Source organism: Biomphalaria glabrata, chromosome 6, assembly GCF_947242115.1.
Source record: "Biomphalaria glabrata chromosome 6, xgBioGlab47.1, whole genome shotgun sequence".
NCBI lineage: Eukaryota > Metazoa > Mollusca > Gastropoda > Planorbidae > Biomphalaria > Biomphalaria glabrata.
Window position 1 is genome coordinate 6712552 of NC_074716.1, and position 288358 is coordinate 7000909.

General features: G+C 36.2%; 5 protein-coding genes across 13 annotated transcripts in view; 3 read left to right on the forward strand and 2 right to left on the reverse strand.

Annotated features, from left to right (window-relative positions):
* Positions 1–5579: 5579 nt before the first annotated feature.
* On the reverse strand, positions 5580–63883 carry LOC106080032 (uncharacterized). 3 transcript variants are annotated; one of them, XM_056033881.1, is made up of 22 exons: positions 63701–63882; positions 59954–60038; positions 57865–58070; positions 53953–54048; positions 53245–53461; positions 51698–51921; positions 48821–48898; positions 46209–46354; positions 45494–45546; positions 40209–40317; positions 34486–34659; positions 32882–33020; positions 28855–28974; positions 26739–26790; positions 23852–23986; positions 15615–15797; positions 13811–13948; positions 10905–11051; positions 9674–9820; positions 8587–8733; positions 7141–7287; positions 5584–6128 (listed from the first exon to the last, which is right to left on the reverse strand). In XM_056033881.1, the coding sequence occupies exons 2-22, from the start codon at positions 60009–60011 to the stop codon at positions 5935–5937; spliced, it is 2910 nt and encodes a 969-aa protein (XP_055889856.1). In that variant the 5' UTR covers positions 60012–60038; positions 63701–63882; the 3' UTR covers positions 5584–5934. The 3 variants fall into 3 exon arrangements, with proteins under 3 accessions (XP_055889858.1, XP_055889856.1, XP_055889857.1); XM_056033882.1 differs by having other exon boundaries at positions 59954–60064; XM_056033883.1 differs by lacking the exon at positions 7141–7287 and having other exon boundaries at positions 5580–6128; positions 63701–63883.
* A 3773-nt stretch (positions 63884–67656) lies between these two features.
* LOC106053597 (uncharacterized) lies at positions 67657–136996 on the reverse strand. 2 transcript variants are annotated; one of them, XM_056033672.1, is made up of 22 exons: positions 136849–136996; positions 133483–133593; positions 130745–130950; positions 126832–126927; positions 125953–126169; positions 119182–119405; positions 118138–118215; positions 108261–108406; positions 106229–106281; positions 105469–105577; positions 96009–96182; positions 90528–90666; positions 88593–88712; positions 87120–87171; positions 86345–86479; positions 81564–81746; positions 75645–75782; positions 72676–72822; positions 71056–71202; positions 70709–70855; positions 69229–69375; positions 67657–68217 (listed from the first exon to the last, which is right to left on the reverse strand). In XM_056033672.1, exons 2-22 carry the CDS (start codon positions 133538–133540, stop codon positions 68024–68026), a joined length of 2910 nt encoding a protein of 969 aa, XP_055889647.1. In that variant the 5' UTR covers positions 133541–133593; positions 136849–136996; the 3' UTR covers positions 67657–68023. The 2 variants fall into 2 exon arrangements, with proteins under 2 accessions (XP_055889647.1, XP_055889648.1); XM_056033673.1 differs by having other exon boundaries at positions 133483–133567; positions 136849–136991.
* An 11877-nt stretch (positions 136997–148873) lies between these two features.
* LOC106074910 (CUB and sushi domain-containing protein 3-like) lies at positions 148874–192588 on the forward strand. Of its 5 annotated transcripts, none has more exons than XM_056031846.1 (18): positions 148874–149011; positions 153488–153617; positions 156121–156247; positions 156388–156605; positions 156712–156837; positions 163986–164111; positions 169762–169888; positions 169988–170202; positions 170296–170421; positions 177479–177605; positions 179112–179326; positions 179514–179639; positions 180961–181239; positions 183422–183578; positions 184613–184725; positions 185726–185801; positions 189676–189788; positions 191265–192588. In XM_056031846.1, the coding sequence occupies exons 2-18, from the start codon at positions 153551–153553 to the stop codon at positions 191315–191317; spliced, it is 2391 nt and encodes a 796-aa protein (XP_055887821.1). In that variant the 5' UTR covers positions 148874–149011; positions 153488–153550; the 3' UTR covers positions 191318–192588. The 5 variants fall into 5 exon arrangements, with proteins under 5 accessions (XP_055887821.1, XP_055887819.1, XP_055887820.1 ...); XM_056031844.1 differs by lacking the exon at positions 148874–149011 and adding an exon at positions 151967–152124; XM_056031845.1 differs by lacking the exon at positions 148874–149011 and adding an exon at positions 151967–152124 and having other exon boundaries at positions 191270–192588.
* Positions 192589–214323: 21735 nt separating this feature from the next.
* Positions 214324–269131, forward strand: LOC106066270 (cubilin-like). Of its 2 annotated transcripts, XM_056031850.1 has the most exons (12): positions 214324–214494; positions 231920–232088; positions 238432–238570; positions 239222–239427; positions 241562–241688; positions 244067–244272; positions 245138–245263; positions 249738–249863; positions 251963–252088; positions 262039–262201; positions 263255–263376; positions 268373–269131. In XM_056031850.1, exons 1-12 carry the CDS (start codon positions 214444–214446, stop codon positions 268513–268515), a joined length of 1704 nt encoding a protein of 567 aa, XP_055887825.1. In that variant the 5' UTR covers positions 214324–214443; the 3' UTR covers positions 268516–269131. The 2 variants fall into 2 exon arrangements, with proteins under 2 accessions (XP_055887825.1, XP_055887826.1); XM_056031851.1 differs by lacking the exons at positions 262039–262201; positions 263255–263376; positions 268373–269131 and adding an exon at positions 256275–256842 and having other exon boundaries at positions 214328–214494.
* A 15608-nt stretch (positions 269132–284739) lies between these two features.
* LOC106058585 (uncharacterized) overlaps positions 284740–288358 on the forward strand; it is a 32332-nt gene continuing 28713 nt past the window's right edge. The window contains exons 1-3 of the mRNA XM_056034061.1: positions 284740–284940; positions 285841–286012; positions 287432–287552. Of these exons, the coding sequence (XP_055890036.1) occupies positions 284890–284940; positions 285841–286012; positions 287432–287552 (344 nt within the window). The 5' untranslated portion in view covers positions 284740–284889. The remainder of the gene's footprint in view (positions 284941–285840; positions 286013–287431; positions 287553–288358) is intronic.

Consider the following 288358-nt stretch of genomic DNA (forward strand, 5'->3'; position numbering starts at 1 on the left):
GCTTCTAAAATCAAGTAATGAAATTATTGGCTTTGGAAAAAGAAAAGTCTGTATAAACAAATGAAAAGGTCACATTACGCACTGCTCTCATAAATAAAATAGGCTACTGCTGAACTAAAGCTCCAGACCTTCCTTAAGCTTGCAAGATAGTTCAGTAGAATGAGCTCCGCGTTCCCATAATGCTGCTTTCATAAATATGTACTGCTTCCAAAAGATAAAAAACAGACAATGCGCTAATCACATTAGCGTCCTTAAAAAAAAAACATCGAATGTACACAAGTTATTTCACAAAATTACAACTGCAATAAGAGAGACACTTTTCATGGGATGTCCATTGACGTAAAGCTGTTCCTGATAGTCCTTTGTTTCAAACATGAAAGTGAGATAAGGCTGCGTAAGAACTTTTCCTTTTGAGAATGTCACAAGTACACCTTATGATTATCAAATTAAGGATGGAAGAGAATCTTTCAGTTCAAAAAGAAGACTAACACAAAACTTTAATCTGTGGGCATCAGACACAAAACAAACTTTCATTTATACTTCAATGTTTCTCTATACATGTCACGTGTTTGTCTTTGAACGAATCCAATGCAGGTTCCGTTGAAATAAAGCCCGCCCTCTTGTCACTGATTTTTTTCCCCTTTGTCACGTAGCTACACTCACGACGGACAGTGCTAGTAATCAAAACACAAATTGGTCATCACTTGTTGCAGTCAAGCTCTCTCTCTCTCTCTCTTTCTCTCACTCTACCTATCTGCCCAGGCATTACTTACCATGTGACCCGTGCCACAACTTGATTGCATATGATATGCATAAAACTGAACACATCGAGATTGCAGTGGCTGAGTGGTTAATTAAGCGCTTGGCTTCTGAAACTGGGGTCCTGGGTTCGAATTTTGGTGAAGACTGGGATTTTGAATTTTGCGATTCTTAGGGCGCCCCTGATTCACGCAACTCTGATAGGTACCTTACAATAGTTGGGGAAAAGTAAAGGCGGTTGGTCGTTGTAATGGCCACATGATACCCTCGTTAACCGTTGGACAAAGAGACAGATATACTTAACATCATCTGCCCTATACTATGGGTAGCAAGGTCTAAAAGGTGAAATTTATATATATATATATATATATTTATATATCTTACAGACGTTACTTCAAAAAAGAAGATAGATGATTACGCACGATTCATGCATTTAGTCATGCACATTAACCAATAACCTAAATTCTGCCGAGGCACTGGTTTTCCTGGCTAGCTCAGGCAACCCATTCCATGGAACGAGGAAAGTGGCTTTATCCTTGTGCCTTTCTGAGTATTTTATTAAATTTTGCTTTTGTATTTAAGATTATGGTTCAATGTTCTATGTATACTTGCTACTTTACTTGTGAGTAGTTTTGAGTCTTCTCTCCTGAAGGCTTTCTAAATTTACTGATTTTACTAAAGGTGTTACTTTAGTCAAATGTGAATATTCGTTAGTTATGAATCTCACTGCTCTTTTTTGTGTCTCAATATTTTCCTGAGCTGAGGGGTCCCAAACAAAATATGCATATTCTATTATTGGCCTAACCAAGGTTAAATAACATGCTAGTTTTATGTTCTTATTTGATTTATAGAAATTTCTTTAAATAAACCCTAATGCTTTGTTAGATTTTTTTTATAGTTTGATCAATATTGGGATTCCATGAGACCTAGGTATTTTGCATTTTTAGTTTGTGTTACAGTTTACCATGGATAAGAATAAGATAAGTGGTATTTATTTGTTTGTTGTTTTTTTTTTGTTACTCTAAATAAATGACATTTGTCTGTGTAGAAAGACATGCATCAATTTGATTCCCATTTCTGTAATTCATCTAATTCTCTTTGAAAAATTTCTGTATCTTGTGTTGTTTTATTGTTCTATATATTATTCAATCGTCTGCAAATAATCTGACTTTTGTTCCTGAACTAATGCAATTTGGTAAATCATTTATGTAAATTAAAAATATTAGTGGACCTAAAACTGTTCCTTGAGGTACACCTGAGTTTACTGTTATTGGTTAGGTCTACTCAGCTCTAATGAATACCTGACATTAGTTGCTGAAAAGTAAAGGCGGTTGGTCGTTGTGCTGGCCACATGACACCCTCTTTAACCGTGGGCCACAGAATTAGATGACCTTTACATCATCTGCCCTATAGACCACAGGGTCTGAAAGGGGGAACTTTACTACTTTTACTAAATGCATGGCACGTAGGAAGTAATTATCTTCTTTTTTTTAAATGAAGCAACGTCTGTATTATATAAGATAAGATAACAAAGGATAATAGGATTACATAGGATAACATTACAATAGATAAGATAACAAATAGGATAACAAAGGATTATATAAGATAAGATAACAAAGGATTCATTCTTAACTGATGATAAAAACTAACACAAAATACAAAAATATAGCCATAGACGCTTTCCTATCTGTAATCTTCCCACGCATTAAAATAGTTTATAATGCTACATTCAAGGATAGGCAACTCTTAATAGCATCATCGTAACACGAGTTAACACTCTTTGACTGTAAGCTTAATAGGTAATGATTTCATAAGGGGACAAGAACAATTTGTTTGCAGATTCTCAACTAAACCTATTATTTATTTATATTACACAAGACACGACTCCAACAGTGTTGATGACTTGTTGACATGTCTGATGTGACACTGTTTATACTGAGTGTAGAGACATCATTGACATGCAGAGCTTTGACCTGTAACGTTGACCTAATGAGTCCTTGGATTGTTTCAAAGTACATCAGCTGCTAAAGTTTCAATTTAACAGTGCAGTACGAAGAACACGACTTGTTTGTTTGTATTTTAAATGTGTTTGATATGTTTTCACGTTTTATCAGAATTTTATTATTACAGCCCGCCCAATCCTCCAACATCGGGCAGTGTTCGGAGAACGGACTATAGTCTGGCGTGATTACCTCACGTCAAGGCAGATATCATTTGTGTCATTCTAGTTTAAAAAAACAAAAACATCTAGAAATAACAACTTTACACACGCACGCACGCACGCACACACGCTCGCACGCACACACGCACACACATATATGCCATGAGTGTAGCCAAGGGGAATCGGAATTTAATGACTGATTTTTTGCTTTGATTTTGGTTATCTTAGGTGAGATTTTAATACTAAACTATCCCTTGCCACAGCACAGCCAAGGGGGTTAAAAACCCCTATCAGGGGGTTTTGAATTAAAAAACCTTCCAGTGGGTTTTGAATTTAAAAACATTCCAGTGGGTTTTGAGTTTAAAACCCCCTATCAGTTTTTGCAGTTAAATCTCCCTCGTCTATAAAACAAAACAAAAAAAAATGCAAACGTCAATCCCCAATTTCAGAGAGCATAGTTAAGGAAGATTTTGATTCGGCCCCCGAAGAGGTCCACCCAGGCAGGCTTCAATATTTTCAGAAAGAACATCCGAATAAAATTATATCAAAGACTAATGAGAGATAAGAATGGAGAAAGAAGGTTAACAGATCTTGTGTAGTGCCACAAAGGTCCCGCAGATCAAAGGATAGGTGAAAGTGAATGTAAAGTTAGATGTGAACCTGGCCTAACTAGTTCCCCTTTTAGACCTTGTGGTCTATAGGGCAGATGATATAAAGTTCATCTGTTTTTGTGGCCTACGGTTAACGAGGGTATCATGTAGCCAGCACAACGACCAACCGACTTTACTTATCCAACTAATGTCAGGTACCCATTAGAGCTGAGTGGACTCAGAGGCGCCCAAAGATTCCAAAGTTAAAAATCCCAGTCTTCACCAGGATTCGAACCAGTAACCCCTGGTTCGGAAGCCAAGCGCTTTACCGCTCAGCCACCAGGCCTCCTCTGGTCTCACTGATGTCTTATAATTGATATATTTTTTGAAAAGGCTCAATCTCTTATTCGAATCCTCTAAAAAAAAAAAAAAAAAAAAAAAAAAATACAATAATGGTGCAATAAATAAAAATTAAGGAAAATGAAGCTTATAAGATTACTATTCGTTTTAAATTAGGTCTAACTTATAATGCTTACTAATTAGCTTTTTCTCTTTAAAAAAGTACTTGCATAACTGATTTTAAAAATTAGATTCTTCGCTATCAGAAAAAAAAAGTAGCCGTTGCATCAGAACTTTGAATGGTCTAAAATATTGTGATGTCCGATTTTCAATATCTTTTCTAGTTTACGAGATCTAAACGGGACGGACGGACAAAATTAATAGCAAATTACACACTATAAAAAAATCTATGGTCAAAGTTTAACAAGAAAACAAGGTTACAAAAGAGAGTTTGTGTGGAAACACAAACTCAAAATCGGCCCCCAAAAAGGTCCATCCAGGAAGGCTTCAATATTTTCATAAAGAACATGCAAAGGAAATTATATCAAAGACAAATGAGAGATAAGAATGGAGAAAGAATGTTAACAGATCTTGTGTAGTGCCCCAACGATCCCGCAGATCAAAGGATAGGTGAAAGTGAATGTAAAGTTAGATGTGAACCTGGCCTAACTATTTCCCCTGTTAGACCTTGTGGTCTATAGGACAGATGATATAAAGTTCATCTGTTTTTGTGGCCTACCATTAGCGAGGGTGTCATGTAGCAAGCACAATGACCAACCGCCTATACTTTTCCCCAACTAATGTCAGGTACCCATTAGAGCTGAGTGGACTCAGAGGCGTCCAAAGATTCCAAAGTCTTCACCAGGATTTGAACCTGGTCCCCCAGTTCGGAAGCCAAGCGCTTTACCGCTCAGCCACCGCGCCTTCCTTGGCCTAACTGATGTCTTATAATTGATCCAATTGTTTTGAAAAGGCTCAATCTCTTATTCGAATCCTAAAAAAAATAATTTCCGCAATAAAAAAAATGTTCATAAAAATGAAGTTTATAAGATTACTATTTATTTTAAATTAGGTCTAACTTATAATGCATACTTATTAGCTTTTTCTCTTTAAAAAACTGCTTGCATAACTGATTTAAAAAATTAGATTTTTCGCTTTCAGAAAAAAAAAAAGTAGCCGTTGCATCAGAACATTGAATGGTCTAAAATACTGTGATGTCGGATTTTCAATATCTTTTCTAGTTTACGAGATCTAAACGGGACGGACGGACAGACGGACAGACGGTCAGACGGACAGACGGACAGACGGAGAGACATTTTGCACAAAACTAATAGCGTCTTTTCCCCTTTCGGGGGCCGCTAAAAATAGTTTTGTTAAAATCATAGTTTAATTATTATTTTTTAGTTATAAACTATACAACTTTGATTATCAAAAAGATTATAGCAGTTATCAACTATTTTGTCAGTCTGCATTTGAAGAGGGTAAACTAGAAGTTATGGGAGTCAATATGTGCAATTGAAAGTAGCAGTATTCTAAAATGTTGTTAAACATTTTTGCCAAAAGCTTCTATGCAATATTATGAAAGAGGTTGTTCCGAATTTTTTTTCAGAATCAACACTTATGGGACAATTTTTGAGCTACATATCGTCTGCTAAATCTCAGTGCTACACATATATAAAAAAAACTTCAATGTTTGAAAAAAAACATGGTGGTTTATATTTTTTAAATGTGCACTACTAAAATGATATTCACACCAATCATACGAGGTTCGAACTTTATTTTACTTAACACAGGATCTTATGGAATAATTGATACAATGCAGCATACACATTAGATAGTAAGGTCATGGACTTTGATCGTCGGACAAATGAAAAACAGTTTGCAGAACCACATTGAAATCTCCATAAGGCTTAACATTTTAGGGGCAACATGTAACAATAGGCAGATGTGCATTTAGAGATTGCTATATTATGATAAATATTAATGTGTAAAGATAAACATAAAAAAAAGGTATGTACAATAAATTGTGAAACGTACTGTTTTCAAAATATGAGAAACATCGACATCAGTTAACTTCTAGGTCTATCAATCTGACATTGGTTTTGACAACAAGAAAATGCAATGAATGTAAAAACAAAGATAAATCCAAGTATCGTATAGATGAAAAATGGCTCCAGAATTGTAGGTGCAGTAATTACAGCACATCAGTGGCTGTGTCTGGCAGACACTTGGGCTAGTACACAGCTCTGGCTTTAAGTCTGGCTCTCCCAGTACACATTCTGTCATAAGAAACAAAGAGAATACATTACAATGTCTCGACTATTCTACTCTGTACAATTCCACTACGTATTTCTTTTCAATTTTAGATTTGACGAGCTAGTGTATATATACCATGCCCAACGAGCATAAATTTAGAATCCCTTTCTTATATTAGTGGTGAGGTTCATTGTGGCAACGTCGAAGACAGCAAAAAGACAGTTTTCAAACAACGCCAAAATGATAGTTTATCAATAATTTAATCTTAGTTAACACTAGAAGCACTATATTGCTGTTATTCCTCCATTTTTGTTCTCCCTCCTTTCAGCACGCATTCGCACCATTCCACATTTACATTACGATGCTCACGTAACAGCGATGTCGAATGATATACATTTTTATCATACCAATGGTACACATTCATTATCACACGAATAATACACATTCTTTATAACTAATATGATAAAAATTTTTATCACACATATTATAAACATTCTTTATCACACGTATGATACACATTTTTTGATTTACAATGAAAGGGTAAAATTATTGTTGGTGCTATCTACTTATTGTTACTGTCAGGATATATTTAAAAATCTCTTATATAGTCGAGACCAATCATTACAGAAAGCCTGATCACAGCGACGTCGCAGCCTCTGGACAGTTTACACCGATAGCTCGTTGTAACGTCACAATATGTAAACTCCGTACACTTTGACAGCGAACACAGTTGTCTTCTCTTTTAGAGAGCATTATAACATTAACACATGAAGTCGAGCCTCGAAAGTAGAGCATGCGCAGTAAAAACTTGCGGAAGTTGTAAGGATCAACTGCTCGCTCATGGATGCTCTGGTAGAGTTACCATTTACCTGACGACTCTAAAAGACTATGACATACACAGATGTGCGACATTCCGTATTTTCAATAAGAAGATTAAAAGTTTACCTTGTTATTGGGATTCAAATAAAACTTTAATAAAAAATATTACAAAGGTTTAAACGTCACACTCAATGCAAATGCAGGCTAATTAACTACCTTTGGGTGAAGTTATCACGGTAGTCATTGTGACTGTATTATTTTCCACTTGCGAGCAATAGTCACAGCACAGTGATCGGTTTGTCAGGCATATACTTATGTTAGTACACAGTGCTGGTAATAAGTCTATGTCACCTGGGCCACAATCTGCAGAGAATAACAATATATACATTACTTGACATTGTATCGTCTATATGTCGCAGTTAGTTTTCTAGTAAAAATGTTCACAATCTAATAGCGCCGATTTCTTCAATTGGAGATGACGTCATTTGTTTCTTTTTTTTTATAATTAATGCTGTATTTTTTTTAATTGTCGCTTCGTCATGCTTTGATATGACGTAATTTTTTTTTCTTCTTGTACGTTTGGTGGACTCACGCCATCTTGAGCTACAGAGTCATGCTGTATCTTTTGAGTTCCTGTATTATCCATGTGCTATACGTTACCTAAAGCCTTAGCAATTGCATTGGTTATTTTCTTAGAGGACTATTTGAACCCTATTTAGGGTGAGTTTTATTCCACATCGTATTGTATAAGTTATTTTAATAGAGATTCGTTCATATTTTTTTAGTGTAGATTAGAAGTTAGAATCTTCTTATTTCTTTTCTATTTTTTTTTGTGTCTATTCAAACACCTAGCAGTACAAAACTTCCAAAAGAGAAGACTGGATAACCTTGAACAAAAAAAAAGGCTGTATATGTACACACATTTGCAAACAATGGCATCAATGTAAGTTCATAAAGTAATTACACAGGTCAATCTGTTATTTACTATTTTGTTTACTCTGAAATATACATAGTTTTATCTGCCAGAAAGTAGCTTATTTGATATTGAAATTGCACACCCCTGTATGCAAAATAGTACACACCTTTGTCACACGTATAATACACATCTTTGTCCGACGTATGATACACATTGTTTGATTTACAATCATTTTAAAATAATTTTGCAATCTATTTGTCTCGAAATATGTTTAAAATCTCGTGTATAGTCGAGACCAATCATTACAGGAAGCCTGAACACTGACTGCGACGTCACAACCAGTGGGAAGTTTAGATCGATAGCTCATTACAATGTCACAATGTGTACAATCTATACTCCCTGATAATGGCTACTATTGCCTCTATGTTTAGCAACTAATAATCATCAACCGCCGCAGGACATAATTTTGCGAGAGGAAATAGTATTATTTGAGGTCGCGCCTATGAATTTGAGCATGCGCAGTAAAAATTTGCGGAGGCAGAAACGATTGGCGGCACACTCAGAGATGCTCAGGTAGAGTTAATATTCAAATGTCGACACTAAAAGGCTATGCGTACATACATGGGGGACTTTTTGTCTTTTCAGTAACAACTTATAAGTTTGCTCCGTTACTAAGTTCCAAATTAAAACTATATTATCAAGGATTTAATCGTCACACTCAAAGCAAGTGCAGGCTAATTAACTACCTTTGGGTGAAGTTATCTCGGTGGTCATTGTGACTGTATAATTCTCAACTCGTGAGCAATAGTCACAGCACAGTGATTGGTTTTTCAGGCAGATACTAATGTTAGTACACAGTGCTGGGAATACGTCTAAGTCTCCTGGGGCACAATCTGCAAAGAATAACAATATATACATTGTATTTGTACATTGTATCGTCAATATATCGCAGTTAGTTAGTTTTCTAGTACAAATTTTTAAAATCTAATAGCGCCGATTTTATCAATTGGAGATGACGTCATTTGTTTTTTAGCGGCCCCCGTAAGGGGAAAAGACGCCATTAGTTTTGTGTGAAGTGTCTGTCCGTCCGTCCCGTTTAAATCTCGTAAACTAGAAAAGATAGTGAAAATACGACATTACAATATTTTAGACCATTCAAAGTTGTGATGCAACGGATACTTTATTTTTCTAAAAGCAAAAGAAAAAATCTAATTTTTTTAAATCACTTATGCAAGCAGATTTTTAAAGAGAAAAAGCCATTTAGTATGCATTGTAAGTTAGACCTAATATAAAACAAAAAGTAATCCTATGAATTGCATATTCTTTATTTTATTCATTATGGTCCACTGCTATTTAATCACTTTTGAGGATTTGAATAAGAGATTGACCCTTTTCAAAACAATTACATTGATTATATGACTTCAGTTAGGCCAGGAGAGGCGCGGTAGCTGAGCGGTTTAACGCTTGGCTTCCGAACCGGGGATCCCGGGTTCGAATCCTGGTGAAGACTGTGATTTTCAAATTCGGAATCCTTGGGCGCCTCTGAGTCCACCCAGCTCTGATGGGTAACTGACATTAGTTGGGGAAACGTAAAGGCGGTTGGTCGTTGTGCTGGCTAAATGACACCCTTGTTAACCGTTGGCCACAAAAACACATGAACTTTACATCATCTGCCCTATAGACCACAAGGTCTTAAAGGGGAACTAGTTAGGCCAGGTTCACATCTAACTTTGCATCCACTTGCACCTATCCTTTGATCTGCTGTACCTTGTTTATTTTAAAATTTATGCTGTATTTTTTGTCACACAATGCAACTGTAGGCTAATGAACTACCTTTGGTTAAAGTTATCTCGGTGGTCATTGTGACTGTATAATTCTCAACTCGCGAGCAATAGTCACAACACCTTGATCGGTTTGTCAGGCAGATACTAATGTTAGTACACAGTGCTGGTAATAAGTCTAAGTCTCCTGGCGCACAATCTGCAAAGTAAAAAAATATATACATTACTTAACATTGTATCGCCTATATTTAAATGTGATGGCACTAAATATTATTTATCTTGTAAAAGAAATCTTTCATTTACAAGTTGATTCGCTGCTCGCCAAAGTTTATCTTACTACTTTAGTTGTTGATAGGACCATGCCGAGTTATTTGAGAACTTTTCGTTTGTTACAAAATTAAATGGTCCTGCGACCAGCCATATTAGTCAAGAAAGTATTAAATATTAAAAACTCTTATTTACAAAGACAATTTTGGATTAAACATGAAGTTTTCAGAAATTAATATCCAGTTTGTCGAGCAATGAAGAAGTCAGTCGAGAAATGGAAACAATCTTCTAACAAATTCCAAATATAGTTCATTAGGCCACGACCCCATAGCATAGTTTAAAATATAAGGTGTAGAGCGTGAATAAATAACACCCGAAAATATTTTTAAAACCATCTCAACCAATCAGTCTTCAGATCACTCGGCCGTTAAAAAAACACCTTGCAGTACAAAATATCCAAATTAGAAGACTAGAAAACTCTTACAAAAAAAACTGTCAGTACATGTACACACGTTAGTAAACAATGACATCTGGTCACAGTGTGTAAGCAATTTAAGTGATTCCACAGGTTAATCTGTAATTTACTAATTTGTTTACTCTGAAAAATACGTTTTGTCAGAAAGTAACTTATTTGATATTTCTTTGTTGCGAAAAGTATACAACCCTCTATGCACAATGATACACATTCCATTGCAAACATGTTGTACTAAAAATTAATTACACATTTGATACACATTTCTTTTGACATGTATAATACATTTTTTCAAACATATATACAAAAAATTTATGTTTGATACATATTGTTTTCTGTTTGATTTAAAATCATTTAAAATTAATTTTGCAATCTATTAACTTTTCCTGTCTCAAAATATAAATATAAAATCTCGTGTATAGTGAAAGCAATCATTACAGAAAGCCTGAACACTGACTGCGACGTCCCAACCTGTCGGCAGCTTGGCTCATCACGACGTCACAGTATGTAAAATCTATATGCAAATGCAGGCTCAATTAACTACCTTTGGGTGAAGTTGACTTGGTGGTAATTGTGACTGTATATTTCTCCATTCGTGCGCAATATTTACAGCAATATCCTCTGTCTGTCTTGCAGATACTAATGCTAGTACACATAAATGGTAAGAAGTCAAAACGAGTATCAAGACAAGCTGCAGAAAATAAAATAAAAAACAATATATATATATTTCTTAACATGATATCCTTTGTATTTAAATGCACTGGCAATAGATATTATTTATTAGCTTGCATTTTATTAGAAATATTTCAATCGCAATCTTGAAATAAAAACAAATCCACATTTTTGGAAAGCAATAGTAGCATGAATAGTTGATGGTAAATAATTGAATCGGTGCTGATCAAAATTAATTTTACTAAGTATGGCTGAGAGGTCCAACCCGCTTGAATACGCCGTAGTACACTAACAAAGCAGGCTCGAGTTTGAGCAGAGTTGCGTTTGCTGAGCGCTTAAAGAAGCACGGAAGAACTTCTCCCACTGCTCTACAAAATACATTTGGACCATAGCGCACTGTGCTTGCTTTTAGCTTGAAATATGTGCTACATAACATCATTGAATTAATGAATTCATTGCTTTAGTTAGTTATATGTTCATGTTGAGTAGAGAGAAAACTTTTTTTTTCAAAAATTAAAAGAGCCACTGGTCAAGAGAATATGACATATTATAAATTCACATTAAGAAAGACAATTTTAAACTAACATAAATTATTAAGTTCAAAATATCCAGTTGGTCATGTAAGGAAGGAGTTGGTTGAGGAACTTCATAGGAAACAAGAAATACAGGTTTATAAACTTTATTTTTTCTCTAACATTGTCCAATGGGAAGTTTTGTAATTATGAGATAGCTCACAGAGGAAAGTTATGGAGGCTTCACCCAACAAAAGTTGGTACAGCTGCCAAGACTAGAGAGAGAAGTCCTGATGGTGGTCAGAAGAATCCAAGGAAGCCTGACCTTGCAGTTGATGGACATTTTCTCGACGGAAGAAATAAAAAAAAGTCTGAAATCAACAGACGATTGGCCCACTGCTGAGACTAGAGATAGAGGTCCTGATAGTGATGAAGAAAGCCGAATGGAGCCTAAGGCCGAAAATAAGAGAATTTTCACGTAAAATATTACCAACCTGCCCCACAAGCATGTCCTCCCTCATGTGAATCTGAAACCCATCCCTCAAGTCCTTCTCCGCAAAGCCCTATAAAGCGACCTGTAATGACAACAATCTTGGTAACCCCCACAAAAGAATCATATATCTCTCCATTTGTTAAGTGGCTGCCCTCAATACCGAACGACAAGAGAGCAATGCAACCACGTCGCTGCGACAAGATAAAGCTCAAGTGGCGGAAAAAATCAACGGCGTCGTTTGCGGAGTTCAACTTCCATGGCGATGCAACCACAAAGTCACTGCAGCCACATAAAGACCAAGTGGAGAATTTCTGAATGCAACATGGATGGCTTCGTCATGCTCAAGAGGCAAGGCCGTTGGCGCTCCCACCAATCAACCCCCACCTGCAGTGATGAAAATTTACAGCCGATATCATAAGGTTGATTCTGTCCGGGACGACAGATCTAAGGAGGGGTAGTGTTATAAACGTGGTGGTGACACAGATGGGGGTAGTGGTATGTGTGTAGACAGCCGAAGCAAATAGCCCCAGGCCAGCGCTAGACGAGCGTCAACCTTGACGAGTTACAATGGTCAGCCAAGACAGTTAGGGAAGGATCGGTGCTGTAAATAGAGCACATGAGCGTCACGAGAGATGTAGTCATGTGATCGACTAGAAGGCTCGAGAGATGTTCCATCCGGTTTTAGAAGTCCAGCAGGGACCCTATATAAAGAGCGGACATGTTACAGTCAAGATGGGATTCAGTACGAGGCTCAGTACAGCCCGGAACGAGACGGAGAGACTAGTGCAAGAGTTGATACGGCGGTACGGCTATGAACGGAGACATATTTGTACAGTCTTGTGTTACGTGCTGCCAATTGTACAGTATTGGCTGTTATTTATTGACATTAAACTTTTACGTTTGAAGCCCTGAGTTGTCAAGTTTTTTTAAGTTTGTGGTGTCGTGTGGTGCAGTTTACAGAGCTCCTGGATAGGGAGATTCGTTACAATAGTAACGATATAGGTTTAAACAGAAACAAATTACAAATGGATTGTAAAATCCTTTACAACCAGCAAGTAATTAATTAGGATCCTATAAGCATCTCACGTCTGAATAGACAGAAGTGACCCTGACAAGCAGCACTTAATGAATTGGGATCGATGAACATTTTAACTACTGAACTAATAACACTGACCCTCAAACTCAAATCAGTACTTAATGAATTGGGTTCCTATAAACTAATTGACAAATTTTACATTTATATTCATGTCTCTTGTTCTTTTCTTTTCAGTTATTGCACCCTGCAGTAGGAACTCGTTTCATAAAAAAAAAATTGTTGTAAAAAAACATTCATTAGCTTGCATAGTCTAGAGTCTAGAATGATCTCAAATATTCAGTATTAAAACGTTTGAATGATACTAATGCTAGACTTAGACCCCAACACTAGTAAGAAAAATGTATTTACTATATGTATTTAAGTAGCCTATCCTGTAAGTGTGTGTGTGTAAGTGTGCCGTTGATACATACAATTTTCTTTCCAGAACTTACAGATGATGTAAAGGTCATCTGTTTCAGTGGCTTAATGTTAGCCATAGCATCATGTGGCCAGCATAACGATTAACCTTTACTTTTCCCCAACTAATATTCGGTACCCATTACATCCGGGTGGACTCTGAGACGCCCTAAAGATTCCAAAATTAAAATTTCCAAAGATTTGAACCCGGGATCCTTGTTTCGAAAGCCAAACGCTTTATAACGCGTCTCCTTTAATACATGTATTTACAAATGTCCTACCATCAGGTGAAATGGTTGTTCTAATTGGAAGTGTAAAATATCTCGAACAATATTCACAGCATAGAAAAAACTGATCCTTGCACACACTAAGGTCATAGCACAGGTCTGGTCTCAAGTCTAAGGCTCCTGGTTCACAATCTGTAGAGAAAAACAGTCACATGTTGTTTTTATATCAAACTCTACTTTATGTATAAATAATATAATAAATTAAACATTCATATGTTTATCGCTTTAAAAAAAGACAAAATGACCAATTAGCGCAGAACTCCATTGACGCGGGATAGCTGCCTAGTCATGTATTTGGTAGTCTCGATGCTGATGGTCCCGGGTTTAGAGCTGAATCAGAAAACCCATTAGTAACAACCATGCTGAGATTACTCCCTCAGAGCACGGAAGAGGAAGCGGGCAGTGAGTTGTATGGTCGCCTTATCCCCGTACAAGGACAGACCTCTTGCCGCACATGGACCAGTACTCTCTCTCTCTCTCAATTCCTTGTCCCGATCGTCCCTCATGCAGAGCTCGGCATTCATAAAGAATGTGCTCTATTGTCTCGTCGTCCTCGACGCAGTGGCGGCACCGTGTGTCGTAGTTTTCCTTCCACCGTCCAAAGTACGTGCCTACTGGACAGTGTCCGACTCGGATCTGGGCTAGGACTGCCTGTTCCGCACGGCAGAACTCCCACCACGCGTCCTTTCGGTCTGGTCAACTTATCTGCCTGTGTAGCTCTCTGCCCTCGTCGGAAGCGTTCCAACCGTCGTACCAATGTGCCAACAAACGGGTGTCCGCTAGGGATCGTACACTTGTGAGGGTGCACGGTTCATCATATTGGGTGCACGTTGCCGTCGCGGCCTTTGCTAAAAAGTCAGCCCTCTGATGACTGACCAGACCACAGTGGGATGGAACCCACTGTATAAAACTATTTACATTGAGCTGTAGAAGTCGCTCCACCACCGCGAGGAGCGCTTCCACCTTCCCGACGCCTGCAAGCTGCCCTTCAAAGGCATCGAGGGCAGAGATTGGATCATTAAAAATGACCACGTCCGCTGGGAACGGGAAATAAATTGTCTATGACAGTTCAAAGTGTGTATACATTTTTTTGATGCACCCTGTATATATATAAATATATATATATATATATATATATATATATATATATATATATATATATATATATATATATATATAGAGAGAGAGAGAGAGAGAGAGAGAGAGAGAGAAAGAGAGAGAAAGAGAGAGAGAGAGAGAGAACTAGAAGTATCATAGTTAAATTGGTGCTTGTTTTTCTACCCAGAAATAATGTTTATCAAGGGAGATCAACGTTAAAAAAAATAAACTTGGCTACAAAAGTCAAGACATGTCGGAATAAAAGTGATTTTACTAAGTCTAATTCTAATATAATAAAGAAGACAATCTGATACATTTTCTATAGTCTGTTTAGCCCAGCGGATATAGAGCTACAGTGTTTGCAATCAAAGTAGATGCTATCCTACGTTGTCGAAATGTAACTTCAATATCCTAGTACCCTAATCATCACATCAACATTGTATCTAGACCTGAGGCGTAGTGAACAAAATGTACAGTGTACATCATTGGCGCCTGCCACTAAATTTTCTATAAACATCACTATCACATAGAAATATAGGCTAGGTATGGCGCCCCTCCTCCGAAGCCCGATGCATCGTGTACTCTTCCCCCCCCCCTTTAATACTCCTCTAATCTAGACTAAACAGATGTATACAGATGTGTAACGTGAGCAATAGACGCCCCTTGCATAGCGGTTTTGAATATTAACAATTTTGCCTACCTCTAGCCACTTTGGGCGATCTACGAATCAGAAGTGGTTTCGCTGATGTGGGTCTCATCGCTATGTTTCTTCTGGTGATTGGGGTAAAAGGTGTACCGTAATTACAAGTGCCACAGCATGTCTCTTTTTCTTTAGCACAGTGATATGTTTGACAATTTTCTTTTTTATCACCGTACTCACAACCTTGTTCAAGTCAATAGAGAATTATAAAGATGTGAAATTTGTCTAAAATGAGAGATTTTGGTGTGTCTGGTCAACTAAATACCAAAGTATATATTGTTACGAATCTCACTATCCAGGCTCTCTTGCAAACTGCACCATACACCACCAACTTAAAGAACTTGACAACTCAGGGCTCCAAAGTAACGTAACACTTTAATAGTTGAAGAAATAAAAGCCAATACTGTACAATTGGCAACACGTACACTGTACAAATATCTCTCCGATAACACCGTTCCGCCGTATCAACTCTTGCACTGGCCTCTCCGTCTCGTTCCGGGCTTGCACTGGGTTCAACAGTTCATGACTGACTTCACACACTAGGCTCGTTGCATTTGTTTATGTGCTAAATAAAAGTAATTGGTAAAAATATTTCTAATCGCTTAGATTTATTTTTGTTCCTTTTTTAGACCTAGCGATCTATAGGGCCAATGGTGTCTTCTTTTTTTAAGTAACGTCTGTATAAGATAAAGGAAGATAAGGATATCTCTTTCTTTAGCAGACGGTTAACGAGCAGCGTGTTATGTGGCCACCAAAATTACCTACCGCCTTAGTGTTGGCCTCCTATCTTATCTTATATAATACAGACGTTACTTCAAAAAAGAAGATGATTACGTCCTACGCGTCATGCATTTAGTCATGCATATTAACCAATGACTTAAATTCTGCCAAGTCACTGGTTTTCCTGGCTAGCTCAGGCAACCTATTCCATGCTCTAATAGCACTAGTGAAGAAGGAGTATTTGTACAAATTTGTTCTAGCATATGGGACGAGGAATGTGCCTTTATGTTTGTGTCTTTCAGAATTTTATTAAATTTTGTTTTTGTTTTTGAAGATTATGGTTCAGTGTTTTATGTATGATTGCTACTTTACTTTTAAGTCTTCTTTCCTGAAGGTTTTCTAAATTTAGTGATTTTACTAAAGGTGTTACTCTAGTCAAAGTAAGTATTTGTTATTTATGAATCTCACTGCTCTATTTTGTGTCTGTTCCAGTTTCTTAATGTTTTCTTGATGAGAGGGGTCCCAAAGGGAGTGACTATGGTTCATCTTGAACGTTTTTTCATGTGACTGTGGAGCCCTATTTCGGAGAGACACACCCGTACATAAATATGGCTTTCATTTGGTGGTACAGGAGTTTGTCATTTTTCGCATTGCACGCTTTTCTACAAAGCTGAGGCCCATATTTTCTCACTGTCCGTAGCCTTCTTGGTCACCGTCTCTCTCCAGCTAGTGCGGTCTAGGGCTATGTCTTCCCAATGGTCAGTATCGATGTTCACTGATTTAAGGTCCAGTTTTATTACATCTATGTAACGGAGGTGGGGGCGACCAGTTTTTCTTGTGTAAGACGTGAGGATGACTTTCGGGATGCGATTGTCGTCCATCCGGCGAACATGTCCAAACCAGCGCAAGCGGCGTGGTCTGAGGGCTGCAAAGATGCTGGGAATACCTGTCCGTCCAAGGATCTCAGTATCGCATACTCTTTCTTTCCATTTGATTTTCAATTTACTTCGGAGATAGCGCAAGTATAATGAGTTTAGTTTTCTCTCTAGCTTTGCGTAGGTGGTCCACGAATCACTGCCGTACACTAGCGTACACATAACAAATGCCTTGTAGACCTTTTTGTCGCTAAGACAACCTTTTATTCGTTCATTTATCTCCTCTTCTAGTGATAGGTCGTCTTGAATCGTGGATTTAAGATGGCATCCAGCTTGTTATCGTCTATCTTCTATAGCAGGTGGTCCCATCACATTTGTTTTTTGCGTGCTAATTGTTAAGTTATACTCCCTAAAGGCCTGAGAGAAGCGGGACATTAATGACTAAAGCTCCTCTTTTGAGTTTGACTTTTTCGCTGCATCGTCCGAAAATAGCATATTGCCCACACAGGAGAATCCTTAACTTTACCATATAAGATCAGGTAACCATTAGAGTTTCGTGGACTCAAGGGCGCCATAAAAAATAAATATTTCAAAATCCCGATCTTGACAGAGATTCGAACTCATGAATCCAGGTTTGGAAGCCAAGCACTTAACCATTAAATTACTGCACCTCCAAATTAATTGATACTGTCACGCGCCGCTGGGAACGACTTCTTTGTCATGGGGGCTCTGGGTAATATGTTTAATTAAAAACAATAAATTATTGAAATAATTTAGTTTTGGAGACTTTAGGTCTGGGGTTTCTAACGCCACCATAGACCAGCGTGCGTTACAGATCGGAAAAAGGACACACCGGTAGCATACAATTATCAAAATAATCCATTTTGTAACAAGATAAAATAGTTTATTGTTATTAAAATGAAAGGTGTGAGGGATTACAAAAGTTAAGATAGTATCATTGTGACAGGTTGGGGAATATGACGTGTGTTTGGCGCGTTTAATGTCTAGGGGATGATTATTTTTAAAGCTATCACACAACAACACGTCAGCATATAAATCGGAAGCAGGCACGCAACGAGACAAGCAATGAAAGATAGATACAAAAGTTAAAAATGAAGAATATTTATTTACATAAATATTTACACATAAGAATAAAAAGGGGGAGGGTTTGCATCTATCTCTAATGAATACTATGTTTAATCATCACTCTTGCACCTATTAAGAGAGTATGTCACTTTGTCTTCTGAACTTAGCTGGTTGTCCTGTTGATGTCGCAGCTGGCTGTGTCCTGGCTTGAGTTTCTGCAGCTGGAGGTGGCACTCTAGCGGGTAGAGGGACGCCGGTGATATAGTTCTTGTGGAGTCTCAATCCCAAAATCTAATATCTGTAGTGGGCACAGTAAGGCGGGTGGCCGGCTACCGTGGGCACAAGGTTGCTGCGGGCAGAGCTGATCTGCTGTGGGCAGCGTAGTTGTCAAGATAAGTCCAGTGAGTTGCAGAGGGTTTGGCGTAGCTATGACGTCTCGCACAGATCTGAGTCTATAGAGACGTCGCACCTAATAAGTTGACAGGTGGGCTGTCGAATAGGCGGGCAAGGCCGATAGCGCCAAGTAGTAGAGTTGAGTAGTTCCTCGAAGGCGTGAGATGCTACTCAATAGCAGATAGGCAGTTGACTAGGCAAACAATGCCAAATAAATGGGCAGGTAAATAGGCAAGTGCAGTGCTGAATAGCACTAAGCACAAAGGCAGTAGGTGATTCTCGATAGCAAATAGTTGAGTAGTGTCGAGTAGACACTAAACAGCAAACAGGCAGACACCTGAGGGAGGCACCAGGTATTCCTCTAGGAGTGATAATAAATGAAGTAGTCCAGACTCGATTGACAGCGATAGAGAAATAAGAGGGTCTGATTTTATTTGGATCTACTTTATATAGGCCTGGAAAATGCGGGCGGAAACAGGAAATGTCCTAGGCTTAGAATTATCTTACACGTGGGTGAATTAGACTTGAGATGGGAGTCGCACCTTGGAACGTCGAGAGGCGTTTTGAATAGAGTAATCTCCCAGATCAAAGAGAGACGTGGGAGAGAGGGGGGGAAAGGTTGGTTTACATTCCACCCAAGTTGGTGTCAACTGCGCCCGTCAGACATCCGGCCGGTACGATCAAAGAGACTGTGTGTAGCTTTACCCCGGTCAAGGGAAGATAAATGAAAGACGCGGCCTAGCTATCTCCAATGTGGTCAACTAAGTCTAGCCTGGGGAGGAAAAGGTGGTCCGGGTGAGGAAATCGGGGATAGGATGGGGAAATCATTAAAATAAAATAAATAAACAATGAATAATAATAATTAATGTTGTGATAAATTTGAGTGACTCTGACGGCGAGCTTTTGACTTGTCACAATCATACATCCTAAAGTAACATACAAAGTAAGCAAAAATAATTAAAATTGTTAACTCATTATTACGACTGCTGACTGTACAGATATACTATTGACTTAGCTCTTAAGTTCGTTGGCTCGACCGTGGTCTCAGGAGCTGATCACTATACCTTGGTGCTGTAGACTGTTTTAGACTGCTAGCATGAGTATTAGCCTGGAAGGTGCCAGCTCCAGCTAAAATACGGTAATGGGTTAGAAGTAGCCCGACCGCTGTTAGGTGTTCTCGAAGTGGAAGTGATACGTCGAAGTGGGGCGAAATCAATGATGATCAGGCAGGCTGCGTGTGCTGAGAATTGACTTCAGATGTAGAGCTTGGTACTCAGTGTTTGCTGATGTCACGCTTCCTTCCTTCAACCACGGAGTTAAAGGTGGGTTCAATAGGAACAAGAGTTCTGAAGTCATTGTATTGAGCCGGGCAAGCTAATGGGAATTCCGATATCGTAGCAAGAATGAATCGATGATTCGAATCCCGTAGCAGGCAGGAATTCCAATAATAGAAAATGTGGTGAATCTGCGACAGGCAAGAGTTCCACCTAACAGGAACCAGTCGGTGTCTATAGTCGCAATCAAGCTTCAATAATACGCCGAGTTAAATATATTTAAAAGGGCATCGTCTTCTCCTCTGGCATAAGCCGTCGATGTGAGAATCACTTAGTTAAAATAACATTTACAAATAATGCAATACAAGGGGAATGATCATAGTACTAATGAGGTGGGCGGGGGGTAACATAATAATTGATAGTGGTCAGAGATCAAGACGTCGGCCACGAACAATGAAGTAAAATTTAAATGTAGTGAGTGCCTATTCAAGGGGCGCAACTCTTTACTAAGTTAAATGGTCAAGGGGAGTTAACTTACTAATACCTCCTATCCTCATCCTCAACGCGTTAGAAAGACCATCAAGGAGATATAAGGATGAAAAAAAAAATAACTTGTAATAAATGCTGTGATAAAATTGTGTGACACTGTCAGCAAGCTGTTGGTCTGTAACGGATATCACTACGCTTATCGAAAGCTTTGCTTTTAAAAAACATATTCTCTATTTTTCTAGTTTATAATTTAGTTGTCAACAGTAGCATAATCTTTCAAAATAACTTATTCTCCGATGTTTAATACAAAGCTAATATCAACTCTGTCTGTCTGTCTGGTAAAAAGATTGTACACATTATTTCTCCAACACCTTATCTCTGATCAAGATTAAAATTTGCTCTTAAAAAGGAATTACATTAAAATCCTTTTCTTCCCCACCCCTTATTATCCCAACTGGTCCAGATATAGATCTTAGCGTATCTAGAAAATAGAAAGCATGAAATAGCGCTAAAAGAAAACATTTTGTAAACATATTTATAATTACACAAAGAAATTATTTTTAGTCTAGATCTAATACACATTTAACTAAATGACTGTTACCATGTAATAGATACGATTACAATTAATATAAAAGTTGTGTGTGTGTTTTTCTTTTAGTATATTTATTTATTTTCTTGATGCTAGAAGGGCAGGGTGCGCTGGCACCAGGTCAGGTCTAGGACTTTCTGCTAAACAGAATTTATAAGAGCAGCCAGATGATAACGCTACTGGGTGGGTTTTATCTGCGACACCTCAGTCTGTGACCAAGGAGCTAGAGTCGTCTAAGCAAACAGATAACTAAGCTAACATAACAAAAAAAAAGGAACACATTTAAAAATACGCGAAAATACTAATTCTGACACTAGCCTATAAAAAGAATATTGTTACGAATCTCACTATCCAGGCTCTCTGCAAACTACACCATACACCACCAACTTAAAGAACTTGACAACTCAGAGCTCCAAAGTAACGTAACACTTTAATAGTTGATGAATAACAGCCAATACTGTACAATTGGCAGCACGTCACACAAGACTGTACAAATATCTCTCCGATAACACCGTTCCGCCGTATCAACTCTTGCACTGGCCTCTCCGTCTCGTTCCGGGCTTGCACTGGGTTCAACAGTTCCGGACTGACTTCACACACTAGGCTCGTTGTGTCGGACTCGATCGCAGACCAAGATCAAGACGCCGTTCGTCTCAACTGTACTTGATAGTACTCCGCACTGTACCGTCGTAATGCTCCGTACAGAACCACACCGCTGAACTGTGCTGTAGTCGACCGTGTTTTGAACTCTTGTCGTGAATTTCCTTTCTGAACCTTGCTGTATTGAGCCCCTTTTCTCGACCGTCTTGACTGCGACACCTCCTCTCTTATATAAGGTCCCTACTGGCCTTCTCGAACCGGACAGAACGCCGCTCGACGTTTCTAGGTGGTCAGATGACTACAACTCTCGTGACGCTCCTGAGCTCTGTTCACGACGGCGATCCTTCCCGAACCGTCCTGTTGATACTCGACTCGGCTGACCGTCGTAGCTCGTCACGGTTGACCGCTCGTCTAGCGCTGGCCTGGGTCGATTTGCGTTGGCTGACTACACACGTACCACTACCCCCATCTGTGCCACCACCAGGTTTATAACAATATATAAAAATAGCTCTTACGTATAAAAGTAGTAAAAAGGAAAAATATATTTTAAAAAGTTTTAGCATTATACAAGTACTAAATATAAAAAGACATATAAAAATAGCTCTGGGAGCGCAAGCTCACATTGATAACAAATAATGTGTTTGTTACAATTACCATTTATTTCATCAAAAAAATAACAAAGTAGTGTTAAATTATGACAAAACATGATTTTAAACACTTTCATCTACGTCCGGTCAGACTGGCACTCTTCTCCAACTGAAGATTTCCACTTGATTTACAACTATTGTTCTCCAACTGAAGATTTCCACTTGATTTACAACTATTGTTCTCCAACTGAAGATTTCCACTTGATTTACAACTATTGTTCTCCAACTGAAGATTTCCACTTGATTTACAACTATTGTTCTCCAACTGAAGATTTCCACTTGATTTACAACTATTGTTCTCCAACTGAAGATTTCCACTTGATTTACAACTATTGTTCTCCAACTGAAGATTTCCACTTGATTTACAACTATTGTTCTCCAACTGAAAATGTCCCATGGGATCTAGTACTATTGTTCTTTTACTTAAAATGTCCAAGGGACCTAGTACTTTTGCTCTTCAACTAAAAATGTCTATGTTGTCAGGGGGAAGTATGGCGAGAATGAATGTTTGTTTGATATTTTGGTATGATTGTTATATCCCCTTGTTATGAATGCAAAGTGTTGCACGTTTTGTGAAGTGAGTGATTAAGTCTTCGTTGAATGTGCGAGAGAGTGTGTTAGTCAGCAAGGTCTTGCTCCCGGTCCAGGAAGGTTGGACGTTTACTTCCTGGACTGGTATTTATGCATTTATATATTTTTAAGTTGATGGACTTGTGTTTTGTGTATTACTATTTCATAAGAGTGATATAATCGTGTGCTTTATTAAGTATTAAAGTATTATCGATATTCATGAATATAAGGAGTTAGAGTTGATGAATATTAAGTGTTCGTATTTGAGTTAAGCAAGTATTGATGATTTATAATTGAGTAACCAAGAAAAGTATCAAGCAAGTATTATTTAATATTCAAGAAACCCCTAGTGAGCCACAGGAACCAAGTTATGAAACACAACAACAACACAAAGGAGGGGCAAGCACTATATAAATATTTGAACCCCTCACATATGTGACCTAGTACTATGTGACCTAGTGCTATTGATCTTTAACTGAAAATGTCCACGGGACCCTGTACTTATGTTCTTTAACTGAAAATGTCCACGGAACCTAGTACTAATGTTCTCACACTATGAAGATGTAGGAGTTGTGCCTTTTTATGTGTTCTCAGCTGATACTTTGACGTGTTAGAGTTCAAACTATTATTCGTAAAATTACCACATATAACCAAAATAATTTTGAGGTTGGGGTTTTGAGGGTTCAGCAGAGTGGGGAGCTAAAAGGTTGAGAACCGCTGATTCATAGCCTTGCATTACAATTGTGATTGTCAAAACGGACATCGTCGAAACAACGCCCTTAAAATTTTATTTTGTGTATCTTTCGAGGTGTGGCTAGTTAGCATTTAACATTTGTTATGGTATGGTATGGGTAATTAGGATTTGTATTGGTCATAAAAAAATGTGTATTGGTGGTCAATGCTTGTATTGCTAGATTTGGTTGGTTACGGGTAGTTATTGTAATTTTTGTTACACAGGAGTTGGCATTATAAGTATTAAAAAGTTTTTATTTACCTCTAATGGGTCTAAACATATTGTTACAGGTGCCACAGCAGACGCTATAGTGTTTACTTTGGTAACAGTTGCCCACAAAATTACTGATCAATGATTTGCAGTAATCTTCTTGTCTATCTCCAAGTATGCATGTCTCTAGAAGATAAAAAAAGTAATTTTAGGAAAAAACAAACTATTACTACATTTAGCTTAATAACTCATTCATATACATAGTAAAATATTTATAGACCTAGTCAACTCATAATTATGTGATATAGGAGTATTCACTGGCGGATCCAGGGAGGGGGGGGCGATAGGGGCGATCGCCCCCCCCCCACTCGAGCGACCCCCCCCCCCCACGAGGGGGGGGGGCGGACGAATTTTAGTATAGAATTCCCACAATTTGTATACGAATTTATTACTTATGTTAATAATATATTCTAATTATTTATATTTCAACCTATTTTTAGATTATTTCGCCTCCCCCCCTTCTAGTATTTTGGCCGATTTGGTAAGTTCGGGAGGGGGCGATGGCATCAATCCGCCCCCGCCCCATAAACTTTCGAGTGTGCGGGGGGGGGCGGTCCTATTTATTTGCTAACAGAATCAATTAAATATCTATATGATTAAAACTTGTTATTGGCATTTTAACCGATCTTTATATTATGTTGTTCACATGTTGGCCGATTGGAAGGGGAGGAGCGAATACCTCTACTGCCCTTCCCATCTAAACCCTTTGAGTTGCGGGGGGGGGCGGTCCTACTTTTGAAGAGAAATCATAGTATGCGAACAAAATTAGTTGAATATATATATAATATGAACAGGTGGAAGTGCGATACATGCAATCACCTTCCCCCCATCGGACAAACAAATACTTTTTACTTTTTGTATTATAGTAAGAAATTATAAAATTTAAAAAAATCTGCTATAAAGTAAATTCTTATATCAAGTCGCCCAATTCATATTCTTTAATGCAAAATGCAATCATTAGCAGAAATTATAAAAAGGAGCGAGGATTAATCGTTTTCATTTTACCGCCATTCCCCTTTCCAGACAGAGTTTGTGTAATTTCACATTAATTTATCATAACTATTTTAAGAAAGTCTTTGCTTTGGAAAAGTTAGAATTCAAAAGTGAACCATAATCTTCAAATACAAAAACAAAAATTTAATAAAATACTCAGAAAGACACAAAGATAAAGGCACATTCCTCGTCCCATATGCTAGGACAAATTTGTACAAGTGCTCCTTCTTCCCTAGTGCTATTAGAGCATGGAATGGGTTGCCTGAGCTAGCCAGGAAAACCAGTGACTTGGCACAATTTAAGTCATTGGTTAATATGCATGACTGAATGCATGACGCGTAGGACGTAATCATCTTCTTTTTTGAAGTAACGTCTATATTATATAAGATAATATAATATAAGATAAGATAGACATTTGAAATCAGCATTAGTACCGAGTCATGGAGAATCAGTATCTCATAGCAAGAAAGCTGTACGTATTTAGAACTGTAATAAAACGTGCTATATGCAGCTCTATTTTCATACATCAGTATTTTATTGTGATTGGTTAGTCAATTATTATAGTGTCTTCTATAGCAGAAATGTATTATTTATTTCAAGCAGCATATGCTATTCAATTTATTATTTACTTATTTTATTAATAGAAAAAAAATATTCTTACTTATCCAATCAACCAGAATCAGTTCCGTTAGGACTGGCTCAAAAAGGATTATGTCTATTAGGATCATTTTGATTAAGAATTTTTTCTGTTAGTATCATTTCTATTAGTATCATTTTTTTAGGATCATTTCTAATAGTATCATTTCTATTAGTATCATTTCTATTAGTATCATTTCTATTAGAATATTTTCAATTAGGATCTTTTCTATTTTGATCAATTCTATATCAACACTGTCATCATGGCTTCACATAACATCAAACAACGCTATGGCACCCCTGTAATAATGCAGTGGGTACCGAGTCACATAGGTGTGATAGGCAACACAATCGCAGACTCTTTGGCCCACCAGGGAGGGCAAATTCCACCCACTGATCAGGCTGTAAGCTTTCATCAAGCCCTGGCTATAATACAAAAAAACAGAAATGGAAAAGTGGTTTGAGTGCTGGGACAAGTCCCAAAAAGCCCGTGGAGTCTGGGAGCGCATGAGGCGCCCTGACCGCACTTCCCCGTGGTGGAGGCTGTCCAGGCCTGAGCAAGCTATTATAGCACAGTGAAGGACAGGCCACTGTACTGTTGGCTCATATTTCTCGCGGCAATGGCCAAATTTTGATTCACGGTGCCATCGCTGAGGGGAAGAAGAGGAAACCGTGCCTCATATTCTGTTTGACTGCCCCAGACTTGCTGATCTCCGTCTCGACAGGTCTGGGAAACCCAAAATTCTCGACCTGTATGGCGACATTCATGCACTACGCAAGACAGCAGGGTTTCTGTCCAGGGCTTTTGCAAGAGAGAATTTGAGCCTCTCAAGCCCTCACTCTAATGGAGTTTGATGATGATGATGATAAGGATTAGTTTTGTTAGGATTAGCTCAAGTAGGATCATGTCTATTATAATCATTTCTATTAGAATCATTTCTATAAGGATCTTTTCTATTCGGATCATATCTATTAGTATCAGTTCTGTTAGGATAAAGTCTACTAGGATCAGTTCTTTTAGAATAAGTTCTACTAGGATCAGGTCTAGTAGGATCAGTTTTGTATTTTAGTAAGACTGTATGTATATGTGCAAAGACAAATAGTTTCACACACCACCCCGAGAGAAACGAATCCTGGCTACGCCCATGGTGCCTACTATCTCTTATCTGTTTGGTCAACGCATCAACACAATTCAAAATTTAGTATTTAGGTCTAAGAAAAAGAATATATAAGCATTTAAACTACACACCATCAACTTGTGGAGCGTATGGGACGCTGACACATTTTCCATACAAACAGATCTGAAACATACATAAGTAATTTTAAAAGTCAAATAAAATTATAGTGTATAACATACTATATACTTAGGACGAAGTGGTTATTTTATTTCAAGCTTCAGATATAATGTACTACACTTAACTATATCTAAGATACATTGATCCATCCATGGGTCAACATAGCACTTAGAAGCTCGTGTTTGAGTATTGGATATCCGATATTGGATATTCTTTTTCGATTATCTTTAAAATGTTAGTAAAATGGTTTACATAATTCATAAGATGATCTATCGGAATTGAACATAATCTACATACTAGTCCAAACCTGCCGCAGGACGACGGATGATTGCGGCGGATAGTATTTGTGTTTGTTTGTTTTGCATGTTTTGGATGTTCCTTCACAGTTGATAATTTTCTTCCTAAAGAGAGAGGAGCCCCCACTTTGTGAGTACTGTGACTCTCGCCTCACCGTGGAACATATCCTCACTGATTGCCCTAGATACCAGGATGTCAGGGAGAAATTTTTTTAGAGCACACACCTTAAAAACACTATTCGACAATGTCGACCCTGGGAAGATACTGGGCTTTGTTCGGAATGTGAGATTGTCTACGAAGATATGATTTTTGAATTGCGAACATATAATATTTACATAAGATTTTTACCAAATTATTAAATTGTTACTACTTTTACTATTTTAACTGTGAATAAACCTTGTTTTTAATGTATAGAATTTAGCCCTTGTTATGTAAAAAAAAAGAGTGATCCTTAAAGGATTACGGGCACGACATGGCCTAAATTGTGCCGATGTGCCTAGACTCAAAACTTAAACTCAAACCTCCCGCAGAACGATGAGGGATGGGAGCGGACAGAGCCCAGCGCTCAATCCACACGACCAGGCAGCTATCAAGGATAAGTTATAGGTCAGGGACTATCGAGATGACCCAACAATCCAGCGCGCAAACAGCACGACTAAGCTGATGAAAGGAAAAGTGTAATCTATAATAAAAGATTAGATTTAAGGTATTACAGATCTAAAACTAAAAAAACAACGAATTATCTCAGTGAATGTGAGGTATATTAATCTAGATCTAAACTTTATTTCTATACATCAGTTTTATTTTTTGTGCAATATTTCTTGAAACTTTAAATACACTCAATTACTACTGTCGGTAGAGCACCAGCCTTTAAATCGAGGGTCAGACGTTCAAGTTTCTAAACGTAGGAAAACTTTATATATATATATTGCGTTTTTTGTTTAATTTAATTTGATCCTGAGACAATTTGTAACACTCTATAAAAAATAGTTGGTACTTGAAAGCATTATTATTATTATTATAGATTTTATATAGCGCAACTTTCATGCTTCTAGCTTGCTCAAACGGTATGGTCCAATCTCATTAGTGGACCAGTAGGGGTGGGTGGGGGAGAGGTGGTATCTGGGAGAAGGTTTTTCCGTGCTGCCTTTAGGCGCTTGATAAACATAACTCTCTATGAGTCGGGTATGGAAGAATCCAATTTTTATATGTTTTGATAAAAAGCAGTTCCAATTAAACGTAAGTTATGCATGACAAATACTAGAGTACGTTAGCTAAAAGAGGAACTTGAAATATAGGCAGTTTGATTGAAAGTGCAAAAAATAAATGTTGGGGTGCGTCAAAATATTATTTGAGAATTCGCAGGATGTAATTAGAAAAAGAAAAGCTAAAAAGAATAGCATAGATCCAATCAAAAATTTCGAATAAGAACTGAAAAGAAGAAGAATTAACAAATAGTGTACACAAGACTTGGAACCTATTTGTTGGGAAGAGATTCGTGTGTCAGTGGGGGGGGGGATAGTGATACACGAATTTTACAGGCTGGTCCAATTCAACATAGTACTAGAATTAGCTGGATCAAATAATGGAGCGTTTCATTTTATACTCTTACATTCATATCGGTTTAAATTTAAAAAAAAATGGATAGCTCCATTATAGTGTTATAAGTAAGAACAGAATTGGTGGGGTCCATAGCTGAATGGTAACTCCTAATCACGTGTGCCCTGATTTGAAAATAAAATCTGTACATCTATAAATATTTTTAAAGCTTACTTTTCCATCGCCACAGGATGTCCCGATATATGCTTCCACCATTTTACAGTCCTCAGAATTTAAGGGATCTAGACAATACATTGAATGACATATGTCCTCAATTTCAGTGTTTTCTGCACCCTACGAAACAAAAAAGTTAATATTCTTGTCTTTGATAATTGGTGTATCTGTCGTAGTATAGGAAGAAAAACATTTGATACAGTCTGGTATAAATGTTTGTATACATTATATTATATATAGTGAAGTGTTAATATCATGATTCAACCTATTAGTGTACATTTGTGTATTTAAATATCTATCTATCTATCTATCTATCTATCTATCTATCTATCTATCTATCTATCTATCTATCTATCTATGCAGACCTGCCACATCACCAGAAAATTCCTCAGTGGAAACAGTTAAAGGGACTACGATGAATTTTGTTTCTCTTTAGCGAAACTCGACCCTGGCAGCGCCAGAGAATGACTACTCGTTCATTTCTAACATAATAATAATAATAATCTTTATTATCCGCAAGGAAATTTGTCTTACAATTTGTGCATTACATCAAACAAAAAACATTATAACTATAAGAAACCAAAGTGTACATTCACACCAGACTCACTCATAATTTACATGTGACAAAGTTTATACCAGATTGTTCTTATTTAACGATATATATGGCATAAACGGTGACAGTATATGGCTCCTTATTTCTCGAAAGACAATTGATGCGCCCAGGTGAGTCAATGGCTTTGGTTTCTTCTTCTTTGTCTTGACTGATGCAGCTTCCTTACTTTTGCACTAGGCGAAGCTCGTACCAACACGTTCAGTCTGTTGTCATGCTGTCCGGTCTCCTCACACATTCTTCTTTCGTGGTTCTCATGTCTGGCTTACAGACATCTCTGTAGGTTAGTTTTGGGCGGCCCTTGGGTCTGACTCCTTCTGCAAGTTCAGCGTATATGATGTATTTAGGAACTCTTCCATCTGGCGTGCGAGTGACATGACTGAGCCAGCGTAGTCTTCTTTGTGTAAGAAGAGCATAAATGATTGGCCCGTTTCAGAACGTCATGATGGATTAATTAGGGCATACTTTTCAGCCTAAATGGCTTTTGCATGAATACCATTTCCTCCGGGTGCTTTGAATTGTGAAAGCATGTCAATAGGTGCGCTCAGTCCCCTTACCGAGGATGTTTTGGCTAATTCAATCAAAACTGAAAGTGATGGGATTTAGACAAAGCAGTTGGCGACATGGCATTTTTAATCTGCTTAAGTTCTGCATAGTGCTCTACTCATCACTCCATTTGCAATGAAAGATAACTGATTATTGAAACATCTTTTGACTTAAGCAGGTCATACTTGCTGGTGTGAGGTCCAACGGCTTTTTTTCCTGTCCTCGTATAGTCCAATGATGCTACCACAGTCAGCAAAAGATTTGATGTTTTCACATAGTTCCTGTCAGTATTTGTTTGCGCACTGTCTCACTACTCTTCGTGCATTGTTTCGTGTAGATCTAAGAGCTTAAAAATGCTTGAAGTGGGCTCCCTCTTGTAGTTTATCATGGCTTCTCTCTTGTTTCTATTAACAGTTTCCATTTCTGGCAGATTTGCTTTAAAAAAGTCTTCTTTTTTTCTTTGTTTGGTTCCCAAAGAAAAGTGCAGATGTTTGGTTCCCAAAGAAAAGTGCAGATGTTTGGTTCCCAAAGAAAAGTGCAAATGTTTGGTTCCCAAAGAAAAGTGCAAATGTTTGGTTCCCAAAGAAAAGTGCAGATGTTTGGTTCCCAAAGGAAAGTGCAGATGTTTGGTTCCCAAAGAAAAGTGCAGATGTTTGGGTCCCAAAGAAAAGTGCAGATGTTTTGGTCCCAAAGAAAAGTGCAGATGTTTGGTTCCCAAAGAAAAGTGCAGATGTTTGGGTCCTAAAGAAAAGTGCAGATGTTTGGGTCCCAAAGAAAAGTGCAGATGTTTGGTACACAGCATCACGTATGAACGTCCAGGTTTTTTTTTGTTTTTTTTAATTTCATTCACTGAATAGTTTTGAAAAGGTTACTCTTTTTTGTTTGTAAATTCAATGCAAAGATCAGGATTGTTTTTTCTTGCAGTATTCAGGCGAGGTTTTCTTTTTCCCTGTGATGTGTGGATCTTAGTTAGACAGCAGACTTGTCCGGCAGGACACTAAAGTGTGATCAGTATCGTAGTCCGCACTTTGAGCGCTACGAGTCAGCAGTACATTTCCTGCGTTCCTTTTTCGTGTAAATATTATAGCCACCTGGTGCCAGTGCCCAGACCTAGGGTGCCTCCAGGAGACACAATGTTGTGGTTTTGTCCTAAAGTATGTGTACGTAATGCAGAGCTTATGATATGCCATTCATCCTGCCGATTCCAAAAAGACCAAGGCAGCCTGGTCAGGTAGTGTTGTGTGATCCTACTCTTGCATTAAAGTCAACTAGAATTAATATGAGCTCCTTTTAAGGAAAGATCTCAATGGCCGCATTAAAGTCAACTAGAATTAATATGAGCTCCTTTTAAGGAAAGATCTCAATGGCGTTCTTGAGGTCTTCGTAGAACTTGTCTTTGTCCTCCTAAAGTAAGCATAGCGTGTGGGCAAAGGCACTAATTTGAGTGACTTTTCCAGATGTAGTCATCATACTTATGCTTAGTAGCCTTTCCGAACCACCAACTGGAGGTACCATCTTGGGAAGTAAACTGTTCTTGAGAGAAAAGCCCACAACATGCATTCATTTCTCATCCTGTGCCTTTTCCTTTCCAAAAGAAAGTGTAATCCACCTAGCGGAGTATGCCAACTGCGGCCATTCGGGTTTGTTGGAGAGCAGCAATGTCAAAGCGTATTCTTTTCAGCTCGTTGTTAATGACTGCCGTCTTCCTTACATCGTCAACCTGCCGTAGGTCATCTGTGAGACCAGGACACATTGTCCTGACTTTCCATGTGGCAAGTTGCATGAATTTTTTTTTTTCATTTTCATGTTTGTTCTGTTGTTGCTTGGTGCAAGTTTTCAGTCTACTGGCCTTTTATAAACTAAGCTCTAAGCACCCATTAGACCAGACAGGCTGTGAATGATCAGCACTGTCTGGGGGCTGCCCAAGTTGAGGCGGGTGTAAAATGATCAGAGACAACCCGTGGCGTCCATACATTACGCCAATCAAAATGTACTTGTAACCCGTAACTACTGTCTCGCGAGCTGATTGAGCCGCATGGCAGCTGCACAAGAATTTTCTATCCGGGAAGCTTTTCTGGGCTTTGGATAAACAGGTCATGGTTGGTCCATGAGTCATGGTCCCTCTCTTCACTTTGCTGATGAGATCCCCCCCCCCCCCAAAAAAAAAAAGCTTAGCGTTACATTTGGCACCAACTTAGTTGCAGAAGCTGCCAGAGGGAATTTCACAGTTGATATCCCCAACGCCAAAGGGGCTTCACTCCTGATTTTTCCTCGTGATGTCTCCTGAAGGAGATAGATAGATAGATAGATAGATAGATAGATAGATAGATAGATAGATATTAAGATATATATATATATATATATATATATATATATATAGAGAGAGAGAGAGAGAGAGAGAGACAGAGAGAGAGAGACAGAGAGAGAGAGAGAGATATTTATAGATATAGATAGATAGATAGATAGATAGATAGATAGATAGATAGATAGATAGATAGATAGATAGATAGATAGATGGATAGATGGATAGATAGATAGGTATTTATTTAACTGTGACTATAGACAAAAACGATGATCTTCGTTTAGAAGTTATCTGCTGCCTGCTACTTTCCTCTACGCCAGTGAGGGCGACAGTGCGCCTAAGTTTACCCTTCAGCACTTACAAGGGAGGGGGCAACTCTGTTACGACGTCCTCATTGACGCTCGCATCCCCCCCACCCAAAAAAAAAAAAAGAACGCCTTTGGCATGAGGTCGACTCCCATACGGTATACGTTTCCGACCCAGCGCAGCTGTTGAATTTTAAATAGTGGTTCTATACTGTCCACATCAGCCTTCCCGATTTTTAAAAAATCAGAAATAGTTTCACTTACCTTGCAATAGTAGGAATCTTTTCCGTAATTTAGTTGACACTGTTGATTAGGTTTAATGAACTGACCCAATAGGTTGTTAGATACATCTGGAATGACATCTGAAGCTTCGATAGCGTAAGCTAGACAGTTGTATCTACGACTTAAATTGAATAAAAGTCACTTTACATTATAAAGTACTTAGAACTTGAATTAAATTTTGGCTACAAGTTTTAGACATTTGAAGGTAATAGAAAAAAAATCAAAACTGTAAATATGTAAATATAGTTAGCCCTTTATAATTACTCTCTTTTTAAGCATTTTTTGTTTTTAATTTGGTGGCAATCAAAAATGTCACTTTAGTGTATACATTATATTTCTAACTACTTGAAATGCAGAACACAGTGAGACATACAGGAAAAAAAAAGATCGGTCATTGCAGAAAAAGTGAAACATAAATAATGAGTCGTTTGCAGCATTTTTTGCGGCCCCCGTAAGAGAAAAAGCGGCTATAGGTTTGAGCAAAATGTCCGTCTGTCAGTCTGTCACACTCACATCTCAAAAATTAAAAGAAAAGTGAACCATCTTATTTCACTGTGCGTTGTGGCTTGCTAAGTTTAGATGCGACGGCTACTTTTTGTTTTCTAAAAGAAAACCTTTTAGTTTATTAATTAAAATATGCAAGCGAGTTTTTCCTAAAATACACCAATAGGTTATTGATGGCATAAAAGAGGTCCTGGGCCCAACAGTGTCTAAGCCTGCCCCCCTTCTATCAAACTCTGGAGAAAAATATTACAGATCAAACCAAGCAGCTAGAACGATGAACAGAACACAACCTCAAAGTCTATGCCAGACAGAATATAGTAGACGATGTCGCCCTGGCTTCTCTACCAGATCTTCCATTAAATAGAGCAATCGTTTGTCTAATACATGCCTAACGGCTGTCTGTGTCGGCTCTATTGAAGTTGTTAGTGAACGGATGCTGCTAGGTGGGGAAGGGGCTAGATAGGGCTTGTGACCTTTGATTTCTGGGGTGGTAATATGCATACGGGAGAAATGACTCTGGATCAAAAGAATGTTTTTTTTTTGAACATTCCGTTGGTCTAGAGGTTAAGTTCGCTTAGTGCATTATCGCTAGGCGGTGGTGTCGAATCCAGAGTCACAGGTTCGAGCCTCGGTTGGCGCAGACACTTAATTTCGTAACATTTTAACTCACTACTTTCTCTCTTAAAAAAAATTGGTCCTGGTGCTGCTATTCATGTATGTTTAATATATGTATGTATCACATTTGTTACAGCACCTGGCTTCAACTCTATGTTTTTTGTTAGGGTAAGAATGCACTTTGTATGTTAATATTACGCACATTTTTAAATAGTAGCATTGTGACCGCAGTCGATAATTAGTTTTCTCAAAATTTGTACATTATCAAATTTTTTTTTGGTTTGTTTAGTGCCCCCACTTACTTATGTGCTTTTGACTGGTAGGGGAAACACTTGGAGACTATTTTGTATTTGTGCTTCAAATCTAATGATATTATATAGGAATGTTATGTATGAGTATCGTATTATATATCGAGAAACTAATGCCTTCTCTTTCTACAATCTTACAATAATGATCAAGTAACCAACCTCTTGTTAACAGTCTCAGCCACAAAGGTTGTAAAGTAATTGACGCTACAGGCAGAGAATAGCCATGGATTATATTTTGTTTCCGGAGTCTGTGTCATGAAGTCACCGGAACTCATAATGTATCTGTCAGAATTAGAGCAGTCATTGCCATCCCCGTCGTGCTTGGCTGAAAGGCTGTAGAAGGTATTGTCATCCCATGTTTAAATAATACTTTTTTCAAAACCCTAATGTAATTTAAACAACTTCCATTGACATCCATATGTCTTAATAATGCACAACTCATAGCACCTTTGGATATAAACAAAATCATTACCGCTAAGGTATTAGGGCATAAGGGAAGCGTGGTCGAGAGGCTAAGTACGCTTGAACTTGGCTTGAAGGGGGGGCTCGAGGTTCAACACCCGACTCGAGCAGAGTTCTGTTTACTTAGCGCCTAAAGAAAGGAAGAATAAACCTTCTCCCAGTTACCCCCTCCCCCCCTGGTCCATAAATTTGATCTTACCAAAGCACTCTGAGCATGCTTTAAAGCATGAAAATAATAATAATAATGCTTGTCTTCGAGTCCGAAAATTAGGTAGGCATACAGTATTTCCCGTGGCTGCGCAGCCCCAGCTATGACCTACATATTTTGTCACATCCAGGGCAAGCATGAAATTAGCGCTATGTTAAAGCTATAATTATTGTTATTAATTTATTGATAGGTAATGTCTTCATTGATTCATGTTTTATTAGTGTGACGAGATGTTTTAATGAATATTGTTGGATAGTTTATTAAATTCTAGGGGTAATTGAATTTATTTATCCCTCTCACATATACAAGATATTTTAACAGGCACACCGCAACTAACAGTAAGAACAGACCAGTGTATTAAAGTTAGAAATTAAAATGATTTAATGAATATAAGTTTACAAAAGATAAAATGATGAATAAAAAAATTTAACCGAGAAATGAAATAGATGCATTAATGTATAAAATAATTGCTCATCATAGATTGCTAATTGTTGAGTGAAAGAAATAGTTCCTATGACTTGTCTACAGAGAATCGCCATGGATTATATTTTGTTCTCTTAAACTGTCGCAAAGATAAGTATGATTTTTTTTTGTTTACACCGGCTGCTTTTACATCATATGCTGTAAAAGAATCGGTTTAGTCAGATTCGCAGCCTGAGCACCGCAAATAGCGAATAACTGAAAGCTTTTTATCAAACTTTTCGTATTTTGTTTTTCGGTATTTCCCCAAAAGGCAGCAATATATGTAAAAAGTATATAAAGGATTATCAAGCAAATGTCGTATTGATATAAGCTTTGTAAAAAAAAAAAGTAAGAGGTAAAGTACCCCTTTCAAATTTTAACATCTAAGGGGGAGATGATATCAAGATCAACTATGTGTATGTCGATGGGAGGACTTTATAGCGTCCGAAAGATTTTGCAACTGGAAATCCCAGTCTTCATCGAAATTGGAACTGCCACATATCTTCATACTGCAGAAAAAAAGCTTCCCTTTTCTATGTAAAATAGTATAAATAAATTACCATCAATTGATTTACTAGAGGCGGTGGCTGAGTGGTAAAGCGCTGAACCGGGGGTCGAATCCTAGTAAAGACTCGGATTTTTTATTTCGGGATTTTTAGGCGCAGCTGAGTCCACATACCTCTTTTGGGTGCTTGACATTAGTTGGGTAAAGTTAAAGGCGGTTGGTCGTTTTCTTATCTTATCTTATATAATACAGACGTTACTTCAAAAAAGAAGATGATTACGTCCTACGCGTCATGCATTTAGTCATGCATATTAACCAATGACTTAAATTCTGCCAAGTCACTGGTTTTCTTGGCTAGCTCAGGCAACCCATTCCATGCTCTAATAGCACTAGGGAAGAAGGAGTATTTGTACAAATTTGTCCTAGCATATGGGACGAGGAATGTGCCTTTATCTTTGTGTCTTTCAGAGTATTTTATTAAATTTTGTTTTTGTATTTTAAGATTATGGTTCAGTGTTTTATGTATTATTGCTACTTTACTTTTGAGCCTTCTGTCCTGAAGGCTTTCTAAATTTAGTGATTTTACTAAAGGTGTTACTCTAGTCAAATGTGAATATTCGTTTGTTATGAATCGCACTGCTCTATTTTGTGTCTGTTCTAGTTTCTTAATGTTTTCTTGAGTTGAGGGGTCCCAAACAGAGGATGCATATTCTATTATTGGCCTAACCAAGGTTAAATAACATTTTAGTTTTATGTTTTTATTTGATTTATAGAAATTTCTTTTAATAAATCCTAATGCTTTGTTTGATTTTTTTGTAGTTTCATCAATATGTGGATTCCATGACAGTTTTTCATTTATTATAACACCTAGGTATTTTGCGTTTTTAGTCTGTGTTACTGGTTTGCCATGAATAAGATAAGTGGAATTAATTTGTTTTAGTTTTTTTGTTACTCTTAACAACTGACATTTTTCTGGGTGGAAAGACATGCTCCAATTTGATTCCCATTTCTGTAATTCATCTAATTCTCTTTGTAAAATATCTGTGTCTTGTGTTATTTTTATTGTTCTATATATTATGCAATCGTCTGCAAATAATCTGACTTTTGTTCCTGAAGTAATGCAATTTGGTAAATCATTTATGTAAATTAAAAATAGTAGTGGACCCAAGACTGTTCCTTGAGGTACACCTGAGTTTACTGTTATCGGTGTTGATTTAGAGCCATTTATTATTACAGTTTGTTCTCTCCCTATCAGAAAGTCTTTAATCCACTGATGCAGTGGACCATTAATGCCGAAATATTTTAATTTTTTAAGCAAACTATGGTGGTGAACTTTGTCAAAAGCCTTAGAAAAATCTAGTAAGATAGCATCTATTTGTTCACTATTATCTAAACCTTTTGAAAAATCATCAATTAGTCCTATTAGTTGTGTTTCACATGATCTATATTTCCTAAAGCCATGTTGGTATGGTGTGAGGACATTATGTTTGTCTAAGTGGTTTATGATGTTGCTACATATTATGTGTTCTAGGATTTTACATGTGATGCTGGTAAGTGATACTGGTCTGTAGTTTCCTGGGTCAGATTTTTCTCCTTTTTTAAATAGGGGGGTGACATTAGCTTCTTTCCAGTCCTTTGGTACTCTGCCCTGGTTAAGTGAAGCCTGAAAGAGTATTTTGAACACTGGGGCTAGTTCATTACTTAGTTCTTTGAGTAATCTAGCTGGAATACCATCAGGTCCAGAAGCTTTATTTGGTTTGGTGTTGGCTAATAGTTTTGAATTCCATTTTCTTGTACTACTATATCTTCTATGTTGTCTACTTGGTTCAAATTCAATAATATGTCTTTGTCTTCTGGGGCTGAGAATGCTGATGCAAAGTATTTGTTTAGAATGTTTGCTTTAGTTTCATTATCATTATGTATTATGTTATGTTCATCTTTTAATGGCGCTACGCCTGTTGTTTCCATTTTCTTAGACTTAATGTATGACCATAGGTTTTTGTTGTTGTCTTTAGATATTACATTGTTTATGTATTCACTCTGCAGCTGTCTGCTTACTTTTTGGGTTAAGTGTTTAATTTTTATATACTTTTTGTAAACTCTTTCTGCATTAGTTTCTTTAAATTTTCTATATAGGTTTTCCTTCTGTTTACAAAGCTTCTTTAGTCTATTATTAAACCAGCATTTATTTATTTTGTTTGATGTGTATTTAGTTGGTATTTGATTTTCTATAATGCTTTTAAGATGGTTTTTAATGAAATTCCAGAGGTCATCGACTGGTTGGTTAATGTCTTTTTCTAATAAGAATGTTTGTTGAAAGTTTAATGCAGCTTGGTGTAGTTGTGTTAGGTTACATTTATTCCAGAGTAAGATTTTTCTTTTGGGTTTTGTATTGGCTACTGCTTTTATCTGACTGTGTATTTTTATGATCTCATGGTCTGATAGACCAGGGATAATATCATAATCAACTACTAATCCAGGTCTGTTGGTTAAGAAGAGATCTAATGTGTTGTTTAATCTAGTTGGCTTTTTAATGATTTGATCTAAACTTAGGTTGTGTAAAGTTTCTATGAAAAGCTCATTTATGTCCTTAAGGTTTTGGTGTTTATCTATGGTTAGTGTTTTCCAATTTATATCAGGTAGGTTGAAATCACCCATAATCCAAAAAACTGCATTTTTATTTGTCTCTTTAAGTGTCGTAATCTGATTACATAGTTCCTGCATGTATTCTAAACTAGAATTTGGTGGTCTGTAAATGCTGCCTATTATTAGGGATGTTTAGGTGGTATTAATTTTACAAAATGTTGATTCTATATTTTTTGAGTTAGGTAAGGTAATTTCTTCTGCTATAAAAGTGTTTTTTATTGCTAAAAGAACTCCCCCATGATTATCAGCCCTATCTTTTCTAAAAATTTCATAATTACTATTGAAAATTTCTGCATTATAAATTTCAGAATGTAGCCAAGTTTCTGTGCCTGCAATTATGTCTGGTTTCTCACATTCTAATAAAATTTCTAAGTCTGCTGTTTTGTTCCTAATGCTTTGAAAATTTATTACTAAGGTTTTAAGGTATTTTGGTGTTACTTCTTTAGTAGGTTTGTTTAGTGAGGCTGTTGTATTAATTTTAGTAGATTTAGGTTTAACAGGAGTGGATCTGGCTAGTGGTTGGTGAGTTTGGTTTGGGATGGTGTTTAGGATGTTGTATGGGTTAGAAGTGTCTGCATCAAAGGAATCAAACAGTCCTGATGTAAACTGAGGTAACCCACACGGTACACAGTGCCATGATGCATCTTTGTTGCCTAAGGCATAATACACAGGTGTATTCATATGGAGACATGATGCATGGTACCATTCATCGCAGGTGTCACATTGAATGGCTTTCTGTTTCATGGTGCATACTTTTTTGCAGATGTTGCATCTATCTTTAGATCTAGGCCCTGGATTTGACTCTACATCTCCTGCCATTAATATTAACAGTGATAGGTATTTATTTCTGCTGTGTCTGATTGAGAACTTCCATTTGTGATGGGTAATCTTCTTTAGTGTTATGGATGTGTATGTTAGGTTATTTTTTAAGTTGCTTTGATCTAAGGTGTGATGATTGATTATGACTGTTGTTTCTTTTTTAAGTTTAGTGTTGACTAAGGTAGATCTGGTTCTGTGTTCAGCTAGTATGTATTTAGTAATTATTAGGATAAATAGCCAGAGCAATTTCATGATGACTGTTGTTGATTTTAGTTTTTAAAGGGGTCTAGTCTAAATCTAGTTTAAGGTTTACAATGCCTAATTTATGTCTAAATCTAAATTGAAAGCTAATTTACAATGACAATTAAATCAAATGAAATGGTTTATTAAATTCAAAATATAGACCTAGACGACCTAGATCTAATTCTAGATCAATATATTTACGTGTATAATTAACTATATAGAATATTACTATTAGTTATTATTAGTAGTATTAGTAGATGATGGCCACATGACACCCTTGTTTACCGAAGGCCACAAAAACAGATGCATTTTTACATAAAATGCCCTATAGACCACAAGGTCTGAAAGGGGAACTTTTTTTTTTACTTAAATTGATTTAATTATTGGTTACTTTATTCCAATTGATATTTGTATTGTCATGGACCATGAGATAATTTTAATAAATTTTACTAACCTGTTTATTAAATAGAGTAAAGAATAGAATAATAAAATTATATAAAACAAATAAATACCATGTTTTGTTTAATAAATGATTACCTATGTCCTAGTTCATGTGCAATTGTTATTATATCAGGTCCTCTGTGATCTTCTATTACTGTACAGCTAGTCCCATCTGTTCGGCACATTGTTCCCACGAAAGCGCCACCTAAAGGAAGATGAACATAGCTGTCACATTTGCAGACTTATTCGAACTTTGGAGGTAGGGCGAGAGGTATCTAGGAGAAGGTTTCAAAATAAGTTAGCAACAAACAAAAAATATAAATTGTTTTAAAAAACGCTAAAGCTTTTAATTAAGCTTAGTTGTATCAATTAAACTGGATACGTCATGATATAACATTAGTAATATATGCAGATTGACATTATAATATCAGTCACTTGACTGGACCGTTCAGAAAATGATGGTACATCTAGACTAAAAAGCAGAAAATAAGGCGTATGCAAGGGTGTATGTATGTATGCATGTATTTATGTATATAGGTCCCTAATAGACATCTAAACCATTTAACGAATCATGATTAAACTTGGCATAAATGTTCCTTGGGTATTAACTGGAACCTTAATGTATGTATAGTAGCCCTAAACAAACTTAAGACCCTCAAGAAAAAAGTTGCCCAACTCTTTGAAAGTATTACTATTTCATGGATCTAGAGCAGGGGTGGGCAAATTACGACCCGCGGGCCACATGCGGCCCTCCGGAGTGTTTAATGCGGCCCGCCGACACCTACAGCAATGAGGTGTGCCCACAGTATATACATATTAAAATGCAAATATATTAAAAATATATCTTTATAAATTATTGAAACTGTCTCATTATAAAAAGTTTCAAATAAACGAAGATTATGCTTATTGACTATAATCAATACACTCAATTCAAGACAAAATCTCTGATCAGTATTTATTCAATGCTATAAAGAACTGTGTTCAGTGTTGGGTAGGCTTGGAACAAGATGGCAAGTGTAACAACTGATGGAGCTCTATCTATGACTGAGAAAAGACATATTTTGTGATTTTGTTGTAGGTGCTATTGCAATGGATTGTTTGCACATGAATTGTAAATGCAAGTTAAATCTTTTCAAACAAGGCTTTCCTATTTCTACAAGCAAGAAAAAGAAAACAGGTTTTGTCATTTTCCTTTTCTGAATGATGAAACTATTTCTTGTGAAAAGATTAAAAGTACAACACTTATTTAGATTCCTTAATTGTGCAATTTATAAAAGCAAATTTTAAGACGTCAGGAACCAGTTTTCAATACCAACAGCTCACTAGAAGCTGATTCAGCTCCAGAGGACATAACTCCAAGCAAAGAGAAGTTCCAGTCAGTACTTCCACGGGAGTCTTATGGGTGCCAGAAGCTGTATTTCCACACTTAAAAACTTTGATGCTGTTCTTGATCTACAATTATTGTTTGTTTTGTTTGTTTGTTTGTTTTGTACTTGATACAGTATTTTAACTGATTGCTTAGAACAGGGGTTCTCAACCTGTAGGTCGCGACCCCCTTGGGGGTCGATTGACGAATTGCCAGGGGTCGCCAAAGACCATTGAAAAATGTATTGTTATTGTCTGTTCTTCTATTGCTGTGTGTGTGTGCGGCGGGGGGGGGGTCGCGGCTAAGTGGGGCATTGTAAAAAGGGGTCACCGAGCATAAAAGGATGAGAACCGCTGGCTTAGAATAATATTTGTTACATTAGAAAATTATAATCTCATTGATATACGGTTATGGGAAAAAATATAATAATAAAAATTATAGATATTTTTATTATTTTCTAAGGTTGCAAGAAAATATAAACAGTTCACAAAGTCATCATTACCAATCAAGATGAGAACCTGATTTCCGATAGTAGGCCTAAATAAATATATTAAGACTAAGACTAAGACTAAGACTGCTTTATTGATCCTTACGGAAATTTGTTGTGATTACAAGGACTCGTTTCTCATATAAAGACAACACAACAGAAAAATACACATAAATACAACAGACAACATAAAGAGTTCATTCAGCGACTACACACAGGTATCTTGGTGCATTTCATGTTCCCTGATCAATGAGTGGCGGTGATAGAGTCTGACCGAGTGAGGTACGAACGAGTTTTTGTACCGCTCCGTTCTTGTTTTGATTGACAGCAGTCGCCCACTTCGCGACGACCTGGCGTAGTTCTGATGGAGCGGGTGGCCGTTGTCTTCCAAGATTTTTTCGATTTTTCTTAGGCACGTTTGTTCAAAAAGTTCCTTTAAATGTGGTAATGTTGTGAGTGTAATTTTTGATGCTTTTTTAATGATGTTTTCTAGACGTTGCAACAGTTTAGATGAGGCGTTGCCTTGCCAACAACTTATTCCGTATGTTAGCAGATTTTGTACAGTAGCGCCGTAAAATGTCTCAAGGATCTTCTTATTTAATTTAAAACTGTTGAGTTTGTATAGAAAAAAGAGTCGCTGGGCTGTTTTCTTTGTCAGAGTTCCAAGGTGGTCTTCCCATGAAAGCTTGTTGTTGATGATAATGCCTAGATATTTATATGCCTTTACTTGTTCTATAGATGTAGTGTTTATTTGCAGTTCACGTATAGTTTGTTTTTTCTTTCTAAAATCTATTATAAGTTCTTTAGTTTTTGTTACATTCAGTTCTAGAAAGTTGTCGGTGCACCAGTTTGTAAACTCTTCTATCGAGCTTCGATACTGAGTTTCGTCTCCTGAAATAAGACCGACTATGGCAGTATCATCAGCGAATTTAATGAGTTTAACTGAGTCATAGATGCTTCTTATGTCATTAGTGTAAAGAGTGTATAGCACAGGAGAAAGTACACAACCTTGTGGAGCACCCGTACATAGTACTCGAGTTGACGATTTGGTGTTGTTGACTTTAACATACTGGGGCCGTTGGGTTAAAAAGTTTAGAAACCATGCTTGCAAGTAAGGGCTTACATTTAAGTTACTCAGTTTGTTTATCATTAGATGTGGCTGTATGGTATTGAAAGCCGAGGAGAAATCTACGAAGAGGACTCGTGCATATGTTTTGGGTATATCGAGATGCTTATAAAGCTGGTCCAAAAGCAATAGAATGGCATCCTCAGTTCCTCTAGCTGCTTTGTATGCAAATTGGTGAGGGTCTAGGCTGTTATTGACTTTTGCTACAAGTTGTTTAAGAATATATTTTTCAAAACATTTCATAACAATAGGTGTTAGTGCTACTGGGCGGAAATCATTTAAGCAATCTATTTTTGGTTTCTTAGGCACTGGTATGATTTCTGAAGTTTTCCAGATGTTTGGAATTACGCAATTATTAGACAAAACATGATTGAGTTTCAGTGACATTAGAATCATACAATTTGTTTTTAGGCCTTTGTGTTATATCATAGCACATTATGTTTACCTCTAAGATACAGTTATTTATTATGTATAGTTATTTTTATTATGTATTCACTCATATATATCTAATTATAACAAGGAAATTGATTCTATAAGTTTTTCAAAGTAACATATGCCAAATGATGTTTGTAGCCCAATGAAAAGAATTTGAACAAATAGGAATTTATGATAATTAGATAACTGATAAGCATTTGAATATACAGTGGATGTTCAGTGTGTTTGGTTCAACTGTTCAACTGCACTTCAGTTATTAAAACATTTGTTTATGGACATAATCTTTGAATATCTCAATACCTTATTATTATTTGTTGTTAAAAAAATATACCTAGATAGTACTGGGTAGTGCCACGAGTCGAGTCTGTGACCTATTTCGACCAGTTTCTAGAAGCTCGAGGTCAAGCCAGTGCTGTCCAGCGTAATCAAGTTAATTTTCGGTATCTAATCAAAGAAAGAGTTTAAGGGAAAAAAATAGCACACGTCAGCTTCTAGAAGGTCAAAGTTACTAAAATAATTAGGGGAGAAGTTTCCATGATTCTGGAATGTACGATTAAGAAAGGTATAAATTAAGGGAAAGTCAGTTAGACGCAGTCCTCGCTTAGTCCTCGTTTAGTAATGGTTTGATAGAGTTATAAGTTTTGTGATATTAGCGAGTCCATTAATTAGAGTTTTTTTTAGTTGAAGTGATATTTGTTAAAGTTACAAGAGTTGAAGCATTATAAGTGAAGTTTTTTTGTATCTTTATAATTTGTATTGAGAAGTTATTTGTCTAAGAAAGTTGGAGAAGTATTATTAAAGAAGATTCAGAGAAAATACAGAGATGTTTCTTTCTTCATTTCATTTGAATTAAGAAGTTTGATAACATAATCCCCGGAAAGTGTGTTCGTCACAGGTAGTACCAGATAATGTTTTACATTTCATGCTTTTCTTTTACTATATTGTTATAATTTTATAGTCAATAAAACGTTAAAACATATAATATTTAGTGTTGAAATGCTTAATCTTGTTTTTTTCAATGTTAGAACTAATCTGTTATAACTTATAGATTGTAACAAAAATAATTAGTTTTCCTCACGGTGCCATTTCCTGCTAGAGTCAGTGCACATCTCACAGAATCATTACCATATACAATTTTTCAAAAATTTTTGCAATGTCTTAGTTTGACCCATACTCATTAATATTGAAGAGAAAAAATATATTTCATTCGCTTTACTTGTAACATTATTATTTTCTTAAATTTTGTTTCTTCTAATAATTATTATAGCTTTTACATAGTGCTAGTTCCATGCTTATAGCATGCTCAGAGCGCTTTGGTCCAATCTCATTTGCGGACCACTGGGGAGAGGGGGTATCTGGGAGAAGGTTTTTTCCGTGCTGCCTTTAGGCAGCTCAGTAAACACAACTCTGCCCGAGTCGGGAGTCGAACCTCAAACCCCCCTTTATAGGTAACCAAGTTAAGCCAACTTGAAGCTCGACCACCCTTCCCACAAGCTATTCTATTAGAATACACTATATCAGTGACACGCATATTAAGACCCTTGGGTCTTGAAGCGTACTTAGCTTCTCGACCACGCTTTCCACAAGCTATTCTAATACACTATATCAGTGACACGCATATTTAGACAAACTTTTTGCCAGACAGACAGACAGAATGAGTTGATAAAAAAGAATTTTGTTTGAGACTGAGCTCACAGAACATCCACGACTGGAAGCCAACGTTTTAGCAACTAAAATAGTTCGTACTTATCGTATAAAAATAAATAACTAAATAATTATTTCGTTTTTTTTTTTGTTTCTTTTATGTGCTGGCATAGACAATGAGTTAACTTGATTGAGAAATGGGAAGAGAAAAAATAACGGGTACAAGACTCCACAAAGTCAGACAATTAGACAGCGTTAATATAAGTGTAACAATAAATATAACTTATTTTGAGATTTTAAAGAGTAGTACTTAAAGTACTTACCTACAAATGTGTAAATTTTTGTACCAGCACTGTTGTATTTATAGAGGTCAAGGCTGCAACATACAAATGGATAAGCTTTTATTCTTCATTCATCTGAAAACGACTCTATTGTTCTTGTTGTTTAATAGCCATAGACCAGCAAGAAAGACAAAGTTTGGATAGTGACGAAGGAATCACATGAAGTGATAAAACATTGAATCATTTTAGTTTAAATTACATACAAACTATATATTGAGAGATATTGTAATTTCTGGATTCATTATCATTAACATTAACTGAAGTCTTCGCCCCCGAGATGTTCATTGTAAAAGTTCTATAGTAGTTTTGGTTTTGATGAGGTGTTCATTGTAAAAGTTCTATAGTAGTTTTGGTTTTGATGAGGTGTTCATTGTAAAAGTTCTAAAGTAGTTTTGGTAGTGATGAGACGTTCATTGCTGTACAATTGTTCAAGGTTTTTAGATATTTACAAATACATATAAAGTATATTCTTTTGTCAATATTTTAAATCCGCCCTCTGTCTTAACATTGGTCTCTACCAAGCGATTTCACTTTTTAAGTTGCGACGGCTGTGCGGTAAAGCGCTGGACTTCCGAACCAGTTGTTCCGGGTTCGAATCCTGGGAATATTAATTTCGTATCTTTGGGCGCCTCTGATTCCATTACTTTTGACTCCCAAATTCTCTCCCCTTTTAAATAAATGCTAGGAAAGTTCTTACCCAGTAAACAACATCACGTGATCGTAAATGCCGACGATTGGATGGCCAGCACCAGCAAAAAAAGTTTTGAGAGCATCAAGAGCATGTCTGTTGTCCAATTTACCATCTGAAGCGTACTTGTCAATAAAACTTGCAGCAGTGGGTTTCTGGGGAAGAATAAGGAAGAATTCCGCACATATAACAATATCTCTCAATATTGTAGAAGTCATTTCCTTTATTCAATATCAAGCAAAATATTTAATTATCATTGTTTGGTCTCCTTCAGTGAAGAAGCTACTGTGGATAATGTTATAGAAATGAGATGAATGCCTGGTGTGAGCTAAGTTCAGAGAGATGTCGCCCAGACAGCAGCTCCCTACTCTTCATGCAGATGATGTATCCAAATCAAAAGAACGTGCTGATATAATTTCAACTTGATCCGTGAAAGGGGAAGAAATAGATTGTACAATTATTTTAGTTGACAAAACCCTACATATTTGTGAATACTGAATGATTAATTTCCCTTACCGGCGTTAAACAAAATTATGAATTACCAGTAATAAATTAATTTTTGTTTAAATTAATTCACGTCTAGTGCAAGTTTAAACTTGATCTGAGAATGTGTTTGGGAGAAATAACTGAAACAAATGTTTTGCCAGACAGACAGACAGACAGAGGGAGTTGACCTTTGTAAAAAAAAAAAAGAAACAAAAAAAAAAACAACATAAAACATACTTTAAAAAAAAACAATGCTTATATAACGTGAAACTGTATCAATTAGTTTTTATTTGTTATCAGACTAAATCGTGATACATCTAGTCAAACGCTAATAATTCTGTGAAATTTAAAAGATTTTTACCAAATTTTTGGCTTAGCCCATTATCATGCCTTTAGCTTTCACAATGAGCTATGATCCTATCACTTGTCTGGACCAGTTAGAGAAAGGAAGGGGGAGAGAATAGTGTATTCGGGTTACTTTTTTTTTGTGTTAGCACAAAAAAAAAAAACAACATGCTCACCCAGAGCTAAAGAATAATGAAGGGGAATAATTCTACTTATACCACCATATATGTCAAGTACGATGTCTTTTTTTTTTTGTTCAAGATAACAAGCAAAATAACTAATTACCAATAGTTAATTAAATAATTATTTCACTTTTTTTGCTGATTCTAGTGTTCTCAGGTAGAATAAATAATTGAACAAAATTTCTGCTTGATATGAAATATGGTGTGAGAAAATAATGTGTACAAACTTCTTACCAGACAGACAGATTGAGTTAAAATAAGCTTTATAAAAAATAAATTTTAACAGGCATTTTCCTATCCTTTTTATGTATCAATATTAAAAAACACAATTTTTACAATTTTATTGCTAAGTTGAGTAAGTTTTTCATACTAACTACTAAATTTACAAAAAAAACCCAAAAATGTTAACTTTTTTTTTAAATAAAAAAAATCTATTTACTATGCAAATAAGTTAGACATAGTTTAAAACAACAATTAATAAGTAGATTTTCATGTTATCGCGTCAACGGCAACATTGAACAGTAAACCAAAGAATTAATTTTTTTTAAGGAAAAATTTTTTTTGAGGCTTTGAATAAGAAATAGACCCTTTACAAAAAAAATAAATTAAATCAATTATATACTCATTATAAGGCATCAGTTAGGCCAGGCTCACATCTAACTTTACATTCACTCTCAACTATTCTTTGGTCTGCTGGATCTTTTGGGCACCAAACAGGTTTTGCCAAATTTCTTTCTCCATTCTTCTCAGTCATTTGCCTTTGATAGAAATTCATTATTATATTATTTTTGAAAATATTGAAACCTGCCTTTTTACCTGCCTAGGTGGAATTTAATACCGATATTCTTCTGAAAATACCGATATTCTTCTGAAAATATTGAATCCTGCCTTTTTTTCTTACCTGGGTGGTCCACTTCGGGGACCGATCTTGAGTTTGTGTTTCCACACAAACTGTCTTTAAAATCTTGTTAAAATTAATTATTTCAGCTTGCTCATTGTTCGGGTTTCAGATAAATAACGTGTTCAAAATGTTTACCATACAGACACTTTCACAGACTAACAAACAAAGTGAATGGATATATGCTTTGTAAAAATATGATATGTATTGAAAAGATTTATTATTGTCTAGAATGTAGATTTAATAAAAATTTTATTTACATGACTAATTATTAGCAGCAAGCTGATACTAAATGGCCTATACATCTATAAAATATTGTATATTTAGAACTGCATCTGAAAAGATTTAGCTACTATATTATCAAAACTATCATAGGTGGTTGAGTGGTAAAGCACTTGGCTTCCGAAACGGGGATCCCGGGTTTGAATCCTGCTGAAGACTGTGATTTCATATTTCGTGATCTTTGGGCGCCTCATAAAAATTAATAAACAAATGTCATTTTGTTCAAATTTACCTTCTTACGCTTCTTTATACGTGTTTTTCTTAGAGAGGGGGGGCCGCTGGCGGATTTTTTAAAAGAAAAAATACGACCGCTTTGGTTTAAGACAGCTGGTTTAAACCAACTCACTAAGGTTTTTTTTTGTGTGTAAAAATATGTTGGTCTGTATACATTAAGAGATTTTATCTAGTAATTATTTTAGATTGAATACCTGTAGGACGAATACTTTACACAGACGAATATGAATCGTGTAAAATACATGGAGGATGCCTTTATAAAGCATGTCAACCTAAAAGAAAAAACAACAACAATAGAATGAGTCAGTAAACATATAGTTTCCTGTAAAGAAGGAACGATAGGTATATTAAATAATACAAAACAGCTATTAACTTAAGACTTATCTTAATTAAGAAATATTGTTTTTGAATCCAATACAGACTAAAATAAAGTTTGACTACACTTTGGGCAAGGTATATTACTGTCAAGAAAATGTCATTTGTGATTGTTCTTCTATTAGTTTTGCGTTTGCGCTAGGACGCAAGTGGACTAGTTTTTTAGCGCCCCCCGAAAGGAGAAAAGACGCTGTAAGTTGTGTGGAATGTCTGTCCGTCCGTCTGTCCTTCCGTCCAGTTTGGATCTCGTAAGCTAGAAAAGATAGGGAAAACCCGACATCATAATATTTTAGACCATTCAAAATTCTAATGCAATGGCTACTTTTTTCTTTTCTGAGAGCGAAAAATCTAATTTTTAAAATCACTTATGCAAGCAGTTTTTTTCATAAAATTACACCACTTTTACTAATTTTCACTATTAATAGTAACAAACACTAGTGTCACTTTAGTAGAAGAGATGATAATTCACCATATTTTTAACACATTTATGCAAATGGTTTTAGATTATTTGTCAAAACAATTTTTTTTTTCAAATGTATTATTTAGTTATGTAAGTTCTGTCATAAAAAATACTAAATGTTTACTTTTTTAAAGAGAAAAAGTCTATTCAGTATGCATATAAGTTGGACATAATTTAAAACAACAATTAATAAGTAATTTTTCATATTATCGCGTAAATGGCAAGCGCATTATCCATCCATAGAACATTTTACTAAAGGATTTTTTAAAATGTATTTATTTTTTATTTATTTTTTTACGGATATGTTGTTTTTTCTTTAGGATTTGAATAAGAGATTGAACTTTACAAAGCAATTAGATCAATTAGATATTCATTATAAGACATTAGGCCAGGTTCACATCTGACTTCACATTCTTTTTTACCTATCCTATGGTCAGCTGCATCATCATCATCAGACAATGATCTCAAGGTCCAGACAGACCCAATAACTGCTGAGGAGGTTACCATGGCCATTGCAGTGCTGAAGAATAACAAAGCACCAGGACTAGACATGATATCAGCAGAAATGCTAAAATATGGGGGACAGTGCATTGTTAACATAATGACTGATCTCTTAAATCTCTGTTGGCGAACTTCAAAAGTCCCACAGGACTGGCAAAAGGGAGGGATTGTAAAGCTTCCAAAAAAGGGCAACTTGGCAGACTGCAACAACTGGAGGGGCATTACTCTCCTCTCTGTTCCAGGCAAAGTTTTCAGCACTGTTTTGTTGAGACGGCTTCAACAGTCTGTAGATGAAAGGCTCAGAGAAGAACAAGCAGGTTTCCGAAGAGGCAGATCATGTACAGAGCAGACTTTCGTTTTACGAAATATCATAGAACAAAGTCTTGAGTACAAACAACGGCTAACGATCAGTTTCGTGGATTTCAAAAAAGCGTTTGATAGTGTCCACCGAGAATCACTATGGAAAATAGTTAGAGAATACGGTATCCCAGAAAAATTCGTCCAGATCCTACGACAACTTTACAGTCAGTCTAGATATTGCATTAAAACAGAAGAGGGAACAACATAGTTTTTTTACAATCGAGACAGGTGTGAGACAGGGGTGCATCTTATCTCCCTTCCTTTTCCTCCTAGCCATCGACTACATAATGAGGAGAGCAATGAATCAGACTGTCTTTGGTATTTCATGGCATGAACAACTCCGATTGATGGACTTGGACTTTGATGATGATGTTGCACTACTCGGGGCTACAAATAAATGCATTCAAGAAATGACGGAGAGCCTAGACAGAGATACACCCAAAATTGGCCTCCGCATAAACTTGGATAAGACTAAAATTATGCGAGTGGGATATAAGGCAAAATGTGTCCCCGTCAGACTTGGCGAGTCAAAGCTTGAAGAGCTGGACAAGTTCACGTACCTTGGCAGCATCATAACAAATGATGGAGATGCTTACCATGATGTAGCATGCCGAATAGGAAAGGCAGGGAGCATTTTCCAAAGGCTGCAGCCTATTTGGACTAGCCAAGCCATTGGACTCGAGACAAAAATACACCTTCTCAACACAATCGTCATTCCAACTGCTACATATGCATGTGAGACGTGGAAGTCATCTGTCAAAATTGAGAAAAGACTAAATGTGGCTCAACATAGATGGCTGAGACGGATTTTGGGAGTCAGTTACACAGACCGGATCTCAAACAAGGAAATCCTATGCCGAACTGGGAGTCGAACACTTAGTGAGGTTGTGACTGAGCGTCGCATGAGGTTTGCGGGACATGTTCTACGTCAAAATGAATTACGCACACCAAGAGTTGCGATAACATGGAAGCCAAAACGAGGAAAGCGCAAACAGGGACGTCCTCGTATTACCTGGCCACACACCTTCATCGAGGACCTCAGAACAGTGGACACCTGGTGGGAGGAGGCTTCAGACATTGCCAGTGACAGATCATTATGGAGACAGCTTGCCGCCCAATGCGCCGAACGGCGCGGGAGGACCTAAGTCTAAGTCTAAGTTGGTCTGCTGCACCAAGACCTGTCAACCTTTTTACATTCTTCTCTGTCATTTGTCTTTGATAGAATTTCATTTTGATGTTCTTTCTGAAAATATTAAAACCTGCCTTTTTACCTGCCTGAGTGGACCACTTCCACACAAACTGTCTTTGTAACCTTGCTTTTTGTATATTTTGCATGTTATTATTACTCTTGAGTTTCAGTAATTTGAGAACTCACCCCGCTAAACACCATAGCATAGTACTCTTGAATATTCCGCATCGCAGTGTGGTAGTCTTTTTTAGCTTGTTGTAGAAACCATTCGTAGCGTGTTCTGTCAATCAACGCCACCACATCTACGTAGTAGTCACGCACTGCGTTTCGGCGTCGTCTGCTCGGTGGGTCTGACCATGGTGTTGACTGATTGATGCCATTCCATCGAACTGTCTTTTCTACTTCTGGCGCTGTGACAGGCATTATATACATTACAATTCAGACATTACATCCATTACACTTTAGACATTACATCTATTACTTTTTAGACACCACATTTATTACATGTATTTGTTACATATATTTTATTTTTCAAACATTTTGTACAAGACAAAGTATTTTAGAAATATGTTGCTGATTCCTATACATTGAAAGTAATCCACATTTACAAAACTTTCGTTGTGTCCGGATTACAGAGTAGAGGAAGTATACGTAAGCTAAGATTTTTAATAAACCATATTTTTTGCGTGCTATGTTTTGCACAATCCCTGAGATTGTAATTTGTACTAATATTTACTTGGCAAAATGAGTGTCAATCCATCTGAAAATGTCTCCCTATTTCCTTTCAATTACTTCGTTTTTCTTTAGGTTCCATTTTACAACCATCTCTTTTTTTTTTCTCTTATTTGTACTTCCTTTCTGAAATTCGTAGAGTCGATGCTCAGTTGCCACTACGTCCACCCAGCTCTAATGGGTGCATTAGATTTGTTCGAGAATACTACAGATGGTCGAGCATTGTGCTGGCCACATGACACCCTCGTTAACCGTGGGCCACAAAAATACGACATTTGCGTCATCTGCCCTATAGATCATCTCAAGGTCTGAATTTGAAAGTTTACTCCTTTAAAAACAAATACCACGGAGATTACCTTATCTTGTACTAATCACCAATATATCTAATTTACAATTTATATATAAATCCTCAATTGTGATGAAAAAATGTTTGTACTTCTTAGAGTAGATGTCGCCAAATATTATATCACAAGCAATCAAGCGAATTATACACAACATGAAATGGGTAAACATTAAAAATAGATTAAGTCTTTTCTAAATAGATTCACCTTTAACCTATAAATCTATATATAGAAATGCATTGACTTTGAATCCAAAGCTTTAAGAAAGTGTACCAAACATTTCTTGCAGACCAAGTTAAAGCTTGTATAATTTGTCCTAATGATGCCTTTACCCGACAGGAATTATTATTTTTCTTTTTTCTGCGCCTGTCTTTTGGGCTTGTCATGGGGCAACCATTGTGTTTGTCCCTTCTTTTCTCCGGAACACATTTTGAGCATTTAGCGGAACACTAATTTTTTTTAGAGAGATTATTTCACGTGATGGCCTAGTAGTAAATTAGTCCAGTTGTTGGTGAATATCCAGAACACTAGGGTAACAGATTGGAAAACACTGCTTTATGCAATTAAGGACAATATTGCACTTGGGATGATCTTGTTTAAATAAATAGCGATTGTTTAATTTCAAACAAACATCAAAACATGTGAAGTCACGTGACGTACGTGGTATTTGTGTGTCAAACAGATCAAAACTTGTCCTTCTAAGCAACTCTAACTTATAAACATAGTGGTCAAAAGTTGTCCTAGAGCGAGGTGTAGTAGATTCAGTCCTTATAGGACTAGAGAATGTCTCGAGGGACATATTTCTCCAAGGCTTTTTATGCGTTTTGGTATCAGAGTCAAACAGGTATTCGGAGTTGTCCATTTGGAATACAGCTTTCTGAAACAATTAGAGTTTTAAAGCCTTTAATAATGCAAGAAATAAATATCAATAACAAACTTTTACTTATAAAATTAATATACAGACTCATTTATTTTTAGTGCTTTCTCATTCATTTCTATTGTGAACACCTTGGGGGGAAGGGATTTGGTTGCTAGTCTTCTGCCCTGTCTCTAAGATTATTAATGTCAATAATGGTGTTACCATACCAAGTGCATCTCGAGGTCTTTATTAACCCATGTTTAACATTAGGAAGAAAAGAATTAAATATATCATTTTAAATGGCTCCTAATACTTTATATAAAATAGTTCTCATCAATGTTTTTAGAAAACTGTAAAAAAAAAAAGTAATAATTGTTAAAAAGACTACGATGAATTTTTTTTCTCTGCAACAAAACTCGACGCTTGTAGCGCCAGAGAATGAATTCTCATTCGTTTCAAAGATAATAATAATAGGAATGATAGTAATTGTAATAATCTGGACAACTTACTAAGTGAAATTTAAAGTTTCTGTTCGACAACGTCTCTGGTGACCTTTTAATACAAAACACGGCCTTGTGGTTAGTATCATGGTAGTAGCCTATATCCTTGTAATGACAAGAGATTTTATTGAGTAGTAATAAATAAGTTGAGCTTATCTAAAGATAGGACGCACTAATTACATATCATACATAGAAAAGTTTTCTTTAATAGTAAAATAAATAGAAATGTATATCACTTTTCGCCGTTTAGCGCATGGAGTCTAAGTTCTTCCTAGAGATAGATCAGATTTTTCATAGGCGATTTCCACACTCATTTCGTAGCTAGTGTCCTACAGTTGTAGAACGTCTCAGAAGTTTTGACGCCTCGTTTGTTGGACGGCCCTGTATTTGCTTTCCATATTTCGACTTTTATGCAACAACTTGCTTGTTAAACAAGTTTCTTCTTGGATAAGGATATAATCTATACATCTTATTCTATTTTCCTTAACCAATTTACTAATAGGGCAGGTGCCCGTGTGGGAAAGGATTTCTCTATTGGTGACATGAACCCAGCAATTTACTCCTAGAATCCTACTTGGCCATTGTTGCACAGCGACCTTAGCCGCTCAAGTGTAGGTGGTTGTTGTAGATATAATTGCGTTGACGGGATTGATGTAGGTCTTCAATCACATTTAAAGACGATGCCTGCTTTGCCTATTCGACATGCCATATCTTAATAAGGCTTCCTAAAAAAAGTTTGTTTTTTTTTTAAACATATTTAAGCTCTGTATGGCCAATCTTGATAGCAGTATGTATCCGATAGGCATAACTTTGGTTTTATGGAACTTTATCTAATGGCCGATTCTGGGCGCATGTCTATCGAGTCACTCCGTCATGCCTTGTATATAAAGTTCCCCTTTCAGACCTTGCGATCTAGAGGGCAGATGGTGCAATGGTCTTCTGTTTCTCGGTTAACGAGGGTTTTATGTAGTAAGCACAACGACCAACCGTCTTTACTTTTCCACGACTATTGTAAGGTACCGATTAAAGCAATGTAGACTCAGAGGCTGATCTCGAAATTGAAAATCCCAGTCATCACCAGGATTTAAACCCTTGACCACCAGTATAGAAGTCAAGCGATTTATCGCTCATCCACCTCATTCCTTTCCTTGTATATATGTACATGTAATGACGTGTGTTGCTTTATTATTTTCATGTCCAGGTACGTTAGTTTGTTTAGCTTGCCCCATGAGATACCGAAGACAAAGTTATGATTTAAAACAACAGGAAGAAACTAAGACTACTTGTGCGCTTTTACAAAAGATGCTTGCGTTCCATCATAGAAATACGGTGGCAAGATCGCACTAGAAACAGCGATGTCCTTTCGGACGCCTGGTATGGACAGTATTGTTATGACTTTGCCATGCGCCCCGCCATCCAATATAGTGCAGAAAGAAGGTGCGCACTATTAGTGACCAGAGAAGTCGGATGTTGACATAAGAGACTAACGATTTCCGCCCAAGAGAGAGCCAATATGGAGACGCTATGCTCAAGGCAGATGCCCTTTGTGTTTGTCATGTCTCTATGTAAATAAACGTCTATGTCCTCGTTGAGTTGCCTCACTTAAGTTATTACAGTATAGAGGGACTTCTTATGGTCCGACAGCTATGCTTGGCAGGGTACGTATCCTATAGGGAGACGAACGTATGCCAGAGGTCGACGTAACATAGGCGCATCGCGAAAACGCTTCAAAAACCAGCTTAGACGCCATCTTGCTTTAGCTGAAATAGAAGAAAGCAACTAGTTGCATGCGGCCTCAGAAAGAGACAGCTGGGTTTCACTCACAAAGGTCGCGGGATACACATTTGAGACCAAAAGAAAATCTGCTGCCCAGGAGAGACTCAGACGGTGAAAATAAAATTTAATAAATCTTAATCGACTACCGGTGGACAATGGTTATGCATTTCTTGGATGTGGCAAAATACGTAGGTCAAAGCTGGGGCTGCGTAGCCAAGGGAAATACTGCATTCCTCATTAATCTTCGGACTTAAAGACAAGCTTTATTATTATATTATTATTTAAATGGCTATCAAGATAAGGAAAGATGACGTGATAAAACCGGGAATCACACCATGTCTAAATGTTAAAGAACTCCGTTGTTCCATCGTTTTATTTTGACAAGGCAGCTGAATTCGCTGTGCAGATATCTCAAAGTATGGGGGAAAAACGTATTGCAGGATGTAATATTTACACGCTATTTTTCAAAATAATTCCTGAAAGTTGTTTTCTTAATCCACCAAATTGATCATCAAATTTCGTGGATATTCTAGACACTGCTCTGTGATGTGATGGAGAGTAAATGCATGATCAGCAATCCTGCTTGCTTTTCTCTGAACTTTAAATTTGAGGCAATAGTAACTATCACATCAAAACAGCGTAAAAATTTGCTACGGAAGTGAGAAAAAGTTTATGCCTCTCAAAGTCTTGCAGTTTGCCACGTGGCTCTTTATTTTAATTTTTATGAGCACTATTTTTTACCAGTCTTTAGGGGCTTCTGGTCTTTGTTAGTTTTAGTTTTAGTTTTAGCGACGGATCTCAGAGTCATTGTGCAGGAAAACACGTTTAATTTGGGAAAATAAAACGCAGTGGGTTTGATGAGGATCATATTAACCCAACTACTTATTTGCGTCCCGTCAGTCTTTCATTAATACAGGTTTATAATGTTTGTATTTGGTGGATGTTCTGGTAAAGCTACAAACAATGCGATGGGGAATTTTCATGTCTTTCTGGTAAGCAACTGCATTTTGTTTCTTGGCACTTGTGTTCAAGTCTTGTCCATTTCACAGGCAACTTTTCTTTTAGACTTGCTTGCGTGTTGGTCTCGTTTGCCTCTCGTGTTCTGAATTTCCCTCATTTCTAAATTTAGCATGTTTACATCGTTGATCAGTTTGTATGCTCTGTCTGGTATCCATCGCCTCTTGTATTCTGTCTGGTATCCATCGCCTCTTGTATAAACCTTATCTCCTCCCAAAGACTCCCACGGCTTGTTTCATTATTACGTCATTAAATTTCAGTTTCTCTTCATTAGGCACAAGCAGAAAATGTTTTTACAAAAATAAATAAAAAAATTCTCACAAAGACAGACTCCTTCTAAAGGTCAACAAATAGACTGGTAAGTATGCTTATTAAAATACATTAATTTACAAGTAACATAAATTAGTTGTTAACTTTAAAGATATTTCATTCTCCATGAATCTACTTACTTTTAATATGAATGATTTAAAAAAAAAAGAACGTGCTTATCCAGTCCTCATTCCCTCCATTGCCCTGAATATATAACTCCTGGTTAAGCGAAGGTATAAGTTTAATCAAAAGTATATTAGATTCTAAATATAGTTCAATAGGTTCAGACTTACAATATGGTGCGCAAAATGCTCTTGGGTGTGTAAAAATTGACTATAATCTTTTATGAAAAGGGTCTACGTACAAAAATGTTCAAAATACGGATGATCAAGATCAAATTTATTTTAAGAAAATTATATTTTTAAAAAGTATCAATGTCAAACTAAAGGTTTTCTAGGTGTGGCATTTTAGCTAGTAATTATTTTCTCAAAGATAAACGTCAAGAGTCCAAATTTCTAGGAGAATCGTTAGAACAGTTTTTGAGAAACGTGTCAAGTTTTTTTTCTCAACAATTAAGAATTTTCAAACTGAAAAAAATAGGACTTACAGAAAAGTCTAAAATATGCTTAAAAATGATTACATGCTTTCAAAAAGGTTTATCAATATTTCCGTACTCTGTTCATAGTACGAAACAATTTTTTATAAATTTCTTACATTGAGAAGTCAGAATGTACAAGTCTAATTTCTATAATAAGTAATTTGTTTATTGCACGATGTGGCCTGACTCTAGACAAACTAAATAATTAGTTCCGTTGTTACCTTTCTGGGTCTAGTTTTCACTTTCCGACTTTGAAAAAATCCTTCCCTGTCGATGTCGAGAGTATAGAGAGAAATGTCAACGTCAAAACTCTGCGAACGCCTGAGATTGAATTTGGTTAGAAATTTCGTTTTTGTGCTAAACGTCACATTGAACTGGTCAGGCATTTGATCACCAGTGTTGTCACTCGCCTCATATTGGAACATAACTGTAGAAAAAAATGACCTCTATTTTCATAAACCGAAATAAATCAGAGTAGATACAATACAAATTTGCAAATCAATCAATCGATAAATTGAAACCTAAACAACAAATTACTATTTTTGTTCCATGTAAAATGTTTTATAAAGCTTATATCCACTCTGTCTGTCTCTCTGGTAAAAAGTTACGTTATATCTACTACACCCATTCTCGGATCAATTTTAAACTTTGTACAAATATTCATTTAAATAGGCGAGACATGAATCAATAAAAAAAAGGTAACCAATTAGTCAATGAATTATTGGTAATTAATTGTTTCGTTTGATTTAGAATAAGGGAAACAGCTTCAACATTGTATAGATATATAAACTTAAAATCCCCTTGGCTGCGCTTATGAAATTTTTTGACTGTCGTTTGCATTATTGTTGTTTTTCTTTTTGTTGTTTTATAGAATAGGGTATTTCATTCTCATAACACCATGAAAGGGGGATTGTAAACTCAAAACCTCTCTTTGCTGGCGCAAGTAATAATTTTACATTAAAATCACACCTACAGTAAACAAAATTGCTTAATTATAGCCAAAAAATCAGTCACAAATTTCCTCCTGGATAGGGGGAGGGGTTGACAGGGGTTGTTACTTGAGTCACAATTTAATAGCGATGACCATTAAAATCAAAGGCTGTTGGGGGGTTGACAGGGGTTGTTACTTGAGTCACAATTGTGTAACGATGACCACTAAAATCAAAGGCTGTTGGGGGGTTGACAGGGGTTGTTACTTGAGTCACAATTGTGTAACGATGACCACTAAAATCAAATGCTGTTTGGGGGTTGACAGGGGTTGTTACTTGAGTCACAATTGTGTAACGATGACCACTAAAATCAAAGGCTGTTGGGGGGTTGACAGGGGTTGTTACTTGAGTCACAATTGTGTAACGATGACCACTAAAATCAAAGGCTGTTGGGGGGTTGACAGGGGTTGTTACTTGAGTCACAATTGTGTAGCGATGAACACTAAAATCAAAGGCTGTTGAATCTAACGAATGACGTTGATTGGCTCTTCCGCATTTCTTTTATAATTAGCTCAATGAACATTTAGTAAAACTATCTGAGAAACAACATTACCCACCCCTTTTGGGTACATATTTGTTCATCCAGCCTCATCTCTATAAAAAATTATCTTTGTCGCCCAACCGTGTGAGCCACCACGAAAAAGTCATGGAAAGATAACTCTTTTTTTTCTGCAAGTCAGACTAATTACCACACGTAACTTTCACGGTGACAGAGAACGAGGCTCAGAAAAAAAAAGAGGTGGATGCGAGAGAACAAGTAATCTTTCTCTTTACATTGTATTCTTGACTACATTTATGTGTGTTTTTTTTTAAATACGTTAAGATCGGTTGTCATTAGAATAGCATGTTTTTTTTCTGTATCAATTTTTTTTTATTTTGTCCCTTCGTATTGCCCTTCGTTTCCCAACCATGGCCATCGACTTAACATATAGTTCGTGGAGTCAATATGTCTTCTAATGTAGTCAAAATTCCTGCATCAGGTAACTCTTTATTTCTATCACTCGCATACTTGTGGATAAATGTCATCGACGAAACTATTGCTCTCGAACTTCGTAACCTTTGTTTGTGAACATTGGGGTAACTATGGCGACGCCTTGTCCGTTGTTCTTACAGACGGAAGCAGTCATACACTCTGCTCGACAATATGCTGACTACATGAATACTTCCGTCTAATAGAGGCGTATGCTACGCCGCGGGTCGACTAGTTAAAAGAAATAGTCATGAGTGTGCATAATGGGGTTACATTTTTTTATATAAAAAGCAACATACTAGTTTCTAAGAAGTTATTAGACAAATGTTTTTATTTATAAATCGCACTGACCTTCAATACCAGTGATATGACTAATGATGGCAGAGAAAATTACAACAACATTAGACATTCTCCAGAAAGTTCTCTTTATTCAAATCTGTTAATATTGAATATATTTACTATCTGTTTAAATACAAATATTAGGATTATCAATATACTCTAAATTATGAAAAAAAAATTGTAGTGAAATATATTATGAAAGAAATATATTTAATTTTAAAGTTTTGTGAATTTTACATAGTGTTCTCTGCCACACCCTCTATTTAGGCCGTGACAGGTGGTCACTAAAAACCGTGTCCAGAACACGAACGAGACACCTCTGAGTTTAGAGAGAGGAAATAAAAGATGATATGCCAGTTACTATGGGAGCTTAGTTGAGAGCGGACGTACGTGAAATATTGTATTTTGAGATTTAACGTATTTTGAAGATTGTGTTCATACTTGGATATAATTTATAACTATTTGTATGACCAGCCGCATATGGCTGGATATTATCATTATTCTTCATTTTTTATGTTTCTTAAACTCTCTGTCCAAGCTTCACTCTAAGCACCTGAAAATGAATAATTATCTACACATAGACGAACCCACGCTTCTATTGCATTATTACACACTGCATTACGAGTATATAAGACGTTACATTGTCGAAATAATTTATTAGACACTCAAATACTTGGCGCTTAACTTTTCTTTAGATTCCCTCATTTTCAGCGGCCCCCTAAAGCGAAAAAGACGCTATTAATTTTGTGCGAAATGTCCATCCGTCCCGTTTAGATCTCGTAAACTAGAAAAGATATTGAAAATCCGACATCATGATATTTTAGACCATTCAAAGTTCTGATGCAACGGCTACTTTTTTTTTCTGAAAGCGAAAAATCTCATTTTTAAGATCAGTTATACAAGCAGTTTTTTCCAGAGAAAAAGCTAATTAGTATGCATTATAAGTTAGACCTAAATTAAAACGAATACTAATCTTGTAAACTTTATTTTGTGTACATTTATATTACAGAACGCATGTATTTTTTTTTTAAGCAATCGAAAAAAAGATTGAGCCTTTTCAAAACAATTACATCAATTATAAGACTTTAGTTAGGCCAGGAGAGGCGCGGTAGCTGAGCGGTAACGCGCTTGGCTTCCGGGTTCGAATTCTGGTGAATACAGGGATTTTCAACTTTGGAATCTTTGGGCGCCTCTGTCCACCCAGCTCTAATGGGTACCTGACATTGGTTTGGGAAATGTAAAGGCGTTTGGTAGTTGTGCTGGCTACATGACACCCTCGTTAACCGTACGCCATAAAACAGATGAACTTTACATCATCTGCCCTATAGACCACAAGGTCTGAAATAGGAACCAGTTAGGCCAGGTTCACATCTATCTTTGCATTCACTTGCACCTATCCTTTGATCTGCTGGACCATTGGGGCACTACACAAGATCTGTCAACCTTCTTTCTCCATTCTTATCTCTCATTTGTCTTTGATATAATTTCATTTGGATGTTCTTTCTGAAAATATTGAAGCCTGCCTGGGTGGACCACTTCGGGGGCCTATTTTGAGTTTGTGTTTCCACACAAACTGTCTTTGTAATCTTGTTTTTTTTTAATTTAAGCGGACACGATCAAAATGAGACTGATACAATTAATAAAACATGTCATTTAATTATTTTAACAATACCTGTAAGGCTTACGTGTCTATAGAGGTAATTACAACTAAATAAAATGCCAAAACGCAAAGGCTGAGTGGTAAAGCGCTTGGCTTCCTAACAGGGAGTTTGGGTTCGAATCCTGGTGCAGACTGGGATTTTAATTTCGGAATCTTTGAGGGCGACTCCAGTGACGTAGCTAGGATATGTGATGCCCAGGGAGGCAGATCCTTAAGATGCCCCCCTTTTTTTTCCAGTAATATTTGAAACAGCTGATAGATGTGCATTTTTTCAAACTACAAGTAATACAAATGCATTGTACGTGTATTTTCGCTTGCAAAACTATTTATTTTTTTCTATATTTTTATTAATCAATTTCGAAACTAGTTAGTTCCAAATTTTTCATCGTTGATTGCAATTAATTCTTAATAAGCTGTATTAAAAAAAACAAACTTCACTCGCGTACAGCCAAACAAACCGGGTGACATACTGTAATGGTCAAAGATGCAAAATAAAGATAACATTTAGAACAGGATCATGTAGTCGATATAGTTTCATTTTTATAAAACTCATGATCTCAAACAAGTCCTTGTTTCAGAAATTTAAAGTCTGCGACAAGTTGAAGTTGAAGCCTCGTTCGCTCTAGACGAATTTCCTTTTTTGTTAATGTGGCTATGAGCACTATGGGATTGATTTTGATTACGTATTTGTTTTGGAACTAGCTTGGTACGGAGCAAATGTTCTTTTTAGAGCTTGTTTACATATTTTTGTTTATAGCGTGGTAGATTTTGATAATCATTCAATATTATGCAATGCACTTCTGTTACAGAAGTCAACAAATAAAACCTACTCATTCACAAGGATCGCCGTAAACAGACATCTCCTTGAAGTGGTAGACCAATTCACACTCTGGGTAGAATAGTATCAAATGACGCTTCACTTGATAACCGTCTGGCCAGGACCAGAAACCTTCAGGCGACAGTTTGGCGGAATAAATAGCTCTTCCCCCCTAAAAAGATCAATGTCTATCAGGCGGTGCTTCTGTCAACCCTTAAATGGATCTGAGGCATAGACACTATACAAAAAGCAACTAAGACTACTTGAGCGCTTTCACCAAAAATGCTTGCGTTCCAACATGGACATATGGTCTACAAACAGCGATGTCCTTGCGAACGCCGGTATGGTGAGTATAGAAGGACTTCTTATGGTCCGACAGTTACGCAGGGCAAAGTCAATCGTTTTTGGTGAGCTAAAAGGTGGCCGACGTAACAGAGGCGCCCCACGAAAACGCCTACAAGACTTAGGTGCTAACTTGCTCTAGCTAACATAGAAGAACGCATCTGGTTGGATTCGGCCTCAGAACGAGACAGCTGGAGATCCCTCAAAAAGCCGAAGGGTACACATTTGAGACCAAAAGAAAATCCGCTTCGGACGACAGAAGCAGACGGCGAAAAGAAAATCTTAATCGACCACCTGCAAACACTAGGTCATTTTTCTGTTAATGGTAAGGTCAAGGTCTGGGCATTCTCTTGAGATGTCACTGACAATGCTCTGTAGATTTTTTTTCAGAGCAGAACACATTTAGAACACATTCGTCCGCAAATAGCAAGTCCATAATTACTGTTAATTTTATTTTGGATTTTGCTTTGAGCCGCCACGGGTTGAATAGGCCACTATCAAATCTGTATGCTATATTTATCTCGTTGTTTTCTCTATTTGTGAATGCATCTGTCAGCGTAGCAGAGAACATGATACTGAACAGTGTAGGTGCTAGGACACAGCCTTGCTTTACCCCGTTTGATACTTCAAAGGGCTCTGATGGCTCTCCACTTTCCTTAACACGAGCCTTTATGCCATCATACAATAGTCTCACCATGGATATGAATTTTGTAGATCTTTTAATTAATAACTAAACACTAACATTTGTAGTCGACATTTAAACTATAGTCTTTTTATTTATGACTTTCTAAGAAATATCTAGACTGGAATATTATCTTTAAATCTAATCTGTATCTAAACTAAAACCTATGCAAATGTATAATTAAAATATTTGTTATACTTTGTATATCTAATATTCTACAGAGGTATGGTCTGTAGCTAGCGTATCAATTATACTTACATCAAGATACACATTTAGATCTAGATTTCTACAAGTAATTGTATAAATAAATCAATACATTGTTTCAATGCTTCTAGCTAGATTCGAACTAAAATTAAATAGATCTCAAACCATAGACTTATATTTTATAAGTCAATGTCTCTAACCCCGACAAAGACTTCACAATACAAATAAAAATGTTCAGATTCTAGTTTTAGATCTATCCAGATCTGGTACATTGTATTTAGTTTCGTATTTTGTTTTCGTCTATAACCGGCTTAAGGAATGACTTTCAAAGCCTGTCCAATGTTATGGCATAGCTGCAATCCAGCAGAAGCGTAAATTATAAATTTATTCTCTTATTTATAAGCTAGGTATATGGGCGCCCGCAGTGGAGTGCAAAGGAAAATCTGAATATCTGAATTTATTAATGCTGAAAACACTAAAACTAGATCAAGGAAATAGTAAATAAAATGTGTCCGTTCAGTAAATTAGCGGTGTAATTGAAGCTATCCCTCTAGAAAGTAAAGTTAGGGTGTGTCTCGTGGTTTGTTTGAAACAAATGCTCTTCTACTCTTTCTTTTTTATTTCGCAGGAATCATTCTCCTTTATTTCTCTAACATTATCTAAGTCATTGGTTCAATTGCAAGAGTAGATGCATGACGCGTAGGACGAAATCATATTGTTTTTTAAGTAATGTCTGTATTGTATAAGACAAGAAGATTACAAGGTCAATATTTTGTCTATATTTTTTAAAATGGTCAGATCTGGATTTTATTCATTTATATATATTTTACTTTATATATATTTATATAGTTCGTCCATCGTGGTTCGATGATGACCACTTTGTCATCCAGGGGGCTGAGGGTTTTGCACTAGGTTTTTATGCCTCCTTATGTGGCTGGTGAGACCTATGTCAGCCCGGAATGTTCGGCAGCACACTGGGCAGGTTATTCCAACTGGAGCTAGTGTCGTTGGCCTTGATTGTCTTCTCTGGCGTTTTTTTTTTATTTTCCAGCGTTGTTCTCTTTTCCTCAGCAACCTGTGCGTCAGTTTTCACAGCGCGACACCATGATGCTCTGTCGTGTGCCTCTGTCTCCCAGGTGCCTGGGTCTATGCTGAACGCCGTCAGAGAAGCTTTGAGGGTGTACCTGAAGCGCTTTCTTTGACCACCTTGCGATGGTTTTCCTTCGCTTAGTTGGTTATACAAGAGGTTGTTACTTGAGTCACATTCTGAAGACGTACCCTGCCTATCGCAGCTGGGACTGCATCAGGATTGTGTGGATAATTTGCAGACCAGCTCTTGGTATTTTGTCTTGTCATTTGACATTCAGTGTTTTTCTTAGATATGTCATGTGGAAGACACAAGACACATATATTTTACAAAGACAATTAGATGACTTACAGAAATGGGAATCAAATTGGAACATGTCTTTCCACCAAGAAAAATGTCAGTTGTTAAGAGTAACAAAAAAGCTAAAACAAATTAATTCCACTTATCTTATTCATGGCAAACCAGTAACACAGACTAAAAACGCAAAATACCTAGGTGTTATAATAAATGAAAAAGTGTCATGGAATCCACGTTTTGATGAAACTATCAAAAAAATCAAACAAAGCATTAGGATTTATTAAAAGAAATTTCTATAAATCAAATAAGAACATAAAACTAAAATGTTATTTAACATTGGTTAGGCCAATAATAGAATATACATCCTCAGTTTGGGACCCCTCAACTCAATATAACATTAAGAAACTGGAACAGACACAAAATAGAGCAGTGAGATTCATAACAAACGAATATTCACACTTAACCTTTAGTAAAATCACTAAATTTAGAAATCCTTTAGGATAGAAGGCTCAAAGTAAAGTAGCAATTATACATAAAACACTGAACCATAATCTTCAAATACAAAAACAGAATTTAATAAAATACTCTGAAAGACACAAAGATAAAGGCACATTCCTCGTCCCATATGCTAGGACAAATTTGTACAAATACTCCTTCTTCCCTAGTGCTATTAGAGTATGTAATGGGTTGCCTGAGCTAGCCAGGAAAACCAGTGACTTTGCAGAATTTAAGTCTTTGGTTAATTTGCATGACTAAATGCATGACGCGTAGGACGTAATCATATTCTTTTTTAAAGAAACGTCTGTTTAATATAAGATAAGATAAGTGATTCAGTTTCTTTGCATGCTTTCTGTACAATGTTCACGTTTCTGAGTCCTAGAGCAATGCAGTTAGGATGACAGCTCGATATATCCCTAGCTTTGTATTTGTGGTGATACCTCGTCTGTTCCAATCGTTTTTAGACAGTCTGCCATACGATGCTCTGGCCTTGGCGATACAAAGGTCAATTTCATTATCGATCTTTCCGTTTCTGGAGAGTGTGCTGAGTAACATATATGAATTTAGCCTCTGCATTAATATTATGTCCATTTATCTTGATGCTTGGATCCGAGTAGGCTTTTCCTGGAACAGGCCAATATAAGGCTTCAGTCTTTTATTTTACTTTAGGTTTAAATTGAAGTATCTAACAGTTTTGCGTATAGCTTATTCTTTTTCTCTATATTTTTTTTATATTGGTTCAACTTCACCATCAACTATCTCTTAGTCTGTTGAACCACTGGGCACCACACAAGATCTGGTAACAGTCTTCCTTCGTTCCTGTCTTTTGCTTTGGATAGGGTTTCATTCAATTCATTCATTCATTCTTTGATGATGTCTCTCCATCGCTTTTTCTGTCTGCCACTCTGCCTCTCCTTCTTTTTTCTGGTATATTTGTTTAGTTTGGTAGGCCTAAAGGAAATAATTAAGCAAAATTTCAGCGTTATCTGGGATTGGTTGTAGAAAAAAAAAAGACTTGTACAGACGTTTTACCAGATAGACAGAATTGATATACGCTATGTGAAAAAAGAGCTAAACAAAGGTTACAAAGACAGTTTGTGTGGAAACACAAACTCAAAATCGGCCCACAATGTGGTCCACACAGGCAGGTAAAAATGCAAGTTTCGATAATTTCATAAAGAACATCATAATGAAATTCTATCAAAGGACAAATGACAGCGAAGAATGGAGAAAGAAAGTTGAAAAATCTCATTACCCGGTTACCTGTGTAGAGTTTTGGCTTGAAGTCCAACCTAGTAATTTAATTTTTTCTCCAAGAAAACAAACTCAGTTCCCTCGAAAGCCAAGATATGACCTCTACTGTCAACATGTTGACATTATATTAATGTGGTCACCTGTCTATCTATGAAAATGTAATGAGCTAAGCAAATAAAAGTGTGGGAGTTGTTCATCTCTCCCTATGTCTGGTCAGCATAACCTAATTGAGAAATTTAACATGTTAACTAGCCCAGTCAAAGCTCAGGACAAACAAAGTTTTATAATATGCCTGCTGTGAATGAAATGCCTATTTATAAAGTAAAAGTTACATTTCCGTCTTTGTAGTAAAAGATACTTGGTACGAATTCATATATCTAAAAACTTTAAAACGTTAATACATTAGTCCTACGTAACAGACACTAATGGAACCACGCCCATTTGATACATATGAATAGGTGCACTGTTTTTAAGATCTGATATCCCACCAACTATCCTGCTCTTATTTTCGTCCGGAGCAGAATATGGCCGTTATTGAAAAATGGACCGAAAATAAGCCAGAGCCGGAGCCAGTTCAGTCCTTATTAACATATAATAAGCTATAGTATAGACGGGTTAACCAATATGCAAACTCTGGAATGCGTACGCTTCAAAACACTGACACAAGAGAAAGGCTTAGGAAAAGATGTCTGCGAAATGAACACTTATGGGACGAACTTTGAGCTACATATCGTCTGCTAAATGTCAGTGCTACATGTAAAAAATAAAAACGAAAATTCAATGTGATTTTTGAACAGAAGTAACAAATAACTAAAAAGCTTAAATGTTTTAAAAAAACAAACCACGTTGCTTTATATTTTTTTAATGTGCATGACTATAGAATATTTAACATATAATTATAAACGACTCGTTTCTTTACGATGTTTGAACTGTAATTTACTTTACACATGGTCTTATAGAATAATTCAATCAATGCAGCATACACATTAGATAGTAAGGACATGGACTTTGATCGTCCGACAAATGAAAAACAGTTTGAAGAACCACATTGACATTTCCATAAGGCTTAACATTTTAGGGGCAATATGTAACAATAGGCAGATGTGCATTTAGAGATTGCTATATTATGATAAATATTAATGTGTAAAGATAAACATAAAAAAAAGGTATGTACAATAAATTGCTAAACGTACTGTTTACAAAATATGAGAAACATCGACATCAGTGAACTTCTAGGTCTATCAAGCTGACATTGGTTTTGACAACAAGAAAATGCAATGAATGTAAAAACAAAGATAAATCCAAGTATCGTATAGATGAAAAATGGCTCCAGAATTGTAGGTGCAGTAATTACAGCACATCAGTGGCTGTGTCTGGCAGACACTTGGACTAGTACACAGCTCTGGCTTTAAGTCTGGCTCTCCCAGTACACATTCTGTTCAAAGAAACAAACAGTATACATTACAAAGTCTCGACTATTCTACTCTGTACAGCTTCCACTACGTATTTCTTTACAATTTTAGATTTGACGAGCTAGTGTATATATACCATGCCCAACGAGCATAAATTTAAAGTCCGTTTCTTATATTAATGATGAGGTTCATTGTGGCAACGTCCAAGACAGCCAAAAGACAGTTTTCAAACAACACCAAAATGAAAATTTATCAATAATTTAATCTTAGTTAACACTAGAAGCACTATATTGCTGTTATTCCTCCATTTTGGTTCTCCCTCCATTCAGCACGCATTCGCACCATTCCACATTTACATTACGATGCTCACGTAACAGCGATGTCGAATGATATACATTTTATCATACAAATGATACACATTCATTATCACACGAATAATACACATTCTTTATAACAAATATGATACAAATTTTATCACACATATTATAAACATTCTTTATTACACGTATGATACACATTTTTTGATTTACAATGAAAGTGTAAAATTATTGTTGGTGCTATCTACTTATTGTTACTGTCAGGATATATTTAAAAATCTCTTGTATAGTCGAGACCAATCATTACAGAAAGCCTGATCACAGCGACGTCGCAGCCTCTGGACAGTTTACACAGATAGCTCGTTGTAACGTCACAATATGTAAACTCCGTACACTTTGACAGCGACCACAGTTGTCTTCTCTTTTAGAGAGCATTATAACATTAACACATGAAGTCGAGCCTCGAAATTAGAGCATGCGCAGTAAAAACTTGCGGAAGTTGTAAGGATCAACTGCTCGCTCATGGATGCTCTGGTAGAGTTACCATTCACCTGACGACTCTAAAAGACTATGACATACACAGATGTGCGACTTCCCGTATTTTCAATAAGAAGATTAAAAGTTTGCCTTGCTATAGGGATTCAAATAAAACTTTAATAAAAAATATAACAAAGGTTTAAACGTCACACTCAATGCAAGTGCAGGCTAATTAACTACCTTTGGGTGAAGTTATCACGGTAGTCATTGTGACTGTATAATTTTCCACTCGAGAGCAATAGTCACAGCACAGTGATCGGTTTGTCAGGCAGATACTTATGTTAGTACACAGTGCTGGTAATAAGTCTATGTCACCTGGGCCACAATCTGCAGAGAATAACAATATATACATTACTTGACATTGTATCGTCTATATGTCGCAGTTAGTTTTCTAGTAAAAATGTTCACACTCTAATAGCGCCGATTTCTTCAATTGGAGATGACGTCATTTGTTTCTTTTTTTTAAATAATTAATGCTGTATTTTTTTAATTGTCGCTTCGTTATGCTTTGATATGACGTAATTTTTTTTTCTTCTTGTACGTTTGGTGGACTCACGCCATCTTGAGCTACAGAGTCATGCTGTATCTTTTGAGTTCCTGAATTATCCATGTGCTTTACGTTACTTAAAGCTTTAGCGATTGCATTGGATATTTTCTTAGAGGACTATTTGAACGCTATTTAGGGTGAGTTTTATTCCACATCGTATTGTATAAGTTATTTTAATAGGGATTCGTTCATATTTTTTTAGTGTAGATTAGAAGTTAGAATCTATCTTATTTCTTTTCTATTTGTTTTGTGTCTATTCAAACACCTAGCAGTACAAAACTTCCAAAAGAGAAGACTGGATAACCTTGACAAAAAAAGTCCATAAAGTAATTACACAGGTCAATCTGTTATTTACTATTTTGTTTACTCTGAAATATACATAGTTTTTATCTGCCAGAAGTAGCTTATTTGATATTAAAAAGTGCACACCCCTCTATGCACAATAATACACATCTTTGTCACATGTATAATACACATCTTTGTTAGACGTATAATACATCTCTGTCACGCGTATAATACACATCTTTGTCACAGATATGACACACATCTTTGTCAGACGTATGATACACATTGTTTAATTTACAATCATTTTAAAAAAATTTTGCAATCTATTTACTCTTCCTGTCTCGAAATATGTTTAAAATCGTGTGTATAGTTGAGACCAATCATTACAGGAAGCCTGAACACTGACTGCGACGTCACAACCAGTGGGAAGTTTAGATCGATAGCTCATTACAATGTCACAATATGTGCAATCTATACTTCCTGATAATGGCTACTATTGCCTCTATGTTTAGCAACCAATAATCATCAACCGCTGCTGGACATAATTTTGCGAGAGGAAATAGCATTATTTGAGGTCGCGCCTATGAATTTGAGCATGCGCAGTAAAAATTTGCGGAGGCAGAAACGATTGGCGGCACGCCCAGAGTTGCTCAGGTAGAGTTAATATTCATATGTCGACACTAAAAGGCTATGCCGTACATACATGGGGGACTTTTTGTCTTTTCAGTAACAGCTTATAAGTTTGCTCCGTTACTAAGTTCCAAATTAAAACTATATTATCAAGGATTTAATCGTCACACTCAAAGCAAGTGCAGGTTAATTAACTACCTTTGGTTGAAGTTATCTCGGTGGTCATTGTGACAGTATAATTCTCCACTCGTGAGCAATAGTCACAGCACAGTGATTGGTTTGTCAGGCAGATACTAATATTAGTACACAGTGCTGGGAATACGTCTAAGTCTCCTGATGCACACTCTGCAGAGAATAACAATATATACATTATTTGACATGTATCGCCAATATGTCGCAGTTAGTTAGTTTTCTAGTACAAATTTCCACAATCTAATAGCGCCGATTTCTTCAATTGGAGATGACGTCATTTGTTTTTTTATTTTATAATTTATGCTGTATTTGTTTGAATTGTCACACAATGCAACTGCAGGCTAATTAACTACCTTTGGTTAAAGTTATCTCGGTGGTCATTGTGACTGTATAATTCTCAATTCGTGAGCAATAGTCACAGCACAGTGATCGGTGTGTCAGGCAGATATTTATGTTAGTACACAGTGCTGGTAATAAGTCTAAGTCTCCTGGCGCACAATCTGCAAAGTACAAAAATATATACATTACTTGACATTGTATCGCCTATATTTAAATGTGATGGCACTGAATATTATTTATCTTGTAAAAGAAATCTTTCATTTACAAGTTGATTCGCTGCTCGCCAAAGTTTATGTTACCACTTTAGTTGTTGATAGGACCATGCCGAGTTATTTGAGAACTTTTCGTTTGTTACAAAATTAAATTGTCATGCGACCAGCCATATTAGTCAAGAAAGTATTAAATATTAAAAACTCTTATTTACAAAGACAATTTTGGATTAAACATGAAGTTTTTAGAAATTAATATCCAGTTGGTCGAGCAATAAAGAAGTCAGTTGAGAAGCTTCAGAGGAATCAAGAAATGCGGGTCTATGTTTTTCATTTACGGAAGTAAGCTTCTAGCAAATGCTAATTATAATTCATTAGGCCACGACCCCATAGCATAGTTTAAAATAAGGTTGTGAGCGTGAATACGTAACACCCGAAAATATTTTTAAAACCATCTCAACCAATCAGTCTTCAGGACATTCTGTCGTTAAAAAAAACACCTTGCAGTACAAAATATCCAAATTAGAAGACTAGAAAACTCTTACAAAAAAACTGTCAGTACATGTACACACGTTAGTAAACAATGACATCTGGTCACAGTGTGTAAGCAATTTAAGTGATTCCACAGGTTAATCTGTAATTTACTAATTTGTTTACTCTGAAAAATACGTTTTGTCAGAAAGTAACTTATTTGATATTTCTTTGTTGCGAAAAGTATACAACCATCTATGCACAATGATACGCATTCTTTACTACACATTTCATACACATTTTTTTTTCAAACATGTTGTACTAAAAATTAATTACACATTTTTGTGACATGTATAATACCTTTTTTTCAAACATAATATACACAAAATTTATCACACATGATACACATCTTTGTCACACGTATGATACATATTGTTTGATTTAAAATCATTTAAAATTAATTTTGCAATCTATTAACTTTTCCTGTCTCAAAATATGTTTAAAATCTCGAGTATAGATGAAAGCAATCATTACAGAAAGCCTGAACACTGACGTCGCAACCTGTGGGCAGCTAGGCACATCACGACGTCACAGTATGTAAAATCTATATACTCCTTGATAATAGACAATTATCGTGTCTCAGTTTAGCAACCAAAAATCATCACCTGCCGCTGAACATTATCTTGCGTGAGGCATTAGCATTATTTGAGGTTGCGTCTCGGGATTTGAGCATGCGCTGTAACAACTTGCGGAGTGGCTTGCCCACAATTGCTCTAGTGGTAGAGTTAACATTCAAATTACGACTCTAAATATCTATGACGTACATAGATGTTCGAATTTTCGTCTTTTCAGTATCAACTTAAAAGTTAGCTCCGTTATTAAAATCCAAAATAAAACTATATTATCAAGGGTTTAATTGTCACACTCAATGCAAATGCAGGCTTAATTAACTACCTTTGGGTGAAGTTGACTTGGTGGTAATTGTGACTGTATATTTCTCCATTCGTGCGCAATATTTACAGCAATATCCTCTGTCTGTCTTGCAGATACTTATGCTAGTACATGTAAATGGTAATAAGTCATAACGAGTATCAAGACAAGCTGCAGAAAATAAAATAAAAAACAATATATATATATTTCTTAACATGACATCCTTTGTATTTAAATGCACTGGCAATAGATATTATTTATTAGCTTGCATTTTATTAGAAATATTTCAATTGCAATCTTGAAATAAAAACAAAATCCACATTTTTGGAAAGCAATAGTAGCATGAATAGTTGATGGTAAATAATTGAATCGGTGCTGATCAAAGTTAATTTTACTAAGTATGGCTGAGAGGTCAAACCCGCTTGAATACGCCGTAGTCAACTAACAAAGCAGGCTCGAGTTTGAGCAGAGTTGCGTTTGCTGAGCGCTTAAAGAAGCACGGAAGAACTTCTCCCACATAACCCTTCTCCCATTGTTCTACAAAATAGATTTGGACCATAACGCACTGTGCATGCATTTAGCTTGAAATATGTGCTATATAACATCATTAAATTAATGAATTCATTACTTTAGTTAGTTATACATTCATGTTGAGTAGAGAGAAAACTTTTTTTTTTAAATTAAAAGAGCCATTGGTCAAGAGAATATGACATATTATAAATTCACATTAAGAAAGACAATTTTGAACTAACAATAAAATATTTAGTCCCAAATATCCAGTTGGTCATGTAAGGAAGGAGTTTGTTGAGGAACTTCATAGGAAACAAGAAATACAGATTTATAAACTTTATTTTTTCTCTAACAATGTCCAATGGGAAGTTTTGTAATTATGAGATAGCTCACAGAGGAAAGTTATGGAGGCTTCACCCAACAGAAGTTGGTACAGCTGCCAAGATTAGAGAGAGAGAAGTCCTGATGGTGGTCAGAAGAATCCAAGGAAGCCTGACGTTGCAGTTGATGGACATTTGCTCGACGGAAGAAATAAAAAAAAGTCTGAAATCAACAGACGATTGGCCCACTGCTGAGACTAGAGATAGAGGTCCTGATAGTGGTGAAGAAAGCCGAATGGAGCCTAAGGCCGAAAATAAGAGAATTTTCACGTAAAATATTACCAACCTGCCCCACAATCATTTCCTCCCTCATGTGTATCTGAAACCCATCCCTCAAGTCCTTCTCCGCAAAGCCATATAAAGCGACCTGTTATGCCAACTATCTTGGTAACACCCACAATGAAATCCCCAAACTCTCCATTTGTTAAGTGGCTGCCCTCAATACCGAACGACAAGAGAGCAATGCAACCACGTCACTGCGACAAGATAAAGATCAAGTGGAGGAAAAGAAGAAGGCGTCGTATGCGGAGTTCAACTTCCATGGCGATGCAACCACGACGTCACTGAAGCCACATGAAGACCAAGTGGAGAAGAAGAAAGCGACAATTGCTGAATGCAACATGGATGGCTTTGATATGCTCAAGAGGCAAAGCCGTTGGCGCTCCCACCAATCAACCCCCACCTGCAGTGATGAAAATTTACAGCAATGTCATACGGTTGATTCTGCCCGGGAGAGACCGATCTAAGGAGGGGCAGTGTTATAAACCTGGTGGTGACACAGATGGGGGTAGTGGTATGTGTGTAGGCAGCCGACGCAATAGCCCCAGGCCAGCGCTAGACAAGTGTCAACCTTGACGAGTTACGACGGTCAGCCAAGACAGTTAAGGAAGGATCGGTGCAATAAATAAAGCACAGGAGCGTCACGAGAGATGTAGTCATGTGATCGACTAGAAGGCTCGAGCGATGTTCCATCCGGTTCTAGAAGGCCAGCAGGGACCCTATATAAAGAGCGGACATGTCACAGTCAAGACAGGATTCAGTACGAGGCTCAGTACAGCCCGGAACGAGACGGAGAGGCCAGTGCAAGAGTTGATGCGGCAGTACGGCTATTAACGGAGAGATATTTGTACAGCCTTGTGTTACGTGTTGCCTATTGTATAATATTGGCTGTTATTTATCGACATTAAACTATTACGTTACTTTGGAGCCCTGAGATGTCAAGTTCTTTTTAAGTTGGTGGTGTCGTGTGGTGCTGTTTGCAGAGCTCCTGGATAGGGAGATTCGTTACAATAGTAACGATATAGGTTTAAACAGAAACAAATTACAAATGGATTGTAAAAACCCTTACAAACAGCAGATAATTAATTAGGATCCTTTAAGCATGTCACATCTGAATTGACAGAAGTGACCCTTAAAAGCAGCTCTTAATGAATTGGGATCGATGAGCAACTATCAACTGAACTAACAACACTTACCCTCAAACTCAGTACTTAATGAATGTGGGATCCTATAAAATAATTGACAAATTTTAAATTTATATTCATGTCTCATGTATTTTTATATGTTGTTTTTGCACCTTGCAGTAGGAACTCCTTTCATTAAAAAATAAAATAAATTAAAGTAAAAAAACATTCATTAGTTTGCATAGTCTAGAGTCTAGACTGATCTCAAATATTCAGTATTAAAACGTTTGAATGATTCTAATGCTAGACTTAAACCTATAACACTAGCAAGAAAAAAAAATAATTTACTATATGTATTTAAGTAGCCTATCCTGTAAGTGTGTGTGTGTTTGTGTGTGTGTGTGTGTGTGTAGGTGTGCCGTTGATACATAAAAGTTTCTTTCCAGATCTTGCTATTTATGGGGCAGATGATGTAAAGGTCATCTGTTTCAGTGGCTTACTGTTAGCCATTGTATCGTGTGGCCAACATAACGACCAACCTTTACTTTACCCAACTAATATTCGGTACCCATTACAGCCTGAGACGCCCTAAAGATTCCAAAATTAAAAATCCCAAAGATTTGAACCCGGGATCCTTGTTTCGAAAGCCAAGCGCTTTACCACACGTCTTCGTCAATACATGTATTTACAAATGTCCTACCATCAGGTGAAATGGTTGTTCTAGTTGGAAGTTTAAAATATCTGGAGCAATATTCACAGCATAGAAAAAACTGATCCTTGCACACAATAGGGCCATAGCACAGGTCTGGTCTTAAGTCTAAAGCTCCTGGTTTACAATCTGTAGAGAAAAACAGTCACATGTTTTTTGTTTTTTTTTAATCAAACCCTACTTTATGTATAAACTATCCTGACATTACCAGCGGCCTGAGAGTCTAAGTTTGTGTTTACTAATCTAGTGGATTGGATTTAGATGTATGTTAAAGTTAGCTAATGATCCTTTCAAGTTTTTTTTCTTTCGCTACGAAAATAAAATTAGTTTTGCGAAAATTGGTTTACCCGAAGCCGATACATTCATATCTATTAAAAACGAAAAGAGCGAAAGCTTTGTTAAATGAATGGGATTATAAAGTGAACAATTAAACGAAATAATTTTTAGTACGCGATTCATGAATGAATATAGATCTAGGCCTATCTCAACTCGGCTTCGCAGCTTTCGTAAACGAATGTAGTCTCTTAAAAATGCTTTAGAAAACCAAATTTGAATGTTTATTTGATCAAAATATGAAATAAATGGACTATAATTAGTATGTTCATGTGTTAATGTATAAAACTATCAGTGCAAAGAGAAGTTTTATCATCTTAGAGTTGAATTAGAGTTTTAGATCTAGGGATGGGATTATAAAGTAAACAATTAAACGAATTAATTTGTAGAACGCGATTCATTACGGTATTGTCTAATGGCGGGATGTTAGTCAGGAGATCTGTAGTCACAGATATAAAGAACTAATTTATGTAAAAAAAAAGCTTTTGAAACACAAAATTGAAGGTTAATTTATTATATAATGAAATCAATGAATCTTCTTTTGTATTTTCATGTGTCAAAGTAAAAACTATCTGCGCAAAGTGTATTTCTTAAAATTAGATCTAGGTCTAAATCCTTTCGATCTTTTCTCACGTCAACATTGTAGACATGGCCTAGATCCATAAAATACTATAGCTGTAATAGAGTGGGACAACTTTTTTTTTTTTTTGGGTCTTAAGTTTGTTTTAGGGCTACAATACATACACTACTGTCTAAGTTGGTACCCAAGGAACATCCCTGCCTAGTTTTATCAAGATTGGTCAAGCGGTTTTGATGTCTATAAGTAACATACATACACCTCACATTCTACTTTATAGTATAGATAATATAATAAATTAACCATTCATATGTTTATCGCTTTAAAAAAAAAGACAAAATGACCAATTAGCGCAGAACTCCATTGACGCAGGATAGCTGCCTGGTGGTGTATTCGATAGTCTCGATGGTGATGGTCCTGGGTTTACAGCCAGACCGCAGTCATCCTCAGTATTCCTGCGGGAGGTTTGGACTAGGAAGTAAATTATCTGTAACTCTGGAGTAACACTCTAATCTTAAATTGTATCATTAGTAAATATTGTTACGTATTTCTGAATCTTCTGGCTAGATGTATTAGTTGGCACACAAATAAAAACACTGCAAAGAACTTGACGACTCAACTTTCAGTTTCATATAACTTTAATGACTATTAACCCTAACAATTCGTCAATGTAACATGTAGCGTAGAAGACTGTACAATATCTGTCAGTTTACAGTTAGCTATACTTCGTTGCAATTCATCTCTTCACTTCGTTGCAATTCATCTCTTGTCAACTTGCATCGAGCCGTATTCCACAGAACAGACCAACGACACACTTCCCAGTGTCGCTCCAGGTCTCCTAAAGCTTAACCAAGTCGCACTCAAGTCTACCGAATCAGAGCCGCACACGTCTTACATCGACTGTATCGACTGTAACGGCTCAAGTCCACTGTAGTTCGCTGTATAGACTTTAACGACAGTAGTCCACTCCAGTTAACTCTACCCTAGTTAACTTGCATCGAGTCGTACACATTTCTCTTCCACAGAGCCGCACACGTCTTACATCGTCTGTATCGACTGTAACGGCTCACTCACGACTCCATACAACTGACTTTCACATTAACTTTCTGGCTTATATAGAGTCCCTAATCGCATCTCCAAAGTTGCACAAACACTCCTAGTATCCTCTGGAATAACATGTCAGGAAACGTCACATCCTGTCTTTATTTATACATGTAGATTCCAGAAAACACTCGCTGCAGTGTCATCAAGTCGGGGTCACACGTAGTGACCTTTATCTGTCACTGTTCATTAGTAACTGTCCCCCTACTTAGATCTGTTCGTCCCCTGGAACAACACGTGTGGACACGTCACATCCTGTCTTTGTTTGTACATGTAGATTCCAGGGAACATTAGCTGCTGTGTCATCTCGCCGAGGTCATACGTTGACCTCTACCTATCACTGTTCATTTGTAACAATATGAAACGAAAATGGGTTGTACCAGGTGGAAGCGGCGATACATGCCATCGGACAAACCAATACTTTTTTTTTTGTATTTTAGTTAAGAATTTACACTATTGTAAAAAACATTGTCAATAATATAATTCATATACGCTATAAATTAAATTCTTATGTTGAGTCGCCCCACCCAGCCAAATGCAAATTCGCTAGCTGTTACGCTTAAATCAAAGCTCATAGCACACAACTGAGTTAGCACAGTTGTTTGGCTTTTCAGACGCTCTTGAAAGAATTGGATAACACTTTAGTAAAACTTTCAAATATGTATTTAGAAAGGAAATTGGCCATGGAGTATTCTACTCTAAGCGTATGTGATTGAATTTGAACTAATTGTATCGAATCTATTTGAATAGATCAATTCGGATATGATCTGATTGCGAAAAATTCAAGTTTGAAAGATATGAATCCTCTCATGTTTATTTCATTAATACTTATTATTTAACACGCTATCGCACTTTTTCACATTTGTACTACGTTTCGAGATATTATAAATTGAGACGTATGTATGTAGGTATGTTAGGCATAGGAATAAAAACCGTTTCAATAATCTAATAAAACTTGGCATAAATAATCCTTGGGCACAAACTGAAACCGTGACGTATGAATAGTAGCCCTAAAACAAACAAGAGCATAAAAAACAAGGTTACAAAAGACAGTTTGTGTGGAAACACAAACTCAAAATCGGCCCCCGAAGAGGTCCACCCAGGCAGGCTTCAATATTTTCAGAAAGAACATCCTAATGAAATTATATCAAAGACAAATGAGAGATAAGAATGGAGAAAGAAGGTTAACAGATCTTGTGTAGTGCCCCAACGGTCCCGCAGATCAAAGGATAGGTGTAAGTGAATGTAAAGTTAGATGTGAATCTGGCCTAACTAGTTCCCCTTTTAGACATTGTGGTCTATAGGGCAGATGATGTAAAGTTCATGTTTTTTTTTTGCCTACGGTTAGCGAGGGTGTCATGTAGCCAGCACAACGACCAACCGCCTATACTTTTCCCCAACTAATGTCAGCTACCCATTAGAGCCGAGAGGACTCAAAGGCGCCCAAAGTTTCCAAAGTTGGAAATCCCAGTCTTCACCAGGATTCGAACCCGGGACTCCCGGTTCGGAAGCCAAGAGCTTTACCGCTCAGCCACCACGCCTCCCCTGGCCTAACTTATGTTATATAATTAATTTAATGGTTTTGAAAAGGCTCAATCTCTTATTGGAATCCTCAAAATAAATAAATAAATAAATAAATTTCCGATTAAAAAAAAAGTTCAGAAAAATGAAGTTTATAAGATTACTATTCATTTTAAATTAGGTCTAACTTATAATGAATACTAATTAGCTTTTTCTTTTTAAAAAAATGCTTGCATAACTGATTTTAAAAATTAGATTTTTCGCTTTCAGAAAAAAAAGTAGCCGTTGCATCAGAACTTTGAATGGTCTAAAATATTGTGATGTCAGATTTTCAATATCTTTTCTAGTTTATGAGATCTAAACGGGACGGACGGACAGACGGACAGACATTTCGCACAAAACTAATAGCGTCTTTTCCCCTTTTGGGGGCCGCTAAAAAGTTGCTCAACACTAAGAAATTATTGCTATTTCATGGATCTAAACCATGTTTACCTTGTTTACATGAGATAAGAGCAAAAGAATCTAGATCTAGATTTAATGTTTAAAACTATATTTAGCATAGATAGTTTTTTACTTTGACACATGAAAATACAAACTATTGTCTACTACGCCGATATTTTGATGGGCCGGCCTTAGGCCACAGCAACCTATGCGACCGAAGTGGATTCGCGCTAATTCTAAGTGTACAAATTATTATTTGACACTATTTTAAAACTTATAACAGATTTTCTCGCGGCCTCCTGTCGAATTACCAGGAGCTCATGGAAATCTTAAATTGCAAAATATACGAATAATGGCTGGAATATCCGGAAATTATTTAAATCTTTAGAAAACTCATACAAATCTCCTGAAATATATAGACAAAAATTGTCATTTTGGGGTGTCATCCAAGTCATTCAATATGGAAAACGCCAATCCTACTCGCGATAAAAAAAATGCCATTTTGCAATACCCGTAATTGTAGAATCTAGTGAAAGAAGCTTCTCGCATCTCAAACTAATGAAGAATTACTTGAGGTCAACATATCTCGTGGATAGATTGAAACATTTGGTAACTTTTGCCATTGAGCGTGATTTATGTAGGAAATAAAAAATTTGACATACTGTACTGCTTCGCTACACGCAAGGCTCCTAAAGTAACTCTTTACGTATTAAAGAATGAATAAAATGCAAAGACGAATTTATATTTGTCCCCACCTCAGAGTTGGTGCCATAGAGTAGAAACCCTATTTCTATATTGTGTATGTTATTTCTGTATTGTGAATGTTATTCACAACTCATGTTGCACTAAGGTGAACACTTTTGACCTTAGGTGAACCAGAGAGTTAAAGGCAGTCAGTCAACATAGAGATCTTGTAGCAAGCACTTGATAGAGTCACTTAATATATAAGCAGTAGAGTTAGATGTTTAAAGTAGTTGGTTGTAGAATAGTTACTAAGTTGTTATATTGGTGATATTTCTGTTGGATTAATACTGACCATTCCTGGGTCGAATTGTATATCGTATTCACCATGTGATGTTATATTAAACTTATTGTGTCTGCTACATCCAGCGCCATTTCATTATTCTGTGGTTTAGAACATGAACCCAATGTCACCACCACGCCTACATTGATAAACCGACAATAGTAGCACAGCATCAAACATAACTACAGCCACATTCATAATATCTAAAATAACAACGGTGACATTTAATGATGTCAAAAATACAGCGGTGACAATATTCTAATACAAACTCTTAAATGTCACTTGTTATCCATATCCCTACCCGAAATCCGTTTCGCATAGGGACCCACAACGGTTGAGTCCGGTCCTGCTATATAGTGACGGGTGAATACAGAGTAGATGAATTGTTCTTGTTTTTCCACCCAGAAATTATGTTTATAAAAGGGAGGTCAACTTTATATATAAAAAAACTTGGCTACAAAAGTCAAGACCTGTAGGAATTAGAGTGATTTTACTAAGTCTAATTCTAATATAATAAAGAAGACAATCTGATACATTTTGTATAGTCTGTTTAGCACAGCGGATATAGAGCTACAGTGTTTGCAATCAAAGTAGATGCTATTCTATGTTGTCAAAATGTATCTTCATAATCATAGTACCCTAATCTTCACAATAACATTATATCTAGACCTGAGGCGTAGTAAACAAAATGTGCAGTGTACTTCATTGGCGCCCCCTCCCCCCAATTTTCTTTGAACATCAAAATCACATAGAAATATAGGCTGGGTATGGCGCTCCTCCCCCCGAAGCCCGCGCTACCCCCCCCCCTTTACTCTATTCCTCTGATCTAGACTAAACAGATGTATACAGATGTGTAACGTGAGCAATAGACGCCCCTTACACGGCAGTTCTGAATATTAACAAATTTGCCTACCTCTAACCACTTTGGGCGATCTAAGAATCAGAAGTGGTTTCGCCGATGTGGGTCTCATTGCTATGTTTCTTCTGGTGATTGGGGTAAAAGGTGTACCGTAATTACAAGTGCCACAGCAAGTTTCTTTTTCTTTAGCACAGTGATATGTTTGACAATTTTCTTTTTTGTCACCGTACTTACAACCTGGTTCAAGTCAATAGAGAATTATAAAGATGTGAAATTTGTCTAAAATGAGAGATTTTCATAAACGGAGTTTTTGGTCTAACCGGTCCACTGAATACTAAAGTATGTATGAAGCAATAAAGAGAATATAATCATTTCTGTGCACCAAGAGCTATGTAAAATGAAATTGCAAATCTTTTCTACTTGCATTGCAAAGTTATTTTTACAAAGTTTTCGGATCAATCTTAAATTTCGCACAATTCTTTCTTTTAGCAGACGAAACAAGAAAAAAAAATAGTGTTTATAAACTATTGTTAACCAATCATTTTGTTTTGTATAGAAAAAGGGAAATAAATTGTAACTGAATAATGTGGAAGTATATGTTGAATTAGTCCCCTTACTACTTTGAAAAAAAAAATATCCGCCACTTTATTTTTTGAATCGAACAAAATATAACTATTAAAACTTTTATTATATTAGCATTTCCCTAGCACAGTGGTTAGATTGTGGCAGTGTTACCTTGAGGAGGTTTGAACCCTTGAAATTGAAGTAAGCTCTTTCATTTTTTTTATAAATGCATTTGTTTATGTGCCAAAAAAAATATAATTAGTAAAAATATTTCTAATCGCACAGATTTTTTTTTTGTTCCTTTTTTAGACCTAGCGATCTATAGAGTCAATGATGTTCTCTTTTTTGAAGTAACGTCTGTATTATATAAGATAAGATAAGATAAGGATATCTGTTTCTTTAGCAGACGGTTAACGAGTAGCGAGTTATATGGCCACCAAAACTACCAAGCGTCTTATTGTTGGACTCCTGTAGTCGTAGAGCGATTATGGGTCATCTCGAACATTTTTTCATGTGACTATGGAGCCCTATTTTGGAGAGGCACTCACGTCCACAAATATCGCAGGTTAAGGTTGTTTTTAACTTTGGTAGTTTAAAGCTATGTTTTCCCAATGGTCAGTATCAATGTCCACATAATTAAGGTCCCGTCTTATTACATCCATGTAATGGAGGTGTGGGCGACCAGTTTTTATAGTGCAAGACGTGAGTTGTCTGTAGATAATGCGATTGGCGTCCACCGGCCGAGATAAAAGAAATAAAACGAGATGTGTAAATATATACAAGATTGCGTCAATGATCAATTGAGCAATGTAGCAATAATATGGTGAACATAGGTTATTGCAATATATAAATATGTCCACATGAAATGGTTATATGTTTCTTACTTACGAAAGTGAGAAATACTTAAAATGCACCTATACAATATCAACGCAATAGGTTAAATCCACATTACTAGAGTCCAGAAGTGAACATAACCTTACCACAAGGTCAAAGTCAAAACAACCAGAGTAAGGGAGCACAAGGAATGGAGTCTGTAAGTGAACGCCCCTGAACCTTCTAGATAAATGTGATGTGTATGCACGTTTGATAGAAGTTAACATAAACAACTGGGGTAATGTAACCAAAGCACAAAAGAAACAACCATAAGCAATGGAGACAGAGTGGGGAAAAATGTGACTACGATGTTTAAAATGTGTTAATATCATTTAATTTTCTACTTTCGCTATATGATTGTTTCTATTTAATTACCTATTGTTGACATTCTCACTATATATAATTTAAGTACCTTATATTTCAAAAATATTCATTATATGCTATAAGAAAAAAAAACGCCTTGTACAAAGCAATTTAAAACGTTAAAATATTATGACAATCTCAGTGTAATTATTTGTATTGCCATGTTTGCAATCATTGTACTTTAAAATGTAACTATTTAATTTGTAAGCTTACTAATAAAATATGTATCTTTTTGTTAAAAAAAGAAGAGGGGGAAAAAAAGCCCAATAAAGAGGTCAATAGCCAAAAAAAAAGAGGCAATGCCCAAAAAAGAGGCAAAGAAAAAAGGCAAAAGCCCAAGGATTCCTAGGATGTAAACAGCTCGACAACTGAAGTCAAAAGCTAAAAAGCAGAGTCAGAGGTATCCTAAAAAAAAATTTAAAAAATTATATAATGTGAAGACTGCTCGCGATCAGGGAAGTGAGTCTTATATGTCGCTTTGTCGGAAATAGGTATTGAATTGGACAGCATGCGATAGAACGCGCAATAAGTCAAGATAGATAACGTGACATCCGGTCAAGATTAGCTTATCCCACTTAATTATCGATGAGGTATTAAGATTTTCTGGCTAGAGGTTAAGCGTGACGTGCGCTCATGGTCTAGACAAAGGGGAAGGGGTAGTCTGGCTGTCTCGCAAGATGAAAGGAGCTAAGATCGTCTCGCGCAAGTGAAAACGTCTACAGGGCTGACAGACTTGACACTAGACTAGAATAAACGAGTCTTGCCCAGATGGGCAAACTGGTGAGTAGCAAATGTGTTTTGGCATTCATACTAAGAGAAGGGGAGATAAGCCAAGGAACGTGACAATATGGTTGCCATTGTGGTAGAGTTAACCTAGCGAGAAGAGAAAAAGGTAGAGTTTGGTGTGTAAAATTTGGCCTAGAAAGGAAAAATAATATGGATGAAATTAATAAATAATGCTGTGATAAAATTGTGTGACACTTTCAGCAAGCTTTTGGTCTGTAACAGATACCACTACGCTTATCGAAAGCTTTGAAAAAAACCTTTTTGTCAATTATACTAGTTTATAATTTAGTTGTCAACAGTAATCTTTCAATATTACTTATTAGATAATATTTATTTCAAAGCTTATATCAACTCTGTCTGTCTGGTAAAATAATTTTACGCATTATCTGTCCAACACCTTATCTCTGATGAAGATTAAAATTTGCTCTTAAAAAGGAATTACTGTAAAATCATTATCTTCCCCCGCCCCCTTTTATCCCAACTGGTCCAGGACTCCAGATAAGTGGCAGGATCTTAGCGTATCGAGAAAATAGAAAGCATGAAATAGCGCTAAAAGAAAACATTTTGTAAACATATTTATAATTACACAAAGTAATTATTTTTAAGTTTAGATCTAATACACATTTAACTACATGACTGATACAAAGTAATTGATACGATTGCAATTAATATGAACTTTGTTTTTTTAAAGTATTTTTTTAAATTTTCTTGATGCTAGAAGGCCAGGGTGCGCTGGCACCAGGTCAGGTCTAGGCCTTTCTGCTAAACAGAATTTATAAGTGCAGCCAGACGATAACGCTACTGGGTGGGTTTCACCTGCGACACATCAGTCTGTGACCAAGGGGCTAGAGTCGCCTAAGCAACCAGACTACAAAACTAAACTATCCTAGCAAAACGAAAGCTAGCAACAAAATTTCATTAAGAATAAAAATACAAAGCTCATACTTAATCGACATGAAACCAAAAATAACTTAATAATAAAATATATGTACACTAACTACCACTATTGAACCCAACAACTAACTAAAACCCTCTTGATCTATGCTACCACAGACACTAACAAACTAGCCAAACCAACTAGCTACTAAAGTACTTCAACTAAGTACACTAAACCTAAATCTATACTAAGTTACACCCAACAATAAACTCTAGAACTAGAGTCTAGATCTACAACATGTAAATACTAAAATAAAACACGTTTTAGTAAGGTGGCAATACCAACACTATAGCAGCAGCAGTTTAAACATTTGTTATAGGAGTAACAATAGCCTGCAACATATAAATGCAAAACTATAAATGGAAAAAAAATTATTTCCACGTGACCTAGGACTATTGTTCTCCAAATGACAATGTCCCATAGGAATTTGTACTATTGTTCTTTTACTTAAAATGTCCAATGGACCTACTACTATTGTTTACTAACACAAAATGTCCACGGGACCTAATACTTTTGTTATTTAACTGAAAATGTCAATGTGACCTAATTCTGAACTGTCAACGGGATATAATAGTAATGTTCCTTAACTGAAAATGTCCACGGGACCTAGTACTAATGTTCTCACACTATGAAGATAGAGGATTTGTGCCTTTTTATGTGTTCTCAGCTAATACTTTGACGTGTTAGAGTTAAAACTATTATTCGTAAAACACCACATATAACCAAAATACTTTTGAGGTTGGGGGTTTGAGGGTTGCATCATAGTGGGGAGCTAAAAAGGTTGAGAACCGTTTTTTCTGTTGTCACAGATTAATAATAAATTACTGTAGACGTTACTAATTAAAAATGATAATAACGAGACTGTCTTTATCAAGGTAGACATATATAACTAACTTTTATTTCCGTCCGATTCTTTGCTTTCGTATAAAACATAAACAACAAACAATGACGTAATATCTTCTAATATTAGCACACCGTTGATTTAAAGCCTTGTACCAAAGTGGTAATTGCCGAAACGGCCATCGTCAAAACAGCGCCCTTAAAATTTCGTGTATCGTGCGAGGTATGGCTAGTTAGCATTTTGCATTTGTTGTTAAGGTATAGTATGGGTAATTAGGATTTGTGTTGGTTGTTAAGGTTTCTTATTGGTAGTCAGGGTTTGATATTGGTAGTCTGAATTTGAGATGGATGGTTAGGGTTACGTATTGGTAGTTAGGATTTGATATGGGCAGTTAGTGTTTGTATTGCTAGTTATGGTCATTATTTTTACACAGGACTTGACATTACAAATAGTTAAGAAGTTTGTATTTACCTCTAATGGGTCTAGACATATTGTTACAGGTGCCACAGCAGAGCTCATAGTGTGCTTTTTGGTAACAGTTGCCTACAAATTTACTGATAAATGATTTGCAGTGATCTTCTTTTGTGTCTCCAAATAAGCATGTCTCTAGAAGATGAAAAAGTAATTTTAGGAAAAAACAAACAAATTATTATTAGATTTAGATTAGTAAGTCATTCATATACATAGTAAATTTTTTTTCTATTAGGATCAGTTCTGTTGGGATCAGTTCTATTAGAATCATTTCTATAAGGCTTATAAGCTTATAGCATGCTCAAAGCGCTTTTGGTCCAATCTCATTTTGTGGGCAAGTGGGGGTATCTAGGAGTTGGTTTTCCATGCTGCCTTTAGGCGCACAGTAAACACAACTCTGCACTAGTTGGGTGTCGAACCTCGAGCCCCCTTCTAGGTAGCCTAGCCAAGCCAAGCGCACGTGGCCTTTCGACCACGCTTCCCACATATCTATTAGGATCAGTTCCATTAGGATAATTTCTATTAGGATCAAGTCTACTAGGATCAGTTCTATTAGAATAAGTTCTAGGTCTAGTAGGATCAGTTTTGTATTTTAGTAAGACTGTATGTGTATGTGCAAAGACAAATAGTTTCACACACCACCCCGAGAAAAATGAATCCTGGCTACACCCATGATGCCTACTATCTCTTATCTTTTTGATAAACGCATAAACACAATTCAAAATTTAGTATTTAGGTCTAAGAAAAAGAATATATAAGCATTTAAACTACACACCATCAACTTGTGGAGCGTATGGGACGCTGACACATTTTCCATACAAACAGATCTGAAACATACATAAGTAATTTTAAAAGTCAAATAAAATTATAGTGTATAACATACTATATACTTAGGACGAAGTGGTTATTTTATTTCAAGCTTCAGATATTATGTACTACACTTAACTATAAGTAAGATAAATTGGTCCACCCATGGGTCAACATTGCACTTAGAAGCTCGTGTTTGAGTATTGGATATCCGAAGTAATATTCTATTTCGATGATATTGAAAAATGTTAGTAAAATGGTTTACATAATTCGGATGTTCTATCGGAATTGAAGATAATCTACATACTAGTCTAAACCTGCCGCAGGACGACGGAGGATGGCGGCGGATAGTATTTGTGTTTGTTTGTTTAAATTTTTTGGATGTTCCTTCAGAGTTGAAGATAATTAACTTCCTAGTTCAAATCTCCCGAAGAACGACAAGGGGTGGGCGCGTAGACCATCGATAAGTCCAAACGAAAGTCCAGAGAGCAAACCACACGAGCTAGCAGCCATCAAGGACAAGTTATGGACCAGTGACTATCGAGATGACCCAATTTAGCGCGCAAGTATTATAGATCTAAAACTAAAAGACCAACGAATTATCTCAGTAAATATAAGGTATATTAATCTAGATCTAAAATTTAATTCTATACATCAGTTTTACTTTTATACATCAGTTTTACTTTTTGCGCAAAATTTCCTCTAAATTTAAAAACACTCCGTTAGCGTAATTGGTAGAGCATCAGCCTTTAAATTGAGGATGGGTGATGTTGGTTCTTAAACGTACGAAAAATAGCATATATATATATTCAATTATTCTATCTAGGTTAAGTTTATAGCCTTGATCATGAGATAATTTTTAACTCTCGATAAAAAATAGATCATGTTTAAAAGCATTATTATTATTATTATTATTATTATTATAGCTTTTATATAGCTCTACTTTCATGCTTCTAGCATGCTCAGAGCGCTATGGTCCAAACTCATTTGTTGACCAGTTTGGGGGGGGTGGGGAGGTGATATCTGGGAGAAGGTTTTTTTTTTAGTGCTGCATTTAGGCGCTTGGTAAACATAACTCTGCCTGAGACGGGTGTGGATAAATCAGATAGATTTTCATATGTTTTGATAAAAAGCAGTTCCAATTAAACACAAGATATGCATGACAAATACTAGAATACGCTAGTGATACTCAAATTTGAGGGCTGGTCCAAAACTATGTAATAGACATTAGAATTAGACTGATAAATTTTTGTATTTAGGAGCGTAACCCAACATAGATTTACATTCTTAAAAGTTTAAATTTAAATAATGGAATGGTTTCATTATATTCTATAAGTAAGAACAAAATTGGAGGGGCCCATAGCTGAATGGTAACTCCTAATGACGTGTGCCTTGATTTGAAAATAAAATATTTAAATCTATAAATATTAGGAAAGCTTACTTTTCCATCGTCACAGGATGTCCCAATATATGCTTCCATCATTTTACAGATGCCAGATTTCAATGGATCTCGACAATACATCGAATGACATATGTCCTCAATTTGAATGTTTCCTGCACCCTACAAAAGAAAAAAAAAGATATTCTTGTTTTTGATAGTAAGTGTAAATGAACCCAACTGACATAGTACGTAAAAAAAAAAGATTTTGTAGTCTGATACAAATGTTTGTATACATTATATTATATAAAGTGAAGTGTTAATATTATGATGCAACCTATTTGTGTGTGTTTGTGTATTTGCATATGGCATATATGATATACATGTATATGGCTCTTCGTGTCTCGAAAGACAATGGATGCTCCCAGGTGAGTCAATGGCTTTGCTTTCTTTTTCTTTCTCTTGACTGATGCAGCTTCCTTAATTTTGCACTAGGCGAAGCTCGTACCAGCACGTTCCTTCTGCAAGTTCAACGAATAGCATGTATTTAAGAATTCTTCCATCTGGCATGCGAGTGACATGACCGTGCTAGAGTAGTCTTCTCTGTGTAAGAAGAGCATAAATACTGTGCTCATCGGCTCGTTTCAGAACGTCCTGTTTGGAGAAATGATCACTCCAGGAGATGCACATTAAGCGTCGTAGGAAGCGTAAGTGGAAGCTATTCAATGTGCTCATAACGCATGTAAGTTGCCCAGCTCTCAGTGCCATAAAGACGTGTGCTCAGAACGCAGGCATTGTAGACTAGGACTTTGGTTGCAGTAGTCAATTTGGTATTTTCCCAGACGTGCTTGGAGAGTTTTCCGTGGCTGCAGAAACTTTTCCTATTTATTTTGTCAGCTCAGTGTCTAAATCTAGTTTGCTGGTTATTGTTGTATCCAAGCAGGTGAATTCCTGCACCACCGTAAGTGTGTCATTTCCAATATGTATAGCTGGTATTTCTTCTACATCTTTTGCCAGGATTTCGGTCTTAGAGTGAGGCTCATTGTAAGGCCAAACTCTTAACATGCAGCTGCTAGAGCATTTACAAGCCTCTGCAATCCTTCTTGTGTACATTTGCTTGTAGATCTACATATATTTGATTAAAATTTGAAATGAATAGACTACATTTTGTATGTTCATGTGTTAAAGTATAAAGTAGATCTTGAGTTAGACAAAGTTCTAGATGTAGACTAATCTAGAATTAAATAATGGCTTTGATAGAGTTCATTCTGCGCTTCGTGAAGGCTTTGCTCTGCGAATTCATGACCTTTTTTAGTACGCGATTCATGAATGAATTTATCCCAACACGGCTTTGCAGCTTTAGCAAACGAACGTATTAATAATGCTGAAGAGAAATATATTTGAATGTTAATTTGATTAAAGTATGAAATGAATGGACTATAATTAGTATGTTTATGTGTTAAAGTAGAAAACTATCTTTGCGAAGAGAATCCTATGATCCCTCACAGCTCCCTATGTGAGTGTATGTTACCTATTTAGTTTCCATTTTAACTATGACTGTAGACAAAAACGTAAAAATATTTTTGTCCGCACTGGCTTTATTTAAGTTTTTTTTTTTACGATTTCTGTGACTGTCTGCTCTAATGGCGTTTCTAAGGGCTTTAAGTGTGTGTCCTTTAGCCTTTGTGAGAGCTCTTCACTAGACTCTACTGCTGCCCGCTATTTTCCTCTATGCCAAGGAAGTTGACAGTACGCCTGAGTTAGACTTTCAGCGCTTACGAGAGGGGGGGCACCTCTGTTACGACGTCCTCCTTACCGCTCGCTTCCCCCCCCCCAAAAAAAAAAAAAAAAAAAAAATAAAGATCACCTTTGGCATGAGGTCGTCTCCCATGCGGAAAAAATTTCCGACCCAGCGCATCTGTTAAATTTTAAATACTGCTTTTATACTGTCCACATCAGGCTCCCCATTTTTTAAAATTCAGCAATAGTTCCACTTACCTTGCAATAGTAGGAATCCTTTCCGTAATTTAGTTGACACTGTTGATTAGGTTTAATGAATTGACCCAATAGTTTATTAGAGACATCTGGAATGTTAGCTGAAGTTTCGATAGCGTAAGCTAGACATTCGTATCGACGGCTTAAATTGAATAAAAGTCACTTAACAATATAAAATACGTAGAACTTGGCTTAAATTTTGGCTACAATTTTTATTCATTTGAAGGTATAGAAAAAAATATTTATTACTGTAAATATATAAATAAAGTTAACACTTTATCATTATACTATTTTTCAGCTATTTTTTAATTTGATGGTAATTATAAATGTCACTTTAATGTATACATTATGCGTGTAACTACTTAAAAAGCAGAACAAATCGAAACATACACGAATAAAAAAAAGATTGGTCATTGCGAATTTGTGTCAGTCATGTTCCTCTTGATACACTGATGTGATTAACTTCTGACTGAAAGGAGTCAAAAATCTTGCACAAAAGTGAAACATAAATAATGAGGCGTTTTGCAGCATTTTTTGTGGCCCCCGTAAGAGAAAAAGCGGCAATTAGGTTTGTGCAAAATATTTGTCTGTCGGTCTGTCCGTCTGTCACACTCACATCTCAAACAAAAATTAAAAGAAACATGAACCATCTTATTTCACCATTCGTCGTAGCTTGCAAAGTTTAGATGCAACGGCTACTTTTTGTTTTCTAAATGGAAACGCTTTAGTATATTAATTAAAATATGCAAGCGAGTTTTTCCTAAAATAATCCAATAGGTTATTGATGACATAAAAGAGGCCCTGGGTCCAACAGTGTCTAAGCCTGCCCCCCCCCCTTTTCTATCAAACTCTGGAGAAAAAATACAGATCAAACCAAGCAGCTAGAACGATGAACAGAACACAACCTCGATCTCTATACCACACAGAATAGAGTAGACGATGTCGCCCTGGCTTCTCTACAAGATCTTCCAGTACTGGAATGCCTAGATGAGCTTCCCAGCATTGGTGATCTCAAAAAAGCAATAAACTGAATAAAAAATAGTAAATCTCCAGGGAGAGATGGCATTCCAGCGGAAGAAGTTAAAGTCAACGAATCACTCCTGCTCCCAGAACTTTATAATCTCGTTTGCCACAGGATATGTGTGATGCAAATATAGTTACAATATATAAACAAGGTTACAAAAGACAGTTTGTGTGGAAACACAAACTCAAAATCGGCCCCCAAAGTAAAATGTTTTACATAATTCGGATAATCCTTCAGAGTTGAAGATAGTTTACTTCCTAGTCCAAACCTCCCGCAGGATGACGGGGGATGGGAGCAGGCATGGTTTGAACCCTCGATCGTTGATAAATCCAAACGACAGTCCAGCGCGCAAACCGCACGACCAGTGGTCCACCCAGGTAGGCTTCAATATTTTCAGAAAGAACATCCGAATAAAATTATATCAAAGACAAATGAGAGATAAGAATGGAGAAAGAAGGTTAACAAATCTTGTGTAATTCCCCAACCGTCCCGCAGATCAAAGGATACGTGAAAGTGAATGTAAAGTTAGATGTGAACGTGGCCTAACTAGTTTGTGGTCTATAGGGCAGATGATGTAAAGTTCATCTGTTTTTGTGGCTTTCGGTTAACGAGGGTGTCATGTAGCCAGCACAAAGACCAACCGCCTTTGCTTTTCCCCAACTAATGTCAGGTACCCATTAGAGCTGGGTAGACTCAGAAGTTGAAAATCCCAGTCTTAACCAGGATTTGAACCCGTGACCCTCCGTTCGAACTAAATAAGTTAATTGTTTTGAAAAGGCTCAATCTCATATTCGAATCCTCAAAAAAAAAAAAAAATTTCCGCTATATAGAAAAATGTTCACGAAATTAATGTTTATAAGATTACTATTCGTCTTAAATTAGGTCTAACATATAATGCATACTAATTAGCTTTTTCTTATAAAAAACTGCTTGCATAATTGCATAATAATTTTAAAAATTAGAATTTCGCTTTCAGGAAAAAAAAAAGTAGCCGTTGCATCAGAACTTTGAATGGTCTAAAATATTGTGAAGTCGGATTTTCAATATATCTTCTAGTTTACGAGATCTAAACGGGACGGACGGACAGACAGACGGACAGACGGACAGACATTTCGCACAAAACTAATAGCGCCTTTTTCACTTTCGGGGTCCGCTAAAAAAAAGGAGATCGGAGTGACTGCAACAATTACAGGAGTATCTCTGTCCTCAGCATAGTTGGCAAAATCTTTGCTAGAGTGGCACTATCCAGACTGCAAGTGATAGCTTGTAAAGTCTACCCAGAGTGTCAGTGTGGATTCAGGGGTGGTAAATCCACTATAGACTTGATATCCTCTCTACTACTACTGCAGGAAAAATTCAGAGAGAGAGAGAGAGAGACAGACAGACCCCATTTACATCGTTTTTGTTGATCTGACTAAAGCCTTTGACATGGTCAGCAGAATTGGCCTTTCAAACTCCTTAGGAAAATAGGTTGCCCTCCCAAACTACTAAAGTTCATCGAAAGTTTTCACGAGGAAACGAAATGTACTATAAAATGCAATGAAGCCCAATCAGCGCTTTTTGAGGTTAGCAGTGGTGTCAAGCAGTGGTGTGTGCTCGCACCTACTCTGTTTGGCATATTCTTCTCCTATCTACTGGATTAGGCGTACAACGACATCAACGAAGGTGTACTTCTCCATACAAGATCCTCTGGAAAACTATTTAATGTATCAAGGCTGCGGGCAAAACCAAAAGTTAGTAAGATACTTATCAGGGAATTCCTGTATGCAGATAATGCAGCTAGTGTGGCTGATTCTGATATTCAGCTTCAGTCCCTAGTTGACAAAATATCTCATGCTTGCCAGAATATCGGCTTAAATATTAGTCAAAGCAAGACTAAGATACTAGTTCAAAACACAAATGCTACAATATAAGTAAACATAAATGGCCAACCACAAAATATTATTGATAATTTCTGCTATCTTGGCTCCATAAAACCCAACAATGTTCTACTGGATAAAGACATTAACAACAGGATAGGCAAAGCAATGGGCACCATGACACGGTAGCAGAAAAGAGTGTGGGACAACATATTGCTGACTAGCAAAACTAAAGCCATAGTCTACAGGACCTATGTGATGAGCACTTTGCTATACGGAAGTGAAACATGGTCAACCTACTCACGGCAGGAAAAAAGCTGAATGTCTTCCACAAGACATTCAGTATGGCGATATAATAGAAAGCAGTAGATCTGCTTGGTCGCCCACTTTTAAGGTATACGGATGTATGCAAACGAGACAGCTGGGAAAAAAGTGTCACTGAATAGAGCCACATGGAGAGAGCGCATAAAGGAAGGTCTTGAAATGCAGATGCCATACACAACAAAAGCAGAAAGATGGATGAAAATGCAACGGCGCCTGGCGATTACATACGCCTAACCTGTGACCGCAGCTGTGTATCAAGGATTGGCCTCTTTAGTCACACATGAAGTTGCAAAGGGAAAATATCACCTCTTGAGACGTAAAATGTCACTAAAACGCCACCAATCCTAAGACAATACATATAAGTAAGGGAGATTATAATTACAATATAATTATTTGTGCATTTCTTGTATCTCTAAGTAATAAAAAAAATATCTATGAAATTACAACAGAAATGTAAACAAAAATATAAATATTATTTAACTGTGTTTTTCTGGTGAACTAGCTACTAAAATTAAAAGAAAACATTTATGTTTGCTTTTAAGGGCTAAGAATGCACTCTGTATGTAAATATTACGCACATTAAAAAAATGGACTTTTTATACATTGAATTTAGTACAGTAGCATAACGTCGGGGTCGAAAAAAACAAATATTAGTTCCCTCAAAATATTTACTTAATTACATTTTTGTTATTTTTTATATAATGCTCCCATTAGTATAAAAACTACTTTCTGATGTGCTCTTGACTGTTGGTTTGTCTGTCACGTTAAGACAAAATAAAAGACTAAACAATGAAAAGATGCAATGATTGATAAGAAAATTAATATAATATGGAACAATTTGTTTTTTTTTTAAACAAAATCCGGAAATTTCCTTACTTTTAACAATCAAAACAAAATATCTTAAGTATTTTTTTGCAAATAAACGGATTCAATAGCGATCCGAAGAGGCTGCCTCTGAGTTAGTGTGATAACACAAACTCCTTTTGTAATCTTATTTTGCTAGAATTCCTCAATCAAGTGCACACAGAATGATTTAATTAAATGTACTATTGTACAGTAGCGAATGTGATATTAAAAACGCATCTTTTGTAATGAGTAATTTTTTTTTATTTTAGAAATAATTTTGAAGCACTGGTTTTCAAATCGATATTTATATTTTAAATGTGTAGTATTTGTGATCTTTCACTAGCGGAAACAGAATTTTGAGGTGGGGGGAGGGCTATTTTTTTTTCCAAGCCGACACCCTAACCACCTAAAATTAAACTCTAACCTATGTATAAACACAAACACTTACATACACCAGTATTTCCCAACATTAGGCAAAACTATTATTTTTATCACCGCTGGTGGTTCAAACCCGGAAACCAATTGTTGCCTCATAATCATCGGTACACAAACTCATATTTCTAACTTATAGAGTTATTCTAACAATATTAAAAAAAAAAAAAAAACTAAATAAGTAAAATAAAGTCATTTAAGGGCAGGATGCGATAGTAAAGTATGTTTTACAATCGACTAAAATATATTTTCTCCTTTCAAGGAAATGACACGGGGGGGGGGCATTGCGCCTATCTCATCTCCCACGGTAACAAATCTTTCAATTTAAATTTAGATTTTAATACATCTAAATAAAATTGGGGTGCGACATAATTGATAAATGAAATATACAAAAAAGTAAAACATATTTTATATAGATGATGACTACTTCGGTGGTGGTATGACTTCATGTACAAGATGGTTATAATATAAATAATTAGTATGAATTATTTAAAAGAATTTTACACATTATCACAACGCTACAGGGAGGGAGGGGCGGGAAGTCGATCAAATGGTGATTTCCATTAACGTCCTCCTTTCCCCCCTTTCCATAGATACGTAGAATAGAAAACTATTTAATAGTTTATGGGCTTACTTTCCTTTAATATAATCCATTCTGCCCCCCATCCCCACAAACCCATTGGATGCTGCCAACTAGACATTAGCCCAAATTCCCATATGTTCAGTTCGTTCTTGTTTACAAAATGAATGCTATTTCTTAATTTTTTGCAGCTTACAGACTAGCATTTTTTTGACTCAAACCCACACCCAAAAGAAACCAGTTTTTTTTTTCTTACTTTCAAAACTTTACCCTCAGATGTTCGTTTTAAGTAGCCGTTTAAAGTATAATATGTACCAAACCTGACAGGCGCACAGACAACACAAAAGTAATAAGACTAAGGCTTTTTTTGTCTACAGTTGGCCGCTAAAATATCATACAATAAAGATCAAGTAACCAACCTGTTGCTAGGATTCTCAGTCAAAAATTTTGTAAAGTATTTGACGCTACAGGCAGAGAATTGCCATGGATTAAATTTTGTTTCCGGAGTTTGTTCCCCGTTGAGGCCGTTGTTCATAATGTATCTGTCAGAATTAGAGCAGTCATTGCCATCACCGTCGTGCTTGGCTGAAAGGCTGTAGAAGGTATTGTCATCCCATGTTTAAACAATACTTTTTCAAAGATCTTATCTAACGGAAACAACTCTTATTTACATTTAAATTTATTAATAATGCACAACTCATATCACCTTTGAATATAAACAAAATCATTACCGCTAAGGTATTTGGGAATAGGGGAAGTGTGGTCGAGAGGCTAAATACGTTTGAACTATGAAGGGGGGCTCAAGGTTCGACACCCGACTCTAGCAGAATTGTGTTTACTCAGTGGTTCAAGGCAGCACGAACAAATTTCCTCCCAGATACCCCCTCCCCAACTGGTCAACAAATGAGATTTGACCATAGCGCTCTGAGCATGCTTTAATCATGAAAATAGTGCTATATTATAGCTATAATAATAATTATTATTAATTTATTGATAGGTAATGTCTTTATCGATTCATGTTTTATAAGTGTGACCATAGACTATATATATACAGGACTGCCAACTGTGCGCACCACGCCTATATTATTCAATTAAATAAGTCCCTACACCGAGGCGTCCTTGGTTGCAGGGTAGTGTTAGTAGAATGACTTCCGGTAAATTAGTTTACTATATAAAGAAACCATCACTAAAGATTTTAATCACCACTTTTACACCAAATTATGAATGGAAATTTCGTTTATAAGTTGAAAAATAGTCCTATATTAGGCTTATGTGTATTATAAAAGTAGTAAATCCACCACAAATTAGATCCATATGATTAACGATAGGCCTAAGCCTTTTCATCGAAGGCTAAAAATCAGTTTGTTTGTTTACCTTAGAGATCTAATCATAATTGTGTTCACAACATAAGCCAGATTGTACAACATATGATGATGATGACGACATTGTAATACTTCTTATTATAGCTTTATGTTCTAACATTAGTAATATTATGAAGTAGGCCCTAATATGAATATCCTTTTATAAACAACATAAACTATATTTAAATTAACAAATATCTAGATACTTTTGATCTCCTGATAAATTAAAATAAATACAGCTTAAAGGGTAATAAATAATTATTATTTTACGTAATCATCTTCTCTTTTGAAGTAACTTTTGTATTATAGATTAAGATAGATTTTTTTTTTCAATTTTCAAATTACTTCTATTCATTTTTTTTTTCAAATGTACTGTTTTCTAAGTCCATTTATACGCATTGCTCATGCCAATAATCCTTTAAAAATGATCCAGTACACACAATCATACACTCCATAATAATTGTCTGTATTCTCGCATAGCCACAACATTGGCTAATTTATGTTTAGAAGAATTGGATGTTATTTTGGGATTTTATTTAGTTAAAAAAAATAATAATTTGCAGAGTCAAAACTTTTAGGCATATTTTTCATTTAGTCATAAATATATTACTGCTTTTAATTTTTAATGATTAATTCTCCATTAACAAATAAATATATAATGCATACTATCTGGAAACAAAACTCTAAATAAATTTTTAAAATAGGTATAGATGTAAATAAAAGTTGGTAAAGTATATAGGTAAAAAATGACACTCTCGCAAATGTATACACTCTTCAGTTTATCGCTTATTCAACTCATACTAATTAGTATACAATGTAAAAAGTAATTGTCAATTGTGATGAAAAGAGAAAAAAAATATTATCCAAGCTGGCAGCATCATTGAAACATAGTAAATGTCTTAAAATAAGTTTATACCGGAAGTACCTCGGCTCACATTTATAAGCTGAACGAAACTTATGCTTAGTTACCCATAGTGTTTGCAGTCTTGTATTATATATATATATATATATATATATATATATATATATATATATATATATATATATATATATATATATATATAGTCTATGGTGTGACGAGATGTTTTAATGGTTATTGTTTGTTCGCTTATTAAAGTCTAGGGGAAATTGAAAGTATTTATACCGCTCACATATGCAAAATATTTTAACAGGCACACCGCAACTAACAGTAAGAACAGACCAGTGTATTAAAGTTATAAATTAAAATGATTTAAGGATTATAAGTTTACAATAGATAAAATGATGAAGAAAAAAATATAACTGAGAAATGAAATAGATGCATTAAACAACAATAACCATAATACATGTGATATTATACAATGTAGGCTGATACTAGTCAAGATTCATCCATGAAATATGATTACGTCGATAAGTAATTAGTTATAGCAGAATTGGGAATGAGCATAGTACACTAAATCTAAGGATAAGATGAAAATAAAATGCTAGGGATCAAGCTACAATGATAAGGTTGATATGATAAATCAAAACCATACTATCCAAGAACCATAAGTTCCTTAAAGGTGTGAGGTGTAATGTACATTATGATGGACACATTAGACATGTAAATTAATACATTCCATGTGCGCTATTTGGGTTTAGATAAGGTGAACTAAGCTCTTAGATAGCAATTAGAGTCACGAAAAGTTTTCGTTGACATTAATTACTAAGATTCAGGAATGGGTAAAATATAGCAAATGAAATATAATGAAGGAATAGATCACTATGGTTTCAATACTTTATGAAGATATAGCATCGAGATAAAATAATACACATACATAATAAAGTAAAAATAGAATAATGCGATGACGAGAAACGTGGTTCTGTATACACACACATTCCTATCAAATAAAACAAGTAAAAATATGTACACTCACCCGTTTGTCCCTAATCAAATATCAAGAATCAGAAGAGACTGTTTGGTTGTAAGTGTTAGTTGGCCTATCTTAAAATGCTTTGGTCTCTCTTTATATATAGATGGGACTTTTTGTTGAACGGGTGGGGAAGAAAGCTAGTTGATTTTTTCACATGTATCCAGTGGTGTAGCTACCAATGTGCGAGTGGTGCGGGCCGCACAGGGCACCAAGTGGAGAGGGGCACCAAAATTCCCCCAGTGTGTATTGATTTCCTATTTCCCTAAGCGTAAAAACGTAACAGTAAAAACGGCTAATTGTATGGAAACGAGCAAACATAAACTACTGTATTTTAAACATGAACTAACGATTTATAAACTAGTCATGTCGCTATTTTGACTATTTCTTCAATACAATGTAAGCTATAGAACAGTTTGAATCTAATTTACTAGATTTATTTCGGACACACGGTACATGTTGTTACTACACTGATCGATGCTCTGTAATATAAGGAAGAAGAAGAACTAACTAGTTAATTGTGATACTGTAACGTAAACAAAATGATGAACAGTGCTCAAGATTGACTAGTCTGGCTGGCGCCTCAAAACCCTTTTAAGCTCAGACGGAGAAATCGGCATATCTGGTTCTGTCCGGTCTGGGTAGACTATAAGGGCCCCATACCCAGATCTATCGGGGTCCCTCATTACCGACCCATCGGTATGGCAGAAAAGTGTAGCTGATGCCAAGTTATTGAAGTATGGCAGGCGTTAATCGCCTCTTGGTAGCTCCCTCTTGCCCTATAAAGGACAATCTCCTCCACGGAGGGCAAGTACTAATTCTTTTAATAGGAATTCTATCAGTGTAGAGCCCAGCTGATTTTGACAAATTGGCCTCAATGTGGAGGAACGATCGCATTTTTATGCGGTTCTTCTCTAACCACTGTTGCACTATGATTGTGGTGGGTAGTCTAGAGTCATAGCGCTCATAGGCTGTAAGTACCGCCCTCTCCCTCCTTAAATGTTGAGGGGCCACGTTTGTTAAGATTTCAGCAGCGTTTGCTGGGCTTGTCCGAAAGGAGCCACAATTAACCTTAGTGCCTGTGATAGTTCTCGGTCGAGTGATTCAAGGGCAGTTTTACTAGCACATACTTGAACTGTATAGCTGTACTCAATTTGTGATCTGACTGCCCCTAAGTACAATGTTTCGTGGCATGTAAGCTTTGGCACCCCTTTTTGTGCTGGCCAACTTTCTTAGTAACGCTAACTTCTCCGAGGCTTTTCTTTCAACTTCCTGGACGTGCTGGAACATTGACAACTTTCTATACAGGGTTACCCCTAGATATTTTGGCGTGTTTTCATGTTGGAGTCGCAGCCCAACGAGTGGAAGCTCGAATGGAGCCTTAAAAATGTCGACTCCTAGGCCAGGTCGTTTTGGAAACGTATATCTGAATCACTGGCGGATCCAGGGGTGGGGCGGTAGGGGCGATCGCCCCCCCCCCACTCGGCCGACCCCCCCCCCCGGACGAATTTTAGTATAGAATTCACACAATTTGTATACGAATTTATTACATATGTTAATAATATATACTAATTATTTATATTTCAACCTATTTTTAGATTATTTCGCCCCCCCCCTTCTAGTATTTTGACCGATTTGGTAGGGTCGGGAGGGGGCGATGACATCAATCCGCCCCCCCCCCCCCCCCATAAACTTTCGAGTGGGGGGGGCGGTCCTATTTATTTGCAGAAATCACAGCTTGCTAACATAATCAATTAAATATCTATATGATTAAAACTTGTTATTGATATTTTAACCGGTCTTTATATTATGTCGTTCACCTGTTGGCCGATTGGAAGGGGAGGATCGAATACCTCCACTGCCCTTCCCATCTAAACCCTTTGAGTGGGGTGCGGTCCTACTTTTATGGAGAAATCATAGTATGTTAACAAAATTAGTCGAATATCTATATAATATAAACAGGTGGAAGTGCGATACATGCAATCACCTTCCCCCCATCGGACAAATCAATACTTTTTCTTTTTGTATTATAGTAAGAAATTACACAATTTAAAAAATCTGTCACTAATATAATTTATATATGCTATAAAGTAAATTCTAATATCGAGTCGCCCAACCTCTATTCTTTAATGCAAAATGCAATCATTAGCAGAAATTATAAAAAGGAGCGAGGATTAATCGTTTTCATTTTACCGCCCTTCCCCTTTCTAGACAGAGTTTGTGTAATTCCACATGAATTTATCATAACTATTTTAAGAAAGACTTTGCTTTGGAAAAGTTATAATTAAAAACAAAATTTTTCAATAAAACAGTCACGGTTGAGATGAGTTCAAAAGCCAGATAATCTTTTCCTAGTCGACTTTTTCCAACCTTTACTCTATCTCATATTTTTCTAGTTAAATAAATTTAGGACTATAACTCACAATTTATACTTACATTTTATTGAATAATATTAATCGGATTTTTTTTTCGGCGGCGATCCTCAAAGCCTTAATCTAAATATGGTGGGTGTCTTATCTTTTCAAAGAACAAATCGGTTGTATTTGCAATGTATTTCAGGGACTATGAATTCATATTAGAATATTTTTCCACATTATTCAAAAAGCACTTTATAATAGAATGAATAATGAGCTGTAGGTCAGGAGAATGCGTTACTGCAGTGAATAATGCTAAAAAACGCTTTTTGCGTTGAGGCATCGCCCCGAACCCCACTGATAAACAATGAGCTGTAGATGTCAGTGAAATATGCAAGAAAACGCTTTTGGCGTCAGGGCTTCGCCCCGAACCCCACTGATCAATAACGAGCTGCAGATGTCAGGAGAATGCGTTTCTGCAGTGAAAAATGCAAGAAAACGCTTTTGGGTGTCGGGGCTTTGCCCCGAACCCCATTGACGAAACTAGCAGCGCTTTCCCAGACCCCCAAGCTTGCAAGAGAAAGGCCTCCACATGACTGTTTTTTTTTCTGTTTTTTTTTTTCGCCGAAGATCAAGAAACAGTCTTATTTTATTCTCACATATCGAATATATATATACTACGTTTATGCATAGGGTTAGGGTTTACTGGGCGTTAGGGTTAGGGTTTGGAAAAAAATCGCCCCCCCCCCCCACTCCAAAGTTCTGGATCCGCCAGTGATCTGAATCTGTCCATTGTCGTAATACGAGGAGATGGTTTGGAGATCTGCTTGTAATGCCGCCTGTATTTGGTCGGCTTTCTTCCCGGTTGACCAGAGAACAATGTCATCCGCATAAAACAGTTTCTTTGACCGCAGTGAGGTGCGTTTCTTAAATTTCTTAAGTCTAAAGAAGCATCGAGACAATTTCAAGTCACATCATTGCCAGAGTCCACCGACTATAGGCGAGCTGTTATTGGGTATGAATTAACTGAACAATTAAAAGCAACAAAGCAAGATGAGACGGTTATCATTGAACCCAGAAAAAAAATGATGAAGCCGACATCCTGAAAAGAAGAAAATACTTCAATACCGCAGGTTCTAGAGACTAAAGGACAGCACACAAGCATGTCTTTAGTACACTCCTCAAAAATTCATACTGAAGAAGCTGAACCATCAGACAGTGTAAACAATACAGAAAGCAGGATAATAAACTCTAGACTGAACGACATTGGAGATTGGCCTGATGTCACATATAATATTCGCATACACCTTGTCACTCAAGGATCTAAAACAGTTCAGCGTATGGACAGTCAATTCAGAGAGGCGTATAGACATCAAGAATCAGCAAAACGAAAAGCTAGAAAGCTTTCAAAGGCTTGGTTTTTCCGGCAAATGTCAAACGGCGAGAAAGTTCCTAGAAAGTGGATGTGTTATTCGCCCAAAAAAAAAAAGAATCCTTATTTTGCTTCCCCTGCACACTCTTCTCAACAAGATCAAGTACCAAATCTTCAGTTAAATCCAAAGATGGATTCAATAAGTGGTGGAGGTTATCCCCGAAAATAGAAAAACATGAGACCAGCAGAGCTCACATTCAGTCATCGCTTGCTTGGAGGGAACTTGAAGTTCGCCTTAGAGTAGGGAACAATATTGACAACAAGGCACAAGATTTGATAATACAAGAGACGAAAACATGGAGAGTTAGTAAAATTACTATCAAAGTTCGATACACTCTTGAGGGAGCACGTGCTTCGAACTAAGCTTTGTTCCAGACCGAATACATACATGTCTCCACAAATACAAAATGAATTTATTACAATATTGGGGGATCACGCTAAAAAAACAAATCATACAGCAAGTAAAACAAGCCAAATATTTCTCTATTATTTTTGACAGTACACCTGACATCTTAAAGCTGGATCAAATTTCCCAAATTTTACGGTACGCTGTCATGGATAATGACGGGGTGCAGGTTCGTGAGTCTTTTATTGACTTCATCGACACAAAGGAAAAGCATGCTGCTGGAATCGCTGAGATCATTCTAGAGAAATTGCGTTCGGATGGCTTAGACCTAATGGACTGCAGGGGTCAAGGCTATGATAATGCTGCGGTCATGAAAGGTCATTAAGGTCATGAAAGAATTAACAATATTTGATTAATGAATACATATTATTTTGAACAAAAAATAAGGTTTTGCAACGTTATTAATTAGTTAGTTTTTTTTTTTTTTTTTTTTGGGGGGGGGGCATCAGGATGAGGTACCGCACCAGGCATTTCATACTCTAGCTACGCTACTGCATGTATCTATACATCGGAGATGTCAGACGTCAGGTCAGATTTACGGTCTATATTCATTGTCAACCGTTTGAGTAGGGACTTAAAACAAATATGCCTCTGTCAAGCCTGTGCAACACTATTCTTAGGGCGGTGCGTATCTTATATGGGGAGGGGGGAACGTGTGAATGGTTATTAAGTTTCTGTGCGTAGCACCGCTGCAGCGCTATTTTGTCGTTGGTCACCCGTCCAGCGGCCAATAATTAAAACTTAACCCTATCTTATCTTATATGATACAGACGTTACTTCAAAAAAAAGAAGATGATTGCGTCCTACCTAGAGAAGCTAGTTTATCTTTTAAGTCGAGTTTTGACCAGTTAAAGCCACTACCTTTGTCCAGACGAGGGGAGATAAATTATAAAAGAATCTAGTTATGGGTGGACAAGAAAATGATGGAAAGACTTAAAAATAAATAACCCTTGCTGGAAAAACTCATATAAATTTTCGCATGTAAGTTCCGTATCGTCAGAGTTTGGTACAATGAATAATTGTGTAAATATTGAACTTGATCCGGGAATGGAAAGTGGGAGCAATAAACTGTAGAACACTGTGTAACAGACAGACAAGAGTCGTAATATAACATTTATAAATAAGCAAATGAAAAAAAAAATAAAAAAAAAAATAAAATGTTATATAAGGAGAAAAACCATTAATTACTGACATTCATCTGAAAATGGAAGAATTTAACTCCCTTTCAGCTAAAAAAATAATTAATTAGTGCTAATTGATTAACTAATTGGTTATTAAACAATTGAACACTACATTGAACAATTAAGCAAAATGTTAACATGATCGTAGAAGTGAAAGAGAAGAGTTGCAGGTCATAACGTAATGAGGGGATTAAATCTATACATACATCCACATCTCCATCTCTCAATAAGTCACATTTATTCTCCTCATTTCGATATTAAAAAAATATATAAAATAAATCCCGAATAATAATTTAATAATTGATTAATTCTTTTGATTGACTCGTGAGTTGTTAGGTTAAATAAATAATTGTGCAATGTTTCAACCAGTTTCGAGAATGAGTAATTAGAGAAAAACCTGCTCAAACTTTTGTACCAATCAGAAGGACAGAGTAAGTGAATATCAGCTTTGTAAAAAGGTCATAAGCTATTACTGATCTTAAGCTTAAAGTTAGTCGAGGTGAAGCTAATAGACTTCAACTCTAAACAGCATACTATTATAAAAATATAACAAGCTGTTGATTTCTTTGTTCCCCTAAAAAGTAAGTATTTTATTGTTTATTTAAGAGAGTTTATTTAAGAGAGTTTATTTAAACGGTTGGAAATTTTTTTTTAAAATTCATACTTTTAGCTTTCTAAATGCTCGATGATCCTAGCACTTCACAGAACTAGTTGGGAAAGACAAGGTGAAGGGTGAGAAAGAGGGGCTATCTTTGTTAAGGCTACCAGAATAGCTTTAAAATATTTACGAAAAATCCACTTATCAACGGACTCATTGATATAAAGATCTCTTAAACCGTCGCACGGATAAGTATGATTTTTTTACACAGCCTAGTAAAGACTTGGATTTTAATTTCGGGATCTTTGGGCAACTCTGAGTCCACATACCTCTTTTGGGTGCTTGACATTAGTTGGGTAAAGTTAAAGGCGGTTGGTGGTTTTGATGGCCACATGACACCCTTGTTAACCGTAGGCCACAGAAACATGAATTTTACATAAAATGCCCTATAGACCACAAGGTCTGAAAGGGGAACTTTTTTTTTTACTTAAATTGATTTAATTATTGGTTACTTTATTCCAATCGATATTTGTATTGTCATGGGCTATGAGATAATTTTAATAAATTTTACTAACCTGTCTATTAAATAGAGTAAAGAAAGGAATAATAAAATTATATAAAACAAATAAATAATGTGTTCTGTTTAAAAAATGATTACCTATGTCCTAGTTCATGTGCAATTGTTAATATATCAGGTCCTCTGTCGTCTTCTACTACTGCACAGCTAGTCCCATCTGTTCGACACATTGTTCCCACATAAGTGCTACCTAAAGGAAGATGAAATTTCGCTTTTAGAACGTAAATGTCACACTTGCAGAACTATTCGAACGTTCGAGGTAGGGAGGGGTATCAATAAGAAGGTTTAAGAAGACACTAGGAACAAAAATAGCGTGTACTAGATTCCACATAGTCAGACAATTTGGTACTGAGAGTATAAGCATTGCAATCATAATATCTTAATTAGAGATTTAAGTAGTAGTGTTGTGATTGTTGTGAACTCCTTACTGGGATTATACTTGACACAGAAGGTACTAGTACTTCTTTCAATAATTCAAGAGACGCCAGAGATGAATTAACAACAAAAATATAACTTTAATAAAAGTAATCAGGGTATCTGTAGCTGAAGACAACGCATCAAACGTTAACTAACTGAATATATACAAAATTCTAAAACTGACTTCAATATTACTCATATCGCACGAGTAGGCTCCATAACTCAGGCCTCTAACAACAACCAATAACAAAACTCAAGCGCCGTCACTCGGCCCTAACCAATGGACCAATGAAAAAATAGTAAAAATAATAAATAAACATAGAATTCCTTGAATCTTTTCATACAGGCTGTAATGGCTGCTGTTTACAATCCTATATGCAAACATAATCAACAAAAGTAGTACCTATAGTAGGCACTTACTTACCTGCATATGTGTAAATTTTATTGCCGGATTTGTCGTATTTAAAGAGGTCATAGCTGCAACATACAAATGGATAAGCTTTTATTCTTCATTCATCTGAAAACGACTCTATCGTGCTTGTTGTTTAATAGCCATAGACCAGCAAGAAAGACAAAGTTTGGACAGTGACGAAGGAATCACATGCAATGATAAAACATTTAATCATTTTAGTTTAAATTACATAAAAATTATATATTAAGAGATATTGTAATTTCTGGATTCATAGTCATTTGATAACTGAAGTCGTCTCCCCTGAGATGTTCATTGTAAACTCCTATAGTAGTTATGGCAGAGAAGAATATTCATTGTAAGAGTCCTATAGTAGTTATGGCAGAGAAGAATGTTCATTGTAAAAGTCCTATAGTAGTTATGGCAGAGAAGAATGTTCATTGTAAGAGTCCTATAGTAGTTATGGCAGAGAAGAATGTTCATTGTAAAAGTCCTATAATAGTTTTGGTGGTGACGAGACCTTCATTGCTGTACAATTCTACAAAGTTTTAAGATATTTACAAATACATATAAAGTATATTCTTTTGTTAATATTTTAAATCCGCCCTCTGTCTAAACATTGCGATTGAACCAAGCGATTTCACTTTTTGAGGTGCGGCGGCTAAGCGGTAAACTAGTAGTAAACTAGTAGTTCCGAGTTGGAATCATGAAGAAGACTGGGAATATTAATTTCTTATCTTTGGGTGCCTCTGATTCCACCCAACTCTAATGGGTACCTGACATTAGTTGGGGAACATTAAAAGCGGTTGGTCGTTGTGCTGGCCACATGACACCCTAGTTAACCGTAGGCCACAGAAACAGATGACCCATGTGTCAACTGCCCTATAGACCACAATATCTGAAAGAGTAACTATTTATTATTAACTTTTTGCATTTGTCGCACTAAAACGCTATGTAGTAACTAGTTGCAGACATTCTAATAGCAAGACTTAGCTAGTATATTCCAAACATCTCTAAAAAAAACAGATTTGTAATGTTCTTTAGTCATTAAAATAACATAATTTATAAATTTTCAGGGAGGTAACTAAATTAGGAAAGGTGTTTATTTAAGTGTTATTGCAAACACTTACAACGTCTGCCTTTAGCACAGTTACTTCTCTTGCCTGGAACTTGGAAGGAACTTCGTTGTATTACTAATGCCACATTCCAAGTTCTCGTCTCGAGCAGTGCACAGGCTAGAGCACGCCCTGTCTATGATGGCAGTGTACACGGCAGAGGTCATAACATTATTTTTCAAATGCACAATAGGTCTTAAAAGTAGTGCAAAGTTTGACAGTTTAAAATTTTCATCGAAGCTCGACAAAAAAAATAAGTCTTTAAATCTTGCATACTTTCACAGCCTGGTTCAATCCATCTCACAAATTATAAAAGTCCAAATAGTTAAATCGCATTGGAGTCAGCCCTGTTCTGTGGATGTCGGCACATTGTCGTGTAACATACAAACAGTAGCCTTATGACATCACACCAACTTCTTTTTTTTTTTTTTCATTAAAATTTGCAATGCTGCGAAGCTTCATTTTGTTTCTTAATGACTAGTGGCTTCACTAGAGTCGGCGTCACCCGGTACGGACCGCACACCCCTTTAGTGACGCCCCTGGTAAGGACCATTCGTTACGTTCGGTTAACATTTAGCGGTATAAAAGTTCGGATTACGTTCGACCATAAGTAAGGCTCTAGTTCGGTTCCCATATTTAACCTTACACAAATTAAAATGTTTGTAAAATGTTTTACATGTTTCGGATGTTCCTTCAGAGTTGAAGATAATTTCTTCCTAGTCCAAACCTCCCGCAGTACGACGGGGGATGGGAGCGGGCAGGGTTTGAACCCGGGACCATCGATAAATCTGAATGACAGTCCAGCGCGCAAACCGCACGACCAGGCAGCCACGTATGCATTACATTTGACACCCCTATTCTCTCCCCTCTTAAATAAATGCTAGGAAAATTCTTACCCAGTAAACAGTATCACGTGATCGTAAAGTTCTTACCCAGTAAACAGTATCACGTGATCATAAAATCCGACGATTGGACGGCCAGCTCCAGCAAAAATTTTTTCGAGAGCTTTAAGAGCCTGGGGGCTCTTCAATTTACCATCCGAAGCGTACTTGTCAATAAAAATTGAAGCATTGGGTTTCTGGGGAAGAAAATCTGTTAATGTTATTCATTTATTTAAAAAGCAAAAAAAAAAAATAATAATCCTAGGAAGAACTCCGCACATATAAGAATATATCCTAACAATGTAGAAGGTATTTCCTTAATTCTGTAATGTACTAGTTTAGAGAGTAGGTTAGTTTTGTTAGTTAAATATATTGTGTATAGTTTTAAGGACGGTAAAAGTAATGACGTAGTAGACTTAGGCGAACAGGAGACCAACATGGCGTTATGTTAGAAGTAGGCTGTGTTTTGAATAGTAGTTTAATATCAGTTAGATATAGCGAAGTTTTAGAAAGACTGGACGGATTTCCCAGTGGTTAATAAAGTCTCATTTTATATAACTGAATGTTGTTATCAAGTCTATCTATTTTGTAATGTTCTGTGGCTAATGTTAAAGTAATAATTGCACAACATGAAGTCAGATTAGATTAGCCCACAACATTATTTTGGCGACCCCGAGGCCAGAACGAACGCCACGCCATTATTTTGACGACCAAGAGAAGGGATCGAAGAACGCCAGAACATTGCCTGAAGTGAGCTAGAAATTTGTAGCAGTTGAACTAGAGTTCGTGGAACATTGAGAAGTCCACAGCTTCACTTCGCTGTCAAGTAAGTCATTCGTCGTGAAGTCGGCCTACAATATTTTGAGCGGCGCTCGTTATTAACTTTGTAAGGTCATCGAAGTTGACCGTTAGAATCACTTTGACAGTGATGTATAGAAGACGTCATTCTTCTAAAGTACTAGTCTAGATCCACTAGATCTACACACGAGTGATGGTATACCCTACTACCACACTGGGTGCTCGTCTGTTCAACCTGTGAGGTTGCGTATTTTGTTCATTAGAGAGAGAGTTGGACTTAGCTATTTTTTTGTATCTCTCTTGAGTGAGACAGCACCACTAGCTTGTCTCAGTATTGACTGTTGTTCCTGACCTGAAGATAGTGGAAGTGAAACATTGAGCTGTTATTTGGAGCTTCATCTTTGTCGCCGTCAAGATTGTTTTGAGTCGTCGCTGACTACATTATCGTCGTATACCTCACCACATCTGTGTGAGCTTGTTTTCATCGGGGACTGCGCTGCACCAGAGACATTATCGTCGTATACCTCACCACATCTGTGTGAGCTTGTTTTCATCGGGGACTGCGCTGCACCAGAGACATTATCGTCGTATACCTCACCACATCTGTGTGAGCTTGTTTTCATCGGGGACTGCGCTGCACCAGAGACATTAGCGTCGTATACCTCACCACATCTGTGTGAGCTTGTTTTCATCGGGGACTGCGCTGCACCAGAGACATTATCGTCGTATACCTCACCACACCTGTGAGCTTGTTTTCATCGGGGACTGCGCTGCACCAGAGACATTAGCGTCGTATACCTCACTACATCTGTGTGAGCTTGTTTTCATCGGGGACTGCGCTGCACCAGAGACATTAGCGTCGAAGTAGTTGTGAATTATTATTGTCGTCGTCATCATTGAAACAGACGCCGTAGAAGGGATTCGTCGTAGAGGACATTGAACTATTACTGCCAGATTGACTGCACTCTTACCACTTTAGAACTTATTCGTCGAAGAGGAACCTGAGCCGTTACTACCTGCCTTGAGGAACCGTGGAACCGGAAGTTTGACTGAACCGATATCGTCACCTTCAGAGAACATTACACTGTATGTTGGGTGATAGCAACACTTTGCCAAGAGTTGGTCTACACTTGAGCTGTGAACCGAAGCCATCCAGATTGCCAGGACGGAGGAGCCTGAACTGACCACTGACCCTTGTGTGATACTTGTTGGCCGAAAGAGATTTCAATATAAAAGATAAGTTTATTTTTCCTTCTATTAGTGTGTTTAAAATAGATTCTATAGGACTCAGTGGCCACTTGCTGGTTTATTGCTACCAGGTTAAATCAGGGTGAACCGGGAGTGTTCTTAAAATTGGGTATTTACTAGCAAGGAGCCCACGTATACGTATAGTTGTAAACTTGTCTTGTATGTAAACGTGAATCATTTCCTTTTTTTTTAAAGTCTCGTACCGTTTCAAAACTATTGTATCACTTTTGTCTCTAATCTTTCTATCAGACGAAAGTCTCATCTCTCATAGATGTATTTGGTTTTGGTATATATATTTATTTCTTTATTCAATTAATTATTTGTGTGATAATCTTACGTATTGATAAAGTAGGCTACATTTATTTAGCTTTATCTAGTAGTAATCTAGATCTAAGGAGAGTCTAGACAATTAGCAGTATACTATTGTCTATGTAAGAAACCAGTGTTAAACTAAGTACCGTTGTCATTTATAGAAATAGTGTTGTTGTCTAAGATTATAATAGTAACATAATGGCTACAGCTCCAGGAGATGATATGGAGACTTTTCGCCAGCAAATTATTGCTGAGGCTAAACAATTATAACTTAAAGGGAAGGATCTAACTGGCTATGTGCAGCAAATGGTAACAATACAGAGACATAGAATAGACAAGATAAGGGAGAAAGAAAAATATAGAGAAGCACAATTAATAAAAGAAGAGGCAGATAGAAAATTACAGTATGATTTAGAGAAATTGAGGTTAGATGCTGAATTGAAAAAACAAAACACAAATGATAGGCCTACTGTTCAGAGTAAAAACATAAAGAATAGTAATAGTACAAGTAATGGTAATAGCATGAATGAAAATAGGGATAATCAAAGTACTAATCATTGGCTGAGAAAGAAACTGCAGCCATTTCAGGAAGATAAAGACAGTATTTCAGACTATTTAAAGCGTTTTGAGATCAAAATGAGCAGTTGTAACATAAGAGAAAATGAATGGTCTCAAATTTTACTTGATTTTGTTCAAGGTCAAGCATTAACTATTTGTCAGAACCATGATCATGCCATTCAGAATAGTTATGATATATTAAAGAAAGAGCTTCTTAATGCCTATGGTCATAATGCCAGTACATTTAGGAAAAAATATTTTCAAAAATTTTCCTAGTAGTCAGATAGATCCTCAAACAACAGTAAATCTTGAAAAAGATTATTTCAGTAAATGGATGTCATTTGAGCAAATTGATCAAAGCTATGAGGGACTTAAAAACTTTATTTTGATAGATAACTTTACAAACAAATGTGAATCTCAGTTACAGTCATTTATAAAAGAGAGAAAACCAAAAACTTTAGAGGACATAGTTATTATTATGAGAACTTACAGCAGTGCTTATCCTAATAATTCATTTTCAAATAAAGACAAGAAACAGATTGATTTTGTAGGATATAGTAAAGTAACTAAGAGTAAAGAGAGACATGAAAGCAGAAATGATAGAAATAGAGATAATACAAACTATAGAGAGATCATCTGTTTTAATTGTCAAGGTAGATGACATATTGCAGCACACTGTAAAAAAGTGAATTACAATAGATCAGAAAATATGGACAGTTACAGGAAACAGAGTAGGAAAGTTGAGTTTAAAGAGAAGAGAAACAGAAATAACAAAAGTAGAGTGTATTTCACCAATGATAGGGACAGTAGAGAAAGTAGTGAAAGTGAAGAAGTAGAAGAGATGAACTATTGTTGGGGTGTAGAAGAAATAAATTTTCCAGAAGATGAAACCAACAGAGTGAGAGTACACTCTGATTTTATCAATGGGAAACCTATGAGGTTTGTCAAAGATTCGGGATGCATTACAGTTGGAATTAGGAGTAACTTAGTTAAACCAGATTGTTTATTAGGCTATGAGAAAAAAGTAAGGTTGATAGATGGCAGTATCAAGCGCTATCAAGCCTGTAAAGTTTTCTTAGAAACACCATTTTATACTGGTTATTGTAAAGGTTTAGCAATACCAGGATTGTCTCATGATTTGCTTTTAGGCAATATACATGGACTAAAGGAACTGACTCAAAGAGAGATAGATAGCTGGAATAGAAGACATGAATACTAAATGAGACAAAGAAATTCTTATGGTAAAGTGAGAAGAAACATTATTTGTTTTAAATGTCAAAAAAAGGGACATATTGCCAGGCAATGCAGAAGTTATGACTATTCAGATAGAAGATCTGACCATTATGAGTATGACAGACATTTTGATAGTAATGCCTATGATAGACAGAATCATAGAGGGAACCCTCAGAGAAGATGTAACTCTGATGAGTACCAGGGTACAAGAGATAATTGTAGGTCATATGGACATTACCAAAGAAGAAATGGAGAAGCAGAATATAGTTGGAGAAAGTAAATTCTTGATGGTTTACTTATAAGTATATATAGATATATATACTAGCATTGGTTTAATTGTATAGTGCATGAACATGTTGAGTTCTTTTAGGTTGTAAATAAGTTGTATATGTTATGATATTTATTTGTATGCTATAGTATGATACTCATGAGACTATATTGATGAGAAAGGGAAATAATTTGAAGAGTTATAGTTTTAAAGGGAGATAATATATATTGAAAGCTTATTGGAAAGTAAGTATGAGCAGAAGTATTATATTTTCTTTGTGTGTATCATCACATCGATCATTTGTAAATTTTAGATTCCTGAAGAAATGGTAAGCGAAGGAAGAAATAAGCTTGAATCTATTGATGGGTTTGAAATTTAGGGATGCCTCAAGTATCACTGTTTAAACGTTGTAATAAGTTGTTAATGGATTTTTGCTGTTTGTATCCATAATAGGAAAATGTCATGAAGTTGTGATGCTTCTTGATGCTCTTGAAGATGGACAGTGAGATGGTACTTGGCATCGTAAACAACATTATTGTGATGTGATGAACTTTTATCTTGTACAAGGTAGAGCTTGAACCGTGTACAGCGTAACTTGTGGTAACTACAACGTGAACTTTCGTACTCATGGACTGTTACACTATGTGCAAAAAGGTCACACTTTGAACTGTGTATCACATTACGTACCACATTCAACAGAAGTCCTAGTATTGAACTGTGTATCACATCACGTACCACATTCAACAGAAGTCCTAGTATTGAACTGTGTATCACATCACGTACCACATTTAACAGAAGTCCTAGTATTGAACTGTATATCACATCACGTACCACATTCAACAGAAGTCCTAGTATTGAACTGTGTATCACATCACGTACCACATTCAACAGAAGTCTTAGTGGTATCGAACTGTGTATCACATCACGTACCACATTCAACAGAAGTCCTAGTATTGAACTGTGTATCACGTCAGATACCTCACTCAGCAGTATTGTGTCAGAGACTATATGGACTTTTTAAAGTTGTGTTTTACAGTGACATTACTATTTGGTCAGTAATAGTGTGTTACTGAGCTTACCTTGTTGGATGTCAAAGGACTTACTTTGGTTAATTGTCATTGAACTTAACGCAGAGAGATGTCTGTGAACGAACTTTGTGAGATACCAGTGAACCTACCTGAGATGTCAAGAGAATCTATTTGTTGTGTTGTCCATCCCCATATTTACTGTATTTGTTTTTTCAAACAAAATTCTCCTTGCTATTGTAAAGACATTTTACTGTACTTTTTGTAAAAATGAAACAATTTTTTTAGAAAGGGGGAAGGAAATGTAATGTACTAGTTTAGAGAGTAGGTTAGTTTTGTTAGTTAAATATATTGTGTATAGTTTTAGCGACGGTAAAAGTAATGACGTAGTAAGACAGACTAATGACGTAGTAGACTTAGGCGAACAGGAGACCAACATGGCGTTATGTTAGAAGTAGGCTGTGTTTTGAATAGTAGTTGAATAGCAGTTAGATATAGCGACGTTTTAGAAAGACTGGACGGATTTCCCAGTTGTTAATAAAGTCTCATTTTATAGAACTGAATGTTGTTATCAAGTATATCTATTTTTGTAATGTTCTGTGGCTAATGTTAAGTAATTATTGATACATAGTCGAAGTCAGATTAGATTAGCCCACAACAATTCAATATCAAACCAAAGATTTAATTATCAATGTATGGTGTCCATTAGTTGTGAAGCTACTGTGGGTAATCTTATAGAAATGAGATGAATGCCTGGTGTTAGGTAAGTTCAGAGCGATGTCGCCCACACAGCAGCTCCCCACTCTTCAAGCAGATGATGTATCCAAATCAAAGAAAAGTGCCGATATAGTTTCAACTTGATCCGTGAAAGGGGTGTGGGAGAAATAGATTGTACAACTTTTTAAGTTGACAAAACCCTACATACTTTAAATACCGAATGATTAATTTCCCTTTATCGGCGTTAAACAAAATAATTAATTACCAGTAATAAATTAATATGTTTTAAAATTAATTCAAGTCTAGTGCAAGTTGAAACTTGATCTGAGAATGAGTGTTGGAGAAATAACTTATAAATATGTTTTTCTTATTGAAGTAATTTATTATGGTCTAGAATGTTCGATCATAAGTAAGGCTTTAGTTATGTTCCCATCTTTAACCTTACACATTGTTTTGCCAGACAGACAGAGGGAGTTGATCTTTGTAAAACAAAACAAAAAAACAACAACATAAAACATACTTTAAAAAAAAAATGCTTATATTAGGTGTAACTGTATCAATTAGTTTTTAGTAGTCATGCGACTAAATCGTGATAGATCTAGACAAATTCTGTGCAATTAGAAAGATTTTTTTTTTCCATTTTTTTTTCAGCTTAGCCCATTATCATGCTTTTAGCTTTCTCAATGAGCTATGATCCTATCACTTGTCTGGACCAGTTAGGGAAAGGAAGAGGGAGAGAATGGTGTATTTGGGTTACTGTTATTGTGTTAGCATAAAATAACAGCAACAACATAATTACCCTAAAGCCTAATCAAGGGGACTAATTCTACTTTTACCACCATATTTGTCAAGTACGATTTCTTTTTTTTTTGTTCAAGATAATAAACTAAATAACTAATTACCAATAGTTCATTAATTTTTTTTTCATTTTTTTTTTTTGCTGATTGTTGTCAGGTAGATTAATTAGTTGAACAAAAATTTCAGCTTGATTTGAAATAGAGTGTGGGGAAATGATGTGTTGAAGCTTTTTACCAGACAGACAGTTTGAGTTGATATAAGCTTTATAACAAAATAATTTTAGCCGGCAATTTTGTATTCTTTCTGTATATCACAATATTCGTGTCATTGTTCCTTAATACTCAAATGGGAGTAGGTGGACTTGCCTGCCCAGAGGTTTTTTTTCATGACTTTGTGCTCTTGCTGTAATAGTAAATTTTCTATTTAAATTTTATGAGTCCCCTATAATCTTATGTGCGGTAATATATCAGTATATCAGTACAAAGTTTTGTAAAATATGTAAAGAAACCAATTGATAATTTTTATAAATATTTTGTTTTATTTTATGTTAAAAGTATTTTTAATGAGTTTTTTTTTATGCCCGACAAAGCAAAAATCAATTTTAAAATAAGTTAATTAAATATTGGTAATAAAAAAAGCTAATAAACAACTTGTAGCAAAAGTCAATAACAGCCTAGACCCTCACCAATTTGCATATAAAGCAGCTAGGGCAACTGAGGATGCCATTCTATTACTTTTGAACCAGCATTATAAGCATCTCGATACACCCAAAATATATGCACGAATCCTATTAATAGATTTCTCCTTGGCTTTCAATACCATACAGCCACATCTAATGATAAACAAACTGAGTAACTTGAATGTAAGCCCTTACTTACAAGCATGGGTTCTAAACTTTTTAACCCAACGCCCCCAGTATGTTAAAGTCAACAACACTAAATCGTCAACTCGAGTACTATGTACGGGTGCTCAACAAGGTTGTGTACTTTCTCCTGTACTGTACACTCTTTACACTAATGACATAAGAAGCATCTATGACTCAGTTAAACTCATTAAATTCGCTGATGATACTGCCATAGTCGGGTCTTATTTCAGGAGACGAAACTCAGTATCGAAGCTCGATAGAAGAGTTTACAAACTGGTGCACTGACAACTTTCTTGAACTGAATGTCACAAAAACTAAAGAACTTTTATAGATTTCAGAAAGAAAAAACACACTAAACGTGAACTGCAAATAAACACTACATCTATATAACAAGTGAAGGCATATAAATATCTAGGCGTTATCGTTAATAACAATCTCTCTTGGGAAGACCATCTTGGAACTCTGACAAAAAAAACAGCAAAGCGACTTTTTTTTCTATTCAAACTCAATAGCTTTAAACTAAATAAGAAGATCCTAAATACTTTTTACGGCACGACTATACCAAATCTGCTAACATACGGAATAACTTGTTGGCAAGGCAACACTTCATCTAACCTGTTGCGCCATCTAGAAAACATCATAAAAAGGGCATCAAAAATTTACACTCACAACATTACAACATTTAAAGGAACTTTGTGAACAAAAGTGTCTAAGGAAAATCGAAAAAATCTTGGAAGACAACAGCCACCCGCTCCATCAGAACTACGTCAGGTCGTCGTGAAGTGGGCGACTACTGTCAATCAAAACAAGAACATAGCGGTACAAAAAATCGTTCGTACCTCACTCGGTCAGACTAAATCAACACCACCCGTTGATCAGGCAACATGACAAAGACCAAGATGTCTGTGTGTAGACGCTGAAATCTGAATGAAAGTTTTATATTGTGTCTGTTGTATTTATGTGTATGTTTCTGTTGTGTTGTCTTTATATAAGAACAGAGTCCTTGTAATCACAAGAAATTTCCTTAAGAATCAATAAAGCAGTCTTAGTCTTAGTCTTAGTTTGTTTGTTTGATGTTGAGCTAGGGAAACAAATTGTACTTGACAGATGTGGTGATATAATTAGTCTCCTTGAGAAGGCTTAAGTTTAAATTCAAGTCCTACAATCTTTTGTTTTTTAATGCATTTAAAAAGCGATCACGCTAACATTGACAGACACTCTACCTCCCCCCCCCCCCCATCCTATTTACCAACTGTTACAGACAAATGATTAGATCGTAGCTAGATAAAAAAAACAAAATAATGAATTACCAATATTTAACTAACTAATAGGTTACTTTTTAAATTTGATTAGTGTGATGTCATGCAAATAAAAAATAGTTGTGTTAAATTTTAGTTCGGGTGTCAGAGAAATAGCGTATACAAACTTTTTACCAGACAGACACATTGACAGACTGACAAGCAAAGTCAGTAGATATATGCTTTTGTAAAAAATATATATTTCTTATTTAACAGATTTATTATTGTCTAGAATGTAGATCTAATACAAATTTTATTTACATGCCTAATTATTAGCAGCCAGCTAATAATAAATGGGCTACACATTTATGAAAGTTGTATATTTAGAAGTGCATCTGAAAAGATTTAGCTCCTATATTATCAAAACTATCATTGGTGGTTAAGTAGTAAAGCACTTGGCTTCCGAAACGGTAATCAGGGGGTTGAATCCTGGTGATAACTGTCATTTTATATTTCGTGATCTTAGGGCGCCTCTGATTCCACGCGGCTCTAATGGGTACCTGACATTAGTTAAGGAAAAGTAAAGGAAAAGTTGATCGTTGTGCTGGCCACATAACATCCTTGCTAACCTTTGGTCACAGAAACTAGTGACCATCATATTATAAGTGTTAGGGTTAGGGGTGGCCTTATAGACAACAAGGTCTGCAAAGGGAACTTTTTTAAAATTATCATTACAACTTTGCGTTAAATGCTATTAATTGCATCGATATATTTAACTCAACCCACTCAGCCTTTTTTTTTGTTTTTGAAAAAAATATGTAGATATACATAAAGCGATTTTATCTAATTATTTTTTTAGATTTAATACCTGATCGACGAATATTTTACACAAACGGACGTGAACCGTGTAATTTGGATGGTTGATGCCATTATAAAGCATGTCAATCTAAAAGAAAAAAAACAGAATAAGTCAGTAACCATATAGTTTACTGTACGAAGGGACGTAAAGGATATTAAATACAAAACAGCAAAAAACTTAAGGCTTATCTCTATTAAGAAAATATATTTTTTTTTAAATCCAAGACAGACTAAAATAAAGTTTGACTAGTCTTTGGGCAAGGTCAAGAGAGAATCACTTAAGATCGGGCTTCATTTATGGATAGAAGTCTTAGCATCTAACAGCAAGAAATCTGTACTCGTCTACTACTGTCAAGAAAAGTTTTATTTGTGATTATTCTACTGTTAGTTTCGACAGTAATCGGTAGGTCATCGTGGGACCCAATAACCGTTTTGATCTTGTTTGAAATCTCCTCTTTTATGATGGGGTCCTGTTGTGGTCCTTACTGAGGTGATTGGGAGGAGAGTTTAGAGCACAGATTTCCGTGCAGCATTTAGTATGCATATAAGTTGGACATAATTTAAAACAATAATTAATAAGTAATTTTTTATATTATCGATTGAACTCAGTGCAATGCTGTACCCATGGAACGTTGAACTAAAGAAATTATTCTTTTTACGGATTTTTTGTTTGTTTTGCTTTTAGGATTTCAATAAGAGATTGACCCTTTACTAAACAATTAGATCAATTAGATATTCATTATAAGACATTAGGCCAGGTTCACATCCAACTTCACATTCACTTTCACCTATCCTTTGGTCTGCTAGACCTCAGGGGCACAACACATAATCTTTCAACCTTCTTTCTCCATTCTTTTCTGTCATTGTTCTTTGATAGAATTTCATTCTGATGTTCTTTCTGAAAATATTAAACCTGCCTTTTTACCTGCCTGGGTGGACTTTTTCAGGGGCCGATTTTGAGGTTGTGTTTCCACACAAACTGTCTTTGTAACCTTAATTTTTTATGTTTTGCATGTTATAATTACTCTTGAGTTTCAGTAATTTGAGAACTCACCCCGCTAAACATGATAGCATAGTGATCTTGAATATTCTGCATCGCATTGTCATAGTGTTGTTTAGCTTGTTGTAGAAACCATTGAAAGCGTATTTTGTCAATCAACGCCACCACATCCACGTAGTAGTCACGCACTGCGTTTCGGCGGCGTCTGCTCGGTGGGTCTGACCTTGATGTTGACTGATTGATGACAGCCCATCGAACTGTCTTTTCTACTTCTGGCGCTGTGGCAGACATTACATCCATTACACTTTAGACATTATTAGTCTACATGCCAAAAAGAAAATGCGTATTCCCAGACCTTGAAATGTATATTTTGAGGGTCAAATGCGCATTTTCCTAAATATATAGAAATACACTCAAGAAAGACTAAAATTCATACATACACGAACTGCAGCAATCCTAAATAAATAAATTTATATAAGACATTTTGTACATCTGTTATAATATTTACTTTTTAGTTTTATGTCAAAGACTTTTCTAGAATATGTCAGAATGATGCCTTTATTGTTACTTGGCAATGATTTTACGATTATAATGACTCTAGTGACTCTAGTGTATTCGACATTCCATAATAACGATAACAGAAAATTCATTCAAAAGAATTGGGATTTTTGTTACACGTGAATTTAGAGTTAAACCAGGTGTAATGTTTAGCTGGATCAGTGACATCTAGCTTTATAAAAGTAGTTTTGTTTGTAGACAATTTCTTTACATTTTACAAGGAATCCAGACACTGAACATATTTTATCACATTTTGAAAGAATTCCGATTTTCTTTCAGATCTTTCTTTGCTGAGTTAGCAATGAAAGCGTTGGCATCCTCTACTATCACTAATAAAAAAATTTAAGGATTTTTTCAGGCAGATAATCCTAATTGGTCATTGAACTTGTTTCTAATATAAAAGCTGGATTATTGGTCTGCTGAATAGCTGTTGTAAGATAAAGCTGTTTATTCTGGTTGCTGATGCTTGAAGTTGTTTTATAAAACAAACAGATGTGTTGAAGAAGGGCGCATGTGATCATGGATTTAATATTTTTTTGTCAGCCTCATTAAAGATTTTCTTTTGCAAACACACTCAGCCTTCACAAGTAATGGAAACTAACTAACTAGTCGCTTTAGATCTGCCACAGAATATATCTTCTGCAAGTCAGGAAACATCAGTTTAATTCCTTTTATCATGCAAGTTGGTGGACTGTTGATTCCGGATAAGCAGATAGAGAAACAGAAGTAAGGTTAGAAGTTTAGATTAGGCCTACTAACTAACAATCCTTGTATTAAAGTCTCTACCCTTCTCACTTTTCTCTCAGAAGAACTCTCTCCTGAAATTGGTGGTTAAACTCTTTCTCTCCGTAATTATTTACCACATTCTGGTGGAATCAGCACAGGTATCGTCAGTTAGGAGAGAAAGAGTTAAAATAAATTGAATCTTGTTATAGAATATTTATATAGAAGATCTGTTGGCAGCTTCATTAACAGTTGAATGGTTTTGTTCATTTAAAGCAGTGGTTCCCAAACTTTTTTGTCTCGTAGACCCCCTAACATGTTTTCCGGTTTTCGGTAGACCCCCTGCTTAACTATTATTTTAATTGTGTAAATGTAACAACTCAATTTTTTTTTTACTGTTTTTAAACTGTATTTATGTGAATAAAAGTAAAACAAATTATAATGAAGCACATGTTAATTGGTATATATACAAATTAAAGCGAAGCAAAATAAAATTTAATAAGTTTTACATGAAAGTATGAAGTAAAAAAAGAAGAGTACAAAGCACATCAGTGGGAAGGATGGGCCTGATGCTTTGATACTAACATATCAATGTTGGGCTTCCATTTCGTTAGGCTTAATCTCAAATCTCCTCTGTTAGTGATGTCCAGTTTGTTTCTTGTATTTATTAGAAGATTGGTAACAGTACTGAACCCTCTTTCCACAAGATAGGAAGATGGAAAAGCAATTAGAAACTTTCTGACCATATTCCATACTATGGGATACGTATCGGGTATTTCTTTTGGAAGCCAAAAGAGCTGATATCCTTTTTTAAATTGTACTTTCAGTTCTTCATTAGTACTTATTCCTGGAAGTTCTTCTTGCAATGCTACATCACCCTCTTCTATAATATCAACATATGGATCGATAATCCACTGAGGTATTACCATATTCAGAATATCCTCAAATCTAATTTGAAAATCAGAATATAGGGAATTCAAATGCACATAAATGAAAATGTCCTCCTCCTGACATTTTGTGTGTTCTAAATTTGGAAATTGGGAAAATTCGCCACGACCAATGTTTTGCTTCATTAATTTTATTCTTGCAAGATTATGGACTTTGTTTTGATCAAATTCAGGTTATCCCCTTGTAGCTGCAAGTTAACTTCATTAAATTTCTGAAATAAGTCTGTCAAATTGGCAATGTCCGATTTCCGCTTAATTAAATTTTGTTTTAAAATTGAATCTTTATCATGCAAGAACTCTGAAACAGTGTCAAAAAGAGAAAAAAATCTAGCCATCATAAGCCTTTCAACAACCATCGAACTTCAGTGTGAAGGAGCAGTTGGTGAAAGTTTTCGTCATTTTCTTCACACAATTGAGCAAATAATCGAGTATTCAAAGCGTTGGCTCGGATTCGATTAACAGCAGTAATGACAAACTGAAGAGATTCATGCAATCTGACACTGAGATTTTTAGCAACTAAATGTTGTCTATGGATAACGCAGTGTATTGCTAACACGCCGGGTACATTTTCTTTTAAAAGGCTCACAAATCCTCGTTAGCGTCCAACCATTGCAGGTGCTCCATCTGTTGCTACTGATATTCTATTTCCTAAAGGGATCTCTTTTTCTTTAAAGTAGTCCTTCAAAACTTTCTGTATTGATTCGCCTTTTGTCTCAATGGCGAAAGTTTTTGAAAATAGAAGTTCTTCGTGGATTTCTTGATCCATAATAAAACGAAAATATGCCAACAATAATGCTTCATTACTAGGCAAGGTTGACTCGTCCAGCTGTATAGAGAAGCATGTAGTTTGCAAATATTTACACAAGTTTTCAGTGTCATATCTCATTTCATCTATTCGTCTTTGAACTGTGTTGTTATTTAAAGGAATTCTTTTAATGATATCAGAAGCAGGCTTGTATACAACAGTTTGTAAGACTTCTGAAACGGCAGGCAAAATCAATTTTTCACCTACAGTGTGAGGTTTTCCGGATTTTGCTATCAGTAAAGAAATATTGTAAGATGCTCGTAAACCATCATCTTCTCTTTGTGATGTCGAAGTGAACATTTTGTCCACTGTAGGTCTATTCTGAGATCTATCTTTAAGTGTTTGAAAATACTTCAAGTCTTTATCGATTTTATCTGGGTGGCATCATTTCAGATGATTCTCCAGTTTAGATGGTTTCATGGCATCATTACACAAAATTTTGTTACATAAAAGGCACATAGGTATTAGCTTGCTGGATGAGGAAGGAATGAAGCCAAATTTCAAATATTCAATACTATACTGTCTACATTTCTTTCTAGATTCGGCCATGTTAAATATCAGTTACCTGTAGACATAATTAGGATATTTTAAAAAGTTATTAAAATAAAAACTTTCGATTCGCACAAGAGGATTTCACCAGGATTGAAAGTGAAAGAATTAGCTTAGGTAGGCGTACAAATAAAGTATCATGTGTGTTGAAAATAAAAGAAAATAAAAGTGAGGTTCTGCAGTTGTCAGGAAATAACTACCCCATCCATGAGAGCAGATGTATAGCATCGTATTATTCATTCTAAGAAATCAATGCACATAAAATAAAATTAATAACATCATAAAAAATATTTCTTTTATTATAGTGAAAAATAGTCCTAATAGGATAAGCATCAATGTTTTACCATGCTAACGTCTGCATTATTTTAAGTTTCAACATCACTGCCATGTATGGCAATCTGAACATAAAAAAATAAAATATACTTTATAAAATAGTAACGTTCAATGCTGTACCAAGATCATCGCCAACAAACAAAGCGCACACTTGGACAATTAGTCAAGAAGAAAAAAAACATTGATAGGTAAGCTATACAGATTTTAAGCAAAAAACAACCACTTCTGTTTCATGATTGTAATCTATGACCATCGCAAAGAAGATATAAGACACTGATCACAAAAATTAAAATAGACACAAAAAAACTCATTCAACAAATTGAACCATTTAAGTTGTAAATTTTACATGCAATGGTAAAGAGAAACTGTTGTACGAATGTATAGTTTGTGCAATATCCTACAAATTGTTTGCTCTTATAATGTATTGTAATGTGTAAGGCACAATTGTAAAACAAATTTCCTCGCGGATAATACAGATTATTTTAATATATTATTACTATTAACATTGTTTTAAATAGAATCTTGAAGTCTTGAATAGGTTTACTCTACAGAGCTTAATAACCTTCAAATGCCACATTTAGTTGCATTCCACTCTCCAGTTGAACTAAATAATCGCTATCTCTACCATCAGACTCAAACAACTGGTAATCACTTACCACAAAATAAAAACATAAGTATTAAGTCTTATTGACATTTTATTTATTCAAATCTAATTATATCCACTCTGTCGTTCTCTTAGGTCAGAATTAGTAAATGTTAAAAAAATAAAAAAATAGCAGTGCATTCGTCAACGAAACAATTAAAAATCGGCGATTGCAGGCATAGCCCGGTGACTATAATTTTGTAATGGTTTTAAATGGAATCCATTAGCGTAGACCCCCAAAAGCATCTCATAGACCCCCAATTTCTTTTTTAACTTCCGTGGACCCCCTGGAGGTCGTCGTAGACCCCTGGGGGTCCATATAGACCACTTTGGGAATCACTGATTTAAAGGTATGTTAACAACCCCAAGAAATTGTAGGCTCTTAAAAGTCTATCGTGAATGTAGAAAACTAGATCTAGACCTGTACAATCTTGACCCCCCACCCCTTTTTTTAAGATTCCATTAAGGATGGCTAATTGCTGCTTTTGAGAAGATCTAGATTAGTTATAAATCTAGTACACACCTGGCTGTGGTCACATCTAGATCCAAAATCTAGACTAGAATTAGATTTCGATCAAGACCTATATGATGTAGATCTATATCTAATTCTAGAATAATCTAGATCTATTATAAACCTAGATTTACGTAAATCCTATTTTAGGTGCATGACATCGTAAAATATCTCTAGTTCTAGATCCAGTCTAGATGAATTAAAACTATTCAATCAATTAATTCCTAATCAGTTTAAAGACCTCATATAAACTGACACATTGAATGGAACTCCGCTTTATATAGATCAGTAAGTACTGGTAAACATTTCAATCATCGCGCGTCAGCACGCACAAAAAAAAGATAGATCAAATAAGAATAATCTATTTCCAGGCATTGACAACCTGATGATTAGCAAGCACTACTTTTTTTTTTAATTTTTTGTTTCTGCGTTAGAGGTGGAAATGCGTATTCTCAGATTATAAACCGTACTCGCGTATTTTCGTGTCTATTTGCGTACAAATTACGCAAGATTTGTACTTGTAGGCAACTCTGCATTATATCTATGACATGTATTCTTACATTATACATTCTATATAGATTATATCTGTAATGTATAGTTTATTTTTCAAACATTTTGTACACCAAGGTACAGTGTGTGTGTGCTGATTCTTATACATTGAAAACAATCCTTATTTACAAAACTGTCTATGGGTCCGGATTACAGAGTATGGAAGTATCCGTAAGCATTAACTCTTTCTCTCCGTAATTATTTACCACATTCTGGTAGAATCAACGCTGGTATCTTTAGTTAGGATACAAAGAGTTAAGACCACCCAGCTCCAATTGGTGCATTAGATTTGTTGGGGAAAAGTACAGCTGGTCGGTCATTGTGCTGGCCACATGACACCCTCGTTAACCGTGGGCCACACAAACACGATATTTGCGTTATCTGCCCTATAGATCATCATAAGGTCTGAAAGGGAATGTTTACTCCTTTAAAAACAAATACCATGGAGATTACCTTATCTTGTACTAATCACCAATATATCTAATTTACAATTTATATTACCTTATCTTGTACTAATCACCAATATATCTAATTTACAATTTATATAAATCCTCAATTGTGATTTTTTTAAAAAGGTTGTTCATGGTAGAGTAGCTTTTTTTCCAAATATTATATCACAAAAAATCAAGCGAATTATACACAACATGAAATGAGTAAACAGTAAAAATTAGATTAAGTCTAATCTAAATAGATTCATGTTTAACCTATAAATCTATTTTTAAAAATGCAATGTCTTCGAACCTAAAAATTTAAGGATGTGTACAGATGTGTACAGACATTTTAGCAAGCCTGCATAATTTGTCATAATGATGCCTTTGTCAGACGGGGATCTGTTAATAATTAGTCGTCTTCAGCGCTTTCTTTTGAGCTTTTCTTGAGACATCCATTGTGTTTGTCCCTTCACCTTCGTCAGAGCTGCCAGCTGCTAGTCTCTATGACAGTGTTTCCCAAATTTTCTCCCATTTTGAGTATTTAGCGGAATACTTATTTTTTTAGAGATATTAATTCAAGTGATGGCTTAGAGGTTAATTAGTCCAGTAGTTCGTGGAACACCTATCAAGGACTCGTAGGACACTAGGCTTACAGTTTGGGAAACAATGCGTTTTGACAGCAAGGACAATATTGCACTTGAGCTGATCTTGTTTAAATAAATAGCGATTGTTTAATTTCAAACAAACATCAAAACATGTGAAGTCACGTGACGTACGTGGTATTTGTGTGTCAAACAGATCAAAACTTGTCCTTCTAAGCAACTCTAACTTATAAACATAGTGGTCAAAAGTTGTCCTAGAGCGAGGTGTAGTAGATTCAGTCCTTGTAGGACTATAGAATGTCTCGAGGGACATATTTCTCCAAGGCTTTTTATGCGTTTTGTTATCAGAGTCAAACAGGTATTCGGAGTTGTCCATTTGGAATACAGCTTTCTGAAACAATTAGAGTTTTAAAGCCTTTAATAATGCAAGAAATAAATATCAATAACAAACTTTTACTTATAAAATTAATATACAGACTCATTTATATTTAGTGCTTTCTCATTCATTTCTATTGTGAACACCTTGGAGGGAGGGGATTTGGTTATCTAGGAGAAAGTTTCGTGTCGTCTTTGGGCGTTTAACAGATCTCATTCAGCTTATGGTACTCAAACTCTGCGTACCTGTCAATGTAGCCAGGTGGAGTATAACACAAGGTAGATAGAAAAAAAAAAACAGGTTTTAAATTCAAGAAATAGACAATTGGTTTGCTAGTCTTCTGCCCTGTCTCTAAGATTATTAATGTCAATAATGGTGTTACCATATCAAGTGCATCTCGAGGTCTTTATTAACCCATGTTTAACATTAGGAAGAAAAGAATTAAATATATCATTTTAAATGGCTCCTAATACTTTATATAAAATAGTTCTCATCAATGTTTTTAGAAAACTGTAAAAAAAAAAAAAAAAAAAGTAATAATTGTTAAAAAGACTACGATGAATTTTTTTTCTCTGCAACAAAACTCGACGCTTGTAGCGCCAGAGAATGAATTCTCATTCGTTTCAAAGATAATAATAATAGGAATGATAGTAATTGTAATAATCTGGACAACTTACTAAGTGAAATTTAACGTTTCTGTTCGACAACGTCTCGGGTGACCTTTTAATACAAAACACGGCCTTGTGGTTAGTATCATGGTAGTAGCCTGTATCCTTGTAATGACAAGAGAGTTTATTGAGTAGTAATAAATAAGTTGAGCTTATCTAAAGATAGGACGCACTAATTACATATCATACATAGAAAAGTTTTCTTTAATAGTAAAATAAATAGAAATGTATATCACTTTTCGCCGTTTAGCGCATAGAGTCTAAGTTCTTCCTAGAGATAGATCAGATTTTTCATAGGCGATTTCCACACTCATTTCCCGGCTGGTGTCCTCCAGTTCTAGAATGTCTCAGAAGTTTTGACGCCTCGTTTGTTGGACGGCCCAGTATTCGCTTTCCATTTTTCGACATTTATGCAACAACTTGCTTGTTAAACATGTTTCTTCTTGGATAAGGATATAATCTATACATCTTATTCTATTTTCCTTAACCAATTTACTTATAGGGCAGGTGTCCGTGTGGGAAAGGATTTCTCTATTGGTGACATGAACCCAGCAATTTACTCCTAGAATCCTACTTGGCCATTGTTGCACAGCGACCTTAGCCACTCAAGTGTAGGTGGTTGTTGTAGATATAATTGCGTTGACGGGATTGATGTAGGTCTTCAATCACATTTAAAGATTTAAAGACGATGCCTGCTTTGCCTATTTGACATGCCATATCTTGATAAGGCTTCCTAAAAAAAAAGTTGTTTTTTTTAAAACATATTTAAGCTCTGTATGGCCAATCTTGATAGGAGTATGTATCCGATATGCATAACTTTGGTTTTATGGAACATTATCTAAAGGCCGATTCTGGGCGCATGTCTATCGAGTCACTCCGTCATGCCTTGTATATAAAGTTCCCCTTTCAGACCTTGCGATCTAGAGGGCAGATGGTGCAATGGTCTTCTGTTTCTCGGTTAACGAGGGTTTTATGTAGTCAGCACAACGACCAACCGTCTTTACTTTTCCACGACTATTGTAAGGTACCGATTAGAGCAATGTAGACTCAGAGGCTGATCTCGAAATTAAAAATCCCAGTCATCACCAGGATTTGAACCCTGGACCACTAGTATAGAAGTCAAGCGATTTATCGCTCATCCACCTCATTCCTATCCTTGTATATATGTACATGTAATGACGTGTGTTGCTTTATTATTTTCATGTCCAGGTACGTTAGTTTGTTTAGCTTGCCCCATGAGATACCGAAGACAAAGTTATGATTTAAAACAACAGGAAGCAACTAAGACTACTTGTGCGCTTTCACAAAAGATGCTTGCGTTCCATCATAGAAATACGGGGGCAAGATCAAACTAAAAACAGCGATGTCCATTCGACGCCTGGTATGGACAGTATTGTTATGACTTTGCCATGCGCACCGCCATCCAAGATAGTGCAGAAAGAAGGTGCGCACTATCAGTGACCAGACAAGTCGGATGTTGACATAAGAGACTAACGATTTCCGCCCAAGAGAGAGCCAATATGGAGACGCTATGCTCAAGGCAGATGCCCCTTTGTGTTTGTCATGTCTCTATGTAAATAAACGTCTATGTCCTCGTTGAGTTGCCTCACTTAAGTTATTACAGTACAGAGGGACTTCTTATGGTCCGACAGCTCTGCTTGGCAGGGTACGTATCCTATAGGGAGACGAACGTATGCCAGAGGTCGACGTAACATAGGCGCCTCACGAAAACGCTTCAAAGACCAGCTTAGACGCCATCTTGCTATAGCTGAGATAGAAGAGAGCAACTAGTTGCATGCGGCCTCAGAAAGAGACAGCTGGGTTTCACTCACAAAGGTCGCGGGATACACATTTGAGACCAAAAGAAAATCTGCTGCCCAGGAGAGACTCAGACGGTGAAAATAAAATTTAATAAATCTTAATCGACTACCGGTGGACAATGGTTATGCATTTCTTGGATGTGGCAAAATATGTAGGTCAAAGCTGGGGCTGCGTAGCCACGGGAAATACTGCATTCCTCATTAATCTTCGGACTTGAAGACAAGCCTTATTATTATTATTATTATTATTATTATTATTATTATTATTATTATTATTATTGTTATTGTAATGGCTAACAAGATAAGAAAAAATGACGTGATAAAACCTGGCATGACACCATGTCTATATGTTGAAGAACTCCGTTGTTCCATCGTTTGTTTTGACAAGGCAGCTGAATTCGCTGTGCAGATATCTCAAAGTATGGGGGAAAAACGTATTGCAGGATGTAATATTTACACGCTATTTTTCAAAATGATTCTTGAAAGTTGTTTTTTTAATCCACCAAATTGATCATCGAATTTCGTGGATATTCTAGGCACTGCTCTGTGATGTGATGGAGAGTAAATGCATGATCAGCAATCCTGCTTGCTTTTCTCTGAACTTTAAATTTGAGGCAATAGTAATCATCACAACAAGACAGCGTAAAAATTTGCTACGGAAGTTAGAAAAAGTTTAAGCCTCTGAAAGTCTTGCAGTTTGCCACGTGGCTCCTTATTTTAATTTTATGATCACTATTTTTTACCTGTCTTTAGGGGCTTATGGACTTTGTTAGTTTTAGTTTTAGTTTTAGCGACGGATCTCAGAGTCATTGTGCAGGAAAACACGTTTAATTTGGGAAAATAAAACGCAGTTGGTTTGATGAGGATCATATCAACTCTACTACTTATTTGCGTCCCGTCAGTCTTTCATTAATACAGGTTTACCATATTTGTATTTGGTGGATGTTCTGGTAAAGCTACAAACAATGCGATGGTGAATTTTCATGTCTTTCTGGTAAATAACTGCATTTAGTTTCTTGGCACTTGTGTTCAAGTCGTGTCCATTTCACCGGCAACTTCTCTTTACTTTCAGACTTGTTTGCGATTAGGTCTCGTCTGCCTCTTGTGTTCTGAATTTTCCTCTCTTCTAAATTTAGCATGTTTACATCGTTGATCAGTTTGTATGTTCTGTCTGGTATCCATCGCCTCTTGTATAAACCTTATCTCCTCCCAAAGACTCCATCGCGGCTTGTTTCATTATTACGTCATTAAATTTCAGTTTCTCTTCTTTAGGCACAAGCAGAAAATATTTCAACAAAAATATATATAAAAATTCTCACTAAGACAGACTCCTTCTAAATGTCAACAAATAGACTGGTAAGCATGCTATACAAAATACATTATTTTACAAGTAACATAAAATAGTTGTTAACTTTAAAGACATTTCATTAGTCATGAATCTACTTACTTTTAATTTGATTGATTTAAAAAAAAAGAATATGTTTATCTAGTCCTCATTCCCTCCATTTCCCTGAAAATAACTCCTGGTTAAGCGAAGGTATAAGTCCAATCAAAAGTATATTAGATTCTAAATATAGGTCAATAGATTCAGACTTACAATATGGTGCGCAAAATGCTCTTGGGTGTGTAAAAATTGATTAAACTCTTTTATGAAAAGGGTCTACGTATAAAAATGTTCAAAATACGGATGATCAAATTTATTTTAAGAAAATTATATTTTTTAAAAGTATAAATGTCAAGCTAAAGGTTTTCTAGGTGTGACATTTTAGCTAGTAATTATTATCTCAAAGATAAACGTCAAGAATCCAAATTTCTAGGAGAATTGTTAGAACAGTTTTCGCGAAACGTGTTTTTTTTCAACCATTAAGAATTTTCAAACTAAAAAAAAAAGGACTTACAGAAAAGTTTAAAATATACTTGAAAATGATTACATGCTTTAAAAAAGGTTGATCAATATTTCCGTATTCTGTTCATAGTACGAAATAATTTTTATGAATTTCTTACATTGAGAATGTACAAGTCTAATTTCTATAATAAGTTATTTGTTTATTGCACGATGTGGCCTAACTCTAGACAAACTAAATAATTAGTTCCGTTGTTACCTTTCTGGGTCTAGTTTTCACTTTCCGACTTTGAAAAAATCCTTCCCTGTCGATGTCGAGAGTATAGAGAGGAATGTCAACGTCAAAACTCTGCGCACGCCTGAGATTAAATTTGGTTAGAAATTTTGTTTCTGTGCTAAATGTCACATTGAACTGGTCAGGCATTTGATCACCAGTGTCGTTACTCGCCTCATATTGGAACATAACTGTGGAAAAAAAAAGGTCTCTATTTTCATGACCATAAATAAATCAGAGTTGATAAAATAAAATATTATGCGAGCAATTATAACCTAAACAAACAATTACTATTTTGTTCCATGTAAAATGTTTTACAAAGCTTATATCCACTTACTCCGTCTGTCTCTCTGGTAAAAAGTTACGCTATATCTACTACACCCATTCTCGAATCAAATTAAAACTTTGTACAAGTATTCATTAAAATAGGCGAGACATGAATCAATAAAAAAAAAAGTAACCAATTAGTCAATGAATTATTGGTAATTAATTGTTTCGTTTGATTTAGAATAAGGGAAACAGCTTCAACATTGTATAGATATAAAAACTTAAAATCCTCTTGGCTACGCTTATGAAATTTGGTGACTGTCGTTTGCATTATTGTTGTTGTTGTTGTTTTTTTGTTGTTGTTTTATAGAAGAAGGGTATTTTATTCTCATAACATCCTGAAAGGGGGATTTTAAACTCAAAACCTCTCTTTGCTGGCGCTAGTAATGGTTCAACATTAAAATCACATCTACAGTAAACAAAATTGCTTAATTATAGCAAAAATGGCATTCACAAATTTCTCCCTGGTTAAGGGGAGGAGGTTGATAGGGGTAGTTACTTGAGTCACAATTTAATAGCAATGACCACTAAAATCAAAGGCTGTTGAGGAGTTGACAGGGGTAGTTACTTGAGTCAATTTAATAGCAAATGACCACTAAAATCAAAGGCTGTTGAGGAGTTGACAGGGGTTGTTACTTGAGTCAATTTAATAGCAAATGACCACTAAAATCAAAGGCTGTTGAGGAGTTGACAGGGGTTGTTACTTGAGTCAATTTAATAGCAAATGACCACTAAAATCAAAGGCTGTTGAGGAGTTGACAGGGGTTGTTACTTGAGTCAATTTAATAGCAAATGACCACTAAAATCAATAGCTGTTGAAGGGTTGACAGAGGTTGTTACTTGAGTCAATTTAATAGCAAATGACCACTAAAATCAATAGCTGTTGAAGGGTTGACAGAGGTTGTTACTTGAGTCAATTTAATAGCAAATGACCACTAAAATCAAAGGCTGTTGAGGGGTTGACTGGGGTTGTTACTTGAGTCACAATTTAATAGCGATGACCATTAAAATCAAAGGCTGTTGAGGGGTTGACAGGGGTTGTTACTTGAGTCACAATTTAATAGCGATGCCCATTAAAATCAAAGGCTGTTGAGGGGTTGACAGGGGTTGTTACTTGAGTCACAATTTAATAGCGATGACCACTAAAATCAAAGGCTGTTGAATCTAACGAATTACATTTACGTTGATTGGTTCTTACGCATTTCTTTTATAATTAGCTCAATGTACTTATAGTAAAACTATCTGAGAAACAACATTACCCACCCCCTCTTGGCTACATATTTGTTTAGTCAGCACCATCTCTATAAATAATTCTCTTCGTCGCCCAACCGCGTGGGCCACCATGCAAGTCAGACCAGAGTTACCCCACGTAACTTTCACGGTGACAGAGAGCGATGTCAGAAAAAAAACAGGGGGATGGCAGAACAAGTCTTTCGCTTTACATTATATACTTGACTACATTTATGTGTGTATTTTTATATACATTAAGTTCGGGTGTCATTAAGGGGAGGAGGACCACCATTAATTAGCAAAATATCGATAATTAAAATTAAAAAATCGAACTTTTTTTATTTCATTATTTGAAAGTTTATCCATTTATCTACAAGTTTTGAAACTTGAAATATGTAATTTTTAACTTTAAATATTGTTTTTAGTCATTTTTCTACAGCATGTATAATGTTTATTTCATCTAATTCCGAATCTACATGTAAATAATACCCTTGGTAACGCATTGAATACTTTTGAGTAGTCATATTCGACCTAGGTATATTTGGTATTAATGAAACCGTCCTCTCTTACACTTTCCTAAGATAACCGTATCTCCAAAATAATATAAATAGCGTTTCGGCTTTGAACGGAAACCCGCGGTCACCGAGAGTGTAAACTATATTTATTTATAGTATCTTATTATTTCCGACAATCGTTGCATGTTTTTTTCTGTAGCAATTTTTTAAATTTTGCCCCTTGGTATTGCCCTTCGTTTCCCAACCATGTCCACCGATTCACATATAGTTCGTGGAGTCAACATGTCTTTCAATGTTGTCGAAATCCCTGCATCAGTTAACTTCTACTAGTCGCATATTTCTGGAAAAATGTTATTGACGAAACTCTTGCTCTCGAATATCGCAAGCTTTGTTTGTGAACATTGGGGTAACTATGGCGACACCTTGTCCGTTGTTCTTACTGACGGACGCAGTCATACACTCTGCTCGACAATACTCTGCCTACATGAATACTTCCGTCCAATAGCGGCGTATGCTACGCCGCGGGTCGACTAGTTTAAAGAAATAGTCATGAATGTGTATACAGGGGTTTCATTTTTTTTTAATTAAAAGCAACATGCTAGTTTCTAAGAAATTTTTAGACAAATGTTTATATTTATGTATCACACTGACCTTCAATACCAGTGATATGACTAATGATGGCAGAGAAAATTACAGCAGCATAAGACATTCTTCAAAAAGTTCTCTTTATTCAAATCTGTTGATATTGAATATATTCACTATCTGTTTAAATACAAATATTAGGATAATTCAATATACGCTAAATTATGATAAAAAATTGTACTGAAATATCTTATGCAAGAAATATATTTAATTTTAAAGTTTTATGAATTTTATACGTGGTCTCTGGCACATCCTCTATACAGGCCGTGACAGGTGGTCACAGAACAGGAACGAGACACTTCTGAGTTAAGAGAGAGGAAATGAAAGATGATATAGCCAGTAACTATTAGAGCTTAGTTGAGAGGGGACGTACGGGAGATATTGGGTGACCGGTCACTTCATCCCCGGTCACTTCATCCCCAGACATTTCATCCCCGGTCATTTCATCCCCTGGTCATTTCATCCCCGGTCACTTCATCCCAGGTTACTTCTTCCCCAGTCATTTCATCCCCTGGTCATTTCATCCCCTGGTCATTTCATCCCCGGTCACTTCATCCCCTGGTCATTTCATCCCCTGGTCATTTCATCCCTGGTCACTTCATCCCCTGGTCACTTCATCCCCGGTCACTTCATCCCCAGACATTTCATCCCCGGTCATTTCATCCCCTGGTCATTTCATCCCCGGTCACTTCATCCCAGGTTACTTCTTCCCCAGTCATTTCATCCCCTGGTCATTTCATCCCCCGGTCACTTCATGCCCGGTCATTTCATCCCCTGGTCATTTCATCCCCCGGTCATTTAATCCCCGATCATTTCATACCCTGGTCATTTCATCCCCCGGTCATTTCATTCCCCGGTCATTTCATCCCCAATTAAATATTTTTCTTTTTCGTTGTTTAATTGTGCTGTTAAGGCTTTAACTTTAAGCCCTTATTTCATCTGATATATAAACATGATTATGTAGAATGCTTTTTGATATTTTTTGACATGTTACTAATACGTTTATAGTGTTTCCTCTTCCACTTTGCATTCTTGGTGAGAAATCTTATAATATATTGCAAATCTAGATGTGTACTTAGTTATAGCGCTTCTAGTGGATGTGGGGGATGTAATATTATAATATTATCCTGCGCACGACGTAACGATCAAAGGCCGACGTTTGGTGGAAGTAGTGAAAAATCATTTTAGAGATAGAAGCGCGATTAGAATAATTATGAGCATTTGGCTGATAACTTATCATCAAAGGCCAAGGTGTGGTGCAAGTAGTGGAAATCTTTTGAGAGATAGAAGTGCGATAACAATAATTATGACCGTGCCACTGATAACTTATCATCAAAGGCCAAGGTGTGGTGCAAGTAGTGGAAATCTTTTGAGAGATAGAAGTGCGATAACAATAATTATGACCGTGCCACTGATAACTTATCATCAAAGGCCAAGGTGTGGTGCAAGTAGTGGAAATCTTTTGAGAGATAGAAGTGCGATAACAATAATTATGACCGTGCCGCTGATAACTTATCATCAAAGGCCAAGGTGTGGTGCAAGTAGTGGAAATCTTTTGAGAGATAGAAGTGCGATAACAATAATTATGACCGTGCCACTGATAACTTATCATCAAAGGCCAAGGTGTGGTGCAAGTAGTGGAAATCTTTTGAGAGATAGAAGTGCGATAACAATAATTATGACCGTGCCGCTGATAACTTATCATCAAAGGCCAAGGTGTGGTGCAAGTAGTGGAAATCTTTTGAGAGATAGAAGTGCGATTACAATAATTATGACCGTGCCACTGATAACTTATCATCAAAGGCCAAGGTGTGGTGCAAGTAGTGGAAATCTTTTGAGAGATAGAAGTGCGATAACAATAATTATGACCGTGCCGCTGATAACTTATCATCAAAGGCCAAGGTGTGGTGCAAGTAGTGGAAATCTTTTGAGAGATAGAAGTGCGATTACAATAATTATGACCGTGCCGCTGATAACTTATCATCAAAGGCCAAGGTGTGGTGCAAGTAGTGGAAATCTTTTGAGAGATAGAAGTGCGATTACAATAATTATGACCGTGCCGCTGATAACTTATCATCAAAGGCCAAGCTGTGGTGAAAGTACGACCATGTTTCACTTTATTTTATTTTTCAATCGCTCTTTCTTGAAAATGGGCGCATCATTTTTATTCTTGAAATAAGTTTTTTTTTTCTAATAAAGGCTGAATTCACCCATCCTCAGGATATCATGTCGCCAAAACGTTTTGCAATATGAATCGATCCATTGTCTTCTGTACTTCCAATCGATAGCCTATCTATCTTATTGATGAACACATAAACTTTTTTTTACATTACCTCTATTTTATACATGTTAAATTTTTTATAGTTTTTAATTTTAATTTTATTCTTAACTAATGTGTTACACTTTTTGTCATTTAAATAAAAAAAAATGAATATATTAAATATTGCTCATTTCGTGATTTTTACAATTACTATTTGTTAGATAAAATGATCAGATGATGAAAATAACAGGAGACAAAATGACCAGGGGATGAAATGACCGGGGGATGAAATGACCGGGGGATGAAATGACCAGGGGATGAAATGACCGGGGATGAAATGACGGGAACCGACTTCTGTAACAGAAGCGCATTGCATAATATTGAATAGTTAAAAAAATCTAAGAAGAAGAAGAATATCCAGCCTTATACCTCTGGCCATACAAATAGATATTACAAAATATATCCAAGTATGAACACAATCTCCGAAATACGTGAAGTTTCAAAAACAATATCAGGTTCCCGATCACTTCATCTCCGGTCACTTCATCTCCGATCACTTCATCTCCGGTCACTTCATCTCCGATCACTTCATCTCCGGTCACTTCATCTCCGGTCACTTCATCTCCGGTCACTTCATCCCCGGTCAAGTTGATTTTGCTTTGAGCCGACTCAGTTTGAATAGGCCACCATCAAATCTGTATGTTATATTTATACAGTTATTATCTCTATTTGTGAATGCATCTGTCAGCATAGCAGAGAACATGATACTGAACAGTGCAGGTGCTAGGACACAGCCTTGTTTTACCCCGTTTGATATTTCGAAGGGCTCTGATGGTTCTCCACTTTCTTGGACACGAGCCTTCGTGTCATCATGAAATTGTCTCACCATGGATATGAATTTATTGTAGATGTACTAATTAACAACTAAACACTAACATTTGTAGTCGACAGTTAAATTATAGTCTATATATTTTATGACTTTCTAAGAAATATCTAGACTGGAATATTATCTTTAAATCTAATATAAATGAATAATCAAAATATTAATATTTTTTATACTTTACATATTCTACAGAGGTATGGTCTGTAGCTAGCGCTTTATCAATTATACTTACATCAAGATCACATTTAGATCTAGATTTCTACAAGTAGTAGTATAAGTAAATCAATACAGTGTTTCAATACTTTTAGCTACATTCAATCTAAAATAATATAGATCTATAACCCCCACAAGCGCTTAACAATACAAATTTCCAGATTCTAGTTTTAGATGTATCCAGATCTGGTATATTGTATTTAGTTTCGTATTTTGTTTTCTTTGAATGACTTCCAATGCATATCTAATGTGTCAACATAGCTGCAAGGCAGCAGCAGTGAAAATTATAACAATAGACATAAATAAATATAGACTGGAAAAAGGAAGTAACTTCATGTAACTTGAAAACATGTATATCTATTGTATTCGGATTTCCGAATTATGAAAAGTTGCATGATCTTCATTCTTAGAGATTAAACAAAGCTACACTGCCTTATTATTTACAATATATATAGGTGTGTATCAAAGTTTAAAAAGCACTTTTATAATGCTCTTATATGCTTTATAATAAAGTACACAAAATTGCAAGTCACAAATTTTCGTTTCATAAAACTCTTTAATTGGCCAGTCTATATTTATTTATGTCTATGATTATAACTTTATTCTCTTATTTATAAGCTAGGTACATGGGCGCCGCAGTGGGGTGCATGGGGATGCACTTGAATCCCCCTGCATTCTGAGTAGCCAAATTCTAGCAATTTTATTTTTTGCACCATCAGATCAATTAAAATCTAACTAGCAACTGAACAAGTAGTGTTTTCATTGGTGACTGAAGCACATTAGTAGTAGACTAGCCTAGGCTTACCATGCATTGATGACTGACCATTCACGTGTAACCCTCTAAATTCTGGATAGCCAAACTTTAGACAGTTTTTAAACATTCAAATTAATTAACTTCTTCTAGGAAGCAACATGACATGTCGTACTTCCATTGAAATAAAGTTAATAAGGATAAGCCATTGTTGTAATAAACTGTAACAAGCTCATCTGTAGTTAATGTCCGACCATGTACGCTTGCAATTCAATATTCTATAGCACGTTAGTCGTAACGATTTGTTTTCATTTACACATAATTATTAGTTATCATTATATTTAGTAAGGACCTGTAATATGATAATATTTTTTTTGTCTTGGAGTAAAAAGCCTTGCCGGCTGTCTTTCGATTTGATATATGTGAAAGTTTCTTTGACCAAGACTAATGAGTGCAGTCATATTGGTAAATGTATTTACGTCTTGCGCAGCTGCGGTCAGTGTTAGCATTCAATAAAATAAAATAGCAGGTTAAACACGTCCACCAGTTTGTGATAAAAAAAAAAGTTCTTCCCATACCACCCGAGTCAAAACATTGATTTGTATCAACGGAGCACTGGCAGCAGCATGAATTAACTTTTTTTCTTGGTATTTCGTTAATAAACTGCAGATATCTCAGGCACTAAACTGATGTGTTTGAGAGTTGGGTTTGTTGATGGCGATTGTACTCGATAAGAATTCATTGGTTTTGCCATTGTTGTTTTGAGAGACGCAATGCCTGTGTCCAACTTCATTGTCAGCGATTACATAATGTACATTTTTCACATGGACAAACTACTCGACCAAGGCTACGATGGCTGCCCCGTGATGGGTAGCATTTAAAAACTGTGTTCAGACAAGGATTCGTGAAAAATATCCAAGAGCAGACATTGTTCGTTGCGTGTTATCAATGACCTGAATGCCATTTTAGATATACGTAATGCTGTTGGTGTCATCCAGAAGATTATCTATTTCTTTCATAACAGTCTCTAGAGAGAGCATTGATGTTAAATTTACCTCTTTTGTGTGAGACAATGGACTGAGAAATACGAATTCATTCGCGCTTTAAGTCACAACTTTGAGAAGATCGTTGACTATTTGGCGTATTTTAATATAAACGGCTGTAAGTGAAACCTGACAAACTGCATATGTTTAATCTGTGCCTGCTTCTCATGTGTTTCTGATTTCTATTTTAATAGTCAATTATTTATATTTTCACGAATCAGTTTCCGTGATGTTGCAGTCTGTCCATCTTAGCCTAAGTTGCCGCTTAAATGCACATCAGCAGTCACATTAATGACATAAATACCATATTGACCATGTTGAGGAACGCATTAAGGATGGCATCTTGAGGAAGGCGAGACTGCTGGCAGGCAAACGGGGTATTGAGTTGGTGCTACCCAGAATTTGTAGTCGACAGACACACCGAGAAAAAAACATATGTTTGGATTTCGTAAGTTATTACAGAACACTGCTTTATATTACGTAACTTTGTTCTTGACTTTCTTCCTTAACGTTTCGCTTTCCAAACAATAATGAATGCTCAGTTCAATTTGTTTTGTCTACATCCTAAACTGATGCAAGAGCAGCAACACTATGAAGAATATCAGCGCTGCAGATAAGCGTTTATCGCTGGTTTGTCCATCGCGACGAGAAGCTATTCAGTAGTAAAGTTATTTACAGTTTTGGCAGCGTTTGCATGTTTTGTTTGATCAACCGTTGGGATGCACGGACCGTACGGATAAACTGACCAAAGTGTACAGTAAATAGTTTGTTCACGTAATAGTTGTTTTGTTATTATTTTATGAAACAGGTATTTACATTGAACTTATTATCGCATATGTATGGGTGACGTTGTGCACTATTTCTTTTCTTTAATATTCTTTGTCATAAAAAATGTGCAGTTACGACTTTAAGCAATGATTGGCGACTTGTATTCCCCTGCAAAAAATCCCGAGGGCGCCCATGTAATGCTTACAATCTTATAATTCACCAGCCTTAAGTATATCTGTGTATTTGGGGTGGCGTTATAAAGCGAGCCGTTCCAATTCAAGTCCTGTGTCTATATAGGGCAGCATTTCGATTCTCAAAAGCGTTCCAGGAGAGCGTGGATGACAGAGAAAAAAAAGAGGGTGAGAGAGAGAGAGAGAAAAGAAAATAGTGAGAGAGAGAGAAAAGCAGAACGAGATGTTGGATCGTCTCAATTCAACGTAACAGATACTAGAATTCGCGGGCTAAAAACCATGCAAGGAAATTGTTGATATGGTGCCCAAAGTTGCAAGCGTTCAATATAATAAAGTATTGTTTCCGCAATATTAATCAACCTTCAGTGAAGTCCAGTAGGGCGTCGGCGCCTAAGGCGCCATTATCACCTTGGAATTAGAAAGGCTTTTATCCAACTACCAGGCCTAAACATGGGGCTCTTCACCCCTGTCCTGTCTGAGGGCTCTCAACGGTCAATTCGGTTGACTGGGCCAGACCGGGCCGTGCTGTGTACACAGCGCTCCGTCTCCGTTCCTGGGCCCCACTCGCTACAAGTGGCCGAGAATAGAGCTAACTGCGGGGAGCTTGTCTCATATTCCTATACTGTAACCGCCACTGTTCCGTGCAAGGACCGTCACTCCAGCTAACGGGATACTGATGACGGCCCCCTTGTGGAACGGCGTTGAGGACTTTTTGGACTGGACTGTGCGGGCCACTTGTTCCATCCCTACCCCGAGTGAGATAAAAAAGAAAACTAAAATTCACCCAGGGGGTTCCGCAAGGGCCTGATTCGCTACTCGTACTTAGCCTATCTAGGTCCACCCCGAGACGTTTCCACCGGAGGCGCAACGCTGGGATATGAATCAACAGAAATCGTCAACATACAGTTCCCTTTATTCACCGCCACTGTTGATAACATAAAAAAGATTAAGCACATAACTCTTATGCTAGGTTCTGCCAAATCAGCTGTTTATTAGAGACGCCATTCAAGGTAACAACAACAATCAACAAGGGACATTACTCTTATATACTTAATAACATAACCTATATATAACAATCATAGTAACATTCTTCCCTTTCTACAGCTTAATAAAATCAACTTAAATAATACCGGTAATTAACAAAGTAATATTATAAACAACAAACAAACAACAAAAATAATAAGCTAAACATGAAATCTGAACACATATTATTTAAATGCGTGACTGTGTAACTCAATAAGTCGCTATTTTTGTCGCGCTTGAAGTATTTTCTTCTTAAACCACCTATATAATATTTAGATCCACGTTTTGAAGACTGGGAGCCCATCCTAGTGAACTGTGAAGAGATAAACTGCGATGCTCTGGTGTTTCGTTTCATCAAGGGAAATTTGTGTGGGTGTATTTGAATCGTAGTTATAAATCAATATCAAATTATTAATTTAGAAAAAAATAGCATTCGTGTCCACTGTTTAGAAATTCAAAGTAGCATTATTAATATTTTTTCTAAACATAAAAGAAAGAAAAAAAAAGATATATATATATACCTATAACAATGCATTTTTTCTGTGTACTTGGGGTTGAGCCAGAAACTGTTAACAATAGCACATACATTTGTATTTTACCAGAGGCCCATAATTGTAAGAATGGTTTTTCATTTTCAGAGACATGCATCTAAAACATCGCCAAACAGGCAGTCTAGTAATTCTTGTGTGTCTTACCCTCTGAGTGTGTGTCGATACTTTTTTGTCCTACCCTCTTTGTGTCCTGTCCTGTCTTCTGTGTGTGTGTTAATACTTTATCCTGTCCTACCCTCTCTGTGTGTGTTAATATTTATCATGTCTTATTTTCTGTATGTGTGTTAAAACTTTATTCTGTCCTATTCTGAGTGGTTAAGTGCTTGGTTTCTGATCCTGGGGTCATGGGTTTGAATCTCGGTGAAGATTGTGATGTTGAATTTTGGAATTTCGGTATTTTTGGGCGCCCCTGAGTCCAGCCAACTCTAACGGGTACCTGACTTTAGTTGGGGAAAGTAAAGGCGGTTGGTCGTGGTGCTGGCCACATGACGCCCTGCTCTTTTACCTTAACATCATCTTCTCGATAGATAGCGAGGTCTGAAAGGGCAAACTTTACTTTTTGTTTATTTTGGATATTTCAGAATCAACCATCACCTCGCTAGGTCACAGAGAATCAAAAATAACCTGCACTGTGGTCAACGAGATACCATGTGATCAAGCGTAGAACAATCTCAGAGATCTTTAAAGATTGAAATATTTTAGGAGCTAGGAGTTTCACTACTTTGGGATATATGTCATTTTAAAAATTAATTTGTGTTAATATAAATGTATACGTTTCATGTCATCCAAAAATAGGTTACTGCGTTTAAATAATATACAAACAAATTTGTTGATTTATAGTGTTTAAAACAGTCAAAGAATGAATAAGTGTTCAGCATTTTGCATAAACATAAAACAAAATACAATGCAAAGGATTTGAAGGATTGGTCTACTTTGATAATCACAGTCTTCGTTAGTAGTATTATTTATTAATTTCTACAGTATGTTAATGTTAATATCTAATATCTATCCGTGACAACAGAACATAGTGTCAGATTTGGTGTCAGATTAGGTGTCAGATCTAGTGTCACATTGCTTTAAAGTGCTGGTAACAGTTAGAGCTAGTGGTTTCTAAATTGCTAAAAGTACATTTCATTTGTATCAAGTGGTGTCATAGGTTCATTTTGTTTTAGATCTAGACAAAGAATCTATACTAATGATAGAATTATTCCATCCTCCTAAACCGTTGTCACTAGACGGTAATCTATCTGAAAGATGGAAAAAAATGGAGACAAAGTTTTGAACTGTTTATGGTCGCCACTGAAAAGAATACGAAGCCCGAGCCAGTGAAGAAAGCTTTATTGTTACACCTGATCGGTGAACCCGCTCGAGACATCTACAATACTTTTCAAGTATGTGAAGATGAGACTGTAGACAAAGTAATTGAAAGGTTTGAGAATCATTTTTTGCCTAAGTCCAACACTGTGTGTGACAGATTTAAATTCTTCACAAGAAATCAGAAAGAAAGAGAAACGTTTGAACAGTATGATACTGAGTTGAAGAATTTGGCAAAAGAATGCAAGTTTGACAACCTTCGAGATGAACTCATCAGAGATCGATTGTTATGTGGCATACAGTCGGATCGAGTGAGAGAGAGACTTCTGAGAGATGTAGACTTAACTTTAGAGAAAGCAACAAGCATAATTCGTGCTGACGATAGATATGCAAGGACTACATGTAGATGCTGCTTATAAATGTTTGTTTGTTTGTTTGTTTTACATGTTTCGGATGTTCCTTCAGAGTTGAAGATAGTTTACTTCCTAGTCCAAACCTCCCGCAGGACGACGGGGGATGGGAGCGGGCAGGGTTTGAACCCTCGACCGTCGATAAATCCGAACGACAGTCCAACGCGCAAACCGCACGACCAGGCAGCCATCCAAATTAAAGAAGACAGAAGGTAGAAAGCAGATCAAAAGCTTAGATTAAAAATGGCAAAGAATCATGGAACAAGTATCATTATAGATTGCAGATTTTGTGGTAGATCTCATTAAAAATACAATTGCCCAGCATTTGAACAGACGTCAAAAATGTAAAAAGATAAATCATTTCGCCGAACAATGTCGATGGAAGCATTTCAAGGCTGTTGATTCAATGGAAGATGAAAGTCAAGCAAGCCAAGTAAATGAGTTGTGGTTTGAGGCAATTGGTACTAACAACAATGTCAAATTTTGGATTGTTTATGTCAATATTATTATTAATTAAACTACAATTTTAACTAGACGAAAGGAAGGATGTGCTAATATTATATTATATTACTTCATTGTTTGTTGTTTATGTTTCGTGCGCAAGCAAAGGATTTGACGGAAATAAAAAGATAGTCTTCTATGTCTTATCTTATCTTAACTTATATTGTTGTAAACTTGTCCCCCCCCCCCGACTGACCATTTTTCCCCACGTGAGATCTTTTTGAATTGTTGTTTATGTTTTGGAGGCGAAACGGACCTGAGCGAGTGTGTTGAGGAAAAAGGAACTGGAGTTATGATCGTGGATTTCTGAACGGAGGACTGTTTCTTTTCTTAAATCGGTTTTGTGAATAGTTGTATGTACATTTTGATTAGGAGGACTGTGCAATTGTTTCGATTATTCGGATTATTGACTGTTCGTAGTAGATTGTGCTTCTGCAACGAGAAGAATATCGGCGACCTGACAATCGGTGAGTTAACTATCTTTAGCCTACTCCAAAGTCGTAACAACTGGTGTCACAAGTGGGACCCCGCCCACTCTACTTACAATGTCTACTTCTAAACGCCTTCACGAGCTCCAGATTAATGAAATCCGAAAGGAGCTAAAGAGGCGAGACATCGTAGCGTCAGGAAACAAAGAAGCCCTTGTTAGCCGTCTGAGAGAGGCCTTGAAAGAAGATGGGTTCGACCCGGACACTCACGAGTTCGAAGTGAAGACTGATCTCGGCGGAATATTGAGTGAAATGAAAAAAGAGCTTCTAGGGTCAATGCAAACAATTGCGACTAGCCAGAAAACAGATATGGAGGAATTCAGAAGTAAGCTAAGGGATGAAATCGCTGCAGTGAAGTCGGAGCTCACAGTGCAGATGGAGCAAAAGATTCAAGTCCTTAGCGACGAGGTCCAGGCAGTCAGAGTTGAGCTGGGCAAGGTTAAAGGCACAAAAGTAAATTTAGGGTCAAGCGAGGCAACCATCTTTGATGGTACGGTTTCGTGGACAGTTTATAAAAGACAATTTGAGGCGGCTGCAAAAGTGAACAACTGGAGAACAAACGAAGAAAAAGCCACTGGATTAATGCTTGCGTTACGAGGAAAGGCCACTGAATTGCTCCAGATAGTAAGCGACCAGCAAGATTATGAGGCACTTGTTAGAACTATGGAATTGCGATTCGGGGACGAACACATGAAGGAGGTTTATAGGGTGCAATTGAAGACTCGGCAGCAAAAACCAGGAGAGACACTACAAGAGTTGATGGCAGACATCGAACGACTGGCACGCTTGGCTTATCCGACCCTGACCCAAGAGATCTTAGACGTTCTCGTCACGGACGCGTTTATCGATGGTGTTCATGACCCCGAATTGAAGAAGGCCATCCGATTGAGTGGGAAACGAGAGGCGAGCGATGCTTTGATATACGCCTTATCTTTTGAGGCAGCTAAAGGCACAGCGAAAACGACCTATTTCAGTAGGGGGCTCCATGTGCAGGAGGAGGACCTCACGCATATTATCAGACAGGTGGTGGACACGATAGAGGACCGGCGGTCACAGCAGATGCCCAGGCAGAACAGGTCGGTCTTTCGCTGCTGGAATTGCGATGCCCCTGGCCATATTCAAAGGAACTGTACTCGAAGAAATGCAGGCCGTCTGAGAGGAAGAGATGGACTGGGTAACCAGCAAGCAGCCACCGCCCAATCTCAGAACCAGGAAAACTAGATTCTGCCGGTCTCGTGGGGCGGAGACAGGCAGCGAGATTTACAGGAAGCCCTAGACTTATCATCCCAGTGGCTGTGTTAGGTAAAAATAGAAGTCTGAGTGTACAAGGGAAAGTAGGAGTTCGTTTCTGCAGATTTCTCTTAGATACTGGCGCATCAAGATCAATAATTCACCCTAGTCTCGTAGAAAACCATGTGATTCATGAAACAAGTGGCTATTCACTAAAAACAGCTAGTGGTGAACTGCTGCCGATTTTAGGACAAACCTTTGTAAATTTTGAGATAGCTGACCAACGTTTTAGTCACGAATTCTTGGTCGCCCATATAATGGATGAGTGTATTCTGGGACTAGACTTTATGCAATTATTTGGATTCACGTTGAACATTGGGGGTGGCACAGTACAATATGGGAATCTAGAAATTCCCTTGCTGGGGGACAACATGGAAGAAGAACAGATTAAGAGGGTCTTAGTAACAGAAGACACCATCATACCCCCACAGTCTGAAGCCATCATATGGGGAACAATAGAAGGCAACGATCCCATGTCTATCACAAGCCTCATAGAGCAGTCAAAGGAAGCATACAGAAGGTTGCCTGTTGGGAGAATATTGGTTGTTAACAGAGAAGACAGGAGAGTACCTGTTCGCGTTATGAACGTTGACACTCAAGCTTGCAACCTACAAAAGAATAATGTTATCGCCACCTGTTGCCCAGTGGAGCTTATTGCAACGTGTGGTGCGGTGGCCCCTGTAGCTAGTGCATCGTTATGTGACTCTCGAGTTGATCTAATGCTTGGATATGTGGGCGAGAATCTGTCAGAGGAAGAGTACAATAAAGCTAAACAACTGTTGCTAGAGTTTAAAGACATCATGCAAGACAGTGAAAATGAAGGTGGCCGGACTAATATGGTAACCCATAGGATAGATACAGGTAACACTAGACCAATCCGGCAAACACCACGGCGACTACCATTAGCAAAGCAACAAGAGGCCGCTCACATGTTGGAACAAATGAAGGAACAAGGAATTATAGAGCCGTCTAACAGCCCATGGTGCTCGCCTGTGGTTCTGGTTCAGAAAAAAGATGGCTCTCTGCGTTTTTGCGTTGACTACAGGGCTTTAAATAACGTCACACAAAAAGACAGCTATCCACTGCCGCGTATCGATGACACATTAGACACTCTTTCTGGAGCTCATATATTTTCAACCCTAGATCTCAAAAGCGGCTACTGGCAAGTAGGTTTACATCCTGATGACAAACAGAAAACAGCTTTCTCCACGGGAAACGGACTATGGCAGTTTACGGTTATGCCTTTCGGGCTCTGCAATGCACCGGCAACTTTTGAGAGACTGATGGAACAAGTTTTGCGGGGCTTAAATTGGAATGCTTGCCTGGTCTACCTAGATGACATTATAGTCTTCGGAAAGACATTTGATGAACACATACATAACTTGAGGGAAGTGATGCAGCGTATTCGAAGTGCGGGAATGAAACTAAATCCGAAGAAGTGCTCATTCTTTCAGAGGGAAGTTAAATATCTGGGCCATATTGTATCCAAAGACGGGGTAAGCACAGACCCAGAAAAAACGGAAGTCGTCAAGCACTGGCCTACACCTACTAATCTTCATGAGCTCAGAAGCTTCTTGGGTCTTTGCAGCTACTACAGACGCTTTGTACCCAGTTTTTCCACTATCGCTAGAGCCCTTCACCAATTGACTGAGAGAAAGACGCAATTTCAATGGACGCCAGATTGTCAAGAAGCTTTTGAGAAATTGAAAGAGGCTCTCATCTCATCGCCCATGTTGTCTTATCCCCTACCAGGTAATGTGTTTCAACTTGACACGGATGCTAGCAATACAGGGATCGGTGCTGTTTTATCACAGGAAGTGGACGGTAGCGAGAGAGTGGTAGCCTACTTTAGCAGAAGTTTGTCAAAAGCTGAACGAAATTATTGTGTGACTAGACGTGAGCTGCTAGCTGTAGTGGACTCCATTAAACATTTTCACAAGTATCTGTATGGACAAAGATTTAAGTTGAGAACAGACCATGCGGCCCTCCAATGGCTACTTTCCTTCAAGAATCCGGAAGGACAAGTAGCTAGATGGTTAGAAAGGTTACAAACTTATGATTTCGAAACACAACACAGGAAGGGACAAGCCCATTCGAATGCTGACGCTTTATCACGACGACCTTGTAAGCAGGAGTGCAAGCATTGCACAAAAGTAGAAGGGAAAACAAGTGCCCTGGATTGTAGGCGGTTGGAGCTAAGTGCATCAGCGTCTTGGTCTGAGGAGACGATAAGCAGAGAACAAAAGGATGACAAAGATATTGCCCCAATTTTGCAATGGAAGGAAGTTGGACAACGCCCTGATTGGCATCAAATTTCTAGTACGGGAGAGATTACCAAGGCTTACTGGGCGCAATGGGACTCTCTGGTGATAGACAACGACGTCCTAAAACGGATTTGGGAATCCACCGATGGGACCTCGACACGAGTACAACTAGTTTTACCAAAGATTAGAATCCCAGAAGTGCTACATGAAATGCACAACGGCTCCACAGGTGGTCACTTAGGCGTTAACAAAACGTTAGAAAAAGTCAGGCAAAGGTTTTATTGGTGTCGTTACAAGGAAGACGTAGAAGATTGGTGCAGGAAATGTGACCGGTGTGCGGCAACTAAAGGCCCGCAACGTCGAACTAGAGCACCCTTGCAACAGTACAACGTAGGTGTCCCATTCGAGAGAATCGCACTGGACGTAGCTGGACCTTTTCCTGAGACTAACAAAGGGAACAAATACATTCTCGTGATAATGGACTATTTTAGTAAATGGCCAGAAGCTTTCGCGATGCCCAACCAGGAAACCACAACAATAGTCGATATTTTGGTAGGACATTGGATTAGTCGTTTTGGTGTCCCAATGGAATTACATTCAGATCAAGGACGCAACTTTGAATCTAATCTGTTTCAGGAGATTTGTAAAATCCTGAATATCGAGAAGACGCGAACCACACCACTACGCCCTCAATCAGATGGGATGGTAGAACGCTTCAATCGTACGCTGGTACAGCATCTGGCTAAAATGTCAGCAGAACAGCAAAATGATTGGGATGACTACATTCCCCTATTCCTTCTGTCTTATAGAGGAGCAGTTCATGCAACTACAGGTTACACACCAGCCAAATTATTGTTTGGTCGAGAACTTAGGATGCCAGCAGACCTCTTATTTGGACAGCCAGGAGACCAACCAACAACGGCAAGCGAATATGTAACAGGACTTCGAAGGAGACTAGAAGAGGTTCATGCAGTTGCAAGGAGCAGGATAAAAGACAGTAGCGACCTTATGAAAACCAGATACGATAGAAGGGCCAATTCTACGGGGTTTGAAGAACATGATCTTGTCTGGCTATACAACCCCAAGAGAAAGAAGGGAAGATCGCCGAAATTACAGAAAGACTGGGAAGGCCCATATCGGATTGTGAAAAGGATCAACGACGTTGTGTACCGGATCCAGAAGGGCCCTCGAACCAAATGCAAAGTAGTGCACCTAGATCGGTTGAACCGTTATTGTGGAGATGATGGAGAGTCTGTTCGGGACGCACAGACCTAGGAAGGGGGCAGTGTTGTAAACTTGTCCCCCCCCCCGACTGACCATTTTTCCCCACGTGAGATCTTTTTGAATTGTTGTTTATGTTTTGGAGGCGAAACGGACCTGAGCGAGTGTGTTGAGGAAAAAGGAACTGGAGTTATGATCGTGGATTTCTGAACGGAGGACTGTTTCTTTTCTTAAATCGGTTTTGTGAATAGTTGTATGTACATTTTGATTAGGAGGACTGTGCAATTGTTTCGATTATTCGGATTATTGACTGTTCGTAGTAGATTGTGCTTCTGCAACGAGAAGAATATCGGCGACCTGACAATCGGTGAGTTAACTATCTTTAGCCTACTCCAAAGTCGTAACAATATAATACAGACGTTACTTCAAAAAAGAAGATGATTACGTCCTACGCGTCATGCATTTAGTCTACTTTGATAATCACCGTCTTCGTTATTATTATTATTTAATTATGTCTACAGTACGTTAATGTTAATATCTATCTGTGACAACAGAACAACTTATCTGTTTAGTTTAACTTATATTGCAATTTCATATTTCATTTTTTTTTTTTTTTTACCTTTCACTGTTTGTTTTTTTTTTTTCATTGTGTTTAAAATTAGCTGGGTTTTTTAAATTTATTTTTAGAATGTCTTATTCATAAAATTCACCAAATTATTTCGAATGCCTGCTATAGGGATAGAGAACGTTATAATATCACGCTAACAAAAACGTGTTTACGCTCTAATTCCTTTTCTGCGTTAAGTTTCCTAACCACTCCCCAGATTCTGACGCACCAGTTTATAACAACAAGAACTGTATAACACAAGAATCCTGTCTTCTTTGCTCCTCCCAGTGAATCAAGTTACAACATACTATTATCAGATGATATATTCAGATTTCCCGATGGCGTAACATTACATAACCATGTCGTAGTTGAAGGTTTAAGCAAGCGAAATTAATGACAAATTAAAACTAAACTCTATTAATGTAGTTGTATCAATTAGTTTGGATCAGTCATGTAATTAAATTTGTAATAGATCTAGGCGAAATAGCACTAAACAAAAACAATTGGTAAAAATATTATTAATCGCACAGATCTATTATTGTTATTTTAGATTTATTAGAAATGCAATTACACGACTGTGCCAAACTAATTGATACAACTACGCTTGGTATAACATTTTTTTTAAAGTATTTTTTTATTTTTCTGGTTTAACTATTGTTTCACTTTGTAAATTGGCATAATAAGCGTATTAAATGAAAAAAAAACTAATAATAATAATACTAATAATTATAATATTCTTCATTGTCCGTAAGGAAATTTGTCTTACAATTTGTGCATAACATCAAACAAAACACTGTAACTATAAAAAATCAAAATGTACATTCACACCAGACTCACTCATAATTTACATGTGAAATAGGTTTTATCAGACAGTTTCTATTTAATGATTCGATTGCCAGTGGAACATAAAAGTTCTTTTTAGTGTTTTTGTCTTTGCTATTGGTGTCTTGTATTTCTTATGTGAAGGTAAAATCACAAATCCCGACCCAAAGGGTGATTTTTTATTTCTGGAATCTTTTTAGCTTTTTTATGGATGTTTGTCTCAAACAGCTACCCAAATGGGGTTTGTTATTTTGCCAATGACTTTACCAGCAGCATTTAGAATTCTTTGAAGTTTATTTTTATTTTTAATGTACCAGGCAGTGATATTAAAACTTAAAATATTGCAGATATGAGAGGAATAAAACATAGCAAACGTAATGGAGCAGCCTTAGTCAAGAAAAAGAAAGCTGCCCTATCAGTTAGCCCTAAAACAGATGCATACATATGTACGAACTGTGGAAAAATCTAACGCTCCAGAATAGGCTCCATTAGCCACACCAGATTCTCCCCCGTCTCAGGACGAAACCAAAACCAGTGACACATTTGGGCGCATACATTGTCTTCCGAGACAGAAGGAGCCATATATGAATAAAAATGTATTGATAATAAGAACAACATTCAAATATCTTTGTACCCTGTAGTATCGTGTCATCAGTCAGCCTACGATACAATAGTGTTGAGACACTTATACATTATTTCTTTTTTGTTTGGAGGAGGGTAGTGTCGTGGTTGTTGAAAGTTTGCAGTTCAAAGCTTCTGATATTCATACTGAAAATATTGTAATTTAGCTTGTTACCTGCCTGGGTGTACTACTTTGTGGGGCCGATCCTGAGTTGTTGTTTTTTTTTACACACAAACTCTCTTTATAACCTTGTTATCATTTAATTGTCTACAGTGATTAATGGCCTAAGTTGTGAGCAATGGGGAGATAGGCCCTGTGCATTGTAAAGCTCTAAATTTGTTTCTGTGGTAACGTAAGTTGTTAAACAAACAAAATATGGAAATCATTTTTAAAAAATCTATCTAATGGAAAACACTTCATATTTAACACTATATATATCAATATTGTAAAAGTTATTTCCATTTTTCGAAATTAAAGAATATAGTTAATTTCCAATAATTGATAGACTAATTGGTGAATTTTTAAAATTGATTCATGTTTCGCTAGTAGAGTAAATTATTTATAAATTTTCAACCTCAATTGTTTGTAAAATGTTTTACATGTTTCGGATGTTCCTTCAGAGTTGAAGATAGTTTACTTCCTAGTCCAAACCTCCCGCAGCACGACGGGGGATGGGAGCGGGCAGGGTTTGAACCCTCGACCGTCGATAAATCCGATCGACAGTCCAGCACGCAAACCGCACGACCAGGCAGCCATCCAATTTGATCAGCGAATGTGCGTACGAGGAATAACGTGTATAATTATCTAATGGGACCAAATCTTCCCTATTTAGCCACATCCCTGAATACTAAAGAAGTAATATTCCATGTTGGCATAAAAAAAACTAATTACCAGTAATTAATTTACTAATTATTTTTTATTTTTTTTATTAGGTACAATAAATAACTTTGTAAGGTTTCAATTGGATCCGAGAATATGTGTGGCAGAAATAACGTGTTCAAAATTTGTACAAGACAGACAGACGGACAGACAGAAGGACAGACAGACATAGTTAGCTGATAAAACCTTTGTAAAACAAAATAACAGCGGTATTATCATATAAACAATGACATCGAACATAAAATATGAATGACGTCATTCCTACGCTTGTTGGGAAGGGGAAAACTAAATCTATGTAGTACATATGATACCAAGTAATAGCAAATAGGAAGTGGGATATCAAGGATCTCCCTTTTCACCCCATGAACCTAATCCCTTTCAAAGTTCAGAGATTGCGAAAACCACTGACGCAAAAAAGTCTAAACTAAAAATATTTTTTTGTATTAATAAGTTATGTATCAAGATTAGACCCTGAAGAATAGATTAATTCCATGTGACAATGGAGCGATATATTCCTCTAATTTTCGCTGCAATCAATTTGATCCTTTGGGTAAAAAATATTTTGTTAAGTCTTACTTATTTTATTGTATATACTTAAATAATAGCAACGTAAGTGTTTGTTACTTACATTGAATGTAAATAGAACATTAGAAAATTTACATTTTAAAATGCTCATATTAAAATGGTCTGTATATTTTACATGTTTGTATCATTCTTGTATGTTTGGATTTTCACAATTAATTTATCGACCCTACGACACATAAAATTATCAATGAATTTTGCATAAAATATAATTGTCGATGATAACAAATGAATGAATGAAAAAATCATTCATATAGGGCTACTTAATCAATTATTGTTAGTTAATTATTGTTTTTTTTTTATACAGAAAATGCTATAAGCTAAGGAAAGATTTTATGTAGCGAATGAGTGATTTCAATTGAAAGCAGTGGAGCAGCTAGAGTATATGATGCTTGGTGTGGCAACCTCTTATGATGAAATAAAAATAAATTTAAAAATGTTTTTTTTTTTTTTTAAAGTTAAAGAATAGTTAATTTGCTTAAAAAAAGAATTTCACTCAAAAATAGTACACGTTTACTACAAATTAATTTTATCAGCATTCCTGCTGCTAAGATATTCAATAATTTAATTATAATCAATTTCTACCACCAACACATTTGCTTCTGTTTGGAAACATTTCACTAGCAAAGTAAATGTAGCTACACTGAACATATATGTCTGAACTACTCCAATGATGATATTAAGGACTGAATGATCTAATCGATAATTTTTATAAAACTCAAGAGATCAAGAGACCCTTGTTTAGGAATGTTGGATGCTTCTAAAGGAAATACAACAAACAATGAAGCATTTTTTTTTCACTCCAGACGAAATTAGTTTTTGTTAATGTCGCTAGGAGTGTATCGATATTAATTTCAAATTCAGGATTCAATAGTTGGTAAGGTGACTAAATTTCATATATATCTGCCATATTATGAAGCTGATCAAATAGTGAGATTATTTCTTGAACGATCCGGTCCCACGAAGAATAAAACAACATCCGAGGCTCCTTTTCATGTGTTTATCCATATTTTTTTTTTGTCTGGCATATTTTTAATATGACATATAGGTCTTTGAGATTATGCACTAATTTAGAGGTCTGATCACGTGCATAGGTAATATTGGCTTCAGCGATGCCCTCCCACTAATAGTTAAAATGTTGTGTATCAATGTTCCTTGAAGCTGTTGGAGTGTTTGAATCTTTCAGGAATTTGCAATGTGTGGTGAAGAAAAGTTTCCCATAGCTTTTAATCATACAATTTAGTACTACAAGCTTAAGAGAAATGCTTTTTTATATGTATTAATCTAAGTAGCAATGTTAATAAAATATGTATTTGTTTTTGTTTCTAAAGGTCAACAATACTACGTCCGCCCAGACTACTTTCTGGCCTATTAGCCAGACTCAAACTACTGTCATGCCAATAAGCCAGACTCAAACTACTGTCATGCCAATAAACCGGACTCAAACTACTGTTTCTAACGGTAAACACTTATGCTCAATTTATTGTCTAAACTGCTGCACTAAAAAATTTCGCATTTAACATCATTAAATTACTTTGGGTCAGAGTATTGCTTTTGGTCTAAAAAAAAAAGTAATATTTGCAGGTTCGAATGTGCTTGAATATAAACACATTGAAGAAACATATTGTCGAATTAATTTTTTTTTTAAAGCTCAATAAAACTATTATTTTAACAATGACAAGAATACGCATAAAACAATAAATAAATAAAAAATTGCTCGTAAAAATCGTATGCTAAGTACAATAGCTTGATTAACAAAACTAATAATATTTTACAAAATATCACAGCGATTAAATTGCTGAACAAAAGACAAACAATCAATGACTAACAACTGAAGATCAATTTCCTCAACTTGACCTACATTAAGACTCATCTATTCACAATGCAAACCGGCGTGTGAATATGAGTGAGAAAGGAATCATTAAGTCAATTGTGTCTTCTTCTGTCCTTGTTTGACCATCTAAGACCATCTAAGTCATCTGATAAGTGTAAAATAGTAATGATTTTGCTTCTTTCGTAAACACGTACAAAGCTTTGGTGAAAGTAGGCAGCCTTGTCTCACTCTAATTGTGACCTTAAACTAATTCCAAATATTATTGTTGAAGGACATTGATTGCACTCTTGTGCTCCCCTGTCTATAACGTAATAATATTAATGACATTTTTAACATTGTGCTATTTTATGTTGGTAACTATCATGCCTGCCGTGTTAACAAGTAGTGAGGAATTTGTGTCTGGTTTACAAAACATAAAGATCAGAGCTTAACAGTTTTGCCTAATAGTCTTATAAAAAGATTTTTTTTTTTGCAAACACACATTCATTACTGCCTAGGTATTATTACACTTTGGTAACTAGGATATGTACCAGGTTCGTTAACTGCATTAGCGCGACAATAACTCCAAACAACGCTATAACGACATAAACATTGAGTTCTACAGAGAATTAATAAATAATTAAATAATAGATATGTGACGATATCTTTTTATTAATTCTTGGTTAATTCTTCTTTATTAAGTGTTGATTAAACAGAAACATCACACGCCGGAGATTGTATTAATAACTTGACAATTCAATGAAGAAACATCTCTGTATTTCCTCCAAAACTTCTTTAATAATACTTCTTCAACTTCACATGTCAATAACTTCTCAATTCAATAACAATTTCTTCATAAAAAATGAAACTTAAAGATACAATAAAACTTCACTTAGTATAACTTCAGCTAATATCACTTCAACTAATGAAACTTTTATTAATGGACCCGCTAATATCACAAAACTTATTACTCTACCCAACCATTACTAAGCGAGGACCATCGCTCTACAAGACACATTACTATGCTAGAACCATCTCTATACAAGACACATTTCTATGCGAGGACCCCGTCTAACTGACTTTCCCCAAATGTATACTTTTCTCAATCGTACATTCCAGAATCATGGAAACTTCTCAGATCATTATTTTAGTAACTTTGACCTTCTAGAAACTGACGTGTGCTATTTTTTCCCTTAACCGCTTTCTTTGATTGGATACCTAAAATTAACTTGTTTACGTTGGACAATAGCACTGCCTTGACCTCGCTTCCAGAAACCGATCGAAATAGGTCACAGTCTCTATAATAACAATTATAATGCAGCCCCTTTATTACAAAGAAGCTTGTTTGGTGTTACAGTGGGTTCTTGTGTGCATGACTTGTGTCTTGCATAGGACGACAAACGTTGATATATACCAATCAAACCGACAACATATTTATCAATTATATAATAATACATAGGCAAATCCAGGCACGTTAATTGAACACGATGTATTTCTAGTAAACACAAGTCAATTCATGTCACAGTAATAAAATATAAAAAATAATAAAAATATTAATTAAAACACAGCCCTCCATAAAAAAAAAGATGCTTTAAAAAAATTGCTCTTACACATGAAGCCATTTCACATCTTGGCTATATTATTGAAGCGTTCAGAAATCATGAAATCGTTTATAACGTTGTTCCCTTGTCTTAACACAAGTGACAAATACAAACCTAAAAGTAGGTTTTACTGTTTTCGCAGATGCAATTGTTAATAAATTGCAAGTTTTTTCATACATGATATTTTGTCCGTAACAATAAAAAAGTAACTTTCTATTTTATAACTATTTTTGTTTTACTTATGCTTCATTATACAGTAGGTAAGTAAATTTGTGGTTAATCTCAAATTTAAAGAAGAGTTTATATGTAGTCCTCTATTTTCCTATCCATTATTCATTCTCTTACTCTTTCGAATTAAACCTAGCATATTTAGAGTTCTGCTTCCACAGTCTCCGTAGATCAGTACTAAAGTGTTACTTTCTACAATGTTGAAGTAGCTACATCAGTAATATATAAAGCTGATAATACTGAATTATTTATATTTTATAATGTATATAATATAAACATTATGAATAAAGTGATTATTTAACAATGTTTTGTCCCGCTACAGTTGATTATTTAGAACTGAGAGACATCTCAGGGTATATTAGCAGCCCTGGATACCCTAACAATTACCCGGATGATTATAGGTTTATGCGTCTCATATCTGGAGAGGTTGGGAAAATTATAAACATAAGGTAAGAATATAAATAAATGAATGTTAAAGAATAGCACAATTTTCTAGTGGTACTCATATTTCAATTGTCTGTTTGTCATGATCTTATTTTCTTAATCTTGCTGTGTTTTAAATGTTTTGTTGTATTTTATATTAAAAAAGAATACAGTTTTTAGATACCGAGACAAATTATGATTTCCTAAGCATCTTTGATGGTCCAACAACTCAGTCTTCACTACTAGTCAGATTGACAGGTTCTAATTTTAATTACGCGTCATCTACACTTAATTTCACATCAAGTACAAACAAACTTTTTGTTTTCTTCGAAACTGATAGAAGCATAAGTCGCACTGGCTTCAAGGCATTCTATACGATTAATGGTACGTTACTAGATCGATTTAAGTAATTTCCTGATTAACAGTTAATAACATTAAACTTAGCAGTAGTTTACATTTTATTTTGTTCATTAAATAAATTCTGATACAGCAAGGTCTTTTGGAATGTTCTGCAATAACTCTTTTGCATGTGACATTGAGCTAGCATGCATTAATAATACGTGTGGCTGTTCAGGCAATACATATTACAACTCATCGTCGATGACTTGCGTCAGTGGTAAGTTTTTTTTTTTTTTGTTTTTTTTTGTTTCTTAAAACTTACTTGCAAAGTTAAAATAGTTTAGGAACATAGGGTTCTTATAAATATTTTAGATGTAAACTATTTTTAATTTATATTAACAAATGTATTTACGCTTTTAGTATGTTTTATACCACAGTTATTAAAGAATTAGAAAATAGTACCATGTGACCGAGCCTCACTCAGAATAATAATATATTGTAATAACTTAAGGGAGGCAAACTCAACAAGACAAAGACATTTATTTACACGGAGACATGACAAACACAAAGGGGCATCTGCCTTGAGCACAGCATCTCCATATTGGCTCTCTACTTGGGCGAAATCGTTTTCTCTCTCATGTCAACATCCGACTTGTTTAGTCACAGATAGTGCGCACCTTCTTTCTGCACTATCTTGGATGGCGGTGCGCATGGCAAAGTCATAACAATATTATGGAAAAATATTTACCCGAACTTTTTTTAGAATCGTTTTTCAAATAACGAAAACAGCGATTCGGGTAAAGACTACCAATCAGAAGTTTTGCTTTTGTGTGTTTTAGTTCTAAATGACAATGCACATGCCCTACATGGGGATTTGAATAGAAAGTCCCCAGTAGTCTAGAAAAACAAAGCTCACATTGAATCTTTTGCTCTAATATTTTAAATAAGTTATTACCAATAGTTTATTAACTAACTGGTAATTTTTAGCCGCCCCCGAAAGGGGAAAATACGCTATTAGTTTTGTGTGAAATGTCTGTTTGTCTGTCCGTCCGTCCCGTTTAGATCTTGTAAACTAGAAAAGATAGTGAAAATCCGACTTCACAATATTTTTGATCATTCAAAGTAGTGATGAAACGGCTACTTTTTTCTTTTCTGAAAGCGAAAAATCTAGTTTTTTAAATAACTTATTCAAGCAGTTTTTCATAAAAATACACCACTTTTACAACTATTAACTATTAAACACTCAAACACATGAGGCTCTTTATTAGGGGAGACAGCCGTTTACCATATTTTTAACACATTTATGCAAACGGTTGTAGATTTTTTGTCAATTTTATTTTTCATATTTGTATTGTTAAGTTATGTAAGTTCTGTTATACTAAGTACTATATTTACACATGAACAAATGTTTACTATTTTTTTAAAGAGAAAAAATATATTTAATATGCATTTTAAATCAGACATAATTTAAAACTAATATTAATCTTGTAAACTGCATTTTCTTGTCGTTTCCTATTCAAAGCAATGTGCATTAATCTTCAGTATTCGAATAAGAGATTGATAACAACTACATCAATTATAAGATATCAGTTAGGCCAGGTTCACATCTAACCTTATATTCACTTTCACCTATTCTTCGATCTGTTGGATCCTTGGGGTACTACACAAGATCTGTCAATATTCTTTCTCCATTCTTATCTGTCATTTGTATTTGATATAATTTCATTCGGCTTTTCTTTCTGAAAATATTGAAGCCTGCCTGGGTGGGGGCTGATTTTAAGTTTGTGTTTCCACACAAACTGTCTTTGTAACCTTGTTTTTTTTTTCATTGATTCTATAGTTGTCAGATAAAAGTATTAATTGTGCGATTTTATTTTTTTTGCTTGATCCGAGGTATGGTTTTGGGGAAATAAAGTGTATAAACCTTTTACCAGACAGACATTTGATGAAAGCTTTTTTTAAAAGGGCCAAAAATTGTGAGAACAGGAATATGGATTGTTCTCGTCCGAAGGGCAGGATTATTATAATAAATATTTTCCTATAAAATAGAGAAGTCGAAGAGAAGTTAGAAATTGTGAGTAACCTTTTATTTGGGGGAGGAAGGCGGTTAGGATGGCGGAAATGTGTTACCTTAATTAACGTCTGAAAAGTATGTGTGCGTGTGTGTGTCGAGGTGGGCACCTTTCCATTACTTGAGGTCAACAATTCTCGTAGATAGATTGAAACATTTGGTAATTCTTGCTATAGACCATGATCTATGTAGGAAATAAAAATCTTCATTAGTTTGAGGCGCTACACAATTACGTCGAATGCATAATGCCTTAATTATTTATTGCGTGTTGAATTGGCATTTTTCATATTGAAGACATCTCAATTTTTTGTCAATATATTACCGTATATTTTTAGGATTTTTTCCTTATATTTTGCAATTTTGGAAGATTTCTAGGAGCTACTGGTAAATCGTTGAGGGCACGGAAAATATGTTTTAAGTTATAAAATGGTGTAATTTGATAACTTATACAACTTGCTTTAGCGCGGGTCCTATGAAAGTGTGGGTCCCATGAAAGTGCAGGGCCCACTGCGGTCGCATAGATTGCAGTGGCCTAAGGCAGGCCCTGCAAAATAGCGGAGTATGCTACGCCGCCGCACGACTAGTTGAAAATAAACAATGATATATTTCTAAGGAGTCCTAAGTATCCCAACAAAATACTTACATAAACATGTGAATAACAGAAAATAGCAATGATAGATTCCAAAGGAGTCTTAAGTATCCCTACAGAATGCTTACAGTATAACTTTATTAAAGAGGCATTATGTAACCATAAACAAACAAGTCATACTATAACATTGTCAGTTCCTAAATGCGTTTTATTATGTGAATAAATATTAAGTTAGACCATCAGAAATAGTAGTCTAGAGTAATAATGTAACAATTAATACAATAAAAATTTCTAACTCAAAAAGTTATGCACTTTTACATGATCCTTTCCTAAGTGTGCCACATTATGCCTATAAAGATAAAGTTAAACCAATAAATATGTTTTTGGGTCGCACTAAATATCATAGTCTTTGTTACTCCTGGACGACACAGAGTCATGGAGCTGTTTCAATTTATTTAGACTCATAGCTGACACACATTCGTTCCTAGAAAACATACTAACTGCTACATTGTGTTTGCCTGGTCTAGACCAGGGGTCGGCAACATTTTGAGTCGGAAGAGCCAAAAATTACAATTTACAAATTTTTTTACATTTTAAAGAGCCACAACGTTTTTTTTTCTTGCCAACCATACGTAGTACTCACATTACTATTTTTTTTAATGAAAAAAAAAAGAATCTTTTCATTAGACAAAATATTTATTTATTCATATATAGGCCTAAGTAGTGTTATCACAGCAAAAGAAGATAATATATATATATATATGGCATTATTAGATAATTGTTTTGTTTATGTTGGTAGCAAATAAAGCAGTTAAACATTTATTTGCAACACTAACATGTACTTCAATAACAAGCAATTAAGCAAACAAATTCAATGGGAGCGATGGCTTTGGTTTTAGAAAGCTTTGATACATTTGGGTCATAACTTGTTGTTTTTAGTTTCAAACACGACTCTAAATTTTCATTTGTTTGTTGGCTTCTTACTTTTAATAATATCATGCAAGAGAAAGCTTGCTCGGACGAATATGTAGATCAGAATAAAGCACTCGAAATGCCAACATCTTTACCTCAATGTTGCACTGGAAGATTATTCCTTGCGCCGAATCAACTCGAGGCATTTTTTTTAAAGATGTCCACTTGTTGCGTTACGCACATGCATTTCTGGACTTTCAACTCTTCCAACTTGCTTTTCAACTCTTTCAATTTTCAACTCCACAAAGTTTTACTTTCAATCAATGACATTTCTAGAAATCCATTATTAACTTCAAATGGATCAATGTGGATTTCGTTACTATATGTGTTGAGTTACTAGTAATGCTAGAATGATTTTGTTAGTTTGTAATTCTTTATAACTGTCATAGAAAACTGTCAACAAATTTATCTTTGAATTATTATTTTTTGTAACTGTGCTGAAGTAATTCGTGTCAACAGTTGCACTGATCTTATCGTGATAGTTCTTTAGACATTAAATAAAAAAAAGTAAATTACCGCCTTTCTGCAATAATATTTTTTTTTCAAAAGAAGTCCAAACCTTCTACGCTAACATCGGCTGGGTTTCCATTTCCTTATGGTTTAACATTCAGCTCATTTGATTTCGCTGTTATGTAAAGTTAACATTTTTGCAACCTTTTGCTGTTCTCTTATTAAGGGTGATAAATATTTTTTTTATTTAGGAATGTATTTAATTCATTCAAGCACAAACCAAAACGTTTCAACACCTTTGGAAAGCCATCTCACACTTTATTGTGAAGGAGATCGTAATATGCAGTTTCCATTTCGCTTAAGAATTCTTTAAACTGACGATGGTTAAGTGCTTTTGACAAGATGCTTTTAACAATCTTGATTACCGAACTTATGACCTCAACTATTTTGGCCTGAATCGTTTGGTCAAAAAGCGCTTCTTGGTGTATTATTCAGTGAAACGTAAGAATTTCGCAATTTATTTTGCTTCGAAGAATCGTAGTTGTTCCTTTATTTTTTCCTGTCTGGCTCAATCAGTTGTTATTTAAACGATTTTAATGTCTTCAATGTATTTTTGCTCGGCATACGCTCTATCATCCCCTATAGTTTGTCTCCAGAGCGGTAGCAATCCAAGTTCTTCTTTTGGAACTTGGGAAGACATACATGACAAAAGGGTCAACTTATCCTGTCTTTTATGTTGCCAATTCAACTATAGCAAGTGACAAGACAGAAAAATATTAAATATCTTCCACCTGCAAATATGTTACATTTAAAGACATTTTAGCTATTCTATCTTATACTGTTTTAGCTTTGATTTTTTTGAAGTTTTTTTTTTCGAAATCATGAAAGTATTTTCCAGATGCACGTATAAAGCAATCTTTGACATACCATATGTAAATGGTTTGCCTTTTTTGTGCAATTTCTAGTGGTACGTACTGGTACCCAACCCAGATCAGCATTACTTATAGATTGCTTCTAACTTTGAGAAGATAATTCGCTTCTAACTCATTTACCTGAAACAATAAACTATACGTCACAGCCAAAAGCGAATTAAAGCGTACATAGAAGCATCAGACGACGGCGTCATTCAAGAGCTTCCGACGGACTGATTACAGTGACGACGCGTGTAATGGGGGAGGGGTGTGGTGAAAAGCGAGTACAAGTGGCTGAAGATAGAATCAGTGCCTAATCCTCGTTAAACGATTCAGAACTTTTTGAAAAAATAAAATTTCGATAAAATAAATAATATTTACGTATGGAACGAAAGAGCCGCAGCTTCACATCAAAGGAGCCGCATGTGGCTCGCGAGCCGCAGGTTGCCGACCCCGGGTCTAGACAAGACATCGTAATGGAAACAGCTCAGTTTCAGTCTCCACCTTTAATTTTTTTCATTTTTTTTTCCCTTTGCTCTGTTTATCATACATGAAGGCCACAGAGCGTTAATCAGTGACAAGGTAAAAGCGATTACCTACTAAATAGTAGTGTCATTTCCTTAAAGATTTTATAATGTCGTAGCCTATTTTTCTATTGCTGAGTGCCGCCTTTCTCTTTTGGAGAGTATTCTCGAAAAGAACGAAAAGGGGAGGCCATCCTGGCTTAGGTTGGCAGCTTTTGCAATATCCGAGGCGTCCGATCATAGTCGAGTATAGTCGATGGTAAAGATGGCAGCTTTCTCCAGCTCCCACTTTAATTCGTTAAGGGCTGTCTTTACTGTTTCTGAAAGTGGGAATGACAAGTTATTTGCCAAAACATTTATTTTGTTAGACAAATTTGGTACCCACTGTGAGTAGTACGCCAACATGCCCACGATTCGTTTTTGTGAGCGCATATCATGAGGAGGAAGAGAGTTTCTTAAAGCCTGGAATCTGTCAGGGTCTTGTTTGAGTAGGTCTTAGAAATTTCATATCCCAATAGGCAAACTTTGTCAGTGGCTATCGTACTTTTGTCTTCCTTAAATGTGATCCCATACTTTCTAGAAGCATCTAGAAATCTTTGCAGATTCTCATCATTTGACTCTTTATCATGACCACAAACCGTTACATTGATCAAATATGCAAAGGTGTCCTGCAACTTTTTCATTCTAAATTTCATCAATCACCGTTTTATCAAAGCATGCAACCCCATTGGTAATACCGAACGGGATGCCACAGAATGATAGAGTTCGCCACATGCCTCATACGCAGTAAACGGCCTATCTTCAGTCTTGATTGGTATTTGAAAACAATCCAGCAAGTATCTTTTCCTAGTGTTCTCCCTTGTACTGGACATCAGCAAATGTATGTCCTAGAGTCTTTTCAGAAAAATGTGTAGTGGGCATGAATATTCTGTTTCTAAAAGGGCGTACTGGCCATTTTTTTTTTTGACGATGGCTTCTGATATGTAGCTTTCACAGCTGCCAGTGTCTATGAGTGCTTTAAACATAAACCAATTGACGTTCACTTGGGTCGTTGACTGTTTTAATTACAGAGAAATGCGTTTGTTACGGTCGCAGCGCAGCATGGTGTGAATGACAAATTGCGAGATATTGGGTATTGAATGCAAAGGAAGTTAAAAAATGGAAGCCGGGATATGTTGATATGAAGAGAGTTGAAAGTATTGTAATAATGTTATCTGTAATAATATTAGAGGATTTATAACTTGATACATTAGAGTGTCTGCTTATTTGTGAAGAGTCTTGTGTCGTTACATCGATGATGACAAGGTAAATAGAGTTGTCACACTGGTCAGTGATATTTTGTTAGCAGCTGTGGTGACTGTTGTTTTACTAACTTGATTTACAAACAGTTTGAAAGTGTCCTTTTTCCGCGCTGATGACATAGGGCATTTCTCGAAGAGCATTCAGTCCTAGAATGTCTCGTTCTACCACAGAAGTAGCATAGCGACTATTTAATTTCTGGTCCATTATCTTACACGACATTGCTTACTTACTATGAACACACACATATAGTGGAATTTTTGTCACGCTGGACGAACGCAGTAAATAAACAAGTCCGTTACACTACAAAATGTATAAACCTTTTGGCAAAAAGACAGAGTGAGTTGATATAAGCTTTGTAAAATGCATGCCAGAGAACTTAGCGATGTGATGCATAAAAAAGAAGGTTCTAAAAATATATATAGAGAGAAGTAAAGAGAAGTTGAGATAGAGAGGGGTAGTAGTAGAAATAGAGAAGAAAAGTGGAAAAGAGGGGGACGTTTGAATTTAATGTAACTGATACTAAAATTCACGGCCTAACAGTTAAAAACTTTAAACTTAACTGCAGGATTTTTTTTTTTTTTAATCATTAAATGTATTCTGATACAGCAAGGTCTTTTGGAATCTTCTGCGATAACTCTTTAGCATGTGACACTGGTCTAGCATGCATTAATAACAAGTGTGGCTGTTCAGGCAATACATATTACAACTCATCGTCGATGACTTGCGTCAGTAGTAAGTTTTTTTTTTTGTTTTTGTTTTTGTTTTATTATTTGCAATGTTAAAATAGTTTACAAACATATGGTTCTTATAAATATTTAAAATGTAAAGTATTTTTAGCGGCCCCCGTAAGTGGAAAAAGCCGCTAATAGGTTTGTGCAAAATGTTGGTCTGTCCGTCTGACGTCTGTCACACTCAGATTTCGAAAACTAGAAGAGATATGAAAAATATTATTTCACCATCCGATGCTGCTTGAAAAGTTTAGGTGCAACTGTTACTTTTGGTTTTCTAAAAGCAAACTGTGAAATTTATAAAATTAATTATGCTAGCGATTTTTTCATAAAAATACACCAATTCTAAAACAATTACGTAAATGTAAGGGAGGCAATGGTACAATAAGCTAACAAAGATGAACAGTAACTGTGTATTTTCAGTATCACTAGTCAAATATATTTATAAAATGTACAAGAAATGTTTACAACAAATATAAATAACAGTTAAAGGTGTTTTTTTCTGGTCAACTACCTGCTAAAATTAAAAACATTTATGTTTGTTTATAAAAGCTAATAATGCAATTTGTATGTAAATATCATGCACATTTTTTAAAATGGACTTTTTATGCAGAGACTTTCGTGCAGTAGCGTAATGTCGCAACATGTCGTATCCCAGAAATAATTCCTTAAAAATTTCTCAATAAGCAGATTTTTTTTATTTTTTGTTTAGTACCCCATAAGGATAAAAGCCTCTTATTTTTGTGCATTTTGTCTGATTTAACCTTTAATGTTCCTTTGGAAACATTTTTATAATTTTAACTATCTATAATAGATTTTTCCGTACTGTTTTGTAAAAACAAATCGATGTCAACGAATGACTGTTTGCTCTTCTAATTTATATTATACTTAATCTCCATGCATAAAGGTTGCAAAACACTTGATCAATCATATGTTGTTCCGGTTTTTTGATGTAAATAGCATATAAATGCTATATGAAAAATTTCAATAAGGGCTTATATTTCATTAAACCGTTTCTCCAATCTTGATAAGACTTGGCATAAATGTTCCTTGGGTACTATTTGGAACCGTGAAGTATGTATAGTAGCCCTAAAAAAATAAAGACCCTCAAAAAATAATAAAAGTTGCCCAACTCTATGAAAGTATTAGTATTTTATCGATCTAGGCTGTTTAGCATGTTTAGATCAAAAGGATCTAAATCTAATTTTTAAAACTACACTTTGCAAAGATAGTTTTTTACTTTACATTAAAATACCAAATATAGTCTATTGATTTCATTATTTAATACAATTAACCTTCAAATTTGTGTTTCAAAACCATTTTTACATAAATTCGTTCCTTATATCTGCGAATTTAGAAGACCTGACGTACATTCTTTCATTAGACAAGACCGAAATGTTAAAAATCTCTCTATTCCTTGGTCTAAAACTTTAATTCACTCTAAGATGATAGAACTTCTCTTCGCAAAGATAGGTTTATACTTTAACACATGAACATACTAATTATAGTCCATTCATTTCATAGTTTAATCAAATTAACATTCAAATTTGTTTTTCTAAATCATTTTTCATATATTCTTTCGCTATAGCTGCGAGGCTTCGTTGACATACATTTTAATAGCTCCATTCATGAGTCGCGTAAATCTAACAATTAAGGTCACGCATGCGCAAAGTGAAGCCTTTACGCACGCGCAGAACGAACTCAATCCAGCCAATATTAAACACCAGATTAGTCTAGATCTAACTAAAGATGTAAATAAAGTCTATTCAAGCAAATGTTTTTATTTGAAAAAAAATGGATTTAGGTCTTTTAGCTATTCTGATAGCTCTATTCATACTATTTTTACATTCACGCAATCCCCATATATATATATATATTGTTACGAATCTAACTATCCAGGCTCTCTGCAAACTGCACCATACACCACCAACTTAAACAAATTGACATCTCAGGGCTCCAAAGTAACGTAACACTTTAATAGTTGAATAAATAACAGCCAATACTGTACAATTGGCAACGTACACTGTACAAATATCTCTCCGATAACACCGTACCGCCGTATCAACTCTTGCACTGGCCTCTCCGTCTCGTTCCGGCTTGCACTGGGTTCAACAGTATAGGACTGACTTCACACACTAGGCTCATTGTGTCGGACTCGATCGAAGACCAAGATCAAGACGCCAGCCGTCTCAACTGTACTTGACAGTACTCCGCACTGAACCGTCGTAATGCTCCGAACAGAACCACACCGTTGAACTGTGCCGTAGTCGACCGTGTTCTGAGCCCTGTCCTGAACCTTACTGTATTGAGCCCCTTTATCCACCGTCTTGACTGCGACACCTCCGCTCTTATATGACACTGTAGGGTCCCTACTGGCCTTCTCGAACCGGACAGAACGCCGCTCGATGTTTCTAGGTGGTCAGATGACTACAACTCTCGTGACGCTCCTGAGCTCTGTTCACGACGTCGATCCTTCCCGAACCGCCGTGTTGACACTCGTCTCGGCTGACCGTCGTAACTCGTCACGGTTGACCGCTCGTCTAGCGCTGGCCTGGGGCGATTTGCGTCGACTGACTACACTCACACCACTGCCCCCATCTGTGCCACCACCAGGTTTATAACAATATATATATATATATATATATATATATATATATATATATATATATATATATATATATATATATATATATATATATATATACATAGCATACTTTTTATTTCACTCAATTGTTAACAAAACACTCTCAGTGACAATATTGACAGTGATACGCAAATTAAGACCAGCAGGCCGCGGGTAAAATATGTCTAGTATATATATATATAGCTATATATATATAGGTCACACATCTTTAAATGAAATAATATACGAACTCAGTTTCCTCCAAATGTATGTACTTTCGTTAGCTCTCTCTCTCTCGTATTAATAAAGACATTTTTAGTCTAACTATATAATAGGCCGTGTCAGGTCATGTATTTTTTCCCTTTACGTCATATGAAAGAAATTCTTTAAATAAAATGTTCATTAGAACTCGGTGCACTAATGTTTATTGAAGCTCGCCAACGTTCTCGTATTGTTAAAGACATTTTTGGTCTAACTAGGCCGTGTCACGTAAAGGATTTTTTTTCCTTTGACGTCATATAGATTACATTCTTCAAATGAAATGTTAAACTCTAACCCTAAGAACTCGGTGCACTAATGTTTTTTAAATCTCGCCAACGTTCTGGTATAGATAAAAACCATAGACTATATATATATACAGGACTGCCAACTGTGCGCACCACTCCTATATTATTAAATGAAATAAGTCCCGTAGACCGAGGCGTCCTTGGTTGCAGGGTAGTGTTAGAAGAATGACTTCCGGTGAATTAGTTTACTATAGAAAGAAACCATCACTAAAGAGAAACACTTGGTTCAAAATATTTCTTATTTTGGTAACAGTGCGATAGACATAGCCAGATTTTTATAACAACAAAATCTAATTTACCAACTTAAAAAAAGAGCATTTACATAGATAGTGTTCTAACTAGTTTATATATATATATATATATATATATATATATATATATATATATATATATATATATATATATATATATATATATATATATATATAGTAGCCTATGTGAGCAATATTAGTCGTATATCTATATGATATAAACTACGTATTGATATGTGAACCCAATGTATATTATGTCGCACCACAATCTAATCTCAAATTTTAGATTTTCGTAAATGTAAAATGGAAAAGACTTTGCTTTGGAAATGTTATAATTCAAACGAAATGTTTCAGTATACGAGTCACGATTAAGATGAGTTCTAAACCCAGATAATCTTTTCCTAGTCGTCTTATTAACCTTTACTCAATCTGATATTTTTCCAGTTAAATAAATTTGGGACTATAACTCACAATTTATGCTTGAATTTTACTGAATGTTATTTATCGAATAATTTTTTTTTCGGCGGCGATCCTCAAAGGCTTAATCTAAATATGTGGGGTATCTGATCTTTTCATGGAACAAATCGGTTTTATTTGCAATGTATTAAATTCATATTAGCATATTTTTCAACATTATTCAAAAGGTACTTTATAATAGGATGAATAATGAGCTTTAGGTCAGGAGAATGCATTTCTTAAGTGAAGAATGCAAGTAAACGCTTTTGCCATCGGACTTCGACCGAACCTCACTGATGAGTAATAAGCTGTAGAAGTCAGGATAATGCGTTTCTGCAGTGAAGAATGCAAGAAAACACTTTTGGCGTCAGGGCTTCTCCCCTAACCCCACTGATGAATAATGAGCTCTAGATGTCAGGAGAATGCGTTTCTGCAGTGAAAAATGCAAGAAAACACTTTTGGCGTCAGGGCTTCTCCCCTAACCCCACTGATGAATAATGAGCTCTAGATGTCAGGAGAATGCGTTTCTGCAGTGAAAAATGCAAGAAAACACTTTTGGCGTCAGGGCTTCTCCCCTAACCCCACTGATGAATAATGAGCTCTAGATGTCAGGAGAATGCGTTTCTGCAGTGAAAAATGCAAGAAAACACTTTTGGCGTCAGGGCTTCTCCCCTAACCCCACTGATGAATAATGAGCTCTAGATGTCAGGAGAATGCGTTTCTGCAGTGAAGAATGCAAGAAAACGCTCCAGACTCCCATGCTTGCAAGAGAAAGGCCTCAACATGACTGGGTTTTTTTTTTCGCCGAAGGCATATATATATTGTTATGACTCTACATTGCGCACTGTCATTTGGCGCGACATTGTGTACCAGAGGACATGATAGAGAACAGAGGAAGGAAGATGGCCGATGATTAGAGATGTAAACAAGAAGGCCTGAGCTGTGATTCTAAGTTTGGCTCTAGTTGTAGTTTATAATTGATTATTAAACGTTCTGTTTTATATCACTTTCGTTGAGGTTAATTGCCAAGTTATAGCAATATATATATATATATATATATATATATATATATATATATATATATATATATATATATATATATATATATATATATATATATATATAATATTTATGTTGTACGCACGTTTATGCATAGGGTTAGGGTTTGGAAAAATATTGCCCCTCATACTCCAAAGTTCTGGATCCGCTAGTGCGTGTAGGTGACTTTTACTTTGTTGACAAGGCTAATAGAACCTACAATAAGATGGTGCGCAAATGGTTAATAAGGTCTATTGATTCCGTATACTTGTTCATATTAGCGAAGAAAGGTTTTTCAGTGCTGCCTTTTGGCGCTCAGTAAACACAACTCTGCCAGTTTTGGGTGTCGAACCTCGAGCCCCCTTCATAGGTAGCCAAGGCAAGCCAAGTTCAAGCACATCTAACCTCGCTTCCTACTAGATAGAGATTGAGAGAGAGAGAGAAGTAAAGAGAAGTAGAGAGAGAGAGAGAAGTAAAGAGAAGTATAGATAGATAGAGAGGGGTGTAGTAGAAGAAGAGACGGAAATAGAAAGAGAGAGGGCCTTTTAAATTCAATGTAACTGATACTAAAACCGATACTAAAATTCACGGCCTTAAAAGTTATTTTTGGGGATCGTTACAAGAAGAAATGTAAATGACGTTCTGTTAATAAACAGCATTTATTTGGAAAAAACTCCGCGTTCGCAGCCGGTTTGAAATACTAGTTTTCTATAACTACAGATTATCAATACGAATTGAGAAGTAGCTCAGGAAGTATTTCCAGCCCTGGATACCCTATCAACTACCCAGATAATTCTAATATCACGTGGCTCATATCAGGAGAGGATGGATATATGGTAATATTAGAGTAAGTAATATACATTTATTGAAAAACTGTCAGAAATAAAATTACATAGTTTTAGGTACAGTATGACAGAAATTAAGTTTTATTTATCATTTTTTACAGCATAAATATTGTAGATATCGAGATCGACTACGATTTTCTATTTATATTTGATGGTCCCACATTTGGGTCTTCACTACTGGCCAACCTGACTGGTAATATTAACTTCACGTCATCACCAAAGAAGATATCATCAAGTACGAACGAACTCTTAGTCTACTTCCGAACTGATAGTGTTAAAACCCGAACTGGCTTTAATGCTTCCTATAATATACAAGGTACGTCACTTTACTGTTAACTTTTCGGTATATTGTACCATGTTAAGCATTTCATGACTTGATTTCTTTTTTACATTATATATTCCGATATAGAACGACTTTTGGGGAGCTTTTGCAGCAGCACCATTGTCTGCAGCTATGGGTTAAACTGCATTGATAGGAAATGTAATTGTTCAACCAACGAGTATTTCGACCCATCCTCGAGAACTTGTATGAACGGTAATTTTTTTTCACATTATCAAAGTTTTGATAAAAGTATATATCTATTTATTTAATTCTCTTAATGGCCCAACCATGCTTTACACTAGCAAAAGTTATGGAAAGATTATTCTTTTAAGACTAAGACTAAGACTGCTTTATTGATCATTACGGAAATTTGTTGTGATTACAAGGACTCGTTTCTCATATAAAGACAACACAACAGAAAAATACACATAAGTACAACAGACAACATAAAGAGTTCATTCAGCGACTACAAACAGGTATCTTGGTGCATTTCATGTTCCCTGATCAGTGCAAGTGGGACTAGAGTTACCCCACGTAACTTTTGCGCTAAAAAAAGAGGGGGGGGGGAGAATAATTGGTCTTCTCTGTTTTCATCCTTCAATAAATAGCAGGAAGTCCCTATGCGAAGTCGATTGCGCAGGGCCCAGTTTGGGTAGAGATACGGATAATAAGTGAAAATTAAGAGTTTTGTGACACATCGTCTTAGCTCACTCAAGGTATCACTCAGGTCCAAGCATTTAATTATTTTATTTACTATACTTATCATTATATATTTCTTAAACTTAGCCCAAAACCCAATACCACCACCCCTCCAATAAAACCCCCTCCATCGGGCACTGATGTCATATTTTCTTTTCCCTCTTAACACATGCCAGACTAGACTCTTGACGGGAATACCCTCCCCCTTGACCAAACTGGTTGAACGTCCGACCAAGGCACGCCCTTTTTCATATTGACGAGGTCAACGTGGAAGAACGGTGCACGGGACCCCCATCCCTTCCTCCATGCCAGCTGTGCTTTCCCCTGCTGACTCCCCCTTCAGGAGCGGCTAATCATTTCAAAGGGCCTACTCACTTCAACGTCTCGGGCAACATCTTCCCGATCAGTTTGCGTTGTTCAGTGTCAAGACGTAATCTTTCTTGCTCTGACCCAGCCCCGATCATCTCCCCTTCACCTTATCTGACTACCTGGTCAGGAACACAAAGGGACGCGGGAGGACAAGTTTCCTGGTCTCACAATTCGCGTCTTTTGCACAATGTTTATCCCCGGGGACTTTTCTCTCGGCGGCGCCAGATTGTCTATATCGCCCACCACTCCTTCCCCACACCCTGTCTAACGTTTATCTGGACATACTTCGTGGTCCACGATCATTTCTTCCTCGGGACCTGACTAAGAGTGGATCATTCTCTCGTCTTTGATATCTACATATTATTATTCCCTTCTCATTTACTGTGGATTGGTGGTATGCAGCTTTGTAAAGTGCTTGAGAACCACTTTACTTAGTTGTGTTTATATATTTATGCATTTATTTACACTATTGTGTGTATATATTTGTGTATTCCTTATGGATAATGTAAGTAAATTAAATTTATCTTCATATTTAATATTATGACATTTGTGGCAAAATATTTAAAGTCCCCCCCCCTTTATTTGGACTAAAATATATTTCATTAACGCTCTTTTGCTATCAGCAATTTATCTCTGATAAATTATCGCTCAATTCCAGCACTTAGCATATTGTTATTCAATAATTCCATGGCAGGGATTTATCTTAACATTTCTATAGCATGTCATATTACCAAGTATAATACATTTCATTCCCTTGCAAGTAACCTTTTAGTTGTCTCTATGTATTATATATTATATCCATATCGCCAAAACATATTACTTTGGTAAAGTCATGTTTACTTACTTTTATTCTAGTTAGAGACTTCGTCCCAGCCATGTTTACATGTGTGAAAGCATGGGAGTGTCAGTGTATCAGTCGTTGATCTTCCCTTTCATCCCTCAGAACAGTGGACAACAAGTGGGAGGAGGCTTCAGACAATGCCAATGACGCGGGAGGACATAATCTAAGTAAGTCCCTTTCATCTCTTTTATCTAAGCAATATTTACCTTTTACCTTTACCTATCCCTTAGTCTCTTAGACCGTTGGGGAAACCAGCTAGTCTTGTCGAAACGTCTTTCTCCATTTCTCCCTGTTTTTTTTTTTTTTGCCTTGGTTTGTGACGCTGTCTTTGAATGTGATACCTAGGATCATTCTGTAGCATCTCAATTCCATTGCTAGAATCATCCTCTCTAGCACTCGCAAGCATATAAAAATGTGGCATGACTAGGGAGCGTATCAGTCTGATTTTGGTGCTGAGGGCTAAGTTGTCTTTCCATATTATTTTAAGTTTTGTAAGGGCTGCTATGGACTTTGTTACTACTTGTTATTTCCTTTTATGGGATTCCCTTTTTTATTGTTATTTCCCTTAACGGGATAAAGTATTTATTTATTAGCTCCCTTTGCTATTTATGGACCTAGCTGAGAGTTTCTGTATTATGTTATCATTCTGAATATGTCCTTCACAGAAATGCATCTACATCCCAGGTGTCATGTCGTTGCAGCTTTTATTCATAGGTAGTCTGCACTTATCAACTCACCACTGATACTAGATTTGCTGATACCTAAGCTCAGCTGAAACATCAGCCCTACTCCTACTTCACCAGCATCCAAACGACAACGCTTGCCAAGATACGTCACTGGCTTCGCTGACAGTAGCCGCAGCTAATCCCTGCCCCTACAGATAGTTGGACTGCCCACGGCCTAGACCCATTCTGCCAACCCACCAGCAGACAGCGTCAGCACCAGCCACACCAGTCTTCTTACGGCAGCACCGGACACTGATAAGCTAAGAAGAAAAGCCTAAGGACACTCGGACCACTTGGCTCTTAACACGACCAATATATTTACTAAATCTCATCCCATACCACTGTAAAGTATTACACCTTTATCTTTTTCTTTTTATAATAAGTCTATATATAGTTTTATATCATTTTGTTGTTGCCTGCCTTTTTAACTCTGTGCCTGTAAGTACTTGTGTGCAAGTGTGGCTCCACAAACTAAAACCCCCATAAACACGCTAAAACGGCCATCTTTTAACTCCACTTGTCACAAGATTGGATTAGAAAATAAATGTGTCTTTGCATTTTATTCATTCTTTACTAGGTACAGAATTACTTTAATAGACTAGCGTGTAGCGAAATCATACAGTATATCATTAATATTATGTTTCCTAAATAAATCAGCTCAGTAGCAAGGATTACCAAATGTTTACATCTTCGAAAATTGTTGACCTCAAGTATATATTCATTAGTTTGAGCGGCGAGCAGCTTCTTTCACTAGATTCCACAATTACGGGTATTGTAAAATTCCCTTTTTCTTTATCGCGCGTAGGATTGGCGTTTTCCATATTGAATGACACCTCAAAATGACAACTTTGTTTTATTTCAGGAGATTTTTATGAGGTTTCAAAAGATTTTAATAATTTCTGGAGATTTCCAGGACAGTTTCGTATATTTTGCAATTTTAGACGATTTCCAGAAGCCTAAGGCTGCCCTGCAAATTAGCGGTGCATACTATGCCGCGGGTCAACTAGCTCGTTTTTAATTGAACTAATTCGATGTTGACAATGAAAGGTTTTTATTATGTCTAATACATTACATACTCATTAAATATTTTTGTTTTGTTTTGTTTCCTTAATTTTAAATCTGCTTATGGTCCTATTTTGTCTAATTTCCTATAATATGCACTGCATACTATTTTATCATAGCCGTCAGTATTTCAAGATGTGACATAATGGAGAAATAACTTTGTTTAGTAATTTTGATTATATGAGTGATTCCCCTTTAGAAGTTTATATAAGGGCATGCAGACCTTGTTTAGTTGCCGCTTGCTCCAGAGTTACCAGCTTGACCACTGGACCTGTGTTGTAAATTGTATTTTTTTTTGTTAGTGGTCGTGTGTCTTGGGGTACTCGGGAGAAGTGTGCCCTGCTCTGGAGATCTTTGGTCTAAGTATATCTTTAGTCAATATTGTATTTTATATAACGTATTAATTAGTAGATATAGCCTCAAATGATTTCCAGGCAATATATTTTTACTTTGATGTTCTGCATCCTGGGGTACTCCCAAACGTGACATATTTTTGTAGCAATTCAACTTGTATTGAATTGAGGAATTCAACTTGTATTGAATCATCAGATAGGCTTTACCGAACGGATGTCTATAGGTGGGATTCTATGAAGCTTGTTGGCTCATAGGTTTCCTTGAAGCTTGTAGGCTCATAGGTTTCCCTGAAGCTTGTAGGCTCATAGGTTTCCCTGAAGCTTGTAGGCTCATAGGTTTCCCTGAAGCTTGTAGGCTCATAGGTTTCCCTGAAGCTTGTAGGCTCATAGGTTTCCCTGAAGCTTGTAGGCTCATAGGTTTCCCTGAAGCTTGTAGGCTCATAGGTTTCCCTGAAGCTTGTAGGCTCATAGGTTTCCCTGAAGCTTGTAGGCTCATAGGTTTCCCTGAAGCTTGTAGTACAGCATGACCCTTTTGTTTTGTTTTTTTTTTGGGCTAAAAGTGGCTGTGTAAGCCTGAAGCCTGCAACAGCTGCAACCTCAGAGTGGCCAAAAGTGGTCATGTGTTGACCTGAGGCCTGTGATCTTCATTTTTCTATACTGATGTGTGATCTGAATATGGCGATAGTGTATATGACTAGGGCGGTGTGCCGTACTATTTTTTGAAGTGTGTAACTTTTATTTTGTGTTGAGAAGACCTTTGAGTTGATGCCTATTTATTTACATAGCTGTAACATATGACTAGGGCGGTGTGCCATACTATTTTGAGTCTATCTTTTGTATTTGTGTGGAGAAGGCCTGTGAGTTGATGGCCATTTATTTACACATTTATTTGACTTTTTTTGTAAATAAACTTTGTATATATGTTTACCTGCGACTTTGTTTAGTCTTGTTTTGCATACATTAGTTTATTTGTCTACCTGGAGGTTATACTTTATAACCTAGGCAGTACAAGTAGGGACCAATGTACATCTGGACGAACGTGCCAGCATACCTTTAACACTGATCTGTTGATATAAAGTACCTAAATCTAGCTATACAAGTCTTATGGGAGCTCGTTATTAACAATAAAGTCACACGGGGACTGTTACTGACGATACATCTCTTAGACTACCTTTAGAGCTCTACCCGCTAATAGGTCATGTGAACTGATCATATTGATTCATGAATCCTCTTTAGGTCACACAAGATTAACTCCTAGCTACATCCTAGTGGTAAAGGAAAAGATGACTTTAAGACACACGATTCTTTAATTTTGAAATTCACGTTTGAATATTCTCGAGATAATATTATGCAAAACTAATGTCTGTATAATATTCGAATTACAAAGTATATCTTGCAAAACCAAAGTTGTGTCAAGTGAATAAAGATTATCTGGCTTGACAATAACAGAGGGCTTACTATAATCATCATTGAAGCAGCTTCTAAGAAAAAAAAATTATGTAAATCCGTAGTTTCCGTTCTGCTATGTTTATGAGTAAAATACATTTTGCAAGCCCCACATCTTTGTATACCCCGCACAGCTTTCATTCGTTTGTAAAAACTTGTATAACCCGCAGGCTATATGTGCGAAAATACGGTAATAACTACAAAAGTATAGAAAAATGTAGACGTTATTTTGGGTTTTTAATAGTTATAGCTGACTAAAGCATTCTTACTTCACAACTAAATGATCCATTTTAACAGACCAACATCTATTATGGAATAACATATCAATACATTCATGCTGTGTTTATTACGTGATTTGTCATAACTACCATATTATAAATGAGCATCACATCGCAATATCTTAAAGTCCGTGTACAGAAAAATGTTCCAAAAATTTTACATTTATGCACTTAAATTTCCCCAACACTTCTGCTATCTAAGAACCAGTGGACTACTCTGGTCAAACTCCGCTACTTATTTTACCTTGATATCTAATTCTTCCTTGACCATTCGACTCCTTTCGTGTTACTTGTTAAAATACTATACAAATTTTATTTTTGCTTATGTCAGCAATAATATATTTTATTCAACCACCATTAATTTCTAACAACTAGAGAGAGAGAGAGGTGTCACAGTGGTGTAAGTTTAATTTAATTTAGTATTTAGACTACTTAAACTACTAATGACGCTGTAGGTCTCGGGGCTAAATTAGCAAGCCGTGGACATGTTCATATATAAGATTTGGGAAACAAAACATAGATAAAAGGAAATATTACTTTAGTTTAATAAAAACATAAAGAGATTAAATATAAGAATTTTTTTTTAATAGGACGGACAGAAAACGGAAAACAATAAAAAGGTTAGGAAAGACACGGTTTTGATAGATTCACACTCTGAACGCCTTAATTAGCGAACAAACACAAGCTTTATATTAAACCTTTGTACGACAAGCCTTATTATTATTATTTCAAAAAGAAAAAAAAACGTAGTCTATGTATAAATCATACATAGAAATAGTACAAAAAAAAGAATTCTGTATTTTCAAAGCATTTTTGTTTTATCTACCGTATGTCAACTTAATATTAATTTGCTATACGTCACATTTTAGTTTTATTGACTCTTCCTTGTAGAAACGGTGTAATGCACACATTGTAAGACAAATTTCCATACGGACAATAAGGTTATTATTATTATTATTATTATTATAAAAAATAGGCCTAATATTTAGAGTCTATTTCATTTTTATTTCCCTGAAGCTTGTAGGCTCATAGGTTTCCCTGAAGCTTGTAGGCTCATAGGTTTCCCTGAAGCTTGTAGGCTCATAGGTTTCCCTGAAGCTTGTAGGCTCATAGGTTTCCCTGAAGCTTGTAGGCTTGTAGAGAAAAAGAAATGAGAGAGAGAGAAAGAGAGAGCAAAGAATGATAATGATTTCGTGAAATAGCGTACACAGTATAGTCTGTAACATTGTCTTTTCTCGACATTAAAAAGACGTCAAATAAACAATTACAATTAATATAATGAAATGGATATTTCTTTTTTTTTTAGGTGACACAATGCAAAAATAAATATATTGTGGAAACCGATACGGGAGGGGAGTTTTTAATTCGGGCCTTCGTTAAATGCCTTAAATTTTCCTTCTGCACTCTAAACTGATGATCCAATGTAATGTTTGCGGTGGCTAATACCCTACACTTCTTGCCTTCTTTAACTTATGGTTTTACTTTATTACACTACAGATACTCAGACTATATTAAGGAATAGCTCAGGCAATATTTCGAGCCCTGGATACCCTGAAGACTATCCTGAAAATTATTACTTCACTAAGCTGATTTCTGGACCAACTGGAAAAATTGTAACTTTAAGGTAAAAACAAGCTAATCTTGCTCAAAACATTAACAAAACAAAATATTAACATTTCTTTAAAGAAACAAAGCTTTATAAATATAAATGCAATATAACTGCACATTTATAACCATATATCCCAATACAGTACTATTTTATTCCTTTTATCTTTAAAAAAAAACAACAACAACTAATTGATTTTCACTAATTAATTAATTAATTGGTAAACCTTTTTGATTGATTCATACTTTGTTAGAGACAACGAATAATTAATAATAGTTTTAATGTCATTCGAGAATCGAAAGTAGGAGAAATAACGTGTACAGCATTTGTACCAAACAGACGGACGGACAGACAGAGTTGACATAAGCGTTATAATAAAACGTTGGAAACAACGATGTGCACAAAATGTTTTTAAATGAGAAGCATTTCCAATAGTCTTTATTTAATTTGTAATTAAACACTACATGTATTAGAGTGTCCAAGAGAGAAATTGTGATGACATATAAGAATATTTAGTAAGGGTTCTAAGCTAGACTTATCTATCATGTATATAAAAGTTGGCTCGTGTGTAATAGGCATAAAACTTAAATTTAAATATAAATAACATGCAAAAATATAAAAATCTTTTTTTTTTTAAAGACAAAGAACTCAGTCTTTCAGACTATATCTACCGATAATGTACAAGTTATTCCCCTTATTTGATATCAAACAAAATAATTAGTTACTGATAATTGATAGAATAATTGAGTGTTTTTATTTATTGATTTATATTTCGTTAGTACAAACAATATTTTTTTAAAGTATCAACTTGATCGGAGAATGCATGAAGGGGAAGTAGCGTTAATTAACAATTATTTAAACGGACTAAACCCAACAAATTTAGCCATAGCTGTGAATACTTAAGTATTGCATCCTATTATTACTTTTAAACAAAAAATTCACTACTAGTAATTCATTGTCTAATCGGTTACTTTTTTATGGTTTCATGTCTTGTCTATGTCAATGAATAACATTACGAAATTTCAGCTTGATCCAAAAATGGGTGTGAGAGAAATATCGTGTACACACTTTTTACCAGACAGACAGGCAGAGTAAATTGATAAAAACTTTTTAAAAATAAACTAAATAAACAAGATAAGTATAATTGTATCAATTGTCTAGACCAGTTGGGAAAAGGGAAATGGGGAAGTAATAATCTGTAAATCTGTGTAAATGTTAATGTGATCACTTTTTAGAATACATTAAAAATAACTTGTTCACTCAGGGGTCAAGCCTGATCATTGGGGCTAATTTAACCTATACCACCACATCTTTAATGTACGATTCATTTTACTTGTTCAAAAGCAAAATAATTAATTAACTCAATTTAAACGTTTTTTAATTGATTATAGTCTTTTCAGGTACATAAATAATTGTACAAAATTTCAACTCGACTCGAAAAGGGGTGTGGGAGAAATATATTGCATTTGTATTTTCAATATTTTCAAATGTGTTTTGAAAACTCAAAAGCTATTTTTTTAACAGTATATATTTTCTAGATACCGAAAGATGCTGTGATTTCCTACAGATCTTTGATGGTCCAACAACACAGTCATCACTTCTGGCCAACCTGTCTGGTAGTGTTGATTACGAATCAGTACCATATACTATAACATCCAGTTCAAATAAAATTTTTGTGTGCTTTAAAACTGATGTAAGCATAAGCGGCGCTGGCTTCTATGCATCCTATAATATTCATGGTACGACACTATAATAATTTTATTTTTTCCCAAATACAATATTTAAGGCATTAAAGATGATTAAACTTGACTTGATAATAATAATATTTTTCTCAAATACTACATATAAGGCATTAAAGATGAATAAACTTGAGTTGATGGAGTATCCCGTTTTTTCCCTTGTTTCTATTATTGCCCCCTGATATAGAGAGGAGATTTGGAGACTTCTGCAACAGTACTTACGTTTGTGAGACCGGGTTTCTCTGCGAGAATGGTAAATGTGGTTGTTCAAGCAATGAATATTTCAATCAAACTTTTAATGCTTGCATTAATGGTAAGTTTGTTTTGTTTTTTTAACTTTGAATTCATTTTGGCACAAGTTCAGTACGTTTTAACATGTAGTAAACTTTCTAAATAAACTATAAATGTTTAGGTTGATGTAAATTGGGTATTATTTTTTTTTATTCATGGTAGAAAGTTAAGGTTTTACAATAACAATCTGTTTCTTACATTTATTGGAGGCGTTGAGGCTGAGTGATAAAACGCTTGGCTTCTATACCCGAGGTCTCGGTTTGTATTCCTGATGAAAACTGGGATTTTTAATTTCGGGATCCTTGGCTGCCTCTGAGTCCACTAATCTCTTATGGGTACCCTACTTAAATTGGGATAAGTAAACGCGGTTGGTCGTTGTGCTGGCCACATGATACCCCTCGTTAACCGTAGGCCATAGAAACAGATGACATTTACATCATCAGCCCTATAGATCGCAAGGTCTGAAAGAGGAAAGGTTACTTTACTTTATTAGTTTCATTTTTCTCTAAATTATGAACAGATCTTCAGGCTTGTTATCTTACGACATGGAAATTTTTTCCTATAGTCGAATGAATGGGTAATATGTACATATTCAAGTGCTGAATAAGAGGGACTAATTGGCTAAGATACGGAACCAAATACATATTAAATATTAACCCTAACAAATCTGAGTCATATACAAAATAAATGAAGCTTGATTTTATAGTACATAAGTGAACCAATAGATTAGAGATTCACACAGTATAAACATATATATATATATATATATATATATATATATATATATATATATATAATCAGAACAACGTCAAGGAGGAAAATTCAGTTGATGAAATATAAATGCATTTTAATAAATACTATAGGCAAAAACAACCCAATAGTTTCAGAGTATTAAACTAAAATTGTATAATAGAGTATATTTTTAAAACATGGAATCTCATAATGTAAAAACAAAAATAATAAAAAATGTTATAGTGATGAATATATTATTTAGAAATCAAATCTTTTCAATAAGTCGCTGAAATTTATTGTAGTAATTAAAAAAAAAATTAATTAGCGGGAGACGCGATGGCTGAGAGGAAAACAAATTAAATACCTGTGAAGACTGGGATTTTAAATTTCGGGATTTTTTGGCACCTCTGAGTTCTGAAATTAACTGGGGAAAAGTAAAGGTGGTTGGGCATTGTGCTGGCCACATAGCACTCGCATTAACCGTGGGCAACAGAAGCAGATGACCTTTACATCCCATTGATCGCATGGCTTGAAAGGGGAACTTTACTTTTTAATTAATTAGCATATAATTATTATTAAATTTATAAGTGTTATAATTATTATGTTTTTAGATCCGGGTCCTCCTAGTCATCTGTTGGAAGAAAAAAGTCAACTGGACAAGTCACCATATATTCTATGGTTTAATAGTTCTGGAGATATCGATGACTTTTACCAGATAATTCTCATGACTAACAGTTCTTATAAACCTATGGTGACAATGAAAAGCAAGACTCCCGAGCTGTGTATTACGTATTTAGCGCCAGACACTGACTACATCTATGAAATTATCGTAATCAATAAATGGGGCATTATTAGTAACTCAACAACTGGAACATTTAGAATAAAGCAAGGTTTGTTGTTTTTTTTTACATTAAATTATTTAACCCTATCTTTTGTAATTTATAAACTACTAGAAATGTGTGTATATGTTAATAACTCTAAAAAAGACATTTTTATTACTCCTAGCAAGGTTATAGAGCCTCTACACAGCAATATACATATTTGAAATGTACTCCCTTTTTAATTCTAAGAAAACGACCGGTATTATAGCCACCCTCCGCAACACGAACCATAATGCCTGTGTAAAAATTCAGTCGGCCATGAAAGTAATACTGCATTGCTTTGCCTCAACTTAAAGCATACCACTTGTCACATTTGACTAGGCAGTTATATAACCAATGATGATACAATACTTTTAATTTCTCTCCAATGTCTCTAGTGTGTTAAACTTAACATCCACATTTTATTTTTCCTTATTCATCTTTCTTTGCAAGGGACGATATTGAAAAAAAAAAGTATAAAAAAAAAAAGAATAATACAATGATCATTAACTCCTCTGAACCCAATAACCTTCAAAATAACTTAAAAAAAATAATTGTAGCATTTAAAAAGAATGTGTTGTCAGTCATTAAGATAGGAAGATCGTATGCCTTACATTTAAGCCTGAAAGGATAATAAAAAGTTGATAAAATAGATTCTTAAAATGTTATGCCCTTTTTCATTCTAGTATGACTAGAATATTAATCGAACCATTTGATTTGGAACAGTTGACGCTAGTGATAAACGCTAAGCTTTGCTTGTAGGAGTAAGTACTCATATAATGCAATTAAAAAAAAAATTGCTTTTTTTTTGAAAGAAGATGATTCAATTATTTTGAATCAATCTTGTAATTAATTTTAATGACACAAATTTAACGAAATACATATAGGTTTATTGTCCCCAAAAAAACGTTTGTTTTATTTGGCATCATCTTTTTGATTGCGATCCGAGAGGACTAATTCTCGTAAGTACGTTATTTGACCAGACTGACAGAAGTATCACATACAATGATTGCATCAAATAATGAAGAGATTAAAGACATGATTAATACAAGTAATGGGCCCCAGGATGATCTGCTAACTAATGTCAAATACGCAAACTTCAACTCAAAGGTCACATTACAAGGTCCTCGGGTCTCGCAGAGACCTTTCTTTAGGAAATAGTACCAGGATAAAGAAGAATAGACAAAGAAAGCGATGGGAAGAAAGCATAAAGGAATGAACGGTCTTACCAATGAGTGTGTTTCTGTCCAAGGCCAAAGACGGAGAGGAATGAAGAAGAAGAATAAACAGATTTTGTCTAACAGACTAAACCTCTAAAGGATAGGTGAAGGTGACAGGGAGACTCTATATAAGGTTTTTAAAACCCAAGCAATTTTTTTTTCCCAAAACAAATCATCCTTTATGAAGCTAATGGCTTTTTCTAAGAGCGATTCGATTATTATTCTGTAACGAATTTACCTATCCAGGCTCTCTGCAAACTGCACCATACACCACCAACTTAAAGAACTTGACAACTCAGGGCTCCAGAGTAACGTAACACTTTAATAGTTGAATAAATCTGAGCCAATACTGTACAATTGGCAACACGTAACACAGACTGTACAAATATTTCTCCGTTAACACCCGTACCGACGTACGGTCTCAACTTCTCATTCCGGGCTTGCACTGGGTTCAACAGTTCAGGACTGACTTCACACACATGACCCGTTGAGTTGGACTCGATCAAGATCAGGACGTCGTTCTTCTTGACTGTACTTGACAGTACTTCGCACTGAACCGTCGTAATGCGCCGTACAGAACCACACCGCTGAACCCCACTGAACCTGTAGTCTACCGGACTGTAGTAAACCGAGCTGTAGTTAACCGTCTTGACTGTGACACCTCCGCATTTTATATAGGGTCCCTAATAGCATTCTAGAACCGGACAGAACGGCGCTAAACATTTCTGGCTGGTATAGGCTTTGTAAAAATGGATTAATTTAATATAGCTTCTGTCTTTAAAAAAAAACAGAAAAAAAAAACATGATCTCTATTTTACATAACAAGTCCCCCAGTAAACATTATTGTGTTGTGTACAGTTAACCATTTTTTCTTCCTAAATGAAACGTTTTCTTTTCAGGAAACATGTTAATGATGTTATTGACTTTAATGGTCATCGAGTCAAAAACATTGTTTAAATTTACTATGTATTTCAATGTTTGCTCTTTTTCAGATAACTCTACACTCAGTAATACATCAACTACAATCAGCCAAATCGACATCATAATTATAACGGTAGCTGCTGTTGGCTGGACATTATTTCTCCTGGCTACCATTGTTATAGTTTATAATTGTTTCAGACATCGTAAAACTGCAACAGAGCTAAACAGGTAGAATTTTACTTAACACCACGTCATCGAAGGACTAAGAGTCAAAATCGGCCAGGGGCATTGTATATAATCCGGCCTACAAATTGTTTATCATACGATGGGCCTCCAATTATAGGTCTATTTGTACACACATTCATAAGTTTGATAATGTAACGATAACTTTACATGCATACAGTGGACTCTACAAATTTATAAGAAATATAATGACCTTATGTCGCTTTTTAATCGCAAAGTGCGCAGGCCCTAAAAAGATGAAGAATAATATAATAGTAGCACTGCCTACCGATGTAGGCTATTAGCCAAAATTATTTTCGAAAACGTGTTTAGATTAAATTAGTATTACACTGTCGAAATGTTTTTTTTAAACGACGCTAAAAGGGTCACTTTTATAAGAGAAGTTTATATAACATTTGAAAAAATTTCATACGTTTGGTAATGGCATTTATGCGGCTCTTTTGGTGGCCCTACTTACCAGGCATTTACCCGAATGATCTTATAGCCAACCCGCCCCAGTACCGCTTGTACTTTTACCTGATTAAAACTTTCTTAACTTATTAGAGAAGTTACTATTTAAATAAAAATGTTTGTGCATGTTGATTAGAGACACTACAAAGTCATTAGCTTTCCAAGTTGATCCAGTCAACCCGTTTCATGAACCCAGTGGAAAAAAATAGCTCTGTCTGCATTAGGTTTTTGGCAAAATATGTAGGTCAATACTGGGTTCTCATAGCCACGTGAAACACTGCAGTCATCGTTAATCTTCGAAATCGAAAGCATTGTCATTATTAGTAAACTTATTTATTATTATATTTTGTTCACTTTATCTTATCTTATCTTAGAAATTAAGATGGTTACTTTAAAAGAGAAGATAACTACGTCTTACGCATTTTATTTGTCAAGTGTGTTATTCCAAGATTGAAATAATAAGATTTACATTCCAATATTACAAAAATATGACATCCTCGGTATGCTTTTGTAAATTCATCACATTTTCTTTTTAGTTTCTAAACATGTATTAAACCAATCATTTTTAGTTCCCAGAAAAAGATTCCAACAAGCAGACCATTACCATCACCACACGTACATGAAGATAATAGGAATGCCTCTACACAATCGCCTAATTGTCATTTACCGAACGAAACTTCAGGTAATTATTGAATATAAAATATGTAGAGACATTCTAGAAACAAATCAATAAATAGATTGATCTATTGTATGTATAAAGAAGAACAATCCAAGTCCAAAACGATCACACTGTAAATGGGACTAATTCAACTTATATCAACTTACACGTCAGGTACAATCTCTTTCGCCTGTTCGAGATGCCAAACAAAATGATTAATTGTCAATAGTTAATTAACTAATGGGTTAAATTTTAAAATTGATTTGTGTGTTGTCAGGTAAAAGAAATAAGTGTGCAACATTTCAGCTTGATCCGAGATTTGGTGTAGGAGTAATAGAGTGTTTTACCGGATGGACAGAGCTGATATAAGCTTTGTAAGGATACACATTTTCGTATGAATCTTTATTAAAGTTAATCTTTTAAGCTTGGCAATTTTGAAAATATTGTTTAATAAATATTTCTAAAGCGTATTGTATGCAAGAAACAAAATATTTCTTGAGTACTGGAAATGTTACAGGATCCCTATTTTATTTAGCAAGAAGATCAGGGTGAGCACTGGAAAGTCCCCAAGCAAGGCCAGGGACAAATCGTCGGCACCTAGAGTTTCCTAGCTTCAGACGGGTGGCTTTTTTTTTCGTAGTGAGAGGAGAACTAAAAGTTTAAAGTAAAAAAAAAATGTATTGGAGGGTTTTCTAGTTATCAGAGCGCACTATTCAAAGTCGCGAATCATATTATGTCTAATATACTACATATATTAAACATAAATGAATAACAGCACCAGGGACCAAGTTTTTAAGAGAGAAAGTAGTGAATTAAAATGCTACGAAAATAAGGGCATGCGCCGACCGAGGCTCGAACCTGTGACACTGGATTCGACACCACCGCCTAGCGATAACGCACCAAGCGAAACTAGGCGATAATATACTAGGAGTCAAATTATTTCTTACGTTTCGCTTGTGAGTCACTAGATTTGGTAATGAATGTGAAGTACATTAAGTAACAAATATTTTCTTTTTTCTTTCAGACCAGACCATCGTCAAACGAACGCTGAGCTCTCATTACAACACATATTCAAAACTTGAGTTCGAAGAGGAAACAAGGTAAGTTCATCTGAGCTCTACTAATGAAAGAATTTAACAGGATATAGAGTCTACGTACTTCTGTGCATTGAATCGTTTGTTTGTTTGCTTGTTTATTTTATTCTGTTAATTTTTTTTTACATGTTTGAATCAGTTATATAGAAGTATTAACCATAGTCTTCTGAAGAATTTGTTTAAATAAAGGTTCGAAAGACAGATACTTAAAGAACGAGTTAGGAGAAGTATTATATTTTTATTAGCAAATTGTATTTTCTTATTGTAAAACATACAAAAATAAAATTTTGTTAAGAGTGAAGATTCGTTCTAGATAGACATATAGACATATTTAGGTAAGGATATAAGTTAATATTGATATTATTAACATGTATATAAATACAATTTGCCTACGTATTAGAACTTCTTTAATGCTTCAAACGTTGATCAAAACACATTCCCCTTCCTAAGACCCTGTCTAAAAATGTACGTGCCCTCTTAACTCAAATTAAATTATACTACACTACACACTTCCTTTCCTATAAATAAATTACTAGCATAAAACAGATTTTGTTTATCTTTGCCTTAAAGCTCAAGTAAATTTATTTAACGCAGTCATTTTTTTTATTTAGTTAAAACAATTTCATTTGAAACTTTCCATTCAAATAGAACAAATATTTTGCATCTTATTGGCTATTGAAACTTCAATGTACATATTGCTGCAGTAAATTAAATACGCAAAATACAAGGTTACAAAAACAGTTTATGTGGAAACACAAACTCAAAATCGGCCCCCGAAGTGGTTTACCCTGGCAGGTAGTAAGGTAGCTTTCAATATTTTCAGAAACAACATCAGAATGAAATTCTATCAAAGACAAATGACAGAGAAAAATGGAGAAAAGAATGGTGTATTTTTATAAAAAAAAACTGCTTGCATAAATGATTAAAAAAAATAGATTTTTCGCTCTCAGAAAAGAAAAAAGTAGCCGTTGCAACAGAACTATGAATGATCTAAAGTATGATGTCCGATTTTCATTAACTTTTCTAGTTTCTGGGATCTAAACGGGACGGACAGATAGACAGGCCACACAAAACTAATAGCGTCTTTTCCCATTTCGGGGTCGCTAATAAAAGCAATACATGTAATGAACAATAATGAACAATAAATGACAATAAATACAGATTATGGTAGTTTAAGTAGTCTACTAAACTCATTCTGCTTGCGTTGCCTCCAGATGATCTTGAAAATCACATTGCAAAAGAGAGTATGCAATACCGAGAACCTTTGCGCGAACGGGTCTTCCTAGCATCCTACCAGTCCTCAGACAACGCCGCCTGCACTTGCTAGCACACGTTCGCCTGGAGAACAACCGCATCCCGAAAGTCACTCTCTACTGGCAACTCGCGCCTGGCTCAAGAAAAATTGGTCGCACCCACCTCCGTTACGTGGATGTAATAAAACGGATCCTCAAAATAATGAGCGTTGATACTGTCCATTGGGAAGACATATCCCTAGAGCGCACTAGATGGAGATAGACGGTGACCAAGAAACCTATTGACAGTGAAAAAAACATGGATTTCAGCTACGGAAAAAAAGCGTGTCATACGGAAAATGGCCGACTTTTCAACGATCAAAGCGAAAACCAACTTAACCTGTGATATTTGTGGACGGCAATGACTCCAAAATATGGCTCTACAACACACTAAAAAGTGTTTGAGATGAACCATGGTCGTTCTACTACTGAAGGAGGCCAACTAGGTTGCCTACTGTCAGTTCTACAACCAGGGTTACAGGTTATACTTAAGAGATGTATTATGTTTCTGGATTTAGAATAGCCCTGAAATCACCATTTCAATGGCATACTTGTAGCAGAAATTGTCAACAACTTTTTTCGCAATTGATGTCATCCCATACACTTAAAATCATTCTTTTTTTTTCCAAATTCCAATGTTTCGGGGTCATTAAAGGGCAGTGCCAAGTATTTTTTTCAAGTATCTGTCTTGTGTCATTACTATCAGCATTAGCTTTAATCATAAAGTTCAATGTCAAAGTTATTTATTTTGAAAAGAGGCTACACTTATCAAAACTGTCTATGTGTGCACTATCTAAGTGTTTTGATAATACGTGGTGTGAGAAAACCATTTTACGCATTTCGAAATAAACAATTTTACTACCTTCCGCAAAAGGGAGAATATTTGTAACAAAACACAATCAGTCATCTGTTTCTTTGGCATACGGTTAACGATGGTGTCTGTCACAAGACGCTAGCAGTGTGCTGGCGCCTGCTTGAACTGGTCGTAGTCTAGGGTGATTCTGGAGGCCCGACTGTTGACGCTGGAACTTTGGTGGCTTTAGCCCTGTTGCGATTTTGGTGTTAGTCTATATAATTAAGATATGAAACTAAACACCGGAATATAGTTAGAAACTATAACTTTAAACTGTAACTTTATTTACACACAACATATAATCTTCCAAATGAAACGTTATATACAGGTACATCAACTACTAAAACTAAACTCAGATCTCTAATGACTATGTCTCTAATCATGAAGTCCTTCTGCTATAGTTTTCTCGTACCAGATTAGGACACGAGCAGAAGCGGGAAATACGACCGTCCGCTCTACAAGACCCACGCCAACTAACTGTCCCTTTTTCAGAGCAAAAAAAAACCCCTCCCACGTGGACTACACCGCAACACAGTGGTTACGTCCCCTTGCATCATCAGTGACGCATAACCTCAGTGGTTACGTCTACATGCATCATCGGTATCTGACCCGTGATGACGTAGGCCGCTCCAACTGCCCCGTTCCCCAGATCACCCCGCCCTCGTTGTAGCCTAGGTACTCTGGTCCCGTGACAACAAAATAAACATTCCAATAATAAAACAAATCTAATTAAAATATATTAAAACATAAATAATGACATTAGATCTAAAATATAAATAACAGTAAACAAACTTAAAACTTTCCACAATAACTAAGGCCATGGTAGTGGACTGCGGTTGTTCTGCTACACACACACAAACGGTTGTGGGCTCACAGCGGTTTGTGACAGTGTCATGTGGCCAGCACAACGACCAACCGCCTTTACCCATTAGAGCTGGATGGACTAAGAAGCGCATGCTGAAGATCACGTAATTAAAAATCCCAGTCCTCACTAGGATTCGAACCCGGGTCCTCCCGTTTCAAACGCCAAGCGCTGTACCGCTAAGCCACTGAGCCTCCTGTGTATATGTAGAGTTTTAATCAAAATAATGTTAGCGAAAAAAAGCCTTGGCGATGTCTTATCACGCTTACATCTGATCTGCAATATTTTAAGCTATTATATTACTGCCTTATACGGCAATCTGAACCGTAAAAATATAAATAAACTTCATATAATTGTAAATGCTGCTGGGAAAGTCATTGAGAAAACACTCACACAAACACACACACAAACAACATATTTTGAGAAACAAAAACAAAAGAAAGTTAAAAAGATTTTAGAAATAAAAATACTCCGAAAGCAAACAAAAAACAAACAAAAAAACAACAACACAAAACCTCTTTTTTTATCCAATGACAATTAAATTATTACATAGAATTCAACTATCTGGTATAAAAAAAATTCACATGCAAATTATAAGTGAGTCTAGGCAGGATTTTAAAAAATTGATGTTAAAATGTTTTGCGTTGGTGTAATTATATAATTTATATTTTAAGTTGAATAAATATAAAAATGTATTCAACACTATGTTTCTTTCATATCTAGCAGGAGAGGCAGTAAGTATATCGTATGAACACCAATCACGGAAACAAAAAGGCTTTAATTATAATACTATCTAAATGACTTTTGTTATCGTTTGTCTATTTAACACTACTTGTATTATTTGAAAGTCTTGTGTTAAACCAATCCTTTCAGTTTCCATGAAACGATTCTAACGTGCAGACCATCATCAGCGCCCGAAATACATGATTATATAACGCTTGTCAATTCAGAATCATTATATCATCATATAGCCATCGAAACTTCAGGTAAATATGTCATTCGCACTCATTTCTAAACTTTAAAAAAATTGAAACTGATGGCTCTTCTATGTATAAAGAAAAAGAAGAATTAATTTAATTACTGCTGAATAGATCACAGTTAGTTCTTAAAGTAAGCAATCACCACAATAGGAAAGAAAAAGTATTTGTTTGGAAAAAAATTAGAATTTATGAGAAACTTTTCAGAGAAGCAATTGAAATGGGTTCTGAAACGAAATGTGTGTGTGTGTGTGTGTCTGAGAGAAAGATTCCGACATTTTAATTATAGTTCTGTAACAAAGCGAAGCAGGCGAATTGAACACAATTTCACTTATAAATAAACGTCTTTTTCAAATATTATTTTCCAAAGACCTTTTTTTTTTGGCGGCGACCCTCAAAGCCTTAATCAAATCAACTTTATTCATCTGATGGGGATCTCTTCTTTTCAAGCAAAACATCGGTTTTAGTTCCAATGTAGTTAGTGCATACAAATTTATAGGTAAAATGTATTTTTTAGTGAAACATTATTCAAAGGTTCTTAAAAATTAAAATTATAATTTTGGACGCTTGAAAAACGGCCAAACATCGACAGAGAGCGTTTAACCATCGTTCTGTTGTCGCATTATGACCAAAAACAGGCCTACTACAAGAGGTCCCGCTGAATATAAAAGTAAATAAAGATAAACATGCGCTAATTGGCCTCGATTGTCGGTCACGGTGTACTCACTGTTTACTTTATTTAAGCTGCCTTTTTAATATGATCAATAATAAGCTTTAGGTGTCAGGAGAATGAGTTTTTGCAGTTATTAATGCAATAATACGCTTGGTGTCGGGACTCCGCCATAGCTCCCATAGAGAAGTGCCACCAACAATTTTTTTTTTTTCTGAAGATTGAGAAACATGACTCTAGTTGTAATAAAGACCCCTTTTTGTTTTTCTCTGATCTCTCTCTCTCTCTCTCTCTTTCTCTCTCTCTCTCTCTCTCTCTCTCACTGGCTATAATTTTCTAGGGTAGCTATTAAATACGAGACGTTTAATGGACCTCATTCACCAATCGTAAACAAGCAACATTTAATCATGTGATCTTATTGATAAAACAACGACAAAACTGTCACGTGACGACCATCATGAATTAAACATTAGATTGTAAATTATATAGAAGAGATAGAGCACCACCTGGCTAAATGTTGTTTGTTTACGATTGGTGAATGAGGTCCATTGGAAAAATGTTTCGCTTAAAATAAACAATCATCTAGGAACATATCAATAGAAGTTGCCCATGGCAATAGTTATTAACAAATATAATTTAGAAGTATACCTCTTTTCTTACAAAAGATTTTCATTTCTTTCCAAAAATACTAAACTATTTCAATTGAAGGGGTAGTTCGAGTGGGAGGTATAAGCGATTATCTTTTTCGCGCAACTGTTTTCGCTACTATTTGTGAAGCACATGAAGCAATATAAATATTTTATTTCTCATACCAGAACAGCGCCAAACAAATTCTCAGCTCTCGTTTCAACACAGACCTCTACTGTAATGTAGAACAAGACAGTGAGTATGTTGATTATGAAGTCTACCAATGATGGAAGAAAAGACTTTAATAACACTATACATTAAATTGTAATCTCATTCATGTACATTTAGGTATGGATATTCAAGTACGACGTTTAGTAACAGATATTAGCCCAGTATTTTGTTAGTGTACCAAAGTGAATTTTGACATTCTTAAGTTAATTATTATTTGAATCTATGTTTTACACTCTGGCATGTGTGAAAATTTTATATATAACTTTCAAGAGATTTTTTTTTATTACTATGTCATGCACTAAAATAAAATGTTACCCTCATTATAAAAACCCTCAGTCCTAGGCAACTTTCAGAAACACAATTTACTTTGACTGAATTATTGTATTTGAAAGATTGACTATTTTAGTACTGAATTTTTTTCTAAACTATTTTTGTGTGCTATATTTTTAACTTTTCTAGCCTTCTATTCAGTTAACTACGTAGATAGGAATTTTGTGTGTGTGTAGAAAGTCATTAGCAATCTTCATGTTGTTAAGATTACTAACTAAATATCTCTGCATGATGGGTTAACACTTTTAAAATAACCGAAATCTTTAAAGTAAAAACATTTTCAACAGCTTAAAAAAAATAGAAAAAAATTAAAGATAATTCAAACTTGAAACTACACTCTTTCATTCAAATGAATACCCTCATACAGTCCTTATGATCTATGGGGCAGACGATGTAAAGGTCATCTGTTTCTGTGGCCTACGGTTAACAAGGATGTCATGTGGCCAGTACAACGACCAACCGCCTTTACTTTTCCCCCAACTAATGTTAAGTACCCATTAGAGCTGGGTGGACTCAGGGGCGCCCAAAGAGCGCGACATTAAAAAATCCTAGTCTTCACTAGGATTCGAACACGGAATCTCCAGTACGGAAGCCGAGCGCTTTATTGCTCAGCCACCGTGACCCACTCTTTCATCTAGTATCCGATATTTACATGCTATTAAAGACAATAAAAAATATGTATAAATTTCATGCAGACACAAGATACTTTTCGTTACCTTATCTTATAAAAGTTCTAATGCAAATAAACTTTACTAATAAACCTTTAAAACTAATATATATATATATATAGTTGTGTTTTGGGGGCGGGGGGATGACAAGTGAGTAATACTATAAATGTGGAATGATTTTATGTTGTATTTCATGTACATGTGTATTTAAAGTGTTATTTAATTATTGATTGCTACCAGATTGTTATGTTAAAGAAACTATTAAAGTAACAGGATCCTTTGATTTTTATTGTTAACATACCTTTCTTTCTACTTATAATATTGTTTTGTATAAACTAGTGATTTAAAAATATATAATATATATAGTATATATATATTATACTGTTATAAACCTGGTGGTGGCACAGATGGGGGTGGTGGTGTGTGTGTGTAGTCAGCCGACGCAAATCGCCCCAGGCCAGCGCTAGATGAGCGGTCAACCGTGACGAGTTACGACGATCGGCCGAGACGAGTATCAACATGATGGTTCGGGAAGGATCGACATCGTGAACCGAGCTCAGGAGTGTCACGAGGGATGTAGTCATCTGACCACCCAGAATGGTCGAGCGACGTTCTGTCCGGTTCTAGAAGGCCAGCAGGGACCCTATATAAAGAGCGAAGGTATCAGAGACCAGGAGTGAGAACATCCCGATCTACAGTTCGTTACAACGGCTCAGTACAAGTCCGAGACGAGACAGAGAGACCAGTGCAAGAGTTGATACAGCGGAGAGATATTTGTACAGTCTTGTGTTACGTGCTGCCAATTGTACAGTATTGGCTGTTATTTATTGACATTAAACTATTACGTTATTTTCAAGCCCTGAGTTGTCAAGTTCTTACAGTTGGTGGTGTCGTTTGGTGCCATTTGCAGCGAGCCTGGATAGGGAGATTCGTAACACTGGTGTCAGAAGTGGGATCTGCAATGGCTACTACGAAAACGCTAGACCAACTCCTTTTGAAGGAACTGAGGCGAGAGCTCCGTAATCGAGATCAGAAGATGAGCGGAAACAAAGAAACCTTACAAGCACGCCTTCGGGAAGAACTGGTGAAGGAAAAAGAAGATCCGGACACATATCTTTTTGAAGTCGAACCGGACTTGCAGGAGCAGATGGCAGCTATGCGAGAACAGCTGAACTCGGGGCAAGAAAACATCAATTACAAGATAGACAAAATGGACTCGGGAATCAAAACGGAGTTATTGGCAATGAACCAACGCATACATGCTGTGGAGGAGAGAATCACCAACATTGACGAGCAGATGAATCAGAGGGTCGACGCAGTGGAGAAGGCCATCGACGAAATGAAGATACAAGTCCAACGCAAGCACACAAATGTACCAGAAGCAAATATGACGTCATTTGTACCTGAAGTCTCCGGGAAAATGAAGCCCCCCGTATTTGATGGTTCCGTGTCCTGGTCAGTATACAAGAAGCAATTTGACGCAGCAGCCAAAGTTAACAAATGGAACAGTGAGGAGGAGAAAGCAACAGCCCTTGTGTTATCCCTAAGAGGAAAAGCCTCCGAATTGCTACAGTCTCTACCGAACCAGCAAGACTTCGCCGCCCTTGTCCAGGCTATGGAACTTCGATACGGGGATGAACATCTACAAGAAGTATATCGTGTGCAACTAAAGACCAGACAACAGCGCCCCGATGAAACACTACAGGAGCTAGAGACAGACATCGAACGCCTCGCACATCTGGCATACCCAACCGCCGCACAAGATTTTCTGGAGGTCATTACCACAGACGCCTTCATTGATGCGCTTCGAGACCCCGAGTTAAAGAAAGCCACCAGAGTTAGTGGTAGACGTAAGGCCAGTGAAGCCCTCGTATACGCTCTCTCATATGAAGCCGCTAAAAACGCATCTGGGAGCGTTCATCAAGGCCGAAAGCTGGAAGTCAAAGAGGAAGAATTTGAACAACTTGTGAGAAGGGTGACAGAGGCACTAGATGAACGACGAACAAACCAGATACCAGAAAATCAACCTAGGGCTCCTGTAAGATGCTGGAATTGTGGTGAACTCGGTCATATACAAAGAAGCTGCACTAGAAGATTCCCACAAACTGGAACCCATTACAGATCAGAAAGGTATGCACGACCAAGTTCCCGGGGCTACCAGGGAAACTAGCACGCGCCGGCTTCAAGGGGCGGAACCCGGCGACACAGAGAATGAGAGCCCCTACAACCATCATCCCGGTCGCCGTGCTAGGACAGAGCAAGAGTCTGAAAATCATCGGAAAAATTGGATGTCAAAATTATCACTTCCTCCTAGACACTGGTGCCTCACGATCAGTCATCCGGTCAGATAAAGTGGACAGTAGCAAGAAAACGCCAGTTGGAGCCTACTCGTTGAAAACAGCCAGTGGAGAACTGATGCCCATTAAAGGCCTGATCGACATAACAGTCGAGATCGGGAATCAGTCATTCGAACACGAATTCCTGATTGCTGACGTCACAGATGACTGCATAATAGGGCTCGACTTCATGCTGAAATATGGCTTTTCCTTAAATATCGGCGGAGGCACTTTACAATGTGGAGACCTCGAAGTACCCTTGCTTGGCGACGAGAATGAAGAAGATGGCCGAGTCAGAAGGATTAAGTTGGTAGAAAATACAACCTTGCCTGCCAAGTCTGAAATGATCATTTGGGGGAAAATTGAGGACGGCTATCCCACGACAGGAACAGCGCTGGTAGAAAGCTTGGACACCAACCACAACGGGATAGCAGTAGGAAAGGCACTAGTCACGATTGGGAAAGACCTAATGGTACCCGTAAGAATTATGAACCTCGGTACAGTAGAGAAACACTTTCGGAAAGGTAGCGCTATCGCTGGTTGCCATGCTCTTGAGATGATAAGAAACTGTAGCAGTGAAAACCCCGTCGAAAGACTCGAGTCCAGTGAACCGCAGGTTACTAAATTTCTGACAGAAGTCAAAACGATATTGTCGAAAGAACAGTACGCCAAAGCAGAACAATTCCTCAAAGAGTTTTCTGACATATTGCCATCTGATGAAATGGACTTTGGGCGGACAAATCTAATCCAGCATCGAATAGACACAGGAAACACTAGGCCTATACCACAGCAACCACGTCGCCTGCCGCTAGCAAAACACCAAGAAGCTATGGACATCATAGAACGGATGAGGCAGCAAGGGGTTGTTGAACCATCCAATAGTCCATGGTGTTTACCAATCGTCTTGGTAAAGAAGAAAGATGGATCCACGAGATTTTGTGTCGACTATAGATTATTAAATGACGCCACACACAAGGACAGCTACCCGCTTCCTAGGATTGACGACACATTGGATACACTTGCTGGGTCACAGATCTTTTCCACCCTTGACCTGAAGAGCGGCTACTGGCAAGTGGGACTACACCCCGAGGACAGAGATAAAACGGCCTTCTCTGCTGGTAATGGTCTCTGGCAATTTACCGTAATGCCTTTTGGACTCTGCAACGCCCCAGCCACCTTTGAAAGACTAATGGAGCATGTGTTAAGAGGACTCAACTGGAGCACGTGTCTTGTCTACTTAGATGACATTATTGTCATAGGCAGAACCTTCGAGGAACATATCGCAAACCTGAAGGAAGTATTCGAACGAATCAGAAACGCTGGCATGAAATTGAATCCAAAGAAGTGCTCCTTGTTCAGAAGGAGCGTCAAGTACCTTGGGCACATCGTGTCGAAGGAAGGAATCAGCACAGACCCGGATAAAGTTGAAGCCGTAAATGAATGGCCGATCCCCGCTAATATCCAGGAGTTAAGAAGTTTTCTTGGACTCTGCACGTACTACAGACGTTTCGTACCAAACTTTTCTAGCCTCTGTAGCGCCCTTCATCAACTGACAGAACCGAAGCGGCCTTTTATTTGGACAACGGAATGCCAGGAGGCCTTTGAGCGACTTAAAAAGGCTCTTGTTTCATCACCCATTCTGGCCTACCCGATACCAGGCGAGACGTTCATGCTTGACACCGATGCGAGCAATACTGGAATAGGCGCTGTCTTATCCCAAAAGATAGATGGAACTGAGAGAGTCATAGCTTACTTTAGTCGGAGATTGTCGAAAGCCGAGAGAAACTACTGTGTCACAAGACGTGAGCTACTGGCAGTTGTGGGTGCCATACAACATTTCCACAAATACTTGTATGGGCAAAAATTCACCCTTAGGACAGATCACGCTGCTCTTCAATGGCTGTTGTCATTTAAAAATCCTGAAGGACAAGTCGCAAGGTGGATTGAACGTTTGCAAACCTATGACTTCGAGACACAGCACCGAAAAGGCCAAACTCACCAGAATGCTGACGCGCTGTCTCGACGGCCTTGCAGAATGGAATGTAAACACTGCAGCAAGGTTGAAGAAAAGAGGGGTATCATTGATTGCCAACGTCTTGGAGTACAAGCTTGTGGATCATGGTCCGACAAAAGAATCCGAGAAGACCAGTTAAAAGATGAAGATCTGGCTCCCATTCTGCTTATGAAGGAAGACGGACAAAGACCGGAATGGCATCACCTTTCTGATAAAGGGGCTGCTACCAAGGCATATTGGGCGCAATGGGACTCACTGACAATTGACAATGGAGTTCTCAAGAGGGTCTGGGAAACCGCAGATGGAGAAAGCAATCGCTTGCAGCTGTTGCTGCCTAAAGTAAGAGTTGCCGAGGTGTTGCAAGAAATCCATAATAATTCTAGTGGGTCACATTTAGGTGTCAACAAGACCTTTGAAAAAGTACGCCAGCGGTTTTACTGGTTCGGCTACCGGGATGATGTAGAAGAATGGTGCCGAAGGTGCGATGCGTGTGCAGCAGCAAAGGGCCCGCACAGGAGAACGAGGGGACGTATGCAGCAATACAACGTCGGAAATCCCTTCGAAAGAATAGCGATCGATGTAGCCGGACCGTTTCCTGAGTCCCAGAGAGGAAACAAGTACGTTCTAGTGGCGATCGACTATTTTACTAAGTGGCCTGAGGCGTATGCGATACCAAACCAAGAGGCCACCACCATAGCGGAAACACTTGTAGAAAATTGGATTAGCCGATTCGGTGCTCCCATAGAGTTACACTCCGACCAGGGCCGAAACTTCGAATCCAAGATCTTCCAAGAGATGTGCCAGGTACTCGGCATCGAGAAGACACGCACAACCCCTCTTCACCCCCAGTCAGACGGGATGGTAGAACGATTTAACCGAACACTGGAACAACATCTGTCGAAAGTCGTCGACGATCGTCAAGATGACTGGGACACATATATACCAATGTTCCTTATGGCATATAGAGGATCGATTCACAGCACCACTGGTTACACTCCAGCAAAGATGTTGTTCGGCCGAGAGCTGCAACTACCATGTGATTTGCTATTCGGGATTCCGGGAGATGTGCCAGCCTCTTCGACAGACTATGTCGCAAATCTCCGAAAACGGATGGAGAAAGCTCACGCTCTTGCCCGCAGGAACATCAAGATCAACAGTGACCAGGTGAAGACAAGGTACGACAAACGGGCCAATGCCGCTGGGTTTCAGGAGAACGATCTGGTGTGGCTTTACAATCCACAAAGACGAAAAGGCAAGTCCCCAAAGCTTCAAAAAGACTGGGAAGGACCCTACCGAGTGATAAAAAGAATAAACGATGTTGTGTATCGAATACAGAAGAGCCCAAGGTCCAAACTGAAGGTCGTCCACATCGACAGACTCAACAAGTACTATGGTGAAGCTGAATCTGCCCGGGACGGACAGATCTAAGGAGGGGGCAGTGTTATAAACCTGGTGGTGGCACAGATGGGGGTGGTGGTGTGTGTGTGTAGTCAGCCGACGCAAATCGCCCCAGGCCAGCGCTAGATGAGCGGTCAACCGTGACGAGTTACGACGATCGGCCGAGACGAGTATCAACATGATGGTTCGGGAAGGATCGACATCGTGAACCGAGCTCAGGAGTGTCACGAGGGATGTAGTCATCTGACCACCCAGAATGGTCGAGCGACGTTCTGTCCGGTTCTAGAAGGCCAGCAGGGACCCTATATAAAGAGCGAAGGTATCAGAGACCAGGAGTGAGAACATCCCGATCTACAGTTCGTTACAACGGCTCAGTACAAGTCCGAGACGAGACAGAGAGACCAGTGCAAGAGTTGATACAGCGGAGAGATATTTGTACAGTCTTGTGTTACGTGCTGCCAATTGTACAGTATTGGCTGTTATTTATTGACATTAAACTATTACGTTATTTTCAAGCCCTGAGTTGTCAAGTTCTTACAGTTGGTGGTGTCGTTTGGTGCCATTTGCAGCGAGCCTGGATAGGGAGATTCGTAACAATACGTATATTCAAATTTAAAAAAAAAATGTATTGCAGGTACAAATTTATTTGTAAAGATTTTTCAAAAATGGAAACATTGTTAACTCAGAACGTGACTGTGACATCTATTAACTGATAGATAGATAGATAGATAGATAGATAGATAGATAGATAGATAGATAGATAGATAGATAGATAGATAGATAGATAGATAGATAGATAGATAGATAGATAGATAGATAGATAGATAGATAGATAGATAGATAGATAGATAGATAGATAGATAGATAGATAGATAGATAGATAGATAGATAGATAGATAGATAGATAGATAGATAGATAGATAGATAGATAGATAGATAGATAGATAGATAGATAGATAGATAGATAGATAGATAGATAGATAGATAGATAGATAGATAGATAGATAGATAGATAGATAGATAGATAGATAGATAGATAGATAGATAGATAGATAGATAGATAGATAGATAGATAGATAGATAGATAGATAGATAGATAGATAGATAGATAGATAGATAGATAGATAGATAGATAGATAGATAGATAGATAGATAGATAGATAGATAGATAGATAGATAGATAGATAGATAGATAGATAGATAGATAGATAGATAGATAGATAGATAGATAGATAGATAGATAGATAGATAGATAGATAGATAGATAGATAGATAGATAGATAGATAGATAGATAGATAGATAGATAGATAGATAGATAGATAGATAGATAGATAGATAGATAGATAGATAGATAGATAGATAGATAGATAGATAGATAGATAGATAGATAGATAGATAGATAGATAGATAGATAGATAGATAGATAGATAGATAGATAGATAGATAGATAGATAGATAGATAGATAGATAGATAGATAGATAGATAGATAGATAGATAGATAGATAGATAGATAGATAGATAGATAGATAGATAGATAGATAGATAGATAGATAGATAGATAGATAGATAGATAGATAGATAGATAGATAGATAGATAGATAGATAGATAGATAGATAGATAGATAGATAGATAGATAGATAGATAGATAGATAGATAGATAGATAGATAGATAGATAGATAGATAGATAGATAGATAGATAGATAGATAGATAGATAGATAGATAGATAGATAGATAGATAGATAGATAGATAGATAGATAGATAGATAGATAGATAGATAGATAGATAGATAGATAGATAGATAGATAGATAGATAGATAGATAGATAGATAGATAGATAGATAGATAGATAGATAGATAGATAGATAGATAGATAGATAGATAGATAGATAGATAGATAGATAGATAGATAGATAGATAGATAGATAGATAGATAGATAGATAGATAGATAGATAGATAGATAGATAGATAGATAGATAGATAGATAGATAGATAGATAGATAGATAGATAGATAGATAGATAGATAGATAGATAGATAGATAGATAGATAGATAGATAGATAGATAGATAGATAGATAGATAGATAGATAGATAGATAGATAGATAGATAGATAGATAGATAGATAGATAGATAGATAGATAGATAGATAGATAGATAGATAGATAGATAGATAGATAGATAGATAGATAGATAGATAGATAGATAGATAGATAGATAGATAGATAGATAGATAGATAGATAGATAGATAGATAGATAGATAGATAGATAGATAGATAGATAGATAGATAGATAGATAGATAGATAGATAGATAGATAGATAGATAGATAGATAGATAGATAGATAGATAGATAGATAGATAGATAGATAGATAGATAGATAGATAGATAGATAGATAGATAGATAGATAGATAGATAGATAGATAGATAGATAGATAGATAGATAGATAGATAGATAGATAGATAGATAGATAGATAGATAGATAGATAGATAGATAGATAGATAGATAGATAGATAGATAGATAGATAGATAGATAGATAGATAGATAGATAGATAGATAGATAGATAGATAGATAGATAGATAGATAGATAGATAGATAGATAGATAGATAGATAGATAGATAGATAGATAGATAGATAGATAGATAGATAGATAGATAGATAGATAGATAGATAGATAGATAGATAGATAGATAGATAGATAGATAGATAGATAGATAGATAGATAGATAGATAGATAGATAGATAGATAGATAGATAGATAGATAGATAGCATGAAGTCGTGCCGTAAACAGAAAGTTAAATATAACACAAACATAAGAAAAATTATACGCTCTATTTTAGTGTTTAGCTCTCTATTTGTGGACACACCCCTACATAAAAGTTACAGATTATGTTACTTATATTTCATTGTTCCTAACCGAATCGTGTGCTACTATTACCACAGAGAATCTCTATAAGAAATGCTAGTCAAACTTTATTTCTCATTGTCCTTACCCTGAACAGGAAGTAACCAACATAGGTAAATATTGTTGACAGTGTCATTATAGTACTGCGTAGTTCTGTACACGAACGAGTTAGTTGCTTATAAGTTCACATAAAATATTCTCAAAAAAAAAATCTACAATAGCTATATACGTGTATAATCACAGACATCACTCGCATTCATTATCCTTATTTAGTATGTAAGACAAACAGTTCCTTTCAGACCTTGTGGACTTAGAGCAGATGATGTAAAGGCCATCTGTTTATGTGGCCTACGGTTAACGAGGCCTTCTTGTGGCCAGCACAACGACCAACCGCCTTTAATTTTCCTCAACTAATGTCAGGCAACCTTTAGAGCTGGTTAAACTAAAAGATCCCGAAATTAAAAATCCCAGTCTTAACTGAACTCCCGGTTGGGAAGACAAGCGCGTTACCGCCAAGTCACCGACCGAAGGATCCGCACATTCATGGGACCCGCGCTAATTCAAGGTGTATAAATTATTAAATTAAACCATTTTATAACTTAAAACAGATTTCCCGCGCCCTCCTGTCGATTTACCAGGAGCTCATGGAAATCTCCCGAAATTGCAATATATACGAAAAAGTCCTTAAATTGTACGGAAACATATAGAAAAAAATTGTCATTTTGGGGTGTCATCAATATGGAAAAAGCCAATCCTACGAGCTTTTAATAAAAACGGCATTATGCATTAGCCGTAATTGTGTAATCAGGTAAAAGAAGCTTCTCGAGCCTCAAACTAATGAAGAATTACTTGAGGTCAACAATTTTGATCCCACTAAAGAAGCACGTTGTACAATATATTTTTTCAAGTGTGTAATTCTTTCTAACTCAGTAAAATAAAATAAATATCTAGCAATAAACAAATAAAGATGTACATCAATTAAAAGACCAGCCTAAATAATGTAATTGAATGTCTAATGTTGTCCCGTTTGTATCTGTTGAATTTTTACAATCAGAAGCTTGCATGCGTCTGACTGTACGGGTGTACTTATATCTGCAAATATACTAACAAACAACAGGATGCATTACAGGAAAGATGGGGGGAAGGGGGGTGAGACAATTTAAGGTTTAAGAAAAAGATAAAGATGTTTTTATTTAAAAAAAAAAAAGAAAATTACTTTATCTTAAAGGATGGCTGTCTGGTCGTGCGATTTGCGCGCTGGACTGTCGTTCGGATTTATCGACGGTGGAGGGTTCAAACCCTGCCCGCTCCAATCCCCCGTCGTCCTGCGGTAGGTTTGGACTAGGAAGTAAACTATATTCAACTCTGAAGGAACATCCAAAATATGTAAAAAACAAGGATAAGCTAGATTTAATTAAGAAAAAGCTAAAATTAGGGGGGATGACAATAACAGAGAGAAACAATAATAACCTAAAGCTATTTGTGTATATGTGTAAATAGATAGTATTCATCATAGACTGCAGGTCTAGGGTTCAAACCCTGGTGAAGACTGGGATTTTTTATTTCGAAATTATTTTTGCCTCTGAATCCACCTAGCTCTAAGGGGTACGTGACATTAGTTGGGAAAAGTAAAGGCGGCTAGTCGTTAGGCTGGCCTTATAACACCCTAGTTAACCGTAGGCTTTTACATCATCTGTCCTGTGGATGGCAAGGTCTAAATAGGAAACTTAACTTTTTTTCTTCTATAGACTGCAATCATGCGTGTCCGATTGTTTATGTGACTTAACCTAGTGTTCCGGTGTCCAGTTGTTTACGTGACTTAGCCTAGTGTCCCACTGTCCAGTTGTTTACGTGACTTAGCCTAGTGTCCAGTTGTTTACGTGACTTAGCCTAGTGTCCCAGTGTCCAGTTGTTTACGTCACTTAACCTAGTGTCCAGTAGTTTACGTTACTTAGCCTAGTGTCCAGTTGTTTACGTGACTTAGCCTAGTGTCCCACTGTCCAGTTGTTTATTTGACTTTGCCTAGTGTCCAGTTGTTTACCCAGTCTTTACCAAGATTCGAACCCCGGACTCCGGTTGAGAAGCCAAGCGCTTTACCGCTCAGCCACCGCCCCTCCTACGCCAGGAATAGTTGCTGATTTTCAGTTCGTAGTCGATGATATGAAGAAACAGATGATGTTTAGATATGAAGCCGGTAGCAGGCTGAAAAACGAACACCCAGTTAGAATAATTTTACCAAACAAAAAGAAACTGCGCAGAATTATCTTTTGCATGACAATCAATCAGATTTATAGATCCCGCACATAAAATCACAAAATATTTTGAATACAAATAAGTAGAGTCAATGAGATAATTATATATATATTTAACAATAAAAATAATATCACTGCAGATCATATAAAATAAAAGTCTATTGCCCGACAGACCATGATGTCATTGTTTACAACGAGTTAAATACGTAATGCCGACCAGGTCGTTAATAAGGCAGGCACTCAACGAAAGACAGGTTGACAAGAGTAAACGATGTATTTATTTATGATAAATGCAAATGAAGCATCGACAAATGGTACGGGTAATAGTAACTAGTTAGACTTGGACTTCTGCTATAAAGTCACAGGGAGTAATATGTCTAAGTTCTAAGAGTCCTACTTTATACCAGAACATAGAACACACCACCGACACACTTCCCACTGTCGCTCCAGGTCTCCCAAACAGTTCCCTAGTATCACACAGGACAGCACCAGACTGTTCAGACTCCCATGACTTCTAGACGGCTTCCCAACAGTCCTTCTTGTTTACGTTCACTAGTGCGCTGGTGCGCAACTCAAGCACTGGTGCAAGGCTGGGTTACAACAATATTGTCATCGGCAATAAATAAAAAAGAAACTTAAGATAGCAATAGAAAGGTCCCATCTCCTAGGGCTCAACTCTTGGTGCAAACAAACTTGTAAAAGGGATAAAAAAAAAGGGAACGTGAGTGAAGTAGCGAAGAATCATTTTTACAAAGCTTATATTAACTCACTCTGTCTGCATGTTTGTATGTCTGGTAACTAAAAATTGTACACGTTATTTCTATACACCCAATCTCGGATCCAGCTGAAACTTTCCAAATTTTTTTTTTTACCTGACAACACAAGAATCAATACAAAAGCTTGTTAAATAACTATTGGTAATTAATTATTTTGTTTGATATCTTGAACTAGGGAAAGAGATCGTACTTTACAGATGTGGTGGTATACGTTGAATTAGTCCCTTTGAGGAAGTGTATTAAGATTATAAATTGATCATTGTAGAAAGAATTATAAATCGTCACACGTGTGATTCGTTTTTAATGTAATAAGCAAATATGTACATGTGAAATAATCATTCCAATGGTAAAAAATATTATGGAATTTAAGTAAAGAAAAAAATAGGATCTTTAACTCACTCGTAATAGATTTTATAAACATAAATATACATAACCATCCACAGAAGGAACGAAATTAAAAAAAAATAAAACTTAGTTCTTCAATCACCACTATTATCACTATACCAATCACCACTATACCCGTCATCACTATACCAATCATCAATATACCAATCACAACAATACCAATTATCACTATAACAATCATTATACCAATCACCACCATATTAATCACCACTATACCAATCATCAATATACCAATCACAACAATACCAATTATCACTATAACAATCATTATACCAATCGCCACCATATTAATCACCACTATACCAATCATCAATATACCAATCACAACAATACCAATTATCACTATAACAATCATTATACCAATCACCACCATATTAATCACCACTATACCAATCATCAATATACCAATCACAACAATACCAATTATCACTATAACAATCATTATACCAATCGCCACCATATTAATCACCACTATACCAATCATCAATATACCAATCACAACAATACCAATTATCACTATAACAATCATTATACCAATCACCACCATATTAATCACCACTATACCAATCATCAATATACCAATCACAACAATACCAATTATCACTATAACAATCATTATACCAATCACTACCATATTAATCACCACTATACCAATCATTTGATGCGCGGTGGCTAAGCGGTAAAGCGCTTGGCTTCCGAAAAAATAAATTCTCTTTTATAACTTATCTATTTCTATAGGTTTTAAAAAGCTCAGTGGTTAGTGTGCACCTTCCATCGAATTCAAACTCTAGCAACTTTAAAGAAAAGGCTTTTGAAAAGGCAACACGAGAACCTTCACCATATACCTGCCAATTGACTGATCAACAAATTGATTAGACCAGTAATGCCCGAAATACGGCCCGTGGTTCCGAAATGTCAGTACGAAGTGTAGAAAATCACCTCCCCCCCCCAAAAAAAAAAAGGTTAAATATTGTATCTTTACCTATATTAGGGCCCTCTATTTTTATTTCTGATTGTTTGGTACATATGCCTTTAACATGTGTTTATGAAATGGGACTACAAATGTAGTATCTGCAAGAAACAGGCCATTATTTTTTTTTGTGTGGTACATGGTAATAAACCAACATATTCTATTTGGCTGATTTAAATAACATCATATACACGGATTGTAAAACAGATATTACGGCATTCTAGGTTAGAGACACAAAAAAAAAAGATTGTTAAACTAAACCTAGAGATTGGAGGATAGATGGGAATGTTTACCAAAAAGAGACAAGAAAATGAGTCGGTGGTGAAGGTAGATGTTGTATCGTTGAAGAAGAGAAACGAACTCATTTTTGACGCTTATCAAAAGATAACTTCAAATACCCCATTAATTAATGTAAATATTAGATCCACAGGTTTGTATTATAATCAAATAGTTTCAGGTCAATTTCATTTCGTTTTTTTTATTCCTTTTTGTTTATGTGGCCTGTTAGATACTTAGTTAGTTAGTATTATTATTTTATCATAGACATAAATAAATATAGACTGGAAAAAGGAAGTAACTTCATGTAACTTGAAAACATGTATATCTATTGCAGCGATGCCCAAATTACGGCCCGCGGGCCAGATCCGGCCCGCGACGTGCTTATATCCGGCCCGCCAAAACATTGGAAGAAAATGTAAAAAAAATGTAAAAAATTAAAATGTTGAAAAAATATTCTCTTGAAGTTAAGATTCTAACATTTTCTTGGATGGTTTCCTTCTTTGGGTTTGTTATTCTTACAGTTGTAGTCAATATTTGTTTTAGTGTAAGAACACAAGTGTTGTGGGTTTTTTTTTTAATGGCGATAAAACTTGACAGCCATTTTTAATTCTTGGACTATGCCACTACTGTCTTGAGTTAGCCGTGTCCTTGACACCTTGTGTGTGCAACACAGAGCATCATTGATGTATCGTTTTGGGTCGTGTTCTTTTGATATCAAAGCGATTGGTACCGTAGTGTTTAACGTTTGTGATTTAATAAAGTGGGAGAGCCTAAGAAACGAAAAGTGGACTCTGAATGTAGAAACTTTCATGAAAAGTGGACAGATCTTTACTTTTTGTGGAATAGGATAGTAAGCCAACATGTTTAATTTGTAAAGAACATAACATTAAAAGGCATTATGAAACCAAACACATAAACACATATAGTGGCATTCTTGGTTGGAGCCGTGAAGACAAGATTGCCAAGTTACGACTAGAGATTGGGGGATTGACGAGAACATTTAACAAAAAGAGACAAGAAAATGAGTCTGCAATAAGGGCCAGCTACAGAGTTACTCACATCTAAAGTAGAGCAATGAAGACTTTTCCCGATGGCGAATGTGTAAAAAAGTGCTTGCTAGCAGTGATGGTAGAACTGTGTACTGAAAAGAAGAATGCAGAAGAAGCTCTCAGCCTTTCTCGCATGACACTTACAAGGCGAGTGGAAGATTTGGGTGAAAATCTCCATTCACAATTAAAAGACAGAGCAGCAGAATTTGAAATATTTTCTATTGCCGCTGACGTGTCCACTGACATAACTGATACCACACAACTCTTAGTATTTATTCGCGGTACAAACAGCAATTTTGATATAACAGAGGAGTTAGCAGCTATGCGGAGTGTGCATGGGACTACACCTGGAGAAGACCTGTTGAAAGAAGTGTCAACTATCATAGAGGACCTTGCTCTTCCTTGGAATAAATTAGTTGGAGTGACTACTGATGGCGCTAGAAATATGATTGGATATCACAGTGGACTGACAGTAAGAGTTATTTAAAAGTTGTTGAGTCAAATGGAACTGAACCCCTACGGCTTTACTGCATCATTCACCAACAAAATCTCTGTGAAAAGGTTTTGAATCAGGACCATGTGATGATGATTGTGCTTAACACTGTAAATTTCATCAAATCATTGGACATAACTGTCAAAGATTTTCTGACAGAAATACAGTCCTAATATGAAGACGTTCTATTTCACAGTAAAGTGTGTGTGTGTGTGTGGGGGGGGGGGAACTGGTTAAGCTGAGGAAAGGTATTTAAACTTTTTTTTTTATTTGAGACACGAAATTGAAATATTTATGACGGAAAAATCAAAACAAGTGCCACAAACTGGACGGCACCTCATGGTTGTAGGATTTGGCTTTTTTTATGCGACATCACATCTAAATGAACTCAACACCAAAGTACAGGGGACAAATTGATTTCGCATGTGTATGCAGACATAAGCGCTTCCCAAACAAAATTCAACATTCAACAGGCGGAAAGGGAGCATCTTGTCCACTTTCCAACCTGTGCCACTCTACAAAATGATAAGCAGCTAAATATGTCTTTCCCAAAAGAAAGTATGATCTAACGTTTGAGGCTCTTGATGGGTAATTGCAGTTAAAGTTTTGTGGATTTTCATAATTTAAAAAAATGGAATCCGTGTTTTTTAAAATCCTTTTGCTGCCGATGTGTCAAGTGCCCCGACAGATCTGCAACTGGAACTGACTGATTACAAAGCCAGACATCCCTGCTTGACACATTTCAAGTGATGCAAACCATTGACTTCTACTCCGTGTTACCTGCTGAAGTGTTTCCAAATCTTCGAGAGCAAGCGCTAAGGATGATCACAATGTTTACAAGCACTTATTTGTGTTGACAAACTTTTTCTTGGTGTTTCACCTATGCAGCTAGATATTCAGAAGATGGTTTTGGATAAACTTCATGAAACACATTAATTTATGTAGGTATGTCCACAAATAAAACTAGTAAAAATAGCTTATTGTATTTTTTTTTCTTTTTGGTGATATGGCCCGCGACACGAATGCCGAAAATTAAAATGGCTCGCAGACCAAGTAAGGTTGGGCATCACTGATCTATTGTATTCGGATTTCCGAATTATGAAAAATTGCATGATCTTCATTCTTAGAGATTTAAAAAAAAAACACTAGTGAAAATATTGTAATACTTATATAGGTTACGGCTGAAATAGATATGAATACTTAACTTTTATACTGCCCATAAATGCTGTATAATAAAGTACACAAAATTGCAAGTCACAAATTTTTGTTTCATAAAACTCTTTAATCGGCCAGTCTATATTTATTTATGTCTATGTATTTTATATAGAGACGCACCATAATTGACAGACTTTGAAAGCGACTAGTGACGTTAGGACTTAGTTGGGTTGGAGGCTTCTTAGAGACAGAAAAATCAATTGGTGATATGACTCTATAGGGTTAGGACGTATTTATCCACAGAGACATTGACTGTGGCCTTTTTATTGAATTAAATCTTCTTATGAATTGTTCAACGGTGTTTGGACTTGGATTCTTCACTTGTTACTTTCTTTGTATGTGAGTATAAGTCTTAGTGGTTAGTCGCATTGAATATATCCGCACAAGAAACCCAGACATCTCCAAAGTAATCTGTCTAGGTCAGACAGGCATCACTAACTACAGGACAGATTGGCACAAAACAGAGGCGACCCCAAATGCCGAACGCTCGCTCAGGCCGTACACTCGAAGATAGAAGGAACATCATCATAGTTACGGCTAAACAGAACATCATCACAGAGTGACTTCTCTTGTAAATTCTATTAATCGTCAGTTCTACAGCCAGCCGCCTGCCCGATCGTACGTTCAACGAGGTATTTACTCAGGGTGACCTTCGTCCGAATAATGATCATCACAACGTCTGGTCTACACAACGTTTAAAATATCAACGCCTGATCTTCGTGTTACTAAATTGACCTGAAGCCAGAAGAACCGTTCTTTCATAACAAGAGGCTGTCAGTAAACCTGTTGGACAGATTATATCGTGAAAGCAGTCGTTAGAGCCACAGAATCCTATCAAGTTATCTCATTAGTTTTGAGAAGGACAGTTTCCCCGCTGTCAGAAGTCATTGTGAGTACTACATGTTCAAAGTTAGCTAACTGAATCGCTCTGTCTTATCCCTTTGAAAGTCTTTATGGAGCCGTTTGCTCATTTCACCGGTCGCCATTTGTCGTGACGGTCACTGCAGCTAACCTTTAAATGTTTAGTAGAAGTCTGATTCGTCGGTGCTGATTATTCTATTTCTATTATTTTATTTCTATTCTGTACACAAACTTTTCTAGACCCATATCTAGACTGTTTAGTGTTTGTGTAGTGGAAGCAGCCGCATTCACCCACCTAGTGTGTAACCGTTAGTCTTATAACGGGACGTTGTCGAAAGTGACCTTGGTTTCACCTAGTCTACATTGGACATTACGGGACGATGTTGGTCTAGTAAGGCAGCGTGGAGCAGCAACGTCGTCCAACTACCAGAATAGCCGTAGAAGCAGTGAACTATTCTAAGAAATTTCAAGAGAATCGTTATTCGACAGCCCAGATCAAGTCGTCGCCAAGAGAACCGTTAGCCTATTCGTCAGCATTCGTGTACACAGATCAATTCCTTAGATTTCAATTACGCATACGGTCGTCAACAGTCGTATTAAGAGACTGAAGCATTTTGCTATGTACTAGCATTACATCTGGGGCATTACATGGGATACTCGACATAGATCATAACCAGGGGCAGAACAGGAGAGCAGAGTCAGAACTGGAAGTGGAGCAGTGAAATTAGCTATATCTTATTCGGGAATCTGAGCATTGGATACATCTCCTATCAGATTGGTCAATTCATAAGAAAAGATGGCAACTACTGAGCTAGAAATATGTACCCCTAGCACTAGGTGCATAGAAAGACTAAAAAGAACAAGGCGAAGAAGCGTACTTCATATAGCTAATGCTTAGCGCTAGGTACTAGAAAGGCCGAGGAGAGTGGCGTATTTTACTTACACCCTATGCTCTTATTTGAACCTCCCGCTGGACGACGGAGGATGGCAGCGAGCAGGGTATGAACCCGGGACCGTCGAGATAATCAGTCCAGCGCGCTTACCGCACGACCAGGCATTAATTTATTAAAAGATGGATTTCAAACAGTTATTTGGCGTTTCGGAAGGAACATTAAAGGTTAAATCAGATTTTCAATAGCTTTTGGAGTTGTTTTTTTTATCTAAACGTGACGGACAGACCGACGCACAAAAATAAGCGTCTTTTATCCTGATGGGGGCACTAAACAAAAATAAATAAAATCTGATTATTTAAAACTGTTCGAGGGAACTAGCTTAGTACCATGACTTGCCGCTGCTTGTCACGCTACTGCACGAAAGTCGATGTGTAGAAGCTCATTTAACAAAAAAAAAGTGCGTGACATTTAAACACAAGTGCATTCGTAGCCTTTATAAACAAACATAAATGTTTTCTTTTAATTTTAGCAGCTAGTTGATCAGAAAAAACACCTTAAACTATTATTTATATTTGTTGTGAACATTTCTTGTACATTTTATAAATATATTTGACTTAGTGATACTGAAAATACAATAAATATTATCTTTCTTTGTTAACATATTGTACCATTATCTCCCTTACATTTATGTATTATTTTAGAATTGGTGTATGTTTATGAAAAAATCTCTTGCATAATTAATTTTATAAACTAGAAAACAAAAAGTAGCCGTTGCATTATCTGATCATTTTATCTAATAAAGAGTAATCGTAAAAATCATGAAATAATGAACATTAGATATATTCATTTTTATTTACATGACAAAAGTGTAACACATTAGATAAGTATAAAATTAAATGCCACTAGAAAATATAAAAATGTGATACTTATAAATATGAAGGTAATTTAAAATAGTTTTTATGTGTACATTGTATTTAGTAACATAGATAGGCTATTGTAAGTACAGAAGACGATCCATCGATTCATATTACTGAACAATGTTTTGTAATTTTCTTTGCCTATAACACAATGTACAATTTAAATGTTTAAAAGAATTTAAAGCAAAACTTCTATAGGTGACATGATATCATGTGGATGGGTGAAGTCAGCATAAATTAGAAAAAAGTAAAACCTTATTTCAAAGCTACAAATGACGCACACATTTTCAAGAAAGAGCGTTAGAAAAATAAAATAAAGTGAAAGATGGTCGTCCGGAGTTATCAGCGGCATGATCATAATTATTCTAATCGTTATCACCTCTTAAATGATTTCCACTACTTCCACCACACCTTGGCCTTGATCATTACGTCATTCGCAGGATAATATTATAATTTTAACCCCCCACATCCAATAGAAGCGATATAACTAAGTACACACCCAGATTTGCAATATATTATAAGATTTCTCATCAAGAATATAAAGTGGAAGAGGAAACACTATAAACGCATTAAAAACGTGTAAAATAAATATCAAAAAGCATTCTACATAATCATATTTATATATTAGATAAAATGAGAACTTAAAATCAAAGCCTTAACAGCACAATTAAACAATGGACTAGGAACTAATCTAAGTAATCTAATATGTCTATATTTATATCTATATATTGTTATAAACCTGGTGGTGGCACAGATGGGGGTAGTGGTGTGAGTGTAGTCAGCCGACGCAAATCACCCCAGGCCAGCGCTAGACGAGCGGTCAACCGTGACGAGTTACGACAGTCAGCCGAGACGAGTGTCAACACGGCGGTTCGGGAAGGATCGACGGCGGTCCGGGAAGGATCGACGTCGTGAACAGAGCTCAGGAGCGTCACGAGAGTTGTAGTCATCTGACCACCTAGAAACGTCGAGCGGCGTTCTGTCCGGTTCGAGAAGGCCTGTAGGGACCCTATATAAGGAGCGGAGGTGTCGCAGTCAAGACGGTTCAGAAAGCGGGTTCACGGCAGGGGTTCAGAGCCCGCTTCACTATAGTCCGGTCGACTACAGCACAGTTCAGCGGTGTGGTTCTGTACGGAGCATTACGACGATTCAGTGCGGAGTACTATCAAGTACAGTTGAGACGAACGGCGTCTTGATCTTGGTTTGCGATCGAGTCCGACACAACGAGCCTAGTGTGTGAAGTCAGTCCTGAACTGTTGAACCCAGTGCAAGCCCGGAACGAGACGGAGAGGCCAGTGCAAGAGTTGATACGGCGGTACGGTGTTATCGGAGAGATATTTGTACAGTGTACGTGTTGCCAATTGTACAGTATTGGCTGTTATTTATTCAACTATTAAAGTGTTACGTTACTTTGGAGCCCTGAGTTGTCAAGTTCTTTAAGTTGGTGGTGTAAGGTGCAGTTTGCAGAGAGCCTGGATAGTGAGATTCGTAACAATATGTAAATAACAGGGCCGGACTTACCCATTGTGGGACCCTATGCGACACGGATTTCGCGGGCTAAGTTTGGGTAGGGAATAGGATAATAAGTGAGATTTAAGAGTTTGTATTAGAAAATAAATTCGTCTATGCTTTTTATTCATTTATTTACTACGTACAGAATTACTTTACGAGCCTTGCGTGTAGCGAAGTCATACAGTTTATCATAATAATTCTGTTTCCTACATAGATCACGCTCAATAGCAAGAATTACCAGATGTTTCAATCTATCTTTGAGAATTGTTGACCTCAAGTAATTCTTTATTAGTTTTAGGCGTGAGAAGCTTCTTTCACCACATTCCACAATTAAGGGTAATGCATAATGCCGTTTTTATTTATCCGCGTAGGATAAGCGTTTTCCATATTGAATGACACCCCAAAATAAAAATTTTTGTCTATATATTTCTGTATATTTAAAGGACTTTTTCGTATATTTTGCAATTTCGGGAGATTTCCAGGAGCTCCTGGTAAATCGCCAGAAGGGCGCGGAAAATCTGTTTTAAGTTATAAAATGGTTTAATTAATTAATTTATGCACCTTCAATTAGAGCGGGTCCTATGAAGGTGCTGGTCTTATGAAAGCACGGGTCCTATGAAAGTTCGGGTCCTATGAAAGTGCTCCTGGTAAATCGACTGGAGGGCGCGGGAAATCTCTTTTAAGTTATAAAATTGCTTAATTTAATAATTTCTACACCTTGAATTAATGCGGGCCCTATGAAAGTGCGGGTTCCACTGCGGTCACATTGGTTGCAGGCGCCTAAGACTGGCCCTGCAAAATAGTGGCGTATGCTACGCCGCCGGTCGACTAGTATATTTTAATTTCATGACGTTCTTTGTTGGAGATTCATTTTCACATGTTTTTCCATAATAAATATATTACGTTCGATAACATAGACTATATATGATAGCGAAACAACTAAAGATAAACGAAAATTCATTACAAATACCTCATGACATGTGCGAACTTCACCATAGAAATGTCGTTATTTGAAATGTTACAGTTATTTAGTCTTACAAAACAACATTTTGATTCATTGTGCGAAACATCTATTTTCCAACAAATAAAATAGTAACTACCAATGGAAAAACTTAGTCAATTTCAAAACAAAACTTTTTTTAGTTGGTCTTAGGTGACCCCTGCAAACTCATTTTTCGAGCCCAAAGGGGGTCGCGTTCCACAGGTTGATAACCCTTGGTATAGATATAACAATATATTTTTCTGTAAAGAACTAGGACATGCTTGTTAGTAAAAAAAAATATAAAAAATAAAAATGTAGTTACAATAATAAAAGACAGTAAACAGGATGTGTGGTGACATGACTAATTAAGGTTATATTATATATAGACATAGAAGGTTTAGTGAAGTCATGTTTAGTATTTACAACAATTTCCAGTGAATGACATGGAAGTCATGTTCATATATAATTTGCATAATACGATAATAATAATGATAATATACCATAGGATGGCTTCCTGGTCATTTGGTTTGCGCGCTGGACTGTCGTTTGAAATTATCGAAGGTTTGGGTTCAAGCCTGCCCACTACCATCCCCCGTCGTCCAGCGGGAGGTTTGGACTAGGAAGTAAATTATCTTCAACTCTGAAGGAATATCCAAAACAGGTTTAAACTTTTTACAAACATAATGAGCTTGATATGTTAAGGAAAAATGACTTCTTCGCTCCTCCCATTTGACCTTGAAAACAAGAGACTGCTAGCTATATAATGACTATTTTTATTTCAATAGTTATGCAGAAGTGGGTGCTGACTTACTTTTGTGGTTGTGATGTTCGAAATATGAGCTGAAATTCAGTTTCATTTATCAAGTTGTCATGGACTGGCATATTCTACTGGGGTTTAGTTCTATGATTGCGACCTTAAGTGTAAGTAATTGGATTTAATTTTAAAGTTAGTGTTTTTTGGGGGGCGGGGGCTATTAAAAATGCACGTGTGTGCAGACAATAAGGGTAGCCGTTTTAAGAAGACATATTAACCAGTTGATTTATTCGTGTCTGTGTGTGGATAGTTGCACAACTATCTGCTATAAAAAATATAAAAGCATTGGGGAATACTTTTGAATATGTAGCTCCTCTAGCAATGGCGTAGCTTGGGTAGATGCCCAGTGGGGGAGCTCATCATGATGACACCCTCCCCCCCCCCAAAAAAAAAAAACGCTAAAAATGTTTTTTTCAAACTTATTGTTAAATTATTGCTCATTTACAGCAACAATAAAAGATAACAAAGAGGCGGCCCCCCATCGAAATCAACAATTAACCAAGACTATTCATGCCATAGTCTTGTTTTGATCATTGAAAGTAATAAAATTATTGGTCACTAAAATAATAATAATAATAATAATAATAATAATAATAATGGCCGCCGGAAGCTATGGCGTGTTTTCCTTCTCTCCGACTCAGTGCACTTTTTAGCGAGATCAAGGAAGTATTTGTACTCTAGACTTGACAAATACTGAAGTACTGCTACATGGTTGTAGGTCTGCATGTATTTAGGATGTTTTTATGCATTGGGTTTGAAGACTTTCTTAGTTTTAAGATCACTTCTTATCCTAGACTAGGGACGCCATTTTCGCTGCGTCACTTCCATGATTACTAGACCTAGATCTAAAAAGCTTCTTTACTGAGACAGTAGATCAAAATAAACTAGTCAACGCACGTTAATTTTTTTATCTTCATTTTTGAATTTTGAGGAAATAGAACGGACCCATTGCTTCTTCCAGGACAGCGATGAATATGAAATAAATTAGGCGGTAACTATTATTCACCAATGAGTCGAGTGTTTACTGAGGGCAATTCACAACCTCATGACCAAACACAAGAGGTCGGTCTACTCCCTGACTCGCACCCCACACAATTGAGAGGTGCTGTTGGTGGTAGAACAAGAGGAGCCAAAAGGATCAAATGGACGAGAGAAATGAATATAGACATAATCAAATCGTTCTTCCGTGTAAACATTTGTGATGATAAACCTCTCCCAGGTTATAGGCAAAAACTCTCCCTGGAATTTAACAAATTATACCCTAATCTAAACCTTACAGAGCAGAATGTTGTAGACAGAAGATCTGTAATAATGAAAAAATGTTATTTGACCCCTGCAGAAATTGACGTGATAAGAAGGGAAGTAGGTCATGAGCTTCATATACAAGAGCTCATCTCAGATATAAACGACACGCCCACACAGCCGACCAACGAAGACATTAGTAGAACACCCAACCAACAAGAGAATGACCCAACATCGGCAATAAGCAATGAGCTACACTCAAAATTTTCTAATCTTATAGACCGATATAAAAACACCAATCTTAACTCTAGGCCTCGTATCCCCAAGCTAAACGTCAAGAAAGAGACAAACACATATATTAATGAAATAAATAAAGTCTTAGCCAACCATTTTGAAACACCAAGAAACTTGTTTGAGACACACCTCGCTATATACTGCGCCGCTGTGGCTGTCACGGAGCTCTCTGGACAAAAGACCTTCGAGCTAGGCCCAATTAATCAAAGACCAAAACAACATGTGCCAGCATGGAAAAGGCGCCTTGAAGACAATATAAATCAACTGAGGAGCCAAATGGATACAATTGGACAATATCTGGGAAACAATCATTCCGCGAAAATACTTAATAAAATAAAGACAATACTAAGAACAACTGGAATCAAATTGACGGACTGTGATAGCCACGCACGACTCTTATGTTTGAAAGATACTCTGAGACAGAAAGCTAAACTAAAGGGAGCTAGGTTAAAGCGCTACAACGAAACCACCAAAAGAAAGGAGCATAACGCTTTATTTCAGCACACGAGAAAACAGTTCTTTCGTAAACTAGCTGATAATGGTGCTGACAAAATTCAAACCATTGATAGCACTAAACACGGCTCCTTTACCGACTACTGGGCGGCGCTTTGGTCCGACCCGCTACATTACAATGTGCAGGCTGACTGGATCGAGGAAATCCAAACTAAAAACAACCTAATACCAGAAATGTCTGATGAGGATTTCACAGCTGAGGAAGTCTCCGCAGCTATTTCAAAAACCCACAACTGGACTGCTCCTGGACCGGACAATATACACAACTTTTGGCTGAAAAAACTTACAGCCGTACATGCACCACTAACATCAAGTTTTAACGAGCTAATATCAGAACCGTCTTCAATGCTGTTAGAACTCACTGAAGGGAGAACATCTCTCCTCCCCAAAAAAGGGGATCCGAACCAACCATCAAACTATCGCCCTATCACTTGTCTGTCAGTGGTGTATAAACTATTAACTTCACTTTTAAAAAGTAAAATGTATAAATTTTGTTCTGCCCATAAGCTACTAGCAGATGAACAACAAGGTTGCATTGAAGAGTCGATGGGCTGTAAAGTACAGCTAACTATAGATGGTATTATATTGCATCAAGCTAATAGAAGAAAGAGAAATTTACACATGTGTTACATCGACTACAAAAAAGCTTTCGACTCAGTTCCGCATGATTGGCTATTAAAAACCCTGGACATCCATAGAATCAACCCAAGAATAAAACAACTATTGAAAGTCTGTATGAATAATTGGAAGATAAACCTGCACCTAAATCGTGATAAACTAGGTTCTGTGCACATAAGAAGAGGTATATACCAGGGTGACTCACTATCTCCACTCTGGTTCTGCCTAGCGATTAATCCTCTATCTACATTACTCCAAGACTCTACAAACGGTTTTAGGGTTGACACTAAATGTACAAAATGTGTGTCCCACTTATTATACATGGATGATCTAAAGCTATACGCAGAAACCGAGCAAAAATTACACACCTTAATCAAAACGGTAAAATGCTTTAGTGACGATATCTGTATGTCTTTTGGCCTGGATAAGTGTGGCATCATAAACATTAAAAAGGGCAAGGCAACGAACACCAGCATTGAATTTGAAGGCATCGAGGAATTGAACTCCGCCTCTATTTATAAATATCTTGGAATAAACCAGAATGCCAAGATAAACCATAAGAAATTAAAAGAGGACTTTCTTGGCAAATATAGGCAAAGAGTTAATAAAATCCTCAACACCAAACTGTCTGGCAGTAATCTCATCACTGCAATAAACAGCTGGGCCGTCCCTGTGCTCCTTTACACGTTCGGTGTGATCAAATGGACTGACACCGACCTACATGACATTGACAGACTCACTAGAAAATTACTAACCAAGTTTCGATGCCTACACCCCAAGTCCTCCACCATAAGGTTATACCTGCCCAGGAAAGATGGGGGTCGTGGATTGCAGAACATCTTCAAATTGTGTAAGATGCAAGTTTTAAAAATACGATCAAAACTGCTCGCCTCCAGCAACAAATTAGTTTCCTTCCTACGGAAATACGACTCCGATGCAACCCCCCTGAACCTACACAATGCTGATGTCAATATAGGTTTGGACGACGTAGGGCATGAGATTCGCCAATGGGAAGAAAAAACACTCCACGGAAAATTTCCGGCTTCATTACATGGGGACAACATCGACAAGGCTGCTTCCTTAACATGGCTCAAAGCAGGTCATCTCTACCCTGAAACAGAAGGCTTTGTTACAGCAATACAGGACAGAGTAATCAGGACAAAAAATTACGAGAAGCATATCCTGAAACTCAATGTTGTCGACAAATGCCGAAAATGTGGAAATGTGGGCGAGTCGATTGAACACATTATGGCAGGATGTCCAGCCCTATCAGAATCAGCCTACCTAGGTCGCCATAACCAAGTTGCAAAGTTAATACACCAACACTTGGCTTTGACGTACAAATTGATCGGTAAGGACACTCCCCCTTATTATAAATACTCTCCGCAAGAGGTTCTTGAGTCTACTGATTATCTGCTGTACTGGGATAGGCCTATTCTGACCGACAAAACGGTAGATTTCAATCGCCCGGATCTGCTGTTCATCGATAAAAAAGAAAAAACCGCTACCATTATCGATATCGCTGTACCACTGTCTCATAATTTAAGAAAAACTGAGATAGAAAAACAAAGAAAATATGGGAACCTAGGCTTGGAGATTAAGCGTCTATGGAAATTGTCCAAAATAACAATATACCCCATTGTTATATCAACCGAGGGGATAATAACAACTGACCTCACAGACACCTTCAAGGCCCTTAACATTCCTAGGAACATCTTCGTTGCCTGTCAGAGGGCGGTACTGCTGCAGACCTGCCACATCACCAGAAAATTCCTCAGTGGAAACTGTTAAAGGGACTACGATGAATTTTGTTTCTCTTTAGCGAAACTCGACCCTGGCAGCGCCAGAGAATGACTACTCGTTCATTTCTAACATAATAATAATAATAATAAAGCCGAAAATGTGGAAATGTGGGCGAGTCGATTGAACACATTATGGCAGGATGTCCAGCCCTATCAGAATCAGCCTACCTAGGTCGCCATAACCAAGTTGCAAAGTTAATACACCAACACCTGGCTTTGACTTACAAATTGATCGATAAGGACACTCCCCCTTATTATAAATACTCTCCGCAAGAGGTTCTCGAGTCTACTGAACATCTGCTGTACTGGGATAGGCCTATTCTGACCGACAAAACGGTAGATTTCAATCGCCCGGATCTGCTGTTCATCGATAAAAAAGAAAAAACCGCTACCATTATCGATATCGCCGTACCACTGTCTCATAATTTAAGAAAAACTGAGATAGAAAAACAAAGAAAATATGGGAACCTAGGCTTGGAGATTAAGCGTCTATGGAAATTGTCCAAAATAACAATATACCCCATTGTTATATCAACCGAGGGGATAATAACAACTGACCTCACAGACACCTTCAAGGCCCTTAACATTCCTAGGAACATCTTCGTTGCCTGTCAGAGGGCGGTACTGCTGCAGACCTGTCACATCACCAGAAAATTCCTCAGTGGAAACTGTTAAAGGGACTACGATGAATTTTGTTTCTCTTTAGCGAAACTCGACCCTGGCAGCGCCAGAGAATGACTACTCGTTCATTTCTAACATAATAATAATAATAATAATAAAATTATTTTGTCTTTTTTAAAGTTTAAATCTTTTAAAGTAAATTTTTATCAAACATTAATACTTTTTTTACTTGCAACTTTTTTATATATATATATATATATATATATTCATTAAGTAAAGTTCCCCTTTCAGACCGAGTGATCTATTGGGCAGAGTAAGTAAACGCCATTTGTTTCTATGGGACGCGGTTAACGAGGGTATTATGTGGCCAGTACAACGACAAACCAACTTTACTTTTTCCCAACTATTGTCTTTAGAGCTGGGTGGACTCAGAGGCGCCCCGAGATCCCGAAAATAAAAATCCCAGTCTTCACCTGGATTCGAACCCAAGACCCCTAGTTCTAGTTCAGAAGCCAAGCGCTTTTCCACTCAGCCTCCTCGCCTCCATATATTCATTTAGCGTATACTTATATTTTTTTAAAATAATAGGCTAATTATTAAACTTTCCAAACCTTCAAAATGTATGTAATGTTACATGTAATAAAGAAACTAAAAATAAATGGATCATTGTTACAAAAAAAAAAAGATAAATTACCAACACTAAAAAAAATTCTTGACCTACTCTAGCTAGAGAAAACTTGGTCACACAAATTTCCTCTCCAAAAAAAAAAATCAATATCATGCTTCCATTTGTCATACAAACTAGACTAGAACTAGATCTAGGATCTTGACTTTACACGTTTTATCTTCAAATTACTAGACCTAGTCAAAGTTATGATCAGGAATCGTAAGCCTTTTAGTACCGGGAAATGGCGTACTATGCTGTTCGTCGTATCTTATGTGATACTACTGTTTACAAAATAAATAAATCTGGACTCAAAAGCTGTAAAAAGATAAGCTTTTGTCTTTATAATTATAATGTTGTTCAAATTATTAATACATTTAATATATATATATATTATCATGGTCGTAGCAAGGATATTTTTCGGAGGTTGGGGGTGTTGTGATTGTTGTGAACTCCTAGCCTATGACTTTGACATGGATACATTACGTATGCAATACTTCAAGAATTAATATAAGTTATTAATCGCATTAAGAAAGGGTGCCACAAAAAAAAAAACACAGATCCACTCTGCACTCCATAGTATTGAACTTAACTAAATTGGAAAGAGAAAAAATGATAGAATCACACAAAATTACCAGTTAACATATTTACATTTCCCAATTAACTCCCCTTGTTCGCCATTTTCAACCAATTTCTTTACAACATCAAGAATGAACTAGTATTGGAGAAAGAAAAATCCCTAACTATGTATCACTAGTTTAAGCTAATCAAAACTGGTCATCTAGTACTGATGTACAATACAAATAGGAGACTTGCTTCAATACATTGTGACTATGTTTAAAAGGAAATACATCTCAACTGATCAGCATTTATATTAGGTGTTTGGTAATGCAGGCCTTGGTCACTCATCATGGCGATTCGTGTACCTTCGTATCTGGTCAACATTGGCCTTAAGTTGAGAACTATCTGTCAAACTGTGCACATAAAATGGAGTCAAAAAGGGTTGTCGACATATAATAAGATAAGAATAGGAATAAGATAAAATGTCCTGAGGATTGGGGGGGGGGTTAAACACTAGGTATGGGGCTATAATTAGTCATACATCCTGCGAATGTAGGCCTTAAAGAATGGAGTCAATTGTTCTGCGGGTGTTCTGGTGGGAAGCTGCCCCACCAAAAGACTTGTACTGTCAGACGTCACCATGATGCACATCGTCTGAATCAAGAGTGACTCAAAGGCGATACGAGAAAGTAATGCCAGTTGTCAAGGAAAACAAATGTCTCTATACTAGTCTATACACAGCAAACTTGTGACTGGTACAGACAGATTCACACTGTCTCATACTAACACACAGTTGTTTCCTTCTGGTCGCTAGATCAAAGGTCACTAAGTAAAATATTCTGCCTAATACTTCGACACAGGTATGTTCACGTTGTTGTTTTTTTTCAGTCACAGGAACTGAACGTAGTCTCTACACACTAACAGTCAGCTACAGTAGGATTGTAACTCTCTATTTGACCTTGACCTTAAGGAAATTTAGTCCAAACTATATTAGTAGCTCTGCACATGTGTAGCTTCAAAATACATGCACATTCTAGAAGCAGGTCACCACTGTCAATCAAAAAACATTCATCACTCTACTGGAGCGTGCACTGCCCTCTGAACATAATAGTAAAACGTTTCTCTCTGTGGTCTCCAGTAAACGGACCAGTAAAATCACCAGTTCCTATTTCGTCCTCTTTGCTGTTGACAACGGTATTTTGAGGGTGTCATTGCTTACTTCAGTTCTTGGCGTCTGACGTCATCGTCGTTTCTTTCTTTTCCACGTCCATAACCAGCTCGATCAAATTCTCTTCGTCGCCATGGACCTCCCCATCTGTCTCGCTTACCATAATATCTGTTGACTGGTGGGCTGCCATAATATCTGTTGACTGGTGGGCTGCCATGATATCTGTTGACTGGTGGGCTGCCATAGTTGCGTCTGTAACAATGTCTACGTCCTTGATAGCCTTGGTATCTTTGAGGCTGGAATTCACCTTGGTCCTCTGGATACTGCTGCCTTCCCCCATTGCCATTTTCTCTGTACCATAGATACCATCCACTCGTCCTAGAGCTACTTTGGTCAGCAGAATCTGTACTGCCCTGCACATTACAACCACCAGGACCAGTTACGTCGGCTGTTTCTTTTCGTTTCTCTTCTTCGACGACGTCAAATTCCGTTTTTCCGCCTTCTCTAACACTTGTAGGATATTTTCTTGGGTTGCTTTTAACTATGGCCGTCTTGTGCACAAATAAATCTTCCTTATTTTCGTTACTACCTACATGATCATAATTTTCTTGTTCTGGTTTTAGTTTTTGTTGTCTGCCTTCCACTTGTTGTATCGTTTCTAAAGGAATTGTTGGACTACGGTTTTCTACGTCTTTAGGGCCGTAGTCTTGTCTCCTTTGTTGTTGCCCTTGAAATTCAGTCGTTACTGATTGGTCGATGTCATCAGCTTCTTGTTTTGGCTCCCAGTTAAAAATTGTTTCCATCTGTCGATCTGAGACTCACTGGGTCACTCTATATTTGGTACATTCCCTATCACCACTTCGAATGGACCATTCTCAACAACTATAGCTTCAACCTTTTTGTTGAAATACGGAGAGTTAATGTGTACTATAGCTGTTGGGTAGCTCTTTATTTGTCCTCCGAAACCTTGTACTTTGCATTGTCTCTTAGTGTACTGGTGAGGTCTCACAAGTTTAGCTAAGAGTACACATTTGGTGGCCCCAGTATCGCGTAGGGCGTGGGTATGATAGCCATTTGATATAGCTGGACATACGTATGGTGAAAGGCAATCCGCCAAGCCTCCAACATGGGCTACAACATCGTTCTTGTAGTATTCTGTTCTCCGGGCATCTCGACAATACTTCGCTATGTGCCCCATTCTCCCACAGTAGTAGCATCTCACTTCACTTCTCTGGGCCGGTGACTGATTTAGTCTATAATCATTTAGTTGTCTTTGTATATTTCTGTTTTGTGGTGGACTATGTTGTTGTGCTGTTTCTTCCTTTGTAAATCGTGCTGTTGTAGAGACTGCTGCGGCGGCAAATTCGATTTCTTCACTGTTTTCAACCTTTTGTAGTATTTCGCCCGGATGTGCCGCTACATAAGTTTGACACAGTTCCATAACGGTCTCCACACTTCTCGGGTTTCTTTCTTGTAGGAAAGCAAACAGATTCTTCCCAGCTGTTGATATGATTTTGTCCACGATGATAAACTGCTTTAGACTCTCGAACGATTCTTCAATTCCAGACGCTTGAACCCATTTTTCGAACGTTATTTTCACATCAGAAACAAATTGCTTCATGTTGCCGTCTGATGGTGGTTTTAGCTCATGAAACTTCTGTCGGTAGTCGTCCTCGCTGTATTGATAGAAATCGAGCAATGTTTTCTTAAGGATGGCATAGTTTGCTACCTCGTCATCGTTTAGGACTTGTAGTGCATCGAGGGCCTTTCCTCCGACCAAACTGAGAAGTTGTATGGCCCATTCGTGTTGTGGTTCTATTTCAAGTTTCATCAGCATTTCAAATCTGTTGATAAATGCATCCATCTTATCTGTGCCTTCCACGAATTTTTTGTCTTTTTGTTTGGGGCGTGTTTCTTTTCCTCGTGTCTCTATTTTCCTGCTCCTCTACATCCTTTGCTTTACTCTCTTTTTCAATTGCAGCGATTCTGGCCTTCGATTCCTCGTCGTCTCTTTTTATTTTGGCCGCTACTTGATCCTCTTCTAGTTTCCATTTAAATCTCATCTCTTCTTCCTGCATTGCCATCTTCCGTTCTTCTACTTTCGCCTTTTGTTTCCTTACTTCCTCTTCTACTTTCACCCTTTGTTTCCTTACTTCCTCTTCTACGTTCACCCTTTGTTTCCTTTCTTCCTCTTCTACTTTCAGCCTTTGTTTCCTTACTTCCTCTTCTACTTTCACCCTTTGTTTCCTTTCTTCCTCTTCTACTTTCACCTTTTGTTTCCTTACTTCCTCTTCTACGTTCACCCTTTGTTTCCTTTCTTCCTCTTCTACTTTCAGCCTTTGTTTCCTTACTTCCTCTTCTACGTTCACCCTTTGTTTCCTTTCTTCCTCTTCTACTTTCGCCCTTTGTTTCCTTACTTCCTCTTCTACTTTCAGCCTTTGTTTCCTTACTTCCTCTTCTACTTTCACCCTTTGTTTCCTTACTTCCTCTTCTACGTTCACCCTTTGTTTCCTTTCTTCCTCTTCTACTTTCAGCCTTTGTTTCCTTACTTCCTCTTCTACTTTCACCCTTTGTTTCCTTTCTTCCTCTTCTACTTTCACCTTTTGTTTCCTTACTTCCTCTTCTACGTTCACCCTTTGTTTCCTTTCTTCCTCTTCTACTTTCTTCCTTTGTTTCCTTACTTCCTCTTCTACTTTCACCCTTTGTTTCCTTTCTTCCTCTTCTACGTTCACCCTTTGTTTCCTTTCTTCCTCTTCTACTTTCGCCCTTTGTTTCCTTACTTCCTCTTCTACTTTCAGCCTTTGTTTCCTTACTTCCTCTTCTACTTTCACCCTTTGTTTCCTTACTTCCTCTTCTACGTTCACCCTTTGTTTCCTTTCTTCCTCTTCTACTTTCAGCCTTTGTTTCCTTACTTCCTCTTCTACTTTCACCCTTTGTTTCCTTTCTTCCTCTTCTACTTTCACCTTTTGTTTCCTTACTTCCTCTTCTACGTTCACCCTTTGTTTCCTTTCTTCCTCTTCTACTTTCAGCCTTTGTTTCCTTACTTCCTCTTCTACGTTCACCCTTTGTTTCCTTTCTTCCTCTTCTACTTTCGCCCTTTGTTTCCTTACTTCCTCTTCTACTTTCAGCCTTTGTTTCCTTACTTCCTCTTCTACTTTCACCCTTTGTTTCCTTACTTCCTCTTCTACGTTCACCCTTTGTTTCCTTTCTTCCTCTTCTACTTTCAGCCTTTGTTTCCTTACTTCCTCTTCTACTTTCACCCTTTGTTTCCTTTCTTCCTCTTCTACTTTCACCTTTTGTTTCCTTACTTCCTCTTCTACGTTCACCCTTTGTTTCCTTTCTTCCTCTTCTACTTTCTTCCTTTGTTTCCTTACTTCCTCTTCTACTTTCACCCTTTGTTTCCTTTCTTCCTCTTCTACTTTCGCCCTTTGTTTCCTTACTTCCTATTCTACTTTCAACCTTTGTTTCCTTTCTTCCTCTTCTACTTTCGCCCTTTGTTTCCTTACTTTCTCTTCTACTTTCGCCCTTTGTTTCCTTTCTTCCTCTTCTACTTTCGCCCTTTGTTTCCTTACTTCCTCTTCTACTTTCGCCTTTTCTTTCCTTTCTTACATTCTAGTATCTCTCTCCTCATTCTGTCTTATGATTTTAGCAACCCACTCGTCCAATTCTTCTCTCTGGTAGCCAAGACTCTTTCCCGTTTCGTAAAGTTTAAGTAGGTCACCGTATACTTTTTCGGCCATTTTAAGGACGTAGGTTTGTTCTTATACTTTAGAACAAGTGTTTTAGTCCCTGAGTTAATTAATTTTCCAGCTCTTTATTTCAAGTCAGTAGAGCTTACAGCTAGCCAGAAGGTAATAGATAACAAATCACCTGGTTTATGTCAAAGGTTTGACACGTCAGTAGTGCTATAAGAATAAAATAGTTCACCTGTCACCTTGTTGACACACTTGCTGCTCCACCATTGTTGTGATTGTTGTGAACTCCTAGCCTATGACTTTGACATGGATACATTACGTATGCAATACTTCAAGAAACACCAGGGATGCATTAGAAATATAAAATATTTAATAAAGCAATAGGAATAAATCATAACTGTAGATAACGCCAACAAAGCTGTTGTACATTAACTATCAGAACTGCCTTATAATGGCTCCTTCTATGCTATCACAAAACTCCTGTCCCCTGTCAACAAAAACATAAAACTCAAGCGCTGTCACTCTGTCCCAACCAATGGACCAATGAATAAATCGTAAATATAATAAATAAACATAGAATTCCTTGAATATTATAACCCAGGTTGTATCAACTGCTGTTTAAAATCCTATATACAAACATAATCACCACAGGGGGGTAGGGGGATTTTTTCTTTTTTCTCCACCCCCCCCCCCCGCCCTCCCCCCTCACGAAACAAAAAGAGTTGTATATATGTATGTGTGTTTGTACATAATCTTCCTGTAGTTAGTGGAAAAATTGTTGCATTTATAGCAAGGGGTCTGTGGGAGTGCTAGGAGGTCCTACAGCGCGGGGCGGAGCCCCGCAGCCAAGCACTATTTCTGGTATTAAATGCCAACAAAATGAATATTCTAAGGTATCTACAGTGCATTTTCTTGCTATTAAAAAGTTTTATTTCAAAAACCTAATGTGCTATTCTTGCTGACTTAGACCCTCCCACGCCGTATGGCGCATTAGCCGTCAAGCTGTTTCCCAAAAAATCTGTCACTGGTAATGTCTAAAGCCTCTTCCCACCTGCTCTCCATGAATGTGTGGCGCCAAATTGTACTAGGATGTCATCGCAACTCTTATTATGTGCAATTCATTTTGTCGGAGAACATGTTCCGCAAACCTCATGCGACGCTCCGTCACAATCTTACTAAGGGGTCGACTCTCCCATTGGAGGGGAGTTTAAACCTAAAACTGAGTCAAAACCTACTTAGCTACGCTCATAACATTTTGAGTGCATAATTTGCTTTTTTTTTTCATATCATAAATTTTGGATGGGGTTTTAAAATCAAAATCTTCCTTAACTGTGCTCTTGAAATTTGTGGAATGTCGTTTACTGTTTTTGTTTTGTTTTGTTTTATAGAAGAGCGGGGATTTAACTGCAAAAACCCCTGGTAGGGGGTTTCAAACACAAAACCCCCTGGTAGGGGGTTTCAAACTCAAAACCCACTTGGCTGCGCTGGGGCAATTGATGGTTTAGTATTAAAAATAAACGAAATCAAGCAAAGATTCAGTCACTTAAGTCTGTCTCCCCCCCCCTATAGGGGGATTTCATTTCGTGAGGGGGTTTGAACCCCAAACCCCCTTGGCTACGCCCATGTAAATTATAAATAAATCTAGATCTGTGGTATATTTAGTCTTATTTAGACTGTCAAGTGTATAATGACTATTGAAATAGTGCAAACTTTTAAATAGCTTGGTACTATCCTAGACAATAAACTAAATTTTACTGCAAATACTAATTATATCAGCAAAAAAGGACTTCAAAGATTACGATTACTGAGAAAACTGTCCTCGTTTAATGTTAGTGAAAGGCTTTGGCTATGATTTATCACGCTTATATATGCAATATTTTAAGTTTTAATATCACTGCCTGGTATGGCAATCTGAGCATAAAAAATAAAACTAATCTCGTCTATTCCCCTTTCTGGGGTCACTAACAATAAATTTAAGAAAAAGAAACTACAAATAAACCTTGCTTTATTTCTTGCACGCAAATCTATCAATAATTTTATTAAATTTTGTTTTTCATAGTTAGTAAAATTCTTGAGTCGCATATTTTTTTACTGTTTATCGCAATTAACTCTTGATCAACTTAAGTCTGAAAAAAATCGCTTGTTTGTAACCACACGTGCCGAAATTGTCAAACATATTTAAATAAAAACAAAATTTAAAACTGAATGAACTAGCCGATTTCTTCTTTTTTTTAGGCAAAACTCAAGATATCAAACATGTTCTTGATTCAGAAATTCAAAGACTTCTAAAGAAACTGCGACAAACAGTGAAGCCTCTTACACTCCAGAAAAAATTCGTTTTTGTCAATGAGCATTATAGAGATTTATTTCGATCTAAAGATTCAATAATTGGGATGGCGCCAGAAATTCATATTTAGCTACCACATCAGGATAATGCTTGAACTATCCCAGTCAAGGAAGATTAAATTTCCACCCGTAGTTCTTTTTGTGTTAATACAGAATCTTCACCTTTTTCGCTTTGCATCCTTTTCTTGTGGTTCTGCTAAGCAGATCTGAGCATATATTTTCGGTGAAGGTAATACTGGCTTCGGCAATGTTGTCCCTACTAGTAGTGATGGGCAAAAGTAAACTAAATAGTTAGAAACTTTTAGTTTAACTAAAAAAATTAGTTAAGGCCATTGTTTAACTAGAAAAAAAAAGTTTAGATAAAATCGTAGTTTAATTAATTTTTTTTTGTTACTAACTAAAAAGTTTAATTAAAATGTGTACAACTTTTCAACATGTGGTTAGAGTTGAAACGCACGTCCCTGTTTTCTGGTCATGTAATATCAATAACTTTGATTATCAAAAAAAAATGATGCAGTTAACAACTATTTAGTCATTCTGCATTTGACGAGGGTAAAGTAAGATGCTGGTAGAAGTTATTGGAGTAAACATTTGCAATTGAAAGTAGCAGTATAATAAAATGTTAAACGTTTTTTGCTAAAAAGCTTCTATGCAATATTATGAATGAAATTGTTCCGAATTTTTTTATGAGCCACGTGGTGGTGTTTAATTTCTGTTTATAGTGGGAGTCTGATTAGTGAGTTAGGTCAATATTATATTTAGTGGTTTTGATCAATTCATTTGGGGCAAACAATATTTTTTTAACTGCAGGAACATCAACTACACCCTTTTTATAGTCTTAAGACTTATTATTGAGATCTAAGAATCGACAGTTAGGCCTATATATATCTTAAAGCATTAATAAGGATAACCAACCCTAGAAAAAGAAATCTTAATCCACACCCTCTCTTGACCATAAAGTAAATAGACTGTGTCCAACTGATTTTAACAACCTGGTAATCTAGACATACACATGTAAGCCTAGTGTACTGTACGTGTGTAGTCGATGATACTACAAGACTACCCTGCATTTTTTTCATTACGCGTTATGCAAACGTGTTTTTGCTTAATGTGGAGTGGTCAGACGAGGCATGGCTAGTCAAGCATGTTCTTTACACTAAAATAGTTACACACCCTTCCAGCCCAGAAAGTAAATAGACGGTGTGTCCGACTGATTTAAACAACCTGTCTAGATAGACGTACACGTGTAGGTCTATATAGTGTACTGAGTGTGCAGTCCATAATGACAAGACCACCATGTTTTTTTTTCCTTGCGCGTTTAACGTTTATGCAATAGTGTTAGTTTGTATTTTTAGTAGTCAGACAAGAAAATAGCACATCGGCATGGTTAGTCCAGCATGTATTTTACACTATGAAATTGTTATACAGGTGTAAAAATGTTTCTTAAAACTCCTACAGTATCGTTTCTTTTTTATTGGTTACTAGATCTAAATTTTAAACTCTAATTGAATGTTATTTAATGAGATTTTAAACTTTACCTGTATAAGTAATTACAATTTTCCGTTAATAATATAATAAATATAATTTAAATAAAAAGTACCATTCTTTTCTAAAGGTTTTAATAGAAGGCAAAAATACAAGCACACATATTTATTTAGACATCTTTTTTTTATTTTATTGTGCATTAACGTTTATGTAAGAAACATATTCCTTGTTACTGATTTTATTATGGATAAATATTTCTAGTTCAACCTCGACCCCCCCCCCCAAAAAAAAAAAAAAAAAGTTATGAAAAGTTTGTTATAGTTTAATTAATTATTTTTAGTTTAGTTTAACTATATTTTGAAAATTCACGATAAACTTTTAGTTTAACTACTTTATTTTAGTTGAAAACTAGTTTTAGTTTAACTTTTAAAATTTAGTTTAGTTCCCATCACTAGCTACTAGTAGTTTTTAATGTTTTCTATAAAAGCTCGAGTTATCGAATTGACAATCTTTGTTTTTAAAGGTAGACTTAACGCTTTCTTTGTTTTAGGGGCCAAAAACCCAAGGTAGGTGAGAAAATGAAGACTCCATTAACTTACAATCCACGTGCTTCAGATCTAGTAAAAGTTTTTACCTGTACTAGATCTAGTAAATGTCTGTAAAGTTTTTATAATGTTTTAAAAACAAATCCATAACCATCTTGATGGCTTCTCAGCGCTCCAGTGTGTTTTAACCAAGCGCTTTAGGCTTCTTCGGGTTATTTGGTCAGGATGTCCTAGCAAGGTGATGAAGTTTTGAAAAGGTGTTTGAACTGTCCAGTCACAGTCCAGTGTACCAAAAAATGTATTTAATCTTCAGCAGCTTGACTTCTTGCCAAACTCAGAGAATTGTTGGCATAGACAATGAATAGAGATGATGTCCACGAAAGACTCAAGAATATGTGCCCCGTCATTATCATTGGCAACGTAACTTTAACATTTCCTATAATTGATCCAGTCATTAGAAGTCCAAAGCACTGTATAAATAAATTGAGAAAGTTTGGCTCGTTATCACCCAATACTGCAATAAGTTACTTTTTTTATCTTTGTACGTATTTCGTCTGGATATGGCTTTGTTCAGAGAATATGTTCTGTTAAGAGTGGGTCGTACTTGGATAGTAATTCCACAAACTTTAGTAAATGACCTAGATTTTCACTTTGCAATTCTTCTTTAACTTGTTCGCGATGCCCATTGAGTGCCAGATTCTGCTTTGAGAGAAGAGGAATGATGTCCAAGACTCTTTTCAGCTAGTATTATAAGATTTGTACCCATTTGACCCTTTGATCCCTTCCTTCAACTATTTTAACCTGAGCTAAAAATGTCTCTGTCTTTGCTAGCACTATGTACGCCAACCGGAATTTTCAGTCTTGAGCTATACCCATTACATTGTTTACAAGACAATATTACAATCAACTAGTTAGGGATGAAAACATAAACACGTATAAAAAGATCATTTAAATTGAAATTTAAAAAAAAAACATTGATATCGCTGTCATTGCTCAGTGGTCATTTAAATTTATCTCTATAGCCTCCTTCAGTCGCGAATCGACTATGGATCATCTCATAGAAATGAGATGAATGCCTGGGCATTAGCTATGGTTGGAACGATGTGGCCCACACATCAGTTCCCCCCACTCCACGCAGCTGATGTATCCAAAGGAACGGCAGTGCCGATACAGTTTGGGGTCAGCGGCGTCGCAGGTTCAGCCAGAATGTAGCACTGGGTGCTGCAAACTGACTTAGGGTCGCCAGCTCCTGATTTTCCCCCAGGGTTGACTCCCAAAGCCTTTCCCATGATTGGGTATAGCTGAAAGGCAACAGAGGTTTGAATTCAGAGTTTTCCTTCTCCTAGGTGGGTAGCCAGCCATGGCTAACGAGCCCTCTCCTGCCCCAAGCTTACTGGTTAAGGCGCCAGTTACTCACCTTTGCCCCTGTTAGTGAGAACAGTTCCGCCGGACTCTGAGCCACACGTGAAGGCCAGGAGTTGGAGTGGTTGTCAGACGCTATTTGAGACACATGCCATTAGTTCCGGAAGGTTGTCATTGCCGGAAGTGGTAATGGATGTAAGCACTTCACTACCTATAAAATGCTTCCTAATGGCCTGCGTTTAAATTTATACGAAGCAGAAAATTATTTTCAAAATGAAACAAAAAGAATCTTAGAGAAATGAAAATAAATTACAACATTTATCTAGATCTAGAGTCTAGAGGTAGGTCTATAATTATAAGCTTTAGATCTAGACGAAACCAACGTACTAAGCAATAAAATAACAACATGTACCATGTGCCCTAGAAGAAGTGGGCGTGTAAAATGCGTTGCCTTGGGAGATTTAAACAAATCTAGTAAACATGATACAAGCTGGTCAAAGCTCAAAAACTTATGACTCAAACATTTCTCTGAAACTAGTATTTAGAGATATATTTTAAATATCTTGATCTGTTTAATTAACAATGTACGTGTATTGTTAATTTTTTGCTTCTAAAGGAAAACTATACTGCTGCCCAAACAGCATGTAAGTCGATCACATCAAAGAAAGACTTTGGGTCAGAATGTAACGTCAGTACTGACTGCATCACTGGCATTTGCACCAACAAAACATGTACCTGTCAGCAAAATTTCTTTTACGATAATTGCAGTCAAACTTGTATCAAAAGTAAGTTACTCAATATTCGGAGTTTTAATACATCTAAATTTATCATATTGGTATAGTCTTATCTGTTTTTGACTCTGTTTCTATTATTTAACTTGTTTTAAACATCCAAGCATATTACTTTATTAGTTAAGTGTGGTCTGTCTGTGAACCAATCACATTAGCTCGTAAAAAAAAAAGGAAGAGCTTTCAAAAATATAATTTACTCATAATTTGTATTCAAGTTTATAGAATATTTTCAATGTAACTCTAGTAGGACACATTTCAAAAATCTATAACGATTATTGATATAGAACTAAATTTTAATCTAAATGCCTTGTAACACGAAACAAATATTCATATATAAATATATTTGTATCTTGATTTCATCCATCCATCCCAGTGGCGTTACAGCCTATGGATGGCTCTGGCCTGCTTTAAAACATCCCTTTATTCAGATCTCGCTCTCTCTGGGCCCTTCGTCTCCATTCCCTAACCCCAAGCATGTTGCAGATCTGCCTGCATATCATCAATCCATCACATTCGTGGTCTGCCTTTGGCTCACCTGCCTTTTGGTATTTGCCTGTTTAAATCTTCGCTCCTCTGTTATCTGACATTCTTTCAAGGTGGCCTGTCCAACGTAGTCTGTTCCTTTTATTTCAGTCACGATCGGTGGATCTTGATACAATTGATATATCTCATGGTTAGTGCGTGTCTTTCACCCTGTTTCATCTTATATAGCACCATAGATTTTTTTTATATTAATTGTCAGTTTAGCTCTCGTGTTTTTGTCTGTAATGTTGTTACAGCGCCTTGAGCCTACATTTTGTTTGTTAACAGCGCTTTATAAATAAAATTATTATTATTATTAGATATTTGTAACAATTTTTAGTTTCCAATTATTAAGCATATTTTCGGTTGTCTTTGTCAGTGTCCGGGTATCACTTGCATACATTGCTGCTGGTCTTTCTATGCTTTTTATATTATTTTCTCACATATGATAAAATATAGTTAGTGTAGCAGATACACTTATTTACGGGCTAAAACGTATGTTAGTTTGATCGTTAAAATGTGGCTCGTTTATTACAATTTTAAAAAAGGGGATTTTTCGGCCATAATATAAAGCCTAGAAACACATCTGCAAATTGTGGGAAGCGTGGTCGAGAGGCTAAGTGCCCTTGAACTTGGCTTGGCTACCTCTGAAGGAGGCTCGAGGTTCGGCACCTGACTCCAGCAGATCTGTGTTTCATTATCATCATCTTTCCCCTGAGTTACTCATGGAAAATAGTGCAACCGTAAAAACACGCTACTCTCCACCGTCTCTAGCTAGTTTTATGGCTTCCCAGCTCTTTCCGGTCCTCTCGGCTTCCTCTTGTATACTGCGTCGCCATGTTATTGTTGGTCTTCCTCTGAGTCTTGTTCCTTGGGGGTTCCTCTCTAAGGCCTGTCTAGCTCTGTTGTTGGTATCTTTTCTCAGGGTGTAACCAATCCATCTCCACTTCCGCTCTAAGATCTGCACTTCTATATTTTTCTGTCCACTCATCTCCTACAGTTTGGTGTTTTCTACTTTGTCGTACCAGTGTATTTTTAGGATATTTCTCAGACATCTGTCGATGAAGGTCTGTCCTTTTTTTTTTTTGTTGTCGCTTCAGTTGTTCTCCATGTTTCAGAACCATACAGTAGGACAGCCTTGACATTAGAGTTAAAGATTCTTAGTTTAGTCTTGTTTGAGATGTGACGAGATTTCCAGGCTGGTTTTAGCTGTGTAAATGTCTGACGAGCTAGATTTATACGGCGTTTAATGCCTTCATCTGTTCCACCGGATACACTGACTACACTCCCAAGGTATATAAAATTATTTACTCTGTCTATGGTCTGAGAATCTAGTTCTATGTCTCCAATTTGTTTGTTAAGTACTTTTTTTGGGTAGTTTATTTTGAGGCCTATTCTTTTTCCTAATTACTTAAAGCTTTAACTTCTTTTTCATATCCTGTAGTCTGTGTCATAATAAGTCTATTTCATTAGCGAACTTTAGATCTTCCAGCTTTTGTGTGAGAGTCCATTGCATTCCTTTCCCTGAATTAGAATTGGCTTCTTTTGTGTCCAAATCAAATACTTGAAGGAACAGGGGTGGTGAAAGAAGACATCCTTGTTTGACTCCTGTTGTGATTGGAAATTCCTCTGACATGTTGCATTAGTGGACTACTTGGCAGTTTAACCATTATAAAGGTTTTTAATTATTGTTATTATTTAATTTAGGATCAAGATAGATTATCTATTTAACAGGATTCTTCTAAAAATTTTGCTTTTTACTGACAACAAAGTGATGCCTCCCCTTTTCTGACATTGTGATAGTTATCTATTCTTTCGTAGTTTTATTAGCAAGTACTTTTTTCCACTAACCGGGAGGTGTTTCTATTAGCCAAAGTTATTGCAGTTGGTCAACTATTTCATTTCCTCCTTCTTTTAGGACTTCGGGTGGTATGTTGTCAATTCCAGCAGCTTTACCTGTCTTCATTTGTTTGAGTGCATTCCTTATTTCTTTTTTTGTTATTTCTTCCATGTTTATGTCTAGTGTTGGTCCTACATTTAGATCTGGTAGATTTCGTGGTTTAGGTCTATTGAGCACTTCTTGAAAATATGAACATATTATTTCCATCCTTCAAGCTGTTCATTTATTAAAGAAAGTAATTTCCATATTTGTTTCGGACGGAAACATTGCAATTAGCCTTTTTGGTTCTAAAAAGTTTGGTGATTTGTGTTTTGGTGAGTTTTGTTTACTGAGCGCCTAAATGCAGGACAAAAAATCTTCTCCCAGATACCCCCTCCCACAGTCCCAACTGGTCCATGAATGAGATTAGACCATAGCACTCTGAGAATGTTATAAGCATGAAAGTGGCTGTGACGTAATGGGGAAATAACCGTTTTTTTGAGTTATTGTAAAGTTATGAGTGATTCCCCTTATGAAGTTATATAAGGCCTTGCAAACTGTGCTTAGCTGCCACTTGCTCCAGAGTTACCAGCTTGACCACTGGACCTATGTTGCGAATTGTATTTTCTCTGTTATTTGTCGTGTGTCTTGGGGTAGTCGGGAGAGGTGTTTTTTGCTCTGGAGATCTTTGGGCTAAGTATATCTTTGGTCATTATTGTATTTTATATAATGTATTAATCAGTAGATATAGCCTCAAATGATTTCCAGGCAGTATGTTTTACCCTGATGTTCTGCATCCTGGGGTACTCCCATACGTGATATATTTTTATAGCCTTGTCTCTGAGGGATTCAACCTGTATTGAATCATCAGATAGGCTTTACCGAACGGAGGTCTATAGGTGGGATTCTATGAAGCTTGTAGGATCATAGAGTTCCCTGACGCTTTAAGTATCATGACCCTTTTGTTGTTGTTGTTGTTGTTTTTGGGCTAAAAGTGGCTATGTCAGCCTGAAGCCTGTAACCCCAGAGTGGCCAAAAGTGGTCATGTGTTGACCTGAGACCTGTGACCTTCATTTTTTTACACTGATGTGTGTTTCCCAGAATGTGACGATAGTGTATATATATATGATAGGGCGGTGTGTCATACTATTTTTGAGTGTATCTTTTGTTTATTTTGTGTTGAGAAGGCCTGTGAGTTGATTGCCATTTATTTACACATTTAATTTACTCATGTAAATAAACTGTGTATATATGTTTCCCTTCGACTTTGTTAAGTCTTGTGTTGCAAACATTAGTTTAATTGTATACCTGGAGGTTATACCTAATACCCTAGGCAGTACAAGTAGGGACCAATGTACCTCAGGACAAACGTGCCAGCATACCTTAACACTGATCTGTTGACCTAAAATACCTAAATCTAGATATAAGTATCATTGGAGCTCGTCATTAACAATAAAGTCTCAAGCGGACTGTTATTAACTATGCATCTCATAGACTACCTTTAGCTATACCCGCTACTAGGTAATGTTAACTGCTCATATTGGTTCATGAGTCATTCAATAGGTCATAATAGTGCTATGTAAAAAAAAGCCATAATTTAAATCTCCATACTCACAAGAAGCAAAAAAAAAAAGACCATTGACAGCCAGCCATATATATACCATTGGCCTCCTTCAGTCGTAGAACGACTATGGTTCATCTCAGAGCACACTTCCTCATGTGGCTGTGGAGCCCTATTTTGGAGAGACACTACCGTCCACAAATAGCGCAGGTTAAGGTGGCTTTTGCTTTGGTGGTAGAGGAGTTGGCCGTTTTTCGGATTGTACGTTTTTCTTCCTGAGCTGAGACCCATGTACTTTCACTGTCCGTAGCTTTCTTGGTCACTGTCTCTCTCCATTTGTTGCGGTCTAGAGCTATGTCTTGTTGCGGTCTAGAGCTATTGTCAGTATTGATGTTCACTGATTTGAGGTCAACACGGCGAACACGTCCAGACCAGCGCAAACGGCGTTGTCTGAGGGCTGTAAAGATGCTGGGAATTCCTGATCGCGCAAGGATCTCAGTATTGCACACTTTTTCTTTCCATGTGACTTTCAAGATCCAACGGAGACATCGCAAATGGAATGAGTTCAGTTTTCTCTCTTGCTTTGCGTAGGTGGTTCATAATTCACTGCCATACAGCAGTGTACTCATAACGCATGCCTTGTAGACTTCCATTTTGGTCACCGTATAAAATATAGATAGATATATAGATATATAGATACATAGATAGACTGATAGATAGAAAGATAGATAGATAGATAGATAGATAGATAGATAGATAGATAGATAGTAAGATAGTAAGATAGATAGATAGACAGACAGACAGATAGATAGATAGATAGATAGATAGATAGATAGATAGATAGATAGATAGATAGATAGATAGATAGATAGATAGATAGATAGATAGATAGATAGATAGATAGATAGATAGATAGATAGATAGATAGATAGATAGATAGATAGATAGATAGATAGATTAGATAGATAGATAGATAGATAGATAGATAGATAGATAGATAGATAGATAGATAGATAGATAGTAAGATAGTAAGATAGATAGATAGATAGATAGATAGATAGATAGATAGTAAGATAGTAAGATAATAAGATAGATAAATAAATAGATAGATAGATAGATAGATAGATAGATAGATAGATAGATAGAAAGATAGATAGATAGATAGATAGATAGATAGATAGATAGATAGATAGATAGATAGATAGATAGATAGATAGATAGATAGATAGATAGATAGATAGATAGATAGATTAGATAGATAGATAGATAGATAGATAGATAGATAGATAGATAGATAGATAGATTAGATAGATTAGATAGATAGATAGATAGATAGATAGATAGATAGATAGATAGATAGATAGATAGATAGATAGATAGATAGATAGATAGATTAGATAGAGAGAGAGAGAGAGAGAGAGAGAGAAATAGAGAGGTAGATAGAGAGAGATAGAGAGATTAAAGAAGCTTTGTAAACACATCAAACAAAATAAATAAATTCTGGTTTAATAATATATTAAATTAGCTTTGTAAACAGAAGGAAAACCTATACAGAAAATTTAAAGAAAATAAGGTAGAAAGAGTTTTAAAAAAGTATATATAATTAAACAACTAACCTAAAAAGTAATTAGACAGCCACAGAGTGAATACATAAACAATATAATATTTAAAGAAACAACAAAACCTATGGCCCTACATCAAGTCTGAGAAAATGGAAACAACAGACATAGTGTCATTAGAAGAATAAAATAACTTAACACATAATTCTAATGAAGCTAAAGCTAACATCCTTAATAAATACTTTGCATCAGCATTCTTAGCCCCAGTAGGTAAAGACCAATTACTTAATTTGAAACAAGTAGACAACATAGGAGATATAGTAGTACACGTTATGGGACACAAAAATAGAGATGTGAGATTCATAACAAACCAATATTCCCATTTGACTAGAGTAACACCTTTAGTAAAATCACTAAATTTAGAAAGCCTTCAGGATAAAAGACTTAAAAGTAAAGTAGCAAATATACATTAAACACTGAAGCATAATCTTAAACTACAAAAACCAAATTTAATAAAATACTCAGAAAGACACAAAGATAAAGACGCGCTGCTTGTACCATATGCAAGGAAAAATGTGTACAAATACTTCTTCTTCCCTAGTGCTATTAGAGCATGGAATGGGTTGCCTGAGCTAAACAGGAAAACCAGTGACCTGGAAGAATTTAGGTCATTGGTTTACATGCTTGACTAAAAGTATGACGCGTAGGACGTAATTATCTTCTTTTTTTGAAGTAACGTCTTTATCATATAACATAAGATATAAGATATGATTAATATATTGATATATTTTTATTTTTTAAATTCTTTTTTTCTAGATTGCAACAATACTTTGCAATATACAGCATCTTCTAACATGGTTACTGGCCTTATAGTCAGTGCCGATGCTGTTAATCCTCCTGGAACAAAATGTTTTTGGGAAATCTCTAGTTGGAGTGGATCATATCTAACCCTCATGTAAATAAAGTCTATTAATATTTCAAGTATTGGCTTTATAGAATAATTTAGCTTTCGCATTTAAAAATACATTTTTACCATTTTAAAATATCGTAGCTAACATTACATGTAAAATTTCTAGTATAATGTAACCAATATTTTAAGATGATTCAAAACATTACCAACATAAAAAGACATGATTTCTTCGAAAACAAATGAGCTATGCTCTCGATGTATAGACCTTGTCAAAATTTTGGGAAATATTGAATTGATTCAAATCTTTCATTACATGTAGTACATGTCCTAAAGGTTCATTAGGACATAAAAGAGCATAATTCGCTCTCTATAAATGCGGTCTAAGTAGGGTACAATTAAAAGTGGTCTAGTAACGTTGACACAGGTTCGCGAATATTTCACTTAGGAACGGTTAGTGCCTCATTCGTAACGATAACGGTCATTTTCTAATCATTTATGACATTGAAATAAAATTATAAAGAAAAAATCTTTTTTAATAAAGAATATTTAAACGGCAGATACAGAATATTTATTTCTAAACGGCTTATCTGCTTCATATAAGAAATGTAGTCGCAGTTGAGTCTATTAAAAGTCTACTAATGTAATTTAACAGTTCATGAAATAGCTATTGAAAATGTTCTTTTGCATTTTTTCCAGCATTGACTACATAGATATGGACCCTGCTAAAAGTGACATCAATTGGGTGAATGTACTGTCCTCAAGAGCACAGTTACTTATTCAGTATGACTCGCTGAAAAGTAATTTCATCAGAACAATGTCGACAGAATCTAGTTGGTTGAGAGTCTACTATAGCACGACATTCTCAGGATACAAAGGATTTAGAGCTTCGTATTATATATATGGTAAAGGTGTTATATATCCATCCATTTATCCATTCTCCTATCTATCTATCTATCTATCTATCTATCTATCTATCTATCTATCTATCTATCAGTCTAGTTATCTATCTATCTATCAGTCTATCTATCTATCTATCAGTCTATCTATCTATCTATCAGTCTATCTATCTATCTATCTATCTATCAGTCTATCTATCTATCTATCTATCAGTCTATCGATCTATCTATCTATCTATCTATCTATCAGTCTATCTATCTATCTTTCTATCTATCTATCTATCTATCTATCTATCTATCTATCTATCTATCTATCTATCTATCTATCTATCTATCAGTCTATCTATCTATCTTTCTATCTACCAGTCTATCTATCTATCTATCTATCTATCTATCTATCTATCTATCTATCTATCTATCTATCTATCTATCCATCCATCCATCCATCCATCCATCCATCCATCCATCCATCTATCCATCCATCTAATCTAAATCTAAATCTTAATCTTAATCTTAATCTTAATCTTATTTAATCTAATCTATCTATCTATCTATCTATCTATCTATCTATCTATCTATCTATCTATCTATCTATCTATCTATCTATCCATCCATCCATCCATCCATCCATCCATCCATCCATCCATCCATCCATCCATCCATCCATCCATCTATCCATCCATCTAATCTAAATCTAAATCTAAATCTTAATCTTAATCTTAATCTTAATCTTAATCTTATTTAATCTAATCTATCTATCTATCTATCTAGCTATCTATCTATCTATCTATCTATCTATCTATCTATCTATCTATCTATCTATCTATCTATCTATCTATCTATCTATCTATCTATCTATCTATAAGTATTATTATTTTTATACTTAATTTGAATTTACATTCATTTTCATTAAGTATTTAAATTTAAAAAAATGTTAAGAATTGTAAAAATTTGATCTCTTTCAGAACAAGGTAATATATAATGGCAATGATTCAATATTTGAAGAGAATAAAGTTAATTCTTCGTACATTTAATTACATATGTAAAGCTATAAACATTTAATTTTGCAGCAAAGACAGATTATATAGAAGTAAAAAGGCACACAGAACAAGTAGGAAAATGCGTTTTTTTTTACTGCTAGCGCAATTAATCTTTAAAGAATGAAATTCTCTGGCTTGGAAATCTGCTTATTAAATATGCAAATATGAATCTGTAATGTTGATTGTAAAATAATTGGCAACCATCACAAAGCACTTGAAGACCTATTCGAGAACATTATTCAAAAGAAAGATTTACAGATTTTAAACATTCTGATAACTTTGAGGTCAAGATTGTAGCATTGTATCATCACAGTCAGGGCCGGTCTTAGGCCACTGCAGCCTATGCGGTCGCAGTGGGCCCCGCGCTTTCATAGGCCCCGCGCTAATTCAGGGTGTAATTATTAAATTGCAAAATATATACGAAAAAACTCCTGGAAATCTCCTGAATTTATTAAAATCTCCAAAAAACTCTTTAAAATCTCTAGAAAAAATAGACAAAATTGTCATTTGTGGGTGTCATAAATTGTGAAAAACGCCAATACTACGCGTGATAAAAGGAAAAAAGGCATTGTCAGTTTTCATGTAATAATCGGGCGAATTTATACCTTAACCGGAAGTCCCAATACTTTTTTTACTTTTATAGTCACTGGCATATAAATATGCCATTGGTTACAAGGTTCGTTAAGTACAGATCGCTATTTTTTACTTAGTAAATTCGAATTTTTTTTCTTATACAAAATCGTAATTTTCATTTAATATCCTTATTCCCACACAGACTAGGCCCCGCGTAATCAGTTTCGCATAGGGCCCCGCAATTGCTAGGACCGGCCCTGATCACAGTGATTATACAATAGTTCGATCACAAAAAACAAACTGACACTTGCACTTATTTTTTTTAGCAATTAAATCATTAAATGAAATCTAACTTTTCATTGCAACCTCCACTTATAACGTCGTTTTTAAAACTGTAGTATGCACGTTGGTATTTTGAGCTTATAAGTGTTATGACCAATAGTATTATGAATTTTATGGCTATTTGATTAATATGATTATTAAGTATAAAGACACACCATTTCTAACTTTTTTTTTTCTCTATAAAGACTTTAACTCAGTTTTAACCAGTCCTTCTGGCTACATTGTTAGCCCTGGCTATCCGAGGTTAAATCCTACTGACCGCAGATATACTTGGCTTATTACTGGCAAGAGCGGACAGTTAGTGACTTTAAGGTGAGGAGCTTCTATATTAGCAGTAATAAGCTAGAATTTTATAATACATTCATTAATGTTGTACAATTAGACTAGAGGCCAAAGCAGTAACTTAAAAGTTTGCGTTGCCAACCAAAAATTAAAATATGCATCGGAGCAAACGAGTTATTTCTTCGATGCTCGTTCTTTAAAAATATTCATTGTTGATATTCGGTCGTTGGGCTGTAGCTCCAAACAGAAAGTACCATTGAACCATTTAGGCGTATTATAGTCCTCAGAAATCCTACACTTACTACTATAGGCATAATCTAATCCGAGCAATACTTGTATGTGTGACGTACGAATAATATTGTGAATATGGAATGGTGCGAATGTGTGTTTAAAGAAGAAGAGAAAGGATTAGATTGGTACTATATATATATATATATATATATATATATATATATATATATATATATATACATATATAAACGAGGTTATTACTAAAATATTATTATTCGTTGAAGGAAGGTTAAATTTCACACAATCTACTTTTTCTGTGAGTCTGTTTCGGTATATGATTAAAATTCTCATCTGGACGTAAATATATGTATGTATGTATGCATGTATGTAAGCTTCTGGCAGGAGGGGCTCGTTAAGCAATGCTGGCTACCCACCAAAGAGAATAAAAACTCTTCATTCAAGCCTCTGCTGCTTTACAGCTATGCAATATCACGGGAAAGGCTTCCTGAGTCAACCTTGATGAAAAAATCAGGAGCCGGAGTCCCATAGGCAGTTTGCAGCACTCACTGCTACACCCTCACAGAGACTGCGTTGCCGCTGGTCTCAAGTTGTATCGGCACATGCCGTTCTTGTTTGATGTTTTACAAATTTTGGATGTTCCTTCAGAGTTGAAGATAGTTTACTTCCTAGTCCAAATCTCCCGCAGGACGACGGGGGATGGGAGCGGGCAGGGTTTGAACCCGGGACCATCGATAAATCCAAACGACAGTCCAGCGCGCAAACCGCACGACCAGGCAGCTTTGTATACATCACCTGCGTGGAGAGAGCAGGCTCTTCAACACCGATGTTTACTATTTTATGGAGCAGAGACATGGAGAAACACCATCACTACCATAAAAAAAAAATCAGGTATTCATTAATATCTGCCTGAGGAAGATTCGTATGATCTACTGGTTAGACAATATCTCGAATGAAGAACTGTGGCGTAGAACAATTTAGTAACCCATTTAAGAAGATATCCTCCAGAGATGCTGGACATGGATAGGTCATACCCTTCTCAAGTTTGCACCCAACATAACAAGGCAAACCCTAACCTAAAACACCAAAGAAAGAGAAAGAGGGGACGGCCCATAAACACATGGCGCCACGATAAGAAAACAGATGGGCAAGACATGGGGACAGTTGATAGACTCGCCAAGAATTAAGACGCCTAGAGGAAGCTGGTTGGTTGTCTATTCCTGAGAAGGAACCACAGACAAAGATAGGAGATGAGATGATGAACATTTTCGGAATAACGTCAAATGAAAAACTGCTTTAAAGACCAGCTTAGGCACCAACATGCTTTAACTGACATAGAGAAGGTGTCTGACTGCAGGCGGCTTCAGAACGAGATACCTGGAGATTATTTAATAAAAGCCGCGGGCTACACAAAAGAAAATGAACTGCCAAGGACAGACTCACACTATCTAAATCAACCATCAGCATATAATGGTTTTGTTTGCGTTAGATGTGGCAAACTCTGTGCCTCAGGAGATCTAAATTCGCAGATATAACGAACGAATTTATGTAAAAATGTTGTTGAAATACAAATTTGATGGTTAATTTTAGTAAATAATGAAATCAATAAACTATATTTTGTATTTTCATGTGTCAAAAAAAAACGCCAAACATTAAACTTTATATATAATATGGCGGAACAGTTATCACTGACAGGAGAAGGGGCAAAAGCGAACAACTGGAACCTCAACTTGCAACTTTTCGTTGGCATTAGGGTTAGGGAATCCGATCCGACGCTGCCTTGTGGATGTACACATGGGAAACGCTACGAGAGACAACCCTTAGAAAAATTAGGAGCTCCCCAGCTGGTTACCATTAGGCAGCTTACGGTACAAAGTGCCAAAATCTGGCAGAACATGTCACGCTGCTGCTCCCAAACTGTATCGGATATTAGCCATTATATTGGTCACATTTGCTGCATAAAAGGGTAGAACCAATGCGTAAGCGACCATAAACAATACCTAGCCTTTAATCTCGTTACGGTCTAAGTCACTCTAAGAGATGAACTATAATCATCTGACAAAAGGAGACCAGCACATATAAATTGATGTGTATATGTTACCTTTATTTTTGAATTCAAATTTTAAAAAAAAAGTTTTTGTGTATTTCCTCTTACAAAGGTTTAAAAGCAGAGTTATTGATTGCCCTGGTGATTTTCTGAACATTTATGACGGAATTCATACTAGGGATCCCCTTATTGCAACTTTGTGTAACGGAAACTCTACATTGACCATTACATCTACTACTCCAAACCTGTTAATTTATTATCAGAACGATAACTATGAATCTTGGGGAGTAGGTTTTGTGGCATATTATTACATTCACGGTGAGTACTTTTTTTTAAAAACACTTTGTACTAATTATTGAAACTTAAAAGTAATTTTGAAATACTAATGTCTTGTTAGTCTTTGCCTATGGGAAGCACTAATGTAAATCTCGTTGTTAAGGTATTCATGAGGCTATTCGCATTCGCATAAAATTAATAATTTTAATATTGTTGTATATATGAAGCACGATCAATATTCATGGATTACATAATAATAATCTTTGTTCAATAATCCCAATTGTCATGTATTTTTATTTTAAGAGAGACGTGTGTATTATTTTCTTCTAATTCATTTAACATATTCAGATTAAGAGATGTCTATTTATAGATCACAGCCTCTTTAAGTGACACTTCACTTTTAATGAGTTTAATGCCTTTAAAATACAACATACACAAAGACGGCCTTAGGGCCACTACAACCTATGCGACCACAGTGGGCAACGCTCTTGCATAGGTTTCGCGCTAATTTTAGGTGTAAATTATTGCAGTACACCATTCTTGTGACACGGTCACTATGTGTGGTCGACCGTGACACACGGTCAAATGTTGGGTACCTGGGAGCTAAAGGCCTTGCAGGAAGTCTCGAGTGTGTTGTAATTAAGAAGAAGGAAGTCATCTAGTGGAGTTGTTCTGTATATAATGTTAACCTTGTATATATGTTTTGTTGAAAACTTTAAACTTAAAGGGACTTGTTTCTTCACAACCATAATGACTAGAAATCTCCTAAAATTGCAAAATATAAATATTTTTCAGAAAAAATATTGAAACCTTCTTACTAAATATATTAGGTATAGGTAGACCTCTCGGGTCCGTAGATTAAAAACTAACTTAATAAAATTTCATTTTTTTTCCTAACAATTTTTAGGACAATATGGAGACTATTGTAACAGCTCAGACCAGTGCCCACTGGGATTTGTCTGTAATAATTCAAGGAAATGTGACTGCTTGAATAGTGAAAAGTATGACCCAAAGTATAAAATTTGCAAGAACGGTAAATATTTAGAATAACGTTAGTGATGGGCAAAAGTTAACTAAAACGTTAGAAACTTTAAGTTTAACTAAAAAAATAATTATTAATACCAACGTTTAACTAGAAAAAAAATGTAATTAAAATCGTAGTTATTATTTTTTTTAGTTGCAAACTAAAAAGTTCAATAAAAATTTGTACAACTTTACATCATGTGGTAGTAGTTAAAACGCAGATCCCTGCTTTCTGGTCGTATAATATCAACGACTTTGATTATTTTTAAAAAAATGAAGCTAACAACTATTTCGTCAGTCTGCATTTGAAGAGAGGTACACCTGAGTTTACTGTTATTGGTGTTGATTTAGAGCCATTTATTATTACAGTTTGTTCTCTCCCTATCAAAATTCGTCAATCCACTGATGCTATGGACCATCAATGCCGAAATATTTTAATTTTTTAAGCAAACTATGGTGGTGAACTTTGTCAAAAGCCTTGGAAAAATTTAGTAAGATGGCATCTATTTGCTCACTATTTTCTAAACCTTTGAAAAATCATCAATCAGTCCTATTAGTTTTGCTTCACATAATCTATATTTCCTAAAGTCTGTATCATATAAGATAAGATAAGACGATAAGTTAAATAAAATTTCCAAAAACATTTTTAAAATTCTAATAGATAGATGTTACTTAGTGATTTGAACTAAACTAAATTTTTAAAGCTAAACTAAAACTAGGCTTCAACTAAAATAAAGTAGTTAAACTGTTAATTTATTATGAATTTTAAATTATAGTTAAACAAAACAAAAAAAAAATTAAACTATATAATCTTTTTTTATAACTTTTTTTTGAGGGGGTGGGGGTTGATCTAGTCCTAGCTATAATCATACGACAGTATACATACAGTTCGATATTATTCTTTACATTGTAGAAATTTTTATCCATAATAAAATAAGTAATTAGGATGATGTTTCTTACATATATGTTAATGCACAATGAAATTTGAAAATAAAATATCTAAATAAATATGTGTGCTTGTATTTTAGCCTTATATTAAAACCTTTAAAATGAATGGTACTTTCACAAACATATTAACTTTTTATATAACATAAAATCTTGTACCGATACATTTAAAATCTCATTAGTATTTTAATAGCCAAAGAAATAGAAACGAATTGTTGGAGTTTTATGACTGTGTTTTAGTGTAATGTACATGCTTGACTAACCATGCCAAAGTGTTACTTTCTTGTCTGACCTCTCACCGTACAACTAACATAAACGTTAAACGCGCAAGGAAAATAAAACGCGGGGCGGTCTTGTCATTATGGACTACACACTACATTACATTAGACTAGGCCTGCATGTTTACGTCTATTTGGCCAGGTTGCTAAAATACAGTATTTTCCGTAGCTGCGCAGCCCCAGCTGTGACCTACATATTTTGCCACATTCAGGGCAAGCATAACCATTGTCCGCAGGTGGTCAATTTAGATTTTCTTTTCGTCGTCTGCATTTGTCCTCGGCAGCAGATTTTCTTTTGGTCTCAAATGTGTATCCCGCGGCCTTCGTGAGTGACCTCTAGCTGTCTCGTTCCGACACCGCATGCAGCCAGGTGCTCTCTTCTATGTCAGCCAAGGAAAGTTGACGCCTAATCTGGTCTTTGAAGCGTTTCCGTGGGGCGCCTCTGTTACGTCGGCCACCTTTTAGCTCACCAAAAAAAGAATGCCTTTGGCATACGTTCGTTTCCTATACGGGATACGTGCACTGCCCAGGGTAGTTGTCGGACCATAAGAAGTTCCTCTATACTGTTCATACCGGCGTTCACAAGGACATCGCTGTTTGTAGTGCTGTCCTGCCATTGTATGTTCATGATGGAGCGCAAGCATCTTTGGTGAAAGCGCTCAAGAAGTCTTAGTTGTTTTTTATATAGTGTCCATGTCTCAGAGCCATATAGAAGGGTTGAGAGAACCACCGCCTGGGAGACATTGATTTTTGTAGGCAGGCAGAGCGATTTGTTCTTCCAGACTCTCGCCTGAAGGCGTCCAAAAGCGCTTATAGCCCTTGCCAGACGGTTATCAACTTCCATTGAAAGTGAGGCGTCATTTCACACTATATTTTAGTGTAAAGATAGATCTACGTACATGCTTGACTAACTCTGCCAGTGTGTTATTTTCTCTTCTGACCACTCTACATTAAAAAAACACTATTGTATAACTCGCAATGAAAAAAATGCAGGGTAGTCTTGTAGAATTATTGACTACACACGTACCACTATGCCTGTAGTTTCCATTTTCTTAGACTTAATGTATAACCATATGTTTTTGTTGTTATCTTATATATTACATTGTTTATGTATTCACTCTGCAGATGTCTGCTTACTTTTTGGGTCAGGTGTTTAATTTTATATACTTTTTGTAAACTCTTTCTGCCTTAGTTTCTTTAATTAAATTTTCTATATAGGCTTTTCTTCTGTTTACAAAGCTTCTTTAATTTATAACTAAAACAGCATTTATTTATTGTGTTCAATGTGTATTATTTGGTATATGATTTTCTATAATGTTTTTAAGATAGTTTTTAATGAACTTCCATAGGTTATCAACTGGTTGGTTAAATGTCTTCTTCTGATAAGAATGTTTGTTTAAAGATAAACGCAGCTTGGTGTTAGGTTGCATTTATTGCAGAGTAAGATTCTTCTTTTGGGTTTTGTATTGGCTACTGCTTTTATCTGACGGTTTATTTATTTTTAATGATATCATGGTCTGATAGACCAGGGATAATATCATAATATACTTTTAATCCAGGTCTGTTGGTTAAGAAGATATCTAATGTGTTGTTTAATCTAGTTGGCTTTTTAATGAGTTGATCTAAGCTTCGGTTGTATAAAGTTTCTATGAAAAGCTCATTTATGTCCTTGAGGTTTTGTTGTTTATCTATGGTTAGTGTTTTCCAATTTATATCGGATAGGTTGAAATCACCGATTGTCCAAAAAACTGCCTTTTTTAATTTTTTTCTTTAAGGGTAGTTACTGATTACATAGTTCTTGCATGTATTCTAAACTAGAATTTGGTGGTCTGTAAATACTGCCTATTATTAGGGATGTTGAGGTGGTATTAATTTTACAAAATGTTGATTCTATATTTTTTGAGTTAGGTTAGGTAATTTCTTCTGCTATAAGAGTGTTTTTATTGCTAAAAGAACTCCATGATTATCAGCCCTATCTTTTCTAAAAATTTCATAATTACTATTGAAAATTTCTGCATTATAAATTTCAGGATATAGCCAAGTTTCTGTTCCTGCAATTATGTCTGGTTTCTCATGTTCTAATAAAATTTTAAGTCTACTGTTTTATTCCTAATGCTTTGAAAATTCATTATTAAGGTTTTAAGGTATTTTGGTATTTCTTCTTTAGTAGGTTTATTTAATGATGGTGATTTATTTGTATTAGCAGATTTAACAGGAGTGGATCTGGTTAGTGGTTGGTGAGTTTGGTTTGGGATAGTGCTTACATGTAGCTGTACTCTTTTAAATCAGAAAGAAATATTTTTTTTTAGATTTTATTTAAAATTATTCAATTATGCATATATAAATATATATAGTTCGTCCATCGTGATTCGATGTTTACCACTTTGTCATCCAGGGGGCTGAGGGTTTTGCACTGGGGTTTTATGCCTCCTCATGTGGCTGGTGAGACCTATGTGAGCCATGAAAGTTCGGCTGCATACATATATCAACTATGTCAAAATAATTTTGTTATTCATTTTCGATATCTATGTAACCTCTAATGAATGGATAATTATGTGATGGAAAAAAAACACAATATATTTTCATGTAGACCTCTAGGACCAACATATATTGCAGATATATGATGCATACATGTTATGTATATTTTTACGTTATATTTAAAGACATTTAAACTGTTTATGCGGTCTGTGAGATAGAGTTTTGTCTATACTTTTTGATTGTCCAGCCAGCTTTTCTATGGATGACACTTTCTTTGTGCTTTTTCTACTGTACCTTGAAGAATAACTTTTGACAGCCAGTCGTTTCTCACACAATATGACGAAACCCGCTTAACTTATTTCTCTTAACAGTATAAATCTGTAGTCATGTTTGTCAATGTTATTGTCATTCATCCCATTTTAACTTTTTATTCATTTAATATGTAAATTAAAGTAATTCTCCATTATATGATTTTAAGACATCTCTGTGTTAGTTTTCCAAATAAAAAAAATGGATTGCTAGAACTCCTAGGCCCTAGACCTAGCAGCGTCATATCAAGTAAATATGTAATAAAATAATTACAAAAAATTACACTAGTGTCAAGGCCTCATTGAGACTTTCTATGTGGCCTCTACATAACAGCTCTGCCGGAACAGGTCTTTTATTCTATAGTATCATAATGTGTCACTGTAATGTTGTTTTTTTTTTCTATACACAAAATATAAACTATTTCTTTAGACTTGATGGTGTTTCTCATTTGTATTTTATTAAAAATTTGTTTAGAACGAGTTTTTGGAGACACCTGCAGCAACACAAACTTATGTTCCAATGGTTTAGTCTGTGTTAATGACAAGTGTGATTGTTCAGCCAATATGTATTATAACACATCCTTGAAGAATTGCATTAGTGGTTAGTATGTCTACTTTACTTCCTAGTTGACAAGTTTTGATATGTAATTACTATTCATAACTAATTAATTATCATTTTTATAAATTCATATATATCATGCTTTGTATGGTGTAATGCACAGAATTTAAGACAAATTTGCCAAACGAATAATAAAGATTATTATAATTAATATTATTATTATTATTATTTGAAGGATGTATGAGTATAACTTCTACGCTAGTCAACCCTGAGCAAAAATTCAGGAGCTTTTGACACTTTAAGCAGCCTGCAGCACACAATTTTACACCCTGGAAGATTCTGCTACGCTACTGATCCCAAACTATTTACCGTTGTTTTGCACGCTTGGGCTGCGCGGAGAGAGAACTTCTCAATGCGTTACATTGTTACGTCCTTAACTAATGCCCAGTCTTATATTTCGTTATTTAAAGCCGTAACTTTTAAAACTAGGGGACATTACAACTTTGCCTTCGAGTTTAAAAATAAAACACGAAAAGTGAAAGGTACTGACAAAAAGATGCACCTCTCAATTGACATACAGCAGAGCGCCATGGGTTGTTTTTCGTTTGGGGTTGGGGTGTGTGCTTCACTAATTCCACTAGATAGTTTTCACTGCTTTATGATGGGCTGAACCAAGTAAAAAAAAGTGTTGTACTGTTATGCCTGTCTTTCTCGTTTTGTTCACAAAGATTAGACGAAACAATAAAAACAGGCACGAAAGCAATGTACTGTGGTTTAAGCGAAGAAGAGAAAAAAAAAGGAGATCCCCACTGGCACCAGGGAAATAATACTTAAAAAATTATACTAGCTATAACAACGTAAGTTAGTAAACAATACAACCGCGTCAGCAAAACTTTTACCTCGCACACGTTTCTTTTGCATGACAGGAGGGAAGATTATGGTGGTTGATTTTTTTTTGTTTATCATAGATTCTCATATTTGTGCGAAAAAAAAAATATAACCTACTTACTAAATATATGATGTATGGGTAGACCTTTTTGGTTCTGCATCTGAAGGATAGGTGCGTGCCCTCCATGGAGAAGTCTTCCCAGCTCTCTCATAAATCTTACACTAGCGGGACTGAATGGACACTAGAAGACACATATACCCGGAAATACTCAAAAAAGATTGCATCAAACACATTAAAAAGGTACCCCTCGGATGCCATCTTCTGCTGCACAGATGGGTTCGTACTTAATAACCCCGCGAGAGCCGGTTATGAGGACCTTATATGTTACCTGGACCACGACCCCGACAAGCTTTGAGGCGCATGTGGCCTCGCCGCGTGTAGCTTTGACCCTGAAATCACGGCGATTATTACGACATTACGCCACATAGGGTAAAAAATCCGTAAAAAGGAACTGTTTCGACTTTTGTTGTAAAGGTTACCGATTCTAGCTCCTGTTTCCAAGCCATGGCTGGCTTGGGGGGAAAGTCACCTTTGGTTGAGAAGGCATTAGGCGCCGCAAATCATCCGCCTTTTTATTGGAGCTGTCAATATTATGCAGTGGGTGCCCTCGCAATGCGGCGTTGGGAGTCAAGAGACTGTTGACGTTCTAGCACGAGAAGGAGCGCTGGCCGTGCCCACTTTCGAAGCCCCAAGCTACGACATTAATCCGAGAGTGGGTACATGACAAGTGTTTGAAATCCTGGGGTGGCTCCAACAAAGCCCGTGGAGTCTGGCAGCATTTCATGTCGCCCGGACCGCGACAATCCATGGTGGAGACTAAAAGGTCGGAACAATCCATCATTGCGCAGTGTAGAACGAGGCGTGGTCCTGTTGGTGCTTATTTTGCTTGGTTCCGGCCAAATTTTGATGCTCGATGTCGACACTGTAAAGAGTCAGTGGAAACAGTGGTTCATATCTTGCAAGAGTGTCCGCAGAGCTGCGGGGTAATTTGTCTACAGAGTCACTTGACCTGTACGGGAGCTTAAAGGCACTACCCCTAACAGCAGCGTTTCTTGCCAAAGCTATACGTGAGACCTAATCCTTCCAGCCTTGCTACCAATTGAAGTTCATCTCAGGTTCTGTAACTGAGTTTGTAGTTTAAAAACTATCGTTGTAATTTAATAAAGTTTCATTTTTACCTAACAATTTTTAGGACAATATGGAGACTATTGTAACAGCTCAGACCAGTGCTCATTAGGACTTGTCTGTAATGATTCAAGGAAATGTGACTGCTTGAATAGTGAAGAGTATGACCCAAAGTACAAAATTTGCAAGAACGGTAAACATTTAGAATAACGTCTATCTGTTATAATTTTATAGATGTTTTTATGAAATATTATTTTTGTTGTGTGTTTGCACAGAAGAACTAAAGTGAAGAAGGCAACTTATAGGCGAGCTTTAGATCCAATTAGTGTACACTAAAGACCTGCCAAAGGCAAACATAAAACATTATTACATATGGGCATGAACTTAATTAGATTTTAAAAAATAACAAAATCTTATTGTGTAAACCAATCAACTCTTAAAAGAACATAAGACAGGGATGGAAGTTATTAAAAATTAAAGACAAAGTATTTCTCATAAAAAATAAAGCAATTAGTTTTTCTACATAAAAAAAAAATATAAATTCTTTTAAGAGTTTCGCTCTTTCCTTTCCATACAAAAAAATATAACAATAAAAAGAACAACTGGTTCTTAAAAGCCAGTATCTACACACTGGTTGTAAAAACACATTTACAAGACGGACAGTTTCCATTCTATGTAGAAAAAAATTGTAACTTTCAATGGAAGAGGCTTCAGACATTGCCAGTGACAGATCTTCATGGAGACAGCTTGTCGCCCAAGGCGCCAATTTTTTCCAATGTAAAAATAATTGTACGTCTCAAGAGTTGCATGCTAGAATAAAAAAAAATGAAGTCCATATGGTCTTCATCGAACCCTGACAAATGTTAATCTACCCTCAGGAAGGTCACTACTGATAGGTTGAGAAATCCTGCTTTAGACTCTAACATGTAAAATTATACAATATCTATTGAACGACTCCACATAAAAATATAATGTAAAGACGTAAAAGAGAACTCACACTAAATAGGTGTCAAAGAGACCAACCATGAAATTGTCCAAGGCTTATCTTTCAAGCTCAAGATATATCAACCAAAACTAAAACATGTTAACTTACGTCAAAAAGAAACAAACATGTAATAGCCACATAAAATATATTTACCTAATAACTCCAAGTACCTAAAGATGTTTAAGAAATTTACGATGAAGTACCTAGAAGAAAACGGCTCACTATTTTGTATACCATATCTTCACACCCAAAAAAAAAAGGGTTACAAAGACAGTTTGTATGGAAACACAAACTCAACATCGGCCCCCGAAGTGGTCCACCGAGTCAGGTAAAAAGGCAGGTTTCAATATTTTCAGAAAGAATATCATAATGAAATTCGATCGAAGGCAAATGACAGAGAAGAATGGAGAAAGAAGGTTGAAAGGCCTTGTGTGTTGCCCTAACAATCCAGCAGACCAAGGGATAGATTAAAGTGAATGAGAAGTTGGATATGAACCTGGTCTAAATGATGTCTTATAATGAATATCTAATTGATCTAATTGTTTTGTAAAGGGTCAATTTAAAGCCTAAAGAAAATAAAAAAAAAATCCTCTAGTTAAATGTCCTATGGATTTTAGACCAGACAGCAGTTCACGCGATAATATGAAAAACTACTTATTAATTGTTGTTTTAAATTATGTTTTACGTATTTGCATAATGCCAGAACATAAGGGTTTATTAAAAGAAATTTCTATAAATCAAATAAGAACATAAAATTAAAATGTTATTTAACATTGGTTAGGCCAAAAAAAGAATATGCATCCTCTGTTTGGGACCCCTCAACTTAAGAAAACATTAAGAAACTGGAACAGACACAAAATAGAGATTCATAACAAACGAATATTCACATTTGAGTAGCACCTATTGGTAAAATCACTAAATTTAGAAAACCTTCAGGATAGAAGACTCAAAAGTAAATTAGCAATTATACATAAAACACTGAGATATAGACTTCAAATAGAAAAACAAAATTTTATAAAATACTCAGAAAGACACAAAGATAAAGGCACATTCCTCGTCCCATATGCAAGGACAAATTTGTACAAATGCTCCTTCTTCCTTAGTTCTATTAGAGCATGGAATGGGTTGCCTGAGCTAGCCAGGAAAACCATTAAATTGACAGAATTTAAGTCATTGGTTAATATGCATGACTGATTGCATGACGCGTAGGACATAATCATCTTCTTTTTTTGAAGTAACGTCTGTATTAAATAATATAAGATAAGATATGCATACTAAATGACTTTTTTCTCTATTTTGTTTTTGTAAATTTAGTTGCTATTTTGACAAAACCTACCTTAACTTAACAGTACAATTGTAAAAAAAAAATTAAAAATATTATAACAAGGTTAGAAGGACAGTTTGTGTGGAATCACAAACTCTAAATCGGCTCCCGAAGTGGTTCACCTAGAGTCTTCACCAAGATTCGAACATAGGACTTCCGGTTCCAATTGCTTAACCCTCAGCCACAGCATCTCCTTATATTCATTTAGCGTACACTTATAGCTTTTTAAATAATAATTATTAACTTAATCCATTTAAAATTAATAACATGTTATAATAATAAAGAGAAAAAAATAATAATTCTTCTTACAAAATGACATGAACTAGCTACAGTTGTGTGCAAATGACTTGATCGAGATCTAGATTATAGTTTAAGATCTAGATAGATCTAAATCTTTAAGAGTCTAGATCGAGATCTAAACTAGGTTGATATTATAGATTGATATCATATCTAGAACAAGTCAAGAAATCTAGATCTTGTCTATATCTATATTCTATGTATATTCTATATTCTGAATCTAGCCTAGATCTATTAAGTAAATAGTTTGAACGATTATGATCAGGATTAGTAGGCCTACTAGTGGTTACCAGTGTACTAGCCTAAGCTGTTAGAATGGGAAACCTTTCAAGTTGTGCAGAAGAAAACAGCCCAGAGACTCTTTTTTTTTTCTATACTCAATGCTCAAACTCAATAGCTTTAAACTAAACTAAACTAAAAAGAGTCCTGGTAATTACAACACATTTCCGTAAGGATCAATAAAGAAGTCTTTGTCTTAGTCTTAGGCTCATTTTTTTTTTATTTCTTACTACGTCTACTACAATATTTAATAGAAATTGTTGGCAAGAAGTAGGTATCTTGGAGCAGTGGCGTCATTGACCGGGGGGGGGGGGCGACACCATTTTGGGGGTGACAACCAAAGTTGGAATAATTATAACTTTGCAAAAGTAGACACATAAAAAAAGATAATAGTAAAATCTCGAGATATATCTTGGAGCAGTGGCGTCCCTAGGGGAAAGGGGTGTGAGGGGTGCGGTCCATACCAGTCGACACCATTTTGGGGGTGACAACCAAATTGGAAAAATTATAACTTAGCAAAAGCAGGCAGGGTTTAAACCAGCGACCATCGATAAATCAGAACGGCAGTCCAGCGCGCTAACTGCACGACCAGGCAGTGTTATACTCTGCTCGACGCCATCCTCCGTCATCCAGCGAGAAGATAATTATTTTTAAATCCGAACATCCGAAACATGTAAAACAGAAAAATAATATTTTTTTTACTGAGGCAAATGAATCTTTTAAACATTATTTACTTTTGAAAATCAAAATTAAATATCGTCTTGAATATTCCTTGCGAAAATGCGGATCCGACAGGGATCCGACTCCGACGGGGGCCACCTCTGAGTTTGTATGATAACACAAACTATCTTTGTAATCTTATTTTATTGCTCTTGAAAGTGACAACATTGTCAAAAATTGAAATAAATGAAACCAGTTGGGAAAACGTAAGTAATAACACTTTATATAAATTATTTTCCTATAAAACTAATTGATTTAGAATAATAAAGTATCCTAATATTATAATAAATTAATAGATTTCACACTTGTAACATGTTCTTTTCACATTTTAATTTTTTGTAACGTACACTCCCAGTGTACAGGATATGCCTCTGTAGGAATCAATTACTGATATATGAATCCACAGAGATTAAGACTTCATTTAGAACATAGATTTGTTTGTTTTAACCAATATTATCATATATTATTGCTATGTACATCTCACTTTCTATATAATTGAACATTATAGAACTAATTATGATGATTATATAGTAATTATTTTTTTTTAAAATATAAACAATAATATAACAACTCTTGATCTAGAATTATTGTTTTTTTTTTTCTGTTTTTTTTTGTTTTTTTGTTTTTGTTTTACTTTATGTTACCTTAGGCTACAATATTTTAAATGATTGCTTAGAATAATATTTGTTTTATTAGCAAATTATAATCTCATCGATCTATGGTTATGTAAAAAATATTATAATAATTATTATAAATATTAATATTATTTTTTAGGGTCGCAAGAAAATTCACAAAATCATCACTAAAAATCAAGATGAGAACCTGATTTCTGATAGTGATAAATGTATTAGACATAAACATACTTGAGTTTCATTTATATTAGAAACATACAATTTGTTTTAAGGTCCTTGTGTTATATCATAGCATATTATCTTTATCTCTGAGATATAATTATTTATTATGTATAATTATTTTTATATTTTATTCACTCATATATAACTAATTATAAGGGAATTGAGCCTATATACTTTTTCAAAGCCAACAAACTTGAAATATACCAAATGATGATTGCGAACAAATAAAAAGAACTAAAAAAAAGTGGAATTTATGATTATTACATAACTGATAAGCATATGAATTTACAGTTGATGGTTCAGCTGGACATAAATATTTGTTTTCGGACATGATCTTTGAATATCTCACTACCATATTATTATTTGTTGTTGAAAAATTATACCTGGATAGTACTGGGTAGTACCAGATTATTATTATACATTTTATGCTTTTCTACTACTATATTGTATTGTTATAATTTTATAGTAAATAAAACTTTTAAAACAAATACCATTTAGCGTTAAGATGCTTATTTTTTGGGTTATTCAATGTCAGAATTAATCTGTTATAGCTTATAGATTGTAAGAAAAAAAAAATGTATACCGGTATAGTTTTCCTCACGGGTCCACTTAAATTCCAGCTAGCGTACACTTCCAGTGTACATCCCACAAAATCTTTACTACATGGAATTTTAACAAAAATATTTTTGCCATGTCTTACTTTGACCAATACAAATTGATATTTAATAGAAAAAAATATATTTATAAAGAAATATATTTAATGCAGTAATAAAATTTTGAGGGTTAATGGAATAAATAAGTGACCTTTCATTCTTCTTCCAACCGCCTTACCACAGCAAATCTGCTTACATTCCAGAGGGGAAGGGTGCCATTATATATAAATGGGTTAAAAAATAAATAAGTATCAATTATTATATAGATATTTGACTAATTTTGTTCATAAACTGTTTTTGGAGAAAAATTAAACTGCCTCACCTTCCCCACCCAAAGGGAATTTCATATCGCCATTAAGGCGCTTCCATTTTGGAGTTCGTACGATAATTAATAAAGCTCAGAACTTTTTGTAATAAAAATTGACTGCAGTTGACAAGGGTTATGACAAGGGTAATCATTTTCCTCAAGGTAACAGATTCAGTAACTCCAACGGTCAACAACAGTTCTCTAACAGTAGAGACACTAAAGTAGACTTACAATTTATTGATGATTTTCTAAATATGTTTTTTTTTCTTCTCTCAACGGTTTCTTTTCCCATAGACTGACTTAACGCCAATAAGCTCTGCAAGGATGTTAACTTTAATTTACTTGACTAATCTCTCTCTCTCTCTCTCTCTGTATTTATATATATATATATATATATATATATATATATATATATATATATATAATTCTCTTCATGGCTCAAGAGTTTGGACACCAAGTAATGGAAAGTTCAGCTTTTTTTTTTTTTACAATGGCGCTGCAGTGTGGCGACATGCAATTTGTGCTTTCAAATTGAATTCTATTATTGCCTTGATGGATGTATTTTGGATGTTCATTTGTTATTAGTTATGTAAATGAAGACTTCTGTTTTCAAAGTGGGCTCCACAATGAGTATTTACATTAAATGTGTTACGAGATCTAGATTTTTTCAACTTTAGTTATTCTAATATAAATAAAAGAAGAAAATGGCGACCCAAGATGGCGGCCGATCTAGTCCTAGATCTATCTATTATGGTAGAGACCAACTCCTCGGACTTCGTTCAAAGAGGAAGCCTCTTCCAACATGTTATGCACATAAAAACTGTCTGTACCCTTCCTCTGTTAGTACAAGGAAAAGAGGGAAAAAAGGAGGACTACGGCAAAGACTGTGAAGAAGAGGGTTTCGCCCACCACTTCCTACGATTATTCTAGCTAATGTCCGTGGATAAAGTGGATGAGATATGTGCCCATGTACGCTACGACAACGTTTTTAGGGAAAGTTGTCTATTGGCTTTTACTGAGACATGGTTAGAGGAGGATGACAACGACAACCTGATTGCTATTGATGGTTTCTCTTGCGTGAGATCTGACAGAACGTCTGAGTCTAAGAAGAAAGGTGGGGGGCTTTGTGTGTACATCAACCTCAAATACTGTACCAACTACACGGTTAAAAAGAGAATGTGCTGTCCGGATCTAGTACTACTGGCGCTCTCATTGAGACCTTTTTATTTGCCACGAGACTTTGGTGTTATTTACATAGTCCTGGTTTATGTTCCGCCTACAGCCAAGACGGAAGTTGCATCTGCAATCATCGCTGACGTAGTGCATGAGTTTCAGACAAGGTCACCGGACGCACCAGTAGTTATACTGGGTGATTTTAATAAATGCACCTTAAAGGTTGACCTACCCACCTATCAACACATCTCATGTCCGACAAGAGAGAACAAAACTCTGGACTTATGTTACTGTAACATCAAAAGAGCATTCACATCTCACTGCCTACTTACCGCACGAAACTTAAAGGGCAAAGTCATTAAAAAAACGTACAAGAGTGGACTCTAGACAACATTCTTAAACTACTGGGTTGTCTAGACTGCACCGACTGGAAGTTGTCTAAAGAGACCACTTCAAATCTGGAAGAATGGGTCGACCAGTGACAAATTACATCAAATTCTGTGAAAACATGTATATCAGTACTAAGAGCATCAAGATATACCCCAACAATATACCAAGGGTCAATGCAAAAATAAAACGGGAAATCATCAAAAAGAAAAGAGCATATATGAGTGGCGATAGACAGAAAAGGAAAAGAGCTCAACGTCGTTCTTGAGGAAGGGAGGAGAAAATACCGAACGAATCTGGAAGACTCGATTAAGACAAGTGACATGAGACAGGCGTGGGGCATCATGAACAAAATGGCAGGAGCACAAGTCAAAAGTAAAAAATAATCTTGCTACAAGAGACGAAAAAACATTATTCAACGAGTTAAAAGCTTTCTATTGTCGCTTCGACACGAAAGATTTTAATTATCTAAGACTCAAAGCCCTTGAGGATGTCAATGCTAACAACTGTTAGAATTAGCGATTACTAAAGAGCAAGCCTGCAACATTTAAAAAAACCCTTAACCTAATGAAAGCTGGTGGTCTTGATAAAAGGAAAGGGCGAATCTTAAAAGAATGTGATGAACAACTAACTGAACCTTTCCAAGAGATTTTTTCCAGTTCATTGCTAAACCATGAGAAACCGTCTGTGTGGAAGTCGTCCATAATTGTACCTGTGCCAAAGGTTTCCAAACCGAAGGAAATGAATGACTATAGACCTGTTTCACTTACTTCCATTGTGTCAAAATGTTTAGAAAAACTGGTTAAAATGTTTCTTCTGAATGATCTTTGTAGTAAGTTGGACTCTTTACAATTTGCTTACCGAAAGGGTAAAGGTGTAGACGATGCCATCCTAAATATTTTAAATTGTGTCTACAAACATCTGGACTTACCGAACACTTATGTAAGATTGTTCTTTATTGATTTCTCATCAGCTTTTAATACCGTACAACTTCATTTACTTATTGAAAAAAATGAAAGCGTTGAAGATTAGTCCATACATAATACTATGGGCTAATGAATTTTTGACCCAGAGCCTCGGAGGGTTAGGGTAAACAATGTTATATCAAATGCACACATAGTTAACAGAGGTGCGCCCCAGTGGGGCTGTGAAATCGCCGTTGTGGTTCACTTTGTACACCAATGATTCTGAGAATTAAAAATAAAAATAAACTTTATAGAATCCTAAATGCTGCTGGTAAAATCATTGGCAAAAAACAAACCCCATTTGGGCAGCTGTTAGAGACAAACATCTATAATAAAGCTAAAAAAGATTCTAGGAATAAAAAATCACCCTTTAGGTCAGGATTTTGTGATTTTACCATCACAAAAGAGATACAAGACACCAATAGCAAAGACTAACAGACACAAACACTCTTTTGTTCCCCTGGCAATCAAATCATTAAATAGAAACAATCTGATATAAACTTTTAGCATGTAAATTATGATTGAGTCTGTTGTGAATGTACATTTTGGTTTGTTATAGTTCTAAATTGTAATGTTTTTTGTTTGGTGTTATGCACAAATTGTAAGACAAATTTCCGTACGGACAATAAAAGATTATTATTATTATTATTATATTTCTGTAAGTCGGACGGACTACAATCACCCCACACAATTTTAGGAGAAAAAAAAGAGGGGGGGATGTAGAACAAGTAGTATTCACCCGTCACTAAATAGCAGGGCCGAACTTAACCATTGTGGGGCCAAATGCGAAATGGATTTCGCGGGGCCCAGTTTGGGTAGAGATAAAGATAATAAGTGAAAATTAAGAGTTTGTTTTCGAAAAATTATTCGTCTTTGCCTTTTATACATTCTTTACTACGCACAGAGTTACTAAACGAGCCATGCGTGTAGCGAAGTCATGCAGTATATCATAGTAATTATGTTTCCTCAATAGCAACAAATACCAAATGTTTAAATCTAACTTTTAGAATTGTTGACCTAATAAAATTCTTCATTAGTTTGAAACACGAGAAGCTTCTTTCACCAGATTCAACAATTATGTAATAATGCCTTTTTTATCGTGCGTAGGATTGGCGTTTTCCATATTGAATGACAGCCCAAAATGACAATTTTCGTGTATATATTTCAGGAGATTTGTATGAGCTTTTAAAAAGATTTTAATGATTTCCGGATATTTCCACGACTTTTTCGAATATTTTGCAATTTTAGGAGATTTCCAGGAGCTCCTGGTAAATGAGGAGGCCGCGGGAAATCTGTTATAAGTTATAAAATAGTTTAATTTAATAATGTATACACCTAGAATTAGCGCGGGTCCTATGAAAGTTCGGGGCACACTGCGGACGCATAGGTTGCAGTGGCCTAAGGCCGGCCCTGCAAAATAGCGGCGTATGCTACTCCGCCGGTCGACTAGTATTTTAAAATAAAGTAACATCACGAATGTTAGCAGATTCTTGAAAGGCTAATGAAACATTAAAATAACATTGCATTGAAACGGAAAAATCCGATGCTAAAAATAACAAAGCCACCGTGTTCTGGGCTTTCATACCGAATAATATTATAACCATATAAAATAGGGCGTCCTAGTAGCTAATGAGTTCGATTCATGTTGTATATTGGCATATGTGTTGGTTATTACTTATACGACCGTGTATGCTTTACCATGTAATGGGTTTCAGTTGGAGTATGAACCACCCCTTCTATAGGCACATTTTTTATCGTTTAATTTATTCCACATTTTGAAAATACTTTTCTGTGTACTTTTTTAAACATCTGTCTACTTAGATGTACATATTAGTTTATGGCTACTTACCAAAACAAACACACCTATGTACACATAATGACAAAAAGTGTTTTTGAAAACAAACAATGTTGTTGATTTTAATTTTTTCAATTCTCATCGCAATGTTTTGTTGTTTTTTTTTTTGTTGTTTTTTTTGGTTGTTTTTTTTTTTGTTGTTGTTTTTTTTTTTGTTTTTTTTTGTTGTTGTTGTTTTTTTGTTGTTTTTTTTTGTTGTTGTTTTTTTTTTTTTTTTTTTTTTTTTTGTAAATTTACTCTCAATTTTACCAGTAATAATTTTTACTTATTTTTTTTATTTGAAACTTTTTTTGACATGTGGTTTTGCCTGTGCTTATTAGTGTGTCTGTGATTGCGCTTTACAGAAAATTGTTCTCATGAAAACAACACAAGAACAAGTACAAGAGACCAGTACAACTACACCTATATATCGGTAGCTGCTGTAGGCTGGGTATTTGTTCTGGCCTATACCATTGTTATAGTTGTCATGTATGTCAGACACCGTACACTTGAAATGGAAACAAAAAGGTAAATTTTAATTTTTATATGAAGGCATATTCATACAGATTGTTATTTGTTAAGATAATTAGCAATATTGTACAGGGTGACGAATCTAAAGTATAGAACAGAAATTGCTCTTATCTTGCACTTACATCTATCTTATTTAATAACTTACTTGTTATACGGGCACATCATTCTGTTTCTATCAAAATATTGGTTTAGCACAATATAATCAGATTATCGTTACAGAAATCCAGTTAAAATGTTATACTTGTAATCCATGAATCTTAACAGTTTAGAACTCTTGTATGTCTTGACTCTAGGTCTTACTATAGCCACTTTTTTTTTAACTTCTCATCATTTAAAATCAGTAAATAGAGTATTTAATTCAAGGATCCAGGTGAGTGTGCTTTTACCACTCTGAGTTAGCATGTACAGCTGATATGGCTGATAAGACGTTAGCTGTATGTTTGTTTCTTAGTTTGTCATGATTTATTATGGGGAACATTATGGCTTGATGCTTTAGATTCTGATTTATTTTCATCTTGCGTTAAAGATTTGTAGTTGTTTTTTGTTGTTGTTGTTTTTGGTGAGAAGAGGAGGCTTCAGAATCCAAGTGAAGTAGCATATAATTAGACATCTTATCTGGGTGTGGGGATTGTTTTTTGTTGTTTTTTGGGGGGCTTTTAGGACTTCATCTATTTGCTTTATTATTATGTTTTAAAACATTTCGAAGAGTAAGTTGATTTGATATGTTTAATTTGGTTGTAATTCTGTGTTTACATCTTTATTTCTACATCTATTTTTATGTTTAGGTCTTACACTGTGAAAATAATTCATGAATTCGTTCACAGCTTCTTGTCATTTCAAGGATGTGTTAGAGAGGATTCATCAAAAATGTTTTTTAATAGCAAAAGAAAAATATAGAAAGAAAATAAAACTTTAATTGTGCGTAGGCCTACTTATTTTTAAACTGTGTTGCATCGAGTCGTACACATCTCTCTTCTACTTCATCTCTTTTTATTTGGCAACAAAACAATTTTAAACTGGAAATTACATGACAAACCATTTTTTTTTCAGTTTGAATGATACCATTGAAGAATATAAAGCGAACAGACCTTTACCTTTGCCCCACGAATTTGAATATGGTGCCTATCATGTTTATGCAGAAACATCGAAACCTATAAAAAACGAAAGTTCAGGTAAATATTGTATTTAGTTACTTTACTCACACTTTTAGCAATGATGATGGAGATTGAAGTATAAATTATATTTACAAGGTGATGCTGAGAAAGCAGTTGAATTTATAGTTAAAGCTTTTTTGAATAAATGTTAAAAGAGAAATATTGACTAGTGCAGACCAGAATAGTGTTACAAATGACCAGTGACAGGAAGTGGTTAACGTGTGACCCCGGCAAGATGACACTGCAGCAGGTGTTCTCTGGAATGTACATGTGTAAACAAAGACAGGATGTGACGTGTCCTCACGTGTTGTTCCAGAAGATACTAGCAGTGTTTGTGCAACTTTGGAGAAACGATTAGGGACTCTATATAAATTAGAGAGTTAATGTAAAAAGTCAGTCGTAGGTAGAGTCGTCGTTACTGTTGTCTACTGTGCGAGACAGTAGAAGAGAGATGTGTACGACTCGGTGCAGGTTAACTAGGGTAGAGTTAACTGGAGTGGACTACTGTGGTTAAAGTCTATACAGCGAACTACAGTGGACTTGAGCCGTTACAGTCGATACAGTCGATGTAAGACGTGTACGGCTCTGATTCGGTAGACTTGAGTACGACTTGGTTCAGCCTTGGGAGACCTGGAGCGACACTGGGAAGTGTGTCGGTGGTCTGTTCTGTGGAATATGGCTCGATGCAAGTTGTGAAGAGATGATTTGCAACGGAGTGAAGAGATGAATTGCAACGAAGTATAGCAAACTGTAAACTGATAGATATTGTACAGGTATCTACGCTACATGTTACAGTGAAGAATTGTTAGAGTTAATAGTCAATAAAGTTATATGAAGCTGAAAGTTGAGTCGACAAGTTCTTTGCAGTGTTTTTATTTGTGTGCCTACTAGTACATTTAGCCAGAAGATCAGAAATACGTAACAATATATTATATAACAGAAAGGTAATTAAGTGAAAAGCAAAAAAAGGAGAAAGAATATGAAGGGCCGTTTTAAGAAATTTCAGCACTATAATCAATAGCGCCTTTCATGTTTTTTTGTTTAAAAAACATGATCTCACTGACGAACAATTAATTACTAATTGGGATTATAAAGAACTAAGCGTACCTGTGTGTTCATAATGAGACATTGGAAATTTTTATAGTCCTATCTGTTGATTAGAATCCATAAACTACAGACTGATAATTAGTAACCACAAATATACATAATGTATATTTACAAATAAACATTATCGAGATAGCAAACTATACTTCCATGAAAAAAAATGCATACTTCTAATTAATTTCGGTCAACATATATATTGATAGAATTTGTAATTAGTCAAAGAAATCTACGAATTTGAAGCGAATCTTTACAATGCCTGTACAAAAACAACTTTGAGCTAATAATGTAACGATACTCCCTATCTAGGCTCTCTCCAAACTATACCACACGACACCCCCAACTTAAAGAACTTAACAACTCAGATCAACAACGTAGCACGGAATATACAAAAGCTTCACAGTCAGACGTAACAACTCCGTGACGCTGTATCAACTCTCCGCCTTTTCCTAGACTTGCACTCGAGTATCTGTTCTGGACAGATCCTTCCTGAACTGTTTTGACTGACCATCGCAACTAGTTGCGATTGACCGCTCGTCTAGCGCTGGCCTGGGACGATTTGTGTCGGCTTTATTTAATAGCCTTAGTATCAAAAGTAAAAGCCGCAAAGAAAGAGTAAAAAAAAAAAGTAAAGTTCCACTTTCAGACATTGTGGTCTATAGGGCAGATGAAATAAAGGTCATCTGTTTCTGTAGCCTACGGTTTGCGAAAGTGTCATGTGGCCAGCACAACGCCCAACCGCCTTTACTTTCCACCATCTAATGTCAGGTGTATATAAAGGCGCCGAAGATCCCGAAATAAAAAAAAACAGTCTTCACCAGGATTCGATCCCGGGACCCTCGGTTCGGAAGCCAAGCGCTTTACCACTCAGCCTTCGCGCCTCCAAAAAAAGAGTAAACAATGTATAAAACACTCGTACTGCGTAGCGTAACTAACCAAAGCGACATTTTGCTATATAGTTACTACACTTGTACATAGCTTAAATCAAATCACAATCTGTCTTAGACAATAAATTTAATTTTACTACAAATACTCATTATGAAACAAAAAAAAAAGGGCAGCAAAGATTACGATTACTGAGAAAAATGTCCTCATTTAATGTTAGCAAAAAGGCCTTGGCTATGTTTTATCATGCTCACATCTGTTATATTTTAAGTTTTAATATCACTGCCTAGTATGACATTAAAAAAAAATATAGAATCCTAAATGATGCTGGTAATTTCATTGTCAAAAAACATACCCCATTTGGGCAGCTGTTGGAAACAAACATACATAAAAAAAGCTAAAAAGATTTTAGAAATGTAAAAAAAAATCACCTTTGGGTCAGGATTTTGTGATTTTACCATCACAAAAGAGATACAAGACACCGATAGCAAAGAGAAACAGACACAAACACTCTTTTGTTCCCCTGGCAATCAAATCATTAATTAGAAACAATCTGATATGAACTTTTCACATGTGAATTATGAATGAGTCTTCTGTGAATGTATATTTTAGGTATTCTATTGTTATAATGTTTTGTTTGGTGTAATGCACAAATCGTAAAAGAAATTTCCTTATGGATAAAAAAGATTATTATTATTATTATTATAATTATTAATTGTACGTTATTTCGCAGGTTATAATATTAAACGACTTGACGAGAGCAACGATTTTTCTAGACTGGAGGGGCAATATCATCATCATCATCATCATCATCATCATCATCATCATCATCATCATCATCATCATCATCATCATCATCATCATCATCATCATCATCATCATCATCATCATCATCATCAAACTTCATTAGAGTGAGGGCTTGAGAGGCTCAAATCCTCTCTTGCAAAAGCCCTGGACAGAAACCCTGCTGTCTTGCGTAGTGCATGAATGTCGCCATACAGGTCGAGAATTTTGGGTTTCCCAGACCTGTCGAGACGGAGATCAGCAAGTCTGGGGCAATCAAACAGAATATGAGGCACGGTTTCCTCTTCTTCCCCGCAGCGAGGGCACCGTGAATCGAAATTTGGCCATAGCCGCGAGAAATATGAGCCAACAGGACAGTGGCCTGTCCTGCACTGTGCTTTAATAGCTTGCTCAGGCCTGGACAGCCTCCACGGTCAGGGCGCCTCATGCGCTCCCAGACTCCACGGGCTTTTTGGGACTTGTCCCAGCACTCAAACCACTTTTCCATTTCTGTTTTTTGTATTATAGCCAGGGCTTGATGAAAGCTTACAGCCTGATCAGTGGGTGGAATTCGCCCTCCCTGGTGGGCCAAAGAGTCTGCGATTGTGTTGCCAGTCACACCTATGTGACTCTGTACCCACTGCATTATTACAGGGGTGCCATAGCGTTGTTTGATGTTATGTGAAGCCATGATGACAGTGTTGATATTGGGGGGCCATGGTCCGGGTATTTGCAAAGCATGTAGTACAGATTTTGAGTCAGTGACCACAACAATCTGTGTTGCCCTCAAATGTCCCTCGCCGAGTTGAGAGTCAATGACTTTTAAGGCTTCACAGACTGCCATGGTCTCCGCATCAAAACTGCAAACACTACCACATGGTCCAAAGATTTTGACTGTGTGAGAGCCAAGAAAGTCGATGTAGGCTCCATAGCCTGCTCTTCCAGAATCTATTGATGCCGATCCATCAGTGTATGCAAAAATAGCACTGGGCTTGAAGGTATTAATGGTCTCCAGAGCTACGATTTGAAGGTCGTTAGATGAACGGCTTTGCTTAGTGGCATTAGTTCTACTAATTTCAAGCGTATGTCTGGGGTTGTTGGGCAATATAGAAACTTTCTATTTACATCGCCAAGTACAACGATATTAAGAACTCACAGAGCATATAAGCGACCTATAAGCGTTAGTTGGCGTTTCCCTATTGCTCCTTTTCGTTATTACCAAGGTTTTTCCAACTTAGCTCTGGAACATATCATTTCTCATGCTCGGTCGCCAAGTATCTAAAACAAAATATACGGTATTGTAACACTAATAGGTAATGTCGAAAACCTATGTCAGGAATTTCCTAGAAACTTTTCAGTATGGATATTTTTTAAAAAATATCTAAATGGCCACACAGTGAAAACTCTGGCTTGAACGGTGTAATTAAAAAAAAATATTTTACAATTAAACTTTTAAAATGTTTCTTTATTTTGAACAACGATTTAGCGGAATTAACTGCACTCGACTTAAATATTATTTTGTATTCAGTAATTGGCTGAAAAAAAAAAAAGACAATAAACAAAATAAACAATTCTGCATTCTAAATGTGTAAAAGAAAAAAAAAGTCAGACCGACAAATGAAACTATAAATTAATCAAAACTAATAGCGGAGATGGGGGGGGGGCGCTAAAAATGCGTCCGTAATTTAGAGACTTATCCAAAAAATAGTTAATGCGTCAAACGCCAGAATTACAGTATGTACGAAATTATTGAACGACTGTTTTTTTTTTTTATTTCTGAGCTGATATTACTGCAAAAGATCAACTGCAGCTTCCGTCACGTACACACTAACTGGCAAATCATAATTTTTAGGACGTTAATGGTTTATTTAGGCACATATTTCAGACTACCAATTACAGTTCTCAAATGCTGTAATACTGTCAAGACATTGCCAAAACAAAACACATATAGTCGCAGTAAATAATACCTAACCAAAAGTAACGCAGTATTTGATAGATAAACCATTTTTTTAATTCACAAATATTTCTAAAACATAGCATTACGTTAGCGTACGCTTTATACTTCTATACATGTTTACTGTATTTACAAATATACTGTCGGCAAATAAATGGAACCCCTGAAGACAATAGCTTTTTCGGTTAAGGTTGTGGCAAAATATATAGATAACAGCTAGGTCTGCGTAAGTCATTACATTAGTTTCAGCTGTTATATATATATATATATATATATATATATTTGTTTCAGACCAGACCAACGTCAACCAAAGACTGAGCTCTGTTGATTACATGTATATAGAGCCTGATTTAGAAAAAGAAAAAATATATGATTCTTCAGGATCTTCTACTGATTGTGGAAGAGTACTAGGCATGTACAACTCGATAAAATAAACAATTCCTTAAGATTATAATATTCACAATTGAATCGGTTTAATACATTTACATACTACATAAGGCTTTTTTTTATTGTAGAACTATATAAGTATCTTCCAATGTATTAATTTTTTTTAAAATAACCGATTCACAAAATAGCCGCAGACTTTTGTACATTGAAACTTTTTTAAAATGTAATAATAAAAATAAAACTAAGTTGAGGCTGATTGTTACTGATTTCCAGAATAATCATGTATGGACATCCAGGTAAGATGCAGAGATTTATAAATTGACATTTCATTATTAACATTTAGCTATAAACATTTTTTTTTCTGTTCAAAGCGTTTTCACTTACAAATTTAAAGCTATAGATATTTTTAATATCATTTTTTCTGCTTTATATATGTTATGCAAAATACTGTTTTTCTTTAGTGTGCAAGTATTTAGGCACGACTTACTAGATATGTATATTTACTTTACAGTTATTTAATTTTTACAAAGCTTATATCAACTTACTCTGTCTGACGATCTGTTAAAAAGTTTGTACACGTGATTTTCCCATACCCAAAATCGGATCAGGCTGAAATTTTGCTTTTTTTTTTCTTTCGCATGAAAACGCAAGAATCAATCATTTTTTTTAAAAAAAGTAACCAATTAAATAATGGTAATAAACAATTTTGTTTGGTCTCTCGAACAAGGGAAAGAAATGTAATCGACTAAAGTGGTGGCATAAACTGAATTAGTCCCCTTTATAGGTTACCGTGTTGGCTTGAGAAGCCTGAGTAGGCTTAATTAAGCAGTGAGTTCGAATTAAGGTCGTTCCTCCTTTTTAAATAGTATAATTGCTTTTTTTCTTGTTAACCTAGAAAGCCCTAGATGTATCACAAATTTAATTACATGACTGATCCAAACTAATTGATATAAGTACGCTTAATATAAGCTTTTTTTAAAGTATTTTATTTTATACTTTCTTGTTTACTGATAAAGTCAATATATGACTAAATAACTACGAAATTTCTTTAGTGTAGAAATTGTGCAGTATTCTCATGGTAAGCGCATTGTAACCTTTACTGGTCCGCCATCTTTTTTTTTTTACAATTACCAAATATGATGCGACTTATTTTTATCCTGATAACTAATCACGAATAAATATGTAATTTTACCTTTTCTTAATTATATTTCTGCTTATAATTAAATCACAAATAAATGAAATTTTATCTGACATGCATTTATTTACTTTTCTTTTTTAGGTATTTACTATACTCGATTTGCATTATAATCGATACATACGACAGTTAAAAAAATATGGCGTAGTACGGATAACAGTCTAGGGCTCTAAGTCTAAGCAATACTAAACTACTTTGCTATGAAAATGTTGCAACAGTTTATATAAACAAGCCAGCGCCAATAAATAGGTATGTGTTGTTTCTGTTTCATTAAATCGGGAATTCCAGTGGCACACAGCGAATGCCATCTTCTGTATCAGGGCTTCTTCTGTAGTTAGAACTTATAACCTACATTGATATAGTTGCAACTGAAAGAAGTAGGCGCGATATACTTTTACAATATAAAGGGTATCTGATATTAGTTGAGGAAAATAAAAGCGGTGCTGGTTACTTGTACGTCGGCCATAGAAACAGTTGACCATTTTATCATGTGTCCATGTCATGTAGAAAAAGAGTACTGTCACCGCTGTATTTTTGACACCATAACTGTCACTGTGGTTATGTTTTGATGCTGTGATATTATTGTCGGTTTATCTATAAAGGCGTGGTGGTGACATTGGGTTCATACTATAATTCACAGAATAAGGAAGTGACACTTGAAGTAGCAGACACAAATAAGTTTAATATAAGTAATAACACCACATAGTGAATATCATACACAAGTCAATTCAGGAATGACCAGTATTAATCGTCTATAGAAATATGGCGAATAAATAACTTTGTATCTAATATATAACCAACTTCTTTAAGTAACTAACTCAACTAACTATATCAAGTGACTCTATCAAGTGCTTGCTACCAACTCCCTATATAGACTGATTGCCCTTAACTCTGGTTCACTTAAGGTCAAAAGTGTTCACCTTAGGGCAACATGAGTTGTGTATAACATTAAACAATATAGAAATAACATTAAACAATATAGAAATAACATTCACAATATAGAAATAACATTAAACAATATAGAAATAACATTAAACAATATAGAAATAACATTCACAATATAGAAATAACATTAAACAATATAGAAATAACATTCACAATATAGACATAGGGTTTCTACACTATGGCACCAACTTTGAGGTGGTGACAAATACTTTACTTTACTTATAAAGGGATTTATTTTTAAAAAATAATAATAAAATACTAGCCGGATATGATCCGCTGCCTGAGGGGCCTTAGTTTGTGTATTATTAATCTAGTGCATGGGTGGTCAAATTACGAGACGCAGGCCACATGCGGCCCGAGAACACCTACAGAAATCAAGTGTGCACACAGATTATACATATAAAAAATGCAACTATATTAAAAATAACTAATTTTAAATATCTATATAAATTATTAATCTATATAAATTATTGACAAACTATAAATCGAATCCACAACACACACACACACACAAAACAATCCTCAATCTCTCAAACTAAGGAAATCCAAAATCCAAAGTACATAAACACACAAACACCCTCCAACATAAACCAATATCACACTTGAAAAAAATGACTAGTAAAGGGGAAACATTTACAATTATATTTTTGATGAGTAAACAAAAGATAGAGATACATTTTTGAAATCCCAATCAGCACCTTTTAATGACAGCAGCTGTGTCAAACAGGCATGTGTACTCGAACATAGTCTGTTTGGGATATTGTCTTCCTATCTAATGCATTTTTTGTTGTCTTGGCTCCATAATCGCCAACAATGATTTACTAGATAAAGACATCAACAACAGGATAGCCAAGACAATGGGTACCATACTTCAGAAAAGTGTGTGGGATAATACCTTGCTGACTAACAATACCAAAGCCATAGTCTACCGGACCTGGGTTGTTAACACTCTGCTATAAGGAAAAAAAAAACAGTTAACTTACTTCTGACAGAAAAATAAGCTGAATATATTCCACCTCCGATGCTTAAAGCGGATTTGTTTTTAAAGTTGACAAGATAAAATACCAATAACCAATATAGTTCGTAGAAAAGGGAAACTAGGAAACCAAATACAAAATAATGTATAAAATTGTTTCTGTTCTTAAAAACAAGAAAGCTAATGAAAATGTTTCTACCTTTACTTCGGCAGAGTTAATTTTGAAGAAATTTTATTCGTTTGTTTCAGAGTACATCCAATTTCATTTCTGCGTGCCAATTTGAGCCCAGTACCCCCACCCACTTTTATGCAATCGCCCTCCAAGTGTTCTTTTTCGTTCCCTTTGAAGACCACTGATCTATACATACCTTGTTGATGTCTAAGGGCTGAGCCGAAGGCTCTTCGAGCCCTAACTTTGAAAAAAAACATGCTTGGACGCCAAACAGTAAAAAAAAAAAAACCTGTGTGAACACACAGTTCTGTTTGGGAAAGACCCTAGACAATGCCTATGTAAAGCATTGCTGTTGACCGATGCATTTGGCCCCCAACGCGTGGGCTAGACACGGCCGAAGGCCGAGAATACACCGGGATCTACTGCCATTTTCCTTCAATGTACCAAGCTAACTGTGCGGGACCCGCCATTTATGTAACGGTCCCTTTGAGGAACAGCGCATGGATTGGTGACAGGTTTGTGGGGACTTTTTTACAACACCGCCCGTGCAATGAGTGGACTCTCGTCTACCCGTGGGCATCCCCACGGGAGTCTTGTGTTGCTACCCATTTAGCCTAGCCACTTCCTCTAATGGCCGTTTCCACGCGGGCGCCACGATGAGGCAGGGCAACGTGCCCGCGGAACTATACATACAAACCTTACATTAAATTTACACATTAACTTGTATCATTGTAAGCGAGCAGGGTTGGAACTAGAAAACAGTGTATATAGCACACAACTCGACCAGGCAGTTAAAGTTGATTTAAAAGGCACAATTATACAATCTTGAAGTCTTAACTTAAAAAAAAATATAAGGTATCCGGAAAAAGAAAATTACGCTCTAGTTACGTTCAATGTTCACCTTTCTTGAGCATACCGAAACATGAAAGTTACGTAGTATTTTACAAATACTACCTTGTTTCTACCAACTCTTTATAGTATACCATTGAATGTCTTTAAAGCAGGCAAGTATATCGAGTTTGTCATTCTTCAAATCATCGCATGGTATGGCTCTCCACTCGTTATGTAAGCGCTATGGATTGTCGTCGTCTCGATGGTCACGAGAAGTTTGCAGTTGGATGTAATATGTAATAAACTTCGTTTTGTGAATATATGCATTATAAAAGAACAAATAAAAAACAAGGTATATGTATGAAATTACATTGTAATACTTTAATAGTTAGTACTCTTTCAATAGTGCATCTGTCATTCTTATAGCCTTCTCGGAGTGCTAAGGTCAAATATCTTTAGTTCAGTGTTTCTCAAACTGTGTGCCGCGGCACACTAGTGTGCCGCCGAAGATTTGCAAATGTGCCGCGGGAGTTTTCAGAACACCATACGTGCAACGTTACACAGGTCTGCCTAATATTAAATTTTTATTTTACGTTGCGATGACATTCCCACTTGTAACGACCAGTAATAGTAGTCCGCACTGTCCTCTTTTCTATGCCCTGCTAAATCGGATCGCTCTATTTTGACGGAAAGGGGTGTTAGCCATTTAGGTTATTAAATTTTCCTCTATAATAAAATTATTATAATGTCTAAAATGTAGGCCGCCTAAGCAGACGCACAACAATTTTTGAATTGGTCACGATAATAATAAGCGATGTGTTTCATGTAAATTGTTTAGGTGTATGCTAATAATAACAAATTATCAATAAGCATTATTCATTGTTATCCATGGAGAAATAAGTTAGCAAGAATGAAACTGCGAAAGCGTTAAATGAAACCAAACGAAGGTACAAAGAATATTACATCGGATATGGTTTCATATCTTCTGGACCTGAAAATGCTCCATTGCCATTCTGTCTAATCTGCAATGCAACTCTATTGAATGAGGCGCTTATTCCAAACAAATTTAGGAGACACTTGGAAACAAAACATCCAGCTGTAATAGCGCAACCGAAGGAATACTTGGAAAACATCAGGGCTCAACAAAATAAACAAGCTAAGAAACTTACGAAGTACCTAAAGCTGCCAGAAAAGGGATTTTTTGCAAGTTATAATGTTGCTCAGTTATTAGCAAAGCGCAAGAACGCACACACATCTGTCATTGCACCAGCTTTAGCAATAGTTGTTGAAACTATTCTAGGACCCGATGCCGCCGAAAAATTTAAAGTTCTTTTGTCAAATGATACTATTTCGTGTAGACTTATCGTCAGATTTACAAGATCAAATCTGCGAACACTTCGACGTGATTGACGATGAAGTGTCTCTGCTGTGGTCTCTTCAAGTTGATAAATCCACTAACGTTAGCGGTAAAGCCCAGCTGCTAGCTTTTATTCGGTTCATAAAGGATGAAAAATGTGTCAACGAATTCTTATTTTGCTAAGACTTACAAACTACGACCAAAGGCGAAGATATTTTCAATGTTGTGAACGAAAACATTTTGCTCTTCAAACTACAGTGGAAAAACTGCGTCAGCGTTTGCACTGATGGCTGTCCTTCCATACAGGGAAATAGAAAGGGATTCGTCACTCTTGTGCGTCAAGAAAATCCAAATGTATTAGTTGTTCACTGCTTGATCCACAGAGAAGCTCTTGTCTTCAAATCTTTGCCGAAAGATTTGATGTCTGTTATGGATCAAGTGATTGAAGTTGTAAACTTCATCAAATCTCGACCGCATGTATCCCGACTTTTCTCTCAGCTCTGTAAAGCAATGGATTCAGACTACAAATGTCTCCTGTATCACACCAACGTTCGTTGGCTCTCCAGGAGAAAAGTGTTAAAGCGTGTCGTCCAACTCAAGGCTGAGCTGATTTCATTCTTGGAGGCTGAAAAAAAAATAGTTTCGATTTTCTATTCATGACAAAGACCTGGTGGGTTAAGGTAACATTTCTCTCTAATTTATTTGACAAATTAAATTCATTGAATTTAATTCTTCAAGGACCATCACTGCATCCTCAAAACTGAAGTCATTTGGTGAAAAATTGTCTTTGCGGCAAAGTAAGATCTCGAAAGGAGTCTTCGACTGCTTTCCTACTTACAATGAATGTGCTTCAACTAAAGAAATCACCTCCGAAATTATGAACACTTTGACACACCTGCAGTCAGCATTGCAGTATTACTTCCCAACAGTTAAAAGTCTTGAATATGGATGGGTTAGCTATCCATTTGCAAAAATGAAGCTACAACTGAAGAAGAAGAGCAGCTCATTCATTTAAAAAAATGATGCAGTTCTTAAGTCAAATTTTGTGGAATGTGATCAGTTTATCTTTCGGATTTCAATCAACAAGTTATATCCTGCAATCAGTATATATCTTCATGGTTTTGTGAATTTGGATTTTCAGCACTGACTGAAATCAAGTCTTAGAAAAGAGAGAGACTTCTTACAATAGACGATGAAACGCGAGTTTGTCTATCGAATTTGGAGTCTCGATTAGATCGCATTTCCTCTCAAAAACAGGCACACCTTTCATATTGAATGTAATACTTAAAAAACAGGTCAAATAATTTTTCATGTTATTATAAAACACCTGTTGTTCATCCTAGTGTGCCGCGAAATTTTAGTAGTTTTTTTTACTGTGCCGGCAAGCAAAAAAGTTTGAGAAACACTGCTTTAGTGGGACGGTGGAGTAGCGTTATCTGTAAACATAACTCTGCTCGAGTCAGGATTAACACTCGAACCCATTTAATAAGTAGCAAATCGACTCTTGTCACTCAGCCATGTGTAGAGCTAACAGATCACAAAGGAAACATTTGTAGTCGTTACCCGATCGTTCATTTTCGCAATTACAAAATATTTCCAAAATAACTTCGGGTATATATGCATCCTTAAGGAAATTATCCAACCGAGCTAGGCTCGGTCAACTGGTAATTTATCTCTAATGATGGCACAAACTACGCACAACAAATATTCCTGATACGAATTCCTAGCATTATACTACTGAAATGCTTTCAAGATCATACAAGTTACTCCGCTATTTGATTATTAACAAAACAATAATTCATCTTTCTATACAGCTACAACCAACAGTCCAATCAACGTTGCCATCACCTGCTGTTATGGTAATACTTCACTGGCACAAATACACAGACTAAAAAGACTAATCGAAAAAGCATGGAATATCACTCTTGAAGAACTTTTCTTGAAAGATGCCTTTCTAAAACACATAATCTGTACCCATTAAAATTACAGTCCCCTTTTAATCTGGACGAAGTGGTCGTCTACTTTTCATTAAAACTAAAATTTAAAAGAAAAAGCTTAAAAACTTCTTTGTTCCGTCAGAGTGGTTTTCGGTAATTTGTCGTCACCGAGATGTACATAGAAGCCTAATTCGCTAAAGCGCTGGTTTTGTGTATGAGTGTGTATGTGTGTTTCATGTGTGAATGTTCCTGGTGATTGCTGTCAGGGTTCAAATAATATGCTTTGGCTTGACTTTGTCTTGGTTCGCTAGGGGGTTCTTCAATACTCAATTACAATTACTTAATACTTGCTTAGTTACTCAAATAATTACAGCTACCACTAAGACTAATACTGCTTTATTGATCCTTACGGAAATTTGTTGTGATTACAAGGACTATTTTTTTCACTCAGCTCCAACTATAGATATTTATTGAAATACGAATAATACTTTAATATTCAATGAGCACATAATGACATCGACTCTCAAATATTATTAATTCACAATCGCTAGTACATCAACTTATAAATAGAAATACATAAACACCAGTCCAGGAAGCGACTATCCAACCTTCCTGGACTGGGAGAATTAAATATAGATATAAGAAAAATGTAAATATTGAGTTTAATTACCCTTTTTGTATTTGCTTTTCATTATTTAATAATACCTTTAAGTCTTGTAATATATTTTCATTATTTTGTGGTATGATTATAGTGTAGTGTAGCGTGTAATTTATTTTATTATTTACATATATAACTACACGACCTGACACAAGCATGCACACACATACCTACATAAAGAATATAACCATGGAACTGATAGAACTATGTTTAATAACGATTGATAAAATAAAATGATACATTTTTTAAGATTGTGAAGTTACAAAATGATAATGAATGAATATGATGTATCAAATACATACAATCAATGTCACGTTTATATACATTGTATTAAATATAGATTTAAGTTATAACATGATAGTATGCTAACAGATGCTCATACTTTAAAGTACAATGATCTAACCGAATATCACTTTCGTTGTAATCTCTTGAATTTTGTAGCTTCACTAAGTCCATTTCACAATAACAAATCTATTCAGGTAAACTAGCGATGCACAAACTGGTTAACATTGCATATACATTTTATAAAAGAACATTCCATAACGCATATCACAATAACGTCTACAATTCTAAATAGTCTTTATACTTGCGCTAGCTCTATGTTAATGTCCTGTTTATGTAAGACGTTATTTACCTTTTTTATATCATTATTGTACACTATAGTTGCTCTATCATTATGCATTGTTTATTTTAGAGGTTAGCAATTCCTGTATAGTTTACTCAATGACACTTATGTGTGTTATCTTATGTTTCACTACGACAGAAATAGTATAACACATGCATTTATTTAGATGACAAGCTTATAGGCATTTTCATGCTTCAAATAGATATCATTAGCAGTACTTCCTACCCTGGGCATGATCTTACCATCAAGAGTATATTTATATATACATACATAAACTGTATCATACACATCTACACACATATACACATATATGTTTTCAAATAAAGAGCACAGCAGGAAATAATTAGTGCTCATTTTAGTTATAGATCAAAGTGTATCAGCCTCTGAGACAAAAAAAAAAAAGAATATGTCTAGCTAGAGTGATCACTCACTATTTAGAACAAAGAGAAAGAGAAAAAAGAAGAAATGAAGAAAAATATAAAGAAAGAAAATGTGGCATCGAGAGTAAAATCACAATTTGAAATTATTATTATAGCTTTTATATAGCGCTACTAAGCATGCTCAGAGCGCTTTTGGTCCAATCTCATTTGTTGACCGGGGGGGGGGGGGGGGGGAGGGGGTATCTGGGAGTTGGTTTTCCGTGCTGCCTTTAGGCGCTCAGTAAACACAACTCTGCCCGAGTCGGGTGTCGAACCTCGAGCCCCCTTCTAGGTATCCAAGCCAAGTTCAAGCGCACTTAGCCTCTCGACCATGCTAGGCCTAATTGTTCAGATTTTATATTTAATATGTGAAAAACAATAGAAAAAAATAAGACAATATCGAGTAGGCCTATAGCAATAGGTTACGAAAATAAAACAATCTCTTACAGTTAAAGTTGCGTTGGTTGCTAATTGAATAAAAACTGTGACTGTGTGACTGCAGCACCTGACATAATGCTTAACTAGATTGGAGCTTAACAGAATTTAATAAACCTGGATCTATTCTCACATTGAATCAGTCTGTCATTGTAACTCACATATCTTTAAATACATTTCATAAAATACAAGGTTACAAAGAAAGTTTATGTGGAAACACAAACTCAAAATCGGACCCCCGAAGTGGTTCACCCAGGCAGGTAAAAAGGTCGGTATCACTATTTTCAGAAAGAACATCAGAATTAAATTCTATTAAAGACAAATGACAGAGAAGAATGGAGAAAGAAGGTTGATAGGTCTTGTGTGGTGCCCCAGCGGTCCAGCAGATCAAAGGATAGGTGAAAGTGAATGTGAAGTTAAATGCAAACCTGGCCTAACTGATGTCTTAAAATAAATATCTAATTGATCTAATTGTTTAGTAAATGGTCAATCTCTTATTCAAATCCTAAAAATAAAGAAAAGATCATTTTCGTACAAAATAAAAAAAAATCCTTTAGTTCAGTGTCTTTTAGTAGTGTATATCTATTGCAGTTCACGAGATAATATGAAAACCTACTTATTAATTGTTGTTTTAAATTATGTCCAATTTATATGCATACTAAATAATTTTTTTTAAAAAAGTAAACATTATTTTTGGGTAAATTTAGTAGTTAGTAGGACAGAACTAACATAACGTATCAATACAAATGTAAAAAAATATTTTTTTAAACAAAGTCCATTACCATAAATATATTAAAAAATATGGTACATAGTCGTCTCCCCTACTAAAGATCCTCGAGTATTTAACACTATATTAAAAGTGAATAGTAAAAGTGGTGTATTTTTATGAAAAAATTCCTTGCATAAGTGATTTAAAAATTAGATTTTGCTTTTAGATAAGAAAAAAGTAGCCGTTGCGTCAGAACTTTGAATGGACAAAAATATTATGATGTCAGATTTTCACTATCTTTTCTAGTTTACGAGATCTAAACGTGTTGAACGGACTGACGGACAGACATTTCACACAAAACTAATAGCGTCTTTTCCTCTTTCGGGGGCCGCTAAAAATATATTTAAAATTTTCCTCATAATCTTATTTCTCTGGTAAAATGTGTTGTCTTAATATTGCGTCAATTTTGTAACATGATCACTGAAATTAGTAACACCATCACTGAACTGTGTAACACCATCACTGAACTGTGTAACACCATCACCGAACTGTGTAACACCATCACTGTAGGCCTACTGTATAGTACCATCACTGATTTGTGTAGCACCATCACCGAACTGTGTAACACCATCACTGTAGGCCTACTGTATAGTACCATCACTGATTTGTGTAGCACCATCACCGAACTGTGCAACACAGGGGTTCTCAACCTGCGGGTCGCGACCCCCTTGGGGGTCGATTGACCCTTTGCCATGGGTCGCTTAAGACCATCGAAACTATGGATTGTTTTTGCCTATTCTTCTATAGCTGTATGTGTGTGTCGACGGGGGGGGGGGGGTTGCGGCAGAGTGGGAGGTTGTAAAAAGGGGTCGCCGAGACCAACAGGTTGAGAACCGCTGGTGTAACACCATTACTGAACTGTGTCGGGGATTGGTCTCAATGAAAATGGGAGGGAAGTGTTATCATATTTCCTTCTCGTTTACTTGCAGTCATGGATCAAAATAGATTTTTTTGGTAGTAAGACATTTTAATCTAATTCTGTTTTCGTTTGTCACATTCTTTTTCTAGTCACCCTAGTGTCCCATTAACCTACATCTTCACAATGTTTGGGAAACAAAGTTTAATTTGATACATATTGTATGTTCGAATAAAATGTATTTTATACCAGCTGCTGTTTGTTTGTTGTTGTTGTTTTTTTTTATTAGGTTGTTAGTTTTTTTTGGGTGGATTTTTTTTTATTACAAATATACAAATACTCAAAAATATAAAGGCACATTTCTTATTCCATATCCTAGGGCAAATTTATACAAGTGTTTATTCTTCTCTATAGCTTGTACAGCACACATCGGGTTGACTGTATTAGAGAAGAAAACGCCTTAGTCATTTAGTCTTTACCTAGTGGAAGCTATGTATTCCGAATACAGAAATCATACAAGTTAAATAAAAAGTAAAGTTTTCTTTTCAGATTTTAAGATGTATATGAAGGTCATCTGTACGGTTAACAAGGGTGTCATGTGGCTAGCACAACGACCAACCGCCTTTACTTTTCCCGCTAATGTCAGGTACCCGTTAGAACTAGATGGACTCAGAAGCGCCCAAAGATACCAAAATTGAAAATCCTAGTCTTCACCAGGATTCGAACCCGAACCATCTGTTCGGAAGCCAAGTCACCGCGCCTCTAAACAAATGTATAATAGAGACTTGTGAATACCTTGTCTTGTAGTATGGTGGTAATCATAAAAATCATCTGGTAATCACACAACTAAATACATTTGTTGTAAAATGTTGTTTGGAAAATGTTTTACATGTTTCGGATGTTCCTTCAGAGTTGAAGATAATTACTTCCTAGTCCAAACCTCCCGCAGGACGACGGGGGATGGGAGCGGGCAGGGTTTGAACCCGGGACCATCGATAAATCTGAACGACAGTCCAGCGTGCAAACCGCACGACCAGGCAGCCATTTTATGTGTGTACATAAGAAAAAAAAAATCGTTTGTATCTTATTTGTTTGGGCTTTTCTTCTATTTGTATTTTACAAAAACACCAAATAATCGAATTCAAAGTGGAAAAAATATTCTCGTACATCTAATACAAAATATTATTTTGTAAATGAATTAAAGACTATTTTAAGACGTCTTCGTTTTGTCATATTAACATGCTCGAGGGAGGGTACTACAATCTTTTAAATGTTTGCAAAAATGAAAACGCATTTTCGATGTACTGTTGCTTTTCCGTTCACAAGAATGCGAGCAATTGAGCACACTCTCGAACACGAAGTTTGTCATTTTTTTTTTGGCATGTTTTTTTATGACATAGTTCAAAACACAACTTTCAACTAAGGACAAAAATTGTGGACTCATAAGACGCACCACAATGATAAAAAACATAAGTTGTGACTTTCAGTTACGGTTTATAAGTTTACACAGGATTCTAAGAAGACAACTGAACAGAAGAAAGACCAAGTTAAACATTATTGGTAACAACCTAGCCAAACGTTTGAATCGATACCTTTCACGAAGCATCAGAGCGTGACAACGCACTGTGACACAACGTTGCTGTACATAAGTCTTCTCTCATCCTACATGACTGTCCTTACAAATACACACTTAAGTCTTTGCACATATTACATGACTGTCCTTACAAATACACACTTAAGTCTTTGCCCAGTTCCTAATCTTTTTAACATCTTTTCAATACTTTTGTCACACCTAGTCTAATCCACTTTAAACTCGAAGATGAGTACATCCTAGCCCAAACCTCTCGTAGGACGACGGGAGATTGTAGAGGGCAGGGCTCGAAACCCAGACGATCAAGGCGTCAATCCATAGTTTATACCAAAACGGACAGACAGCTACATAAGAAAACGATAATTTTAATCGAAATATGTTTTGTATTTGTATTTGTATTTGTATGCAGATTTAAACAAAAAAAGGCATGACAAATTCAAAAAATAAGGTGTGCATTACTTGTTGGATTTGTGTTTGAGTGTGAAAAACCGATTGACTTCCCAACTTGAGTTTGAATCCCGACTCATGAGTTATGCTATGCTGCTTGACTAAAGGCTCTAACCCTTCACCCAGATAGCCCCCGCCCCCCAGAGGTCCACACAAGAACAAAAGAAATGTAATTCAAAACTGCGCTGTAAGCGTGTATGAAATCATTATTGGCCTCTTTAGTCACACGAGAGGTTGCAAATGGAAAATATCGATACTAATTTGTTTTATTATGTTACACTATGTCTGAGTGAGAATAGCTGTGTGTAATTCAACACTTTTATTTTATGATTTTGCATTATATGTGAGTCTTGTATGTTTGTGATACATCTAAGAAGTCATTTTCAAAGAATATCTTGTTTCATCTCAGCATCTCTATTCAAGCCAAAATAAAGTTTGAAGTTAATGCATTGTTTTCATTCATTGGCCTCCTTTAGTCGTAGAACGACTATGGTTCATCTCGAACACTTTTTCAAATGGCTGTGGAGCCCTATTTTGGATAAACACTCCCGTCCACATATATTGCAGGTCAAGTTGGCTTTCGCTTTGGTGGTAGAGAAGCTGGCCATTTTACGTATGACACGCTTTTCTTCAAGAGCTGAAGCCCATGTTTTCTAGCTGTCCATAGCTCTCTTGGTCACAGTCTCTCTCCAACTCGTGCGGTCTAGGGCTATCTCTTCCCAATGGTCAGTATCAATGATCATTGATTTTAAATCCCGTTTTATTACATCCACGTAACGGAGGTGGCGCGACCAGTTTTTCTTGAGCCAGTCGCGAGTAGCTTGTAGAGAATGACTTTCTGGATGCGATTGTCCCCTATCCGGCGAACATGTCCGAGTATGCGCAGGTGGCGTTGTCTGAGGACTGTAAAGATGGTGAGAAGGCCCGTTCGTGCGAGGGTCTCATTTTTGCACACTCTTTCTTTCCATGTTATTTTTAAGATTCTTCGGAGGCAGCGAAAGTGGAGTGAGTTTGTGTAGGTAGTCAACGACTCACTGCTGTAAAGTAGCGTAATAAGATCTCCATTTTGGTCGGTGTAGAGAGCTTCTGGTTATCCCAAACTCAGAGTCTAGCAAAGGTCGATGAGCTTCTGGTTATCCCAAACTCAGAGTTTAGCAAAGGTCGATGAGCTTCTGGTTATCACAAACTCAGTCTAGCAAAGGTCGATGAGCTTCTGGTTATCCGAAACTCAGTCTAGCAAAGGTTGATGTGTTTCTGGTTATCACAAACTCAGAGTCTAGCAAAGGTCGATGAGCTTCTGGTTATCCCAAACTCAGAGTCTAGCAAAGGTCGATGAGCTTCTGGTTATCACAAACTCAGAGTTTAGCAAAGGTCGATGAGCTTCTGGTTATCCCAAACTCAGTCGAGCAAAGGTCGATGTGTTTCTGGTTATCCCAAACTCAGTCTAGCAAAGGTCGATGAGCTTCTGGTTATCCCAAACTCAGTCTAGCAAAGGTCGATGAGCTTCTGGTTATCCCAAACTCAGTCTAGCAAAGGTCGATGAGCTTCTGGTTATCACAAACTCAGTCTAGCAAAGGTCGATGTGTTTCTGGTTATCCCAAACTCAGAGTCTAGCAAAGGTCGATGAGCTTCTGGTTATCCCAAACTCAGTCTAGCAAAGGTCGATGAGCTTCTGGTTATCACAAACTCAGTCTAGCAAAGGTCGATGAGCTTCTGGTTATCACAAACTCAGTCTAGCAAAGGTCGATGTGTTTCTGGTTATCACAAACTCAGAGTCTAGCAAAGGTCGATGAGCTTCTGGTTATCCCAAACTCAGTCTAGCAAAGGTCGATGAGCTTCTGGTTATCACAAACTCAGAGTCTAGCAAAGGTCGATGAGCTTCTGGTTATCCCAAACTCAGTCTAGCAAAGGTCGATGAGCTTCTGGTTATCCGAAACTCAGTCTAGCAAAGGTTGATGTGTTTCTGGTTATCACAAACTCAGTCTAGCAAAGGTCGATGAGCTTCTGGTTATCACAAACTCAGAGTCTAGCAAAGGTCGATGAGCTTCTGGTTATCCCAAACTCAGTCTAGCAAAGGTCGATGAGCTTCTGGTTATCCCAAACTCAGTCTAGCAAAGGTCGATGAGCTTCTGGTTATCCGAAACTCAGTCTAGCAAAGGTTGATGTGTTTCTGGTTATCACAAACTCAGTCTAGCAAAGGTCGATGAGCTTCTGGTTATCACAAACTCAGAGTCTAGCAAAGGTCGATGAGCTTCTGGTTATCCGAAACTCAGTCTAGCAAAGGTCGATGAGCTTCTGGTTATCACAAACTCAGAGTCTAGCAAAGGTCGATGAGCTTCTGGTTATCACAAACTCAGAGTCTAGCAAAGGTCGATGAGCTTCTGGTTATCACAAACTCAGTCTAGCAAAGGTCGATGAGCTTCTGGTTATCACAAACTCAGTCTAGCAAAGGTCGATGAGCTTCTGGTTATCCCAAACTCAGTCTAGCAAAGGTCGATGAGCTTCTGGTTATCCCAAACTCAGTCTAGCAAAGGTCGATGAGCTTCTGGTTATCACAAACTCAGAGTCTAGCAAAGATCGTTCCGCCTTCCCTATGCGTTTTTTTTTATATCTCCTCTCCTAGAGACAGGTCATCTTGAATTGTAGATCCAAGATAGCAGAATTCATTAACGGCATCCAGCTTGTTATCGTCAATGAGGTTGGTGCTATAGCATATGGACCCATAACATTAATTTTCTTTAAGCTAATGGTTAGGGCTAGGCCATACTTTTTTCAAGCCTAAGAAAAGCGACTTATTAGTGACTGAATCTCCTCTAGTAAGTGTGCCACTACCGACGTCCGCGAATCTCGTTTCATCTTAGCATCTCTATTATAAAAACGAAATTAAGTTTAAAGTTATCGCATTGTTTTCATTAATGATGTCTCAGCATGTTATTTAAACGATATACTTATTTATATATAAAAAGGAATGCCTAAATGAGGTAATGACGCATAAACTGGCTTATTCTACGTTCTTACACTTGTGCTGCTGTAGAGACAGATAGTTCCACGTCATTGTGAACTCTGGTGAATGTACCAAGAACAAATAAAACCCTCCACTCTTTATTTTTTTTTCATCTATTCATTGTAAGGACATAACTAGCACAGAATGTAATTGTGTAAAGGATGTAATTTAAATGAAGAATGTGTTTACTATAAGACTCTAGAAATGAAGATTACCTGCTACATTTTCATTTGTATTGTTTTTATCTTTACTAAGGTAAATATTATTTGTTGAAGCTATTGTATACAAATACATATGTTACTGGCAAAGTACGAATTTTTTTTTTTTTTTTTTTTTTTTTGAGAATGCCAAGGCATTTTTATAGAATCCTTAACGCTTTCAGGCAAAACAGGAAATAATTTCCTCATTCCCTATTTTAACTTGAAAGGATTACACTGTACAATTACCATCATAGGTGAAATATTCATTTATAGTATTTTATTAATAACTTACTATGTAAACATCTTCGAAATACAATTTCTATTCACCTTTGATCTGAGAATTTCACTTGGTTCATAAAAGTTACCATAAAAAAACATCAATATTCAAAGGCAATTGTTTTCTTATGAGAAGTCATTATTATATCTAGAATCAACAAAATTACCTTTAGAAAATCAACTGGACCATTTTACAAAACTATAAGCCAAAACAATGTCAAAACATTTAAAGTGCAATGTCCAACTAGAAAAATAATCTTTTTTTCTTGTGCCAATTTTGGCCGTTCCTTCAGAACTGAAAAGTATGACTTTCTAATTAAAAAAAACAGTAATCGTTTACCTCTGAAAAATGTATTAATTTATTAGTAAAGGTCAGCCCCTTTATGATCTAAATCGGGGCACAAAACATTTAATTTAAAAATGCGTTTTATTTCACACCTGTTTATCAACTGGTATCTAGAAACATAAAGGACGTTGGCCAAATTGGATATAGTCACTACGTACCTTACTTCTCACCGTAAACCTATCGTTGTGATAGCTCCTTTAGACAAGCACATTTCCAATATTCTTTTATGAGCAGTTTGTCATTAGATACTCCCTATCATGTAAACTGGAAACACAGATATCGTTCTATGTAAAGATCTGAGATCTAGTTCTTTTTCCTCTTTGGAATTTTCAGGTTAGACTTTCAGAGGCCTACACTAACTGCCTCAAACCCGATGCTGGGAAAGCAGCTTATGGATCATCATGTAGTGACAGTTCTCAATGTCTGACGGAATACTGCTTCAATAGTACATGTTCCTGTCCTGACAATTCTTTCTTGGACTCAAAAAGTGGACTTTGTGCTCAAAGTATGTTGATGTTTATTTGTTGTTGTTTTTTACATACAAAAATAATTTATTAATTTATAATTTATTTCCAAAAGGAAAGAACTCCTCACTTACAACTACATATCTCATTAATGAAGGTGTTATTTCTCTTATTCGATAAAACACTAAATAATAATAAAAATTAATTGACGTTTTGATTGGTTCTAAAATTTACCTCTTTTGTGTGAGACAATAAACTGAAAAATATGAATCCATTCAAGCTTCAAGTTTCAACTTTGAGATCTTTGATTGTTTGACGAATTTTAAAATAACGGCTACAAGTGAATCCAGACTAAATGCACATGTGACATAAATGTCTCCTCCTCTTGTGTTTCTGATTTATCTTTTCATTGTCGTCAATTATTCATCTGTTCTTGAACCAGTTTCCATGGAGTTGTAGCCCTTCCAACTTAACATAGAGGCACTTAACAGAACATCAGAAATTACATAAAGGGCATATTAAAAAACCAATTTGACCAACATATTGAGTTGCTGCTACCAATATTCACAGTCGACAGACATACTGAGAAAAACAACAACACATCTTTGGATTTCGGGAGTTATTACTGAACATGGCTATACATATTACATATCTTGGTTTTTTAATTGTGTTCATTACGTCTCGCTTTTTGAGCAATAATAATGGTCAGGTCAACTTGTTTTTTTGTCTTCAGCCTTAAACGATGCAAAAGCTGCAATGCAATGAAGAATATCAGAGCTGTACGATAAGCGTTCATCGCCAGCTTGTCCATCGCGACGAAAAGCAATTTGTTATTAAAGTTATTGTTAGTTTCGGCATCCACATTCAACGTTTGCAGTTTTTGTTTGATCGAACGTAGGGAAGCACGGTCCTCACGGATAAAGTTAACAATGTTGCACAGTAAATACTTTGTTCACGTTTTTAGTTTCTTATTTTTTTATTTCCTGATAAAGAAGTATTTACTGTGCATATAATATCGATTAGGTATGAGGGCCCGAATAGGGGTGGGGGGTCTTTTCTTTAATATTATAACAAGAAAGTTGAGGCTATAACTTTGAGCCATTTGTGGCAGCTTGCACCCCACTGCGAAATATCCTGCGGGCGCCCATGTTGGTGGTGTCAGGAATGGTTGCGCCATAAAGCGAATTATATATTCTATGGCCTCCTCCTTCAGTCGCAAAGCGACTATGTATCATCTCATGGAAATGAGATGAATGCCTGGGCATTAATTGTGGTCGGAATGGTGTCGCCCACGAATTATATATATATATATATATATTTAGAGAGAGAGAGAGAGAGAGAGAGAGAGAGATTGTACAGATATGTAAGGAAATTATGACTTCACGTTCAAATTTTTTAACAAAAAAATACATTTTCTAGGTGAATTGAATTATATATTATATTTTTCATTTATTCCTCAGAAAGTGGAGATATACAGGCCAAGAATGGTGACTGTGGATACATTATTAGCACAAACATCCCCTTTATCTCTCTAGTCCAATGGAACATTAATGGAGAATATGGAACATACGTCACTCTAGTGTAAGGTTTCACTTTTTAAAAGTATATTTCTTTCTTATAACCTAACGATGAAGTAATAACAACAATGTTTATTGAAAAATAGACAAGAAATATTACTATTATAGACCGTTTGATTTTCCTAAAAAGTCAATTCCCTCTTTTTAAACAGATTTTCCCAATCTGGGATAAGGTTAATGTCAAAATTAAAGTTTTGTATTAGAAAATAGGCCAACATTCATCTCTGCAATAAATATTTATTTAACTAAATCTGACAATGTTGTTGTTTTTTTTTTTTTCTAATCGCGCGTACGATTGGCATCCCAAAATGACAAAATATGTAAAAATAAGGAGGCCGCGTAAACCCTGTTATTACATATAAGTTATAATGGTTTAATTTAATCATTTACACCTAGAATTAGCGCGTGTCCAATGAAAGTGCGGTGCCCACTGCGGCCTCATAGGTTGCAATGGCCTAAGGCCGACCTTGTATTTTTACCCCTCCCCATTGCCCCCACTCCCTTTCCAAGAAACAATCGTGGCTAAGAGAATGTCTAAATCTACCCCACTGTTGTTGGAGCACAACACATCCCTGGTCACTTGACTTGCTCTCCTCAGGCTCAACACACCCCTGGTCACTTGACTTGCTATCCTCAGGCTCAACACACCCCTGGTCATTTGACTTGCTATCCTCAGGCTCAACACACCCCTGGTCACATGACTTGCTCTCCTCAGGCTCAACACACCCCTGGTCACATGACTTGCTATCCTCAGGCTCAACACATCCCTGGTCACATGACTTGCTATCCTCAGGCTCAACACACCCCTGG

Bases quoted from the DNA above. Each gene is read 5' to 3' on its own strand.
- LOC106074910 (XM_056031844.1), top strand. From the start codon at position 152,074: ATGGAGCGATATATTCCTCTAATTTTCGCTGCAATCAATTTGATCCTT. The intron at 169,889-169,987 runs GTAAGTAATATA...CATTTTTTACAG, and splicing joins GGATATATGGTAATATTAGA to CATAAATATTGTAGATATCG. The intron at 170,422-177,478 runs GTAATTTTTTTT...ATTACACTACAG, and splicing joins CTCGAGAACTTGTATGAACG to ATACTCAGACTATATTAAGG.
- LOC106080032 (XM_056033881.1), bottom strand. From the start codon at position 60,011: ATGTCTAATGTTGTTGTAATTTTCTCTGCCATCATTAGTCATATCACT. The intron at 58,071-59,953 runs GTCAGTGCGATT...TTTTTTCTACAG, and splicing joins TCATATCACTGGTATTGAAG to TTATGTTCCAATATGAGGCG. The intron at 54,049-57,864 runs GTAACAACGGAA...TGTCATTACAAG, and splicing joins TGAAAACTAGACCCAGAAAG to GATATAGGCTACTACCATGA.
- LOC106066270 (XM_056031850.1), top strand. From the start codon at position 214,444: ATGGACTGGCATATTCTACTGGGGTTTAGTTCTATGATTGCGACCTTA. The intron at 239,428-241,561 runs GTAAAGGTGTTA...TTCTCTATAAAG, and splicing joins AGCTTCGTATTATATATATG to ACTTTAACTCAGTTTTAACC. The intron at 252,089-262,038 runs GTAAACATTTAG...TGCGCTTTACAG, and splicing joins GTACAAAATTTGCAAGAACG to AAAATTGTTCTCATGAAAAC.
- LOC106053597 (XM_056033672.1), bottom strand. From the start codon at position 133,540: ATGTCTTATGCTGCTGTAATTTTCTCTGCCATCATTAGTCATATCACT. The intron at 87,172-88,592 runs GTAAGCTTTCCT...TGTATGTTTCAG, and splicing joins CATCCTGTGACGATGGAAAA to ATCTGTTTGTATGGAAAATG. The intron at 72,823-75,644 runs GTAGGACATTTG...TATTTTCTGCAG, and splicing joins AACAACCATTTCACCTGATG to CTTGTCTTGATACTCGTTAT.